The sequence below is a fragment of the Antechinus flavipes genome, chromosome 1 (assembly GCF_016432865.1).
Source record: "Antechinus flavipes isolate AdamAnt ecotype Samford, QLD, Australia chromosome 1, AdamAnt_v2, whole genome shotgun sequence".
NCBI classification, from domain to species: Eukaryota; Metazoa; Chordata; class Mammalia; order Dasyuromorphia; family Dasyuridae; genus Antechinus; species Antechinus flavipes.
In genome coordinates this window covers 259,557,268-259,845,625 of record NC_067398.1, presented here as the reverse complement: position 1 = coordinate 259,845,625, position 288,358 = coordinate 259,557,268, and the positions used below count along the sequence as shown (strand labels likewise).

The 288,358-nt window shown below is 34.3% G+C and overlaps 2 protein-coding genes and 1 non-coding gene across 3 annotated transcripts; 2 read left to right on the top strand and 1 right to left on the bottom strand.

Moving 5' to 3' along the window:
* Positions 1 to 37,429: 37,429 nt before the first annotated feature.
* On the bottom strand, positions 37,430 to 102,376 carry TMEM130 (transmembrane protein 130). Its single transcript, XM_052000694.1, has 5 exons — positions 102,150 to 102,376; positions 64,275 to 64,359; positions 49,956 to 50,158; positions 42,904 to 43,016; positions 37,430 to 39,201 (listed from the first exon to the last, which is right to left on the bottom strand). The coding sequence occupies exons 1-5, from the start codon at positions 102,238 to 102,240 to the stop codon at positions 39,025 to 39,027; spliced, it is 669 nt and encodes a 222-aa protein (XP_051856654.1). The 5' UTR covers positions 102,241 to 102,376; the 3' UTR covers positions 37,430 to 39,024.
* Positions 102,377 to 111,905: 9,529 nt separating this feature from the next.
* Positions 111,906 to 249,819, top strand: TRRAP (transformation/transcription domain associated protein). The gene is given in 72 exon segments (XM_052000683.1): positions 111,906 to 111,977; positions 113,541 to 113,687; positions 114,090 to 114,139; positions 122,190 to 122,300; positions 124,326 to 124,430; positions 125,325 to 125,408; positions 125,726 to 125,782; positions 128,037 to 128,162; positions 130,262 to 130,339; positions 131,724 to 131,812; positions 132,430 to 132,526; positions 133,481 to 133,619; positions 135,313 to 135,391; positions 136,385 to 136,619; positions 138,047 to 138,371; positions 138,478 to 138,575; positions 138,986 to 139,180; positions 139,624 to 139,815; positions 141,227 to 141,392; positions 142,849 to 143,105; positions 144,264 to 144,464; positions 146,059 to 146,210; positions 147,874 to 148,073; positions 149,320 to 149,537; positions 149,667 to 149,864; positions 151,670 to 151,832; positions 151,835 to 151,929; positions 152,585 to 152,746; positions 153,492 to 153,588; positions 155,776 to 155,897; positions 156,353 to 156,523; positions 159,413 to 159,481; positions 164,247 to 164,366; positions 164,632 to 164,751; positions 165,393 to 165,557; positions 165,654 to 165,835; positions 166,140 to 166,338; positions 166,703 to 166,831; positions 167,975 to 168,241; positions 169,034 to 169,240; positions 170,241 to 170,399; positions 170,501 to 170,635; positions 171,292 to 171,402; positions 171,820 to 171,966; positions 174,513 to 174,726; positions 175,402 to 175,527; positions 184,216 to 184,362; positions 185,451 to 185,653; positions 187,187 to 187,308; positions 187,625 to 187,838; positions 190,687 to 190,866; positions 192,285 to 192,431; positions 194,457 to 194,576; positions 194,857 to 195,144; positions 195,306 to 195,443; positions 197,405 to 197,517; positions 199,342 to 199,477; positions 204,859 to 205,050; positions 212,697 to 212,892; positions 213,452 to 213,717; positions 214,281 to 214,381; positions 221,459 to 221,660; positions 224,817 to 224,981; positions 226,193 to 226,283; positions 227,675 to 227,874; positions 229,144 to 229,405; positions 237,138 to 237,363; positions 238,266 to 238,483; positions 241,656 to 241,840; positions 244,588 to 244,791; positions 244,886 to 245,080; positions 248,520 to 249,819. Coding segments are annotated over 71 exon segments (11,508 nt in total). The 5' UTR covers positions 111,906 to 111,977; positions 113,541 to 113,587; the 3' UTR covers positions 248,805 to 249,819.
* On the top strand, positions 113,817 to 114,016 carry LOC127546151 (small nucleolar RNA ZL1). Its single transcript, XR_007949999.1, has one exon. It is a non-coding gene; the product is annotated as a small nucleolar RNA ZL1 (small nucleolar RNA).
* Positions 249,820 to 288,358: the final 38,539 nt, after the last annotated feature.

Genomic DNA, 288,358 nt, shown 5'->3' with positions numbered 1-288,358 from the left:
ATTTAATCCAAGGAAGTGAATTTATAGTGGTACAAATTCACATGCTGTCATGTTCAGGGTTATAGACATTTCTGGGTAAAGGGTATTTCTGCTCTTTGGATTATCAGCTTATGAACATGACTAATATATAGAATTATTTTAAGTAGCATGACTAGTACTGCTCACCAAATCAGATAATAAAGCCTAAATAGTTGTCTTGGGGGTCTCCATACTTCTATTAATTAGACTGATTCCCTTTTTTTCCTCCAAACATGACTACCTAAAAAACCTCTTATCAGGCCATTCCTGGACTCGGTTGTCCATTCATAAGGAGGCATAGAGTGCCAGGTCTAGAGTTAGAGACCTGACTTCAAATGCAGCCTCAGACAATTACTAGCTATGTGATCCTGAGCAAGTCACTTCAGCCTGTGTGCCTCAGTTTCCTCATATGTAAAATGAGCAGGAGAAGGAAATGGCAAACCACTGTCATAACGTTACTAAGAAAACCCCAAATAGAATTGCAAAGAATCAGAGATGACCAAAAACAATTGAACAACAATAGATACAATATGCTACCAAACTCAAACAATTTGGGGGCAGCTAGGTGACACAGTAGATAGATTGCTGGACCTGTAGTCACAAAGACTGCTCTTCCTGAGTTCAAATTTGGCCTCAGACACTTACAGCAAGTCACTTAACACTGTTTACCTTAGCTTCTTCATCTGTAAAATGAGCTAGAGAAGGAAATGACAAACCACTCCAGTATCTCTGCCAGGAAAACCCCAAATGGAGTCATGAAAAGTCATATATAACTGAAACAGCTGAACAACATGTACATAAATACTTGAGAAGGGAAAAAGCATTGATATCTAAGAGGATTGAGAAAGGTTTCCTACGAGTTGAGCCTTGAAGAAAGCTAGGGATTATAAAAGGCTGAGGTGGAGAAAGAATGCATTCCAGAAATAAAGGGCAATTTATGAAAAAAAAATTGGGGGCAGAAGATGGAATTTAAGTTCTGGGGTCCAGCAAGACCAACTCTATCATAAAATATATGTTGGGGGAGTACTATGAAAAAAGCGTAGAAGCATTGGCTAAAGCCAGATGGCAAAAGGCTTTAAATGTCAAGCAGAGGGTTTTATTTTTTTATCCCAGAGTCAGAAAAGCCACTGATGGGCTCAGTCAGGCTGTACAGCAGCTTCTGGAGGTGGCGATAAGGAGATAAGGACTGAGCAGAGGGAATCCTGGTTATATATGTATAAAGGGTGACCTCTGGGCAACGACCCTATTTTCCTTTCCACCTTTTGCTTCCAATGAACAAAGACTTTTGGCATTTCAACATTGAAAGATTGCCAGTCCCTGGACTTCATATAATGCTGGCCCTGCAGGAGAGCCTCAGAGTTCATGACTCCATCGGTCTCCAGCCAAAGCACACAGGTGCTGCTGAGCCGTGGAGGGTCCAAAGCAAGCTTTCACTTTGGCTGTTGAAACAAGGAGCTCTTTAATTTCCCATCAGGATATCACACTTTCCTGATGGGTGAGTCTTGGCTCAAAGTGTCCAGTGTAGCTTTAACTACAGGAGAGGACTGTTTACTTGACTTGGGAAGGGCAGGAAGAAAAAAGGTTGACAGGAAAAACAAAAAGAAGCTTAAAACCATAGCTACTGACCCTCCTCCTGACTAATACGGGCTGGAGAATTCAAGAGGGTTACATCAGAGAGTCCTATCCTTTGTTGGAAACTAAGGCCCATGAGGGTGTAGAGGATAAGGAAGGGAGAAAAATTTGGAATACAAAGTTTTGTAAAGGTGAATGTTGAAAACTATCTTTGCATGTATTTGGAAAAATAAAAGCTATTAAAAAGAAAATGTAGAAAATGAGGACCCTTCTTTAACAGCCAAAATGTCATAGATCCTCACATAGGAGTTATACTATATTAATAGGATTATACTATCTCTGTTGATTGAGAAAATACACACTGACAGAAAGCTATTATGAATTCTGTAATTTTGTTTTTAAGTGAATTTGCATTTTACTAATAACCACATCTGCATATATTTGAAAAAAGTTATACATATTTGTGTGAGACATATAATTTATGCAGTCTACAAAAGCCATGCTTACTTTTATTTATTATCCTGAGTCACACTGCATATTTTATTGAAGCTAAATAAAGATAAAAATGACAGTGCTCAGTGCACACATGGACTTTAAGACCATTTGAATCACCTCTCAGGGGTCGTCAGCTCATAGGTTGGCAACAATAGTGCTATAGCAAGTAATGCCAATTGCTAATCAGAGTTGTAGCTAAGGCAAGGCACATAGGGCTTTGCCCTGGGCATTAAAAGTTGTAGGATATAAAAATTTTAAATAAAAGTTTTGGGACTCTACCATTTTAAATTGTATTACATTTTATTTTGACAGAACTTACACTTCTTCAGCAGTGTAGACGTAACTGAGTTTAGCACCTAGTTAGCAAGAATAATTAGTTAAAATAGGAAACTATGATGTGGTATGATTTTTTTTGCCCCATCACTGAATTTCAGATAAGTTCTTTTACTTGCCAGTCTGACTACAAGATTCCTTGCAAAATATAGCAGCCTTGTGATATCTTAGTTTCTTTCGGGTCTTTCATGGAGTAATGAACTGAGATCTCAACCCATAGGAGTTCTCTTATTCCCACCAATCCTAGATGAATTTGTCTTAATTAATTCTTGTATTATTTTCATATTATTTACTACAAAGTTGATTTGAAGATAGGCCTATTCTACTTTTCCTGGGCACCAGAATTTCCAGTTATGGTTCTGTTATTAAGGAAGTAAAACTAGCAAACTTCATCCAAAGTCAATAGAAGTTTCATCAAAAGTCAAATTAGGAACCAATACTTAATGAAACAAGCAGAACCAGGAATACATTGTGCACAGTAACAGTAAAATTGTGTCACAATCAACCATGAAAGACTTGGTTCTTCTCAGTGGTTCAGCGATCTAAAGCAATCCCAATAAACTTTGGATAAAAAACACCATCTGCATCCAGAAATAAAACAATCGGGATTGAATGTAAATCAACACATGATATGTTCACTTTTTTGTTGTTTTTTTTTTTCCTTCTGTCATGGTTTTCCTCTTTGTTTTAATTTTTCTCTCTGAACAGGATTCATAAAAGAATGTGTATTTAAAAAGTTAGAATACATGTAATAAAATAAAATAAAATATATATGTGTGGAAAAAAATCACTTAAGTTTAGTCCCTATGACAGTTGGTCAGTTAGTTGCACTCTCTCCCTACATACTTTTGAACCTAATTAGCTCTCTCTCTCTCTCTTTCAGACTTGTGTTCACTGTTTACATGGGAGATGGGTTGAGAAAAGGAGGGTGCTTGAAATGAATCATTTCTATATGCTAAAAAAAAAAAACACAAAAAAAACCCTTCAAAACTCTTATCTTTTACACTAAGGAAAGAAGGAAGCTTAGATAGAAGTCTGGCTCTATTACTAAGCATTTGGGTGACTTGAAGCAAATCACTTAACTTTTCTACCTTCCAGTTTTTTCCAATCTGTTAATGTTCCAGGAGCTAGTGTTCCTTCCTCTCTTCAGGTTGCTGCAGAAATGAATCCAATTCATTCCTTTCCAAGGAATATTTATCCAGTGCTTCCTGCATACCAGAATTTATGTTGTATATTGAGGACATTGAGGAGAAAAAGTATGAAGTTCCAGACAAAGTGTTCCAGAATGGTTAAAAGAAGTGAAGATGTTTCTCCTAGGAAAGAGAAGACAGCTGTCTTTAAGTCTTTACAGAATTGTCACATGGAAGAGAGATTACACTCTACTCTACTCTATTACTCTATTACTCTATTACGCTCTACTCTAGAGGCAGAACCAAGTACAACAGGTGGACAACATGACAGCATCGAATATTTTAAAGGTGTTGAATTTAGCATCAAAAAACTTGGGTTCAAATCCTCATTTTACTGCATTTAACCTCTCTGTGACAAAGTTTCTTCATGGTCTAGAGGGTTTTTTTTTTGTTTCTTATTTATTTATTTATTTTTAAAGAATAGCTTTTTTATTTTCAAAATACATACAAAGGTAGTTTTCAACATTCACCCTTGCAAAACCTTATTTTCCAAATTTTTTTTCCCTCCTTTCCCCCACTCCCTCTCCTAGACAGCAAGTAATCTAATATAGGTTAAAGTTGTACTTAAACTTTATATGACTTTTCAAAATTATCATGCTGAATAAGAAAAATCACAACAAAAAGGGAAAAAATGAGAAAGAAAATAAAAAGCAAGCAAACAACAAAAAAGGTGAAAATACTATGCTGTGATCCACATTCAGTTCCCATCGTCCTCTTTCTGGATGCAGGTGGTTCTCTCTATCACAAGTCTATTGGAATTGGCCTGAATCTCCTCACAGTTGAAAAGAGTCATGTCCATCAAAAGTGATTAAAGTATAATCTTATTGTTGCTGTGAACAATGTTTAGAGGCTTTTTCTAACTCTAAATTTATGATTATTAATCATAGAAGAGCAGATTTCAGGACTATGTAAAGGAAGAAATGGTTGACAATTTAAATTGTCTAAAAATAAAATTAATTATTTTGAAAAATAAAAATTATATTTGAAAAATGAAAATAATAAAAATAAAAATAAATTTTGAAAAATAAAAAAACAGGTCTTCATTCAGAGGGTGAATGACTATTTGGGAATATTTGAGAAGGGGGCTCTTATTCAGGATTAGGATGGGGGAGTTTGCCTTTGAGGTAACTTGCAACTTTGATCTTTGGTGGAATTTTAAGAGGAAGTGATCATAACATGTTCACAGGGCATTGAACTTGAAATCAGGAAGATCTGAGTTTGTATCCTGCCACTGACACTGGTTGTGTAACTCTGGGCGAGTCATTTAAAATTTCTGTGCCTCAATTTTCTCATTTGTAAAATGAAAAGATTGGACATCATGGTTTCTAAGGTCTATATCTATGATTCTATTGATTCTGTAGAGATTTCTGGAGAAGGTACCTGAGGTGAACTCTTAAAAAATTAATAGATATGATAGGATTTTGAACAGCTAAAAGCCCTGTACCCAGGTAAGAAGTTATTCACTGAAGGATAACAAGAGGCAAGAGCCTCCTGAGCCCAGAGTAGAGGGAGGGAGAGGACTAGCCAGAGAAGGACATTTTGTTTGTTTTGTTTGTTGAGTCCAAAGGGAATCAGAGCATTTGAGACTGCTTGGCAGCTGCCCAAGAGCCTGAGGTTCTTAAAGAAAATGCATTCTGAATGTTAGCCTCCAAGCTGGCCTGTCTATAATGTGAGAGAAAGGAGGAGCTGTCAGGAATCTGACTCACTGATTCACTGTGGAATATCGTGGACCCCAGGCTCAGAGGCCAGCAGGTTAACCCTTGATGGGAATCACAGAAACATAGAATGTCAAAGGGAGCCCAGAGATGATCTAATTCCAGTTTCTCCTTTTGCAAATGAGGAAACTGAGACCCTAAGAAGGAAAGTCATATATTTAAGGTCACACATTGCATTAACAGCAGTCAGTATTCAAACCAAGATTTCCTGTTTCCTAATCCTCTGTTCTTTCCACTAACTTACTCCTCCTGTATTGGTGCTTAAATCATGGATTATGGATTCATCTGACAGCTTGGCCACATTGATGTAAACTGGTATAAGCTAGTAAAAATATTTGCAAAGATGGTGATATTTTTTCAACCCTCTTTTGAAGGGCAGTGTAAATAGAGGTGAAACAAGGAATTTCCATGTCATGAATGACCTTTAAAATTTATATTCAGGGTTGACCCTTAAGAGAGTTGTGCTGTTTATCTACCATTAACCTCCAATCTCTCTTTTCAGTTACCCTCTTTCCCCCCTCCCATCTGCACATGTTTTCTCCACTATCTCAGTTATCCATTGCTTTTAAACTGACCCAGTGATTACCCTCTTCATGTGCTAAGCCAAATACCCTATTATCTTTTTCTCTTCTTTCCTATCAAAAGCTGAACTCTGTGTCCCTTTGTATAAGATGCAAACTAATTCATACTAAAATGTCAGTGATTGAACAGAGAATAGTTTAACCCAGAGGAATACATTTCAGATAGCCATACTGCAAACACCTGGGGAGATATTTGGGAGGCAGAAAGACCCATCTCTAAATTTCATCTCTCCAAATTACACCTCTTGGCAGCCACCTATTCTAGCCACAAAATAGATTCCCAAACTCTGCAGCTTCATGCCCTGAATACCTTGCATCTGTTTTATATATACTTATATAGTAACGTCTCTAAAGCCAGATCAAATATAAGCTTCTAGGGCTGGTGATTTTGAATCACCAGTGCCAATTTATATTGGCTCGAGCCAGTAAATCTTCCCTCACTATCTTTGCGTCTTCCTCCCAGAAATGAACACAGGGTGAGTAAAAACATTACTCCCATCACTTCAAAAATCAGGATAACTACCTGAGCACAGAAATCATTCCTAAAGTTTAGAAGACACAACCCTTTTCCTGACAAGATGGGGCATGGCTAAGAAAAACACCGAGCTCCCTGAGATTTTATTCAATTATGACCACAGTAACAGTGCCTGCCTGTTTGTGCCACAAGATACTTTTTTTATCCTCGAAGAATCATTTTCATCGATCCTTTCCCTTGCCCACTCCTGCCCCCTCCAGCTCTCATTTCTAATTGCCACAGCATTTCTTTCATTTGGTTTTTCCTGGAGTCTAATTTTTCTGTAATGATAAAGATTGTGGACTATTTGTAAGAAGCTTTTTCATGAACTGAGGGGAGGGGGGAATATCATTAATGGGATGCAGAAAGAGCTGTAGGACTTTTTGAACAAAAGAACTCATTGAATAAGCAATGGACATTATCTGCATCTATTTTTAAAGATGAAGCTGCTGTTCTTAGAGGAGGAAAAAAAATCAGGTAGGAAAATCTACTGAAGGTCATCAAACACTGATGGAAAAAAATGTGAAGTTAGTCTTTAGAACAAGGTGCAAAGTTTTATAGCCCTGGGTCCTGCTGGTACCAATTCAGATGTCATAGACATTTAGCATTTATCAATTCTATGTGTCATTCTATTCTCCCAGGGTGCCTTTAATAGAAAGGGTCTCCCTACTGAGACCCCAGTTTTCCTCTTCCTGACTTGATTAGTAAAGGCAAGGATCTGATTTAATAATAGATTCATACCTTATTATTACCAAAGTTAAGATCCTTTGCAGTAAACTCCAACTGATGTCCCTTTGGTGAGTAATTATAGACTTTCATATTTCATTAACTCTGTCTCACCTTTACCCTAGGCTAGGGAATTGTTCTACCATAATTTCTATTGCCCTACCAGTGGACAACTTCCATAAAGAAGGGCAAGGAGGAGAGAATGAAGCAGAGGTTTTGATGAGGTATAAGAATTTTCCCCATGATCACCGTCCATTTAATAATGGCTTGCTAATCCCTTATTTTCAGGCTCCAAAAGCAATAGATCTGTTAATGACATATTAAAAGTTAGCCATAATATGTGTTTCTGAGGTTATAATTGTTCTATCTACTTAAAGGAATTATAGAAAGAGCACTAGACTCTATTCTCTCATCCATAAAATGGGGATATAATAATAATAATAGCATTTTTATAGCATTTTAAATTTAGTAAAGTGATTTACATGTTATTCCATTTGATTCCTGCAACAACTCAGAAGGCAAGTATTATTATTATCCTCATTTTATAAATGTGGAAACTAAAGCAGATATAAGTTGTGATGCTACAATTAACTAAGAGTTTGAAGCAAAGTTTAAAAAATAGTAGATAGAAGAGCCAACCTTCTGATCACAAAAATGTGGGGTCAAATATTGCCTCTGATACCTACTTGTTTTATAACCCTAAGCAAATCACTTAATCTCTCAGTGTCCTGGAGCTACAGAATGTTTGTTGGTCTGCTTTGCTACAGGGGGTCCCCCTTAGTTGAAATTTAGATACCCAGTGAATTTTTAAAATTAATTTAAATTGAATTCCCAGTGAAATTTAAGAATAAATACCTGCTACAAAGTATTATTGCATAATACATTGTGGATTTGAAAGTACTGTACTTTCTCCCTATCTCTGAGTGAGAGAGCATGATAGAGTGAGAACATTGGATTTAGAGTAAAGACATTTTACTAAGCCGGAATCCCAGTTCTGGCACTTATTAGTTATGTGATTGTGGATAAATAACTTAACCTTTCTGAGACTGACTCAGGTTTTTTGTTGCCAGTTATGTCTGACTCTATGTGACACCATTTGAGGTTCTCTTGGCAAAGAGAAAACTGTAATGGTTTGCTATTTCCTTCTCCAGCTCATTTTACAGATGAGGAAATTGAGGCAAGCAGGGTTAAGTGACTTGCCCAGGGTTAAGTGTGGTTATATTTGAGCTCAAAATAAATCTTTCTGACTTCGGGCCTTGCCCTTTATCCACTACATCAACTAAATGAACCTCACTTAGTTTGCTGATCTATAAAATGGGATTATCGAAGCAAAACAATACATAATTTTTTTTGCAGCTTCCTAGAGTACAAAGAGATTAAGTAATTTGCCTAGAGCCATAAAGCAAGTATGTGTGGGAGACAAAACTCAAATCCTACCTTGTACTCCCCAGAATGACTTCTCTATCTATCACATCACACATTGCCTAGAAAAATAATCTTATTTTAGCGCAGAGGCAATGAGATAGCACTATGGATAGAGAGTTGGAATTAGAGCCAGGAATCCTTTAAATCCAGCTTCGGATTCTTACATAAATCTATTTATCCTACCTCTGGCCATATGATCATTCGCAGTACAGCAGCAGGAGCACCACATTGTAAGAGGACCTAGGTTCAAATCTCAGTTTCCACATACAAGCTAACCCTAAACCTGAACCTGTCTGTTGTCTGCATAGGCAGATAATGGTGCAGCTTGAAACACTTTTTAAGCAGTAAAGGTGCAGAGGGTATTGAAAGGAGAAGAGGAGAGAAGATCGAAGGCTGCTATGGTGGTAGAGCCAATAGCTGGGGGGGAAATATCTGGAAGTTCAGCCCTTGAGTAACTTGTTTTCTGAGGGATAAACAGTGTTTCTAGGAAAATGTACTCAGCTTATAGACCTGTACTTCCACAAAGCCTTTCTATAATGTTGATCATGACATGGAGGTGATCCTGAGTTCTCACCAGTTATACCAGAAAGGTGTAAACTGTCATAGATTTTACCATATTGGGAAGGTTTTGAATGTGACTCTTGTATAGATTGAGCTTTTTTCCTAAGAACCAATCTGAATAAATATAGAGAGGCACATCAGCAATAAATTGGTCACCTAGAAACATATTTTTTCTAGCCTTGGCAAACCATGAAACAATGAAAAATAAAAATTGCCTTCAGTCCTGTATGGCCTTATCCTACTTCTACAGTGATGGAGGCAGAGAGATGGGAAAGGGCGAAATGGATATTAAGAATGACATAGTTTTTAGACAATCATTAAACTTTGATCATTGCTATTCTGAATAAATATCCACTAATCAACAAACATACTTAATACTTAATTTTAATTAATTAATGGTGTTAATTAATTAAGAATTAATTCTTAATGATAAGAACGGAATGAATCATATCAATCTTGACATTTTTGCTATAAATGAAACCAGAAAGGAAGGAGGAGGAAGAAAGTGGGCAAACAATAAAAACAAGACAACAGACAAAGAACCTTACCATAGAAAATTACTATGGTGACAGGGAAACTCAGAAAAAGACAAAAAAGTCAAAATTGTGACCATGAGCAAGTCATTTAACCCCAATTGCCTCAGAAAAAAAAATAGGTCAAATGGAAAAAGATGCAAAAGTTCACTGAAAAAAATAACCTAATTAGAAATTAGAATTGGGCAAGTGGAAGCTAATGACTCCACAAGACTCCATCAAGACATCCAAAAAAATCCAAAAAATAGAAATAAATATGAAATATCTCATGGGGGAAAAAATGAACAAGTGACCAGAAAAGAGTGATGATTTAAGAATTACTGTATTTGGGACATCTAGGTGGCACAATGGATAGAGCACCAGCCCTGAAGTCAGGAAGACCTGAATTCAAATCTGGCCTCAGACACTTAACACTTCCTAGCTGTGTGACCCTGGACAAGTCACTTAGCCTCAATTGCTACAGGGGGAAAAAAAAGAATTACTGTGCTTCCTGAAAGCCATGATCCAAAAAAAAAAAAAATCCTAAACATCATCTTTCTAGAAATTATCAAGGAAAATTGCCCTGATATCCTAGAACCAGAGGATAAAATAAAATTTGAAAGAGTCCACTGATCATATCCCAAAATGAAAACTCCCAGTAATATTGTAATCCAATTCCAAAGCTCCAAGATCAAGAAGAAAATATTACAAACAACCAGAAAGAAATAATTCAAATTTTGGGAGCCACAGTCAGGATCACACAAGAACTAGAAGCTTCTACATTAAGAATTGGAAACTTTGGAATATGCTATTCCAGAAAGCAAAAAAGCTAGTATTTGGAATCAAGAATCATCCACTCAACAACGCTGAGTATAATCTTTCAGGGAGAAATGAATACTTAATAAAACAGAGGACTTTCAAACATTCCTGATGAAAAAAGCAGAACAGAACAAAGAATGTTACTTTCAAATACAGCACTCAACAAAAGCTTTTAAAAAAAAAAAAGTAAGCTGGAAAGACAAATAGTAAAGTTAAACAGTTTACATTCCTACATAGGAAGATACTTGTAATTCCCAAGAACTTTTTCATTATTAGGATAATTGGGAAGATATGTAAACCAAAGGCATGGGGGTGAGTTGAGTATGATGGAATGATATCCTAAAAAATAAATTTTTTTTATTTTTTAATTTTATTTTATTTAATAATAACTTTATATTGACAGAACCCATGCCAGGGTAATTTTTTACAACATTATCCCTTGCACTAGCTTCTGTTTCAATTTTTCCCCTCCCTCCCTCCACCCCCTCTCCTAGATGGCAAGCAGTCCTATATATATGTTATATATGTTGCAGTATATCCTAGATACAATATATGTTTGCAGAACCGAACAGTTTTCTTGTTGCACCGGGAGACTTGGATTCAGAAGGTAAAAATAACTCGGGAAGAAAATCAAAAATGCAAATAGTTCACATTCGTTTCCCAGTGTTCTTTCTTTGGGTGTAGCTGCTTCTGTCCATCATTTATTCACTGAAACTCAGTTAGGTCTCTTTGTCAAAGAAATCCACTTCCATCAGAATACATCCTCATACAATATCGTTGTCGAAGTGTATAATGATCTCCTGGTTCTGCTCATTTCACTTAGCATCAGTTCATGTAAGTCTCTCCAAGCCTCTCTGTATTCATCCTGCTGGTCATTCCTTACAGAACAATAATATTTCATAACATTCATATACCACAATTTACCCAGCCATTCTCCAATTGATGGGCATCCATTCATTTTCCAGCTTCTAGCCACTACAAACAGGGCTGCCACAAACATTTTGGCACATACAGGTCCCTTTCCCTTCTTTAGTATCTCTTTGGGGTATAAGCCCAGTAGTAGCACTGCTGGATCAAAGGGTATGCACATTTTGATAACCTTTTGGGCATAATTCCAGATTGCTTTCCAGAATGGTTGGATTCATTCACAACTCCACTGACAATGCATCAGTGTCCCAGCTAAAAAATAAAATTAAAGGGTGAGAAAGAGGGATGTACTAGGAGAAGAGAAAGGGGAGAGGTAGAATGAAGTAAATTACCTCACATAAAAGAGGTACAAAGGAGTTTTTATAGTGAAGGAGAAGATGGGAAGGCAGTGGGCAATGCTTGATTGGACCTTACTTAGCCATTACAAGTGGTTCAAGGATGGAATAATACACATTCTCAGGGGGGGGGGTATGAAAATCTATTTTACCTTTTAAGGAAGTAAGAGGGAAAAGGAATAAGAGAAGGGGAAAGGTGACATAAGGGAAAGCAGATTGAGTGAGAGAGTAGTCAGAAGCAAGGCACTTTTGAGGAGAGATAGTATGAAAGAAGAAAAAAAAAGGATAAATGGGGGGAAAGAGATGGAGGGAAATGTATAGTAATAATAAACGTAAAAAATAATTTACAGGAGGTATCTCTGGTAAAGACCTCAGTTCTCAGAGATATTAAAAAAACTAAGCCAAATTTATTAGACTCCAAGTCATTCTCCCTATTGATTAATGGTCAAAGGATCTGAACAGGCAGTTTTCAGAAGAAGAAATCAAAGCTATCTACAATCTTATGAAAAAAATTATCTAAATCACTATTGCTTAGAGAAATACAAATTAAAGCAACTCTGAGATATCATTTCACTGACTATCATATTGACTAATATGACAGAAAAGGAAACTAACAAGTATAGGAGAGGATATGGGAAAATAAACTGTTGGTGGAAAACCAAAGCAGCCAAGATTAGAAGGGAAGCAAAAAACTTTGAAAAAACTCTTAACAGCCAGTGTTTTAATAAAGACCTCATTTCTAAAATATATAAAGAACTGAGTTAAATTTATAAGAATACAAGTCATTCCCTAATCAATAAATGGTCAAAGGATATGAACAGGCAATTTTCAGATGAAGAAATTAAAGCTAACTATAGTCATATGAAAAAGTGCTCTAAATTAGAGAAATGCAAATCAAAATAACTCTGAAGTACGACCTCACACCTATCAGGTTGGCTGAGATGATAGGAAAAGAAAATGATGAATGTTGGAGGGGATGTGGGAAAACTGAGACACTGATACATTATTGGTTGGGCTGTGAACTGATCCCACCATTCTGGAGAGCAATTTGGAATTATGCCCAAAGGGCTATAAAATTGCATACCCTTTGATCCAGCAGTATCAGAAGATATCCCCAAATGATCATAAAAGAGGGGAAAGGGTCCACATTTGCGAAAATATTTATAGTAGCTCTTTTTGTGGTGGCAAAGAATTGGAAATTGAATAGATATTCAAAAATTGGGGAATGGCTGAATAAGTTATGGTATATGAATGTAATGGAATATTATTGTTCTATAAGAAATTATTAGCAGGCTGATTTGAGAGAAGTCTGAATTTACATGAACTAATGCTGAATAAAATGAGTAGAATTAGGAGAATATTGTATATAGTAACAGCAAGATTATGTGATAATCAACTACAATAGACTTAACTTTTCTCAGCAATACATTGATCCAAAACAATTCCAATAGATGTGGGATGGGAAATGTGATCTGCATCTAAAGAAAGAATTGTGGAACTGAATACAAATCAAAGCAGTCTATTTTCACCTTTTTTTCATTTGTTTGCTGTTTTTTTCTTGTGGTGTTTTCCCTTTTGCTCTGATTGTTCGTTCACAACATGACTAATATAGAAATATTATTTAAATAAATAATTATACATGTTAAAAATAAATGCTTAATAAAATACATTATATCTCAAAAAATAAAAAAATAAAATAAACTGTTGGTGGAATTGTGAACTGATCCAACCATTTTGGAGAGCAATTTGGAATTATGACCAAAAGATTATGAAACTATCTGCTCTTTGACCTAGCAATATCACTCCTAGTTCTGTATCCCAAAGAGATTTTTTTTTAATGAAATGAACCTATATGTATAAAAATATTTCTAGTGCTTCATTTTGTAATGACAAAATATCAAAAATTGAAGGAATGCACATCAGTTGGGGAATGGCTAAACAAGTTATAGTATATGATTATGATGGAATATACTGTAGTATAAGAAATGATAAGCAGGATTTTTTTTTAAAAATCTGGACTTACATAAAGTGATGCAAATGAAGTCAGCAGAACCAGAAGAGCATTTATACTGTAATAGCAGTATTGTATGATAATCAACTGTGAATGACTTAACTATATTCATCAACACAATGATCTAAGCTGATTCCTAATGACTTATGATGAAAAATGTTATCCGCTGCTGGAGAAAGGGCTGATGGAGTCTGAATACAAATAGAGGCAAACTTTTTATTTTACTTTCCGTATTTTTCTCGTTTGTTTTTATTTTGGTTTTTGTTCTATGTTTTCTTTTACAATATGACTAATATGAACATATGTTTTGCATGACTATGTTTCTACATTTATAAAATGGAAAAAGAATAATAACATTTTCGTGAGGTTTAAATGAGATATTTGTAAAGTTCTTAACAATATCTAACACAGATTTTTTTAATTTTTTAAAAATTTTATTTTATTCATTTAATATTTTTCCCAATTACATTCAAAACAAGTTATTTTACATGTGTTTTTAAGATTTTTGAGTTCTCGGTTCTCTACTTTATCCCCATTTTATAATTAAGAAACCATATGTGGCACATAGATGTTAATAAATATTTATTTCCTTATTATTCAGATGCCTCCATACCTGGAAGTGACCCTAAGTACTCAAAAGCTATGTCTGGCTCTGTCAGGTCCTACCAAGGGAAATTTTTGAATACAGAGACAGCATGGAGTAGAACAGTGATTTTAATTTATGTAGAAGAACCCAAGCTGGTGCATATTGACTTAGATTTAAAATGGAATGTTATCTAAAATTTTGTTTATTTTGTTCATTGTTTTTCAATTACATTTTTATCTGGTTTAGACCGTTCTCAGGAGTGTTGCCTCATGGCTCTGTGTTAGACACAACTGGTGTAGGGCCACCTGTCCCTAGACTCAGGAAGACCTGCTTTTGAATTTTGCTTCAAATACTTCCTAGTGTGATCCTGAGTAAATCATTTAATCCCTCTGAGCCTCATTATCCCCATCTCTAAAATAGAGGTGCTCATTACACCCACTTCCCACAGGGTTAGTGTGAGGACCAAAAGAGATAATGGATGTGGAGTGCTTTGTAAACCATAAAGCACTATGTAAATGTGAACTATTCCTAATATTAAGGGCAGTACTTATTGCAGGACTATTGTCCAGGGATCAGAATTCAAAGAGGAAACTCGTTAGGAAAAATCATGTGATGAAATCCCCCCACATACCCTAGGAACTTATTTACTATAACGGCAGAGATTATAATCTATACAGGTTAGAGAGAAAACCCACATTCATGAAATACTGAAAATCTTAAGGAATTATTGTTTTCCTCAATGATAATCCCATAGACATATTATTTACCCTGCCTTTCTTTCTTTCTTTTCTCTCTTCTTTCCTTTTTCTTCCTTTCTACTTTTCCTCCTTCCTTCCTTCCATTCATCCTTCCTTCTTTTTTTGTCTTTCTTTTTTGTTCTTTCCTTTCTTTTTTCCTTTCTTTCTACTTTTCTTCTTTCCTTCCATTCTCTTTTCTTTTCTCCCTCTTCTTTCTTTTCACTTCCTTTCTATCTTTCTTCCTTCCTTTTTTCCTTCCATCCTTTTTTCCATCTTCCTTCCTTTCTTCTTTCTTTTCTTGTCAAAAGAAATGAATTAAAATTCTCATCCTTTCTCTTCTCACTTTGAAGATATTCCCAGTAGGGTCGCTTCTATTAATCTTTCCTCATGTCAACTATTTTTGCTGATACTAAGTTATGGGATTTTTTTTTTTTTAGTTTGTTTCATTACTTTGAAATTTTCCCTATGAGGTTTTCCATCAAATTCCATCAGAAGTGGATGCTATTTTCTAAACTCTTGCTCTGGTTCTCTTCTGGGTCCACATGTTTCATTCAGACTAAGATCATGAAATCCATATGGCCCAGCCACTCATTCATCCAATCATTTTCAGCAGAACTCTCAACTTTTTCAAATTTCCCATCCATCCACCAAGACTCTTTGAAAGTGAAGCTGAACTACTGGACTTATCCCAAAGAGATACTAAAGAAGGGAAAGGGACCTGTATGTGCCAAAATGTTTGTGGCAGCCCTCTTTGTTACAAACTGGAAAATGAATGGATGCCCATCAATTGGAGAATGGTTGGGTAAATTGTGGTATATGAACGTTATGGAATATTATTGTTCTGTAAGAAATGACCAGCAGGATGAATACAGAGAGGCTTGGAGAGACTTAATGAACCGATGCTGAGTGAAATGAGCAGAACCAGGAGATCATTATACACTTCAACAACGATACTGTATGAGGATGTATTCTGATGGATGTGGATTTCTTCAACAAAGAGAAGATCTAACTCAGTTTCAACTGATCAATGATGGACAGAAGCAGCTACAACCAAAGAAAGAACACTGGGAAATGAATGTGAAATGTTTGCATTTTTGTTTTTCTTCCCGGGTAATTTTTACCTTCTGAATCCAATTCTTCCTGTGCAACAAGAGAACTGTTCAGTTCTGCAGACATATATTGTATCTAGGATATACTGTGACATATTTAACATATATAGGACTGCTTGCCATCTGGGGGAGGGGGTAGAGGGAGGGAGGAGAAAAATTGGAACAGAAATGAGTGCAAGGGAAAATGTTGTAAAAAATGACCCTGGCATGGGTTCTGTCAATAAAAAATTATAATTATTAAAAAAAAAAAAAAGGAAGGAAGGAAGTAAAGCTGAATCATTGAAAACAAAATAAAGATGTGCTCAATGTTTTCCAGGATTTGAGTACTTACATTTTGAAGATTATTTCTCATGAAAATGACTCTCCTGTGCAGAAGCCTTGTGATTTCATTAAAACCTTTGTGCCTTAATTATATATCTCCCCCTCATACAATCTCCCATCTACTTTGTCCTTCTTGTTGTTTTTCACCAACAATATCTTATCTCCCATTTCTGTGACTTTGCAAAGGTTTTATGCTTGGTCATCAAGATGACTGGACTTTTTGAATTGTTGAAAATGGTCAAGAGCAAAAGTCTAGAGAAGAAGCATCTCTTCCTCCTTCATCTACTGCTCACTTCCTTGCATTTCCCTCCAATGCTTTATCAATCATTAATTCCTGCAATATGGACTTGTTCTTTAAAAGGGTGGGGAGGTTGTTTGACTCTTGACAGATGGAAGTAGAGAGGCTTAGTCTCGTAGGTAATGGCATTCCAGGTTATTCCCAACCCCCAACTGCCTGCAATGCATCAGAGCCAATACAAACTCTGGTTCATGGAGAGAGTCTTAGATTTAGACTGAGATAGCCTGGTGCTACCACATATTGTCTACATGATTTTGGGCAAACCACTTAACCTCACAACTCTGTGTCCTCATCAGTGAGATAACTGGATCCCATCACCTTTTATATGAATTTTAATAAGAACTTTCAAATAGAACATTTCCCTTCCAGCTCTGAAACTGTGCTTTTTCAGGTTGGCCCATATATTGTCATTTGAGGGATTATTGCAAAATCACAAAATGGATTTGGATTCAGATGACCTACCTTTTAGAGGCAACTAATTGACCCAGTGAATAGTGTTGAACCTGAAGCATCAGGAAGATCTGTTCTCAGCTATTTACTAGTAATAGGATCCTGAGCATGTTCTTCAATCTTTCTCTGCCTCAGTTTTTCTTTCTATAAAATGGGGATAATATTTGTTGAGGCAGCAGTGGATAGAATGATGAGCCTAGAGTCAGGGAGACTCTCATCTCCCTGACTCCAAATTTGGCCTCAGGTACTTACTTAATTATATGACCCTGGACAAGTCACTTAACCATTTCTGTTTTAGTTTCCTCATCTGTAAAATGAACTGAAGAAAATAGCAAACCACTCCAGTATCTTTGCCAAGAAATCTCCAAATGGGGTCCCAAACAGTTCGAAATTACTGAAAACAAACCCATGGTTGTTGTAAAGATAAGTTCTTATTTGTAAGAGCTTGGCATTTACTTGGCAAATTTTGTACAAAATTTGTAATTTGCTTGGCAAAATTTTAAATGTTGCATACATGTTAGTTATTGATATTATTACTTACTACTTGTGTGATCTTGAGTAAGTCACTTATTAATTTTGTAAATATATGTATATATATATATATATATATAATACATACTATATACTTTCTGCATTTTGTATTTTATGTACATGATCTCAATGGTCATGTTTTCTCATCTACAGAATTAAGAGGTTGAATAAAATGGTCTCTAAAGTTTTCAATACTACATCTTATAATTCCGTAGCTGAGAAGCATTTCTCATATAAACTTCTCCTTTATGGAGATAATCTGGGGTTTCTGTATCTGCCTATGGGGGAAAAAGGCATTGGCAAACACAACAAAGTGACTTATGTTTACCACTGTTTTTTAAGAAGTCATTCTCTTCAGAATTGTGTGCTGGGAGCCTATTAGGCTGAGTGAATTATACTGGTCAGACAATGAGTTAGTATTCTTTAGAAGATGAGAAAACAAATCAGTCCAGACTCACTTCCTGTTCTTTCTGGAAGAGAGAAAAAACAAGATTATCCAGATGCATTCTCTATTAAATTGTCTAACTATTGCTTAGGATAGTAGGTATTTGTAATGACACATCTGGGGGGAAAGGATATTAATAGGCTAGGTTGAGAATTGTACAAGTCTATTGGGAAAATTCATGCTAGGATACCTATGGGATATGCAGTGATATTATATTATTTGATATAATATATATAAACATATATATATGTATATATGTATATACATATATATGTTTATATATAAACACAACAGTATATGAAACACACGCATAAACTCATTTAGGTGCACAAAAACATACAATATACAAACATAAAAATATACAAAATAAGTTGCCTATAAGTACATGGATTTATATACAAAACTATGGTTGGTGAAACTTGATAATTTGAATGGTAATCAAAATAATTGACATTTCCATAGTACTTAACTACAACCTTGTGAAGTAGGTAGCACAAATATTATTGCCTTCACTTATAGATAAGGAAAGGAAAGTATAGAGAACAGTCCCTTATATTTACTCTCTGTATGCATTTTACATTTTTACATATCTAACTTAGTTGAATCTTACAACACTTCTCAGATATATATAGCAAGTAATTTTTCCATTTTACTTCTATATATCAATAAATGTTTGATTTCATTTTTGTGGGTAGACTCTCTAATAGTGCAAGTCACAACTCATCCATGTGACTATATGTTTCTTATCCCCATCCTTCCAGAAATCCTCCATAGGGGAAGATTTCTTCTACTAGGCCTAGTGCTGGGGGACCTTCCACTTACACTGTGTGAAGACCAATATGTCATGGTTTCATGGACTACCCTTCTGTTATCTATTTCTCTGTAATGTGGTTGTTCTACTTCATTTTTCATTATTCTAGCCCAGTCTGTTTCAGTCTGTTTTGATGGTTTGATTTGGGGATTAGAATGAAATGAGACTCATAACATTTCATGAAAAAGAAGTTTACTTAATTGTTGTTTAGTTATTTCAATTATATCTAACTTTTTGTGACCTTTGGGGGGTTTTCTTGGCAAAGATACTGGTGTGGTTTGTTATTTCCTTCTCTAGCTCATTTGCAGATGAGGAAACTGAGGCAGACAGGATTAAGTGAGCCAGATTTGAAACAGGAAAATGGGTCTTACTGACTCCAAGCCCAGCACTAAATCCACTGTGTCACCTAATAACATGGAAACAATATTTAACAAGACGACAGCATTGGTTTACATGAATGCAGCTCAATAAGGAGATATTATGGGGAAGACGTGTTTACTTGCAGAGCAGAAAAGAATCTTACAGGCCAATTCTTTGTGCCTTTCGCTTTCAAACTTGGCCAATCAGGAAGTTCCATCAGGAAGTTATTGATTCTAATATTATTCCCCTGCTAATGCAGACAAATAATTTTGTCTTGAAGACAGTTTCATTGCTTTCTTTTTTAAAGGGAGAAATTAGATTGTTAGAGATTTTAGAGCCTTGATGTTACAAAATTAGCTTAGCTTACATGGAGAAATTTTAATAATTGTCACTCTTCCCATGTAGGTCATGATGATATATTTTATGTGACCTTTTACACACAATTTGTCATTAGTGACATGCTCTAGCAAATCTACACCTACCATAGTATGTCTATACCTGTTTTGTGTTTCTCCGTTTGCCTTTGGATAACCTGAAATTTTAATTTCTCAAAGATTGAGAGACATCACATGATTAGAAACTATATAGCATCACTGAAAATACTATCAATGTTATTTAACATATAAGGCTTTTCCATTCTCTAATTGATAAATGGTCAAAGGATATGAACAGACAATTCTCAGACGAAGAAATTAAAATTATTTCTAGCCATATGAAAATATGCTCCAAATCATTATTAATCAGAAAAATGCAAATTAAGACAACTCTGAGATACCACTACACACCTATCAGATTGGCTAGAATGACAGGGAAAGATAATGCGGAATGTTGGAGGGGATGTGGGAAAACAGGGACATTGTTGGTGGAATTGTGAACACATCCAGCCATTTTGGAGAGCAATTTGGGACTATGCTCAAAAAGTTATCAAACTGTGCATATCCTTTGATCCAGCAGTGTTTCTACTGGGCTTATACCCCAAAGAGATACTAAAGAAGGGAAAGGGACCTGTATGTGCCAAAATGTTTGTGGCAGCCCTGTTTGTAGTGGCTAGAAACTGGAAAATGAATGGATGCCCATCAATTGGAGAATGGTTAAGTAAATTGTAGTATATGAATGTTATGGAATATTATTGTTCTGTAAGAAATGACCAGCAGAATGATTTCAGAGAGGCCTGGAAAGACTTAATGAACTGATACTAAGGGAAATGAGCAGAACCAGGAGATCATAGCATATTTCAACAACAATACTATATGAGGATGTATTCTGATGGAAGTGGATTTCTTGGCAAAGAGCTCTAATTCAGTTTCAATTGCTCAAGGATGGACAGAAGCAGTTACACCCAAAGAAGGAACACTGAGAAATGAATGTAAACTGTTTGCATTTTTGTTTTTCTTCCCAGGTTAGTTATACCTTCTGAATCCAATTCTCCCTGTGCAACAAAAGAACTGTTCGGTTCTGCATACATATATTGTATCTAAGATATATTGTAACCTATTTAACATGTATAAGAAAAATACATCTGGGGGAGGGGATGGAGAGAGGGAGGGGAAAAATCGGAACAGAAGTGAGTGCAAGGGATAATGTTGTTAAAAATTACCCTGGCATGGGTTCTGTCAATAAAAAGTTATTAAAAAAAAAGAAAGAAAGAAAGAAAGTTTCTATTAGGTACATAAAGACGAATGTTTATTAAAAAAAACATATAAGGGCTTTGTTTTAGGAAGAAGCTAGGTGTAATTGAAAGCATGGCAAAGTTTCCTATTTCCTTATTCCCATTCCATTCCTCGTCCAGTTCACTCATCATTTTTAGTGCTATTCTAGATGCATCTACCATTAAATCAGTTCTATGAGTTTTCATGCAATTGGGTAATTGCATCAGAACAATGATCTCTAAGATATTCCTATCTATTAAAAATATTTTTGAGCATCAACTCCTATATATATTTATCAATTAAAAATATTCTATAAATTCTGATGGACATGACCCTCTTCAACAATGAGATGAAACAAATCAGTTCCAATAAAAGTGTAATGAATTGAACCAGCTACACCCAGCAAAAGAACTCAGGGAAATGAGTGTGAACCACTACATAGAATTCCCAATCCCTCTATTTTTGTCCACCTGCATTTTTGATTTCCATCACAGGTTAATTGTACACTATTTCAAAGTCTGATTCTTCTTGTGCAGCAAAATAACTGTATGGACATGTATACATATGGTACATTTAACATATACTTTAACATATTTAACATGTGTTGGTCTACCTGCCATCTAGGGCAGGGCGTGGGGGGAAGAAAGGGAAAAATTGGAACAAAAGATTTTGCAACTGTCAATGCTGAAAAATTGCATATATCTTGTAAATAAAAAGCTATTTAAAAAAGGAAAAAAAATTCTAATAGATCTTGGATAGCTTATTTAGTACAATGGATAGAGCACCAGACCTTGAGTCAGGGAGATTCATCTTCCTGAAATCAAATCCAGTTAATTTGGCAACTAATTGGTATTTAGTCACCTATTTAGTCACATAGGTGATTTTTTTAGATTTTTTAAATTAAAAGATATACAATATAACAATTCAATAATAGGTCATAACAATCAATGATGGTATTAACTCTTTGCCATGAGTTATATTTCTCTTACTAGCTATTAATTCACTTTCCCTTGTTTACCTCAGATTCTTATCTGTAAAATGAAGTGGAGGAGGAAATGGCAAAAAACTCTAGTATATCTGCCAAGAAAACCCCACATGGGGTCACAAACAATCAGACAGAACTGAACTACAGCAACAATATATGATATAGTTTGTAAAAACATCCCAAAATAAACATTTAAAATGACGAGCTAAAGAGAAAATCTTAATTTTTTTTATTAATACCACCAAAACATCAACTCTGAGTGCAATGTGACTGAATGTTTCCTCATTTTAAAAAAATACCTATGTATGGTTAGCAATTAATTATCTAGCTAATTTGGTACTTAAAGATAGCCAAGTAGGCAAATTTCCTCTTTTTTTAGATTTTTTAAATTAAAAGACATACAATACAACAAATAATAAATCATAACAATCAGTGACTATAATAACTCCTTGCCAGGAGTAATATTTCTCTATGTGTAAATATTCATTAACTATGATACAAAAGCAACAAATAAAAATAAAGTGTCTCTGATTGCACTGCAGCAGAATATTTTCAGTACAAAACTATTTCTCTTGTTTTACATGTTTCTGCCTAATATATGGTTTCATATCTTAATTTTCATATTTCATTATTCATATTTCATATTTAGATATTCATATCCATAATATTTCATATTTAGATAACAGTTGTATAATTGCGAGGCCAATTTGACTATAGCAGGGCCAGATGCAGCAGCTGAGGATGATTATCCCCCTCACCCAGGGCTATGAAGTTTCTTTATTTAAAGGTCCACAAAACAAAGTTTTTGTTTTTACTATAGTCCGGCCCTCCAACAGTCTGAGGGATAGTGAACTGGCCCCTTATTTAAAAAGTTTGAGGACCCCTGTAATGTAGAGTATAAAAATTGATCAATTTTACATAAGAGTTTGTGTCTTTTATTATTATTATTATTCTATGATGTGAAATTCCATAAATTAAAAATAAAATAAAAAATAAAGAAATTGATCAATCTACATTTACTAATCTACATATAATTAGTATATACCACACCAGACAGTTTGAAAGGCAGGTTGTAACTGAGTTGTGAAAGTTGCAAATGACAGAGAAACTTACCTTTGGTCTTAAAGTCAATAAGAAGCCACTGACGTTTATTGAGTAGGCTGATAACACAATCAGATCTGTACTTTAGGAAAATCAGTTTGGCAAATAGGTGGAAGAAAAAGTGAAGAGGAGAGAGATTTAAAACAAGAAGACTAAATAGGAGGCTATTGCAATGGTACAGATGAGAATGGTGCAACAGAAGGGAAGGGGACAGATGTAAAAAAATGTTGTGAAGATAGAAACAAGATTAACATCTGCTAAATTGTAAAGTTACACAGTGAGATTGCAAACCTGTTAGACTAGAAGATTGGTGGCACTTTCCAAAGAAAAAGAATCATTGAGAAGAGTGATAGATTTGGGAAGAAAGAAAGAAATAATGAAATCTGGAATATAAACCACAGCCCATCCATTTCTCTTCATTCTGAGTGACTAATTCTATCCAACTCAAAAGGAAAAAGGTGGGGTCAGTTTCTATCAGGTCCTGCTCTGGAATATAAAAGCTTCCCACTTTTTCCCAAGGGGCTCCTGATATAGACATGAAGTGGAGGAGGGGACAGAAGGCAAGAATTTTTCCAATGGCATTTGCACACCTGACACAGAAGTGATAAAACCGAAGATTTATACAGAAACAAAAGTGGGGAATTCTATGGAATATGGGAGGAAGTTTTGGTGTTTGTTTTAGACCTCAGCTATCAGAGAGAATTTGGTGCTTCATTGAAGACCTCACTTTGGACACCATCCATCTAGAAAATAGGCATTCTTCATTCATTCAGTTTTTCTTATGGGTATAGTGAGGCTAAACTTTTTTGAATGATGAGAGATTTCATTTAGGAAGCTTGATTTGATTGGTAGAATAGAGTGACATCAGTAAAAATAAATATCTGAAAGGCATTATCTTCTGTAGGGAATTTCTTTCTAGACCCTGAGCTAGTGATTGTCCACACTCAAATACTTATGGTATCATAGACTCTTCTTCCCTTCTATTAAGGACTCTTTTATGATATTAATATATTGCTTATTGATACACTGGAATACTTATGATACTAATCCAGTATTTGTTTAATTATTTTAATATCACTATTTTTGATTCATTAGTTAAAATAAGGCAAAGATTGGAAGAGCAGACAGATCTGAACAAGTACACCCAAAAGATGTCTGTGATGGAAGTAGGATAATTATGAAGGCATTGGAGGATTATATACTAAGATGTCTGACAAATATCAAGTGAAAGGAAAAACTAGTGGACTTTTTAAAATTATTTAAAAAATTTATCAAGCAAATATCAATTACTACCAACCATGTTATAGCTTCCATAAGATCTTTATGATTAATTCATATATAACATATACTTATATATATTTAAATATACTTGTGTAATTTAATTATTTTTAAAGCATATATAATACATATATCTGGCATCATTAAATAAAATATGATAATGATGCTTAATGATTAGAGGACTCTAAAATAAATTATGCTTTCTGCTTACAATGGAATATTGTTGCACCATAAAAAATGAATGAAAAGTATAAAGAAATATAGGAAGATTTATGAAGGTAAAGTTTTTCTTGTTAAGCAGCTTGTTGAGAAGTCCAGGAATTTTGAAATCAACCATTCCCTCCAATGCAAAAGTGAAAAAAGGCAGCTGTCTTTCTCATCCCTGCAGTTCACAAAGTCAGATTTTTTCTGAAAAAACAAAACAAAACAAAAAAAACATTGCCACAATTTTTCCCTTATATGACATGGATCTTAGTTTATTCTATCACTAATGAATCAAATACTAGTCATCAAACAAGTACTTTTCAGCCCACTATGTGACTAGAAAGATGTGATCTGCCATTAAAAATTATTTATAAAAGCCATCCTGATTCCTTCTCAGATGTTTGTTTGTTTTTTCCTTTGAAATTTAGAATAAGGAATCCAATAACAAAATGACTTTTGTAAGCAATTAAGCAAAACAAAATAAAGACTGTGAATAGTTGTATGTGCAAATGTACATTGTAATTTATCCTTTCATAAAAGAAACAAAGACTAAATGTGAATTAATTTTAATGAGGGATGACCAGTGTTTTCTAGTGCATTTTCCATTAACTTTACTGCTGTCAGATGTTATTATCCTTTACTAAGATGAAGTGAATGTTCATTTCCTTTTGGTTATACTCTTTACTCTGCATCACTTCATAAGTATTTCCCTATTTCTATGTGTCCTTCATATGCATAATTCCTTATAGTCTAGTAACATTCCATTATATTAATAAAGAATAATTTATTTCATAATCTATTAATCATTAAATACTCGGTAATGATGCCTTATGTTTTAGTCAATAATTAGTCCAAAAGTATCTATTAAGTTTGTACTATATGTCAGATACTGTGCTAAGCCTGAAAATGGAAAGAAAAGCAAATTGTTCCTACAGCCTAAATATGTAAATAAGTGTAAGTGTTTAATGGCTGAAGCAGCTTCTAGGCATTTTTCTTCAATTAATCTTCCATAGAAAATAGTGACAATCTGTGTCAGTATCTATTCCTTTATCATTTCTTCTCTTGTATGCCTTGTAACCCCAAATTGTAACTTAGCTATTTTTTAATGAAGCAAAATATCTTTTTTTAAATGTTAAAATCTTTGGGGTTTACATCATCTTCATTTATAAACATGTCTCTCCACTTAACTCAAAGAGACATCTCTCATTAACAAAGAGAAGAAGAGAAGGGGGAAGAAATTCAACCAAATAGAACCACCAGTTCTGAAAGCTTATGTGGTATTCCTCTAATCTTTTCAAATGTTTAAATACAGGAAGCCAAGATTGTCTTATTGCAGGCCAAATCTCCTCACCGTTTTTTTTTCTTATAGTTTAACATTCATTGATTTTGCTCTTTAATTTAACAAATATGATCTTGTTTATGATCAATTGATTTGGAAATTATCTCCAATACTAATTGTTTCCAATATAATCAGCTTTCATTTTTCATGATATATAGATGTGAGGCTTCAATGTACAAACCCTGAAAGGTACAACTTTATAAGTCTTTAGTCTTTTTATTCTTAATATATTTTACAACTTTTTCACTGAGTAGCAAAATAATGACTTAATTTGGAGCATCTTAATGAGGTAGCATGACCTAGTGGAACAAACACATGCTTTATAATCATTAGATGTGCGTTTGCATCAAGGCTCTACACTTACTACTTATGTGAAACTAGCTAAGATCTCTCTGGAACTGAGGTTTCTATCTATAAAATAAGAGGGAAAGACCTGAGAAGAAAGCTGATCTGAAATGTTAACGGCTGGGGGCAGCTAGATGGATAGTAGATAGAGCATTGACCCTGAAGTCAGGAGAACCTGAGTTCAAATCCAGCCTCAGACACTTAATACTTCCTAGCTGTGTGACCTTGGGCAAGTCACTTAACCCCAATTGCCTTGCCAAAAATTAAAAAAGAAAAAGAAAAAAATCAAATGTTAATAGCTGATAGTATAGAACTTTATGTTTTACAAAATGCTTTACATATATTATATCCTTTGACCCTAACAATAGTACTGTTCAGTAAGTAATTCAGATATTATCATCATTCCTTTTTTTATAGATGAAGAAACTGATAACTCAGGAAGTGTGACTGGTCACCCAGGTGGAATGTGGCAGAGGCAGGATTCAAATCCAGATTTCCCCAACCTCAAATCCAATCTTCTTTCTAACATATGACCTTGCTTCTCTAAGATATTGTCTGGCTCTGAAACTATGATCCTTTGGCCTATACTCCTATGAATAGTTCATTTTTCTTGGGAAAGATACTAAAGTGGTTTTCCATTTCCTTCTCCATCTTATTTTTGCAGATGAGGAAACTGAGGCAAACAGATTAAGTGACTTGTCTAGGGTCAGAGAGCTTACATCTGAAGCTAGATTTAAATTCACAAAGATAAGTCTTCTTGACTCCAGGCCCAGTACTCTATCCACTGTGCCACCTAGCTGCTCAAATTAACAAAACCCTTCTTTATCCCCTGAAACAGCTCTTAGCACTTAAGCTACAAATGATATCATTGATGTCATTTTTTTTATGCTTATATTTATAAGCCCCTTAAGGGAAGCTGACCAAGTATCTCATGAAAAAAAAAAAGTGCCTTTGGAAACCCAATGAAAACAAAAGAGAGTGAGCTATCCTTCTATTTAGCTTTATGTCTTCTGATTTTTATTTGTAGTGGAAATGTTCATATTGACCTGATTCAGTTCCTTCAGTAGTATGTCCACTGGATAAAGATTGCACACTTGGAATACCAGAGGTTAGATCAATGTTTAGAGATAGTCTAAAAATTATGTGATTTTTTAAAAAATCAACCTTTGCTTTCTTTTCTGCTCCTTTTCTGCACAGAACTGTGGGATTTTTTTTGTATTTTTCTTTTTGCAGTGGCCAAAGAATCCATCCCCTAATAGGAATGAGCCTGCTTGTACGTAGCTAGACTTATCTTCAGAGAGCAGGCAAGGTCTCTCCTCAAACTTTTTAAATAAGGGGTCAGTTCACTGTCCCTCAGACTGTTGGAGGGCCGGACTATAGTAAAAAATAAAACCTTTGTTTTGTGGCGCTTTAAATAAAGAAACTTCATAGCCCTGGGTGAGGGGGATAATCGTCCTCAGCTGCCTCATCTGGTCCACTGGCCGTAGTTTGAGGACCCCTGCCCACAGGACCACACTTGCAGCCTATATCTGACATAGGAGAACCTGCCAGAGCTTGAAAAAGCCACTGAAGATCCGGGATCACCTTTACATTAAAACAAGGCAAGAGAATGGGATTTTTGTGGAAATTCTATTTAAAAGGAATAAAATAGAGCACAGAGAGATTAGTTAGCATGATGTGCTGAAAAGCACAATGATCTTGGAGTCAGCAGACTTGAATTTTAATCTCAGAGCTGCTCCATCCTGACTATGTGACCCTGGCTATGTAATCTGGTTTTCCCTTAGTTTCCTTATCTACAAAATAATAAATAACAGCACCTACCTCCTAGGGGTGCTGTAAGGAGGAACTGAGATAATAATTTATAAAGCTCTTAGCACAGTGCCTAGAATATTGTCAATTCTATTAAAATGTTAATTATCATCATCATCTTCCTCACCACCAATGTTACCATTTCTTCATCTGTAAACCAAGCACTATTTTGGGGAATCTAATTGTCGAAGAGAGAAAGTGAAATGAAACATATGCAAATGCATACTTTGCAAATAAATGTTATTTCTTTTATTGTGTGGTATTATATAATAATATGTGATCGTGTGCATTACAAGGAGGAATTGTGGCAGACACAAAGCTAGGACCTCAAAGGCTAAGTGTTTCTTAGTAAAAACTGTCAGTTGCTACTGCATGTTGCCATTTCAAAAGAAACTACTCAGCAGAAAAAAAAAAAAAAAAAAAAGGGACATAAGAGAGACACGGATCATAAAACTCCAGCGAGATGATTTCTTAGCTGTAGTGATGTGCCTTCTGCGGGCTTCAGCTTCCTCCCTGCATAGGGAGCCTGAGGTTGTAGACTCACAGTGTGGGAGCCGGAAGGGATAACGATGTTTACTGTAAGCACCGGGTTGCTATGTGTCCAGACAGTAAAGTGGGGAGATCTCCTGTTGACAAAATATCGCGTGTCCTTCTGGGAGAAGGCGGAAAGGAAAGCCTACTAATAACCAGAGGTGACCTTGCCAGCTCAGGCGCAGCGCGGAGCAAATCTGATGCACAGCGATGTTGCAAGGGCACAGGACTATTTCTAGGAAAGGGGAGCCATCTGCTGGATCGGCAATAAATTACAGGCACCGTGTTGCAGACCGACCATACGAGCACCTGAGTTGCAGCTTCTGCCTATGACGTCACTTGACGCTGTGAGGGTATCTATTATTATTACTATTCTTATTAAGAGTAGTAGGTTTGAGCCTAAGAGGCAGAGTCAGAGGAACAGAAATGAATCCTCCCTCTGGTAAGAGAGGAAATTAAGGAAGGTTCTTATTTTCTTTTCATTCTTTGTTTCTCAGGCTTAACTTCAAAAAAAGAAGAAGAAGCACAAGGCTAATCCCAATTTGCAACTTAACTATCTTTTAATGAAACAAAATATCTTTTTTTAAATTATTAAAATCTTTGGGGTTTACATCATCTTTATTTATAAACATATCTCTCCACTCAACTCAGAGACATCCTTCATTAACAAAGAGGAGAAGAGAAGGGGGAAGCAATTCAACCAAACAAATATCCACCGATTCTGAAAGCTTATGTGGTATTCCTCCAACCTTTTCAAATAAGGGGTGGAGTTAAATTTTTCTCAATTCTTCCCTGAGATATCCCATCCTTGCTCATATTCTTGGACTCAAAAGATATAAACATTTTAGTCATTTTTAGCATAATTCCAAATTACTTTCTAGATAAGTTGAATCATTTTTAAAGCTCCAACAATAATAAATTTAGTGTGCTCAGGGTCTAATTAACTTTATGATCAGTCTGGAACAAGTGTACTGCTCCTCACATAGCATGTCCAACTTGATTATTTTCGTTTTGTGCTATCTTTACCACCTTGTTAAATGTAACCTCAGGGTTGTTTTGATTTTCCTTTTTTCTTATTATTAACAATTTAGATCAATATTGTCTATGGTCGGCAATAACTAGATGATAATTCTCTTTCAGGAACAATTTACTCATATACTTTGATCACTTATCCACTGGGGAATGCCCATCTAGATTTTTACTTTTGTAGTTTGCTTAATATAGCCCAAACCTTCACTTCTAAAGCTATCTGCAAATGATTGGTCCAAGTTTTAGGTACTCTCTTTAGAGAATTTCCTTTTAAAGAATCCTACTCAAATTGGTTCTTAGGAGTAGGAAATAGTCCTTCACTTTTTTCTCAGAGTTTAGCAGTTAAATTTATGCCACAGATATCTTCAGAGCCTAACTACACTTCTACAGGTCCATTGGGCAGATTATTAAGACTTCTAAAGATATCTGGAAAGTTCAGTTACAGTTTTGTTCCACTCCTTTCTCTCTTGTCTTTCATGGGGGAAAAAATGTATTTGTTACTCTCATGGGCTGTGAAGCCTGTATCTAAGTGACTTCCGGGTTAATAATATCCTGATGACAGAAACCATATTAAACACCATGATCATTTGTAGATTTTTAAAAAATATTAGTGCTATTTGTCAGATACTTATAATCAGCTCATACTTTGAAATTGGTCAGTTGGTGGAAGCAGAGGGAATTTCCCATCTCTATTTAAAACTGATTTTGGTTCTTCTAGTGAAGGTTCTGAGTCCTGCTGGTAGCAAGAGTTAGAAAACCTAGATTCTAATCTCAGCTCTGACATTTAGTAGCTTACACTGGTTACACTAGTAACAGCTCCTTAATTTTTCTGGCTCTGTTTATTCCTCTAAAATGAGGATTTTGAAGGGCTTTGTAAATTAGATGGCACAATACCCTTTGATCCAGCAGTGCTACTACTGGGCTTATACTCCAAAGAGATACTAAAGAAGGGAAAGGGACCTGTATGTGCCAAAATGTTTGTGGCAGCCCTGTTTGTAGTGGCTAGAAGCTGGAAACTGAATGGATGCCCATCAATTGGAGAATGGCTGGGTAAATTGTGGTATATGAATGTTATGGAATATTATTGTTCTGTAAGGAATGACCAGCAGGATGAATACAGAGAGGCTTGGAGAGACTTACATGAACTGATGCTAAGTGAAATGAGCAGAACCAGGAGATCATTATACACTTCAACAACGATATTGTATGAGGACATATTTTGATGGAAGTGGATTTCTTTGATAAAGAGACCTGAGTTTCAATGGATAAATGATGGACAGAAGCAGCTACACCCAAAGAAAGAACACTGGGAAACAAATGTGAACTATTTGCATTTTTGTTTTTCTTCCCGTGTTATTTTTACCTTCCGAATCCAATTTTCCCTGTGCAACAAGAGAACTGTTCGGTTCTGCAAACATATATTGTATCTAGGATATACTGCAACATATATAACATATATAGGACTGCTTGCCATCTAGGGGAGGGGGTGGAGGGAGTGAGGGGAAAAATCAAAACAGAAGCGAGTGCAAGGGATAATGTTGTGAAAAATTACCCTGGAATGGATTCTGTCAATATAAAGTTATTATTAAATAAAATAAAAAATCTAATTTGATGGCACAGTGGTTAGAGGACCAGACCTGCAGTCAGGAAAGCTCATCTTCCTAATTCAAATCTGGCCTCAGACACTTACTACTGTGTGATCCTGAACAAATCATTTAACCCTATCTACTTTAGTTCCCTATCTGTAAAATGAGGGAGAGAAGGAAATGGCAAATCACTACAGTATCTTTGCCAAGAAATGGGGTCACGAAGAGTTGGACAGTATTGAACAATAAGAGCATTGCCACAAAAGAGATTTATTACTTTATATGATTTTATCAGGGGTTACTTCTACAATTTATAATTGTCCTACACCAATGAGACCCACAATACTCCCAAGTGTATGTCTGGGAGACAGAGGGGAGCTACATTAAAATATAATTGAGAAATATTTTTTAAAATAAATAAAAATATTATTGTAATCCCAGTCCTGAAGCCCATTGGGATGAAACTGTCTCTTTATTGGTCAATGTCTTAAATGTGTGGAAGGGAAGGAGTAAAGAGTTGGCAAGAAGTAGAGAGCTTCAGTCTTTTTGGTCTTCTTCAAGAGTTATTCAAGTTTTCATCAAGTGCTAAGTCATTCTGGGTGGCTTCCAATTTTGAGAGGGAAGATGGAGGTCAGCCCCACTTCAGACTGCTGAAAGAAAAGACTCTAGGAAGACATCAGTGAAACCTGAAGTCTCCATCATGTCTCTTCCTCCAGCTTGCTACACTAGTGACTTTGGGCAGTTTCCTCTTTGGTGAGATCTGGGACTCTCTTTTTATTGACCTGAGTTACTTCACTCATAATAGGAGAGCTCCTTCACTCTGTATTGTATGGTATTTATTCTCTTATGTTCTAGATGGGTTGAGTCATTTCAAAGCTCTAACAATAATAAATTTAGTGTGCTTAGGGTCTAATGAACTTTATGATCACGTTCCCTGATTTATATTTTGCTATTTGAATAAATGGGTTTTTTCACTATTTACTATGTGTATTCGTTATGGAATTAGTATTTGGTGGGAAAGGGATCAAATCTTGGATAGAGAGCATGGAGTCCTACTTCTCCCTAATTGTAAAAGGAAACAAAAGTAGGATTGAATCTGAAAACCTGATCCCCTAGACAAATAACATCTAAAGAAGCAAGTAGATATAATCCTAGATCCATACTCTCTTTCTCTGAGAAATGCAGAGTGATGGTCTTGGATTCCTACCCTGTGCTTATCCTCCTGGAAACAAAGTCTTTTTGGAGAAAGATGGGGAGAGGAACTAGAGATGTCTATTCTGTGTCCCTTCAATCTACACAAAGAAATTCTTATGCCACATGTGGAAGACAGCCCTTGCTACACATGAAGGTCTCATTATACAATAAAACATAGATAATTTTAATATGTGTTTTTTTAAGTCAACATAAGCCTGCAGGATCCTTATGTATAATTTAGTGATCCCCATTTCTTTTTGAGTTTAACAACACTGCCCTGCACCACAGTAGTGCAGTTATTGTTACAGAAAAGTTATAATTAACAAGTTATTGTTACAGAAAAAAAATTGATCATTGCTGAGATCATTCAGCTCTCTTATGATAAGATTTAGCTATGCTTTTGTGCAGATAAGAGACCCTTACTGGGCCTGACCTCACCACAGTGAATCCTATCAAAACATGTATTCTCTCAACATGGCAGCATTCAAAAATCTAGGATCTTCTTCACACCACAATTCAATTTTGGGGTTGTAGCTGATCCTTCATTTTCCAAGAGGACCAATAACATCACAAGGGTGATAGCTTGACTTGCCCATGACTTGAAGTGGCAAAGAGTTGCACAAAGTCATCAGCTTCACTTTCTCTTCCAGAGTGATCAAAGTCAAGTGGCAAGACAAAAGTCAAAATGATTGGGGATAGTCTGGGATGCCCTAGATGGTTAAGGTATCTCCATATCTGACCAAGCTCTAAGCACTCCAGAGCATCTGCCTCATGGTCATTCCACCCAGAAAAGTCTTCATATACTTGGAGTAAACATCCCTTAAGTCATCAAAGGGTTTGAAGTCAATCAGTTACCCTCATCTGGGGTTAGCCAAGGCTGTTTCACTGATATGTGGCTACTGTTCATGCTATAGCTTATTTTTAAAATATGAATGGTGCTTTGCACAAAGAAAGAAGGGATAAGAGGAATAAGGTGAGCTCAAATAACAGTAATCCAATTCAGCTGAAATGTGGAGCACATAAAAGGGTATCCTGTGAAAGAAGACTAAAAAGATAGATTGGAACCAGAAAGTCTTAAGTGAAAGGCAAAAAGGAATTTTTTATCTTATCCTTTCCAGAAATAGGGAGCCATACCAATTTTTTTGAGCAGGGGAATAACATAATGTATTCATTGGAGATATTTTTTTTTCTTACAACAATATGAAGACTGCCAAAAAAAAAAGAACCTGGAATCTAGAAGGACAATACAGAAAGCTTCTTCAATAGTTTTAGTCTGAACCAGAGTGGTGACCTCTTCACCCAACTTTTTAGGGGATGTTCTCTATCTACTCTCAATAGTAGGTAGTGGAAAACATTATTTCAGAATACTCCATACTTTCATTTTTGCTAACTGGGAATCATAAGTTTTGAGGGATTTGTGGATCTTGTAGACCTTGGAGAAGGTAATAAATGATCAGATTGAAGTTGGTTGAATGAAGAATGCATGAAGGTTGTAAATTCAAATGTCACATCTGCCATTTAAAATTCCTATGACTTTAGGTAAGCCAGAACCTACCTGGATCTTTGTTTCCCCACTTGTAAAATGAAGGTCTGGATGACCTATAAGGTCCTTTCTTGCTTTATATTTATGATGCTGTGATCCTTGAACCAGTGGAATTAGATGCAAGCTGGATTTCACAGAAATGCTTTTATTATTCTCATTACTTCAAAAATTAAACACCATATTTCATTTTTTTCTCAGTGAGGCAGACATTTAATAGCTGGTCAAGTCACTTAGCCTCTACTTGCCTCAGTTTCCCTATGTAAAAAATAGGGATAATAGTAGCACTTACCTCTAACATTGTACTAAGAACAAAATGAGATAATATTTGTAAAGTGCTTTATACCTTAAAGTGCTATATATATACATACACGTGTGTGTGTGTGTGTGTGTGTGTGCGTGTGTGACTACTAGATATTATTATTACTGTGGAATCATAAGAAAGGCATTTATCCTCTCAATTCTTCAGGTAATTTTAAGACTGAATTACTAATATGCATAAGTAATTTTAGGGAATTTTAGGAGTCTCCCATGCCCATGAATTCACAGGTTAAGATTAAAAAAAAAAAAAGCCATAACAAAAAAATCTACTTCAAATGCCTGACAATCCATGACTTGACAATACTTTGTCAATTATCAAAGGTATTAGAAATAGCTTTTAAACCCTAAAACTGTGTCTGTACCAATAAAGTAAGTTGAACAGCTAAGACAAGGTTTGATAGAAATAGGGATAAGGACTAGAAGTCTGATTTCATGTATGTGGAGAACTCCCAGATGAAGTAACCCAGTCCATCAATGTAAGGTGACACCTTTTCTGGAACATATAATCTTGGACAACTTCTCTCATTCCTCCCATCACAAGCCTTTTAGAGAAGTGAGGGTCCAGTTTTTTAAAATGTACTGTTTGATTTTGATGATTTTTTTCATCTTTTTTTTTTTTTTTTAATAAGTGATAATCCTTTGTCAAAGGGCTATCAAACTGCACATACCCTTTGATCCAGCAGTGTCTCTACTGGGCCTGTATCCCAATAAGAGCATTAAAAAGGGGAAAGGATCCACATGTACAAAAATGTTTGTGGCAGCCCTTATTGTACCGTGTTTCCCCGATAATAAGACCTATCCCGAAAATAAACCCTTCCCTTACTGTGTAAGATTCCTCTAAAATAAGCCCTCCCCCGAAAATAAGCCCTATTGAGATTGCTACTGTAGTGAAGGTGATCCCCTGCGCTACACGCCACATTATGGTACCCTCTGTATGCACCGTCCCCCCCGCCCCTTCCCCCAGTGAAACACACGCCGCGCTCCGAGCTGCATCCAATCAGAGCTGCAGCAGTGAGCGCATCATCCTGTTCTTCCCCAGTGATTTGCTTGCTGGCGCCATTGAGAGCAGTGCCGCGGAGGAGAGCTGAGGCAGGACAACATAAAAACCCGGTATGTAAGTGGGAGTGAGGGGGCATGATGGAGGATAAAAGGGGCATGATGGAGGATAAAAGAAGAACTCAGGGGGCATCATGGAGGATAAAAGAAGAACTCAGCCAGCACTCACCAGGCTAAAGAAATGAAGAACTTCCTTGCAGAGAGAAGAATAGATCAAGTAATGATTCCTGCACGAATGACTGCCTATCTCCAGACCCTTGATATTGCAATAAACAAGCCATTCAAGGACCATTTGCGCATGGAAGTCAATGACTACATTGAAAATAGAATGGAAAGAAATCAGCGTGGAAACTTTGTGAAGCCCTGTCTGCAAGAGGTCGTGACTTGGGTGAAGAAGTCATGGGATAGAATTACTGACAGCTGTGTCACCAAGGCACTACGAGCAGGTTACCTGGACAAGACATGTTCATTTAAAGAGAGCTATATTGCTGGACATGACAGATTGGGTCCACTTCTTCTGAAGGAAATAGAGGCGCAAGACATCCAGGACGGAATTCAGGGTATGGACAATTATGACGATGTTGTTGAAGAAGATGACATGATCATTATTGAATAAAGGTACTTTTTTTGTTCATATTTACCTGTTTATTAAAATTGCTGTCAATGTTCATTAAAATAAGCCCTCCCCTGAAAATAAGCCCTCTGGTGTTTTTCTGTCCAAAAATTTAATAAGACAGTGTCTTATTATCGGGGAAACATGGTAGTAGCAAGGAACTGGAAACCAAGTGGATGCCTATCAGTTGGAGAATGGCTGAATAAGTTATGGTATGTTGTGGAATATTATTGTTCTGTAAAAACCAATCAGCAGGATGATTTTAGAGAGGCCTGGAAAGACTTAAATGAACTGCTAAGTGAAATGAGCAGAACAGATCACTAGACAAAACAATAGCAATATTATATGATGATCAATTCTGATGGGCCTGGCTCTCTTCAACAATGAGGTGATTCAGGCCAGTTCCAATGATCTTGTGATGAAGAGAGCCATCCACACCAGAGAGGACAGTGGGGACTCAGTGTGAATCACAACATGGTATTTTCATTCTTTTTGTTGTTGTTTGCTTACAGTTTGTTTTCCTTCTCATTTTTTTCCATTTGATTTGATTTTTCTTGTGCAGCATGATAATTGTGGAAATACATATAGAAAAATTGTACATGTTTAGCATATATTGGATTACTTGCCATCTAGGGTAGGGGATGGGGGAAGGAAGGGAAAAAAAATTTGGACACAAGGTTTTGCAAAGGTGAATGTTGAAAATTATCTATGCATTATGTTTTGAAAAATAAAAAGCTTTAATAATTAAAAAAAGGAAAAAAAAAGAGATAACCCTTTGGTAGGAGAAGGGAAAGACACACAAAGAAGGGAAACCTAAGTAATTAAAAATATATCAATAAAAATCCATATTTCTAAAAAAATTTTCCAGCCTTAAAGAGTTTCCTAGGACAATTCCCAATACATCAGAGGTGAGAATTGTTGTCATTTTTAGGGAGAAAAAGAAAAGATTTTTATAATAGATTATTTATAATGAATAAATCTAGTGGATAACTTTTCAACTAGCAAAAATAATAATAATGAAAATAATAGCCAACATTTATATAATACTTTAAGGTTTACAAAGCATTTCATAAAGAAGAAAGGAAGTAAGCATTTGTTAAGCATCTACTATGTGCCAGGCAATGTGCTAAGAGCTTTACAAATATCCCAGGTTACCCTAAAGATAAGTGTTATTATTATCCCCATTTTACAGATTTAGGAAACTAAAGCAAGAGTGGTCAAGTAACTTGCCCAGAGTCACACAGTTATTAAGTATCTGAGGCTAGATTTGAACTCAGATCTTCCTAACTCCAGACCCTAGGTTCTATCCACTGTGCCATTAATAACTTTTGCCGAAATATTCAGTGGAATTAGTTGTATGCTTCCACTCAGAGAGCAGAACCTGATTCACAACCTTTGAATAATAATGAGTAAATGTAATAGCAAGGCACAAGATTGGGGGGGGAAAGCATGTTTTATACACCTAGCTATACTCAGATTCTATGAGTTTATTTTGGCAGTAGTACCAGTATTTCTTAATAATGAACCGCGTGACAGTATTAACGCCACTTTGCCGACGTCTGGTAGGATGCAATTACAACAGCAATATCTCCCAGTAATGTCTCCCAGTCCCTCATCTCATTCTCCCAACATTTGGCTTGCTTGGCTGCTCCAGTGACTTATGTACTTGTACCGTGATCAGAAGCAGCACTTAATTGCTTTCTCCTTGTGGCTTTGAATCAGTGAATGCACCACCCTGCTGTACATTCCTTTTCCAGGTCACTGACCTGCAAAGAAAAAAGAACAGGGTCTCCTGCCAACACATTTCATTTTACCAGACTCAGGACTCTATCCTAAGCCATTTTCACTTCCCTTTGTCTGAATTTTTCATGCCTTCTTCCACAGCTCTGAGTCACTGAGGCAAATGGTAAAGGTGTAGATTTTTCTGAAGGAGAGGTTGTTTCCATCTAGATCTTGGCTTTTGCAGTATTGAAAGGCATTTTGTTCAGAATGAAATTCAAGATGGCCAAAGTCACAGCTGGGAGAGCAGCACAAATGGCTCTGATTTTCCATATCCAAGGACCTGTGACCTAGACCTTGGCTTTCACATTTTCTAGGCAACAACATCCCTAGCTCCCCCAACTCCCGTGATGGGAGAGCTTCAAATAAAGAAGGTACTAAAACTGGTTTGCTGCTACTACTTCTTTCTGAACAATGCAGATAGATATCCCTGGCATAGCAGGAAATTTTCTGGAAATAGGTTAGCTCAGAAGCAACATGATGCAAGGCAGGGAGCATTGAGAAGTAGAAGTCAGGTGAATGAGCCTCTTATGCGATAGTAAAGTCTGACTTCTTTCCATTTAATTCTAATAGAAACCAGGGTCAGACTTGCCACTAATGTGCCCTGTAAGGCAATTACATGAGAAGCAGCTTGGCAAGATGAATAGAGAGCTGCTCTTGATGCAGGAACATCCAGTTTCAAATCTCATGTCCTAAGTGACCCCCAGCAAATCACTTAATTTCTCATTGCTCAAGATAGTTCTCTGAGATTGTAAATTACAGAGAAGGTGCTGACCTGAATGGGTAGAAGGCGTTTTCTCTCCTGGGAATTCCCTGTATCCATGACCATAGGTCCATATTTGCCCCTCAAGAATCTACAAGTGAACTTCCACAGAGGGAACACATTAGAAGAAAGTGCGTTGTTTTTTAAATAGTCTTATTCTTTACCTTTTTTTTTTTTTAACAGTCAGTAATAAGTCAGTCCCTGGTGAATAAATTCCAAATAGATTAGATAGGTAAACATGCACCTAGAGAGTCTCAGGGACAAAATGTCCAGCGCATCTTGAAACTGTGGCACATCCATCTAAGTGAATATCAAAAATTCAAGGCAATCAGACATATTTTCGGTTCCTATGGCATAGGACAATAAAGGATAGTTTTAGGTTACTGGACTACATCAAGTTTTTTGATTTCAAATTGCTCTGCAAAAATAAACCATATATACCAGCAGATGCTCTGAACTCTATCCAAGGCTTGAAGTCAGCACAGGCTTAAAACTTAAATGTTCCAGCTAGGTTTATTGTTCACACTGAATAGCTTTTGACTGGCTTATAGAAAGGATGCAGCAGCCAGTGAGACTCTCTGATGGTCTTCTGATGATGTGAAGATGGGCAAAGGAAGCACATCCTCATACAGCATCTTTCAGGCTTTGGACCAGTCGGGCTCTTGTCAGACATAGGGGAGAAGTCGAAATCAGCCACCTAAGTGGATAAACCATAAAAAGTCAACATAACAGCCCACCTCTCCCAAACCAATCTCCTCTCTCTTTCCTTCTATCCCCACCCTCAGAAGACTGACTAATTTTGCCAGATTAGTTGCATTCATTTGTGATTTAGCCAACCAGGAGACTAGCTGGGAAATAAAGAACAAATGGAAGGAGTTCTGATACTTGTTAAGAACAGAAAACATAACCAGTTATCTAGGAGGGGAGGAAAAAAATCAAACACTAGTTATCCAGAAAACTTCCAATTATCCAAGGATGAATTAATTATTCAGTCTTCATGCATAGACTTATAGCATAAATGTCAGAATTGGAAGGGACTTGAGAAACCCCATCCTTGATCAGGAATACGCTCTACAACATTCCTGAAAAGTTCTCATCCAGTTTCTGTTCAAATTCAACAAACATTTGTTAAACATCTATTAGGCCTGGATATACCGAAATAAATACAAAATAAACCATCTTTGCAGAGTTCACATTTGACTGAAATATATTTGCTAATAAAGAACTCATTACCTCTGATGTAGGGGTTCTTAACCTGAAGTTCACAAACGTATTTGCTTTTCGATATTTGATAATATTTTTCAACGTCATTAGTTTCCTTGGTAATCCTGTGCCTTTATTTGGTGCCTTTATAAACATTATTGTGAGAGCAGTAATGAATTGAACTAGCTACACCCAGTGAAAGAACTCTGGGAGATGACTATGAACCATTACATAGAATTCCCAATCCCTCTATTTTTGTCTGCCTGCATTTTTGATTTCCTTCACAGGCTAATAGTATACTATTTCAAAGTCCGATTCTTTTTTACAGCAAAATAATTGTTTGGACATATATAATTATATTGTATTTAATTTATACTTTAACATATTTAACATGTATTGGTCAACCTGCCATCTAGGGGAGGGGATGGGGGGGAGGAGGGGAAAAATTGGAACAATTGTCAATGGTGTAAAATTACCTATGCATATAACTTGTAAATAAAAAGCTATAATAAAAAATAAATAAATAAACATTACATGGCAAAAAAAAAAAAAATTATTGTGAGAATGGAGCCATAGACTTCACCAGTCTGCTAAAAGGGTCCACAAAAATTTTAAGAACCCCACTCTAGAAGCAATTCATTCCTTTTTTTAAAAAACAGTTATGATTATTAGAAATTGTTTTCTTCTTAGCAATACAGTGATACAAGACAATTTCAATAGACTTGAAATGGAAAATGCCATATGCATCCAGAGAAAGAACTATGGAGACTAAATGTGGGATAGAAACATCCTATTTTCACCTTTTGTTTATTTGTTCCTCATGGTTTTTCTCTTTTGTTTTGATTTTTCTTTCACATGACAAAAATGGCAATATGGTTAAAATTATTATACACATAGAAACCATATGAGATTGTTTTCTTTCTGTCTTAGGGAGGAAGAAGGGAGAAAAAGATCTTGCAAAAATAAATGTTGAAAACTATCTTTGCATGTATTTGGAAAAAAATAAAATCCTATGAAGGGGGAAAGAAAAGCCCAAATATGCCTATAAATAACTTAGTAGTAGTCTTCTCAGAAAAAGCAGAATAATTCTAATCCCTCTTGTAAATGGAATCTTTCAAATATTTTTAGACTGTTTTCCTTTCCTTTTATCCCTGCCCACCCTCTTTCCTTCTCCTGGTTAAACATTCCCATTCAAATCAACTAATCTTTGTAAATAATGGCTTTAAGTCCCTTCATTATCATGGTTGCCTTCCTTCACTCAAGTTCCAATTGTTTATTTAGAGTTCTTTCAAATATGTGGGACTTGTAAACTCTGGTGATAGTTTGGACCAGACAGAGTAAAAGAATGGGACTTGAATCTCCTCGGGGCATTTTCCTTGGTTACTTTGAGTCTTCCTTTTGTGGCCTTTTGTTTTGTCCCTTAGCTTCTACATCAATAAGAAAGGAAGAAGGAAACTAAAAGAAACCAGTCTGGTTGTTTTCTAATAGCTCCCACTGAATGCCAAGAATTGTCCAAAATGAGGACTTTAGTCTATGGATTTCATTTATTCATATTGAAATGACTGAATTTACTTTCTTTCATCTTCCAGGAGAAATGAATAGTATTTCCCCTATCCCGTCAAAAAATTATCTATAAATGTGGAAATATGTTTAGAAGAATTGCACATGTTTAACCTATGATTATTAGCTGTCTAGGGAATGGGGGGAGAAGAGGAGATAGGAAGAAAAATTTGGAATACAAGGTTTTGCAAGGGTGAATATTGAAAAATTTGTTTGCATGTATTTTGCATGAAAAATAAAAAGTTATTTTTTAAAAAGGCATCTACAAATACAAGAAGATTCTCCTTTGACTAAAATTCTGAAATGGAAAGTTCTTTTGTATGTGTTCTGTGATTATATTTAGTATAAAGCAGTGCTGTCAAGAGAAATGGTGAGCACTAAACTATATGTAAGGATCCCTGTGGGCTGCATGTTGACTTAGAAAACTATACAAGCTTGCATATTTTTATTAATTTGTAAATACATTAAAATCAGATAGAAACATTAATTTAATCTGGTCTTAACCATACTTAGGCGTGTTGTGGGCTATGTGTTTGACATCTCTGGTATTGAGAACTCTGGAGAAGTTCCTATCAATGGAAATTGGGACCTGTTCTACTACTTCTGGTCATGAAGAGAGCATTAGAAAGTAAAATCCCTTAGTATAAGTCATAGTATAAAGTCAAATAGTATGTGTCAAAGGCAGGACCTAAACCCTTCTCTTTCTGTCTCTGAGACCAGGTCTCTGCCCATCTCATGCTTCCTTTTTTAAAATGAGAATTAGAACTCTAAAAAAGGATCTTTGAAATATATAGACGTGTCTAGAGACAGATCATATACGAAGCATAAGCAACAACTGTCCTCTCTGTTTTCTCTTCCTTCCACTTGAGCAGGTACTGCAGTTCTACCTCCAGACTTGCAGACTTATGCTAGCCACGTCTGGGGACTGGTTCCTAGTTATATCAAAAGATATAAAAAAGTGACCAGGATGGCCGAGTCAAAGGCTTGACTTAGCATCAAGGGCTTTCTTGCTACTATTGACTTGGGTCTATTGCCAGAATCTTGACCTGTGATTCTGATTCCTATTACTTAGACTGTTTGAACCTATTATGTCTCCTACCATCATCTAGCCATTTAATACCTCAGCCTGCCTAGTGATCTGGACTTCAGATCTAGTGTTTGACCTGACTCCTGCCCTGACTTTGGCGAGCCATTATGGTTTTAAAGAGAGATTCTTATTCTGACCTTCAATGCTTGAATATTCTTCACATTTATCACCTAGCTTCAGATACCCAGGTTCCTCTTCAATCACCAGGCCATTCCCTAGAGCTGATTTACTCCTATATTTATTTCTACCCTGTGTTCTGTACTTTTGATCTTCATCTTTGCATTTACAATCTGCTGCCACCTATAAAAGGGGCAGGGACAGACTATGGTAACTACTTGGAAGTCACTAAGCTAAAAATCTTAAATTATTTGCAAACCCCAAATAGAAATAGTTTTCTAGTTGACCTTCATAAGGTAGCTAACAACTGGGAAAACTAACCTCCTCCCCTTTTTTATATTGGCTACTGCCCTGTTACCTGTTTCCCCTTTGCCACTTGACACCCCCCTCCCCAAGGAAACCCTATAAATGATAATAAGGATCACCCAATACCTCTACCAAGTCCTTCTGCTGGGTGCTATTCCGGTAGGTCACACATATGATGAAACTCAACATTCCTGAGATGAGTAAGACACAGAGCAAAACAAAGATTGCTGGGTGGATGCCTGGGGAAAGATAACACAGCAAATTTGTTGAAAATGAGGTTCAGATATTGACTTCCAAACATAGCTCTCAGGATGATGAATAAACAGTAAACTTACTTTCTACCTTGTTTATGTGCTAAACTCAGATTAGTATTTTTATTTTCATAAAAATGCATAACCTTCACTTTATGTAACACCAATAAATGTAACTCTGGATTTAATAAAAGATTACTTGGGGGGGGAGAGTTGATTATTCACTTTAGTACAAGACTCACAGTGGGATTCTCAAGCTCATCTATTATAGAGTTATGACTCCACCCCCACTTTATGTAACACCAACAAATGAAAATCCAGTTTTAATAAAAGATTATGGAGGGATGATTATTCACTTTAATAAAAAATTCACAGTGGAATTCATAAGCTCATCTATTAAAGAGATTTGATTTACAATAGTTCTTCACACCAGGAACTTGAACCAAACTAAGAACAGGAATTAGCTAAACCAAGTGAAACACAAACACACACACACACATTTACACACTTTTCACGAAATGGCTAAATCAAATCTGTTTATTTTTATTTTATTTTGAGACTGAGTCACTCAAGCAGGAAGTAGAGTGGCCACTCACAGGCCTGATCTAACTGCTAATTAGCACCCAATCTTTAATTTCTACTTCTGATCTGGTCCAATTTGTCCCTTCTTAAGCAGCCTGGTTACCCCCTGCTCTGATAGGCTCATCATATTGGCGTCAGACTAAGTGTTGGTCCTGATTTGCTTTCATTCCTGCAGCTTAGAATTCCCAAACTCAAGCAATCCAACTGCCTCAGTCTCCCCATAGCAGAGATGTGCTACATGTTTAGGCTGTTAAGAAGCATGTTATAATACGTATTTTGAATTAAAACAGAACCTATGTTTCCTACAACTTATTGACCTAGAGTAAAATCAGACTATCAATGTATTCTATGAAGCAAACCTGATCCAAACCAATATTTTATTTGGCTCAAATTCAAGACTTATACCCAATTTTTCACAAATGTAACTATTGTATTGTCTGACAAAGTGAAGTATACTGGTTTAATCATGCAAAGTGGATTCTGGTGTTTAAAGAACACATCCCAGTCTGCTTAGGTTATTTCTCCCTTGGGTATACCTTACAATACAGCACAAGAAGGAAAATCCAGGTATCTGTGGTGGGAGCTTTATAACCCAAGTTCCACATTAATCCAGTGAATTATTCAGAATCATTTAAAAGGCCTAAAGGAGATATCACCCTGAGCCCAGGGAATGAATGATCCAAATTAGGTTTCTAAACTATTATAAATTCACCAGATGCTTCCTTTATCTTTGTTTGTTTTTTTTTTAATAGTTATTTTTAATTTATTTTATTTTTTTAAGCATTTTATTTTCAAACATATGCATGGATAATTTTTGAACACTGATCCTTGCATAGCCTTGTGTTTCAGATTTTTCACTCCTTCCCCCCACCCCCTCCTCTATATGTCAAGGAATCTAATATATGTTATACATGTTAAAATATATGTTAAATCCAATATGTGTAAACATTTATACAATTTTCTTGTTGCACAAGAAAAATCAAATCAAAAAGGAAAGCAAATGAGCAAGAAAACAAAATGCAAATGAACAACAACAAAAAGAGTGAGAATGTCATGTTGTGGTCCACGTTATGTTCCCACAATCCTTTCTCTGGTTATAAATGGCTCTCTTCATCACAAGATCATTGGCATCAAATATCTCATTATTGCAAAGAGCCATATCCATCAGAATTGATCGTTGTATAATATTGATGTTACTATGTACAATGATCTCCTGGTTCTGCTCACTTCATTTAGCATGAGTTCATGTAAGTCTCTCCAGGCCTCTCTGAAATCATCCTGTTGGTCATTTCTTACAAAACAATAATATTCTATAATGTTCATATATCACAATTTATTCAGCCATTCTCCAACTGATGGGGCATCCACAAGTTTCCAGTTTCTGGCCACTACAAAATGGGCTGCCAGAAACATTTTTTGCACACGTGGTTCCCTTTCCCTCCTTTAAAATCTCTTTGGGATATAGAGTCAATAGAAACACTGCTGGGTCAAAGGGTATGCACAGTGTGATAACTTTTTGAGCATAGTTCCAGATTGCTCTCCAGAATGGTTGGATCCGTTCACAACTCCACCAACAATGCATCAGTGTCCCAGTTTTCCCATATCCCCTTCAACATTGATCATTATCTTTTCCTGTCATCTCAGCCAATCTGAGAGGTATGTAGTGATATCTTTGAGTAGTCTTAATGTGCATATCTCTGATCAATAGTGGTTTAGAACGCCTTTTCATATGATAAGAAATGGTTTTAATTTCTTCATCTGAAAATTGTCTGTTCATATCCTTTGGCCATTTATCAAGGAGAATGGCTTGAATTTTTATAAATTTGAGTTAATTCTTTGTATATTTTAGAAATTATGTCTTCATCAGAACCTTAAATGTAAAAATATTTTCCCAATTTATTGCTTCCCTTCTGGATCTTGTCTGCATTAGTTTTGTTTTTACAAAAACTTTTTAGCTTAATATAATCAAAATTATCTATTTGGTGTTCAATTATGAGTTCCAGTTTTTCTCTGCACACAAATTTCTTCCTTCTCCATACATCCATACATGTATCTCCATACATACATACCTTACCATACAGGTAAACAATTCTATCCTCTTCTAATTTGCTTATAATATCACTCTTTATGTCTAAATCATGAACCCATTTTGACCTTATTTTGGTATGTAGTATTAGGTGTGAGTCAATGCCTAGTTTCTGCCATACTAGTTTCCAATTTTCCCAGCAGTTTCTGTCAAATAGGGAATTCTTATCCCAAAAGCTGGGGTCTTTGGGTTTGTCAAACACTAGATTGCTATTGTTAATGACTATTTTGTCCTGTAATCATAACTTGTTCCACTGATTCTGTTTTTTTAGTCAGTACCAAATGGTTTTGATGACTGCTGCTTTTTAATATAGTTTTAGGTCTGGCAGAGCTAGGTCATCTTCATTAGCATTTTTTTCATTAATTCCCTTGAAATTCTTGACCTTTTGTTTTTCCAGATGAACTTTGTTATTATTTTTTCTAGGTCTGTAAAATAATTTCTTGGGAGTTTGATTGGTATGTCACTAAATAAGTAGATTAATTTAGGTAGTGCTGTCATTTTTATTATATTCCCTCGGCCTACACAGGAGCACTTGATATTTTTCCACTTGCTTAGATCTGACTTTATTTGTGTGGGAAGCATTTTGTAGTTTTGCTCATATAGTTCCTGATTTTCCATTGGAAGATAGATTCCCAAATATTTTATACTATCGACAGTTATTTTGAATGGACTTCTTTTATCTTTATCTGGAAAGTCTTACCTGATATAAGATGATAGCATGTTACATAATAAAATGACAATGACATCCAATTTAAGGAAGGTATATGATTTTAAGTGGGTAGTTAAGTAGCTCAGGGATAGAGTGCTGGGCCTGGAGTCAAAAGGAATTATCTTTGTGAATTCAAATCTGCTTGACATTTGTTTCAAAGCATTATTTAAAGTCTTTTGGAGAGGTTTTGGTGTGAACTTAGGAGAACCCCTATCTTTTCTCTACCATTTTGGCTCTACTTTTCCTTCCCTCCCACCACAGGTCAACTCTGGCAAGTGTGTGTGATCCTGGGCAAGTCACTTAACTCTGTTTACCCCTCAGTTTTTTAAATGAACTAGAAAAAGGAATCTCTGGCAAAAACAAACAAACAAACAAATAAGGTCATAGAGAATTAGACATGACTAAAATACAACTTAATAACAACAATAAATAATCTAAGGGCATGCTAGAGCCAGCTCATACCAAACAGCTAATTGTTAAATTTTCAGTGGCAGCATCTACACTTAAGAAATCAAAAAGTACTATAAATCAAGACTTGATTTCTTGTTTTCTTGATCATCTTGACTTTAGAAAGTGATGGAGAAAATATTAATAATACAGATTAAATGTAAATGTGTGTTTAGCATTTTTTTTTTACCAGCATCCTCTTAGATATAGTTGACCCTGAGTGGTCAGATAAAGATCTACAATATAGAGAAAAAAATGGTTTATAATCCCAACCTCACAGATCATAGGTAGTCTCAATCTGGGAATATACCCTGCAGGGAAAGGATGGAGGAGACCATCTAATTTACAGTAGGTACTGATGCATAGGTAAGCAATGAAAGGAGGATTTCATAAATGTTTAACAACCATTTGGAGGGGAAGGGTAGACACACAAAACTTTAAAATTTACTCTGCACTATTAACATTTGATCCATCACTTTTTAAAGTCTAGTTGATCAACATACAATAAAATCAAGCCCTGATTTGTAGCATTTGTCAGTTTCCAAGGTGTAAATGCTCACATTGAAAATTTAATGTCTCATCTAGCCTGTTAGAACAGGCTCCAGAGTACCCCTGAATTCATTTCCATGTAAATGAGGAAATTAGCCTGAAAGATATAAATAAGGGATTTAGGTCATGAGTCATGCATATATTAATAAAAGTATTCTTAATATGATATTCACTTAAAAACATTTCTACATACCTTAACTCATTTGAACCTCACAATGGTCCTTGTTTTGTTACAATTGTTCAATCAGTTTTTAGCCATGTCAGACTCTTCAGGATCTCATTTAGGGTTTCCTTGATAAACATATTGAATAGCTTACCACTTTCTTCTCCAGCTCACTTTACAGAAGAGGAAACTGAGGCAAATACTGTTAAGTAACTAGCATCGGGTTGTACAGCTACTAAGTGCCTAAGTGAATAGGATAAACTGAGTGAAAACTTCTCCTAAGAATGTGACTTTGAACTATGCCCTAATTGTGACTTGAGACTTTGCAATACCATGTTGATCTATAGCTAAAAGCTGCAGGTGTTCAATTATCTTAGATAAACAAACATTTCCCCAAAACACAGGCATCTTTTCATTAACACTTAAGTACCTAATATGATAAAGTATGTTCTGGGAGTCCATATTTAGTCCCTGGGTAAATTAGAACTTGTCAGCCAATGGAAGAAAAGGTCAGAAGCAGGGGGGCTTCTTTGTTAGGGTCTATATAATCCTGTGTTTACAGCCTGTCCTTTGTACCCCCTTACTGATACCTTGTCTATTGGAAGTTGCCCTTTCCTGCCAGATTCTAATAAATCCCTTTTTATGCGTTTTACCTTGAGAATCTCTGGTTTTAATTTGGTTAAGTGTTGTTGTCCCACACAATGAGGAAGGATTTAAACTAAAGAAAAATCTTCCTGATACCTACTACCAACACCTACTTATCCTAGTAGGTAGACTTTATTATTATCCCCATTTCAATAGATAAGGAAACTGAACCTGAGAGGAGCTTAGTGACTTATCCAGAATTTCTCCCTTAATAAGTATCTGAAAGAAGATTGAACTCAGGCTTTTCTGGCTCCAGGTTAAACACTCTATCCATTGCACACCTAGTTGCCTATTGAGCTAATAGATATGAGGCAGTATTGGAACCCAGCTTTCCTTAAGCCCAGCACTAATTCCACCACACTGCTGAGTTTTACTTCTACTGTTTATTTTTATTAGATATTTACTTCTATTTATTCTATTGTATGTAATCTTTCACTTTGATCCTCCCCACTATAAGATCCTTTCCCTTTGCTTGGCAACAAAGTGACAGAGGGTAAGATATTCCATTCTTTGCCTCTCCATTTCAAATGTAACATCCTACACATTCTCTCTTCCCAAGCCTCCTTTCCCCACTACACCTGCCAGAGGCAAAAAACAAAACATAACAACAACAGAAACCCATTGTTTATTCCTCACTTTATATATATTGTCAGGCCTCCCACTACCAGTCTTTTACCCCTTTCCTTTCCCCCCTTCTTCAGAGTCCTAAAAGAGAGTTTTCACTCTTCCTTCAATGAATAATATGCCCTAGTATTGACATATTTTCACAAAAGCCCTACTTATATTTTCCAGAACTCCCAGACTCTGTGAAACAGTTAAGAAAGCTGTAATTTTGTCAAAGAATGGTTTGGCAGAATGAGCACTGGATTGTGAATCACAGGAATTGATTCTGGTCCCAGCTCTGCCATTTACTAACTCTATAACCTTTTGTCACTTAATGTTGCTCTTCTTTGATTTCCTCCTCTGCAAAATGAGGAGGTTGGACCAGATGGCCTCTGAGCATACTTCTAGATTGAAATCTGTAGTCCTTTGGTTTAGTCCAATCACTTTGTTTTATACACAGTATAACTGAGATATAAAGCGACTTGCCCAAATAAAGGTTTTTCTGCTATTCTTACTCAAAAGGTTAACCTTATAGGAAGTAGAATAGGAAATCATAGATCTTCTAGAATAGAAAATGAACTCTTTATCCCTCCCTCTCATAGTATATGAAAATTATTCTTAAGCATAATTATTAGAGTATGTATTCAATTACCAATTTATTAATTAATACACAACAGTGTTCTAATTAAAGATGGAAGCTGGCTGGTGAAATGTAAAACCTCCTGGATAATATATAAAATAACAAAACCTCATTATTAGATCCAAGCAACTTGTTACTACCTAGATGAGTGACCTTGGACTAGTCAGTCCTATAGATTTTAGTAGCTTTCTTGTTTCTAAAATTATATGGTTGGACTAGATGATCTCTAAAAGCTAAAAATTCTGCATATGATTTTTCAAATTGCTCTGGGATTTGAATACTTTTAACACTTCAAGAGCTCTTCATTAAACTGCAGCTGTGCTCAGAACATAACAGCCATTATCTATCTGCCAACACTTTAGCTGAATCCATATGATGCCTGAGGGCAAGTTTCCATGGGGAGAAAATCCCTAAAAGTATCAGATAAGGAGAAAAAAAAGTGACTGGACACTCAGGACAAATTTCACCTCCTCCTCTTTTTGGATTCGAGTCTAATCACTTACCAGCAGCCTGCACTTTAATAAGGTGATACTGATGCAGATGGTTGATGCTATTCTGGACTCGGAGACTAAGACAGTATTCTCCTGGATCCTTGAAGGTGTGGTTCAAGTTGTAGGAGGTGCTATTTACCACCACCAGGTGGCACTCATTCCCTTCTAGTTGGACACAGTCTGGTTTGATGAGCCAGCATAAAGTCAGTGGAAAACTGAAAAAAGACAAAAATGAGAAGGAAAAAAAAAGACAAATAGCTTTTAAGGAATGACTTTAAATATACAATCACATTGGGAAATGGTTGAACAAGTTGTAGCATATGATTGTGATGGAATACTACTGTACTATAAGAAATGATAAGTTCAATGATCTTTAGAAAAACATGGAAATATTCCAACAAAATAATAAAGACTAAGAGGAACAGAACCAAGAAAATGATGTAGACAGTAAAAGCAATATTATTTTAAGAATAACTTTGAGTGAATAAGTCATTCTATTATAAAAATCTAAATTAATTATAAAGGATATATGAAGAGAGATGCTCTCTTCTAGAGAAAGAACTGATAAATAGAAATATATAGAAAATAATTTTACATATATATGTGTGTATATCTAAATGTGTTACATGTATATATATGTATTTGTGCCAAATGATAGCCATCTCTAAGATGAGAGGGAAGGAAGAAAAAGAAGAAATTTATATGATAATTTTGTTGAATATTTGAAAAGAATAGCAAGTTGTTTATAGCAGTTTTATGTACATCTTTTTTATTGGGCTATGTTATAGAGAGCTTATTTTATTCCATAAATTAAAAATAAAATAAATATAAATATATAGAATCACACCAACTCAGAATTGGAAGGGAATCTCAGATCAGAGATTATCCAGTCTAATACATAACTGAACAGCTATATTCTTTCTTGTAGAGGGTCAACAAGAAAATTGGAAAATGGTCACGAGAGAATACTGGAACTAAACTAAAAAACAAGAACAACAACAACTTATACATCACCTAATCCAAAATTGTTGAAGGGCTTTTTTGGGAGGGGGGAAGGAGGGAAGAAGGAGGGCAGGTCATTTTATTTTGTTTGTTTTGGATTTGGGGAGTGTCTGGGATTTTTTTGTTTTCTGGGGAGGGTGGGGTTTGCTTTGTTTTTGTCATAGATTAAGGAATGCCTGCTTGAAATGTCTGAGAAAAAAATTATTGTTAAATTTTCAGTGTGAACATTTACACTTTGGAAATCGATAGATGTTACAAATCAGGCTTTGATTTATTGTTTTATTTATTGTCTCTAGAAAGAAAAAAGAAAATGCTAATGCAGATTAAATTTAAAAGGCTATAATAGGTACAGTTTTTCTCCCAGGAAGATAGCTATTTTACATTTAACAACACACACCTGCATGGATCTGAGAAAAATCTATGGACCTCCTTTGGAGAATATTGATTTTAAATGCACAAAATAAAATTGTTATAATTATAAAGGAAACCAATGACATCGGCTCCTTTTGCCTAAAGGAATTACACTGGCTTCCTTTATAGTTGACTATGATTGTATTTTATTTAATAGATAGCAAAATATTTTTCTGTATACTTCACATTATATGATCCTGATCTAGACCAGCCCTTTGATTTTCTACCGTATAAATTGAATCTAGCATATGGCAGAATCTGTACTAGGATCCTTTCTTAAGCTTACTTTTATTAGGCTAGTACAATTCTTTGAAATTAATTATAAGGGAAAGATGTGACCTGGCAACCCATGTGTATTACCTATGACATCAAATCAGTTGTCCTTTCAGGGATCGTAAGAAAAATTATAACAACAATAACTAAAAAATTAAAAAGAAAAAGTGTAAAGTAGAGGAGGCCTATCTTATGTAGCACTCCCATATCTCTTACCACAATTCTTTCTTTATTGCCAGGTGCCTAATTATTGCCTTCTGAGATTTGAAAGTTATCTCATCTATAAAATTTCTAGAGCATTAGAGACAAAAAGGCTAAACCTAAGGATGTGGTAAGAAAAAAAATTCAGGGGAGCCTTTTTTGACACTTGCATCATTCTTGGAGACAAACAAGTTCTTTCCAAAAACAAGTTTCATATACATTTAACAACAAATGTTTATTTGATGTCACTAGGCGCTGTGTACAAAGAAAGATGAAAATCCCCTTGTCCCAGACCTCAGGAAGTTTACAATCTGATTTGGCACACAATTTAATTTACATTTGCAAATGTGCCCATTAGAAAGCTCAATAATAATGGTATTCTCAAGGGGAAAAAATGGTTGTGGGAACTGGCTGAGAGAGTGTCTTGTACATAAGACATTTAATAAAAACTGGTTAAATAAGCACTTTCTTACGAATTGAGTCTTCAGTTTTGAAAAAAAAACTCTAAGTGGTTTTTGAAGAGATTCGGCTCCCCTCGATTCTCTGTTGGGGAGCCAAATGATGAGATTTGGCACCGGGCAGGGAGTTGTGGGAACCTCTTCTGGCAGAGCAGAGGTCCTTTGTAAAGGAACTTACGAACCTGAAAAGCTAGATTGGCAAAAAGAAGTTTATTATTGGCATTGGGAAGTCAGACGCCTTTGCTATGCATGAATAGAAAGACTGAATTCCTTGGTGGCAAGGTCCTGACAGAGGGATATAAAATTTCTAGTGGAGGAATCCTGGCAGAGAGAGTTTCTAGCAGAGAAATCCTGTAGCAGAAAAAGTGAATAAATAGAATATATTTTTGTTGGGGAAATAGATAAAGGTAAAGAGGAAGTAAAGATAACAGAGAATATCATTTCAGCGGGCAGGTTTGTAGCTTATGCCAAGAGGAGAGAGAGGTTCCTTGGCATGGCATGGCATGACATGGCATGTTAAGTCCTCTACAAGAAGTGAGGACCAAATTGCCTCTTTTTATAATTGAAACCTTGGCTAGAAGTTGGGGCCAGCTCTTGGTGGGGGATGGGAGCAGTTTGAGCTGGAATCAGAATAGAAAATCTTGAAATTGAATGAGTATCTCTAGCTAATTTCCCAGGAATGGTCCAGGACGCAACCAGTCCCACCTAGATAACAGAATGAAAACGATTTTATCTTGATTCCCTGGGGCAGATCTCTCTGGGATGAAACGCTAAGCTCTCCCCTAAGTCAGAGAGAGTGAAAGAAAAAGAGTTTCGGGGCTCCCCTTATCAGTTTTCAGGTGACCCACCAAATTTTCACCAATTCATCTTTTTTTTTTTCATGACTCATAATCTTATTTTTTTTAACTTCCAATTCATCTCTTTCTTAGCACCCAAAGTTGTAGCTGTATGGGACAGTAGTGACCCCCAAAATAATTAGAGACTGTCAGAGAAAGAAAATGCAAAAAGGGATTTATTATGATCTCCAGAGAAAGGGCAATTCTCACAAGGTGTTTGTCAGTAAAGGATTGCAAAGCATAAATTGCAAAACACAAGATTAAATAGAACAGAATCCCCCATTCCTTCTACCCCAGACCTTTTCTCCCATTGTTTGGGGGAGTCCAGGCTTTTACTTCAAACAGGAAATCTATCCCAGAAACAAAAGAATAAATTGCCTTTAAAAGAAGAATTTAAATGCTAATTAAGAGTTAGGGCAAACATTCAAGACAAACAAACACCTACATCTTTTTAAGTATAGCTCACCTTGTTTTTGCAAAAAGTCTCAAGTCCTACTTAGGGTACAGTTTAAGGCCATATTCTCATGAGAGAGTCTTCATTCAGTTCATATCACACAATCCCTCCTCTTTATTTGATTATCCTTTGAAGACCTCTCCCACCATCCTTGATACATTTCCTCAAACATCTTGTTCTCAGCCTCCAGTCCCCTTTGGACCTAGTTTGTCCTTTTTCTCTATGGGGTCCATCCCTGTCTAACTGGACTTCCTTCTCCAGGATGCTCAATCTTTCTTCTGTGGAAATCCCAGTCATTTCCCTGAGGTTAAATTTTCCCTATAAAACCTATTTGTGGGATATCCCATGACTGCTGCCTTCCTTTGGATCAGCTCACTATAGCATCCTGTCTTTTCCCTTCTCCATACCACGAGGTATGTCTCCTAACCCCACCATGCTTTCAGACCCCACTTCTCCCTAGAGCCAACCAAGTCTTTTAGGATGTTAAGTCCCTTTCAGGATTTAGCCTGCCTTTGAAGGGCATACCCCAACCTCATGAGGTTCCCTTTCTACTGGAAATTGTGAATTCTACTAAGAAACTTATAAAAGCCCTTGCTAATTGTTCTCTTTCAAATCTATAACAAATCCAGTGCCTTTGTTGTCTGGTTAGTAATTATTTTGACTATGGCCTGGAGTCTAATGGACCTATTCAGCACACAAATGGGGGTTCTGTAGCCCCAACTCCCATTTGGGGCCATCTATCACCTTATCCAGTTGTGTCCCTAGTAATTAGAGTAGGTAACCTTTCACAAATAAAAATGCCTATCAGCAACAATAAAAATACTAAAATAAACTAAAACTAAAAAGTATTCTCAGCTTCCAGATTGTAGTCTCATCTCTAACATCTGGTAAGGTCCTTCCACTTTGCTTCTTCTAGGACTTAGGAAGCATCCATTCTTCTGCAAACTGCAAATTCCAAAAGCATTGTCTGGACCAGCAATCCTGGTTTCCTAAAAGCTAAAAAGGGAGGAGGACACGGCTAGTATATAATTTCTTAAAAATGTATCCTTTGTTACAAAAGAAGATATTTCTTTCTCCTCCCAAATAAAAGTAAACGAAATAGTATCTCCTATGGGGAAAGTTCCAGGTTACTTCTGGGAACACTTCTAATTTTTTTAAAATAAAGCAATAGGAAAACATTTGGTCCAAGGCAATTTCAATTTAGTAATTTGTTTCTTAAGAATCTGATTCATTCTTTCTATCTTCCCTGATGAGGGTAGATGCCCAGGTATATGGAATTGCCACTCAATCTATAATTCCTCCTTATTATTTCTTGTAAAATCTTAGAAGTAAAATATGTTCCATTATCAGAATAGTTTCCACCAATCCATACTTAGCTACAATTTGTTCCAATGTTATTCCACTAACCCTTCTTAAAATGGAAGAATTCAGGAGAAAGCTTCCACCTATCCCCTATAGCTCAGTTTCCCTGTTAAGGTACAGGTCAATTCTCTGAGAGCCTCCACAACTGTGGATCATAACATCTGAAGGAGTTGCAAGGCAGCCTTTGCTGACATAGGTGTTGCAGACTGGGAATGAGATCATTTGGAGGCAGAGGGAAGAGGAGAGAGGAGAGAGAGAAGTCAGACAAAGCAATGGCCTCTCAGTCAGAGAAGTCAGAGAACAGCAACTGCCTCTCAGCCTCCTTGTATCATCCTCTCACAAGAAGAGATCCATTCTGGGTTGGACCTCCAAGCAGCCCCTGTCAGATGGCTCCCATGTATTCCAGCAGCTCTCCCATGTATTCCAACATTTCTCCACTGGTATCATTTCATTAAAACCTGATCTAAATATTTTGGAGCCAGGAAAGGACACTTCCTCAATACTTTCTTATTTATCTTTAGACATATTACACATCTTTCAGATACAATTTGTTCTGCAATTACATGTATCCCTGTATGCCAAATTTTCTTGCTTTTAATTCTTTATTAAAGGGAGAAAGCAAAGCAAACATTAAGATTCAGAATATGGGTAATATTTAAATAACTTTGGACCAAATTTCACAATATTTATACCAGATATCCAGCTTGGCTGACAAAATGTTAAAGCATAACTCATACAATTTTTACAAATTGCCCAATATATAATTTAGAAAGCAACATAGTAGCTTAAATATATTTCTTCTAATTAGGAGACACAAACATGTGACCTCTTTAGGAAAGTTACTAGAGAACTAAAATTTTTAATTTAAAATCAAATCAAATACAGATTTAAATTTCTAGTAACAATACTAAAATATCAATGCACACATATTACTAAAATCTTATACTATATTATGTGCTATAATTTTAGTACACACTAGTTAATTGTAATCTTATACAATTTCAGAATCAGAATTCCAATTTAAATACACAGACACACACACACACACAGCCCCAAAATTTAAGGTAGCAGAAAACTGTCCTTTCAAGTCTGTCTACAAGGCTTTAAGAAATTGATGGATTTTAGGACTCTGGGGAAGAAGCTCAGAGAAATTTGGATCCAGGTGTCCACTATAGAGCTGTGGTCCAATGATTAGCCCACCCTTCATACCAGAAATGGGAGAGAAGAGCATGACAAAGATCTGGGGAGAGGGGGCACTAGCACCACAAACCAAAAAAGAATTCAAGCCAGCCAGGGATACTACCATATAGTCTACAAACCTAAGAAACTTGGAAAATCCCAAAAAAGGCTTTTTTTTTCCCCTTCTGCAGTTTTTTTTTTGTTTTGTTTTTTTTTGTTTTTGCTGTAAGCCTCAAGTTCTGGCCCTCAAAAGGCTTTTAATTATGTAAATAAGGCCTAATTAAAAATACAATAGATCAACTCAACTTAGCTGATAGACAGTTCCAAGCAACTTAAAACAGTCTCAAAAACTCCAGAATCTGCTAAAAGTTGCTAAAGTTACAGTTCCATAACTTTACTTATTTCTGCAGGTCCAAATTGGCCAGTTTTAGGTCCACAGAAATGTCTGGCTTTTTTCTTTTTGATATGGCAGTTAAAAATATTAAGTAGTTCTCTTCAATATTGAGATGATTCAAACCAGTTCCACTTGTGCAGTGACAAAGAGAGCTATTACACCCAGAGAGAGAACTGTGGGAACAGAGTGTGGAACACAACATAGCATTCTCACTCTGTTGTTATTTGATTGCATTTTGTTTTCTTTCTCAGTTTCTTTGTATTACTTTTTAATCTTATTTTTCTTGTGCAACAAAATAATTGTATAAATATGTATACATATATTGGATCTAACATGTATTTCAACTGTTTAACATATATTGGACTACCTGCCAGCTAGGAAAAGGGGGGGGGGGAAGAGGGGAAAATTTGCAGCAAAAGGTTATACAAGGGGTCAGTGTTGGAAAAATTACCCATGCATATGTTTTGTAAATAAAAAGCTTCAATAAAAAAGAAATTCCCTATTTCAGAACTAGTCCTTCCTCTCTCTAGTTAAAATCTATTTGCATATATCTAATTATGGACAAGACAAGCACATTTAAAATCCCAAACAGCCAAATTTTTTTTCTTTGTAATTCGGCTGACTGAAACACAGAACACACACAAACACACACACACACACACACACACACACACACACACACACACACACACACACACACTGCTATTCTAAATCTAAGTCCTATTGTCAACCCCTCTTCAGAGTAGAAGCAAGAAGAGAAGTTCTGAAGCCAAAACCTTAGGAGCTGACCAGTCTGGCATTGAAAGCTCTTTTGAATTTACACCCAGCTTTGGGTAATGGACAGTTTCTCTGAGTAAGCAGGCACCTGCCCAAACAAATCAACAGTATTCAATCCCTATACATTTTTGGAACTTCATCACAATTCTTCCTCAAGAGCTATCTTTCTGGGACAGTTTAGAGCCATTTACTTTCTTTTTTTCCAAGGTTCACAGTTTCTTATCTTCTCTAGGGAGAACTCATCTGATCTTACCAAAGGAAAATGGGAGAATCCCTACCAACTAGAAATGCCTAGGATTTTCCTAATATCAAAAGGAAATGGGGACCTTTTATAGACTTTAATGGCCCAAATTCTCCCAATCCCAATCCCAGTCACTAGTTGTTTGGCAGAGAAAAGTCCTTTTACAGATAAAGTTCCCACACACCATGCACAGATTTTTGCTTATCTGGGCTGTACTGCACCTATACCTGACTGATTTCAAACTTTTCTCAGCTAATTTATCCCCTGGGCTGAATTAATCCTCTATCTTTGCTAACCTATTTCCATTTTTGCTTTTTCCAAGTGTTTCTCTTCAGTTTACCCAATTAGAGTGGGAGTTCCCAAGCTGAGTCCAAGGACCATTGGAAAACTTTCTGAAAAGCCAAGGATTCAGTACAGAAAAGATTCCTCACAAACAGTAAATATCCCAGACGAGCCCCCAAATTGTGTGGGACAGTAACACAAAAACAAAAACACAAAAACAATCAGGATCTTTCAGAGTAAGAAAAATCAAAAAAGGCATTTATTATGATCTCCCAAGAAAGAGCATCTCCCATCTGACAAGGTGTTTGTCAGTGAAGACGTACAAAGCAAAACCCAAGATTATATTGACCAGAAGCCCCCCAACTTTGACCTTTTCTCCCATTGTTTGGAGGAGTCCAAGCTTTTATTTTAAATCTGGAAATCTATCCCAAGAACAAAAAAATAAATTGCCTTTAAAAGGAGTACTTAAATGCTAATTATGAATAGGTGAGAAACAGGAGAGAAATGTTCTTTCAAAATAATGGAATTCCTTTAGCTTTTTAGCTAAAGCTCAACTTGTTATTGCAAAAGTCTCAAGTCATAATTAGGGAATAGTTTAAGGCCATATTCCCATGAGAGGGTCTTCATTCAGTTCATCCCATACATAACCTATTAACCTCATAATGCTAAAGTCTCAAGCAATGCTCTATACAGAAATGGACCACAATAAAAGAAGTTCTACATGGTGCCTTGCATGCACACTCCAGTCTTTAAGAATTTCAGTGGCAGTGGCAGAACTATCACTTAAGCAACCTATTCTCCAACAGGAATTCCCTCCAAAACATCTTTTCTGCAACAAATGAGTCACCTAGTTCTTAAGAAGAGCTCCTTAAGGATCATTGCATCATGATCTAAAAGAGACTTTAGAGGCATCTAGTTCAAAGATATTAAACTCATGTTCTGAGTCCATGTGGAAAACTAAATTAAAATATAATTAAGAAATGTGTAATAAAATAAATAAAAATACAACACACAAGGACAATGTAAATTTGTGATTTCCTAAGTCAATAAGCTGCCAGCAAAGAGTCATTTCTGCTTGAGTTTGACAATATTGATCTAGTTCAATTCTTCATTTTTCTGAAGAGAAAAATAAGACCTAAAGAGGTTGTAACTTGCACCAGAGGGCATGACAGATATACTAAGAGAAAAACCAAGATTTGAACACAGGTCCTTTGATTTTACATTCAGACTCTTTTTGTTATACAACATTGGAAGACAGATGCCTAGCAAATGCTAAATTCCTTCATTTTTTTAAAAATAACTTTTTATTGACAGAATCCATGCCTGGGTAATTTTTTACAACATTTTACTTTACATTCACTTCTGTTCTGACTTTTCCCCTCCCTCTCTCCACCCTCTCCCCCATTCCTTCATCTTTTAAGTTTCCGCCATGTATTTGGCTTTATTCCAAATTTTAAGGGTTGTTATACAGAAAATAGACTTCTCCTTTTTGGTCTAAGGGAGAGACTAGAAATGATAACTAAAAGCAAAATAGAGACAAATTTAGTTTTGATTGACTTCTTAAAAACCAGAGTAGAATGAGTTAGTGGTATGTTGGTCTCTTTTATGGGAAACACACAAAATGGTCAGAAAAAGTGATACAAGGACACCCTCAAGGTTTCTCTTGAGAATTTTAGAATTGCTTGTATGACACTGGCACAAGACCACTTAGCAGAGCGTGCCCTCATCAGAGAAGGAACTGTGCTTTATGAGCAAAACAGAACTGAATTAGCTCAAAAGAAAACCAAGATGTGCAAAGTTAGACAAGCCGCCCCAAATGTTCATAGGGATTATTTGTGTTTGAACCTGTGGCAGAGCATTCTGAGCTCGTATTAGTCTGAACAGCCACTGTAAATCAGACCCACTGAAACTCAACTGACTCTAACATAGTGATGTCATTTTGGTCCTCTTCAAGAACGAAAGATAATAATCAATTAATGTACCAATGGTGTTCTGGTAAATGTTTAGCAACATGCTCTAAAACAACAATAAAAATATGCACTACAAAAACAATAAAGCAAACAAGTAAGCACAATACACCTTAAAGTTTAATCTGCAAAATTTTCTCCATCACTTTTCTGTGTTTAGACAATCAACAAAACAATCAGGACAGCTAGGTGGCACAGTGGATACCAGGCCAGAAGTCAGGAGAACCTAAGTTCAAATCTGGTCTCAGACACTTAACACTTTCTAGCTGTGTGACCCTGGGCAAGTCATTTAACCCCAATTGCCTCAGGGGGAAAAACAAACAAACAAACAAAACTAATCAACCCTTGATTTGCTTGTTTTCTGATTTCCAAGATATAAATGTTCACATTAGAAATTTAACAATTGACACTACTAGTTTGAGTTGGTTCCAGGAGAGCTCTGCCTTCTGTAGAGATCTTCAAGCTGATGCTGGATGACTACTTCTTAATATGGAGTTTCCTTTCCAAGTATTGATTGGGAGTGTCTGTTATTGTAATTATGTGGGATAGAGAAGAATTAGACTGAGATTAGAAAACACAGATCCTGCTCTGTACACACTTAATAGTATAGTTGAAGAGACAACACAGACACACACACAATAAATAAGAACCTAACCTAAGTCTATCTTAAGACAAAATTATCTGGCATATGTAAGCAGAAAGGTAATAATAATAACTCCATTTTCTATAATACTTTATAGCATTTCTCAAAGAGCTACAATATACTTTTCTCACAACTCTTCTGTGAGGTAGATTCTACAAATATTATTCCCTGTTTTACAGATTAGGAGGTTGAACTTCAGAGATGCTGTAATGGCTTGTCCAATGTCACTTAATTACTTCAAACAAATCATCTTTCCACTATATCAGGAAAGGTATGATTAGAGTGGTTAATTAGAAGAGGTTGGGCTGTAAGACGGATGATAGGTTAATAGGTAGATAAGATAGGCAGATAGGCAGACAGCCAGACAGATGATAGATCATTTATTAAGTGTGATGAGACTCCATCTCACTCCCCAAAAATCTTGATTGCTCACTTAGACTCTATTCAGAGTTAAAAATAAACATTTCAAAATTTTTTTAAATAAAAATTTAAAAAATATTCTTTCCTCTAAAGACAATTTCTAGGTACAACCTATAAAGGCAACAAGAGCTGGATAAGAGACAGGGAATACATATGCAGACACTTTAATGGGATGACATTTTCAAATACAACTAGATCAACAAGATTAGTTGTCCAGAATCCCTAGCTATCAAGACACTTCCTATGAGAATCAAACTTGGGGATTGAGAACCTTTTTATTTGTTTAATATTCTTGTGCCACAGTTCTCTTTTAATGTCCTGACCCAGTTTCCCTAATTATCCTATTTAGTTACTCTGCCTCAGGTTATAACCATTCCCTCTTAATGTTTGATAGGATAAAGGTCTTATATTTTAGACCTTAGGCTATCCTTTTTTTTTTTTTAATTATAATAACTTTTTATTGACAGAACCCATGTCAAGGTAATTTTTTACAACATTATCCCTTGCACTCACTTCTGTTCCGATTTTTCCCCTCTCTCCCTTCACCCCCTCCCTCCCCTAGATGGCAAATAGTTATATATATATATATGTTAAATATATCACGGTATATCCTAGATACAATATATGTGTGCAGAACCGAACAGTTCTCTTGTTGCACAGGGAGAATTGGATTCAGAAGGTAGAAATAACCCAGGAAGAAAAACAAAAATGCAAATAGTTTACATTCATTTCCCAGTGTTCTTTCTTTGGGTGTAGCTGCTTCTGTCCATCCTTGATCAATAGAAACTGAGTTAGGTCTCTTTGTCAAAGAAATCCACTTCCATCAGAATACATCCTCATACAGTATCGTTGTTGAAGTGTATAATGATCTCCTGGATCCTGCTCATTTCACTTAGCATCAGTTCATGTAAGTCTCTCCAAGCCTCTCTGTATTCATCCTGCTGGTCATTTCTTACAGAACAATAATATTCTATAACATTCATATAGCACAATTTACCCAGCCATTCTCCAATTGATGGGTATCCATTCATTTTCCAGTTTCTATCCTCTACAAACAGGGCTGCCACAAACATTTTGGCACATACAGTTTCAATTTCATCATCTGAAAATTGTCTGTTCATATCTTTTGACTATTTGTCCATTGGGGAATGGCTTGATTTCTTATAAATTTGAGTCAGTTCTATATATATTTTGGAAATGAGGCCTTTATCAGAATCTTTAACTGTGAAGATGTTTTCCCAGTTTGTTGTTTCCCTTCTAATCTTGTTTGCATTAGTTTTGTTTGTACAAAGCCTTTTTAATTTGATGTAATCAACATTTTCTATTTTGTGATCGGTAATGTTCTCTAGTTCATCTTTGGTCACAAATTTCTTCCTCCTCCACAAGTCTGAGAGATAAACTATCCTATGTTCCTCTAATTTATTTATACTCTCCTTCTTTATGCCTAAATCATGGACCCATTTTGATCTTATCTTGGTATATGGTGTTAAGTGTGGGTCCATGCCTAATTTCTGCCATACTAATTTCCAGTTATCCCAGCAGTTTTTGTCAAATAATGAATTCTTATCCCAAAAGTTAGGATCTTTGGGTTTGTCAAACACTAGATTGCTATAGTTGACTATTCTGTTTTGTGAACCTAACCTATTCCACTGATCAACTAACCTATTTCTTAGCCAATACCAAATGGTTTTAGATCAGGTACAGCTAGGCCACCTTCATTTGATTTTTTTTCATTAATTCCCTTGAGATTCTCCACCTTTTATTATTCCATATGAATTTTGTTGTTATTTTTTCTAGATCATTAAAATATTTTCTTGGAAGTCTGATTGGTATAGCACTAAATAAATAGATTAGTTTAGGGAGTACTGTCATCTTTATTATATTCGCTCAGCCTGTCCAAGAGCATTTAATATTTTTCCAATTATTTAAGTCTGACTTTATTTATGTGGAAAGTTTTTTGTAATTTTGCTCATATAATTCCTGACTTTCCTTTGGTAGATAGATTCCCAAATATTTTATGCTGTCGACAGTTATTTTGAATGGAATTTCTCTTTGTATCTCTTGCTGTTGGATTTTGTTGGTGATGTATAAAAATGCTGAGGATTTATGGGGATTTATTTTGTATCCTGCAACTTTGCTAAAGTTATGAATTATTTCTAATAGCTTTTCAGTAGAATCTCTGGGGTTCTCTAAGTATACCATATCTTAGGCTATACTTATTCCCTCTTAATGTTTGATGGGATAAAGGTCTGTCCATTTTAGACATCCTTAGACTATCAGGAGCCTCTCCAGTAGCTCCCATTATGTCATCCTCGGTGCCTCCCCCCATTAGGTCATCCCCATCCAGGTACCTCCCCCATTATGTCATTGTTCTTATTACCCTATAAAAGAATCTTGTATCTGACATTCACTGCTGGATTCTTTGAGACGATAGTCTCATTCAGCCCTGGGACCAAACTATGGATCCATTGGTCCTAATAAATCTCTCCATTAAATAAATTATTAAATTGTTCTCTAATTTCTATCTTGCTCAGTTTCTCTGGCATTACAATATGTTTACAATTATTGCAATATTATTGGTTTCCTTTGTAATTATATGTATTTTATTTTATGGACTAAAAAGTCAATCTAAGAAAGGGATCATAGGTTTTTAACCAGACTGCCAAAGGAGACCATGACCCAAAAAAAGGATAAAAACCACCTCTAAAGACAGTTAATTTCTAAGAGAAAAACTGTCCTCAAATGGTCATAGGATCATAATTTAAAACTAGATGTGATCTTAGAGGTCATCTATTCTTTCATTTTACAGATAAGAAAACTGAGATCCAGAGAAATAAATGACTTGTCTAAGGTCATGTAAATATCTTACATGTGACCTTCAGTCACTTCAGAACTGTGATGTTAAGTTAAGTGCCAAGTCATCTGACTCCAAACCAGGGGTCTTTTCCACTGCACTCTCTCCTGAGTGACAAAGAAGGGTGATAATCAGAAATCCAGACCAAAGTTAAATCCCTATATGAACAAAAATATTACACCTTATACCCCTGTTAGCTAGCTTACAAACATATTTTGATTACCCTGAGGCAGAGAGAGGAAGGTAAGAGAAGGAAGAGAGGAGAAAGAGGAGCATCTTTTGAACCAATCAATATTATAGCCAGCAAAAACTAATCTTACTTTCATTAACCCCAATTAGAACAGGGTCTCTGGAACTGAGGAGTACCTACTGCAAAAACTGGGACATAATAGGTACCTAATAAAGGCTTTTTGATTGATTGGTTAATGATTGAACAAGAGGTTTTCTCTTCTACATGGCTCTAGAGATTCTCAGATATAGATGTTCTTGCTGGAGCTGAGAGGAAGAAAAAACAGGGTGAAAAAGCAAAGATCTTATTAAAAATCTATTAGAAAACAGTAGCATTCTTATTTCTTACCTCCCAGTGACATGCAGAGAGAAGGTCACACTTTGCATCACTTGTGTCTCATTCAATCCAAAAATTTGGATACTTCTAATAGCATCTGAAACATAAAATTTAACAATTTATCACAAACAAGTAGGTTATATTAGCCACAGTTGACCATGTTGTAAGGTGAACTGAAAAAACAAAAATCTTAATCTGATCCATTAGGATTGACCTGAGGGGCAAGGCAGCTGGAAAAAGAGATTTATAATCTGAAATTGTACTGACCTACAGTGACCCTAAAAGTTTCCTAGTTTGCATAGACTATTCAGAGATAGGATAAAATAGAATGAAAGGCTTAATCAGTGTTGGATAAATTGTAAAAAGATAATCACACTAATGAATTGCTGATGGAGTTGTGAACTGGTATTACTATATTCTGAAAACTAATTTGAAATTCTTAAAGTAACTAAACTATGCATATGTTTTGACTCAATGATACTATTACTAAGAATATAATCCCAGGAAAGTCAAAACTATATTAATAATAATAAATGTGATATTATACAATAACATTGTAATATAATAAAATAGATAAAATTTATATTGTACTTTAAGGTCTGAAAAGCACTTTACGAATATCTTATTTTATCTTCCCAACAATCCTGGGAGTTATGTATGTATGTATGTGTGTATGTATTATTATTATCCCCATTTTACAAATAAGGAAACTGATAAAGAAGCTGGATTTGTGGAATTTTGCACATCAAAGCTACGCTTTGTTTATAACAACCTTTGTTTTTTCATTCCATTACTGCATTGGTTCTTGTAACAAGTATACTGGTTTTTATTTCTGATTTGTTTTATTTCTGCTTGGTTTCATCGTCTAGTTTTCCTAACTAAGTGCAATGTAGTTAAACTATCCAGCCCTACAAGTGAGTAATTGCTTCTAGCAGCAATCCTTCCTCTAGATGCTATTTCTGTGTTCTTTGTTTTCAGAAAAGACCAACTACATCACTGGTAATTTATGATGTGTACATGGATTTAATTTAAATGAGGCAGAGATGCTCAAAGACCTCAGGATTCCTTTCTTCCTGAGTCATTGAAGTTGAATAACAGGACAAAAGTCAAGGTGATTGGCAATAGCCCCGGATGCAGGAGATGCCCTTGATGTCTGACCAAGCTCTCAGCCTTTCACAATATCTGCCTCAGTTGTCTTCATGGCTGTTGGAACAAATTGTTCTCATCTGCTCATTCTGCTGAGAAGTTCTTCCCATCTCCCTAACTCACTACCAAATTTCAGTCCTGTTGGTTATCTTCTACCTGCCAAAAAAGTTTCCCAGGATGTGGCTGGGCACATGCTACAGTTTCTTAGAGCCACAACTGAAAGCTGGGTGAAGGTGGACACTAAACGTGGCTGAACAGTCCTGAAAAGGGCCTGACAAATCCTTATACCAAAGGTGCTCGTCCTCCCTGAACTCCCCCTGCACCCTTATTTCTATGTCTCTTTGTAACCAATATAGGAAGTTTCCTCCTTATCTTAGCGGTCAGAGGGAACCACTGGAGTTTAATTAGCAGGGCTATAACATACTCAGACCTGGGCTTTAAGAATTTCATTTTTGAGGACTGCTTGCCATCTGGGGGCGGGGGTGGGTGGAGGGAGGGGAAAAGTCGGAACAGAAGTGAATTTAAGGGATAATGTTGTAAAAAAATTACCCAGGCATAGGTTCTGTCAATAAAAAGTTATAATTATTTTAGAAAAAAATTTTCAATCCTTAGTATAACCTTAAATAAATAATTTATTGCCTAGATAACAATAACAACAAAAAAATTTCATTTTTGCCACTGTGTTGAGGATGGGTTGGAGATGTTTGAGCAGAGAGTCCAATTGGAAGACATCAAGTCTGAGCCAAAGAGCTAAGATCCTGTACTAGGGTGGTGGGTCCATCCACTTGCAACCTACCTTACTTGTCTAAGGTCACACAGTGACTCTCGGAACAGTTGGGGTTTAAACCTAATCTTAATTTCTAGGCCAAGGTTGTTTCCACTAAAAACAAGTTTAATTCAGTGTCTGATCTATACTATGTATTTCTGTGAATGTGCTAGTCCTGTTTCTGCCAATAATTCATTGCACAATATTATCTTTATCAATGTGTGAAAATCCCTACTTGACAAAAAGGACAAAAAACTCCATTTTTGTTCACTGGTTGATCATATATGCTTATTTTTCTATATACCCAACAACTGACTTGGTCAACTACATTTAGGGATAGGAATGGAAGGTCAATAGATTATCAATTTAGCAAATTTCATCTAATCCAGATGTGTATGGTTAGCAAACTTTACTAATCACAGTGTCCTTGTGGTTGATAAGGGAGGTAACAATCCAGTTATCTTCTCCCCAAACCTCCTCTTCCTTCTCAATTCTTGTGAATTGCCCAGCAACCACAAGGAGAGGGACCAGGGAGATCTGGGCTCTCAGTTGGAGTACCAACCACTGTAGCCCAAACCATTGTCATCATTGTGTTTCTGAAGGCTAATATTTAAATGTCTGTGAGTATTCAACTGTCTGACCCATGATCCTTTGAAGGACTTATGTATCTTCATATCCCTTCACTCACAAATAATCTTCAAAGAGTAGAAGCTAGGGGAGATTGTTGGAAAAGGGATTCTTGCATGGCCTCTCAGGGCCTCTCAGAGCTCTTAAATGATATTTGACACAAAGTTCACCAGGCATTACCTTTCCAAGTGCAGCTTTATATACCTTCAACTCACTTGGTTTGATTAATGCAGATGTCAACTTGCATGAAAATAGCAATGTCAAATATTCATGTAGCTATTTAAGCGTTGCAAAGCACTTTATGTGATTTTTTTTTTCCTGTGGGAAAGGGAGACTGGGTCTTCTCACTCAGATTGAAGATACAGCAGTCATTGTTTTGTCATTTTCATCTGTGCTCAACTCTTAATGACTCCTTTTGGGGTTTTCTTGGCAAAGATACTGGCAAAGGCCATTTCTTTTTCCAACTCAACTTAAGGAAACTGAGGCAAATTGGATTAAATAACTTACCCAGGAGTCCCACAGCTGTTAAATATCTGAAGATAAATTGAACTCAGATCTTTCTAATTAATTTCAGATTCAGTGCTCTAACCACTGTAGCACCTGATTGTCCATTCATGGATTTAATCCCAACATTGATCATCATGGAAGCTTTAACCTCTTATTTTCTGACATGCGCTAGTTTGTCCCTCTTCAAGCAACCCAGTCCCAAGTGGCTCATCAGAAAATTGTAATTTGGAATGTAAAATAAAAGGGCCCCTATTAACTGGTTATTTAACCAGTTAAGCCAGATAATCTAAGTGATTTAAAAAATGGAAATGAAAATGATGAGGTCCGGAATAGTGGGTACGGTGGGCAGAGAGAAACTGAAGCATTGATAAAAATGGTTTCTGAGGCCAGTAGGAAGACTCTGATAATCTCGGTCCCACCCTCTGTGGAGGTAATCCAATCAGAAATCTGAGGTCCTTTTCAGCTCTAAATCTCCTAAAATCTGAAAGCTGTACTGCCTTAGACTTAAGTAGAGCAAGATTTCAGGTACATAGTCTATTTAAGAGTTAGAAAGTCAGAAAAAAAAAATTGTTGTCTTTTTCTTTTTTTCTTTCTCTCTAGCGATCACCTTGGTTAATATTCTCTTTTCATTTCTCTCTCTTTCCAAATCTTTTTCCTTTCCACCTTTCCAAACCACCTTTTCCAAAACCTTCATTTTACAGAAGAATAAAAAAATTCCAGGATTGGTATCAGGACAGAGGCTAAAGTTTAAGATTCTACACTACAAGTTTGGCTATTTTAGTCTTGTTAAAATGTGGCTTTCTAAATTATGGTGATTGATGCCCTGAATCTTCTAACTCAGCATAAGCAAATGAAGAATAAATTGCAAATTTTACTATGAATCCAAGCTTAACTGCTCCAAGGTGGGAAGCATAACAGCTTACTCCAAAAAGTATGCATTCAGAACAAATTGTGTGGACCTATGCCCTCCAATGGTTGAGTGAGAGGGGCAAGGCTAACACAAATAACATATTACATTTCCCACCTTAATGTTTTTGTGAGGTAATCCCCCGAATTTGGAATGCTCTGTTTTCCTCATCTCTGTCTTCTACAGTCTCCAGCTTCCTTCAGAGTTAAGTTCAAATGTTGCTTCCTATTTGAGGAAGTCCTAATTAAGTTAAGATTCCTCAGTTCTTAATGTTCTCTCCAAACTCCTTATAACTTTCATGAATTGATCCTACTTCTTTTCTCTGGAGTGACCCAGAACAAGTTCCTTAGTTTCAAGAATAAATCCAATAAGTGTCATTCTCAATCCCAAGTCGAATTGCATTCTGCATACATATCTAGGAAAACTTATTTTTGGCCAATCAGTCAATAGGTATTTAAGTACCATGTTTCAGACACTGTTAAACTCGGAGGATTTGAAGAAAAGCAAAAGATTTTCCTTGACTGGGAAAGCTCACAATCAACATGCAAACAAAAACATTGACAAAGGATGGTACCCTGTAGGACAAAATGTAGACTCATTTAAACTTATCAATGAATTACATAATCTAGGTAAGAAGGACTTATTAAACAAATACTACTATGGGAATGGATAGGTAGGGGATGTCATAATACAGAGTGCTAATCCTAGAGTTAGAAGATTCAGTTTCCTGATTTCAAATCCAGCCTCAGACACTTATTAGCTATGCCACCCTGGGCAAGATGGTTAACTCTATTTGTTTCAATTTCCTCATCTATAAAATCAAACAGGAGAAGGAATTGGCAAATTATTCTAATATTCTTGCCAAGAAAACCCCAAATGGGATTACAAAGATTTGGGCATGATTAAAACAATTGAACAACAACAACAAATATTTTTTTATAGGATAATAAAATATCTCAGTTTAAAAAAATGACAATTTGGCTTATTTTGTAGACATTAATAGTTTCTAGAAAGGGAAAAGGAAAAAGGAGATTAGAAAGGAGGAAGAGACATTTCAAACTTGCTTATGATTTGGATTTAATAGAGGCACAGTTGTACAGTTGTACAAAGTCATTTTACAGATGAGGAAACTGGGGCAAGCAGACTTAAGTGACTTGCTCAAGATCACACAGGAAGTGTCTAAGACTGGATTTGAATTCAAGTTTACCAAATTACAGATCCTGCATTCTATCCACTGTACCACCTATCAGACTTTAAAGTTATCTTTACACAAACTTTGAAATAGTTGTTCTCCCCCCCCCCCCATAGGGAATCTCCATTTTATTAGTAAGTTCATTTCAAATCATTGTAAGAACGTGACTTTCCCCATGTGAACCTAATCTCCATCCGAACCATGTGAACCCAATCTCCATGTGAACCTAATTCCCATGTAAACCATGAGAACCCAATTGAGGTAGGAAGTGACTCCCGCTGTGAGGACTTGACTGCTCTCTCACCCCAAGAGCATCCTTGACCCATAAGAACATATATTTCAACTCTTTCCTTTTTAATCTATAAGACAGGCATGTACCACCTGTCTTTTAGCTCCAATAATATGATTCCAGGAACTCGCCACTCCTTGGAACTGGCCCCCTTATCAATGCAATATTTGATTATACACCTGGAGCCCTAGTTGGTACGTCCTTGTCTTAGATGAGGTCTTCATTTGGCCCAAAGCCTTCTTTGTTTGGACTCCTATAAAGAGTGGGCAAAGCATTCTCCACTTTGAAGCCTCACCTATGGAGATGACGATCTGCCTAGGACTTTCCCGATCAAGACTCACAGGCTGAAATACCGGGGCCTCCCAGCCGTAAATTAGAGTTGAAGTTCCCTCAATCGGTGATATGATGTAATGTATTCTCTTTTTCTGCTATTCTAATCATAATTCTTATTATTCTTTGTCTTTTGTCTGTTATGTGTTATTTGCTGTATTAGTTGTTATTGCAAGCGATCTATTCCGTGCATCGTATAATTAAATTTTACTTTCACTTTAATTGAGTCCGAGAGCATCATTTTGTAGGAGCGAATCTGAACCTTTCCCTAAAATCATAAAACACCCCCCCCCTCAAAAAAAAGTGTCAGCTTGTAGTGGACTTGGAAGAGATTATAGGATAGGAAGTGGAAGTACCAAGTATAGACAGCTTTCTAATGGACTTTAATCGTTGGAGTCAGTTAGTCAATATTTATTAAGTGCCTACTATGTACTAGGCAAAAGAATCCCTGTCCTCAAAGGGACCAACAATCTAATTGAAAGGATCACACAAATATGTATACATACACATACAAATAGCATATGTGTGTACATATGTATGTATATATAATTCTCTGTAGAGATTGATAGTAGAGATAATTTTCTGAGAAGAAAAGAGGTAATATATGATTAAGGGTGTATGTAAAGGTAAAGAGAAGAGACCTCTTCATTTGAGACTTTGATTTGTCTGGTGCTGTATTATTATGTATGTGAATTCAATACGGCTTTCTTATAACTGGTATTAGACTAGAATAGTAGCCTATCTGTATGCCATTTCAATAGCTAGTCAATTCATTTACTATCTTTCCCCTTAATCTAGCTGTCCTCCAGATAACTATTTCTCTCTGTGATACCATCATTCTATCACCCACCCAGTCTCAAAACTTTAAAGTCATTTGTGTTTCTTCCCATCTATTCTACCATCCATATCTAATCAGTCACCAAGTTTTTGCAAATTCTACATATCTTTGACATATTTCCTCTTCTTTTCATTTCTCTTCTATTATTTCCATCTTTATTTCTTTCTCTCTCAGTTGGTATACCTACTCTTATTCATGCTGAAGGAAATCCCTTTTAGGGGAATGGAGTTATGAGTAGTGACTAATAATAATGATTATTACTACTAATGATTATTATTATAAATAATTATTCTTATAAAATCCCTTGAGATAGGTGCTATTATTATCCTCACATGCTTTCTAAATTCCAAGTACATGGAGAGGGTAATTGGGGATAAGAATACCTTCTGTTCCAACTTTTCCCCTTCTCCCTACCCCTAGATGGCAGATAGTCCAATACATGTTTATGATATGCATTTGAGAGAAATTTTTTTATACCAGTTATGTCATCACATTAAAAGCCCTTTTATAAAAACTAAATCTGACTGGCATTAATTGATAATCATGGGAGAAACTGCACTAGTTGGGGCTCATGAACCATAACATTAGAAAATACTTGCATATCCTCCTAGAGTTAATACCAGAGTCCTGAGGAAACAGTAGCTGAATTCTTGGGACTCTATGTGTTAGTGTGAATGGACTGGGAAAATAACTATAAGAATATATGGCATGTGGACCACTATCTGTTCCCTAAAATCTATATATAGTCACATTTATATGAGTTGACATCAACTTCTCTTTTATTCCTGAAACATATGCCCTCTTCACTTCTGCCTAACCCTAAATCCTTGTTTTCCTCCTATAGAAGCACATCTTCATCGATTCCTTTAGTTGTGTTATTTCGTTCCCACATTTTGCTACAGCACTTTCCTTTCTTTGTTCAGCCCCTCCCCTAATTTACCCTGCTATAGTAAAGATCTATAAACCTGTTGTATTTTGTCTCTCAGATTAGACATTAAGCTTTTTATAGCTCTTTTTAAAAAGAGCTTTCACAGGTACTTACAAATTTTCCAAGAGGTGTGTCTTCCAGGTTTGTTTATTTTTTACTATTAAGAAAAGATCAGTCTGTCTTTCTTTAGAACTGGGGCAGGGAACCTTTTTTCCTGCTAAGGACCATTTAGATATTTAGGACATTTTTAGGGGCCATACAAAATTGTCAACTTATAGAATTTAAGCTGTGGGACGTTGTTCTATCTAGTTTTCAATTCATCTGATTTCCAGCCAGAGGTTCTCCCCATCCCTGTTTTAGAGTCTCAGCTATTGATGTAAACCCTAAATTAGCTTACTCCCAGAAATTGCTAAAACTGAACTCATCCTATTTTTATCTCAAAGATGAGAGATCTCCATGTTGAGTGATCCAAACTCTTAATCAGCTCATTCTCTCTGAAACTGCCTTGATTAGCATATCTTCAGACAATTCTGAGACTTCATCTGCCAAGTGTCCTTCTAGATCCCGCCCTGGCTCTGTCTTGCTTCCTCCCCTTACTCTCCAGATCCTGCCTCCACTCCCCTGAGACTTTACAAATTGTGATCCCCCAAATTAAGGTGCTCATTTGTTTATGGCTGTGTTGTATTTGCTTGACCCCTGTGAAGCTATTTCACATAATCAATAGCAAAATTTTGTAACCAGTGAAGGATGCCTATGACGTGATTTTTGTGTATGTGTGTCAATTGAACTATCATGTTCTCCCAAATTATTTCATCACTCCTGGTACCTTTTTTTGCTACTTTATAATGATGTCAAAACATGTATGGCATTTATCACAGAAGCGGAACAAAGGAAATGCAGGTCACCCCAATATTCTCTCTTTTTTGGTCCTATTTTTCAACTTCAGCAGGGTATCCCAGAAAACCCAGATATTTTGGGATACACTCGTGATCAAATAGCACTGGATAGCTTTTTGACAGGAACTAAAGTTGGGGGATGCAAGGACAAAGTCCTTTTCTAAGAACTTTGCATATGATTTATGTGCCTCACTTCTTTCTAAGACCAGTGGTTACAGCCGCTGAGGATAGGATACTTTGCTTTTAGGGGTGCTTGCGCTCCTCAATATAAGAAAAAGACTGATTACATTTAAAACGTGCCCTTTTTCTCTTTCCTGTGTCCCTCCATCTAGAATTTAAAACATGCGCTTTTCTTTTTATGCTATCTCTCTGTGTTCCTGAGTTTATCCGTTTTCTTTCTCTGGGTCGGCTTTCTGTTTGTGCTTTGTACTAACCTACATTTTCTTGGAAAGTTACAGTAAAAAATACTTGCCCTCCAGCCTTCTGCAAAAGAGGCTTGTGGGATGTGTCTTGGCCAATTCAAACTCCACCGGCTTGATCATTTCAAGCCTAAATTTTATACGGCTTGCACTCTGGTACTCCAACATTTTTGATGGAAATCCCCAGCATTTCTGGTGCCTCTTCGATGTGAACGTAGGCTCCCTCGGTTCCCACCCTGATTTTGGACTGTAATAATGAAAATCTCCGTTTGGGGGGCTCCTGCACACTGACCCACAACTACTCTAGACTGGGACTCCCTGCTTAACCCTTCCTCTCTACGGGACTCTATATGTGTAAAGGGTGTGTAAAGATCAGAGTGCTGCTACCAGGAGCCACCCAGAAAAATCAGCCAACCTGTTTTCCTCAACTCCCAGGCACTGCATTTTTTGAAACAAAAAATCTGGCACATTAACATCTTTTCTGATTCACAAAAGGAGAAAGAATTTCTCCCTAAAAGGTAACTTTAAATTGATATGCATTTAATTTGGAAATCTGACTCTAAATTATATGAGGCTCCTTAACTTTGAAATCACTATGCTAAAATTGTGAACTCCACTGATTTTTTTTAATGGGAATAAGACTTTAGAAATATGTGTGCATTAATTTATGGATAATTTGTAATGTTGAAATATTATTATTAGAAATTATAAATCTGTATTTTATTTGACTTTAAGCCAAAATCTGGTTTTTAAGTAAAGTTCTCTGTGGTAAATTACTCAACCTAACAAGACCACAAGTTTGTATCTCTTTTATTTAAATGTAATTTATTTAAGCTGTTATGTTTCTTTCTTTCTTTTCTTTTTCTTTTTTGCTGAGGCAGTTGGGGTTAAGTGACTCGCCCAGGGTCACACAGCCAGGAAGTGTTAAGCTGCCCCAGCTGGTATGTTTTTTCTAAATAATTTATAAAATTGTATGAGCTATGTGCTAGAATTTTGTAAGCTCTGATAAACACAAGCTCTATAATAGGAAGTTTTGTGAAATTATACCCAACATTATTTAGCTATCAACCTATGTTCTGAATTTGAAGTACTGTTTTTTGTTTGCTCCCTAAAACAAAGAAATGTATTTAAAGGGACAGAAAGGAAAATGCAAACCCTCCTGAAAGCTACAGTTAAGACAATTTGGATATCTGCTATGGGCCAGAACTCTTGTACTTAAAACAAAGATCTTTACAAGGTGCTAACTCAAGGGAATTAATCAGATAATGATTATCTAGTTTAGCATGGTGCTTAATAGTCTCTAATTCAGTACATGTATTTAGAACTTAATATAGTTCTACAAGCTTCACACCTATGATGATGCAATTATAATAGAGTATAATATAGCCAGCAAGGACTCAGAGACAGATTTATTCCATTTCCCACTTTTGTGGTGGCTGGAGGCTGAAGCACAAGCCCTGGGATTCAGAGAGAGATTCATTCCATCTTCTTCAGCCTCGTGGTGGCTGCCCAGTCCTCCTGCACTTCCCCTACCACCTGGGCCCCAGGCAAGGAAACTAGATTGTGAAGGACATAATAAAGGATTTGGACTTTAACACCTGGCTATTCTTGTGGTGATTACTACTGAAATGAAGGCTGCTCCAGAGACCTCAAGAAAACCACCAAGAACATTACAAATATCATTTCTGAAAATTCTTGATAGGATTTTAGGGAGTTACCTGAAATTGATGACTGAAAACAATACTAGTTATTTATATAATTTCTTGGTTTTATTTTAAAATCAGTTCACCTTGGGATCTGAGGACATAATCCATGCTTCCCCCTTACTGGCTTTGGATGAGTCACTGTCTTCATTAGATTTTTGTTGTTGTTGTTGTTCAGGTATCAAAAACTCTGGGACTCTGGATGGCATTCTTTCAGGTAGCTAGTACTCTTACACTTAAGTTTTTCATAACAGCTACTTCTGGGGCAGTCACTTAACCTCTGCCTCAATTTTCTTTTTTCTTTCTTTCTTTCTTTTTTCTTTCTTTTTTTTTTTTTTTTTTTACGAGGCAATTGGGATTAAGTGACTTGCCCAGGGTCACACAGCTGGGAAGTGTTAAGTGTCTGAGACCAGATTTGAACCCAGGTCCTTCTGACTTCAGGGCCAGTGCTCTATCCACTGTACCATCTAGCTGCCCCTGCCTCAGTTTTCTTAACTGTAAAATAGGGATGATAATAGCATCTAGCTTCCAAAGTTATTTAGGAGCAAGACTTCTTAAACTTTTTCCACTCACAACTCCTTTTTGCCCAAGAAATTTTTACTCAAACGCAAGTATATAAAACAGTTATACAAATCAAACATTTATTGATACTAAATAATTTCATGACTCCCCACATTCAGTTACGAGACCCTATATAGGTTTCTGTTTTAGAGTTTTGTTTTAGAGGATCAAATTAGATAATATGTATAAAACACCTAGCACAATGCCTGGCACATAGTAGGTGCTTAATACTTGTTCCCTACTTTCTAATCACTGGACTTGGGTCTCTCTGTGGGAGACTTTCTATTAGTTTATGGTGTTTATTCTATATACCTATATCTGGTAATAATGTACCTAAGGTATTCTTTCAACAAACTACCAGGACTTTAGGGCTCAAGATCCCCCAGAAACTTGAAGCAAAGCTCTGTAGCTGATAGTTCAGAGGGACCATGCTTGGCAGTAGCTGTTAGAGGTCTGACAGAGATAGCAGATTTAAGAGCACAGCAGGTGGAGGATGTAATATATCCAGTAGTCTAGTGTCTAATAGGGACAGCAAATCCAGAAAAGTCAATGAGACTGGAGGAGAAAAGGAACAGTTTGACAGTATGACAAGAAGATATTTGCAAGCCTGCAGAATTACACGTGTAAGCTGAGCATCAAGGATATATCCTACTTAATTACATGTGTTCCCCTCTCCTCCCATAGATGGAATAGATGTAGTTGTGAAAGATGTTCTAGGTTTAAGGGAGAAATATTGTTTTGCTACTTATTGTTCCATTTCATTAAATATTTTTTGCTTTGAGCTAATTTATTCTTGTAGCTAATTTTTAATAAAAGTAAATACATCAAAGGGGAAAGATGAGTTAGGGTTTTGAGTGTGGAACCACAGAGAATCTGGATCAGCTTTGTCTTAGGGATTTGATCTGTGATCTGTACATACAGACGGGCTGAAGACAAGTTTAAAAGGCTTTAAGTGCAAAAAGGGGGAGTTAACATTATTACACTTCCCAAATCTCTCCAGAGGACATTGATACATTAAGCGCATAAAGTTATTTCTGAAGTATTCCTTAACTATATCCTCAAGGACTACAAGATTTATTTGTTCTTGCAGATAGATTACAAAGATCTACCATTTTACAAACATATTTTGTATATTAGCCAGGTGAATATCCTCCATTTGATTCAACAAGCAGATGTTAATCACAGCCTATGTGCCAGGTATTGTACCAGGCCCTTAGGAGAGATAAAGACAAAAATGAAATGGTCTTTGTTCTTAAGGACTTTATATGCTATAGGGCAAAAAACAAAAACATACACACATAAACATATAAGGAAAGATAGCATATATTTGTTTTAATATAAATATAATTAAATATAACATGATTATATATAAAATACCCAACTAATTTAAATATGCATATTTATTTGGTATATGTATTGCCTTGGGGATAAGAAAGAAGACTAACAATATTGAGGAGTGGTCAGGAAAAGCCTTTTATAGGAGGTGATACTTCTACTAAGCTTTGAAAGGAGCTAGAGATTTCAAAAGATGAAAAGGGATAGCCTTCCAGGCATGGGATAAATCCTAGCAAGGGCATACTGGTGAGAGCCAATATGGTACACAAGGAACAAGTAGGACAATTCAGCTTATATATATAGGGGAAAATAATATGAAATCTATATATACAGATAGGTTGGAGACAAATTGTAAAAGACTTTCAGTACAAAAAAAAAAAAAAAAAAGGAGTTTTATTTGATCCTAGACCTAGAGGTAATGAGCTTAGCTTCTTGGGCAGGAATAGGACTGAGGCACAGATTGCAGTTTAGGAATATCAACTTGGAAGTTATGTGGAGAATGATTAGAGAAGGGAGAAGCTAGAGAAGAGCCTAATTATTGCTATATCCAAATGACATAATAAAGATGGTTGTGATATAACACTGTATACCAGAAACCTAACCAAGATAAGCAGAGCCATGGGCTAAATTAAAGTTTAGTTCAGCTTCTTTATATTATATTTATACCTGGCTGTCTGTGTCTTGTTTCTCCACTCAAGTTTGGTGTGATAGAACTCTGCAAAAGAAATCAAAAGAAGAGTTCTAAACACAGCTTTGTGGCATTTTAAGTGATACCATTTAGCTTTAGCTAGCTCCCTTCTTGTGGCTTTATGGATTTTCTTGGATAAGATAAGAACTGGCTAGTCCTTGGGAAAAGGTGGAACAAACAGGGATAGAATTCAGATGTTAACAAAAAGGAAGTTGGAGTTGTAGCATGTAACTGATGTGATGACCAGCTGTTTAAAGGACTGAGTGACTTAGAAATAAGAAAGCATGTGGGAAAATCTTTAACCACCGTGACAGATTTCTCAGCTGGGAGGAGGTCCAGCAAGAGTGAGATAGCCTGGAGTTAGTGAGAAGGGCAATGTGGCAATTGCCTTCCATAATTGGGTTGGCAAGCATGGTAACTTCACTCTTAGGGCTAGCTGGGTCATCCGTCCACAGTGGTCTGAGAAACCAGAAAGCAGATAGTACATAATTTGTCCTGCTATCTAAAGCAAAATTCAAATAAAAAAAAAATATTGTATTACTGTAGCCTAAGAAAGATGGTCATTTTAGGTTAGAGTAAGTGATTGCCAAAGTATGCAATGTGAAGAACAATAAAAATTCCCCAAATTTCTTTTTTAGACAACTTGCCACAGTCACTGTAATTCCCACTGTGTCAAATTCCTCTTAGAAGATCGCTGGAGCTGGGGACCCAAGCAGCTTATGTTGGGGAGACATCCAGGAGGCCTGAAATCATCATGATCTTTGATATTTGGTGGTTGCACAGGTAAACAAGGAAACCAAAATAAGGTTGGAGTCCTTCTGGCATGTCTGAAATCAATATGTTTTCTGGTCCCTATTAAGAGCAGTTCAGGACTTCAGCGGAGGACAAGCCAACTTCTAGTGGAAGAATACAAGACAGAACTAAGTACCTGGGTTAGGTCACCAGAAGTCAGAAGTAGAAGATAGGGTGGTAGAAGGTGGGCCTAACATCTTGTCCCAGGAGAGAAATCAGAATCAATTCAAAATGACAGCAGCATGCAGATTGCAGAGTGGATAGGATCAGGCAGGGCCTGCCCACTCTATCTAAGAGTGTGGGAGGGAAGTACCTGGCAGAATAGAATAAAGAAAACTTTAAATGAGAGAGGATTCTGAGAAGATAGCAAAGTCGGTCAGAAAATTCTAAGCTCTCCAAAAGTTCTGCACAAACAAGACAAAATTGTACCTCCATGTGGAATGATAAAAAAACAAGAATTGGAACAGAACTGAAGTCTTCTTGGGCAGGTCAGAAGAAAGATATCAGAATGGTGAAATGTAAACACCTCCAGGCTAGTTCCACTGAAACCATCTGGGAGCCCTGGGGTTAGCTGGATTGTGAGGGAGCCTCCATACCATCATAGGAATTTTTACATCCCAGACTGTTTGGGGAATCAGGCAACTGAGTTGGATAAGATTAAAGGAATCTTTGCTAATAAGGAATGCCAGGACCAGCTGTGCTGCCAAAATGTGGTCCTGGCCAAGAAGGAGCCAGCACAGACTGTTCAAGTGAATGCAGAAGCAATGGCTGTAGGAGCTTAAAGAAAGATGGAGTTCTCAGTTTGGAGTTCCAGACCAGAGGGGAGAAGTGAAAGAGAACCTGGAGCCAGAGGCATCATAGCCCTTATCTTAGTGTTAGAAGCGATTACAAGAATCTCCTACAAAAAGAACAGGCAAAGACCAAAGAACCCAACTATAGGAATGGGAAGATTGGGATTCATCTTCAGAGGAGGATATTGAAATAGACAAAGCCTCTCCTAACATCACATGTTCACCTGCCCAGAAAGAATTCATACAAGAACTCAAAAAAGACTTGAAAAGTCATCATCTGAAAGATCCTACAAAGAAAACCTACAGGACCATCATAACTAAATTCCAAAAACCACAGCTCAAGGAGAAAATATTACAAACGACAAGAAAAAAATTCAAATATGATGAAGCCAAGGGGCTACATTAAAAGACTTCAAGTCTTGGAATGCTATATCAAAGACCAAAAGAACTAGAATCGTGGCTGAAAATATAATACCCAGCAAAGTTAAGCATAATCCTGAATAATAATAATAAAAAAGGACATTCCATGAATTGTCAGACTTTCAGAATTTTTGTTTCAAAAAGACTTGAACTTAATAAAAAATTTGACATACAATAAAGGGGAAAAAAGAATAAAGCAAAAAAGGCACGGGATCAAAAGAAAATCTATAAGAAAACAAAAATGGACAGTTATGAATAAAATCTGTTGTATTTATTAAATATATTTTTTGAAATGGAAATTTGTTGTCATATTTTGAATCCTCAATGTTCTGCTGTACACAGGACAATTTTTTTCTTTTTCTATTTTTGTATTTTATGCTTTAAATAAGTAAATACATTTTAAAATAAATTAACATGAAGAAAAAAGGGGAGGGGGGAGAAGATAGCTAAGTTACATAGTGGATACAGTATCAGTCCTCAAACCAGAGTACTTGTAGTTGTTCAAATCCATCCTCAGAAACTTGATATATTCTGGCTGTGTGACTTTGGGCAAGTCATTTAACTCCAATTGCCTTAAGGAAGGAAGGAAGGAAGGGAGGGAGGGAGAGAGGAAAGAAAGGAGGGAGGAAAGGAGGGAGAGAGGGAAGGAGGGAGAGAGGGAAGGAGGGGGAGAAGAGGAGAGAAGCAGGCAAGTAGGAAGACAGGGAGGGAGGAAGGGAGCAGGAAAGGAAGGAGGCAGGCAGGGAAGGAGACAGGGAGGAAGAAAGGAAACACTATAATGATAAAACACTATGGGAAAAAGAGGCCAAGAGTTAAATCAAGAATATGACATTAAGTCCACAATAAGCAGATGTAAAGTCTCAAAAAAAAAAATGGCTTAGTCACAAGCACTCCAAAAATGTATGGAAGAAATGAAAAAATATTTTTTAAATGATTTTTTTTTAAAATTAGGAACATAAACAGCTTAAAACAGAAGGTTGAAAATATGACTCTAACAGTAGACTCTCTGAAAGATAGAATGGAGCAAACAGAACAGATAGTTCTGGTCCTCAAGAAAATCACAATTTAGTGAAGAAAAGACAATATATAAAAATGATAGGGAAAGGAGTACCCTGGCTCAGGGGACATGATGAAACCCTGTAGGCAGATAGAAAATGATGAAGTATCTGCCCTGAAATCCCTTCTTAAAAAAAGAAGTTCTTCAGTGTCCATACTCTTATCCTCTTCAATCAGAGGGAAAGGGACCCTCAAAAAGCAGGAGTTACTAAAAAGTTTTAAATTACAGTTGACTTATAGTCAACATCTCTATATGGAGATGAGGGCTTGAAAGTGTTTCTCCAGGTACTATACTTACAGCTACTAAAGTCCCAGAAAAGAGAGCTCTTGACACCAAAATCCTTGGCATTGTTAAATGATTTGACATCTGAAACTGATATGATTTTATTAGAATAAATGACATTAAAGAAGAGCTACTCTTCCTCAACAAGTTAAGGACCATGGAATTTTTCTTATGTGTTATCTACTTCATTACAATATCAACTCCTTGAGAATAGATTTTTTCCCCTCTATTTTTAATCCCAGTATTTAACACAGTACTTTGCAAATAGCCTTATTATTTATTTATTTTTTCATTCATTCATTCCTTCATACATTCATCTACTAGTAGTCTTCCTAGTTAGAATGTGAGTGAATTTGTAAGTAGAAAATATTTCATTCACTGTTTTTGCATCATGCACAGCACAGGGTCTGGTACATTGTAAGTGCTTAATAAAGGCTTTTTGATTCATTCATTCATTCATCCACTTAATTCATGCACTTGGTTTTTTCCTCCTATTTTTGTTTTTATTCTTTTCTTTTTAAAATTTGAATTCCATTTCCCCCAGCAGCAAAAATATATTTTATCCTAAAATTTGAATTCCAGATGATTTCCTTCTCTCACTCTTTTCCCATCCATTGAGAAGTCAATGTATTAATGATACATGTGAAATCGTGCAAAACATTTCCACATTAGTCATATTGCAAAATAAAGAAAACAAGAAAATTATACCTCAATTTGCATTTAGAGTTTATCATTTCTCTCTCTGAAGATAGATAACATTTTTTCATCTTGAGTCCTTTGAAATTATATTGGATCACTGTATTGAATAGTTGATCATTACAACATTGCTGTTATTATGCACAATGACCTTTCAGTTCTCACTTCACTTTGCCTCAGTTCATATAGGTCCTGTTTCCTTATCATTTCTTTTTTTTTTCCCTTTTAAAAAATAATAGTTTTTAATTTTCAAAATACTTGCAAAGGTAGTTTTCAACATTTATCTATGCAAAACCTTGTATTCCAAATTTTTCTCCCTTCCTTCCCACCCACCTCTCTTAGACAGTAAGTAATCCAATAATTGTGCAATTCTTCTAAACATATTTCCACATTTATCATGCTGTACAAGAAAAATCATATCAAAAAGGGAAAAATGATTCCTCATAATTTCTAATAATACAACAGAAATTCATCATAACTTGTTTAGCAATTCTCCAATTGATGAGTATCCCCTCAATTTCCAATTCTTTGCCATCCAAAAAAGAGCTGCCATAAGTATTGTTGTCTTTATAAGTCCTTTCCCTTTTTCTTTGATTTTTTTGGTTCTCTTTGACCTGAGGTTCAGATGTAGTAGGTGTATTGCCAGATCAAAGGGTAGGCACAGTTTTATAACCCTCTAGAATTCTAAGTGGTTCTCCAAATGGTTTGACCAGTTCACTTATTTTCCCTCATTCCCTCTAGGAATTGTCATTTCTGATAGGTGTAAGCTGGTATTGCAAAGTTGTTTTAATTTACCTTTTTCTAATTAATAGTGATTTAGAGCATTTTTTCATTTTAAGTCCTCTTAAAGTATTTTATGTGATTTTTAAAAATATATTTTGTTTTTAATTTATAGAATAAAACAAATATTTCCATAACATGATATAATAAAAAAGATATTTATATATGAAACTGCAAATCTACTATATACAACTTGTTATTCCCTTTAATATACAACATAATTATCATGTAAATTAATTTTCTTCCCTCCCCACTCACCCTCACCCTAGAGATGGCTATCATTATATACAAACATACATATGCAACATTATTCTAAACATAACTTCTACTTACAAATAGTCATACATATACAAAATTATTCTAAACATACTATCTATTTATTATACTTCTCTCTCTACATGCATATAGCATCTTTAATCATATTCCTTTATAGTTAATTTGGGTATTTATAATAGTCAAAATGATTTATTCACTTAAAAGTCATTCTTAAAATAATATTGCTGTTACAAAATACAATGTTCTCTTGGTTCTGCTCATTTCATTTTTCATTATTTCATGCAACTCTGTCCATGTTTTTCTAAGATCACTGAGCTCTCCATTTCTTATAGCACTGTAGTATTCATCACAATCATATAACACGATTTATTCAGTCATTCCCCATTTGATTGTAGGCTTTCCTGAAATTTCCATTTCTTTGCCACCACAGAGAGCTGCTATAAACATTTTGGAATATATAGATTATTTTCCTTTTCCCCCTAATCATTTTTGGAAGTAGTCCTAGCAATAGTATTTCTGGGTCAAAAGGCATATATAAATAATTTAATAATTTTGGGGGCATAATTCCAGATTGCTCTCTAAATGGTTGAATCAGTTCATAATTCACCAACAATGAATTTGTGTCTCTTTTTTCCCCACACCCTGCCAACATTTAACCTATCTGATAAGTGTAAAATGATATAAAGTTTGTTTTAATCTGCATTTCTCTAATCAATAATTCTTTAGAGTATTTTTATATGATTATAAATTTTTTTGATTTCTTCATTGGAAAACTGCCTATTCATATCCCTCTCACCATTTATCAATTGGGAGAATAATTTGTATTCTTATGGATTTGACAAAGTTTTTTATGTATCTGAGTTGAGAGATATTTATCCAAGAAACTGCCTATAAAAAATTTCCCCCAATGTTTTACTTTCCTTCTGCTGGTGGTTACATTTGTTTTACTTGTACAAATCCTTTTTAATTTAATGTAATTGAAATTATCCATTATATACTTAATGCTTGTTAATTCATTAATTGCTAACCTATAAGTCTGATAAATATGTTGCATACTTTTCTAATTTTCTTTTAATATCACTCTATATCTAAGTCATGTATCCATTTTGATCTTATCTTGGTAAATGGTGTAAGAGTGGTATATGTCCAGTTTCTGCCATACTGCTTTCTAGTTTCCCAATTTTTCCAAATAATAGCTTATCCCCCAAGCTTAAGTCTTTGTACATGTCAAATAAAAAGATATGGTTGACTGTTGTAAATTGTATGTCTATTCTCTTCCATTGCTCAGCCTTTCTAAATCTTAGTCAGTACCAGATAGTTTTGATATTTACTGCCCTATGATGTAGATCTGGTACTACTAAGCCTCCTTCCTTTACAATTTTTTTTTTCATTATTTCCTTTGACATTCTTGACTTTTCATTCTTCCAAATGAATGCTGTCATTTTTTTTTTCTAATTCAGTAAAATGCTTTTTGGTAAATTGTAATGACTGCGTATTTAAAATCAGCTGGAGTCAGGAATTCAGGTTAAGGGAAAAATCTTCAATATTTATTGAAGTGAAGAGATGAATAAGGATTGCGATAGCAATATGGGCAAGAAAGATTGCAATAGCAATATGGGCAGCTGCGATGGGAAGCCAGCTAACAGAGAGAGATCTGAGCTGAGCAAACCGTTGCAATGGCAATGCAGAAAGTCTCTCTTTCCCCTTCCTTTTCCACTCCCCTGCCTCCACCCACCAAAATGGTCATTTCCTATACAACACATCAGGACTTGCACAAAGAGTGGGCGGGGGCCATTCTTTCTCCAAGCTTATATATTAATAGAGTATGGTCCAATTACTATTTAGCCTCATGTGCTTGGGACCTCAGTGCATCAACTCAAGCCTCAGCCCATTACATCTCCCGCTTTCTTTTGTTTTAGAACACAGGTGATCATGCCATCCCTGACTCCTCAGGGAGGTCAGAGCCCCCAAGGGGAGGTGATCATACCCTCCCTGACTTCTCAGAAGGGAGGTGAAAGCACTAAAAAGGAGATAATCACACCCTCCCTGACATCTCAGGAAGGGAGATGAAAAGCACCAAAGGGAAGTGGGGGTTGCTAGCAGGTTTCTGGGCTGAAGGGTCTTATGATGCACAAATCCATCAGCATGGGAAGTATTACACAAGCACATAGCAACAATGCAGAGGCTATTAGTGATGACTCTCCCCACAGTCAGTGCAGGCTTGATGTGGTGTAATAAACATGAATTATACACCCAAGTAACGGTATAACAAACAATATAAATCAACATTGTGTTGTAAAAGATTGCCAGAAGTCCTAGAAGGAGAGTATGTAAATAGCAGTCAACACATACACCTTCTTCAGCAGCCAAGAGATAGTCCAAAACCAATCTATTGTCCATTGCTTCACATATCAGGGAATCCAATCATCCCCCCAAGTTTTTGAAGTCCAGCAAAAGTCTTTTTATGTCCTAGGGAATCCAATGATTGCAGCAGATTTTGTAACAGTCTTATCATTTCTCAGAAAATCCAATGATTCCTGAGGGCTTTCAAGTCTTATGTCTCAAAGAATCTGATGATTCCTGAGGGATTTAAAGTCCTACAACAATCTAATGTCTCAGAGAATCCAATGATTTCTGAGGGTTTTGAAGTCCAGTGATTTTCTATGTCCATGAGTCAAACGCCATAACTGCCACATCTATTAATATATAAGCTTGGGGAAAGAATGGCCCCCGCCCACTCTTTGTGCAAGTTTATATATTAATAGAGTATGGTCCAATTACTATTTAGCCTCATGTGCTTGGGATCTCAGTGCATCAACTCAAGCCTCAGCTCATTACAGTAAATTAGTTGGGATGGCATTAAATATCTATATTAATTTGGATAAAATTGTCCTTTTTATTATATTGGCCCTGCCTACCCATGATTAATTAATATTTCTCCAATTTAAATCTGATTATTTGTATAAAAAGTTTTTAAAAAATAATTTTGTTTATATACTTGCTGAGTTTGTTTTGGCAGGTCTATTCTCAGGCATTTTATATAACCTAAAGTTGTTTTAAATGGGGTATCTTTTACTGTCTTTTCATGTAGAGTTTTTTTTTTGGGGGGGAGGGAAGTATTAATTGTTTCAACTAACTTTTTAGTTGAGTCTTTGAGATTTTATTTTAATATCATCTGCAGAGAAAGATGATTTTATTATTTCATTCCTTATTCTGATTCCTTCTATTTTTTTTCTTTTATCACTATTGCTAGGATTTCCAACACAATATTAAATATTACTGATGACAGTGGGTATCATTGTTTCATATCTGATCTTTTGGGAAAGCTTACAGTTTATCTCCATTCTAAACAATGCTTGATGATGGTTTGGGATAAATGCTTTTCTAAAAAAATATCAATTTAAGCAAAAATCTATTTATATCAACATTTTCAAGTGTTTTTAATATAAATGAATAGTGAATTTTATCAAAAGCTTTTTCTGCATCTGTTGATATAATCGTGTTTTAAATCTTTTTTATTATTGATATAGTCAGTAACATTTATAGTTTTTATTATGTTAAGCCATCTTTGAATTCCTAGTGTAAATCCCTTTTAATCATAATGTATAACCTTTGCAATATATTGTTGTATTCTTTTAGCTAGTGTTTTATTTAGGATTTTTGCATTCATATTTATTCATGAAATTGGTTTATAATTTTCTTTCTCTGTTTTTAACTCTTCTTGATTTAGGTATCAATAGCATATTTGTTTCATAGTAGGACTTTGATAGGATCCCTTTTTTAATCCATTAGGCTAAATAATTTTTAAAAAATATTGTAATTGGTTGATTTTTAAATGTTTGGTAGAATTCATTTGTAAATCCATCTGGTTCTGGTGCTTTTATCTTAAGAAGCTATTTCTTTTTATAAAAGCTTTTTCTTTTTTATAAAAAATATTCTTTTTATATTTAGTTATTCTAATTCCTTTTCTGCTAATCTAGGCAATTTTTTTTATAGTAATAGCTTTTTATTTTTCAAAATACATGCAAAGATAGTTTTCAACATTCACTCTTGCAAAACCTTGTGTGCCAAATTTTTCTACCTCTCTCTCCTCCTCTCCCCTTCCCTAGATAACAAATAATCCAATACGTGTGTAATTCTTCTAAACATATTTCCATATTTATCATGTTGCCCAAGAAAAATCACATCAAAAGGGGGAAATATAAGAAAAGAAAAAAAAGCAAACAAAACAAACAACAATAACAAAATGAAAATACTATGCTGTGACTCACATTCAGCCTCGGGATACAGATGGCTCTCTCCGTCACAAGTCCATTGGAACTGGCCTAAATCACTTCATTGTTGAAAAGAGCCCATTTTGGGCCAGAACTCATATTTGAAACAAGGATTCTTACAAGGTGCTAACTCACTGGAACTGATAAGACAATGGTTATCTAGTTTAGCATGATGATTAATAGTTCTCTACTTCAGTACATGTACTTAGTATTTAATATAGTTCCACAAGATTCACACCTACGATGATGTAATTAAAATAGAGCATATAAAGCTGGGACAACCTCAGCCAGAGGGATTCCATCTTTATCAGCCTTGTAGTGGATCTCCTGGGGGTCAAGAGGCTCGGAGACAGATTCATGAAAAACAAGAGGACTGGAGGCAGGAGCTCTCGGAACCAAGGAGAGGCATTCATTCCAATTTCATCAGCCTCATGGTGTCTGGCCTGCCCCCTGTTCCCTCCACTGAGACCAAAGCCCATCTGAAGGGCCTCGATAAAACTAATAATTTCTTATAATTGTTTTAATTTCATCTTTGCTGGTGATAAATTCACCCTCTTCATATTTGATACTAGTGATAAGATTTTCTTCTCTAAAAAAATGAAATTAACCAATTGTTTATGTATTTTATTTGTTTTCGCCCATTTTATTTATCTATTTATATCAATCTGTCAATATCAATCATTTTTACTCTCCGTTTTTATTAAACTCACCTTTAATTTTTAACTTAATGTTTAATTGGGGATTTTAAATTTGTTCTTTTTTCTATTTTTAAAATTTGTATGCTAATTCATTAATCTGCATTTTGTGTACTTTATTATGGAAGCATTTAGAGATACATTTTCCTCTAATCTCTACTTTTCCTGAATCCCAGAGATGCTGATATATTATCTCATTATTGTCATTCTCTTTAATGAAAGTATTGATTGTTTCTATGACTTGTTCTTTCACCCACTTATTCTTTAAAATAGGCTGTTTAATCTCCAATTAGTTTTTAATCTGTTTCTGTAGTCCTTTAATAAATATAATTTTAATTGCATTATGATCTGAAAAGAATACTTTTAATATTTCTGCTTTTAACTATAACATTTTAGTGTACTAATATATGGTCAGTTTTGTAAAGTTAATATGAAGTGCTAAAAAAATGTATCCCCTTCTAGTCTCTCCAGATTTTGTCATATCTAATGTAGCTAAAATTTAATTAGTTTCCTTAACTTCTTTCTTTTTCCATTTTTTTTTTGGTTAAATTTATCTTGTTCTGAGAAAGCAAAATTAAAGTCCCCTTCTATTATAGTACTATTGTTTATCTTCACCTGTTATTCATGTAACTCTTCTTTTAAAGATGTCTCTCCAAGCCTCTCTGTATTCATCCTGCTGATTGTTTCTTACACAACAATAATATTCCATAACATTCATATACCACAATTTATTCAGCCATTCTCTCAATTGACTGACATCCATTCAGTTTCCAGTTTCTTGCTACTACAAAAAGGACTGCCACAAACATTTTTGCACATGTGGGGCTCTCTTCCTCCTTTAAAATTTCTTAGGGATATAAGCTCAGTAGTAACACTGCTGGATCAAAGGATATGCACAGTTTGATAGCCTTTTGGACATAGTTCCAAATTGCTCTCCAGAATTGTTATGGGCCAGAACTCTGAACTTGAAACAAGGATGCTTACAAGGTACTAAGTAAGTGGAATCGATGAGACAATGGTTATCTAGTGTTGGAATCCTTACAAACTGCTAACTAATTAGAGTTGATCTAATCTTACAAGAAGATGTTTTGGGCCAGAACCTGAAACAAGGTACTAAGTAGAACTAATTAGTACAATGCTTGTGTTTACACCTTTACTCATCGGAGTTCACAAGTTTACCAGATTCACAAAGTAAACTTTGTACCTTTGTGAATTCACACCTCCCTCGAAGCTCTTTGGGCCAGAGAGCACTATGGGAGAAAACCCATAATCCCTCTCTCTCGTATGCCACAATTCCTCCCTCTTGTATAAAAGAAACAGACAGAGGCAAGGCAAGAGAGAATATATTTTCCACTTGGCTGGCTGGTCGCAGAAGAGAGTTCAGCTGGACTGGAGAGGAGCAACTCTGGTGCAGACAGAGAGCACTTTGACAGATTTCAGTGGAATTACGCCAGAAGCCCTCTCTCCGAGGCAAGGCAGAATATTTTCCACTTGGCTGGCTGGTGGCAGAAGAAAAGTTTTCAGAGGAAGAAGCTACGAGTCGAGAGTTCAGTGGACAACCAGATTCATCTTCATCTCACACCACTGTGGTAGGTGGCTGGGCTCCTGCACTTCCCCCACTGAGACCAGGCTGGTCTGAAAGACTCACCAGAAAGCTAGCCGAGCCCCAAGTGAAGGAGACAAGAGATTCATTCCATCTCTATGCTGGTTGCAGGCTGAAGAAAGCAGAGGCAGAGGCTGAAGGACAAAACCTTTGGATTTGGAGACATTCGGAGGGCTCTAAGCTAAACCAGCTGTGTTTTGAGAAGAACAAGAACTCCAACATTTGAACTCGCCACAATCTAGTTTAGCATGGTTCAGTATGATTGATTTAATCTTACAACAAACAATGGTTTGATTTAATCTTACAACAAATAAAGACTGAGGCAGATTCATTCCATCATCCACTTTTGTGGAGGCTGGAAGCTGAAGCACAAACCCTTGGGAGAGATTCATTCACTTCATTAGCACTGTGGCTGGCCTGTCCTCCTTAGTTTCTCCACTGAAACCAAGACTCCAGAAAGTCTCTAAGAAAGCTGCCCAGCTCCAGACAAGGAGACAATAAAAGATTTGGACTTTAACACCTGGCTGTTCTCGTGGTGATTACTGAACTGAAAACAAGGTTGCTCCCAGAGACCCCAGGAAAACCGAACCAAAGAACACTACACAGAATGGTTGGATTAGTTCACAACCTCATCAACAATGTATTATCCCATATCCTTTCCAACATTTATCATTATCTTTTCCTGTAATCTTAGCCAATCTGAGAGGTGTGAAAAGGTACTTCAGAGTTGTTTTAATTTGCATTTCCCTAATTAGTAGGGATTTAGATCATTTTTTCATATCTCATGTGATTTTAAAATTCTTTTTTGAGTTCTATAAATTATCCCTGCCCAAAGAGGAGCATTAGTGCTTCTTTCTTCACTTTATCTCTTCTCTCTGACCTGGAACCCCAAACTAAGAGCCCCACATTTCTGTAAGTGTCCATGGCCATCAGTGTCCTTGCCCCACTGTTTCTGAGCTTACCAGATGATGGTTCCTTCTCATCCAGATCTGTCTCTACAGCACAGCTGGGCTTGTTGTTCCTAATCAGCTAAGGTTCTCTTAGGGTTTTCAGGCTTAAACCCCTAGATCCACAGAGTCTGGAAGGTGAAAGTTTCTGAGGTTTCTGCTGAGACTCCAGCCAAACCCAGCTAGCCCCAGGTATCCCTAACTTGGTGTTCCCCAGAACTAATCTGGAGGTGTTTGCACTTCACACTGGTTAATCCCCAGCCTGGGGACTTTCTTTAGATCTTCTTGGGTTATACAGAAGAATATCTGTTCTGCCCCAGATCTTCTTGATTTTTCACCAGTCTATGTTCAGCCTGAGGTGCAAAATTGTTCTGTTTGTGGGGAGAATCGGGAGAGCTTGAAATTTACTTGACCATCTTCCCAAAAATCCTTCTGAGCATATGACTATATGCTATATATGACTATAGATCACTTTGACTTCTGAAAACTGCCTGTTTATATCCTTTGATCATTAATGAACTGGGGAATGGCTCTTATTTTTGTAAATTTAATTCAGATTTTATTTTATCCTCTGGTTCTAGAATATCATAGCAGGTTTTTTTTTTTGATAATTTCTTGAAATATGATGTCTAGCCTCTTTTTTCCCCTATAAGAGTAAATCTGAAATAACTAGTATGTTTTTTTTCTTATAAGTTTATGTTTTGAACTTCCCCATTATGTAGTAACTTTTTATGGTTATGTCTTTTTTGTTTGTTTTGTTTTCTCATTTTCTTGGCCTCTTACTTCACTTTGAATTTTATGTTAGAGCTGGGCTGTGCTCCTAGTAGTTGGATAGGCACAGTGTCCAGTTTCAGGTTTTTTCATGCTGCTGTTTTCAGAACTAGTTCTGAAGTTTTTGATGTCTATAAGATTGTGTAATCTGAGGAACGTGTGGTCACTGCTTTCCTGGTCTATGCTCTAGTTTTTACCCAGGAAGGGCTTCTGCCCCTCTATGGTCACAAGTTCTAGCATTCCTTTTGACTCTGGAACTAGGACCCAAACCTGCTCCCTTCTAGCCTATCACAAGCACTCCTCTCCATCTTGAATTGTGATCTAGGACTGTTGATCGGCAATAGAGTTGCCAATCAGTGATAATGACCCATTGCTAGCAAAGATCTCTTTCTGACCAGTTGTCTGAGCCTCTTACCATCTTTAGGGTAAGAGCTCCTAAAACTGTTGCTACTGTTGTCATGACCGTCTGATGGTGTTCCTGCCATGCTTCAGACCTGTGCCCACCTCAATATTATGGATATTTCCTTTAGACCACCAAAATTTTCTTAAGTTGGAAAAATATCTCCTTCTGATCTTTTGTTGGCTTTGCTTCTGTAAAATGAGAACTAAGGAGTTAATAAAAGCTATTTGGAGGAGAATGTTGGAAGCATTCAGCCGGATCCTATACTGTATTCTATATCTTTATTCTTTCGACTTATGTACTTATCTTCCCATTATTTCTTGCAAGCAGACAATGTTTTATTCATTGTCTTTGTATTCTTATGCCTATCACAATACCTGGCATATGAAAGCACTTCATAATGCTTTCTGATGATTCTCTCTCTACCCTCATACTCTGAGATATAAGTACACCTCCCAATTTACTAATTTTTTCAATTTTATGGTCTATATATCTTTTCTACCTCAGGCACCCATAGGAATAGTTACATCTCAGATTTTAATATAACTCATAACTGTGCCAAATCCCAAATCTGAGTTCTCTCTGTTAACTACCTTTATTTTTGCATTCCTTCTCTAGGACTTTGGAATTCTGTTTTACTTACTAGAGCTACTTAAATTTTTTCTTAATTCCAATTTGAACTTCACATTTTTTTTTGTCAGTTTCTTTAAAAAAAACCTGTTCCCTTAAATTATACATATTTAACTTATATTGGATTACTTGCTGTCTAGAGGAGAGGGGAGGAGGAAGGGAGGAAGAAAAATTTGAAACACAAGGTTTTGCGAAAGTGAATGTTGAAAAATATCTTTACATGTATTTGGAAAAATAAAATACTATTTAAGAAAATAAAAATAAAAAACCCTTTTGTCCTCATTCCAACACCAGAATTTGTTGCATAATTCCCTAAAAATCTTTTAAAAAGTTTTTAAAATTCATTTTAAACTTAAATACATAAAGGCAAAAAAATGTCCATGTCCATGTACCAGCACAACATAAAAAGAAGATTTAATATAAAACTATGAATTTCCATTTAACATTGTTTACTTATTTTTAAACTATGTAGTAAATGCTAAACATCATTTTCAAAACTACTCTGTTTTTCTGTGCCTCCTTCTAAATTTTCTATTATTCTCTTCTGTGTATTTTTTTTCCTCCTCCCCACTCTGTTCATTAGATACAAATGTGTGTGTGTGTGTGTGTGTGTGTGTGTGTGTAAAACCATAGTATATGTACAAAAATCTATCTTAACCTGCAGGAAAATAGGGAATGGAATATGGAAAATGAGACAGGGGAGAGAAGTGTGTGATAAAAGAAAGGGTACGTTGCGGGGGAGTGAAAGAAGGAGAGAATAAATGGGCAGGAGAAATACAGTTAGCAATAGTAAAAAGAATTTTCAACAAGTTTTCCTGATAAGACCTCCTTTCTGGGGAAATGAGTCAAATTTATCCAAAAAAAAAAAAGTCATACTCCAATTGATAAATGATCAAAAGATATGATCTATGGCCAAATTTGATCTAACAATATCACTACTAGCATGAATACCAAAAGGGATTTTTTTAAAAAGAAAAAAAAAACCCTACCTTACAAATATCTATATAGATTAGAGGAAAAAAAAAACATACTATACATGTTTCTTAGTTATCAATTCTTTTTCTGAAGGTGAAGAGCATCTTTTCATAGGTACTTTATAATTGATTTGAGGAATTATAACATTCAGAATGACAGTCATTTAAAGTTGTTCTTAGATAATATTGTTATAATTTAATACTTTCTATTATTCTATTTCTTAGCCAGGACCAGATAGTTTTGATAATTAATGTCTTATAGTATATTTTAGGATCTTGTATTGGTAAACTGCATTCCTTTACATTCTCCCCCCTTCCCCCCCCCCCCCCCCGCCTCAATTCCTCTGATATTCTTGACCTTTGGTTTTTCCAAATTAATTTTGTAATTTTTTTCTACTCCAGTAAAGTAATTTTTTTTGGTAATTAATTGAGATGACTTTAAATAAACATTATAGTTTAGGTTATATGGTCATTTTTATTCTATTGTCCCTCTCTATACATAAACAATATTTCTCCAATTATTTAAATCTGATTTTATTCATATAAAAGATATTTTACAATTATGTTCATGTTTGCTTTGATAGATACACTATCAGATATTTTATACAGTTTGCATTTATTTTTTTTTACCTTCCATTCTAAAAATTTTTATTATTATTTAATTTTAAATTTAATTTTATTTTATAATAACTTTTTGTTGACAGAACCCATGCCAGGGTAATTTTTTTTACATTATCCCTTGCACTCGCTTCTGTTCCGATTTTTCCCCTCCCTCCCTCCACCCCCTCCCCTAGATGGCAAGCAGTCCTATATATGTTAAATATGTAGTTTGCATTTATTTTAAATGGTATATTTCTTACTATCTATCTCTTCTTGCAGGGTTATTGGTTTTTTTTTGTGACATATAAAATAGCTGGAAATTTACATGGGTTTTATTTTATAACCCTAAGATACTTTTAAAAATTACTTTTTAGTTGATCTTTAGGATTTTCCAAGTATATGGTCATATCATCTACAAAAAGATAGTTTTATTACCTCATTGACCATGCTGATTCCTTCAATTTCTTTTTCTTTTCTTATTAGCATTGCTAGCTTCTAATACAATACTGAATAATATTGGTGACAATGAGCATTCTTGTTTTACTCTTGATTTTACTGAGAAGGCTTCTAGCTTATGCCTGCTACAAATAATGCTTGTTGCTAATTTTAGGTAGATGCTCCTTATCATGTTTAGGAAAAATCCATTTTAACTATGTTTTTGCATTTATTTTTAATAAGGGGTATTGCATTTTATTAAAAAAAATTTCACCCTATTGATATAATCATATGATTTTGTTACTAAGTCTTATTGATCAATTATATTAATAGTTTTCCTTAGATCAAACCATCCCTGTATTCCTGGTATAAATCTCACTTGATCACAATGTAAAATCTTTGTAATATGTTATTGTAAACCCCCAAAAGTCTAAAACACAATTTCAGGCACACTTTTAGATTCTAGTTTCTTGCCAACAGTCTACATGTTATTTTGAATCTTGATACCCCATGGTTCATCTCAAAATCAACATGTACAAAATAAAATTTCCTATCTTCCTTTCTAAACTCATCCCTCCTCCAAACTTCCTTTTTGCTAAAAAGAGCACCTTCCATTCTTCAGCCAGTTTTGCTCTTTGAAACTCATCTTGACTTATTTCTTTCTTTCATTCTTCACATACAAATATTTGACATCTCTTGTCAGTTCTACCTCCTATAACATATCTCATTCTCTTCTCTGCACTCCCTCTGCCACCACCCTCCTCATTTTCTCATTACCTCTCTCCTGACTATTTTATTCAATACTCTTTTCTGTCTCTAGTATTTCCTTTCTTCCAATCTATTCTCCATTCTGCTATTTAATCAATATTGCTCAGAGGTTTTTGTCATATTTCTGTTCAAAAATCAAGGGTTTCCTATTTTCTTTTGACTAAAATAATAATAGTTAGAATCAATATAATGCTGTAAAGTTTGTAAAGTGCTTTACAAATATCACCTCAATTGATCTTCACAGTAGCACTGGAAGGTAGATGCTATTATGATTTCCCTTTTATAGATTAGGAAACTGACATACAGCTAGCAAATGCCTGAGCCCTCCCACTCCCCCTTTTTTTAAACTCCCGGCTCTTTACTCTAGGTCCATTGTTTCCTTATGTCATTGGTGACAGTTAGGGAAAAAACTCCTTAGCTTGACAATTATGATGCCTTTGTGTGTGTGTGGGGGGGGGGGGGGGGCGGAAGTAAGTGACTTGCTCAGAGTCACATAGCTAGGAAACTTAACTGTCCAAGGCTGGATTTTAACCCAGGTCTTTCTGACTCCAAAGCTGGTGCTCTGACCACTGTACCATCTAGCTGCCCCTAAGCAATTAAAGACCTCCAAAATACAGCTCCAAAATACAATCCTTCCAGATTTATTTCATATGATTTCTCTTCATGAATTTTACTAAACTGTTCTGACAGCCTCTTAACTGAGCTTTTTTTTCTCTGTCTGCATAGATTATGCCTCATGCCTAGAATAAACTTGTTCACTCTTCTCACTTTCTAGAACCCTAGCTCCTTTTAAAGATTAGTTCCACTGTGCCCAAAGGACTATCAAACTGCATACCCTTTGATCCAGCAGTGTCTCTACTGGGCTTATATCCCAAAAGAGATCTTAAAGAAGGGAAAGGGACCCACATGTGCACAAATGTTTGTGGCAGCCCTTTTTGTAGTGGCAAGAAACTGAAATCTGAGTGGATGCCGATCAGTTGGAGAATGGCTGAATAAATTGTGGTATATGAATGTTATGAAATATTATTGTTCTGTAAGAAATAATCAGCAGGATGATTTCAGAGAGGTCTGGAGAGACCAACATGAACTGATGCTGAGTGAAATGAGCAGAACCAGGAGATTCTCCAGGTACACAGCAACAAGAAGACAATATGATGATTAATTCTGATGGATATGGCTCTCTTCAACAATGAGATAATTGAGGTCAGTTCCAATGATCTTGTGATGGAGAGAGCCATCTACACCCAGAAAGAAGACGATGGGAACTGAGTATGGATCACTCTTTTTGTTGTTTGCTTGTATTTCATTTTTCTTTCTCATTTTTTTTAAAATTTGATTTTTCTTGTGCAGCAAAATAATTGTATAATTATGTATGCATATATTGGATTCAACATATTTTTTTTAACCATGTTTAACACATATTGCCATCCAGGGGAGAGGGAAGGAATTGAAACACAAGGTTTCCCAAGGGTTAATGTTGAAAAATTATCCATGCATATATTATGAAAATAAAAAAGCTTTAATAAAAAAATTAATCAATTTTTTTAAAAAAAGAAAAAAGATTAATTCCATTCTTCTGTCAGAAACCTTTTCTGATCCCTTAATGCACTTTTCCTTTAGAAATTATTTTGTGTTTAATTATCTATACAAACGTTATATGTCCAAATGGAGTTTTATGGGAAGTTTAATGGAAATGGTATTCCCATTACCTAGCATAGTGCTTGACAGAGAGTAAATGCTCAGCAAAGAATTGAATTAAACTAGAAATTCTTTGTCAAAATATACAACTGTTATCTGGGAGCAGTCATGTCTTAAGATATGAGTGACCATCAACACCTGTAATTAGCTATTAGGTTATTTAGTTAGATAAACCAACAAAGAAAGCAGCATTCTTAAAAAGTTGGAAACAAAACAAAAGAGTTTTTATTGAGATGAAGGAGTTAGGAAATTAGTAGGCTATAACTCATACTCATGTAATTAACCCTTTTAGTTTTTCAGGTTCAAAAAAAAAGAGGAAAAAAAAAAAGGCCCAGAGAGTGACTTTCCTGAGGTTATTATACTTGTTAGTCACAGAGCTAAGGCTAAGATTCCTGACCCCAAAGGTCATTATTCTCTGCATTCCTTTCCTTTGCACAGTTACTCAAAATAGGGTGGTTTTTCATGATGCTGAGAGCAAAATTTGATAAGCAGGGACAAAAGTGCATTTTTACTAAGATGTACCTTTCCAAAGTTATTTCCAATTTGTCTCCTTGTATACCAATAGATATCCTGATCATTTGTAAAGTGACATAGTCTATCAGCACCACTATCAACCCCCAAAGGAAATCCTGAGGGCAACAAAACTTGTTCTGGGCCTCTGAAGGCTGAATATTATGTCAAGAAGGCCCTCCGTATCCTCTAAGGAAAATTCCATTCCTGCAAGAGGCTTGCTTCAACTGGCCAAAATTAGACCAGTAATTGCTGTCCCAGACTATATGCAATGGACTACTTCAATTGCCTCTTAAATGATCTTTCCGCACATGTGCAAATTCTTTAGGTCATAAATATGCTGGCAAGTGATCACAAGGAGATACAAAGGTCATTTTGGATTGTTTTTTTCCTTCTCTCTTCTGAAATTCAATTCAAGAAAGTAGTTCCTAAATCGATTCCCCACCTCCACCCTCCTTTTCTACTCTATAATTTTTTTTTAAGAAACTAAGGCAAAGAGCACAGCCAAAAAGAAAAAAAAAAAGGATGCTTTCCCACGAGTATAGCTAGATTGAGCCATCTACCTGCTTGCTGAAAACTGCTTTATAATTAGAACTTGAATATAAGAATGAAAGAAAGCAAAATAAGCTAAAAGACAATTCTGTGGGAAAGCAGCATGTGATTGAAAGTTATAGAGAAGATTCCACTTTGGGGGAAACATTCTCTGATACTAAACAACATGAAATCACCTTCAGCCAAAGCCAAAATTAGGATGAGGTCAAGAGCCTTATCCAAAATCACAGAGATAGCAAGTAGTAGAGTAAGGATTTCAATTTCTGCACTCTGATTTCTAATCTAGCATTTTCCCATGTTTTAATGAATCTCCATTTTGTTCATATTTATTGAGATGCTTTAGTTAACAATAGTTTTGGGAGGAACATGAAACTAGAGGAATATATAACAGAATACAGAACTAGAATTGCCACATTTTCTTATTTCCATCATCACATAACAATAACCCCCCAAAGCCACAGTGGAAAAAGTGGTGTTCTTTTTCATAAAAATATACCATAATGTTACTATCTGATAGTAATAGTTCTGATAGCTCCCAATTACATAGCACTTCACATTTCATTGAGCATTTTCTATATGAAATTTAATTTGATAATGAAGCATAGCATTGTGGGTAGAGAGTCAACCTTAGGGTCAGGAAAACCTGAGTCATAACCTCTGACAGAGTAGCTGTGTGTGGTTGAGCAAGTCACAATTTCTTAACACTAATCTGAAATCAGGAATTCTGAGTTTAGTTCTTAGCCTCTGACACATACTAGATGCATATGCCTGGAGAAGTCACTTAACTTCTTAATGGTTAGGGTAATTTTCTTAAACAATTGCAGACCTGCTTTAGAAGAATTTTACTATAGCAATGACATCAAAGATCCAGGACAGGGAAAAAAAAAAAAAAAAAACAAAAACTAATCTGATTAAAAACAAAACCTAAGCCAGTGTAGTAGATAATTCAGGTATACATATCCCCATTTTACACATATGGAAAAAGAAGTTCTCAGAAATAAAGGGATCTTCCCAGCATCATTGAAGTGCCAAAGCTATAATTAATCAAACCCACCATGTTCCTGGCCTGTGGGTTAGACCTTGTGCTTGGCCTTGGAGATACAAAGACAAAAAGGATACAATCACTTCTATGAAGGAGTTTACAGACTAGCCCAATGGGAGAGCACATGCATATATACAGATCTGTAGAGAATAGCTCTTCTAACTCCCACCTTCCCACTCTGCCTTAGTGTGGAAAGTAGAAGAATCTAATTACAGAAAGTAAAGATGTAAAGTAATCCTAAAATCAACCAATTGTTAAACATTTATTAATTGTCTACTCTATGCCAGGCACTATGCTAATCATTGAGATTTAAAAAAAAAAAAGGCAAAAGAGTCTCTGCCCTCAAAGAGTTTACAATCTAAATAATGAGGTGTTGATTGTACAAAATTGGCAGAGTGATTCCTTTATGAAGTTCCAACAAGCTTCTTAAGGTCATAAGGGACCAACTCCCCCACAAATACAAACATACATACATATATGTATATAAAGGTGATTTTTAAGAAGACATTAGTAAACTGGGGGCAATCAGGAAAATATTTCACATAAAAAGTAGTGGTTGATTTTTTTGGTAGACTCCAAAACCAAATCACTATTAATAACCTTATTTCTAAGAGAAAATAGGCATTCCAAGTTGAAAATACTCCATTTACAAACTTTAAAAATATAACTTTCTAAATTGGGAGTTATTTATAGTTTTTGAGAAACATCTGATATGAAAAAAATTCCATTTCTGTATGAATTACCAAGTGAAATGAACTCAGACTTCTCAGGGAGATGAAGTTCTAGATTTTGGGTCTCAAAAGAAGCTTTCTTTTAGGGATATGTGCCTTATTTTACAGGTTTTCAAAAATTTAGATCAAGACCCTTAATTTCTTTTATTTCTCTTCTTTTCTTTTCTTTCTTTCTTTTTTTTTTTTTTTTTGTCTGAGGATATTGGGTCTAAGTGATTTGGCCAGAGTCACACAGCTAGGAAGTGTTAAGTATCTGACACCAGATTTGAACTCAGGTCTTCTGGACTTCAGGGCTGGTGCTTTATTCACTACAGCTAGCTACCCCAAGACTCTTAATTTCTTTAAGAAGAAAAAAAAAAGCTAAAGATCTGAGGACTTTAATTAATTTAAAATTATATATATCTATAATATACAGATATATATATATATATAATGCACATATATGTATATATATAAGTTGTGTAAGTATATATACAAAATGCATATATATAAATATAAAGTTATAAATATACAATATGTGTAAATATGTTGCTCAGCCGTATGACTCTATGACCCCATTTGGGATTTCTTGGCAAAGATACTAGAGGGGTTTGCCATTTCCTTCTCCAGCTCATTTTACAGATGAGGAAATTGAGGCTTATGTAACTTGCCCAAGGTCACACAGCTAGTAAGTCTTAAGTCCTGATTTGAACTCAGAAAGGTGAGTCTGGCATTCTATCCACTATGCCTTCTAAGTATTATTTAGCCATACCTTGTAAGGCACTCTGAATTGGTTTCCTAATGTCTCTCCTCTCTCTCCTCTCTCTCCTCTCTCTCCTCTCTCTCCTCTCTCTCCTCTCTCTCTCTCTCTCTCTCTCTCTCTCTCTCTCTCTTTTTGAGTCTCAATTTCCCCATCTGAAATTGAGATTTTACTTCCATCAAGTGTTTTATTGGGTTGATGCCAAGAAAGTACTTCGCAAATCATAAAGAATTATGTGCATTATATGAAGAGAAACTAAATAGCATAGTAGATAACTAAGTTCAAGTTATGTATATAAAGGTTCAAATTCATTCTTTGACACATACTAGCAGTTTGACTACTATGTTTTGTCCCTGGCAATTTTAGAGCAATAAATAACCCCTTAGTGCTCCAGGATACCCTCAAAAACTATAAATAACCAGAGCAATTGCTGAATAGCACTGGTAGAAGGAATTTCTCATTAGGAATTTTCTACACCAATGACATCACAGGTCTCACCAAAACAAACAAACAAATAAATAAATAAAGCATCATAGAAGTGTGAACTCTTAGCTTTGGATTTGAGATTTGGAGGCTCAAGTTTGAGTTTTGACTGTGAATTTGATCCTATGACTTTGGGTACAAAGAATAGGCTGCCTCAAGAGGTGGTAGATTTTCCCTGACTGTAGTTCTTCTTTCCCTTTAATTTCTGTTTACAGTGCAAAATGTGGTTTAAAAAGAAGTGTTCCATTTGTGGGAGAAAAGAAAAAAAAATTATGGCCCTGATAACTTTTGTTTAAAAATTTCATGATCTATGGAGATTGGCAGGCAGGGGTCATCTAGAGCTAACCTAAGACTCTGGGAAATCAAGTTATAATAGCTCAGGGAATCGTTTATTACAAGGTACTAAACATGGAACATAAGAATGGAAAGATATATTTTTCTCAAGCTATCAATGATCCCAGGGTAATCCTGATGCTGGCCTGACTATAATGTACCTAGAATTCCAATCATGAGTGTGGTTAAGATTTGAAAACAAAATGGATCCATTTTGATAATTTTTCTTTCAGTTTGGGCTGTCTATGGTAATAGACATTCAATTATTAAGGACCCAGATCAGAAGAGTATTGTCCTTGAATATCTAATTTATGAAGGATAGTTCCAAGGAAGGAAAAGTAGCTCCATATCAAGTAGTAATCGATACTGGACTAATTAATCAATTAACAAGCATTTATTAAGCACCTACTCTGTACCAGGTTCTATGTCAGGTAAAGCATTAGAAATACAAACACAAAATGGGGTAGTTGCTGCCCTCAAGAAACTTTTATTCTACTAGGGGCAAGTCATAATAAACAATAAAAATAGTAATCATTGTAAAGTATTTAACAGTGCCCAGCACAAGGTAAATATATAAACAACTATATGTAAATATATGTAACTATAAATGTTAATTATCATCATTACAATTATTATGCTCACATACAACTGTAGGACATGTACAATTATGGGATGGAAAATAGGAAAAGCCTCTTGAAGCACTTGAGCTGATCTTTGAAGGAAACCAGGGATTCTCAAGAGGTATGGGTGAGAGGAGAAGAACATTGCAGTCATCAGAAACAGGCAAGATGACCAGAAATGGCCAAGGGCATAAGATGATCAGAGATCTCTGAAATAGACAATCCTACCCACAAAGGATTTGCCCTTTGCCATAAATTCCCCAAACAGTAATAAGGGAGCGGGATGGGAGCAAAGGTGCAAGCATTCTAACTCTTGATTAGAACTTAACAAATGCACAGAGCTCTTTTACTGTAATTTTTCTGAAACTTCTGAAAAACGAGAAAAATCAAAATAGCACTCCCTCATTTCCAGTCCTTCGCTGAGTGGGGCTACAACAATCTTCCCAATAGAGGGAGCATATTTCCAGAAGGTTTGTTCAGTTTACTAACCTTCCTTCCAAGCTATCTGAGTCCTGGGGACTGCCCGCCCCGCTTTTCCCTTAATATTCATCAAAGGGCATCTAGCTTATTAAAGAAAGAAGAGAAGGAAGAGGGGGATGGGAAGAGAAAGAATGCAGAATGAAGATAGTTCTGGACTCCTGAGAGGGAAGGGAATGTCAAACGCTCAGAAATAACCATAAATAATGACATGACTTCCCAATCACACTCAGAGAGGTATTGAGGGGCATCAGTGTCACGAGGGAGACTGTGGGCATTTAAACGCCAACAGCATTTCCTGCCCAGCGATTCAGAAGAATGACACACATTTTAACCAGCACAACTCGGTGGACTTCATGGAGGTCGGAACCAAACTTACCTGCTGATGTCCTGGCTTCGGACACAAGAAGGAAGCTAGCAACCACAAAGATTCTGCTCAAGGTGACCAGCGCTGCTACAGCCATCTGCATTCCGTACTGTGGTAGGTTGCAGGACCTGACAGTGCAAACCTGCCGCCTCTGCTGCCCTTTCAGCTCGGAGAGCCAAGCTTTATCACCTCCTCCTCCTCCTGCTGCTGCTGCTGCTGCTGCTGCCACCTATAGCCCACCTGAGGGCACTAAATGCTTGCAGCTCTCCAGCATTCCACTTGTCCTACTTTAGTGGGAATCTCCCCTCCTCCACCAGCCCTTTCTAATTGCGGGTAAAAGGAAGAGGGAGGGATGATCTAAAGATTAGAAACCTCGGCAAGTCGTCACATTTAAGGATTTGAAGTTGGGAGGGACCTTAGAAGTTTTCTAATTTAAGGAGTTCTTAACCTGAGGTCCGTAGACTTTGAACTTCGATGGGGAAAAAAATCTTCATTTTTAATAATCTCTAATCGAAATTTAGCTGTTACTTTCATTATGAATGTAGGCAACAAATCACAGTTGTATTGGCCATTCTTGTGACTGCCTATACTAAAATCACATTTATTTTCAAATCACATAGTTGCCGGGGCTATTGCAAAATATGGACTATACCTATCACTACTTAGAAATTACTATAGTTATTAGAACTACTGCTAGATTAAGCATGATTGAAGTTTTCCTGTTTATATTTTAATATAATTGGTTCCCTTTGTAATCCAGAGTTAGGAAGACCTGAGTTCAGTTTTGACCTCAAATGCTAGCTGTGTGATCCTGGGCAAGTCATTCTCTGTGCTTGGGTTTCTTCATCTATAAAATGAGTTGTTGTGAGGATCAAATAATGTAAAATACTTAGCACAATGCCTGACGCGTAGTAAGTGCTATAAAAGTGTTAGCTACTATTATTATTTTATTTTGTGCATTTAAACCATGTCTGATAAACTACACCAGATTGCCAAAAGGGTCTATGACTACTGCTAGACTGAATTTGATTGAACTCTATATTGAAATATAATTTGATTTCATTTGTAATTCTCTGTATTATATACACTTAAAAATTTTTAGAGAAGGAATCCATCAGTTTCACCAAATTGCCAAAGGGGTTGAAGACATTTGAAACACACACACACACACACACCATAGAGAAGCAGCTAGATGGTGCAGTCGATAGAGCACACAGGTCTGAAGTCAGGAGGACCTCAGTTCAAATTTATGGTCTAGTTCAATTACTTTATATTAAGAAAGAAAAATGAAGGTCAGAGAAGTAGTTATTTGACCAATGTCACAAACATAAGGAAAGGTAAGATAGTAGAAAGAGTAAAATTATTTTAAAAATCTCAAAAAATACCATGCTGATAATTCAGAAAGAAGGAGGCAGGGGGAGAGAGAGAGGGAGAGAGAGGGAGAGAGAAGGAGAGAGAGGGAGAGAGAGGGAGAGAGAGGGAGAGAGAGAGGGAGAGGGAGAGAGAGAGGGGGAGAGAGGGGAGGAGAGGGGGGGAGAGAGAGAGAGAGAGAGAGAGAGAAAGAGCAGTTTATATTGATTAGTACTGATCTTTATACTCTGAGAAAGGTGGCATGAGTTGCTGTAATCACACAGTTACTAGTCAAAGTCAAGATTTGACTACATCTTCCTGTCTCTGCCATTGTTCTGATTCAGGATTCTACATTACTTTGTATATGTAATTCAGTCATTACATAGTCATAAAATAAAAACTAAAGTGCCTCTAAATTGCTAGACCAATTATATTTTTGGTTAATTTTTTGGTTAACCATATTAGGGAAGGTAGTCAATGTTCTTGAATCCTTTTTGAAAAACCTTCTAAAATGGAAGGAAACAAGCATTTATTAAGCACCTATGTGTACCAGGAACTATGATAATATTATTTTATTTGATTCTCACAGCAACCTGGGAGGCAGGTGCTATTATTATTCCTATTTTATAATTGAGGAAACAGTCAAAAGATTAAGTGATTTGCTATTCAGTGCCTAAGACTAGATTTGAGCTGAAGTCATTGCAAGGACTTTAATGTTGAGAAAGACTGAATGCAAAAGGAAAAGAGGGTGGCAGAAAGTAAGATGGATAGTGTCATGAAAACAATGAACATGAACCTGGACAGATTTTGAGAGACAGTAGAAAATAAAAGGACCTGGCAAGCAATGGTCCATGGGGTCATGAAGAGTCAGACATGACTAACAACAAAATTTCCTGAATCCAGGTCCAGTACTGTCTCCACCAAGTCATATAACAGACATGTGAGAAGAGCCATATGAACTAAAGAGTGAACAAAGGAGAACCAGGAAAACAATGTACCTAATGGCTGCAACAATGTAAACAGAATGAACAACAAAAATAAATTCAACAATATATAATACCCTATATTAGCTCAAGAGAATTGAGAAAACATCTCTCTTCAATTAAGAAGTGGTGGCCATAAATATCTCTACAAGATAGTAGAGTTGATTAGTTTGGTTGAATTGCTTTTAAAACATTAAAAAAAAATCTTATATTCTGAGGTTCAGGGAAATTCCTCTTCCAGAATCAGGTTCAATTATGGGGAAACCTGATCCCAAACCTTGATCTCTGACTCACCCCACTCCATAGATCTATGGAAAATCTTTTAAACAAAGCTTAGCTATAGTTCATGGAAACTATCTCTCTTGAAAGGAACAATTAGGGTCCTTTCTAGATAGGGTACTCAATGCAAAAAGTAGTAGAAATTAAGAAAGAAGAATCAGAGTAATCAGATGATGACCTGTTTTTTTTTTAATTTTCTCTTGTAATATAGCAAATAAATAGCTGAATTCTAAATATATATATATATATATTCCCCAATTATTTGTAAATATAAATCTTAACTTTTTTTCTTTTTTTTTAAATTAAAGTTTTTTTAATTTTCAAAAGATATGCGTGGATAATTTTTCAATATTAACCCTTGCAAAATCTAGTGTTACAATTTCCCCCCCTTCCCCCCCTCTTCTCCCCTATGTAGCAAGTAATCCAATACATGTTAAACATGGCAAAAATATATTTAACATTTATTTTTTAAAATTACATTCCAAATTTTCTCCCTTTCTCAATTCCCCCCACCCTAAGACTGTAAACAATTTGATATAGATTATATATGTTCAATTATTTGTAGAATACGATTCCAAATAAGTCATGTTGTAAAAGAAGAAACAAAATAAAAGGGAAAAAATGTGAAAAAAAAGTATGTTTTAATCTGCACTTAGATTTCATCAGTTCTTTCTCTAACTTTGGATAGCATTTTTCATCACGAATACTTTGGAATTTTCTTGGATCACTGTATTGCTGAGACATTTCCAATCGATCATCATTGCTATTACTATGTACAATATTTTCCTGGTTTTGCTCACTTCATTTTGTATCAGTTCTTGCAAGTCTTTCCAGGTTTTCCTGAAATCAGCAGACATCATTTCTTATAGTATGAAAATACTACATAACAATCATATATCACAATTTGTTTAATCATTCCCCATTTGATGGGTATCTCCTTAATTGTTAATTCTTTGCCACCATAAAAAGAACTTCTATAAATATTTTTAATACATAGATCCTCCACTAGTTCCCCAAAACTCTTTTAATAAATCTCTTTGGGATATAGAATTAATTGTAGTGGTGTTGTGCACAATTTAGTTGCTCTTTGGACCTAGTTCCAAATTGCTTTTCAGAATGATTGGTTCACTTCACAACTTCAACAATGCATTAGTGTCCTAAACCTTTTTAATACAATCAGATTATCTAATTTACATTTCATAATCCTTTTTGTCTCTTGTTTGATCATACTTTTTTCTCCATAGATCTGACAGATCTATCCCTTGTTCTCCTAATTTGCTTATATTATCCTTTATGTCTAATTGATATACCCATTTTGACCCTTATCTTGGTTATAAGATGTTTTTCCAATTGCTTAATTCTGACTTTATTTGTGTGACAAGTGTTTTGTAATTATGTTCATATAGTTTGTGGGTTTGTCTTGGCAGGCAGACTTTCAAATATCTTATATTGCCTTATTTTAAGTGGAATTTCTCCTTTTAACACTTGCTACTGGGCTTTGTGGGTAACATATAGAAATGCTGAAAATTTATATGGGTTTTTTTTAATTCTACAACTTTGCTGAAGTCATTAATTATTTCAATTAGTTCATTAATTAATTCTCTCTAGGATTCTCTAATGTACCATCATATCACCTGCAAGGAGAGATATTGTTTCCTTACTGACTATTCTAATGCCTTTAATTTCTTTTTCTTTTGTTATTGCCATAGCTAACATTTCTAGTACAATATTGTATTATAATGGTGATAATGGGAATCCTTATTTCATGCTTCATCTTATTGGAAATTCTTCTAGCTTATCTCTATTACACATAATGCTTACTGTTGATTTTAGATAGATACCACTTATTATTTTATGGAACGCTCCATTTATTCCTATGTTCTCTCATGTTCTCTAGTGTTCTCTAGTGTTTTTTAATAGGAAGGAGTGTTGTATTTTGTCAAAAGCTTTTTTTACATACATTGAAATAATCATATGGTTTCTGATAGTTTTGTTATTGACATGGTCAATTGTGCTGATAGTTTTCCTAATATTGAACCATTCCTGCATTCCTGGTATAAATCTTACTTAGTCATAGTATATGATCCTTGTGATATATTGGTGTAATCTCCTTGCTAGTATTTTATTTAAAAATTTACATCCATATTCATGAGGGAAATTGGTCTATATATTTTTTCTTCATTTTTCCTTTTCCTGGTTTAGGTATCAGTGCTATATTTCTGTCAGAAAAGGAATTTGATAAGAATTTTTCTTTGCCATTTCCCCAGTTTACGTAGCATTGGAATTAATTGTTCTTTAAATGTGTGATAGAATTCTCTTGTCAATCTATTTGGTCCTGGGAATTTTTTCTTAGAAAGTTAATTGATGGTTTATTGAATTTATTTTTCCTAATTCAATTTCTTTTTTCTTAAATATTCTATTTCCTCTTCTCTTATCCTGATCAACTTATATTTTTGTAAATATTCTTCTATTTTGCTTAGATTTTCAAATTTTTTAGCACATAATTGGGGATTTTTAGACTTAAATTAACCTAATTATTGTAAAGGGTTTTAGAACAGACTTGATAAACAACCCTTAAATAATTTAGTTTTGGGTTGATTTCCAAACACTTTTGCAATTTTCAAAATGCAATGGAAACAAATTAAGATATATGTATATTTGGGGCAGCTAGGTAGTGCTGTGGATTAAGCACCCGATGTGAAGTAAGGAGGAATTAAGTTCAAATCAGACTTCAGACACTTAACATTGTCCTAGTTGTGTGACCCTGGGAAAATCACTTAACTCCAATTGCCTCAGCAAAAAAAAAAAATACACACACGTCTAAAATTGGGAAAAGAGGCAATTTGACATTTGGTTGGATTTCTTAATCCAAATCCTCTCCTGGATCACTATCTTTCTATGGTGGAGTGATTTATGTAACTCAGTGAAACTATGAACTATGCTGTGCTGGGTTACCAAGATGGACAGGTCATAGTGACAATTTCTGACAAAATGTAATTCACTGGAGGAGGAAACAGCAAACCACTCTAATATCATTGCCAAGAAAACCCCATAGATAAACCTCTTTGTTTGAAAGGTATCTAATATGCTACTAGGGAAGAATGGATGATAAGTACAAGAGCTCCAGTACTAATGAAGTATTTGAGCCAAAGCTGAAAGGAAACTTAGCTGTGGATGTGTCTGGTGATGAAATGAAAATCTGATTTTTAGATCAATATTGCAAAGAAACCTGGAATATGAGATCTACGAACCAAGACAAGTGGTTGTATTAAAAAAGGAGAAGAAAGATTAAACATCAACATCTTGAGTGTTAATGAACTTAAATTGATGAGAATGAGTGAATTTAATTCAAATGATCACTACATATAATATTGGAGGCAAGAATTTAATAGAAGAAATGGAGTAAATTTCATAGTAAATAAAAAGACGAAAAAAGTAGTATTTGGAATATAATCTCAAAAATAACTGAATGCTATTTGTTTGAATCCAAGGCAAACCATTCAACACCACAGCAATACAATAGTGATGCTGGAGAGGTCAATATTGATCAATTCTATGAAGGTCTATAATATCATCTGGAAATAATACACCAAAAAAGATGTCACATTCTTCACAAGGGATTTGGAATAAAAGATAATTGGAGAACAGAGACTAATAAAGAGTTTTCTTAAGATAATTTATTGGTCATAGCAAACACTTTTTTTTTTTTTAAACAAAAGGTGATTTTACACATGGACGGCAATGTCAAAATCAAATTCATTATGTACTTTGTAGCCAAAGGTGGAAAAGCTCTAACCAGTCAGTTAAAATTACATAGGGAACTGACTCTGGACCAAATTATGATTTTCCTTTTGCAAAATTCAGACAAATTGAAGAAAGTAGGGAAAACCATTAGATAGTATAGGTATAACCTAATATGAATATGAATATGAAGTGAAAGTGAGGAACAGAATTAAGGGATTAGATCTGGTAGATAGACCGCCCCAAAGAATTATGGACAAAGGTTCTAAAACTTGTACAAAAAGCAGCAACAAAAATAACCCAAAGTAAAAGGCAGAACAAGAAAGCCAAATGGCTGTCTGATGAGGTTTACAAATAGCTGAGGAAAGAAGGAAGGCAAAAAGAAAGGAAAAAATACACCAAACTGAAAACAAAATTCCAATGAATAGCAAGGAGAAATAAAGTTTTTTTTAAATGAGCAAAGCAAAGAAATATATATATATAAAACAATAGAATGTAAAATAGGAGATCTCTTCAAGAAAATTCAATTTACCAAGGGAAAGTTTTATGCAAAAAATGGGCATTTTGTATATCTATTTCATATACCTATATACCTGGAGTCCTGTAAAAGTTTTCTGGGTGAAAAGGAGTCACAAGTGGAAAAAGTTTAAGAAGTCCTGGTCTGTATTACACTTTGACTCTATAGATCACAATAAAATGTGGTAAAGCTTCAAAGAGATGGGAGTACCAGATCACCTTACTTTCTTCTGAGGAACCTACAGGTTCCTGCAATCCAAGAAACAAGAGTTAGAACAGAACATGGAATAATTGATTGGTTTAAGATTGGAAAAGGAGAACGACAAAGTTTTATATTGCCACTTTATTTATTTAACTTATATGTAGAATACATTATACAAAATGGACTGGGAGAATTAAAAACTGAAATTAAGATTACCCAGAGATATATCAATTATCTCAGATATGCAGATCATACCACTCTGATGGCAGAAAGTAAATAAGTCTCTTGATGAAGGTGAAAGAAGAGAGTGTAAAAGTTTCCTTGAAACTTAACATCAAAAAAACCAAGATGATGGTAACTGATCCCATCATTTCCTGGCAAATGGAGGGAAAAGAAATGGAAGTGGTGTGAAATATGATATTTTTGAGCTTAAGAGCACTGCAGACAGAACCATGTCTGTAACCATGAAAATAAGACATATTTGGACAAGGAAGTCATTCTACACATAGTAAACCCCCCTCCCCCCAGGTTCCTAAGGGTGACTTATACCCACAATCCACAGGAAGTCTAGTATCTTGTAATGGCACCATCCTACTGCTCTTGCTGATCTCCACTGGATTTACAGTTTTTACCTGACACTGCTCTATGGATTCTCTTTGCCTCAATTCTTACCTAATCTTAATCACTGAATAGGTGCTGCTTCAGTCAGATTTAGACCTATTAAAGAACTTAAAAAGCCAAAAATCTCCTACTGTATCCATGGCCATCTCCAAGTCATCCTAATCTATATTTTGTCATTGGATCCAGATGATTCTGGAAGAAAAAGTGAGTCTGACTTTGAAGGCTGCTCTTACTTAAAATTCAATTCATACATGTCATGGTATTACCTCCTTAATTTCATGATTCTCTTTGAGAATGAAGGACAAACAACCTTTGTGAGTAGAATGGGAACTCAATCAGAAGGGTCACTTGAGCAACATAGTTGTCTTTCCTTCCTTCCTTCCTTCCTTCCTTCCTTCCTTCCTTCCTTCCTTCCTTCCTTCCTTCCTTCCTTCCTTCCTTCCTTCCTTCCTTCCTTCCTTCCTTCCTTCCTTCCTTCCTTCCTTCCTTCCTTCTTTTCTTCCTTCCTTCCTTCTTTCCATTTTCAATAGTATTTTATTTTTCCAAGTACAGGTAAAGATAGTTTTCAACATTCATTTTTGTAAGACTTTGTGTTCCAAATTTTTCTCCCTCCCTTACCTCCCCTCTCCCCAAGACAATAAGTAATTTGATATAGATTAAATATGTGCAATTCTTTTAAATATATTTCCATATTTGTCAGTTGTGCAAGAAAAATCAGACCAAAAGGTGAAAAAAACCATGAAAAAAAAAAACACAAACCTTTCCTCCCTCCCCTTTCTTCCTTCCCTCATTTGGCCTCTCATTAGCTAGTCAATAGTAGGTTCCACCCGAAGCCAAGCCCCAATTAGTCTTTGTTGGGTCCTGATAGAGTCTAAGTGAACATAAGTAGCAATTGTTTTTGTTTTAGCCACAAACCCAGAGGGTCTTCCCCTCCCAGATTGTTTAAATTTTTTTTTTTTTTTGATTAGGTAAGAGGGGCCATTTGGGCCTTGCTTCAGTCAAACTGAGATCTATTTAAGTCCTTAGTTTAAAAAGGCCATGCTCTCTCATCCAAGGGCCATCTCTAGTATCCTGATCTATGTCTCACTACTGGGCCCAGATGGTTTTTCTCAGCCCCTCCCCCCAAACTTAAATCCAATTCACTTGCATATCATGGAATTACCTCCCTGATGTCATGGTTCTCTTTCAGAAGGAAGGACAAATAAGATTGACAAATTTGGATAGCATACTAAAAAGTGGAGACATCATATTGCCAACAGAAACTTGTATAGTCAAAGCTCTATAATAAAATGTAGATGGGAGAGAGCTGGGCCATAAGGAAAACTGAGCGCTGTGGAACAAAATCTTTAGAATTATGGTAAAGCAGAAGAAGACTGATTTTGGGAAAGATTGAAGGCAAAAAGAAGGGAAAGACAGAGGGTAAGATGCATAGAGTCGTGGAAATAATGAACTTGGACAGACCTGGGGATACAGTGGAGCGTAGAAGAACCAGGTATGTTATGGTCGATAAGTTTACTGAGAGTCAAGACAGGATTTAAAAGCAATTAACTTAATACAATGTTAATAGATGTTTCATACTTCCCAGGTTTCCCTGACTTTGCAACAAGGAGTCTTCAGCCCCTTGAACATGCTTTGGGTTTTATTTACCATCTCTTCCTACAAGGAGCTGGGAAGATTTAGAAGATAAAATGCAATCTACACCTAATTAACTATGAGCTCAGTTTTGTTCTTGAAGGGGAAACAAACAGCTAACAAGATACTTAGTACTTGTGTGCAGGACACAATTGCTAGTCTATTGCAATGATTACTTTTAGTCTGGTTTCTACAATCCTGGGTGCTTAGTACTTTAGAGGAGTGGGGGAAATCTACATTTAAACTTTTAGATCTAACCCTTTCACTCCTTCAGCGAGAGGTCCCCTGAGGGTAATTTCTCCCCTCAGCTCGGGCCAGGCCGCACCCCAGTACCCCGTAAGTGACACCTGACTGGTGCTGCGCCTGGGCATCAATTTTTTGATTGGCTGCCTGGCGAGCGGGGAGCAGCCCAGGGATAGAGCCTGTCGCTTTAAGCGGGGGCGGGGACTCCGCAGGGCGGCAGCTTTGCTCCGGGAGCCATGGGCCTCGCTGCAGGAAGAGTAGCAGCCTCTCAGGGTGAGTGAGCTAACATTCCGTCCGAATCTTCTTCTGCGGGGTTGCGGGGGGAGGGAGTGTGCTCCCCGGGGCCGGGGAGAGGGGCTTTCTGTCGCCGCCGGGGCTCCTGAGCGCGTGCGCAGGCGAGGCTGTCCGGAGCCCGGGTGCACGGGAGCCAGGAGGCCTTTCTAGCCCCGGACGTACTTGAGGGTGATGCTGGGGCAGAAGAGTCCTGGGGCACCGCACGAGAGCCCCTTTCCCCTCTTCCTTACCCACTTTCGGCCGAGACCGGGCTAGGGCTTTCATTCCGAAGCTTCCTACCACCATATTTACTCCTAGGTAGGGTAAGAGGGAGAGTGGAACGAGGGAAGGCCGAGGCGTCTTTTGGAATTGACCCTCAGCGGGCACCGTAGCACCGGCCCGGGCAACGGCGATTCTTCCAGTACTGCAACAAAGCAGGGCACCGGAGGAGCGTTTAGGGTTGGGGTTAGGGCTGGGAAGAAGTGACACCCGCTTCCCCACCTCCAACGCTGTGGAAGGGGCCAGTGTGTCTGTGTGTATGTGGTTTATCTGATTTCAGTTCTCGCCTCCCGGCGTGAAACTGATCTCTTAACCTGCGGTCTAGAGAGAGAGAGAAAGAGAGCGAGCGAGAGCGAGCAGGTTAGCGACGGCAGCGCCACCACTCGGCGCGGAGGCGGTTTCGCTGGCGTGTTAGGACAGGGGGCGGGGAGTGGGGGGTGGGGGGCGGTGTCTAGGCTAGGGGCTTACTCGGGGCCTGGGAAGTCTGGGGTGGAGGATATTGGGAGGTTTTCCGGGAGGGAATTGGTTGGGGGGGAGGGGAGAGGAGGGCAGTGTTACCCGGAAGTGGGTACCCGTAGTCCTGCCTCCTGATTCCCCCCTTCTCTTAGAATTCGCACGATTCTCCTCTCCCCTAGTTTGGGGGGCGAAAGTGGGGAAGAGCAGAGAGAATAATCTATAGGAAAAGAGGAGCCCTTCGGGGAGCTCCAGAAGCTGGGCACTCCTGGAAATCCATATCTCATTCTCGGCTTGACCCGCTTTATTTATTTAGATTGCAAGCCCTGGGGATACATCCCTACCTTGGAGCCTCTGACATCACCTCGCTTTGTGGGGAGCTTTTAAAAGTAACTTTGCGGTGGTCAAGGCTTGGAGTTGTCCCCAACATGTCTGAGTGCCTTTTTGGGGTTACGAGGGAGGATGGGTCAAGAACCTCTCTTCACTTTTCTCTGTTACGTGTACATGGATCCTGAATGAAAAGAAGAGAGGGACCTGAAGATTAACTAATTTTTGTGAATGAGTTTTGTAGCTTAAAAAAAAAAGCTTTTCTAAAATTTTACCCTTCATTTAAAGTTTAAGTATCAATATTGAAGAAAAGAGCTGTATGCTGCATATGTTTAAAAGATAGCCCAAAATGCGAATTTAGGTTAAAAATGTTTAAAAAATTCATGGATTAAATGGCTTTGTATCAGAGTTTATGTGCAGAATTTTCTGATATAAATAAGCATGTTCAGAATGGAGCTTTATCTTGCTTATAGGACTGAGATCTGTATCTTTTTGTAAAAATAGGTTGGTCTTGATTCCACTCTTCTAAGAAACACTAACTCAAAAGAAAAATGGCATTTGTTGCAACACCCGGGGCTACAGTGGTTGATCAAACCACTCTGATGAAAAAATACCTTCAGTTTGTGGCTGCTCTTACAGATGTAAATACACGTAAGTTGATTCTTTCCTTTCCCTTTGCCATTTCAGGAAATATAATAACTTGCTTTATTATTAAAATGATATGCTCAGTGATATACAGTGACATTTAAGCTCACTTTACATTTCCTTTTGACTTTTTGTAGGGAAGCAAAATGATGAATATTATTGGTTGGAGCCCTTAAAAGGCAAATGTTTGTGTCTGTATATGTGTCTGTATATGAATGTATGTGCGCGCACTTGTGCTTGGATGTGTGATTGGACTATGAATGATGATAGGGACCTAGTTATATGCCTTTTTATAAAGGGCCATGATATTCAAACTGATAAGATCTGATTGCTTCTCTTTCCTAGTAAATCTAGTAGTTGTAGAATTTTAAAAAAATGTCAGCAACGAGTATTTTTCACTTTTTACAGCGGATGAAACAAAACTGAAAATGATGCAAGAAGTTAGTGAAAATTTTGAGGTATGTTTTAAAACTTCAAATTGGGCTAGTATCAAAGTTCTCTTTGTTTTAGTTTTCCTTTTAAGTTTATTTAGAAGTATTTATTTTCAGGACCATACCATCATTCCATTCATCCCTGATCCCAATATTGAAATTTATCCATACCTCTTGTCCTCTTTTTTGCCAAGTTACTTTTATAATGTTTTACATTTTTTTTCCTTTTCTCCACTCATACTGCCTTTAGTTGTATATATCAACTCTTGCCTAGATTACTGTAGTAGCCTCCTAATTGATCTCCTTGCTATTAGTCCCCTGTTCTCCAGTGCTTCATCCACACTGCCAAATTTATATTCCTAAAATTTGACCATGTCATCTTTCTACTCAAAAATCTTAGGTGACTCCCATTTATCTCTAGGATATTTAAAGAAATTCTCAGTTTCGAATTTAAAGCTTTCCTCAATATGACTTAGCTACTTTTCTATTCTTGGTTTATGTTACTCTTTTTTGTATACTCTGTGAGCCAACAAAACTGGCCTACTAATTGTTCTCTATAACTGAAATTTCATCTCTTGATTTTGAGCAATGCACATTTCTAGTTTCCTTCAAAGTCCCACTTAGGTATCACCTTCTTACAAAGTTTCTTCCTGTTCTCTTTTGAAATTAGTTTCTACGTAATTGGTATTTCTCCACAATAATTGATAATAGCATTATCAGCATTCATGATAGCTTCATTTAAATAATGTTTTAAGATTTCAAAGATCTCATTTTATCCTCGCAACAGTTCGGGCTGGTAGATCTTGTTATTCTCCCCATTTTATAGGTGGTAAAAATGAGATGGAGGATTTAAGTGATTTGACTAGAGCCACACAGCTAGCAATTTTCCTGCAAAATTTGAACTCAAGTCTTTCTGAGCCTAGGTCTAGCACTTACCTTTGCTACCTAGCTACTTTTAAGTATTTATATACCTATGTATATATACTGTTGTGGAATGTAATCTTGAATGTGAGTTTGTTTTCTTTTTGTTATATTTTTAGTGTTTATCACAGTGCTTGACATGTAGTAGATGCTTCATAATTGTTGAGTTGTAATGAATGTAGATTTTATTTTACTTTTTATAACATGATATATTGTTTTCAAGTAGAAATGGAAGAAAATTGTGATTTTCTGATTATCTTAAGTTCTTGTTTAGGATCTGTAATCATCATCTTTTTACTTATTGTTCCCATTAATATATTGAAAGACTGTAATGTGGTACATTGGAAAGAGTGCTGTAATGGAGCACCTGAGCTTGAGAAAATCACATAATCTTTTTTGTATTTCACTTTATTCATCTGTGAAATTAGGGATTTTACCAGATATTTTTATTTGCAGCTCTAAATCTTGAATTGTATGATGCTCTCATTTTTAAATGAGTTAGATTATTTTATTTTAAATAGATACTATCATTAGGATTCCTTTTAAAGCTTCTTATGTTTATAATACTGCCCTTTTGCATTTGGTTTCTGCTTATGTTTCAATGATTGTTTAAATCAGCAAGAATTCTTAGTAGCTTGTTAGCTTCAGTTGACCTGGAAAACCCTCATTCAGAATTTTTATATATATATATAGTCAGAAATTTATATTTCTAGATTTTAACTATTTCTTTTTTTTCCTCCCAAACTTACTTTTCAGAATACATCTTCATGCTACTCTTTCTTCCCTGGAACTCTGTCTCCCTACTGATATTTTCTTCCGTTTCCTTCAGTGTCTGATGATTGACCCTTCTCTTGGCTTTAGCCAGTTTACTCAGACTCTTAATCCTATTCTCCCTTGTCTTCTGCAGGAGCTTGTACGTCTTCATTTTTTTCCTTCACTTTTTCTCATCTTCTGTCTCTTTTCCTTTTGTTCCTTCCCTGTTGCCTACAAATGCAACCATTTCTTTTACTCGTCCTGTAAACTTTTGCTTGACTGCTATCTTAAGTTTTTGGCCTCTATCTCTTCTGTTTCACAACCAAACTACTACTAAGGTTTGTCTATACTCATTGCCTCCATTTTCCTTTTCTTCATTACAGTTTGACTTAGGGCTTCATCATTTAACTGATATTGAAAAGTTACTAGTAATGTTAACTGTTAATGTCACTTAGTCATACAATAAGCAATCTAGTGGCCTTTATTCATTTTTTGAGCCTGATACAGTTTTTGAGACTGCTGAGCATTCTTTCCTTCCTTGCCTTCTTGAATGCTGTTATCTTTTGATTCTCTGTGTCAGACTTTTCTTTGTTTGTCTCCTTCGATGGATCTGCAATTCTCTGTTTTCTGGTCATTATTCTTATCTGGTACAGTGGATCATTCGGAATGTAATAAGTAGTCCTTGTACTATAATGCACTTTACTCAGGTAAAAACAATTTAGGAAGTTAAAAACAAATCAGAATCACAGGTATGAAGGTGAAAAGCTGTATGGGAGGTGGGATCTCAGGCATTCCCTCCCCAAATCCTTTTTTAATTTTGATTTTCTTCTTGCCCGAAGGTCAGCTGGGTCCAGTGTTGGTTCACTTAGGAACAAAATTAACTGACATTAATTCAACACTGTACCACAGATTCCTTGCTTGCAACAGCCCTTCTGATGCTGTGGGAATATGGGGGTTTAACTCAAATCTTTCCACTTCTACCAGTCTCCTGCCCCATAGCTTGCCTAAGCACTTGAAGGTATTCATTCATGGCTCTGTATTGCCTGTATCTTCATTTCTCTACACTATCTCCCTTGGGGATCTCAGTAGCATTCTTGGGTTCAATTATTGTCCCTGTGTAGACCCCCAAACATTTATGTGGCTTTTCTCTGTCTCCTGAATGTCAGTCCTAATTGTATTCTATTACTTTATTATTTCCCAGCCATATCAAATTCACCTTGTCCATAAATAATGATAACTATTCAAAACTAATCCTTCATCACACATTCCCATTTTTGTTGATGTCATCTCTAATCCTTCCAGTTACTCAGTTGTATATAATCTTGGAGTAATTTTTGATTCTTTTCTCTCGTTTCTAATATGTAATCATTTACTATCTTGTTGATTCTGCCTCCAAAGTATTGTTCTCATCCTTATTCTTCTCTCTAATCATATTGCAGTCATCCCAATCCAGAGCCTTAATTTCATCTGGACAGTTGCAGAACTCTCCAAAGTACTCTAGTTGTCTTTAGTTTCTTTGCTCTATTGCAGCCATATAGCCATCAAACTGATAGGGATCTGATCATGTAACAATCCTCTCCTATCCCCCAAAGAGAAATCTTCAATGACTTCTTATCACCTCTAGATAAGGATAAAATGTAAATAAATTCCTAAGGCTTTTAGAGGTGTTCACAATATGGCTTTCACCTACTCTTCTATATTACTTTCTTTACTAGTACTTTCTATATTACTATATATATTGTTTACACTACTTCCTTTTGCACTTCCTAGTCATATCAGCTTAATAGCTGTTCCCTGTACCCGATATTCCAGCCTTCATATGAGTGGGCTTCAAATTTTATCCCTACCTTCTTGTAATGGAATCCCAAAATTCTTTCAAAGCCCAGATCAGATGTCTTCTATACAAGCTATAATAATTGGTCCTCAGTTAATAACATTCTTCTTCTTGGCATTATATTACGTAGTATTTTCTTACTCATGTACATGCTGTATTAGCCTCTAACAGAATTTAAGCTCCTTGAGGTCAGCACCTAGCATAATATATAAGTAGTTAACAAACATTTGTTGTAGTTTCTAATTTGTGGCTGAAGTGTCAAATAGATAAATATTTGTTATAGCAAGAAGTCTGGAGTTTTGCAAAATAATACTGTTGAATTATCTAAGACCCATAATAACAGGTTTTTTAGCAGATTCATGAAAATAACTTTTCAAAAGAATCAAGAAGTTAGAAAGACTTTGTGGAGGGTTTATTTTTTAGAGCAAGGGTTCTTTGATCTCAACAAGGTGGCCACATCAATTCAGTAGTACACTTTCTTATCTTGGTGGTTTGTCCATATTCTCCTTTAAATTTCTGGATCTCTTAATTAACCATTCCAGTACTTATGTGTCTGCCTATTATCTTTGCTCTTAGTCCCTGGCCTACTTATCACTTCTTCTTTCAGAAAATGTGATGTAATAAATGTTCTGTACAATAGTAATCAACATTCCTAGAAGAAAGAACACATTGTCATGAAGTTAAAACAGGAAAGGATTCTTTTTTTTTTCCTTCTTTTTTTTAATTAATTAATTAATTAATTTTTTAATTTTTATTTAATAATTACTTTATATTGACACTCGTTTCTGTTCCGATTTTTTTTTCCCTCCCTCCCTCCACCCCCTCCCCTAGATGGCAAGCAGTCCTTTATATGTTGGATATGTTGCAATATATCCTAGATACAATATATGTTTGCAGAACCGAACAGTTCTCTTGTTGCATAGGGAGAATTGGATTCAGAAGGTATAAATAACCCGGGAAGAAAAACAAAAATGCAGATAGTTCACATTCGTTTCCCAGTGTTCTTTCTTTGGGTGTAGCTGCTTTTGTCCGTCATTTATCAATCGAAACTCAGGTCTCTTTGTCAAAGAAATCCACTTCCATCAGAATACATCCTCATAGAGTATTGTTGTTGAGGTATATAATGATCTCCTGGTTCTGCTCATTTCACTTAGCATCAGTTCATGTAAGTCTCGCCAGTCCTCTCTGTATTCATCCTGCTGGTCATTTCTTACAGAACAATAATATTCCATAACATTCATATACCACAATTTACCCAGCCATTCTCCAATTGATGGGCATCCATTCATTTTCCAGTTTCTAGCCACTACAAACAGGGCTGCTACAAACATTTTGGCACATACAGGTCCCTTTCCCTTTAGTATTTCTTTGGGATAGAAGCCCAATAGAAACACTGCTGGATCAAAGGGTATGCACAGTTTGATAATTTTTTGGGCATAATTCCAGATTGCTCTCCAGAATGGTTGGATTCGTTCACAACTCCACCAACAATGCATTAGTGTCCCAGTTTTGCCGCATCCCCTCCAACATTCATCATTATTTTTTCCTGTCATCTTAGCCAATCTGACAGGTGTGTAGTGGTATCTCAGAGTTGTCTTAATTTGCATTTCTCTGATCAATAATGATTTGGAACACTTTCATATGAGTGGTAATAGTTTCAATTTCATCCTCTGAAAATTGTCTGTTCATATCCTTTGACCATTTATCAATTGGAGAATGGCTTGATTTCTTATAAATTTGAGTCAGTTCTCTATATATTTTGGAAATGAGGCCTTTATAGGAAAGGATTCTTAGAAATCAACTTTTCACACCATTAGGAAACTGAGGTTCAATGATTTTCCAGGATTTCATAATAAGTGACAGTGATGATGAAGATTAGTATTGGGAGTCTCAGAAATCTGTTCCTAATCTATTTTGGGGGTAGAATTTGATATTCTGCTTACTTATTTAATTGTTTAGAACAGAATAGACCTTTTAAATTGCATGAGAAATTCACATTGATTAAAACGCTGTTAAAAATTTTGGTGGGATAATTTTGTTAAATTCTGTTCTTGAGTATGCTACAGTTTGAGCATAACTTAGAATTCTAAGTGATGCCTTAAAAAAATTTTTTTTGGATATTTTTTGCTTTTACATCTTTTAGCTCTTCTGGTATCCTTCCTTCCTCTTTCCATCCCATAGAAAGTAATCCTATTTAATAAGGACTATTTTTTTTTTAAGAAGAAAAAAATCATCAAACTTTACATAAGTTTGAAAATACATGCAGTGTTCCACATCCACAGACTCTCAGGCTCTGCAAAAAAGTGGGGAGAGGTGTCTAGTGATGGCATTTAAAAAAAATAAAGTTTTGTTTATCTTTTGTTTTTATATCACCTAAATTTCTTTTTTTTGTCACGTTGGGCAGTTAAGCAAAATTAATGAATATATGGAAAGTGTTACAATGTATGTAGTTATTTATACTGATGATCTCCTTTTAAAAAATTTATGTGGGGGACTGTTTTTTCATATCCCTTCTTTGGGACAAATTTTTGGTCTTACATCTTTTGAAAGCATTCTGTTTGATTTGCTTTGTTTTTCTTTCCATTTACATTATAGTCATTACATGTTTTTTTCTCTTATTTGGGTTAGTTTACTTTATATTAATTCTTAAATCTTCCTTTGCTCCTCTGTATTTTGCACAGTCACTGTTAATGGCACAGCAATATTTTATTTTGTTTGTGTGCCACAACTGTTGATCTTTTTTCTAGTTGATGGGCATTGACATTGTTCTTAGTTTTTTGCAACTTGAAAAGTGCTGTTATAAATATTTGGTGTAAGTGGGAGTTTTCCTTTTGTTATTGATCTCAGTGGAATACATACTTGCCCAAAATAAAAACTCTGAATTAGAGTATATGGACATTTTAATCATTTTCTTGGCAGAATTCCAAATTGCTTTGCAGAGTGGTTATATTAATAGGTGATGAAAGATTAGAATAGTACATTATTAATATTAATGAGTTATGCTCTATTCTTAAATTTTTTTGTATGATGTCATTGTTTTAAAATTTGGATGGATTATAATTTATTTTTTAATTATAGTTTTTTATTTATAAGATATATGCATAGGTAATTTTTCATCATTGACAGTTGCAAATCCTTTTGTTCCAACTTTTTCCCTCCTTCCCTCCACCCCTCCCCCCGTTAATATGTTAAAGTATAAGTTAAACATAATATATGTATACATGTCCAAACAGTTAATTTGCTGTATAAAAAGAGTTGAATTTTGAAATAGTGTACAATTAGCCTTTGAAGGAAATCAAAAATGCAGGCAGACAAAAATAGAGGGATTGGGAATTCTATGTAGTGGTTCATAGTCATCTCCCAGAGTTCTTTCTCGGGTTCATTACTGCTCTATTGGAACTGATTTGGTTCATCTTCATTTTTGAAAAGGGCCACGTGGATGGGGTATAATTTAGAAAGAGAAATTAAAATTTTAGTATGTTTGAAGTTAATTGAATTAGCTTTTGATTTTCATTTTATTATGTTTAAAATTGTTTTGTTACATCTATATAAATTATTTCTTTAATCATAAATCAGTGCTTAATTCCTTAGTTTTTCTTTGTCATCTCTTGGGTAATTCAACTCTAGTGTCTCATACTCAAGTCTATGAACTCAGTTCTCTTCTTTCCCCAATCCTAAACTTGTGTACTCCTCCCAAATTTTTTTTTATTAATGGCACTGTTCTTCTTTAGGTCACCTAGGCTCCTAGACCTCAGAGAAGTCTCTGATTCTTCCATTTCCTTCATTTTCCCATGTCTAATCAGGGGCTAAATCCATTTAATTTTACTGTAATCTTAATTCCCTGTAAGTTCCACAACGTGCCTGCCCTTTCCCTTCTTTCTTATTCATAGCATCATCATCTCTAATTCAAGTTCTTATGCCCTCTTGTACAGACTGTTGTAATAGTTGAATGAATGCCTCCATTCTAATAATTTCCTTACCTTCAGGTTCTCCAATCCATTATCCACGTGGATCATAGTACTTGGATGGGACTGAAGCATCCCTTGCTTAAAAACTTTAGTGGTTCCCTATTACCTAGAGCATGAAATATAGACTCCTTAGTCAGAGTTTTAAGATCATCCACAATCTTGTTCTAAACTTTCTCATATTGTTAGGGCCTTATTCCAGTTTTATTAACCTCTCCCTACATTTTCTTAGAGTTTTCCTCTCCACTTGTTTACTTTTATTGTATTATGTCTATTATGTTTATTTGTCTATGTATCTTAGTCTCCTTTTCTCTTCTTATTTCCTTCCTTCCCCAAGAAGAGATACTTGAGTCAGGGAGTGTCACTTTTCATATTTGTATCTATAATGCCTAGGACAGTGCCTTCAGTACTATAGTTTGATAAGTATTTGTTTTAGTTGTTATCCAAGCTATTTAAAGCAGATTAGATGTTTATAATTGATTCGGAAAATATTTATAAATTAATTACGCCATGTAATAGCATATAGTAACAAGTAAATGATTATTTCTGTAAATTTTAAAATAGAAATAACTGTTAAAAATGTATCCTTTTTTTTTGAAAATAGAATGTAACGTCATCCCCTCAGTATTCTACATTCCTAGAGCATATTATTCCTCGATTTCTTACATTTCTACAAGATGGAGAAGTTCAGTTTCTGCAAGAGAAACCAGCACAGGTAATTTCTTTAAAATATTAGTTATCCTACTAAAAAAGAAAGAAAGAACTCATTTCTTAAAAAGACTACACAAATAGAAAGTTCATGATATAGCTTAAAAATCAGTGAGAATTTTTTTGTTGAAGATAACATTACTGTTTAGTTGATAGAATTTTCTTATATAATTTGCCCATGTGCTTTGGTGAATGCATGTTGTCTTTTTTTCTTCTCTCCCTTTCTCTCTTTTTTATTGTAATTATTCACTAAATTATTATTGTGACTTTACCTAGATTATCAATGGCAAATTAAATTGGTTGATTTTTAATCTCTCCTCTATGCATTGTCTAGGCATTGTTGCCAGAATCATCTTCATGCGCAGTTTTGATCAAATAATTGTCCTTTTTAGATATCATTTGTAGTTTTCCTTTGCCTGCCTGAAAAAAACCCCCAAGCTCCTTAGCTTGGGATTCAAAACCTTTCACAGTTTGGCTCCAGCCCAGTTTTCAGGCTTATAATCATGCTTTTCTCCTTCACTTCAGCCACACTGGGACTATTAGCCATTCCCCAAACACATCTTAGTCTTTCTTACCTCCATGGCTTTGCTCATGCTGTTCCCGTGCCATGAAAGACTCGTTTTCTTGTTTTAAAATGCAGATGCCAAATATGTTTCCATTTACTAACAAAAACCTGTCATCAATCTTGAAATTAACTCAAGTCCATAAAACATTTTTTTATTGACCCTAGACCATTTTTTGTAGGGGAAGTAACCCATTTGCCTGTTTTCTTCCTTTGAGATTAGCAATGTTATCATGCTGTAGTAGTGAAACAATGAGTTTTCTCCTTAGGGCTTTCAATCCTAATGAGATACATGGTAGCTGAGAGGGGCAGTGGGAGCTATTCCTTCTTGCCTCCTCCACTCGTCTGGGATCTTTGGTATTTCAGGACTCCTTCAGGAATAGGCTGCCCATCTATAAAACTGGGTTTTTATGCTAGAAAGAATAAAGTGAATAGTTTGTACTAAAAAAAAAAAAAAAAGTGCCCTTTCCTGCTCCACTAAGTTTTGAGGTAGAAGTGATCCTTTTTAGTTGTTAACACTAGACCAATGTAGTGCCTTGCATATAGTAGCTACTCTGTCACTGTTCCTTGAATAGATTGATAAATGACTGGTCATTGGTTAAAGATATACACTTAGGTTATTTCAAGTATGAGTCATCACATTGTAAAAAATTTATTTATTGAAACAGTTCAAGTACTGTGCTCTGGATGAAAACAATTATATTGATATATACTTTTAAATTTTGGGATGCCCCCAAACTTTTGATCTTAGATGGCTTTGAAAGCATGAAATTTATAGTTCCTGAAATGCCTCATCACTGAATCCATTCTTATTCTTTCAATATTAATATTATTTTTGGTGCCTCTGATCAGTTATTTAAAGGATTGGAAACAGGAAGAAGAAGTGTGTCAGATGCTAAATGTAGACATCATCTCTACTCTTCTGCTTCCCTGTCCAATTACTCTAAATCAAAATCACAAATTCATGATCCTAGAATATCAGTGAGACATTGATTTAGAAATTGAGGTCCAAACCAGAGAAGTACCATGCTCATGGATGCCCAGTGGGAGCTGAGACAAAAAGCCAAAATTCTTTGCCTCCTTGTGTAATGGTTTTTTTTTTTTTTTTTTTAACACTGTACCACACTTCCCATATTTTGTCCTGTTTGAACTGCTGATGGGTTGTGAAATTTTACTTAGTGAAAAAATTTTGAGTAAAGAGAAATTGTAGCTTTGTTAATTTATTTTTAGAGATTAAAGAATAGAAACATTTCAAGTGGGGATTTTATAATTCATGTCTTTAGATTATATAGAAAATGATTCATAAATCCTGCTATAATCACATCCATTTTAAAGTAATAAGACTGACAGGTGTAAATGTATAGATTGGTTCTTCCAGAATGGCTGTTTCTTCAGGGAATGTGAGGTTTCACTCTTAATTATTATCAAAAATTTTTTTCCAAGTGTTCATTTTTTTCCTTTTCTCTTTAGCAATTGCGGAAACTAGTTCTTGAGATAATTCATAGAATACCAACAAATGAACATCTTCGTCCTCATACCAAAAATGTTTTGTCTGTGATGTTTCGATTCCTGGAGGTAACTGCGTGAAAAAGAATTCTGTTTGCTTAATCATATTTAGTGAAGACTTTAATATTTTCTTCTTTTTAAAGAAGGGAGATGAGTGTAATTGATATGGGAAGTTAAGATCTATATAATCTTTTATTTATTTATTTATTTTAATTTTTATTTAATAATTACTTTATATTGACAGAATCCATGCCAGGGTAATTTTTTTTTTACAACATTATCCCTTGTACTCGTTTCTGTTCTGATTTATCCCCTCCCTCCCTCCACCCCTTCCTCTAGATGGCAAGCAGTCCTATCTATATAATCTTTTAAGAAAAAAATACAATTGACAGAATACTGAAAGAACTTTCAAAAACTTCCAAGATCTTATTTCTTAGTCTTTATGGTTATAGAACCTTTATAGAACTTTATGGTTATAATGGCTTACTTTGAAGAGATGATGATTGAGAAACAGAGGATATGCACTTTCTCCTTTGATTTTCATTTTTATCTGTCATTTAGAGTAATGCTATTTACTGGCTTTTTTAAACATTTTGTTATATAGGATCTTGAATTGTTTCACATGGAATTTAAATTTAATTTTGCGGGTACCATTTTCAGGATCTTTTCCATCGAGTTTTAAAAAGTGTTGGCTTTTCTTAAATCTTAGTCTCTGAATTATTATTTTTTTTCAGTTAATATATTTACTCTGACAACATATGATTAGTCTTTATTTGAATCAGGGCAACCACTCACTCAGTGCTCTGGACCTTATAAATCTTGTTCTCTCAATTAAACATTTTTTGGTTAAGTCAGATGTTTTTGGAATGGAATTGTTGGGAAATAGTTTTTATAGTCTGTAGATTTGAAATGGAGTAAAACTTATGTAAAGTACATTTCATTTTAAAAACCTTTTATTTTTAGACTGAAAATGAAGAAAATGTGCTTATTTGTCTAAGGATAATTATTGAGTTGCACAAACAGTTCCGTCCAACAATCACACAAGAAGTAAGTTTTTATTTTGTGAGCATTTGTGGATTAATTTCAGTGTGCTCTAATTTGGGTAATCATATATATGTTTTCCTGCTTATTTGAGAGAAATGTTTCTTTTAAGTGAAAATTTTGTAAATATAGGGTAGAAAATTTCAGTGGATTTCTGGCAGAGGATTTGTTTTGAACATTGTGTGAAATAAGTTAATAAATTCTAATATATTAGTTTTAGAACAGTTAAATTAATGAAACCACAGAGAGGTATATTTTAAAAATTATTAAATGTGTTAGTTTACGTTACATATTAAAAATCTTTTTATTATGAATGCTTTTAGATTCATCATTTTTTGGACTTTGTGAAACAGATATACAAGGAGCTTCCAAAAGTAGTGGTATGTCTAGAATTCATATTTTTACAAAGTTTTGGGAGGGGAGGAAGCATTGCTGCATGGTTTTATCACAGTCTTGGTATTCTTGTTAAGTACCTTCAAGTTCTAAATTATGTCATTTATGAAGTCTTTCATAGTTTGTTATAGCTACTCTTAAACTTGCTATATTTAGTTTGAAATACAAATTAGATTGCTGTCATTCCTTAATGGATTAAAAATTGACTTTTCTTTTTTTTCCCTCTTATTCTCTTCTTTAACTTGTCTTGACATTACTTAACCTTCTCCCACCCATTATTCCCTTTCTGTCTTTCCCCACCTTTTGCTTTCCCCTTTGCCTATCCCTTCCTCCTTATTTCTTTATAGATTTTGGAGGGTATTAGATACTTCATGATATATGGATATTGTTTCCTATTTAACCCATTCCCTATGTGAGTAGATTTTCAAAGAACCATAAGCCATCCTCTGTAAAGGTCTGAAACTCTGAGTAGGTGCACTGGAATCAGGCAAAGGAGCACTTAAGGCTAATTACCGATTGGATAATACTCTATTAGCATATGCTTGGAAAATGGCCCTTCCCACTATTCTGTGCTGGCTTGATCTTTTGGTGTATACAGAGAATTATGGGAAGGATTAGGGGGTGGAGAAAGACAAGCCAGAGACACCTTGGCGGTATATAAGGAGAAGGGAGGTCGTGGAGATCCTGTGTCCATCCAGTTCACTTCTACCCCTAAAGACCAAGAATAAAGACCAAGGACTTTTGCTTATCCTGGTTCCAGCTGATTCTAAGGTATCCAGGGTGCTAACTTGGTCTTAACACTCCTCCTCCCTTTAATGCCTTTGTTATATTCTTCCTTTGTACTTCATTTATATAACATAATTACAATTTTTACCTTAACTCTGCCTCAGTCTTTCTTTTCAGCTACCTTATTGCAGATGTCAATCTTAAACATATGGTATACATTTTCAAATAAAAAGCATAAACAATTTGTCCATGTTAAGTTCCTTGAAATTGATCGTTGATCTTACATATTAAATTTTCTATAGAATTTGGGTTTGGCTGATAAAAAATCCTGAAAATCTGAAAATTAAATGAATATTATTTTTTTTTCTCATTTGATATTATACATAATTTTGCAGGATATGATTTTTTTGGCCACAGGCCTAGGTTTTTTTTTCATTACTGGTATATATGATTCTAGGACCTATGGTCTTTTACTGTGGCTGCTAATAACTCCTATAAAATTCTAATTGTAGCTCCTGCATATCTGAATTTTTTTTTCTTGCAACATTTTCTCTTTGATCTGGGAATTTCAAAATTTGGCAATAATATACCTATGTGTTTTCTACAAAGGATCTCTTTGAGATGGCGATTGGTGGTGGATTTTTTTCTATGTCTACTTTTCTCTCATGTACTATCACTCCAGGACAATTTTTTGGGGGATTATTGTATCAAGGTTCTGTTTTGGTCACAGCTTTCAGGTAGTTCAATTATTTGTAAATTTTCTCTTCTTGATCTGTTCTCCAGACCTGATATTTCACATTATGTTCTATATCTTCATTCTTTATATTCTCTCTTGTTATTTTTTGGTCTCTTATACCTTCACTAATTTCCCCTTGCCCAATTCTAATTTTCAAAGAGTTATTTTATGTTTAAGACTCTGTATCTCCTTTTCTAGTTGGTTAACTTTTTTTCCCGCATAATATTATTTTTCTTGGACTTTTTTCTCTACTCTCCTTTTAAAATAAAAATCTTTTACTATAGTTACCACTCAAGGTCTATTTTGATAAAGAGAGTGGAAATATTTGGTAGCACCAGATTTTGGATGCTTCTAACCATAAAGTAAATTTTTTGGGTTCTAACAAAATGTAAAACTGCTACTATAATCTTGGAATCTTTTTATGTAGATAGTTTACATTGTAGTTTATTATTAACTAGGAAATATTCAGGAAGTTTACATGGCTTTGTATTCTTTTATATTCTCAATTATCTTATGGCCTAAGATCTCATTTATAGAGCAAAATGTAATATAGTCCAATTTGGGCTACTATTCTTTATTGTAGAGAATTCAAAAATATCACACTTATTTAATCCATAAGCATTCTTGTAATAAGTAACTTGAAAATATGTAGATTTTGATTGCTTTCAGCAGTTGCTTTGCTTTGCTTATACACTTTTTTTGCATAGAATTTTAGAAGTATTGAATGAAATTTTGTTTTGATTTAGAGAAATGAGAACTGATTTCTCTTCCATCTCTAGAATCGTTATTTTGAAAATCCCCAAGTGATCCCAGATAACACAGTTCCTTCCCCAGAAATGGTTGGTATGATTACAACACTTGCTGTGAAAGTAAATCCTGAACGTGATGACAGTGAGACAAGAACAGTAAGTTCCCCCTTCTCCACTCCCCCCTTTTTGGTTTATATGTATTTGAAGAGGAAAACTGGATTTCTGCACAGTCCTCACTAGCCCAACCCAAAGCAGTAACTATTATTACTGATACTTTTATTCACTTTAAAATGGAAGTCATTCATGAAAAGAAATGAAAAATAAATTATGTAATAGTATATAGATTTGAATTATGTTTTTAACATTAAGTGTATTGCAGTTTCATCCATAAACCTAAAATGATATATTCTATTCCTTACCTATATCACTGGGATAATTGGGCAAAATCTCTTAATTCCCTTTGAGGATAAAAGTAGGCAGCTAAAAGAAGTACTTTGAAATTCTTTGAATAAACTTACTATGTGAATTTAGATTTCTGGCTGGATTTATGTTGATATTTTTTTTTATTCATCTTTTTTAAAGAAAATTTTAGATATTAAGTGTTGGAATCTTGACAAACTGCTAACTCATTAGAGTTGATAGATTGCTGATCTGATCTTACAAGGAGATGTTTTGGGCCAGAACCTGAAACAAGATACTAAGTAGAACAAATTAGTACAATGCTTGTGTTTACACCTTTACTCATTGGAGTTCACAAGTATGCCAGATTCACAAAGTAAACTTTGTAACTTTGTGAATTCACACCTCCCTTAAAGCTCTTAGAGCCAGAGAACACTATGGGAGAAAACCCATAATCCCATTCTCTCAGAAGAGTCAGATATAAGCCAGTGAAGAATGATTCATTCGAGAATATTCTCCACTTGGCTGGCTGGTGGCGGAAGAGAGTTCAGCTGGATTGGAGAGGAGCACTCTGGTGCAGACACAGAGCACTTTGGTAGATTGAGAGCCAGAAGCCCTCTCTCAGAGGCAAGGCAGATTCAACTTGGAGCTGGATTGAAGGCTGAAGAAAGCAGAGGCAGAAGCAAAGGACAAAACAGCCAATAACTTTAATATAGTGTTTGACAAACCCAAAGACCCCAGTTTTGGGGATAAAAACACATTATTTGACAAAAATTGCTTGGAAAATTGGAAATCAGTATGGCAGAAACTAGGCATTGACCCACACTTAACACCGTACACCAAGATAAGGTCAAAATGGGTTCATGACCTAGGGATAAAGAATGAGATTATAAATAAATTGGAAGAGCATAGGATAGTTTGCCTCTCAGACCTGTGGAAGAGGGAGGAATTTATGACCAAAGAAGAGATCTCTATTGACCACAAAATAGAAAATTTGGGTTATATCAAATTGAAAAGTTTGTGTACAAACAAAACAAATGCAGACAAGATTAGAAGGGAAACAATAAAGAAAGTGCAGGAGCCTCGCCACCAACCACAGTGGTGTGAGATGAAGATGAATCTGGTTGTCCGCTGAACTCTCGACTCATAGCTTCTTTCTCTGAAAACTCTTCTTCCATCACCAGCCAGCCAAGTGGAAAATATCCTTTCTTGCCTCGGAGAGAGGGCTTCTGGTGTAATTCCACTGAAATCTCCCCGAGAGCCTTTGTCTGTTTCTTTTATATAAGAGGGAGGAATTGTGGGATACGAGAGAGAGGGATTATGGGTTTTTCTCTCATAGTGCTCTCTGGCCCTAAGAGCTTTAAGGGAGGTGTGAACTCACAAAGTTACAAAGTTTACTTTGTGAATCTGGCATACTTGTGAACTTCGATGAGTAAAGGTGTAAACACAAGCATTGTGCTAATTCTACTTAGTACCTTGTTTCAGGTTCTGGCCCAAAACATCTTCTTTCTTGTAAGATCAGATCAACAATCTATCAACTCTAATGAGCTAGCAGTTTGTAAAGATTCCAACAATTAAGACTTTATATATTAAGAATTTTTCTAAGGGATTGAAATTATTCTATAAATATCCTCAAGCTTTCTCTTTTTAAACTGAATGTCTGCTTTGAAAATATCAATAAGTTTTGAAAATACAGAATGATTGTTAGGTGTACTTTGCATTTTAATAATAGTTCACAATCTTTTTAACAAAAAGTAGTTAATAATTGACTACTTCTGGGTAATTATCACTATATCTGTTTTTATTTTTTTGCTTCAAAATAATAACCTAATTCCACATGGTTTTTTGTCTCGTAGCATTCTATAATTCCTAGAGGGTCTCTTTCCTTGAAAGTGTTGGCTGAATTGCCCATAATTGTTGTTTTAATGTATCAGGTATGTTTATTGCATCTTGTGGTATGTGTTGCATATTGTGGTTTTAATTTCAGTAATTAAAATTGTATCTATCCTAGGAAAACAGTATTTAGTGACATGCAAGTACCATCTAAACTTTTTTGGGGGAAGCAGATTTGTTTTGGATTTGGGAGAAAGATCCAAAATATGAATCAAAGATAGAATAGGGTGAGGGAAGAGAATAAGGTGAAGGAGAGAGAGAGAAAGGGAGAGAGAAGAGAAGACAGAGTGGTGGGAGAGAGAGGAGTGTGTGTGTGTGTGTGTGTGTGTGTGTGTGTGTGTGTGTGTGAGAGAGAGAGAGAGAGAGAGAGAGAGAGAGAGAGAGAGAGAGAGAGAGAGAGAAACAGAGGGAGGGAGAAAGACAGAGACAGAGAGTTTGGGGGACTTGGGGATTGGGAAAGGTTGCTTGAAGGTAGAAAGCAGAGTCCTGGGAAAGAGCAGAAAGGATAACAGGAAATCAGACTTTGGATGTAACCTAAATTAGTCTCATTTTGAACATATTGAAGAGACTACAAAGAAGCATTCTTTGTTCAAGATTGTTCGAGTTGTTGAGCACATCTCCTAAGGGTACTTCCTGCTAGAAGTGCTGGTTGTTACTTACCTTCCTTTACTTACAAGATTAAGTGAAGTGTTAGGTGCCATGAAGAAAAGAAGCACTATATTGACCTGGTATTTGTGTTAAAGTAAATGTCAAATATAACAAAGCTAATTTCATATAGCCATCTTATGGTAGAAGCAATATCTATTCTATGAGTTAAAATAATTTTTATTTTATTTTTTTGATCTAATTCTCTTTATTTTTAAACATTCATATTTTAAAATTTCGAGTTCCAAATTCTTTCTTCCTCTAGACCCTCACATACCCATTGAGAAAGCAAGCATATAACATCAATTATGCAGAGTTTCGATATCTTTTAAGAAAAAAACAACTATCCTTACATGACTTCATATAGTTTTTTCTTAAAAGATATAGAAATTCTGCTTAAGACTCAGTTGACTTAGTGGGTTAAGGCTTAGGCCCAATCTTTTGGTGACCTGAGTACAAAAGCCATCCCATGAGTGGAGAAGTGGAGTGCACTCAGGTGAATCTGTGCTTTGTCCTTATTAAACATCTTTTGTATCCTTTCCACATACGTTTTGTTAACTCTTAGATATGGATTGTGAATATATCATTTTATTCCATTTCAGAACCTGAAGCCCCAGCCAATCCTAACTTAGGCCTAATCTACAACCTACATATTATTTTTATATATCGTGTATTTTCTGAGATGTTCTAATTTGAGAGTGTGTGCTTTTGTTATGTGTGATCTAAATGACATTAAAAAATCAGAAACTTGTGTATCTAACATTTGTTTGTTGTTTTTAGCTCTACAAACTGAACATTCACAATGTGGTTGCTGAATTTGTGCCATTGATAATGAATACTATTATAATTCAGGTATCTGCCCAAGCCAGGTGAGATTTGTTTAGAATAATGAAATATTTGAATTTGCATTGATAATTAAGAATAATATTATACTCTTGGATTTTGCCATTAAATAATAATATGAACACAAAACTTGAGACAAATTTGTGAAGAAGTTTGGTAAACATAAATTTTAAAATCTTTTAAAACTATTTTGTTATAATGGTAATTTCTTGATTTCAAATTTATGGAAAAAAGCATATTATGTAGCCAGAGTTCTTGTGAACTTAAAATTTTGTAAATGTATTCCATGAGCAAACCATCATTATTGATGATAGTAGTCAAAGGATTAAATCAGATTGTTTGACTTTGTCAGTCACCTTTAAAGGCCTTCTCAGTCCATTTTGTTGATTGTAGTGTGTTGGTTTCAGTACTATTTCATTTGTAGAAAAGGAGCCCAGGGTTAAGTATAGGATTCAAAATGAAATTTCTGTTCACTAAAATGAAGTATGATGTAGTGTGTAAATTTAAGTTTCTGCTGATTTGTTTCTCTTTGTGAAAATTAAACATGTTTTTGCGTATAATAGCCTTTAGTCTTTTTTTATATAATTCTAAATTCACTTAAGTTAAAGTCTAATATAGTAAATCCAATTTGATTTTATTCCAGGCAACATAAACTATATAATAAGGAATTGTATGCTGATTTCATTGCTGCTCAAATTAAAACACTGTCATTTTTAGCTTATATTATAAGAATTTATCAGGTAAGTTTAAATATTTTAGTTTTAAAGTATTATGAAATTTGGAATGAAGTAAGGGAAGAATAGAATTACTTTCAGGTTTAACTATTTAGAACTGTTTTGAAATTGTATGTCAAAAATGTGTGGGAGAATTAGCTATGGTAATCTTTTGTATATGTGTTGTAGTAGAAAAGTTTGTATTAGAAAGTGAAAAGTATGATAAACAAGTTTTAACTGATCCTCATGGATAGGTATTCTTTATCTTACTAATTTTTAAAAAGTAATTACTTATGCAATCTCTTTTAATTCACTAATAAATAGATTTATGGGGAAAAGAGAACATTGAGTTACTTTGTCTCCCATTTTTCAAAAAGACAAATCTCAATCAAATGAAAAAATCAAAATTTAAAATTTTTGGGGGAACTATTCTGATTCTAACCCATTCCACAAAAAAATTTAATTTTTAATTCATGTCTGGTAGGATCTTTTAAAAATTAACTTAAGTGTACTTTTGGGGGGAAACATTATTGTCCTACATAATTGAATTTTCATTTGTAATTTGTTCACTTTAAAATTGTTGAAATAAAATTTACTTAGGAAATTAGACAAAATAAGTTAATCAGAGCACTTCCAAATTAAATCTTTTGATAATTTCACCATTTTCTAGTTCAAGTCATTTTTGTTTCTAAGTCACAGAATTACTCTTAAGCAAAGATTAAAATCTATTGAATCTCTAGAGTCTCTACTCTCAGGGTTGCAGAATTTCATTAGGACTTAACAGACCACCACTTAAAAGTTAATTTTTGGAGCTAATAAAGAGCCAATATTTAATAAGTCTGATATGAGGGTGTATGTATAGTTAGTCTACTGAATTGGTTTGAACTAAATTTATAAAGAGCATTTTGAATATGTCTTTTTACCTATTATCCTTTCACAAAGGTATAATTACATGTTGTTCCTAATTTCTTGTTTTTGCAGGATTTAGTTGCAAAATATTCTCAGCAAATGGTAAAAGGAATGTTACAATTATTATCAAATTGCCCAGCAGAAACTGCACATCTTAGAAAGGAGCTTCTCATTGCTGCCAAACATATTCTTACTACAGATTTAAGGAGCCGTACGTATATTTTCTTTCAGTTTACATGTATTTCAGATATAAAATAACTATTTTAACAGCACTAATTTATTATGTTAGATCTTCAGCTTGCTGGAGAAAACACAAAACTTGTTAAAAATTTGGTCATTGTAGTATGTAGACTAGGGCAGGGTCATTGTTGATGAATAAATTCAGTGGCTAGAAGAGATGAGGAGATAATATTGATTTTTCCTGTAAGCTATTTTACTTGAGGGGTATAGTTGGAAAAGCTTTCCTATGATTTGAGTTACTTCTTCCAATGTAAGGTCACATGATCACTGTCTTCAGGTGAATTTAATTGTGGAAATCAGAATTATATTTTCTTTTTGGGATTATCAAAACTTTACATGCTTTTATTTTCTGGACTATTTACTATGGCATACTATCTGCCACTAAGATACCGTTTCTGTTGTTTCTCATAATCTATATAATCTCATAATAATGAATTATTTAGAAGTTTTTCATCATTTTCTAAATTGCCTAGGTTTGGATCTCAGAAGTTAACCTTTGATTCTTTTTTCTTTTTCACTTCCCATATCTAACAAATTGCTAAATTCTGTTTATTCTACCACCATATCATCTGTTCCATTCTTTTCACTTACATTGCCAAGTGAACCAAGTTCACTTCTTCATCATCAGTTTACCTAGATTATTGAAATGGCCTCATGATTGGGTCTTGTCTAATTTAGCCCTTCTCTAAACTATTGTAATTGGGAAAATACTTTTCCTAAGGATCTGGTGCAACTAAAGCACTCTGCTTCTTTTGAAGAGGAGCTTTCTGTTAATTCTAGGTTAAAATAAAACTGCTTCAGCCTGTCATTTAAGAGTCTCCACAAGTTGGCTCCAGTTTCCACATTGATTTTATATTATTTACCTCTACGTATATGTCTCTCTTGTCAAGCTCTTCAGCTCTCTCAAACTTAATAAGTTATTTCCTGTCTGTGCATTTGTAAAAATTGTACCTTGCCTGATAATGCTCACTGTACAACATTTAATTAGTCTTAATTTCTTCTAGGTCCCTCGTTGAACTTCCTTAACTATTAATTATTTAATACTTGTTCTTTTGATTGCTATATATGAGCTCTTTGCTTCTGTTCTTACTTCTTGAACTAGAGAATCCTTGAGATTAGAGACCATATTTTTGCCTTTTTTTGTATTCTCACTTTTTGGCACAGTGCCTGGCACATGATAGGCATTTAATAAATGCTTGTTGACTGACTGGTTGTTACACTAAAAATAGATGATAGATTATTCTCTTGTCCTTCTTAAGTATTGTTGTTTGTACCACTTGTTGGTCACTTAAAGTTTTGTATCACAATTGCTTAGGACAGTGAACTAATAACTTCACACATGCTTAAAATAGCTTGGGTGATGATATATCAAGTTATTTTTACTTTTGCATTTCAAAATAAATTTGCATTTGCTTACTAATTTGTCTCATTTTAAAGAATTTGCTGATACTCAAATTGTATTTTTAATAGCATACGGTTTTAGTAGTACAACTTCTCTAAGCAAATTAGCATTTTTATAGAATGAAATTGTGTGTGCCGTATTTCTTTTCTTTCCTCTTTTAAATGCAGATTATGTAATTGACAATTAAGTTAAATACTGTTTAAGTAATGTAATTTGTAATTGGTTTTGTTGGTAATCAGTGCAATAAATATTTATGTCCTAGAATTCATTCCATGTATGGATAAACTGTTCGATGAATCTATACTAATTGGTTCTGGATACACTGCTCGAGAGACTCTGAGGTATGAACTAATTGTATGGTATCTAGTTGGATATTTGCCCATGATAATGGTTTGTGGTATTTCTTTTTTGTAGTATTTAACAATTTTGGAACTTGCAAATTAAATTTGCCTGTGTCTTAAAATCACTATTAGATTTAGAAATGCAGGAATTCTTAAAAAGGATGTTGTTACTTTATAATCAATTGATATATATCTAGACATAGAAGTAACACAAAAAATGAGAGTTGTTTTTTTCTTAATATAAGTCGTAGAAGAACACTTGAAAAGTATCTTTTGGTTATTAGTTTTTTGTTTCGTTTTACTATTTTTGTTAAGCCAAGGGTTCAAAATTTATGCTTGGTTTAATTTTCACGTATGCAATTTACAAATTGTTACTTTTAGAATTTTCATAGCTCCTAGTAATGAAGTGTGAGGGAAAAGTTTTTAGTTTGAAGAACTTTTTGACCATCTGCTGAAACGAATTTAGAAGAATTTGAATTTGTAAAATATTCTTTTATTGGAGAACAAATTGAAAGTTATTTTGTAGCTTGGGGCATTATGGCAATATGCAAAGTCTTTTTAGAATTTAATCGTCTGAATATTATGGTATAACAGAATGGGAAAAATGTTAATTGATATGTACTGATTCTACTTTTTGGCTACAAACTGGGCATATGCATGATGAAGCCCAGTAATTGTTTTTACTTATTCTAATTATATATTTCTAGTGTCCATTGGAGTGTTGTGGTTGAACAAAAACTTATAAAACTAGTTTGGAAAAACACCCAAAACAACCCCAGCTTTAAAAAAAGGCATCTTTAAAATTATTAAACACAAAATGGAAAGCATTGTAAAATAAATTCTAGGTTTGATCTCAGTGGTGCATTAGCCTTCTTGTGAGTTCTCTTTCTAGGGTAAAATGATAGCACAAATTGATTATGGAATTTATAAATGTCAATATAAGGCACACCAGAAAAGAGACCTAAAAACCAATGAATTTTTTTCCCCTTTTAGGCCACTTGCATACAGCACACTGGCAGACTTGGTGCATCATGTCCGTCAGCATTTACCTCTCAATGACCTCTCCCTTGCAGTCCAGCTGTTTGCCAAGAATATTGATGATGAGTCATTGCCCAGTAGCATCCAGACTATGTCTTGCAAGCTTTTGTTAAACTTAGTAGATTGCATCCGTTCCAAAAGTGAGCAAGAAAATGGAAATGGGAGAGATATTCTAATGAGAATGTTAGAGGTATGGATTTTTAATAAGAAGTTAAATGAAAGAAGTATCTTTTTTATTTTTAATTTTAATAGCTTTTTATTTACAAGTTATACGCATGAGTAATTTTACAGCATTGACAATTACCAAACCTTTTGTTCCAGTTTTTCCCCTCCTTCCCCCTACCCTCTCCCTTAGATGGCAGGATGACCAATACATGTTCAATATATTAGAGTATAAATTAAATACAAAATAAGTATACTGTCCAAACCATTATTTTGCTGTACAAAAAGAATCGGACTCCGAAATATTGTACAGGTAGTCTGTGAAGGAAATCAAAAATGCAGGTGGGCAAAACTATAAAGAAGTATCTTTAAATAAGGGCTCCCAGATCTTCCAAGATGTTGGATTTTAAATGATCTCACTAATGGCCAGTATTTCTTTTTTCTTTTCTTTTTTTTTTTAATTACTTTTTATTGACAGGACCCATGCCTGGGTAATTTTTTACAATATTATCCCTTGAACTCACTTCTGTTCCGACTTTTTCCTTCCCTCCACCCCCTCCCCCAGATGGCAAGCAGTCCTATATATGTTAAATATGTCACAATATCTCCTAGGTATAATATATGTGTGCAGAACCGAACAATTCTCTTGTTGCACAGGGAGAGTTGGATTCAGAAGGTAGAAGTAACCCGGGCAGAAAAACAAAAATGCAAGCAGTTTACATTCATTTCCCAGTGTTCTTTCTTTGGGTGTAGCTGCTTCTGTCCATCATTGATCAATTGAAACTGAGTTAGGTCTCTTTGTCAAAGAAATCCACTTCCATCAGAATACATCCTCATAGAGTATTGTTGTTGAGGTATATAATGGTCTCCTGGTTCTGCTCATTTCACTTAGCATCAGTTCATTTAAGTCTCTCTGTATTCATTCTACTGGTCATTTCTTACAGAACAATAATATTCCATAACATTCATATACCACAATTTACCCAACCATTCTCTAATTGATGGGCATCCATTCAATTTCCAGTTTCTAGCCGCTACAAACATTTTGGCACATACAGGTCCCTTTCCCTTCTTTAGCATTTCTTTGAGGTATAAGCCCAGTAGTAGCACTGCAGGATCAAAGGGTATGCACAGATAACTTTTTGGGCATAATTACTGGCCAGTATTTCAAGGAACAAATTACTAAGTTTACCTTGTGGAATACTTGTAGGTATATTGTAAATATTCAGGTAAATATAATATTTTGATATTTAGAAATAGATTTTAAAAACAGTTGGTTTATGTATCAAATGCATGTTACTTCTTTTGAAGAGATTCAAAATAATCTCTTTTGTTAGGTTGTTTTGAAATTTTTTTGCCTTCTACTAGACCAATTTGATTTGAAAACTAACTTTTGTTATATTCAAGATAAGTTTGTTCTTTTGAAACTATAATATTAATTTCCTCCCTTTTCAGGTTTTTGTTCTGAAATTTCATACCATTGCTCGGTATCAGTTGTCTGCAATTTTTAAAAAATGTAAACCTCAGTCAGAGCTTGGAGCAGCTGAAGCAGCTTTGCCTGGGGTACCTACGGGTCCCACAGCACCTGCTCCTGCACCTTCACCAGCCCCTACCACACCTGTAGCTCCAGCACCAGTACCTGTTTTTGAGAAACAAGGAGAAAAGGATAAAGAAGATAAGCAAACATTCCAAGTTACAGATTGTCGGAGTTTGGTAAAAACTTTGGTTTGTGGAGTCAAGACAATTACATGGGGAATAACTTCATGTAAAGCACCTGGTGGTAATTCTGCACTTTAATTAAATTATAGATAAAATAGAGTATTTGTCTAAATAAGGCCTTAAAATTTTTTTGTGGTTTTTAATTTGGCGTGTAATCTTTTTTCCAGAAGCTCAATTCATTCCCAACAAACAGTTACAACCCAAAGAGACACAGATTTACATAAAACTTGTGAAGTATGCCATGCAGGCTTTAGATATTTATCAGGTGAGTAATATGATGATAAACTAATCTGTTATGAATGATAACACCACATAGAATTATACATTTTTACACTTTATAAACTGGGCTTAACATATATTTCAGCATTATAGAATTGCACTTATTAAAATCTCTTCATGAAAATCTTATTTTTCTTAAGAGGAAGTAACTTTTCATTTTAGTCTTTTTCTAGTGAACAACTTAGTAAAATTATAGTCTTTCATAAATTTTTCTATTTTCCCTACAGTGAGAGTTAAGCTAGAGGATTAAGATTTGGTTTTAGGGTTTTAATTGGAAGTGCTTCTGGTAAATACAATCATGATCAGAGTTTGTTATATAATTTTCATTTGAGTTATAAATATTTTCATTCTCAAATGAGTAATATAAAAATCTCATGTATTTCTTTCCTGTTCTAGGTCCAGATAGCAGGAAATGGACAGACGTATATTCGAGTAGCCAACTGTCAGACAGTTAGAATGAAAGAAGAGAAAGAAGTGTTGGAACATTTTGCAGGGGTCTTCACAATGATGAATCCTTTAACATTTAAAGAAATCTTTCAAACTACAGTCCCTTATATGGTGGAAAGAATCTCAAAAAATTATGCCCTTCAGGTATAAACTAATTTTCATGTATTCTCCCAAATATAAATACTATAACTTTTTAAGTAATTTGGAAATTAGTTTTAAAATATTTGAAGATTCCTTCAAAGGGCAGAGTTCAATAAATTATTTTTAAGCCATGTACAATTTAGAAAGAAATGTACCTTAAAAGCAACAGAGAGATTTGAGTTAATGTCTTTTGTTGATATTAAGTATATAGATGTTGAATTATTTTTTGGGAGGGGGAGTTAAACTTACATAAATACCTGAAACCATTGCTTTTAATATTGTAGAAATACTTCATTCTTCTTGCAAATAATTCATTTTTCCTTTTTGAAAGTAATTAGTTCTTTTGAACCCCAATATGGCACTGATTTATTTAAGCTAATTACTTTGTCTTACAATTTCTCTTGGAAAGGAATTATTTTTATCATTTGAACTTCTTGTATTTACAGATTGTTGCCAATTCTTTCCTGGCAAATCCCACCACCTCTGCTCTGTTTGCTACAATTCTTGTTGAGTATCTCCTTGATCGACTGCCAGAAATGGGCTCTAATGTTGAACTCTCCAATCTGTATCTCAAGCTGTTCAAGTTGGTATTTGGTTCAGTTTCTCTCTTTGCAGCTGAAAATGAACAAATGCTGAAGGTAAAGCTTAGTTTGGCTTAAGTGGCACTTGAAGACATAGTTGATTATTAAAGTATTTCACTTCTGGGGAATTTCTTGAAGCTGCTGTTTTAACATTTGAAAAGAGCTCTTTTGTTATTAAATATCCTTGTATAATAAGAATCTGGCATATAAAATCTTAAATGTTACTGCTGTTTTAGATCCAAATCCTTGATTTCATCAATGTGAAGATTGTTGTGATTGAAACTTTTTCTACCACATAGATTGGCAATTCACCTGTAATTTTTAGTTTTGGAGAGTTGTTTGGAGAGGGCCTGAGAAATTTAGTAACTTGTTTATGGTCACACAGAATGTCAGATGCAGGACTTGAATTTTGTGGCCACAAAGCTGGTATAGCCTTTTCTTTACTGTGCCATGATGTCGGATAACATCTTAAGCACTTTTAAATTCAGATCTTATAAGATCTTGTTAAGAATTGAAATGGAAAAAATTTGAAGGCTTAATATCCAAGTCTGTACCTACGCTAAGTGACCAGTTTTTCTGCTTTTGGAGGATTTGGAGGAGGCATAATAAAAGCACTTTCAAAATATATTTTTCTCCCTTTGTGGTAAAATATATATCTCCTCTTAAAGTCAAATACTATTATCTACTGTGTTCAAAGAGAAACATTTTCTCATAGGGAAACTTGTGGCCTAAAAGAGAAATAGAGCTCTTTATTATTCAAAGAATGATAACTCAGGTATATGCAGAAAGCATTAAAAATAATTTTATTTTTAGTGAAGTGTTCAAAGATTAACAGCTTCAGTACTTCTGGTTTTTGTAACAAGACCATAAACAAATAAAAGGCAAATGAGATATGTGTGAAACCCTTTGAGACTTTTATTGTCTTGCATATAGTAGGCATTTCATTGATTGTAGAGAATGTGTGTGTGTGTGTGTGTGTGTGTGTGTGTGCATATATACATATACACACACATATAATATAATTTTTAGATGTCAGAAAAAAATGAAGGCTCAAGACTGTCTTATGATTTTAATTTCTTTGAAAGGGGGAAAAAAACCATGTAAATAGAGATTGAAAAATATCACTGATCATGGTTATATTTGGGTTTGATGTTGACTGAATTTGAGGTAAAATATATATATTTGGAATAATACTGTAGTCATTTTTTGTAAATGGAAATAAATGTAGGTGTACTTCAGATAATGAAAGTAGCTACCTTCTATCCTGACATGCTCCCCTTCTCACCCTTGTTTCCTACATTGCTGTGGTGTATTTGGAACAAATCTTATCAAAATTAACTTTTGTTCTTAATTGGATTACATGGAACCTTTGTGTCTAGGTGATGTTGATAATGAAGATAAAGATACTGCCATTGATTGACCTTTCTCTTTATTGTCTGTTTATTAACCTTTTCCTCAAATTTCTTAGCCTCACTTGCACAAGATCGTGAACAGTTCTATGGAACTTGCACAAACGGCCAAGGAGCCCTACAACTATTTCCTGCTTCTTCGAGCTTTATTTCGTTCCATCGGTGGGGGAAGCCATGATCTTCTCTATCAGGAATTCTTGCCTCTCTTACCAAACTTGTTGCAAGGTCAGAATAGCTGTTTTGCTTCTTTTTACTCGTTTCATTCTCAACACATTTCTTTTTTCTCATAGTACAGTGGATAGAGAATTGGCCTAGAAGCTTAGGAATACCTGGGTTTAAGTCCCTCCTCTATCCTACACAATTTTCAGTGATATTGCAGAGAAGATGTTGACCTCTGTTGGTTTTAAGGAATTTGAGTTTATAGAGAAGATATTCTGTATTGCTTCTCACATTAGGATGTCTGTATACCAATGAAATCACATAGCAATTTCCTGTCTCTTTTGGCAACTACTCATTTCTCTAACTGATAAACCCTTAAAGTTGTAGAAGATTTCCATTTAGTAGTTTAAAGGCATATAAGGCTGTAAAATGAGGCTGTTGAAATAAGTTGTGGCTATATAGAAACTGATGATGGGGAGGAGAAGGGTTCTGATTTCCCCAATGAGGTGTTGGTTGCATTTTTGAGCCATAGATTTTTATAGATTTGTTATAGATTTTCTCTCTATATAATCTATATTTCTATAGATTTTCTATAACTTTTTTCTATAGATTTTAACACCAAGCCAGAGAAAACAGCCAAGGTGGAAAGAGAGAATCAAAATGAGAAATAAAGGAAATAAGTTACTTTGTATTTGTACTTGAATGTTATTTATTAGCTGATAAATTGAAAATCCTTTGTGCAAATATTTAATTGGGTTTATATATAGGAAGTTTTTGTATGCTTATGAGATGATTTGTACTATATGAACTGATTGTATTTTTAAAAAGTTACTTTCTTGTCTTTCCTAATTTGTTTTAAGCTTCTCATTGTGTTCTCTTGCTTCTCTCCTCACCTTATTTCAAAAGAGCCTCAAATACAGTATTTTTCACACTAAACATGTAGGGGAAGTACTTATAAACTGTATATATGAGAAATTCACTTTGCCAGCTATCCAGTAAATAGATAAGGTACTGCCTAAAATGATCCTCCTGCCAACTATCCAATAGATAGATAAGGTACTGCCTAAAATGATCCTCCTCTTATTTGTGTCTTCAGTTGTTCTATTACTATTGTAAATCCTTTGTTTTAGTGAGCCAGTTTTCTTATATCAGTTCTTTATTTCTTCACATGTATGTATTTTAAGGACTTAACCATTGTTAAGTGTTAATGAATTGTAGAGAAGCCTAGCTGCCCTAGTATGTAGAACGTGCTGAACCTGAAATTAAGACCTAAGTTTAAATCAGTGCAAATTAAATTCTGACCTACATTCCAAGTTATATGACCAAATCACAACTCCCTTCATTTCCTCATCTATAAAATAAGAATATTACTACTCAAGATTGTTGTGAAGATGATATGAGACTACATTTGTAAATTGAAAATCTTGTTTTGAAAATCTTGAAGCGCCATATAAATTCTTGCTATTATTTTTCACCAAATATTTAAAGTTAATTTTACCTTGAAATTTTTCCCTCTTTCTAGGGCTTAATATGTTACAAAGTGGCCTTCACAAGCAACACATGAAAGATTTATTTGTGGAACTGTGTCTTACTGTACCAGTTCGACTGAGCTCTCTTCTACCATATCTCCCAATGTTAATGGATCCCTTAGTATCGGCTCTTAATGGATCTCAAACATTGGTTAGCCAAGGCCTTCGGACTCTTGAATTATGTGTAGATAATCTCCAACCGGACTTTCTTTATGATCACATTCAGCCAGTGCGGGCTGAACTAATGCAGGTAACATGATGTTCTTGTATTATTTTCATTTTGAAACTTAAATTTTTAGTTATGCTGGCAAGCCATTATATTAGCCTCTGTCATGAGTAGCTGTAATTTTCAGCTTACTTTTTTGAATTTCTTTGGTACATAAAGGAATTGTAAGATATTGCTATAGAGTATATTCTTAACGTTATGCATATTTTACAAATTGTTTTCATGTATATTATGTATTGTAATAGTCCAGCAATTGAAAATCAAATGGAATTTGATTTAATTGTCCTTTTTTTTTCTTACAATATCAAAAAGTTAGCTATAAAGTCAACTCTTTATTTTAACTCTGAAGCTTCAGAAAGTCCAGAAGACTTGCACATGTAAATAACACTGATTACTTATTTGAAGAAGTGGAAAATAGAGTTAATAACTTCCATGGTGTAAGAATAGTGAAAGAGAGTGAAGAATGAAGAGGCAGCTTGATAGTGTAGAAATTGATCAGGAGTCAGAGATCTAGTTTAAATACAAGCCCTGATACTAAGCCTTTTGATCGTGGGCACTTAAACTTTTTGAGTCTCAGGTTCTTCAATAGCAAATTAACTATGATACCACCTATATTAAGAATTCTTTTCTGTAATCTCTGATGTTATGTAAATATGAATTGTTGTTAATAACAATAAAAATAATGAACAGCAATATTTCAGAAGACATTTCCTTGTGACAGCCTGAGACTGAATGAGACTATGACAAACACAGATGGTGAAGGAGACAAAGACTTTGGACTCTATTCCTGACCATTCTTATACTGTCTATCCTGCTGAAACCAAGGCCCATCCAGAGGACCTCCAAAAGCTAGCCCGGACATTATATTTCCTCACTTTGCTTACTAACTAAAATTTCAAATTCCTAGTATTTAAAATTAAAACAACTTCCTGCCTTTGGTTATTGATCTATATTTTCTAATTAGATCAATAACCAAAGGCTGGAAGTTGTTTTAAGGTATTGTTTAAGGTAAGATTTGATTTTAAAAATACAGTGATCTTTGATTATTTCTGTTTTTTCCCCAAGCCTTATTAAACTTGTGGAAAATTTTGTGGAGTAGATTGGAACATATTTTTAAAGATTTATGATATTGTGATGAAATTTGAAAATTTAATGTGTTTTAAAATGTTTCTTTGATTTTAGGCTTTGTGGCGTACTTTAAGGAATCCTGCAGATAGCATTTCTCATGTGGCCTACAGGGTACTTGGTAAATTTGGTGGAAGTAACAGGAAAATGTTAAAGGAATCTCAGAAACTTCAATATGTTGTAACTGAAATTCAGGGACCTAGTATCACAGTAGAGTTTTCAGATTGTAAGGCATCCATTCAACTTCCAATGGAAAAGGTAATGTTTTGAATGTTTTATTGTTATTTAATTAGGTTCCTCAATTTTCTTAAAACTAAAAGCTTTAGAAGCTCAAATGTTTCATGGCTGTACGTTAATAAGCCAACCATCCATGAAATGAGGCCTATAGCTAAAATCTACCAAATCACTGTTTACTTTTTAAAAAAAGAACAGATTTTTATGAATGTCTTGTTTTTAACTCACTTTTATTTCTTACAGAATCCCTCAAATTAAACCCTTCCAAAAAGTTATCTTTTATAATATGTATTTAACAAAAATGAAAAAGTTCAGCAAAACTAATTAGCATGTCAAAAAATTATATTTGCTGCACATTATTATAAACAATATTCACTTCCATGGCTCTTCTGTAGATATTCCCAGCTCTGCAAAGAAGTAGGAGAGAGACTTTCTGAAATTTGGTCTTTGAGGTCAAGTTTAGTCATTATAATTTGATAGCTTTTTGTTGTTGTTTTTTCCACTTACATTGTTATAGTGCTTTTATGTAATTTTGCTTATGTTGTTCGTGCTTCTGTTTTAATCATATTTGGGGTTTCTTACAGTATATTCTCATGTTGATGTTGCTCTTAATTTTCCCTCATTTTCTTGTTTGCCTATCTATCATGTTAGTTGTTCTCAGCACTATGGAATATATTTATCAAAATCTGTCACCAATTCTCATTCTTGAAATGGTTTTTTAAAAATCATACATTAATTAAAATAAATTCATGCCAGAAAGCACTTTAAAATAATAAATATTACAAATTCAAACATTGATAATGTTTGATAATGATAAAGTTAGGAATAATAGCTTTAATAATTTGCTAATATTGCTAATTTAGCAAAATGTTCAGAAATCCCAAATTCACAATGTGCTTTGATGTAATTCTCCCTTTATTATAATTAAACTTTAAATTAGTCTCTTAATAGTAATTTAAACTATTCAGTGATTATTGTTGATCAAATAATTAACCTATTTTGAAACATGTTAAAAAGTTTAAAGAATTCCACATTATTTGTTTTACTTTTTTGTAGATATAATTCATAGATTAAAAACATTTATGTTAATAGTTCATAGGTGTTAGAAAAACAATTTTTTAAAAATTGGAAATATAACAAAACTTAAGAAATTCATCTTTTACTTCTTGTAAGAAAAATTCTGCTTGACTGGTTGGAAAAAAGCTTACTTTTCTTTTCATTGGGACTTTGATAGGTATTGAGAGTATATAGTATATAGTTGAGAGTATATAAAAAATTCTTTTTTTCCAAAGAAGAAAATACTCATTTCTTTGTAATGCAGTCTTCAAAGGACATTTGAATTGCATAATCCCATTAACTATTTTGGTACAAATAATTGAATTTCATTTTATAATCAATTGAATGATAAAATACTTTTCATATATATTTTCCTTCTCTTTAGAATTTTTTTTTTTAACAGATTTCATGCGATTCTGCTTTATTGTTATGTATTTATTGGTTCTTCTAGGTGAATGTTGTTAAACTTATAGATATTGTAAAGCTTTTCGTGAAATGCTCTTCAATATTATATATACACATATGTACATATGTCAGAAGCCTTTTGTTTTTTAAATTGTAGGCGATTGAAACTGCTTTGGACTGCTTGAAAAGTGCAAACACAGAACCATACTATCGGAGGCAAGCATGGGAAGTAATAAAATGCTTCTTGGTGGCCATGATGAATTTGGATGATAATAAACATGCCTTATATCAGCTTCTTGCACATCCAAAGTATGTTTGTAATTTCAGATTATCAAGTGGAGTGATATATACACACACATCTATATATATTTATATCTATGGATATATCTATCTATTTTTTTAGAAATTAGTGGTAAAGAAGACATCTTGGGTTTATTTCCTAATCCCGTATTGAGCAAAACGTCAATTTACAAAGTGACCTTTTTTACCTACTAACACATGAAGTATGACAACAAGCAGTCAAAGATTAAAACTTAACATTTCAGGTTTAGGTGACATGTAAATGATGTCATGAACAAATTGTCTTCTGCTTATGTATTTTTTACACAGTGGCTGGCTGGAGTAATTTATTATTTAATTGAAGAAAAGCTTAATATGAGCTATAAGTGTGATTCTCAAAAAATTTAATGTAATTATAGACCATCAATAATTATGTGAAGCATCCTGAACAATGGGATGCTGTTGCACTCACATTGGACCATATGTTGCTTTCATTTGGAAATTTTAAAATGAAAGGATGTGGCATGGTGGAACCTTGCTCTACCATGCCTTCAGGGTCCATAACTATAGAACTGTGTTATGGGTAAGAGCACATTTTGGTATAAAATGATTTCTTTGATAACTGGATCCTTCTGTGTGAGATCTAAGAACTCACTTTACAGATAAGAATTTTTTATAATGAGATCCATTCTATGTTGTTGTTTGATAAATCACACATATGCCTTTTAGTGTAATAGAAATAGTTCTTGATTTTCAAATAATTTGATTGCATTATCATGTTTTATTTGATTTTCTTAAAATCATGGAGAAACTTTTTTTAGCTGGTGGTAGAATTGTTTATTTTTGTCTTCTGAATAATGCATTTCTTCTCATAGTAATTAGAAACGTGAGTTCTGTAGTAGCAATATATAACAACTGAAACTTAAGAAGGCACTTTTAGTCTTGATAGAAATTCTTTATATTATGCCTATAGGGTGGAATAAGGGATGAAAAAGGGCTTAGTGATGGGTATAATTTCCAAATAGGAAGAGGAAAGAAACCTCACAGAAAAATGTATGTCATTTTTATATTAAAATCACTGATTTTTTTTTTATACTATGGTGAAACTTTTTCATTATAAAAAGCATATTTCAGATATTATAATCAGAAAATAAGGCAGGACAAAGCCATGCTTTTTTAGGATTTTGAAGAATCTCATAAACCTTTTTTATATATAATTATTCTTTTTTTGTTGTGATTTTCTTATTACTGTAATATGAAAATGTTTTGATTCAGTTTGTAACATAAATGTGTATATTGGCTCTTTTTTGAGCATTGAGTTCATTATAATCTGATGTTTGAAATTTGATTTATTTACTATTGTAGTACACAAAGAATAAATGTCTTTTAAAATAGAAAAAAATTATAAAATATTGAAAATGCCACTGTGGCTTTCTATTTTGTTGCCTAGATATGTTTATATATGAAATATGTTTGTCCTCTCTTGAACTAAATATTCATGGTGAAAATGAACCATCTATCCTGTTTGAGAACAGGATTTGCTAAAATTAAAGTAGAGTAAATGAGCTGAGTCAATGTTACCTGAACAAGAATTAAGGTAGATCAGGTTGTAAGTTAAGCCTGCAGTGGTCACAGTTGAACCACCAGCACCATTATCCAGGGTTATGATAATATATATAATTTTGTCTTTTAGCTTTACAGAGAAGTCCATACCCAGTGTAATCATTTCACATCGATACAAAGCACAAGATACCCCAGCCCGTAAAACTTTTGAACAGGCATTGACTGGAGCATTCATGTCTGCTGTCATTAAGGATCTTCGACCTAGTGCTCTACCTTTTGTAGCCAGCTTAATTCGTCATTATACTATGGTAGCAGTGGCTCAACAGTGTGGTAAGTGCAGTATGTTACACTTGAATTTACTGTAAATAATGTAATTGAGTTTTTTTGAAAGTTGTTTTAGGCTACTATTCTTAAACTGCAGCTATATAAAAATTGGCACTTTAATATTTAAACATAATCAGAAAATATTTAACAAAATAAATAAAAATACAGTAGACTCTGATTTCTAAGTTAGTATGTGATCTGCAGGGATCTGTTTGTACCTTTTTGTGGTCCCATTTCTATTTAAGTTTGACACACTAGCAGAGTCAGTAAAGAGCTGGCCTAGGAGTAAGGAAAACATGAATTCCAGTCCTGATTCTGACACGTATTGACTGTTTAACAAGCTCCTGGTAACTTTTTAATCCATTTGGTTGCAAAGAAAATGCTAGAGGAGAAAGTGCTTCCTTAGGAGTTGTCTATACTGAGGAAATCGAAGTCTGGTCAGAAAACCCCATCCTTAGTACTACCTTGGCACTATGCTGAGTACATTGAAGGCATTTGATACTGGATGTTTTTAGTGCATGTGTAGTAGGTGTTAGTGTCCATAACTGAATATGTTCTCTTATGATAGTGACGCGCGCGTGTGTGTGTGTGTGTGTGTGTGTGTGTGTGTGTGTGTGAGACAAAAAAGACCCAGACATAGAAATTAGTTGTTTTTACAATGTGACTCTTAAAATTTTTATAGTTACTATTTTTATTGGTCACTTAAGAATTATTATTAAAAATTTAACTTAGCTTTGATTTGAGATGAGAGTGGCATGCTATATAATGAAAAACACTGAAAAGACTATCCCACATGGTTTGTATGTAATTTTTATACAATTTAAACGAATTAGACTTCATTGTACCAATCCTGAATTTTCATGACTGTAACTTGAAGATTGTACAGTTTTCAGGATCATGATTTAGATGAATTAAAGGGATGTAGTAGTGTATGTGATATAGTGATGTTGGGCTTGGAATTAACAAGACTTAACTTCTGAGCCTTCTCTTTAATTCTTGATGGCTATGTGACTGAACAAAATCACTTAACTTTGCCAAGTCTCAACTTCTTCATGTGAACTTTAAAAATGTCTCTAGGATCTTTTTTTTCCCCCCAGAAACTCTAGTGAGATTAAAAATGTGGAAAGTGCTGTATAGATAGTTGTTATTATTATAAAAGCTGTAAAATTCTATTGGGTTTTATTTTTGGTCATTTTGATTTAAAAAAAAAATCCGTCATTTATCTCTTCATCTCCTTACAACCTCACTTTAGGTCCTTTTTTGCTGCAGTGCTACCAGGTGGGAAGTCAACCCAGTACAGCCATGTTTCACAGTGAAGAAAATGGGTCAAAGGGAATGGATCCTTTGGTGCTTATTGATGCGATAGCCATTTGTATGGCATATGAGGAGAAAGAACTTTGTAAAATAGGGGAAGTAGCTCTAGCTGTGATATTTGATGTAGCAAGTATCATCCTGGGCTCAAAAGAAAGAGTAAGTATATTGTTTATTTGTGAAATTTGCTGTACTTCTGGTCTCTCTGTATTTGTAAAGACGTTAAATATTTTATATTTGGCCGACTCACACAGAGTTTTTATTTGTGATATTTTCTTCCCTTTTTAGGCTTGTCAACTTCCACTCTTTTCTTACATTGTGGAACGTTTGTGTGCTTGCTGTTATGAACAAGCTTGGTATGCAAAACTAGGGGGTGTGGTGTCTATTAAATTCCTCATGGAACGACTGCCTCTCATCTGGGTCCTCCAGAACCAACAGACTTTCCTTAAAGCACTTCTTTTTGTGATGATGGACTTGACTGGAGAGGTATTTAATGTATGGATGATTTCAACTTGTGCTTTTGATTTTTATATAGTAACTGTGTACTGTATAGTATTAGTGTACAATTCAGATAATTCAATTGTTTTGATTCAGAGATTTTCTTTTTTAGTTTTAATAGTCAACTTTTTGCAGCTTTTACAATTGGTGTTATGTGATTGTCAAGGTATTTTAAAAAATCAATAGTACAATTTTTTTCCCCAAAACTGAATATACTGTTTTGAGAACAGTGTTCTTGGCCATTTATGAATAAAATAGAGCAGAAAATTTACTCTGTGTTGTTAGTAAATTTTATTTGAATAGATAGATAGGTACTTAGATAAAATATGCATTTTATTTGCCTAGTGCCATTACTTGAATGTTTCATGGTCCAAGGTTTTCAAGTAAAAGGCAGTGTAGGTAAGAATGTAGCTATTAGTAAATAAAGGAAGGTGAAGGCCACTGGATTTAAACTTAATAGAATTTGTAAAGACTAAATATTTATATAATCCTGGGCTCAAGGGAATGGATAAGAATACGAGAATAGAGTCATGTGAAATCTTTATTAAGACCCTGCTTATATAGTAAGCACTGGGAATATAAAGGTAAAAGTAAGGAGTTTGCATGAGTTACTGCCACTATCATTTTTTAAAATTCCTCAGCTCCTCACAGTTTTATTTCTATTAGTGTCATCCACCTATTACGATCCTCGTATCTTAGACCTTACTATAACTTGAAGCTGTTCCACTTCTACTACATTGTCTTGGAAATTCTCTCTCTTGTCCTTTTGCCTTCTCATTCCCTTTCTTCTCTCTTACCTTGTCTTTTTCCTTAATCTGAGCCTTTTATTCCTCTCCCCTTCCCTCCTTCCCCTACCCTCTCAACACACACACACACACACACACACACACACTCTTTGCCTGTGTAGTTAGCAAATTGGATATTGGCCTTTGCTCTACTTTCAGTCTTTTGTTTCCTTGATACCTTGATTAGTTCCTGCATTGCTAAAGCTAAACTGTAACTTTGTGTAACTGAACATTCCTCTTCTGGAGCAGCCAGCTGCTGCTAGACAAAGTCATGAAACTTTGATTCCTGGTAACCTCAACTCTACCCTCAGCTTTGCCGTAGAGATGTTTATTTAAATCCCATGTATGCCTTACCACATTCCACATGATGATTGTCCCATATCTTTTCTCTCACCTGTTATAATGATTCACCTGACTGATCTTCCTGTTTCTTACAGTTGATACTCCTTTTTTCCATAGTTTGTTTAGCCATTGTCTAGTTGATAAACCTCCCTTTGTATTTAATTTTGTGTTTTTTTGTATATTTAGTACTTAGCATGGTGTTTCATATATAGAAAGCATGTGTTTTACAAGTTTAATTTAAATTGAATTATAAGAGAGTGGTTTATAAGCTAGCACATAGACAAAACAAATGAAGTTCAGGAATACAAGTGTTTAGAAAATATAACCTCAGAAAAATGGTGAGAGTATATTTTCTAAACACATGTTGTACTGAACCACACAATTTATATATAGACTTATGAACCCCTCATAACGGGATCCCATTTCAGAGAATTTTGTTATTGGAGTTGTGAAGTAGTTTAATTCACTTAATTAGTATTGGGGCATGGTTCTCAATGATAGCAATTTTTAATAAAGATTTTGATATTCCATAAATAAGTGCAAAAGCAAATTTTAACTAGCTTTGTATTTAGTAGAATTGTTTTTTTTTTTTTTTTGTAAGATATGATTGTATTAACTCATTTAAGTCAAAATATCTCTGATTCAAATTTGTCCATGGATTCTTAGGTTTCCAATGGAGCAGTTGCTATGGCAAAAACAACTTTGGAGCAGCTATTGATAAGATGTGCAACTCCTTTGAAAGATGAGGAAAAATCTGAAGAGATTCTATCAGCTCAAGAAAAGTCTTTCCATCATGTAACACATGATTTAGTTCGAGAAGTCACCTCTCCAATTCTACTGTAAGGAAACAAGCTATGCATTCACTTCAGGTGCTGGCACAAGTTACTGGAAAAAGTGTGACTGTGATTATGGAACCTCATAAAGAGGTGAGATGTTTTTCATTGAAAACAGGACAACATGCATAAAATTTTTTTAAGTTATTTTTCTTTAGTTGTGAAATGTAGTAACTTGAAATACTATTTTTGATTGTATAATTTCATGTAAATTTCTTAGTAGCATCACTGTCTTTCCATTTCTTAGGATAGGTAACTATGCCAAGTAGAAAAGATTGCTGGGATGACATAAGTTGATAAATTTGAGGCTTCAAAGTAAGAAAAATACCATGATTTGAAGACCAGAATTCAAAGTAGACTAGGAGATACAAGAAAAATAAAGTAAAGGAAATGTTCTTTTAAAAAGATGTGGAAAATATATTTACTTAAATTAAGAGTTTAAAAGAAGGGGAGAAAAGTGTTCAAATACATATATAGATAGGCAGGGAAAAAGAAGGAGAACAAAAGAAGGAGAAGCATAAAGAGAAAATTTACAGTTTAAAATTCGTAGATTGACTATGTTGGAGGCACATGCTGAATTTGTAGTATTAATCATCTGGTATTCTTTAGGTTTGGTGAAAAATATATTCTAATAAAAACTTTTAGATTTTCATTTCATTCAAAATTTAATCATTTGAAACATAGGAATTTATTTCTTTTTAAGTGTTAATTTGCTATTTATACTTTGTCCTTTGCATTTTTTTAATAGGTCCTTCAAGATATGGTTCCACCTAAAAAACATTTACTTAGACATCAACCTGCAAATGCCCAGATTGGCCTGATGGAAGGAAATACATTTTGTACAACTTTACAGCCCAGACTATTTACAATGGATCTTAATGTGGTAGAACACAAGGTTTTCTATACAGAGGTATAAAACTTTTGCTATTTCATGGTGTGCTTGAAGTTGTGTTTCTTTTTCTTAAACTGATGTGTAGTAATAGATTAAATAGCAATAGTTAAGTTTAAAGAGTTTGTCTAGATATGATACTTTGAATGTTGGCAAGGGAACATGTTTTTGCTTATGTGGCAGGTCTGGAAAAGTATTTTTTATGTACCTACGTATTGTCGCATTTAAGAGTATTTTAAGATATAGACCATATTATCAAGGAGCATATCATCTTGAAAAGACAAGACATTGATAAAAAACCATAGACCGATACAAAACATGAATAAGATTGAAACCATAGAAGTTTCAAGACGGTTGCAATCACTTAGGTCAGTTTACACTCCAGAATTGTCAGAGATAATCAAAGACTGAATGAATTTAAATAGGCAGGAAGGAATTGAGAGGCCTGTCCTTTGAAGGGAGAATGATAGGAGCAAAAATGATGTATATTTCTGGTTAAGTTTACTTCAGTGTCAGAGCAAACTGCTTGTTGAGGCTTTAATCTTAAAACAAAGAAGCATAGTAATATTTTGATTATCTTGATTTGCTATCTGGAATTTGTGTTTGATTTTACTGAAAATAATTGTTTCTTGATTGAACTGATGACTGATTTATCATTGTTATTGATGTGTAATATTAGAATACTAGTTTATGTAGTTGTTTGCAAGGCTATTATAAAAGTCTTAGGCTCACCAGTATAAATAAATATTTTATCTTTGTTTTTCAGCTTTTGAATTTGTGTGAGGCTGAAGATGTTGCTTTAATGAAGCTACCATGTTACAAAAGTCTTCCATCACTTGTACCTTTACGAATTGCAGCATTAAGTAAGTAACAAAGAGAAAACAAGTTGTTCAGTGATGTGACTCTTTTTGGCCTTGTTATTCATTTGATGAAATTTCTCATTTTAAAGTTTGAAATGATCTCTTAATTGCTAAATCTAATAGCCTTTTCTCAATTCTTGTCCTTCTTGACTTCTCTGCAGCCTTTGATATTGTGTTCTTCTCTTCCTTGAAATACTCTTCTTTTTTAGATTTTTATGATGCTACTTTTTCCCTAATTTTCTTTCTTTTATTCAATTATCACCTCTGTGCTGATGATTCTTATAGCTACTTATCCAGCTTTAATCTCTACTGCACTTTCAGGTTCCCTTCACTAATCTCAATCTAACTCCTCATTGGACACCTTGAACTGGATGTCCCATTGTCTGTCTGTCTGTCTGTCTCTCTCTCTCTCTCTCTCTCTCTCTCTCTCTCTCTCTATATATATATATATATATATACATATATATAATCCAATATATGCATACATATTTATTTAGTTATCATGCCCCACAAGAAAAGCCAAACCAGTTAAGAAAAAAGAAAAAGAAAATGCAAGCAAACAATAACAAAAAGAGTGAAAATACTATGTTGTGATCCACATTCAGTTCCCACAGACCTCTCTCTGGGTGTAGATGGCTCTCTTCATCACTAAACAATTAGAACTGATTTGTTTCATCTCATTGTTGAAAAGAGCCATGTCCATCAGTATTGATTGTCATATAGTCTTGTTGCTGTGTATAATGATCTCCTGGTTCTGCTTATTTCACTCAGCTTCAGTTCATGTAAGTCTCTTCAGGCCTCCCTGAAATCATCCTACTAGTCGTTTCTTATAGAACAATTATATTCCATAACATTTATGTACCACAATTTACGCAGCCCTTCCCCAACTGATGGGCCTCCACTCAGTTTCCAGTTTCATGCTACTACGAAAAGGCATACTCACCTTATATTAAGTGTGCTTCCTCCCTAACTCCCCCTTCCTAAATTCCTTGTAACTGTTAAGGACACCACTATCCTCCCAGTCACTTATGTTCAAAATCTAGGTGTGATCTTTAACTGTTAATGTTCTTTTGCCCTGTTGACCCTCCCATATCTAACAGGTTGCCAAATCTTGTCAATCTTGTCTTTGTCATATCTTGTTGTCATCCCTTTTATATTCCTCCTTCTTACCTGTCACATTGCTACCATCTGTTGCAGGCCCTTATCCCCTCATGCTTGGAATTTTTTTCCCCCTTTACAATATCTTATTTGTTTTGTTGTTCTTTCTATTCAATTCAGACACAGCCTTAGATGTGTGTAATCTCTTAACTGGTCTCTCTGCCCCATTTATCCATGTCCTCTTTTAAACAGCCACCAAATTAATGTTCCTGAAACAAAGATCTAATCATCTTCAGCTTTCTTGTGAACTACTTTGTTGGACATTTAAAGCCCTACTTAACCTCCTTTTTCTATCTTAATATCTAGCATTTATTTTTGTTCACTCACTCTGTAGTCTAGTCAGACTATTCTTTCTGACACTTCACTCCCTTTTTCCTCTTTTTGCCTTTGTCTAGACTGGTTCCCTCTCTCTGGAATGCACTTTCCCCTCATTTTTTCCTCTTGGAATCCTAGGTTTCTTTCAAGATAGACACTTCAAAGGAAACCTTCGTTATGAGATCTTTTCTCATTCTTTGTAGTAACTAGTGCCTGCCTTCAGTAATTTTTTTTTTAACAAGAAAAAAATCTTGTATTAATTAAATACAAAAATAATTGTATTAAGAACAAGAACTATTTCATTTTTGTTTTTTTTTTCTCTCAGCATTTTATACATAGAAGATATTTAATATAGGATTATTGATTGATTGTTTCCAAGCTAGGAAGTGGGCCACTTCATTCTGTGATTATTTGTTGGATTAAGGGGATGTACCTGGCTACTGACACCAGATTATGATGAAGTGAATAAAGATATCTTGGCCTGAGGTTTCTTGAGACTGTTGTCTTAGACTCTGTCTTAGATAATACAGTAAATGGGAAAATATGAATTTCTATGTTTGTCAAAGGCAGAAGCCATTGATTAGTTGTAGCTAATTTAAAATTTTAGTATGATGGAGTTCTAGTACTAGGAACCTTTAGACAAGAAAATCATTGACCTACTTTCATAGGTTAACAATAAAAATTGTACTAATTACATATTTTCTTCCCTGTCTTAAGATGCTCTTGCTGCCTGCAATTACCTTCCTCAATCCAGGGAGAAAATCATTGCTGCACTTTTCAAAGCATTAAACTCAACAAATAATGAGCTTCAGGAGGCAGGAGAGGCATGTATGAGAAAGGTTCGTGACATTTAAAAAGTATTGTTTTAAATCCTTCCAATTAATTCTTCTTCTGCTTTTTTTTAATGTGAAGGCTCAATATAGCAAAGTTACTTGCTTTTAATCTTAAAAATATTATTGCAATTGCTGTATAGACTTTTAGCCACTGGTTTTCCCTGCATAATTAAAAATCTAGTTATTTTTTAGATTTTTCTTAGGTATAATTGTATAATCTGTTCTTGAAATCAAATTTAGATGTCTTATTTTTTAAGAGATAACAGTTGGAAATATGTAAAAGCAATTTATCTGAAATAATTCTAAAATTCTTTAATAGAGTAATTAAATTTTTTTACTATAATGTTTTACATTATTAAATTAAATCCACTGTAGCTTCTATAATAATTTAAACCACATTTGCCATTCAAATTTCTGTATTTTTTATTTCTCTTATGCCTATATGTTTTGTTTTCTTAAAGTTTTTGGAAGGTGCTACAATAGAAGTTGACCAGATCCACACACATATGAGGCCTTTATTGATGATGTTAGGGGATTATCGGAGCTTGACATTGAATGTAGTAAATCGTCTTACTTCTGTCACTAGGCTCTTCCCAAACTCCTTTAATGATAAATTTTGTGATCAGATGATGGTAAGTCAAATATTTTTAGAAATATCTTAGAATTATTTTCTTTAATTTGATGTGGGAAAAAATCAAATTCTACTAATCTTAGGAGATTTCGGTATTGTTGATGAATAAATATATGAATTAAAGTTTTCTATTTTATTATTTTAAATGACTTCACCAGAAAAATCAAAGATTTCTGTTTCCTGGTGTTTTGCTTGAGTTCCATTTATAGATGAGTGTGTCTAGGTATAGACACACACACATATATGTGGATATGTAAAATGGTATATTATTTCCATGACTTGTTTGTTTAACCTAGCTGACCTATCTCTGACCTAAAGGCTACATGCTGAATACTTTAGATTAGTTGTGTTTTAAATTCTTTTGTTCATTATGTGCATATAGGAGTGGTGTCAATAACAACATCTGATTTTCTCTGTATCGACTTGAACTGAGCTATCTCATTTTTAGGTATTTATTACATATGATTTGCTTTTGAGATCAAGATTCAGGTCTTCATTATTTTCCTTAAAATTTTTTTATTCTGAACTTGACACATAAAAATGAATGTGAAACTCAATTTTGGTTTCATGCAGCAATTTATGCATGCAATTTATTAAAAAATAAATTCATCTTTTGTGACTATCCTTGTTTCTTTCTGAACTTCTTTCAGTACTACTCTGCATTAATAAATAAAATTTCAATGGCTTGCCTCCTTTTTTCTTATTTTGAGACACTATTTTTATCTGCCCAATTAAAAATAGCAGAGAAAAAGACAAAATCTTGTAGCAAATAGGCATAGTTAAGCAAAACAAATCACACATGGCCACATTCCAACAGTGTCTTCTGTACTTGAATTCCATTGCCTCTGTTAGGAGGAGCATATAACATGATTCCTCATTGATCTTGCAATGCTTAACTCGTATTGTCATTAATTATTTTGCTTCTGCTCATTTCACTCTTGGATTCCCTGAAATCTTGTTTTTTTTTTTTTTTTGGGGGGGGGGGGTCCTTTTGTACAATGTAGTAACATTCTGTTATATTTTTATAACATTATTTGTTCAACAATTTCCCAGTTGACAGGCATTACTTTAGTTTATGATTCTATACTTTTTTTTCCTTTTTAATTCCCCCTCCCTCACTTTGAGATTAGGAAGTTTGTTTTCAAATGTTTCTTTCTTGCTCTTAACCTCCTTTTCTTAAGTCATCTTCTCTGTATCCCTTGGTGTTTCCTTGTTGAGTCTGATGTATTTCTACATCAACTGCATGTGTGTTTGAATATGTGTGACTATTCAAACTATTTCAGTAAGTTCATCCAATTCAGAAAAGAAGTTCATCTGATGCTTACTTCTTACTCTTTCATGTTTATTGCGTACTCTTTGTACACATTGCATTTGTGAGAAATAAAATAATACAGTATACTCAATTTTAACTTTTCTTTCTCATCTTTAAAACAAAACCAATCTAGTCTTCTATCTTATTTCTCTCAATAACTTTTGAAAACATTAAGATTTTGAATAGAAACTCATTTCTTTTCTCTCTTAGATTATTAGCTCTTTTTCATAAAGCTCTTTTCTGATCAGATTATCTTTCTAGATTTCTCTTAATTCTTGTGTTTTCATTTCGTTTTTATTCAGGTTTTTATTCTTTTAAATCATGGTTTTCAGAGAAGCTAATGTTTCTTAAATTATTTCTCAATCTGTTTACTAAGTCAAGTGTTTTTTGATATTTTGATCTTGTTTTAGTAAATTTTGCTGCCTAGAAGTCTTTGATTTCTCTTTGTTCTGATTTTCAAGGAATCCTTTATTTGGATAAATTGTTTTTCTTTCACCTCTTTTCTCCATAACTTTTATTTCATTTTTACAATCTCTTCCTTCATCACTACTAGGTATTCCTGTGGGAAGGAAGATTCTTTTTGTTTTTTGAGATTCTGTTTTTATTTATGTAATTTCTAGATTGAATTTTTTGGTATTGCTGAATCTCTTTATCATTCTTTAGTGATATATATTTTGTTGATACTTAGCATTTCTGTCTAAATTTCTGCACAGAAACCTTATGCCAGGATCAGAGTCTGGTTTCTGCTGTGCTTTTGGGTGGGATAGTTGCTTTTGCTTGGTCCTGTGTGTATCACCATGGTCATCTGTACAGACGTCCTTCTCCTGTGGTTAGACCTATGTTGAAAGAACTAGATCTGCATGGCCCTCTTTGGCTTTTAAGGACACAATGCTTAGAGATGTTGGAACTGAACTCCTGGATCCTGTGTGTCTGTATTTAAAAGTTGCCAGGTCTTCCCTTCTGGTAGCTTCAGGGTCTGTACTATTAATTTTCCAATCCCTATCATGAACTTCTAGCTGACTTTTTGTGTAGTTTTCTACACTTAATATAGTTTTTGATTAGATATCTTGTTCATTATTTGGTCTATTGTTATTTTTATTGCAGGAATAGTTTTGCCAGAAGTCTTTAGCATTATTTTTTAAGGGATAAGATGTTGAACTATTTGTGGAGGGAGTGGTATGTTAGTAACTAATTTACCTTTTTTCTTTCTTTTTTTCCAAATCTGAACTATTTGTAATATGATTTGAAATATTATGTCATTGAGCAATTTTTTAGATACTGTATAAGGAAAATAAAGTTGCTCACTAGACTTTGACAATATGGATCTTTGAAACATGACATTCATAGTATGGGAACCATACCTTCTGCCTTTTAATTTATTTTGTCCTTTATATTTTACCTGATTTAAATTAAATTACATGAAGCTAGATATGTACATTTTTATGTCTTTGATGAAAATACATGTCTCTTAAGGATTTAAAGATAGCAACTTAATTATTACATGAGGCAGTGTGTGCAGTTGTGGGTCTCAATAAAAGACTAATTATAAAATTAATTTTTTAAATGTATTTACAATAGCAACACCTACGCAAGTGGATGGAAGTGGTTGTTATCACTCACAAGGGTGGACAGAGGAGTGATGGAAATGTAAGTGACTTGTTCATTTTTGGGGGGGGTGGAAGTGCTATATGCAGTAACTTCGGTTAACATTTAATCTTTGTTTTTGCTAAAATACTAGGTAGTAGCTTCTTTGTGTAATATGTTTTATATAGATAAGTGACAATGAATTACTAACTAGTCTTATATTAATAATTATGTTAATAATTTGACTTGCATTGATGTACTTGGATGAGGTGCTCTGAGGAGCCTTGTAACTCTAGAATTTGGATTCTAGTGCTTTTTTTTCTCGTTTAAATTATGTTCCTTTTGATAATAAAAGTGCTCAATAAATGTTTGTATTTACCATTATATAGTAAAATTTACTAAAAAATTTTAGTATTTAATAAAAAGAATGAGAGAAGTATTTTCCCCTTGATATTAGTACACAAACTCTCTAAAGTGGACATGCTTCACAGCACATATGTTCCTTTTCCCTCTCTTCAGTTTGATATGCTGAATTATTTTTTGGAGTGGGGGGGAAATGTTGAGTTATACTTTGGGTTACATTCATTTTTATTGATTTGTTCTTAGTATTTGAGTTTGATTCACTAATACTGTTTTTTCCCCCCATAATTTGATGTTTTTCTACTACTTAGAAACTAACATTATTTACTTACATTAAGATTTGAAACAAGTTGGTTTTTGGCAGGTAATCACTAACTGTTATGGATGGGTTATAATGTGAATGTGTATTGTCCTGTATGGGTTGTGGTTCTTTTAGGTTTCTGTAAAGTCTAATTGTAGATTTTACAGCAATCTATTATATAGGGATTTCTGTATAGAAATTCAGGAGCCTAATCAAAATAGTTTCCTGTCATGTTGTACATAAGTGTTAGATGCTTCATTTCATTCCAAACTATGAATTTTCTTGCTTTATTGTGCTTTGTTTCAACCATTCTGTGTCATTATTTATGTGAATAAAATTTCCTGTTTTTTAAAAGAATTTTGAACAAAATTAAGCCAGCATTTTAATCTTAGAAGAAATTTTACTTTGAATATTTGCTATTAATTAAAAATACTCAAAATAAAATAGCAAGTCCCATGTTGGACTCAATAAAGTACATTAAAGAACATTTATGCTCTAGTGGATGGAGGAACAAAATGCCTTCTGTATTTCTCTGACTTGCAAGTTAATTTGTAAGTCAATTTTTCCATTGGTCTTAATAGCAAGGCATTGTACTCTGCAAAGCACTTAGGCAAATCCATGAGAGATGTTTTATATAACTTGCAGAATGAGTCTTCCCCAAAGGATAAAATCCCTCAGTCTTTTAGTAAATTCTTCTTTTTTTTTTTTTCAAGGAAGTGTACTTGAATTCAGAGGTGAGCAGTGCTCCAAAAGAAGTATTTTTTATTAGTAATTTAGTAATAAGTAATACCCAAAGTGCATAGGCAGCTTCAGAGGGGATCTAGCAACTCAGAAAATTCAGAGAATCTGAAGTTGAAAGATGATAGTTATTTTTTCATTGGAATCTAATATCTATGTAACCTTTGTTTAATAAGGCTACTCTCTTCATCTAATCTAGGGTTTATGCTGCATTTGAATCTCAGCACTGACTTCTTGTTATGTGTGTTATGCAGCTGTTGGAATTGTTGGGATTATGAAATGGTTAATATATAGTTTGCTTATGCTTATACAGGACCCAGGAGATCTTTGCTTTATCAAAAAATTAACTGTAGTTATATATTTTTTAAAATTACAAAGATAGAAAACCTATCTGAATCTTTTTGGTTATTTAGTTGTTAATGTGAAGGAGAGGTTATTAAACTTTGTCCGTGTATCTATTTCAAAAATTTTTAATAATTGATTGCAATTCCTTTTTATTTATTAATAATAATTTAGTACATGATAACACATACTAATCCATTATTTTATTGGACCATTTACTGTATACAGTCATATTTTGGGGGAAATGTGATCATTTTCTCAATATATATCAATTAGTCACTGTTGAGGTTCTCCTTAGTGTGTAAACCCTAATAGATACCCAGTGAATGGGAACTAAATTTACTTTCCCTTATATGACTGAAGTGTTTCTCCTTCTGGTGGGAAAACTATTTAATGCTTGAACATGTTTATGCTAATGCTAAATAAAACAATTCTCTTTGCCAAAATGCATGCAATAGATTTGTTCATATAGTTTCTTAGTTTATAACTTCTCAAATCCCTATTCTTCATTTTGTTTGGGGATGGGTACTTTCTCATAACAAATCCATGTAGTTTTACCTATAAGGGATAGAGGTTCTGTTCTATGTCTGGCTATTCCTCTGTTTCAAGTGCTATCTGAATATTGTCTTTTCATTGTCTTGTTCACTCATTAGTTCTTATTGTGCACGAGTGTGTGGGAAGTTATGTGTAAATAACATAAGTAGAAAAAAAAAAAGATGATTTTCCTCCCCATCCTCAGGAGAGCATTTCAGAGTGCGGGAGATGTTCGTTGTCTCCATTCTGTCAGTTTGAGGTGAGAAAATAACCTATTAAGTCAGTTTATGACTTTGCAATCTGAAGAATAGTATCTACTTTTCTTTTTTCTTTTTCTTTTACTTTTTTGTTGCATTTTTTCATGCTGTAATTTTTGTTTTGGTTCAGCCTGCCATGGAAGGGGTAGAGGTGAGAATATCAGTGAAGGCAACAGGAGGTTGTTTGTTGTTGTTGTATTTGGTTTTTTGCTGTGACTTGTTAGCTGTATTGTTGTTATGTAATGGGCAGAGTGCATTGTGCCTTTGAGTGCAGTGAACTGTCATTTGTTTGTCTGTGGCAGAGTTGTATTAGTAACAATGCTGTGAATTGTTAAGGATGCTAAGCATGTTTTATGTTAGGAAGTTTGAAAGAGATTTTAAAGAATTAGTTTTTTCTTTTACTTTTTGCAATATTTCAATACTACTTTTTAAAGGATTCATTCTGTTTGGATTTTTATCATTACAAAAGTTGTATGAAAAATCATTCTTAACAGTTCATTGAGGGCAAAATTCAATAAATAGCATATTTGTGCATGCTTCAAAAAGTTTTCTTTTGTTGAGATCAAATCATGGGTTTCCTTTCAAACCCTTAAGACTTAAGACTCCACATCTATTGACTGGAAAATGAGGCTTATTTCATTAAAATGAACACCACATTATTTCAGTATGGATACACTGTGATGCCTTGGGCTTAGTTTTATAACCTCTGAACTTCAATTTTTCTCATCAGTAAAAAGCATGGGGATAATATCTGCTGAACCTATCTCACAGTGTTGTTGTCAGACTTATTTAAAACAATGGTTGTGAAAGTTCTTTAAAAAATGTACAAAAGAAAACATTTGAAGTTACATAATTTTAGGATATATTTTATGGTTTAGGAAATATATTATTATTCATCAGATAATCTGAGAATCCTATAGAAGAAGGTTTTGGGAGTGTTTTGTTTTTAAGATATAAGTGATGGAGACAGTTATATATTTTCTAATTTCCTATGCTATTCTCCATTTGTCTATTCAAATAAGAAAACTCATGTATATAAATTAGGAACCCCCCCTTCTCTTTTTATTATTGTTTTTGATCTCCATCTCACTTGCCCTGTGAAGGATTGTGGGAATCAGTGTAACCTATAGGCAGTCTTTCATGACTTCAGTATTTTTTGACATTTTAGTCCTGACTCATTTACAATTTTTGTTTTAACGCATTGTTTTTTAAAAAAAATTCATCTAAAACATCAGCAGCAACACTGTGAGAAGTAAAAGTTTTGCCACCAAAAACAGTCCCCCAATAAGGGAGAATCCTTATATCTATACTGGAATATCATGCTCATTGTATAATTCAAAATTCATAGCACCAATATCATAATGTGTTCAGAGGCCTACTTTAATTATTATTAGAATTGAGAAATTTTAAGACAATGATAATTCATTTAAAATTTGGTACTTCAGTTCAGCTCAACTACTGAATGCCTAATATTAGAGTGAGTTTTGGAGCATCAGTGTATCTTGGAATCCCTTTGTTCAAGGATCTTAAACTTCTGTTGGGAAGAGAAAACTTAGATACATGAAACAATTAAAGAACAATATTTTCATTGAGCATTAAAACATATTCTTGGGCAGCTAGCTGATGCAGTGGATAGTAGAGCACCAGCCCTGAAGTCAGGGGGACCTGAGTTCAAATCTGTTCTTAGACACTTAACACTTCCTAGCTGTGTGACCCTGGGCAAGTCACTCAACACCAATTGCCTCAGCAAAAACAAACAAACAAATAAATAAATAAAATATATTCTGAAAAATTTGGAAACAAAACTACATAAGAAATCATTTCCTATTGATTTCCATTATATGTATTAGAGAGAACCCTGAATTAGGAGTTAAGAAGTTTGGCTTCTAGTCCTGGCTTTGCCTTGAGCCAATTAGATGTCACTTGGGCAAATCACTTAACTTCTCAGAAGTCTGGTTTTCTTTAATTAGTTGAATTTGTTTGACTCTGAAATCCTTTTAGTGCTAAACGATTTATGAAAACCAACAAAATAAAATAACAGAAGTTGAAAAGTATTCAGTTTATTAATTCCCCTCTCCCTTAATCAATAAAAATGAGAAGCCAGAGTGAAAATTAACTTCTTTAAGTCCATAGTTAGTTCTGAAATAGGTAGGTTGTTGCTTTTTACACGTTAACTACTTGCTTTGGTTGGCTAGCCATGCTAATGTAGCCTGTTGTAGGGTCTGCCGCAGTGTTTGCATATTTAGCTAGCAAGCTTTCATTGAACTCTGATTTTCATTCTGTTATTCTTTATTAGGAAATGAAGATTTGTTCAGCAATTATAAACCTTTTTCATCTGATCCCAGCTGCTCCACAAACCTTGGTCAAACCTCTGCTAGAGGTTGTAATGAAAACAGAACGGGCTATGTTGATAGAGGTAAAAGCGTGATTGAATTTGGTATATTGTTACATTTATTATTTATGTATATTTTAAATTTGCCTGACTAATCAGATACTTTTTTCAGTATCAAAATTGATTTCTTGAAAGTTAATGATTTTTATACAGTTTAAAATAATTAACTATTTGCAAATTCCTGTGATAGGATATTGGTAACAGTGTTTCAAGATTAAGATTATAAATGGAAAAAGATATTTCATAAATGAAAATATGCATAGTGATATGTTTCTTAAATCTTTTTCAGGCTGGCAGTCCATTCAGAGAACCTTTGATAAAGTTTTTGACAAGACATCCTTCTCAAACTGTTGAGTTATTCATGATGGAAGCTACATTAAATGATCCTCAGTGGAGCAGGATGTTTATGGTAATTATCACAAGAGAAAAGTCAGATTTTCTTTGAAAGATATTCTGTTATTCTCTGGGAATTCAGAATTATTGTTTAGTGATTGCAGGATCTCCACTTCAAAGGCTTCGTGGGAATTTATATATAGTGTTAGGATTATAATTCTCTTTTTGTATTCTAGTTCTTTCTTTTCACATGACAGCTTGATGCTTTCACCAAATACTTTCTCACCAAATACATCAATTCCTATATTACTTGTCCATTTTTCTCATATTTCAGCAGTGCCCTTTTATACTATGCATACTTCAACTTGGCATCTCTTAATACACATGTTCTGCTATTTGTTCCATGTATATTTAATATAATCTTCTTTTGTGCATAAAGTCTTAGTTAATAACCTCCTCTGTTGAGTTTAATCTTAGCTGTTTTTGCTTTGTCCCCTACCTTATTCATATATAGTAGTAGATTCTCTCACTAGCTTTCAGTCTTTAATGTGGCTAAAGTAATTTGGAAACCCTTGATCAAATATATGAGTGTTTGACTTTATGTTGAAAGGTCAAAACTAGAAGTGAACTTGTGAGTCTTGATGTGAAATTTTTTTGGGTATCTCGTTTAATTTAAAGCAACTTTAGACAGTTTAAAATATTTTATATTTTGTTTAGAGTTTTTTAAAACACAAAGATGCCAAACCTCTTCGAGATGTCCTTGCGGCCAATCCAAACCGATTTATTGCCTTATTATTACCTGGTGGTACACAAGCAGCTGTGCGCCCTGGCTCTCCTAGCACAAGCACTCTGAAACTTGATCTTCAATTTCAGGCTATTAAGGTAATTCCTTTGACAGAGAGCATTTAAAATCTCAAATTTTCTCATCTAGGACATGTTGGTTTTGTCAGTATTATTGCATTTTTATTTTCTTGACAGATCATAAGCATTATAGTTAAGAATGATGAATCCTGGTTGGCAAATCAACACTCTTTAGTGAGCCAGTTGAGACGTGTATGGATCAGTGAAACTTTTCAAGAAAGACATCGCAAAGAAAATATGGCTGCAACAAACTGGAAGGAGCCTAAACTACTGGCTTACTGTTTACTGAATTACTGCAAGTAGGTATAATCTGTTTTAGGTAGAATAACTTATTTTATCTGAGCACATTCACTTAGAACAAAGAAGATAATTATTTAGTAATTGAAATTCAGACTTGTTAGTGGAGGTTTAGTTTCATCTGATGTAGAGGAAAAACTTCAAATCGTAACTGATTATGTTCACATTTAAACTCCTTATTTTGGTAGGCCCTGGACTTGGGTATCTGAATTGTTCAAAAGATAATGCTTTTGGGAAATTAGCAGCCTATATATTTGATTAGAAAATTTTCCATAAGGAGCTTACTTCCTTACCTTGATTTTTCAGAAGAAATTATGGAGATATAGAGTTGCTTTTCCAGCTGCTTCGAGCCTTCACTGGCCGTTTTCTCTGCAACATGACATTCTTAAAGGAATACATGGAAGAGGAAATCCCCAAAAATTATAGTATTTCTCAAAAGCGTGCCTTGTTCTTTCGCTTTGTGGATTTCAATGACCCAAATTTTGGAGATGAGCTCAAAGCCAAGGTAAAGTTATAGAAAACTGTATTTCTATTGATGTTAAAATAAGAGATTGAGCTATTTCTGGGAGGGAAAAAATGCCATTGTTGAGAAAAATTGATCTGATTCAGCAATAACTTTTTGTCTCCTTTTTGGATTTTTTTTTTTTTTTTTGAGATGAGAAGAGCAAAACCAGATAGTCATCATTTCTTTTCTTTGGCTTCTTACATTTCTTTCCATTTGTTTTAACTCAAAAATGGGAAAAATGAGATGTTTTTCTTGTTTAATTAAATGGTTTGCAATTTTATAATACACTTTGGGCAAGCTAATTGATGATCATAGTAGATAAAACAGTATGATGAGTTTTCTTTATTTTCCTCTTCTTTGATAGGTTCTACAACATATCCTGAATCCTGCTTTCTTGTATAGTTTTGAGAAAGCTGAAGGAGAACAGCTTTTGGGACCACCTAATCCAGAAGGAGATAATCCAGAAAGCATTACCAGTGTTTTCATTACCAAGGTGGTAATTTTCTTAATGAATTGTTGTCATATGTATGAAGGCTGTTAAAAATGCATTTTTTTAAAAACAGTATTGCAAGCATAGTTTTGTTTTAAAATACTGATGTAGCAACATTTTAGGTATTACATTTTTATTGTATTATACAGTTTTATTTTTTATATAGATACTGTATTATACAGTATCTTGACAGTAGTGACAGAGACTTGATTCACTCATTCTGGTCAATCCAGAAAGAAGGGATTCTGATAGTTAACTAATACTATGTAGCTGAGTTTTGAAATCCTTATTACTTTAGTTAATTTTGTTCAATTCCTTTCTGTAAAAGAAGAGTGAGCAGCAAGGCCTCAAAATAGTGTCTTGTTTATGTTCTGACAGAATTTGCCAAATTCTCAATCTGTATTACTGAATTCCCAATACAGTCAGTCAGCTTTCTTGGTTAGAGGGAAAGAAACTGTTTTGGGCTATAATTTTATTGAATTTAAAAAAAAAGGAAAAGAAAGAAAAAGAGTATTAAGGTGCAGTAGATAGAGCACCAGCTCTGAAGTCAGGAGGACCTGAGTTCAAATCTGGTCTCACCCACTTAACACTTCCTATCTGAGAGACCCTGTACAAGTCACTTGACCCCCAAATGCCTTAGCCAAAAAAAAAAAAAAAAGAGAAAGAAAGAAAAGATATTTCTGTCATGGAGCAGCTATCTTACATTCTTTTACTAGGGTATTTCTGTATTAAATTTTATTTTGGGTTCAAAATATTTTCCAGAATGATTTCTGACTAGAGTTTAAGTAAACCTAAGCACAAAGTGAAGATCAGTTATGCTGCTCAATTTTTAAAAATATAGTTTAATTTGTTTTGGCTTATACTGAGCAGTTTTGTCTTTGATTCTGAAACATATACTTGGTAACTAATTTGTACAAATTTACATTTCCTATCTCTGTTTGGACAGGTAGGAGTATTTAGCACTTTAAAAAAGTTAAAAGAAAATAGTTCTATTTTACTAAGGAAAAAATAACGATGTATCAAGTTTCCTATTTTTCAACTTTATAATATATGCTTTAGGTTTAAAGTTATTAATACAGCATATTTTGCAGAAAAGTCTACATAAATATACAAGTAATTACATTTCCCTTTCCTTTCTGTGGCTAGGTGCTTGACCCAGAGAAACAAACTGACATGTTGGATTCCCTCAGGATTTACCTTTTACAGTTTGCCACGCTTCTTGTGGAACATGCGCCACATCATATCCATGACAATAACAAAAACCGGAATAGCAAATTGCGTCGATTGATGACTTTTGCTTGGCCCTGTCTGCTATCTAAGGCGTGTGTAGACCCTGCATGTAAATACAGTGGTCACTTACTCCTGGCGCACATCATTGCTAAATTTGCTATACACAAAAAAATTGTCCTCCAGGTACCTTAAGATGTTTTTCCCTCCTCCTTATGGTTAGTTTAAGTCACTTCTCTGAAGTGTATTTTCTTTATATTTTACTGCTTTGTTGACTATCTTATTTAACCTTAGTGCTCTCTTCTTTTCTGGAGCACAAGTCATATTTCATTTATTGCTTTTTCTTTTAATTGGAATTAGCTCAGAATAAGAGCTGTTAGCCTAGAGTTCATGAACTTCTAAAAAAAATTTTGATAATTTGATTTCAGTATGACATTATACATGTGTTTTAGTTTATACATTTAAAATGTTCTTCAGAAAAGGAGTCTTATCTTTTGATTTTTTTCACAATGCCAGAGGGGTTCATAACACATAAGCACAAATTAAACCCATCCCCCCACCTTTGAGTATGATACCATTGAGACCTTGGCATAAAGTTGATCCATGAGATAGATTTATTTTCTATTACAGTCAAAAATTGGATTCAAAACACATCTTGTAAATACATAACACTTGTTAATATAGGGACTGTAGTTAAGGAATATTGGTGGTTCAACTCCAAACCGATCCTTTCTACTGGTGAAATATGAGTATCAGTGGTAAAGTCTTTTTATATGTACTTCAGAACATAATTCACTGATTGCACAAGTCATTAAAAACATTTTAAAATTGGTCTCTATAGATGTGAAGAGTATTTTCCCCAAATTTAAATGAGTATGTGAAACTTTTTTTTCAAGGTCAATTTTGTTTTAATCCTAATTTAGTATTATTGCTATTTAAAAAAATTTTTTTTGTCTTAACAAGAATCTCCTATGTTAGGTTTTTCATAGTTTGCTAAAAGCTCATGCAATGGAGGCTCGTGCAATTGTCAGACAAGCAATGGCTATTTTGACCCCAGCAGTCCCTGCTCGAATGGAAGATGGACATCAAATGTTGACTCATTGGACTAGAAAAATCATTGTAGAGGAAGGTCATACAGTTCCTCAGCTAGTCCACATTTTGCATTTAATAGTGCAGCATTTTAAGGTATGTAATTTAGTTTTCTAGATTGTGCTGTCAGTTTTTGACTGTCTTTTTATTTTTGGTAATAGCATTATGATCATTTTCTTTTTAGTAAAGTTAGCACCATATAAATGATAGTTTTATGAATGTTTTGGTACCCCCCTCTCAATGGTACATTAAACTATTTAAGGGTGCCTTAGATCCTTTTTTATATTTTTCTTTTTTGCCCAGAATCAAGATATATATGTAGTAAGATAATGAGTAAATACTGTACTCAGTAGTTTCTATTTGGCCTTAAAATGCAGGATTTTATTGTTTTTTCAAGTAGAACTCAAATCAAAATGATGAATGCTTTTTTGATGTTTTCTTTTTGTGGATCTATGCAAACTCCTGAAAGGAATGTTATATTCCTTCCACTTTAATTTTAAGAGGGATTATATTGATAATAATCATTTATTCTAGTGTTTATTTTACACACATACACACACACACACACACAGACACACACACACACACACACACACACACACACACACACACACACACTTGCTCAAGGCTTTGTTAAATATTTCATTCTTTGAACGTTGATCACTGTTAAAGTTTATTCCCAAAGATAGTTGAATTGAGGGGAATTACTTGTCTAAAGATATTTTAGTTTCTGACCCTTCTTGATATTGGAATAAAAAGTACATCTCGGTTTAATGGGTATCAATATAAACCTCTTTAGAACATACTCAATTCCCTGGTAGCATGGAACATGAAAAATATTTAAAAAAAGCCTCCCTCTTTGTGAAGAATATTCCCCAAATTTAAATGAATATTTAAAACATATTTTTTTTTAAAAAGAAGCTTTTACTTTTATCCTAATTCAGTCATTTAGGAGTGACTTTATATTAAATAAGTACAGAAAGAAGATTCTTGTGTAAGTCATTGTAAAATTCTCTGAAAAGAATCAAATGGTTGGTTGCTATGTTTTGTAAAGTTTGGGATTTGTGTTTGTATTAACATTGGAAACTTTCCATAGGTTTATTACCCAGTGAGGCACCATTTGGTACAGCATATGGTGAGTGCCATGCAGAGATTAGGCTTCACTCCCAGTGTTACCATAGAACAAAGAAAATTGGCCGTGGATCTGGCAGAAGTTGTTATTAAGTGGGAATTGCAAAGGATTAAGGATCAGCAGGTAGGAATTATAATAACTTTCTATTCCTTTTGGCTTTTTTTTTTTTTTTTTTAATACTTATCCTTAGAAATCATAAACTTTAATTTTGTCTCTTATTTTAGCCGGATTCTGATATAGATCCAAATTCAAGTGGAGAAGGTGCCAGTTGTGCCTCATCTGCTATTAAAAGAGGACTGTCAGTTGATTCTGGCCAAGAGGTGAAGCGATTTAGGACTGCCACTGGAGCAATGAGTGCAGTAAGAAATTGTCTTCTGTAACTCCTAATGGGCACCATCAACTCTTGCTTAAGTTTTTCCTTTATTGGTGCTGTCCCTTTTTGTGAGAATCATGTTCTTCACAGACATCAGACACAGACACAAAATTAGCCCATGTTTATTTCTTTGGGGACTTTTTTGGGGGTATTTAATTAAAAATAATGCTCTTTCCTCTATTTCTACCAAAGTTGAAACTATCTTGGTTTATTTAATATTCTCATAAAGTATTGTGATAGTTCTCTGAGTGACATTTTTAGGTACTTTGTATAGTTATAATGAAAAAAATTCCTTTGGAATTTAGAATATATTATATTTGGGATAAATTTTATTTTATAATATTATCTGTTGTATAACTTTAGTCTTTATGTACACATGAATACATAAATACATGTACATGTGTGTATGTATATAGTGTGGCAGAAAAATGGGACAGAATTAGATTGAATAAAGATTCTTATTTCTGACCCTTTAGCTTAATGTTTCTTTATGAATTCTAACAGAATGCTACCTTTGATTAGATTGGTGGAATGTTAGAGAAGTTTATGTTGAGAAGAATCCAAAGATTGAAATATACCTTTATGTAGTTTTTTTAATAATTATATAATATGATTTAAATTTCCTTCCCTATTTATTTTTAGGTTTTTGGAAGGAGTCAGTCATTGCCTGGGGCTGATGCTTTACTTGCTAAGCCTATTGATAAGCAACATACAGATACAGTGGTGAACTTTTTGATTAGAATTGCTTGTCAGGTATGATTGTAAATTTTTGACATTAATTCTTTGAGACAAATGTTATTTAGTATTCTCCCATTTGTAGTGTATGTGTATACACATATGCATAGATAGAATAAGAATGTTAAACTAAAAATTTTAATTTAATAGGTCTAGTTTTGGAAGCTATTTTCTAGACATTAAAAACATCAAACATCTTTATCAGAATTTTTTAAGAGAACCTATTTGCATATTTGGGATATATTTGTATGTATTTTTGCAACGTAAATAAATATTTAAAGGTCTTTGGTTACTAATTAGTTTCATAGTAATGAAGTCAATAGCCTAAATTGTAATATGTTGGAAATAGAGTAAAAATCTATTATAATTTTTTAGTATTAATAATGAAATATATTGTATATATTTAATTAAAATTTCATTATTTTGAATTTTTAGGTTAATGATAACTCCAATACTGCGGGATCTCCTGGAGAGTTGTTATCACGACGTTGTGTTAATCTCCTAAAGACTGCTTTACGACCAGATATGTGGCCAAAATCAGAACTCAAACTACAATGGTTTGATAAGCTTTTGATGACTGTGGTAGGTTCACAAGTCATTTAAGACAAATGAAGGAATCTTAACACAAGCATTTATTATGCTCTACAATTTTGTTTCTCAAATGAGGACTTTGACACTTCCAGCTATTGTAAATAACTGTTAAAAAAAAAAATTCTTATTTGCAATTGCCAAACTTGAGGCTCTTTCTGCTCCTCATGAAGTTTAGAAGTGGCAGATTAATGGCACTAAGTTCTCTTCTGCCAGATTGGCTGATCATGAGAGAGTGCTATCACTAAGCAAAAAATTTTAGAAAACCTTTCCTATTTATTCCTTGCTAATAGTAATTATGTAGAAACTTTGAGGACTGAGATATTCTCTCACATTTTACAAATATACTTTTTAACATAAGACATCATTTGACCTGGTCTAAAGTTTTAATTAATGTAGTAACTAACACTAAAAAAAAATCAATCTTTAATTGATATAGTACTATTAAAAAAATAAATGAACCTCAATTTTTATATAGACATTTTAATGGCTGATATAGAATTATGAACTTATCCTTGGTGATCATCTTTTGGTATATCATCAGATCAAAACTAGAAGTCACTGTAACATATCCCTGAGGCATTCAGTTGTTCAATTTCCCAAACTTGTGACCCTAGAATTTTTTTCTGCAAAAGTGATGCTGTAAATTTTATCCATTTTTTTTAAACCATCATTTTTGTTCTATATTTTGATGGTATTTGAAGGTTTTCTGTATTTAAGTTATAAAATCTATTGTGGAAGCTTGATGTCATGCTTGAGCTAAAACCACTGGTTTTTTTGAATGGCTACAAAATTTCCTACCTCATATACCTGTAAGTCTGCAGTGCATAATTTCTTATGAGTTTGAGTCTATATGTTATTTCTTTTTTGACTTGGTCTGAGGATTTCTTTCCTCCTGTTTTGTTTGAAAGCCTTTATGTTACTTGATGCATCTCTTTTCCTGGGGAAGATAGCTACTGCATCCCTGGTAAATATATTCACAACTAAAGCTCATCAGACTGATTTCAGAAAAAGCCTGGGAAGACTCATATGAACTAATTAAAAGTGAAGTGAACAGAACCAAAAGATCATTGTGCATAGTAACAGCAATATTATATGATGATCAACTGTATGATGATCAATAGTTGAATTATTCAGCGTTTTTCAGCAAGATAGTTATGTGACAATTCTGATGCTACCCATCTTCTGAGAAAGAACAGATGAATGCAGGTCAAATCGTACTTTTTAAAATTTTATTTTTCTTGGGGTTTTTTCTTTTTTCCTTTTTTTTTTTTTAGTCTTTGTTCTCTTTTGCATCATGACTGATATATAAACATGTTTTGCATAACTGTATAATCTACGTCAAAATACTTGCCTTTTTAAGGAAGGGAAAAGGAAGGAGGGAATTCCCAATTCAGAAATTATAGAAAACTAGTGTTATACAAGTCATTCCCCAATTGATAAATGTTAAAGGGTATATGAACAGACAATTTTCAGACGATGAAATTAAAGCCATCTAAAGTCTTAAGAAAAAATGCTCTAAATCACTATTGATTAGAGAAATGCAAATTAAAATAATTCTGAGGTAGCACTTCATACCTCTCAGATTGACTAAGATGACAGGAAAAGATAATGATAAATATTGGAGACATGTGGGGAAACTGGGACGTTGATACATTGTTGGTGGAGTTGTGAAATGATCCATCCATTCTGGAGAGCAGTTTGGAACTATACCCAAAAGGCTGTCAAATTGTGCATACCCTGTGACCCAGTAGTGCCATTACTGAGTCTGTAGCCCAAGGAAGTCATAAAGGAGGGAAAAGGATCCACATGTGCAAAAATGTAGCAGCTGTTTTTGTGGTAGCAAAGAATTAGAAAATAAGTAGCTGCCCATCAATTAGGGAATGGCTGAACAAGTCATGGTATATGAAGATAATGGAATCATTGCTCTGTAAAAAAATGATGAATAAGCTTAGAAAGGCTTGGAAAGATTTACATGAACTAATGCTGAGTGAAATAAGCAGAATCAGGAATACGTTGTACACAATAACAGCAAGAATATATGATGGTCAGCTATGAAAGACTTGATTCTTTGTGGGTCAGTGATCCAAAGCAATCCCAATAGATTTTGGACAGAAAATGCCATCTGCATCCAGAAAAAGTACTATGCAGACTCAATGTAAATCAGCACATACTATGTTCACTTTTCTTTCTGTTTTTTAATCTCTCCCATGGTTTTTCCCTTTTGCTCTAATTTTTCTCTTCCAATGTGAATCATAAAGCAATGTGTATTAAAAATAAATTTACAAAAGATTAAAAAAAAGAAAATTAATGTTAAAAATTATATTTAATTAAAAATTAAAAAAAGTTATATATTAAACTTCATTATCATGGTATCTGTCACTTTTATATAGCAACAATTATCTCATTTGAGAACATGTTTTTGTGACTAAATGCATTGTTGTCATGTTAAAGCTTTGTTTGAGACTACCTTTCTATATTCTTGTTTTAATACAACATTTTTCTTTTAAGTTTGTTCATCTTTTTTCTCCTTTTTTTAGGAACAACCTAACCAAGCTAACTTTGCAAATATTTGCACTGGTTTGGAAGTCTTGAGTTTCCTGCTAACTGTCCTTCAGTCTCCAGCAATTCTCAGTAGCTTTAAACCTTTGCAGCGAGGGGTAGCTGCTTGTATGACATGTGGAAACACCAAAGTTTTGCGAGCAGTTCATAGCCTCCTCTCACGCCTAATGAGCATTTTCCCCACAGAACCAAGTATGATCATTTTCTTCAATGTTTTTCTTTTATCACCACACCAATTAAAGTGATTAAGTAAAAGAGGAAGGGAAGCATGTTTTTCCAATGTGCTAATCTTCTGTTTTATGTGTTTTGTATTTTACTGTTTCATTTTAGTCTCTCCTTTCCATCCTTATAAGAAAAGTTGAAATAAGTAATCATTATCTTTAGACATAAAAACTTAATAACCTATGGCAGTCATTGCTTTGGCTTAAGAAATGTCTGCTATAAATTTAATGTCTTCTATAATTATTTTTTTTCTGCTTTGGAAGTGCAATTATTCATTTGTTGAACATTACTGTTTCCACATGGGAAAGGGAGATTAAGTGTAAAAAGTATTCTATCTAATATTGCACAGTTAATAAGAACGAGTTCTGATGTGTTATTAAATGCATTTATTTAGAACATAGTGTAATGGGAAAATCAGTGAGATCAGGATAACTCATTTGGATGAATAATGTAGAAACATGTGAGGACAGTTGGGATGCAGTGGTAGAAATTACTTCATCCACAAAAAAAAAAGTTGTTCCAAAAGGGCTTTGTTGCTCATTCTCAATAATTTCATTCACTGTCATGAATGCATTTATTATTGGTAAATTCAGATATGTATATGTAAATACAGATATGTGTAGTGGGATTTTAAATTTATTTCAGGTACTTCAAGTGTGGCTTCAAAATATGAAGAGCTTGAATGCTTGTATGCAGCAGTGGGGAAAGTTATTTATGAAGGTCTTACTAATTATGAAAAGGCTACAAATGCAAATCCTTCCCAACTCTTTGGTGAGTATTCTTTTTGTCAGCTGTAGTGTATTTGTTCATCTGTTAGGTTCAATGTCATTAAACTTGAATTCTCAATAAGAAAAATGAGGCATGATTTTTTTTTTCTAAGTCTAGAAAAACATGCAAATTTAGTTATTATTGTGATTTATACTGTTTAACATGGTGGCAGTGGTTATTCACAATGACTTCAAGACACTGGGAAAACCCCCTGAAATTCCTTCTAAATCAACAAAGACAAACTGAATTTAACTTTAATTTGGTCTAGTTTTAATGTCAACTTATTTTATTATCTTGAGAGGTAACATAATATAGTAGCAAGATTATTAGATAGAATCAGGAGAAGCCTGGTTCATATCCTTCCCCTGCCATTTCATTAGCTATGGTCATGAGCTAGTTACCTTAACTTCTGAGTTTCAGTTAACCTCAATTATAAAATGGTGCTGATAGGATGAAAGCTCAATTGAAATAATTATGAAAAATGCTTTGTAAACCTTATTAAGTACTTAGTTTTTTTCTTTTTTTAACGAGAGGCAGCATGGTAGAATGGCTGGCATTTATTAATCACTTACTGTATAATAAACATTGGGGATACAAATAGAAAAGCAAGAAATGTAAATTTCAAGAGATTCCCATTTTTATAGAGGAAGACTGTCTTTAGGAGCTTTCAGTGGCAAGTTAGTTAGATGGCAAAGCCCAGAGTCTTTAGAGTATAGCAGTAAAGCATTTAGTACTGTGTCTTCAGTGTCATTTCCATTGATAAAATCATAATGTTTTTTGATGTTGAACCATTTAATGGTGTCAAGGACTTCAGTAGCAAGAACTTTTCTTTTCTGGATTGCCAGTACTGTGGCTATTACAGGTTGCACTTCCACAAAAGTGGCTTTCCTGGATAATTGTGTGAGGGTGGACATCTCATGGTCTGGTTAGCATTACCTAAACTTCTTGAGCTTTATCTATCCATTAACCATGATTGGTGTTGGTGGTTGGAATGTTTGTGCCCTTTTTCCATGATGGTTTCTCTTCTTGTTAAAGATTGTGGGGCCCAGATTGGAAGGAGGTCCTGGTGTTTCAGGAGGAGGAATACTGTGATTCTCTGGGTTCTGGGCTTTTTTCCCCCCATTAAGGGTTGGGGAAAGGTGGGGTGATAAGGGTCATAGAGATAATTTGACTGGCCAGACACATTGCTAGTTAATTTGTTACAACTTAAAAGACTAGAAGAACAGGGTTCAAGTTTTCTCTGATGCATATTGACAGTATGGAAGTCACTTATCCTTTTAGGGCCAGAATTTCTCTGTTATCTCTGCATCTTTGGGGAGAATGTCATACCATGAATTTGTTGCACAGGAAAAATCATTAGATGTGGACCAAAAATGATCAATATTCAAGAAATTATAGGAGCAACAGCAAATGGAAATTTCTTGAAAGTTGGCAGTAAATATATGCCAACACTCTGAATCATGTCACCCTAATTTACCTCCATTTATCTCAAATGGTTAGAAACTGGTTTAAAATTTACTTGGTATCCCATTAACAAATGCACTATTTCTAAAAAACTAAGTAGTAAATTACTGTTACAGCAGGTAATTAATTAAACAATTAATAATTGTTTCAGTTTTGTTTTTATTCCCTATCCTAGTTTAAAGGATTCTTCTGTAATTGCAAAAGTGAATATTAGAAATCAAAGTAATTATTAAAAATTCAGTAAAAAATATAATTAAGTACGTGGTATAAATACTAGCTGAGAATTTTCACAAAGCTGTCAAAACAAGTAAAAGCGTTTTTCTTTTTAAAATGTGGTTTTTTCCTAATTTTATTACCTGTTGGCAAACATTGGCATATAAATTATAAGTTACACGAAAAATAACATATATCAACTGAGAAGTTCTGGTGTTCTGGTAGGTTTGCCATTAATTAACTCTGAATTTGGGTAAATCACATATATACTTTAAGGTTCCCTTATTGTCCTAGCCATAGATTTCATTGTTAAGCCTGAGTGAGGTAAGGTAATATACCTTGATTAACACTAGATAAAGAAATAAAAAAATAAATTATTATTTATTAGAAGATCAAAAAAGCTAGATATAAATCTAGGACTTACAGGATTAAAGGGAACAAAGCATAGAATGTCTAATGGAATCTTATGATGGTCTGGGTCTTAACCTGAGCTACACATGGAAAGATTAAAAAGTATTCTGAGAGATCAGGTCAGGAAGAAGTACCAGTTCCATGGATGCATGATGAATACATGAAGGCAAGAGAGAAAATTCCTAATTCAGTCAGCTAGTTCTGGTTAGCTAGGATTTGTCATTTATGCATGGGGAAATTGTAAAGTAAGACTGGAAAAGTAGGTGGAGATTTCACACAGCTAACCTCTGCATAGTTTGTACGTGGTACAACTAAAGGTGTTAGAGAATTGAGTATGATTTTTGAGCTGGATAGCTATATGGTCAACCTGTGCTTTTAGGAGGATTATTTCAGTCGCTGTAGGAGGGAAGACTGTAAAAAAGAGAAGAGCTGGAATAGTAGTTTGAGAAATTTAGTGAGAATTGATGTAGGTCTGAGTTAAAGTGACTGTGAAAGCAGGAAGGGCAAAGAAGAGAATTATGGAGATAAAATGGACAAGATTTGACACCCGTTTGGTTCCATATGTGACAACAGGAAGAATTAAAGGTTATATCAGAGTTAAGGACCAGATGACTGGGAGAATGGTAACCTGAACAGTCTGGAAGCAGGAGAGAGTTTAGACTAGACATTTGGTTAATAAATATCTGGTGATTAGATCTCCAAGAGTCATAATTTACTCTTAGAACCAACTGCAATGCTTCATTCCCAGAAGCCAGAAAATGAGACCTATTTATCTCCATTCACATCCCTTTTGGCCACATATCCAAGCCGTTTTGTCATTTGCCTGGCAGCACCCATTTTTTTCCCCTTTCTCCTTTTCTACCCAAGTACCTAAGGAGGTTAAATGACTTAATCTCGCAACTTTCACCCTGGTGGTGAGAGAGTATAAACTCATCTAGTCCACTTTATCTAACCAGCTCTCAGCAGAACATTGTTTTTCCATTTATCCATTCATTCAGTGTACCTTGGCATCAATGTTTGAGGCATTCTGCCCTCCACGTGAACACCTCCTCCAGTTATTTATTTTTTCCGTTGGATACAGGGATCAGTCAGTGTTACCATTGTTTGTTTCTGGAATGGTATTATAGTTGACTGATCCTTAGATCAGTTTACCATCCCTGTTATTCCCCAGTTAAAATTCCTTTCCCTGGCCATCTCTTCAAAGGACATCACCTTATGTGTTGTCTACTCCTTTTAGAATGTAAGCTTCTTGAAATTAGGGATTGTCTCCTTTCTTATATTTGGATCCCTACTGCTTAGTGTAATAGTTGGTATATAGTAAAAACTTAATTATAATTCATAAAGTTTTAAATCTAGTGAGATCCCAAGCCACTGAAGCACGTTTATCTCCATCAGATAAGTTTCTTAACTTTTCATGACATTTGCCATGACAAAAGGTCTTGTTGTAGTATTTCATTTCTATTTGGAAATTTCTATAGTTCTGGAACAGTTCTGCTTTTTAGTATATCAGAATGTTTATTCAGAATTAATCCTTCCTTTAATGGGGGCATGTTTTATGGCCTGATTAAGATGCCCATCTCTTACAAGCTCAGTTGAATTTTTTTTGACAACTGTTTCACAAGATCTTGAATGAGAAAGAATTTCATTTATTTTATCAATAAAAATTAATCCATTTCCAATCTTTGCTACTACAGTTTTTGTATTGTCTGCCTAGAGACATTGAGTGATACAGTAGGTAAAGTATTGGACCTACTATGTCAGGAAAACCTGTTTTCAAATCCAGCTTCAACCACTTACCAGCTCTGCAATTCTGGGCAACTCACTTAACCTCTGTCTGTCTTAGTTTCCTTTACTGTAAAATGGGGATAATACTGGTATCCCTATTCTAAGGTTGTTATGAGGATCAAATGAAATAATATTTGTTTGGTCTTTAGTATAGTGTCTTGTACAAAGTAAGTACTTAATAAATACTTTCCCTTTCCTCTTCCCATAGAACTTATTTTTTCACTATGGTGACCAAAATATAATTACCTTAAGTTGCTGATGAAGCATAGTGGTAATCATATTCTTTAACATAGGCAATAATTTTAACTCTCTGACAGCATTGATCTTTGGTGTATGTTTTTCTTCTGACACTAGACTGGCAGAGAATATCTAATCTTTATCAGTTAAAACTCAGTTGGGCTGGTGTACTTTTGCTTTTAATTAGTTCTGCCTATTGAGTGCTTGATTTTTAGCACACATAGTTTAATTGCTCTCTTTTGTTGTGTTTTTAATTCTGTGATTTTTAAAGAGTGGGTATAGCTCCAAGGAGATGTGTAATAGTTGTAGCTTTTAAGGAGCACATTTCAGTGACTGTTGAGATGTCACAATGGCTATTAATGAGGGAACGCGAAACATTTCAAGTATCATTCAAACCCACAAAGAAACAAATTCAATAAACTAGTGCAAAAAGTATAGTTGAAAACAAACACAAAGAAATGACAGTCTGATTGATCTTAGAAATAAAGCAAAAACCTTCAAAAGGACCTGGTAGTTGAAGAGATTGTTATTGATTCTTCTTTTTTGACAAAGGCTTCTTAAAGTGGGAAAGATAGTCAGATAATCTCTTGTGGTCTTCACAACCATTCTGGGATGAAGGTGCTCTTATTATTCCTTTCTTTTCCCCCCATTTTATAGTTATGGAAACCAAGCCCAGTAAAGAAATCAGTTTGAACTCAGATCTTCTGACACCAGGACCAGCAATCTTAAGAGATACCTACCTCTCAGAGATATCTAGTATTTTTATAACGTTTTAAAGTTTACAAAGCACTTTACAATTGCTATCTCATTTTATCCTTATTACATTTCTAGGAGACAGGTACTATTATCCTCATTTTAAAGATAAAAGGACAGAGTAAGTGATGAAACAGATAAAAATATAAAATGACACTTTGTGTCATTTTTTTGCTTTTGTTGCTACACTATTGCCAATAGTGCTGATTTACATAATTTTTAATTAAACTATCTATATGCATTAACTTAATTGATGATATAATTATTTGCTAGTGATTAATAAACTGATAAAACTATTGGAGAAAGAGAACCATATCCATTTTGATGTTCTTACTGGGAGCAAGACTAGGTAACAATTTGAAGTTGAATTGATTATTGTTTACAAGACACTATGCTGAATGTACACAAAAGGAAATAGTCCTGTCTTAAGGGAGCCTATATTCTACTACAAGAGAACTTGGGCATAAATAAGTAAATCTGAAGTAATTTCAGAAGGATCTAAAGAGTTTGTGAGAATGGCTGTGGCCTAATACATAGCTTTTGGAGCCATCGGTGCAAAATTTTTGATTGGACTCATGAGAACTGGTGAAATCACTTTGAGCATGTAGAGAATAGAGTAGAGGACTAAATAAGAGTCTTGACTGGCATCTGCTTTTAGTGGTTGGTGAGAGGAGGATGGTTCACCCAAAGACAGGGTCACAAAAACCTGTGGAGGAAAATGTGTAGAGCAGCTACAGGTTTAACTTGGTGACACTTCATGTCCATGGATTCTCCTCAGGGTAGTGAATAAGAGGTTTGGAAGGTTTTTTTTAAAATTAACAACATAATCTGATGAAACATTTCATCATCTCCTATAGTATTTGGTATGAGTATAAGCTCAGAGACAGCCTTAGTTTCAGTTCAAAGTAATAATCACCTCAAATGCAGCCAGCTGTTAAAGTAGTTCTTTATTGTCTCTTCCAAAATAACCCAGTTAGCTTTCTTTGGTTCTGAGAGCTCTCGTTGTTAGTCCTTTGCCTTTGCCAGCTTCTGCCTCTAGCTCAACTCCGACTCCTGGCTTCTCAATCCCCTCAACTGACTGATTTCTGGCTTTCAATCTCTTCAACTCTCTCTGAATTCTGGTTCTCCTTCCCAACTGACTCCTGGCTCTCAATATCTCCAACTCACTCCTCCCTGAGACTGAGAGCTTCTTATATATGATCTCTTAAAGGTGTGAACCTGAAGGTTGACTCTTCCTCTGAGAGTGGGATTATAGGAGGTGTAAATTTTGTGAATCTCTCGACTTGTGAACTCTAACGTGTGAGCTTTAATGTGTAAACTCTCTTAAAGGTGTGAGCTCTAATGTGTGAACCTGTGGTGTTTTTCTTCTTTAAAATAATGGTTCTCTCTGGGAGAGAGCAGGTTTCTTAGGGGAGGTTTTCTGGAGGCAGCCTTAGTTTCAGTTGAAAGTAATAATCACCCAAAACGCAGCCAGATGTTAAAAGTTCAGATCTTTTATTGTCTCCAATATAGCCCAGTTAGTTGAGGCCTATCTCTCCGCTTGGTTCCAAGAGCTCTTGCAGCTTTGTCCTTTGCTTCTGCCTCTGCTTTCTTCAGCCTCCAGAGCCAGCACCAAGTCGAATCTGTCTTGCCTCTGAGAGAGGACTTCTGGCTCTCAATCTCCCAGAGTGCTCCTCTCCAACCCCAGTCAATGTTCCGAAGTAAAACTCCTCACTCAGAGAGAGCTTCTGGCTGAACTCACTTGACACTCCCCTCTCAATCTAAATTCAGCTGAACTCTGTCCGAGAGCCTCTGTTTCTTATATATGAGAGAGAGGAATTGTGGGATATCTCCCAGCATGTTCTCTGAACCTAAGAGCTTCAAAGGAGGTGTGAATTCACAAAGTTACACAGTTTACTTTGTGAATCTCCCATACTTGTGAATTCCAGTGAGTAAAGGTGTAAACACAAGCATTGTATCAATTAGTTCTATTTGGTACCTTGTTTCAGGTTCTGGCCCCAGACATCTCAACTCTAATGACTTAACAGTTTGTAAAGATTCCAATATGAATCAATTACATAAGCATTGTTTCTATCAACTCTAGTGAGTTAACACCTTTTTTCAAGTTCTGGCTTATAATATAAAGTGATTGAAAAAGTTATTAATTATTGATCCATATATTTCCTTTATCATTTTTATAAAATCTTTAAATTGTCTCTCCAAATACATTGAAGGTATCCTTAATGAAAGCTTGACAAAGGAACAGGTAGGCTTTTACAGATGATTTTCTAAACATATAGGTGATGGAGAGTGCCAGAAAGTTTGAGCTCTTTTTTTTTTTTTTTTTTTAAAGCATTTAGTAGACCCAAATGAGTTCTTGTCAAGTAAAGTGATTGTTATGTTATGACCACAGAGTTAGCATTATTCACAATTTGCCTGAACTATCAATAGGGCATCATAAAACAGGAAAGCATAGACTTGTAGTATTTTCTGGTGTCATGGTAGCATAGAATGTACAAATAAGTAGAAAAATGGATTCTCTCTGGATGAAGAGGTATTTCAAAGACTCTTATTCACTGAAGACATAGTATTAATTTATTGAGCTTTGAAATGCTACAAAACTAATTTAGTTGAAAAGATTGACCTAGAGATTAACAAGGAATTGTCATACTGGTAAAAAAAAAAAATGTTGCACAGATTATGACAGGCAGTTAGAAGTTGTCCATTGAGTTGTCTATTAGTACATATAACCTTGGTCAAAAGCAATATTTTGATAATAAGCTGAGTACAGAAATAAATTGCAATAGAATGAATCCAGGTTACTTTGCCACATCTTTTTAAATACTGATAATCTGGTGGTACATGCTAAAAGGGTATATGATCTCAGAGGTTGCGAGGAGAGTAAGAAAAACTAGGATTAAGGGTTGACTATTGGATTTGGCAGTTATGAAATCATTCATAAGTTTCAGTGGTTACATTGGAAATTCAGATATCAAAGAGTTCAGGGGTATGTAAAAAGAAAGGAAGTGGAATGATTATAGACAGTTTTTCCTAGGGATTTATCTTTGAAAAGAGAAGAGAGGTAGAGAATAGTTTTAGGGATTAGTAAGGCCAAATGATAGGTTTTGAGCAAATGATGATAGCTAGATAGCAGGGAATGAACCACATAGATAGAAAGGAAATGATCAAAAAGGCAGGATATTTTTGAGGAGGGGAGAAAGTAGGATCAACATTACATGTGAAGGGGGGAGAGAATGGTGAATGTTAGGTGATTTTATAATTAGGGTGGGGAAGACTAGGGAAACATGGGCAATATGTTCTTTTTTCAATAAATTCTTAGTAGTTGGATAGAAAGTTTTAGGTGAGAGGATTGAGAGAAAAGAAAGTTTGAAGTATCTACTATGGGGATTATAATAGAGAATAATAAGTTTCATTTCTGCCCATCTGCTTCTATGTTCTCAGTTTCCTCTCAAATGATTTGGCAATCCATAGTATATTTATACCAGAATATCTAATCTATTATTCCATCAGTGAAAATTGATATTTCAGGGAATATCTCTTGATACAATGTTGTATGTATTAGTATATTATGAAAAGTCTCATAACATTTTGGATACTTGAAATTTTATTCAACTTATAAAACTTTTTTTAGTATGGAGCACCTGGAGGAGGTACAGATACTTAATAATGTATAATCTCTGTCTTTAGAGATCTGATATAATTGGAGAAGAAAGTAGTGATTACTCTATATCTTAAAAAATAATAAAATAAATAGAATTTTTTATTGTAGTCATATTACTTATTTTGTATCTTTTTCTCAAATGGTGACATTTTATGTTGTTTTTTTAGGTACCTTGATGATCTTAAAGTCTGCTTGCAGTAATAATCCAAGCTACATAGATAGATTGATTTCAGTTTTCATGCGTTCTCTACAGAAGATGGTTAGAGAACATTTAAATCCACAGGCGGCATCAGGAACTGCAGAAGCTAACACAGGTATTAATCTTTTTAGTAATATCATAGTGAAAATGAAAATGTTGTGTTAGTGGCCCCTCAATAATAATTTGTTTTATAAATTTGTATTGATTATTAAAGATTATTACATATTAAGCACTGAGATCCAAATAGCTAACAAAAAACACAATTTAAGTTATATTAAAGTTAGGTTTTGCATATATAATCATTGGAGGATTAAAAGATTAGGGAAATTATATAGAAATAAAGATTATAAGATATCTATTTGTGTCTCAAGAAAATTTGCCACTTGGTAGTATGTGTAGTCAAAAATACCTTAATCTTTTGAAGTAAAATATGTGGAACTATTTCTAAAATCTCATTTTCAGTAATGGAAAGAAATATCAGCCACAGACATTTAAATAGATTTTATTTATGTGTTCACTTGTGTGGTTTGTGCAAAGAGGACCAGTTGTGGCTGAAATTTCAGTGCAGCTAGGCAGAGGAGGACAGTGGGAAGATTAGTTACTGTGGAGGTAGTGGGCCTGAGTTCAGATCCTCACTTGGTTATTTACATGTGAATTTTTGGGCAGGTCACCTTTTTGTAATTGTTCCTCTATAAAATGGAGGGCTCAAATAGATGAGCTCGTAAGGTACTGTGCTCTTGAGCTCTTTAAGGTACTTAGGTCTTTTGATCCTTATTTTAAATACAACTGCTGGAAGCCCTTGAGTACTTTGTCCTTCGGGATCTATATTGTGTGGCTTCCGACTTTGTTGTATAAGATGAATCTTTTCTCTACCTCTCTCTATCCCCTTTCATTAATCATATTTGTTTCTCCAATATAGACTTCACCTCATATCTCCACTAATCTTCTAATAGCTGTGTGCTCCTTATTCAACTCTTGTAAAGTGTTGGAGGAAGGAGAGAATAAGGAGGAGGAGGAGGAGGAAGAAAGTTATAAAGCGTTTTGAAGAAGTGAAAATTTTAATAGATTTCTTCCAATTTTAAATGTAGCCACTTATAAGGGGATGGAGGGAGATGTTTGTATTGAGCACATTTCCCTCTTAAGATAACTAGTTATGTATAATCATAGAACTATAATCTCTTATAATCTGTTTCTGTATATTAGCAGGGACAAGTGAACTGGTTATGTTGAGTTTAGATCTTGTGAAAACTCGTCTTGCTGTAATGAGCATGGAGATGAGGAAAAATTTTATTCAGGCAATTCTAACATCACTAATTGAAAAGTCAACTGATGCCAAAATTCTTCGTGCTGTGGTTAAAACAGTAGAAGAATGGGTTAAAAATAATTCCCCTATGGCAGCCAATCAGGTAAGTTGTTAAAACAAAATGGCGATGTTGATATTAACTTTGTGATCTATTCATATAAAATTGCTTTCTGTGAATGCAAATAAACTTAGTTGCAAGATTTTTATAGTCTTTCCATAGAGATCTTTAATACAGAATCTTTACAATCATAATTCCTTTTCTGCTAAAAATTGATAGTAAGTTTTATTAATGCTTTTTGCTTTTGCATCAATCTTTTCATGATATCTTATCCCCAACCTACTCCCCATGCCCTTGAATAATTTATTTTAACTACTACTATGAGGACAACAAAAACCAGCCAATTAAGATTAATGATAGTGATTATAGTCTAACATCTCTATACTTCTAATCACTTCCCTTTCTGCTGAAAGAAGGAAGATTTTCTCACCTCTTATCCTGAGTCAAATTGAAGTTATAATTATTATGTGTTGTTTCACATTATCTATTTTTTAGAGGAGTCAAAATTTTCCATCGTATTGTCCCTGTTGAAAGAAGGACCTTAGTTTGTCTAAATCTTATTGCTCAGCCCAATGTAATATTTTTTGTGTTGTTCTTATTGGTGAAAGGTTAACTACTGTATGATAGAAGCAGCTCCTGAAATTTCAATAAAGGCCTTGCATAGGAAAGAAATTTTTTTTCTTTAAAATATGACTTTGGTCATTGTCTATTCTGAATATAAAGCTGAATGATTTAGTTAGGTTCTGACACATAATTTATTAAAAAAAACATTTCATTAAGTCATTTCTTTCTTTCTTTTTTTAATTAAAGCTTTTTATTTTCAAAACATATGTATGGACAATTTTTCAACACTGATTTTTGCAAAACCTTGTTTTATAATTTTCTCCCCTTTCTTCCCCCAGATAGCAAGTAATCCAATATATGTTAAACATGGTTAAAAATATGTTAAATCCAATATATGCATACATATTTATACAATTATCTTGCTGTACAAGAAAAATCACATTAAAAAGGGGAAAAAATATGAGAAAATAAAATGCAAACAAATAACAAAAAGAGTGAAAATGCTATGTTGTGAACTACACTCAGTTCCTACAGTCTTCTCTCTGGGCGTAGATGGCTCTCTTCATCACTGAGATCTGATCACATCATTGTTGAAGAGAGCCATGTCCATCTGAATTGATTATTGTATAATCTTGTTGTCATGTACAATGAACTCCTGGTTCTGCTCCATTAGTCATTTCTAAATAGCTTTTAGACTGACTTAAGACATCTTTCTAAAGTTCATGTTCATATGTGTGTGTGTGTGTGTGTGTGTGTGTGTGTATGTACGTGCACAAGCATGTAATTAAGATACATCCTACATCAAAGTGAACATAGCACTTAGGAAATTTTAAGCATCCATGTTTGAAAACCGTTATTAAAAGGATCTTCTTAAGTCTTTCCTTTTAGAAAGATGATCTTGCTCCATTATGCTTGAAAGAAGTGTAAAAGGTTATTAAAAAAGATGTTTGAAATATTTTGGGATATGTCATTTTTCAAATTTAGAAAATTAATTCTCTTTTTAAAAATTCGCAGACACCTACACTTCGTGAGAAGTCCATTTTGTTGGTGAAAATGATGACTTACATTGAAAAACGTTTTCCAGAAGACCTTGAATTAAATGCTCAATTCTTAGACCTTGTTAACTATGTCTATAGGTAATTATATCAGTTAATCAAATATTGTAACTGTTTGATTCCTATCCATTCATCTTCTAGCAATGAAAAGGTTTAAAAGAATGCTTTTAAGTACCTAATCAAATAACTTATAGTAGGAATATTAGGGAAGAAGCTATCCAACTGCCACATGAGCCATTTAAGTGAACTTTGTGATTATTTGCATTTGAGAGAAGGTTTTTGCTGCTGGTTTGCTTAATGGCCAAGGAACAAAAGAAATTCTAATAAAATAGATACTGAAATAATAAAATCCTAATGAAATAAATTTTGCCTTCCATTATGTTTCCTTTAACTATAGAGATGAAAATCTTTCTGGAAGTGAGCTCACTGCTAAACTAGAACCTGCCTTCCTTTCTGGCTTACGTTGTGCTCAGCCACTCATCCGAGCAAAGTTTTTTGAAGTCTTTGACAATTCCATGAAGCGTCGTGTTTATGAACGTTTGCTTTATGTGACTTGTTCTCAGAACTGGGAAGCCATGGGGAATCACTTTTGGATCAAGCAATGCATTGAGGTAGGATCGCATTCAGTTCACTATATGAATTTGAGGTTTATTAAGTATCTTACAACTGACTCTATGCTCTAAAATTGTAAGAATTTGTGCTGTTGTGTAATAGTGCTAGAATTTCAGCTTTTGCAATATACTTTTTTTTTTTTTATTATTATAGCTTTTTATTTACAAGATATATGCATGGGTAATTTTTCAGCATTGACAATTGCAAAACCTTTTGTTCCAATTTTCCCCCTCCATCCCCCCATCCTTTCCCCCAGCTGGTAAGTTGACCAATACATGTTAAATATATTAGAGTATAAATTAAATACAATATCTGTATACATGTCCAAACAGTTACTTTGCTGTACAAAAAGAATCGGACTCTGAAATAGTGTACAATTAACCTGTGAAGGAAATAAAAAATGCAGGCAGACAAAAATAGAGGGATTGGGAATTCTATGTAATGGTTCACACTCAACTCCCAGAGTTCTTTCTCTGGGTGTAGCTAGTTCAATTCATTACTGCTCTATTGGAGCTGATTTGGTTCATCTCATTGTTGAAGATGGCCATGTCAATCAGAATACATCCTCATACAATATTGTTGTTGAAATATATAATGATCTTCTGGTCCTGCTCATTTCACTCAACATCAGTTCATGTAAGTCTCTCCAGGCCTGTCTAAAACCATCCTGCTGGTCATTTTTTACAGAATAAAATTCCATAGCATTCATATACCCCAATTTATTCAGCCATTCTCCAATTGATGGGCATCCACTCAGTTTCCAGTTTCTGGCCATTACAAAGAGGGCTGCCACAAACATTCTGCTGCAACAGACTTTAAAAATGTTAGAAAAAACTTCTTTTAACTTTAGTATTACGATGGCATACTTGAAATATAGCCTTACAACCATATTTAAATATGGACATCATAAAGGAAATTTCAAACCAAATTTTATTTCCCATTGTTTTGAATGCAGATAGTACAATAAGGTGTTTTTGGTGCATTGAAGCCTTAAAAATGCCAACTCAAATTGCCTACATTTAGCAGAAACAAATTAGAGAAGAAAAACATCTCTGCTGTGTATACTTTCCATGATTTAATCCAGTATGACTATGGTAAATGTAATAGGTATCTTAGAATTTTAACACCATATGATAAACCACTGTAGTTATTTTTTGAATACTTTTCAGGAACCATTTTAAGATAAAGAGGTTTGTCAAATGTGCCACTTTCAGATAACATAAAGCTTTGTTTCTAAATTGTGATTCTTTTAGATTGTCACATAGCTTTCTTCATTATATAGCCAAAACTTTGTTGAGTCTTGAGTGTGAAAAGTTTTTTTTTTTTTTTAATTATTTCAACACTGGGAATTTGAACAATATCACATTCAGTTCTTAAATGCTCAAAGTATCACAGAGCTAATTAATCTCTGTATATTTAATGCCATGATCTTATCAACTTTATGGATCTTCCCTTTTAAACTCTTAAAAAGCTGTTGAGCAAAGAAATCTATATTAAAATCTATATGAATTGATTCATTTTCCGGTGTTTGAGTCTAGCATAAGGATAGGGTAGGAATTTCATTAGATGTAAAATAAATTCTCTTTAAATCTTACTAACAAGGGTAGATTCCTTGATGTTCCTATTAAGACTCTGATTTACTTGTTAACTTGGGATAGAAGAATATTCTGGCAATTTTGGTCAGTAATTTTACCCCTTGAACTTAACTTAATTAATTTATCTTTGCTTCAGTTGCTCACTTTAAGAATTACTGAAGCTATTAGGAAAGTTATTTTCTACTTGTCTTTATATCTGTATTGAGTAATAATAAAATAAATATTAGATAAATTTTTTTTTTAAGACAAGTAAATTTTAAATAAGTATTTAACCTGATAAAAGACAGCAGAAAGTCAGTACTGCTGGTAATGTCTCTTTAACACAGAAGTGGTTTTTGTGGCAGTACATCATTATAGTGTCTGATTGAATAGATTATTTTTTTCTACCTTTTCCTCTCCAGTACTAGTCTTTTATTATAGAACTACTATGTACAGAGGTTTTGGGTGCTAAGGGAGATAAAAGAATATAGCTAAGACATGGTCCCTTTCTAGAGTTTTCATTCTGAAAGGGGAATAAGATGCCAGTACACATAATAGCAAAATGCTTTATTAGGAAAGAAATGAGATTGGAGAAGGAAGGTCATGAATAGCAAGAATTGGGGAAACTTCTTGTAGGTGGCATTTGAGTTGAGCCTTCAAAGATGGGTAGAACAAGGAGCAAGAGGGAAAACCTTTCAGGTACAGTGAAAATGAGAGCAGAGTCCCAGAGGGAAGGGCAGCCCAGGACACATTTGGAGAGCATAGGCGGCTATGTGCTTCAGTGGTTAGAGCGCTAGGCTTGTAATGCAGAAGATCTGAGTTCATAGCCTAGTCAGTAGATGTGGGACTTGGGCAAGTCACTTAGCCTCTGTTTTATCTCAGTTTTTACTGCAAATTGCAGGATAATAACAACACCAACTTCTTAGAATTAAATGAGGACTTAGTAGTTGTAAAGTGCTTAGTATAGTGCTTGCTACAGAGTAGATACTTAATAAATGCTTGCTCTCTTGATAAATGTTTTTCTCTGTTTGACTAAAACACATAAATATATGTGTAGGAAGCAATAGGCTAGCTAGAAAGATAAAATGGTACCATAATATGCTATATGGACCAAATGGTTTGAAATTTGACTAATGACAAAATGATAGATAAAACAATCCAACTCAGTTTCATTTGACAATATTAAACATTTATTTATAATCTGCAAATTCCATTTAAAATGATGTGGTGTTTTGTTTTCTCCTCAATAAAAACTTTTTTTTTTTTTTTTTAGCTCCTGTTGGCAGTATGTGAAAGAAACACTACAATTGGTACAAGTTGTCAAGGCGCTATGCTCCCATCTATTACTAATGTTATTAATCTGGCTGATAGTCATGATCGAGCAGCATTTGCCATGGTAACACATGTCAAACAAGAACCCCGAGAAAGAGAGAACAGTGAATCCAAAGAAGAGGTAAGAGTAATTTTATAAATCCATTTTTGGAAGAGACTGAAATGTTTTTTTTTCCCAAAAGAAAACTTTAGCAGCCATATAATTTTTAGGTCAGAGATATATGCATGTTTCATCCCTGAATAATAGTTAGGTTTTTAATTTTTTCCCCTCAGTTTCTGAACATTTTGCCTTTGAATTTGACTTTGAGATCCTTGACATCATTTCAGTGCTTTTTTTGTTAGTTTGTTTTTTTAATTCATTAGCAAATTGAATATAGACTAGCAGACTCAGTCATGAAGACCTGAATTTTGATCCTGCCTCAGTTTAGCTTTCTCATTTGTGAAAATGGGGATGATAATGGCATCAATTTCACAGGATTGTTGTGAAGATCAAATGATATAATATATAAAGTATTTTGCAAATCTTAAAAGACTATAAATTAAAACACAATAAAATTATCATTATTGTTATCAAATTTTGCCAACTTTTTGGTTTTCTTTTTGAATGAGAAATATTTTACCAAAATAATGGATTGTTATGAGGCCTTTGATAACCTATATGAGACAGCACTAACAATTTAACCAGATAAATATGTGTATTGAAATCTTTCCAGTGTAGATTTAGACTCGTAAAGACTATTTAATTTTTTTGTTTTTCGAAAACAATCTTTAGTGCTGAGTATAGATTACTTTATACATTTTGTCTTTTTCCTATAAAAGGAACATTTTTATTACTGATGTGTGAATCAGTCTTTTCCCTAAATTACATCTAGGCCATTTGTGCATTTGTAGGAGAAGTAGGAATATTAAAAAATTTTTCCTTTGTTTTAATAATTCCCATGTATAAAATTGATATTTTAAGTAGTACTTTAAGAATCCTGTATTTCTGTAAGATAAAAAAGTGCTTCCAACTTAGATTTGTAACTAATGAACAATATTAGAGTTGAGATAATAATGCAGATAAAGGGGATTTTGGAGGTGAGGGGCACAGAATTACTTTTTGGAAATTTCAACTTTTTATGACATCTAGAAAGTTTTGGATGGCCAGGATGATTTTTTCCCCACTTTGTCTTAAGCAATCAGTTGAATATTATATTATTATGCCAGGCTTATTTTTGAATTTCTAAAGCAACCAAACAAATTTCTCATATAGTGAAATTTAAAGAATATTATTCTGACTTCTAATTGGCTTGATGTTTATCTGCTTTAGTTTTCCATTTTTTTAATTTTGATGATTTGTTTTAAATATTTTAGTGTTTTTAGCTGGATTCAAAAAAAGCTAAATTGTCTAAAAAACAAGCAATACATTTTTATGGAATCAAATCATACTTAATGAAATTATGATTACAAACTTTTGAGTACCAAGCCTTTAGAAGTTGCTATTCAAAAGTACTGTCCACCAGATTTAATCTAACTAATTTAAAATTTTATTTGATTTAGGATGTGGAGATAGATATTGAATTGGCTCCTGGAGATCAGACTAGCACACCTAAAACCAAAGAACTTTCGGAAAAAGACATTGGTAATCAATTACACATGTTGACCAACAGACATGATAAATTCCTTGACTCTCTTCGAGAAGTTAAGGTTTGTATGTTGAAATAGTGACTTCTTATCTGAAGAGCCTATAAAATGCTAAAGTAATATCCCATTGTAAAACTGATCTTTCTTTCATTTCACATTTCACTTGCTTAATTAACTTTTGCAGTCCTGGAAAACTCCAAGTAATCATCTTATTTAAATATTGTAGAAGTTAGTTATATTGTCTGATGGGAGAAGAGGACAGACTCTTGAAAGATAGGTTAACTACATTATTTCCTCATTCCTGTTGCAGATAATTTGAAAAATAGTCTAATAATGAGGTACATAATTTTTTTAATAGCTTCTTCAGTATAAGTTTTGATCTGATGACATTTTAACTGAAGAGAGGCATTTATGTTTGCATGTAAGAGGAAAGAATGTAGGGCAGCTAGGTGGTGCAGTGGATAGAGCACCAACCTTGAAGTCAGGAGGACGTTCAAATCTGACCTCAGACACTAAACACTTCCTAGTTGTGTCATCCTTGGTAACCCCAATTGTCTCAGCATAAAAAAGGAAAAAAAGTGTGTTCATGTCTGTGAATGCATTTCTATTACTTATTCTATTTTCATATAAAATAAGGGAAATTTTAATTATAGAATTTCAGAATTGGAAGGAACCTTAAAAACCATCTAATTGAACCTCAGATCAAATGTAAAATATACTATTTGGTATTTAAAACTCATGAGAACTTGACCTCTTCATTTCTTACTTATATTTTCCTCCTCTCTAGATACTCCTAAGATCCAGGTATTCTGGAATTTTTGGCAATTCCTCAAATATAACATTCCTATCTTTCCTCTTAGTTTTCCTGACTTCCTTCAAAAATCACATAAAAGTCCATGTTTTCTCAGTTTCTCTTCCACCCCCTGATTGCTAATGACTCCCTTTTCAGATTATCATAATCTATTCTTTAAATATCATCTATTATTTGCCTTATTTACGTAGTGTCTCCTATTAGAATAACAGTTCTTAACCATGAGCTTTTTTTTTTTTTGGCTGAGGCAGTTGAGGTTAAGTGGCTTGCTTAGGGTTACACAGCTAGGAAGTGTTAAGTATCTGAGACCAGATTTGAACTTAGGTCCTCGGTCCTCCTGACTTGGTTAGTGCTCTATTCACTGCACCACCTAGCTGCCCAATCATGAGCTTAAAAAAAAAAAATTCTGGTAATTGTATTTTAGTTTAATTAGTTTCTTTTTAATCTCATGTATTTTATGTATTTAAAAGCAGTTTTCCAAAAAGGGGCGCATAGAGTGCCCAAAAGGTCCACTATCTTTTTGAGGGTAATAATTGTTTTTGCCTGTGTCAAGGGATGTATGTCTCCACACATGTACGTATATCTGCCACTTTTATACTTTTTTTTAAAAATCAAAATTATCACCAGGATATAAAGTATATTAGAAAAGTTTTTCTCTTTCTATTTTCCAAATTTCTTTTTTATATTTTTCAGCATGATATTTACTGCAGTAAATGAAATAGGTTTTGTGGGGTTTTTGTGGTCAAATAGGTTCATTACTTTGTGGTTAATTTGGTGATGAGCCTCCTTTCTCTTATATTAGCTAAATTTGACTGATAAATGACAGACATAGCCTTTCATTTTAGTGTTAGACTTGACAGTATTTAAGTTCTTCCAACATAGCTTTTGAGTCAGAAGTGAAATAGGAAAGAACATATAATAAAACATTTAAAATGAGTTTAAAAGAAATAGTTTTTAAAAACATACATGTGCTATATGTACATTAAAGAGTTATGATAGATACATTGATATGTATTAAAACTTATTTAAACTTACTAGTAATGGAAGAAAGATTTCTGTATTGGAATCATTTTATGTAAATTAAGTTGAATTGTTTTTGTTCAGTTTCATTATATTCACTGTTGGAAACATGATAATTTCATTAAATTTTGTAGATTAAAAATACATTTTGAGACAGATTGTGTTTTAATACCATAAAAGTTTGTTGTATTCACTAGTTTACATAATATAAACTGTTGACCAACTGAGCTGAATGTTGTTCTTTTTTCCATCTGTAGACTGGTGCATTGCTCAGTGCCTTTGTTCAGCTGTGTCATATTTCTACAACATTAGCAGAAAAGACCTGGATCCAGCTTTTTGCAAGATTGTGGAAAATTCTCTCAGATCGACAACAACATGTGAGGTTTTTAAAGAAAATACTTTGAAACTTCATATTTGTATTTCTGAATGATGTAACTTTAATTCTTGTTGTTTTAAATTTTTATTTTCTTCGATATTCATATTTTTATTATCCCTTAAAGAAAAGGAATCTTGGTAGATTTTTATTTTAAAAACAAAGCGAGCCAATAGATCTTGGCAGTGGAACAAATGTTTGAAAATATTACTGGGTTTTGTGAAAGAAGAGATATTGGCATTGTGTTGATTTTGAGAGAAGGTTTGTAAATGTTTTTATTTCAGGCTCTTGCAGGTGAAATAAGCCCATTCTTGTGCAGTGGTAGTCACCAAGTTCAAAGGGATTGCCAGCCAAGTGCTCTAAACTGTTTTGTGGAAGCTATGTCACAGTGTGTCCCTCCGATTCCTATTAGACCCTGTGTGCTGAAATACTTGGGAAAAACCCATAATCTTTGGTTCCGTTCTACATTAATGCTAGAGCATCAGGCTTTTGAAAAAGGTCTGAGTCTTCAAATTAAACCCAAACAGACAACTGAATTTTATGAACAGGAGAGTATAACTCCACCTCAACAAGTAAGTAACCTCCTTTTTTCATTAGATATTTATAGTTTAAACAAACTAAATTTCTAAAATTGATTTAATTTTAAATTGTCTTGAAATTGCACTATTTAAAAAAATGTTCTTACCAAAACACATAGTTTTTTAGCTATATTGATTAGTTGATTTGTTTTCAGGAAATTTTAGACTCCCTTGCTGAACTTTATTCTCTGTTACAAGAGGAAGATATGTGGGCAGGCTTATGGCAAAAACGCTGTAAATTTCCCGAGACAGCAACAGCTATAGCATATGAGCAGCATGGATTCTTTGAGCAGGTAACCACTGTTTAACAGAATTAATATTTTGTAGCTGATAGGAGATGTGTGTGCATAAGATAATTATTTTCAAAGTAAGAGAACATGTAAATTTTGGGATTTTTATTTTAATAAATTCAAATTACTATACACAAAGTACGTTGAAAAGGACCCTTTTAATGGAATTTTGGTGTTAGAAGAGCACCACATTATAGAATGAATTCTTTTAAAGTATAATGCTCTTTGCTGTGATCACTGATCTAGAAATAATTTTATCTGAAATCCTTACTTGTATTGGACCATAAGAAATTCTAGTAGGAATAATTTTGATTTTATTTTTACTTGCATATTTATATTTATTTACCTAAGATTTGAGTTCAAAACTATTATAATGTATTCCAGACAAGCAGTTTTGTGCTCAGTCACATAACATTTATCAAGCTCTTACTCTATGCCAGGAACTTGCTAATTACTAGGGATAGAAAGAAAGACAAACACAAAATAATAACAGTCCCTACTCCTAAGAGTTCAGAGTTTAATAGGAGACTCAACATACATATAACGAGGTACAAACTAGATATATACTGAATAAACTGAGATGATCTCAAAGAGAAATCATTAAATACAGATTCAGGAAAATTAGGAAAGACTTTGTGCTGAAAGGGACGTTAGCTGAGACTTGAGGATAGTTAGAGGGCCTAAATGAAGGCTTGTGTTTCAGGAAAGGCTCAGCCATGAAAGTACTTAGAGTCAGGGAGTGTTTTGTCTAAAGAATAGCAAGGAGGCCATTGGATCACAGAATTTATGGCAGGGAGGGGGATGAGTAAAATGCAGGTTGGAAAAGAAGGGTAGTAAGTACGGGCTAGATTATGAAGGGTTTCTAAAGCCTAAAAAATGATTTTGTATTTGGTCCTAGAGGTGAGAAAGTCACTGGAGTTTTTAATACAGTGGTAAAATGGTCAAGACTTGTATTTTAGGTAGATCAGTGTGACAGCTGAGAAGAGAATGTATTATAGTGGGAAGAGAGACTGGAGACAGTAGTTCAGGTGTGAGGTGATAAGGAGCTGTACCAGGACAGTGGCAGAGGCAGAGTAGAGAAGTGGGATTTTTAACAGATCCTACAAAGGTTGAATCAACAGGAATTGATAACAGATTGGATATGGGGGGGGTGAGAGTGAATAGTTGAGAATCATATTCAATTTGTGAGCCTGGATAATGGGGTGACTGGTGGTATATTCAGCAATAATACTGAAGTTTAGAGCAAAGAGGAAGAAGGGGGAATTTTGGAGGAAAGACACTTCTGGTTTTCTGGATATGATTTAATTTAAGATGTTTACAGGGAAAAACTTTTTAAAAAGCAGTTGGAGATATGAGATTGGATAACAAAGGAGATAAAAGCCAGCTCCTTAGGAGAGAGTTGAAACTATAGAAGCTGATGAAATAATTTTGAAATAATATTGAGGAGATGGAGGGTGGATGAAGGACAGAGTCTTGGGGGACCCCCACTTTTAGCAGTTATAGGGATGGTGATGAAGATGAAGATCAACAAAGAATGTAGACAAGATAGGTAAGAGAACCAGGAGAGGGCAGTATCAAGAAAATTTCTTCCAGAAGTGCTCAAGATGCCCTAATATAACAATGCAAGGAATTTAATTAGAAAATGTTATCCTTTATCCTCTAATATAGAACTTTACTAATTTATCTTTGCTTTCCCTTGTGTTCCAGTGGAAAGTTAGATACTCTCTTATTCTTTCCCTGTCCCTACTTATAGTCTCTTGGAGATTTTCTAGGAAAAGTGATTTAAAAAGAGAGGCCCTACATTAATAAGAAAGGAGGAGGAAAGCCAGGTTTTTGGTACTCCAGGATAACTGAGTTAACTCAAGTTAAAATGTCTTAAGTTTTTTAATCTTATTCAGATCTTTGGAATTAGGTCACATACTAAAACTAATAGGAACTCTTTTTTTTCTTTTTCCTTTTTTTAGGCACAAGAATCATATGAAAAAGCAATGGAAAAGGCCAAAAAAGAACATGAGAGGAATAATGCGTCTCCTGCTATCTTCCCAGAATATCAGCTTTGGGAAGATCACTGGATTCGGTAAATCTCTGAGATTGGTGTCATTCAACAATTTGATTCCTTAAAAGTACTAGTTCCTATTAGTCAATTTGTTGAGCTCTTACTCTGTGTCAGGGTTTGTAATAAGTATTAAACATAGAAAGAAAAAGCCAGAATTCCAATAGACTTGTGATAAAAAGTGCCATATGCATCCAGAGAGAGAGAACTAGGGAGACTGAATGTGGGTCAAAGCATAATTTTGTGGTTGTTGTTTTGTTTGCTTGTTTTTTTTTCTTTTGATCTTATTTTTCTTGCACAGCATGACAAATAAGAATGTTTAGAAGAATTGCACATGTTTAACTTACATCAGATTGTTGTCTTGGGGAGCAGGGAAGAGAGGAAAATTTAGAGCACAAGGTTTTGCAAAGGTGAATGTTGAAAACTATCTTGGCTTGTTGGAAAAATAAAATACTAATAAAAAGAAAAGAAAGAAAAAACCCCAAAAGGCTTTGTCCTCAAGGAGTTTATTGTTATTGTAGAGGAGATGACATATATAGATAGATATATAAATGACATAGACAGAATAACTGAAAAGTAGCCATGGGAAGCTAGAGGACCTGCAAAAAGCCTTTTGTAGAAAGTAGCATTTAAGGTGAGTCTTGAAGGAAACTAGGTATTCTAAGAAGAGGAGGGAAAAAAGCTTTTCAGACTTGGAAGGCAGTCAGTACAAAGTTCTAGGAAATTTGTGAGGAATGATGAAAAAGTGTAGCTATAATATAAAATATGTAGAGGAGTGATTTGTATGACAATGTATGACTTATTGATACTTTTTTTTTCCAGTTGTGAGGAAGGATGACTTTTGAGTTTGGTGAAGGATAGTTGAAATTTTGGATTAATAGCTAGTGCATATAATATGGTCTAATGGGGATTTTTAAGAATGGGGGAGAATTTGGTATGTTTGAAGACAGCCAAGAAGGAAGTAGAAATTTAATATTAGTGAGAATATAGATATTATAATAGGTACAGTTGGCTTTCTGTCAGCTATGACAGATTATTGACAAAAGGAAGTTTGTTAATTATGGAGGGGAAAATGCTGAGGTTGCAGTAGAAAAGGCAGGCATGTTTGGAGGGTAGCACTCTAGTGTTAGGGTTGAGGTGAATGGGAATAAGGAAGCAGATGGTTGAATTCAAGAATGTAGGTTGCCCTTCAGTAGCCAGGGTTCAGAATAAATAGATTGGATAGAGTAAGAAGATATTGGAATAGTCTTTTTCTTGTCGGGGAATGAGTCCAGGAAAAGTATCAGTGAATGGGAAGAAGGCAGGGGATTAGTAAATTCTGCCTAATCTGTAGGCAGGTCCTTGCAGGCACAAGCAGGAAAAATTGAAAATGAAAATTTTAAAATTCTAAATTAGACTGGCTAATCCTTGAAATGGACTATAAAAGGAGAAACTTTCTAAATCCTAATGACCTTTGAATAATTGGGAGAAACTTTTTTTGAATATTTGTGTTTTAAACAAATCAAAGTATAACTTAAAGTTTGTTCATAACTTTTCATGGTATCATTCATGATACATCGGGTTATCATCAGGATATCTCATATTTTGTGGGAATTAGATTCATTTTCAAAAGGAGAAAAATGTATTTCTGTTTTGTAGGTACTTAACTCTAATAAGGAAAGTCTATTTGTTTTTGTATTATTTTCCTCTTCTACTTTTTGCTACTGCCACCCTTCTTCTTCCACCCACCCACTTACCTCCAACTTTGGAAAATATATGAAATAATTTAAAATATTTTTTTCTTAATATTGAGTTGGTTTGTAAAATAATTAGAACCATTTAATTTTTTTTTTTTTTTAATATTTATAGCTGCTCTAAAGAGTTGAATCAATGGGAAGCTTTGACAGAATATGGCCAATCAAAAGGGCATATAAATCCTTATCTTGTGCTGGAGTGTGCTTGGAGAGTATCCAACTGGACAGCAATGAAGGAAGCATTGGTTCAGGTGAGATGTTCTTCTTCTTGCTTCCTTTTGCCTCTTTAGAACAAGGGTGGGAAACTTTATTTTCTGCCAAGGGCCATTTGGATATTTATATAATTTTTGTGGGCCATACAAAATTATCAACTTAAAAATTCCAGCAATGGGAGCTTGTTTTACTTATCGTTTTCAGCTCATTGTTCTCTGCAAATGCCTTGGTGAGGTCACACCAAATGATTTTATGGGCTTTATATGGTCCATGGGTTTCACATTTCTTATGCCTATCTTAGAAAGTAAAAGGTCTGATCCTTCAGAATCAACTAAGAAAGAACTATATTATAGTCCTCTCATTTCTTTCTTTCTTTTTTTTTTTTTTTAAAGAGGGAAGTTATTATATTAGAGAATGGAGCTGACATCATCTCAGGGTTTTTTATAAGGCATCTGGTAAAAATTTTTGAGTTGTCATTGTGAATAAGATGGCAAGTTGTAGATTAGATGATAATCAGTATAGATATTATAGTCATTATTGACTTACTGACTGAAATGTCAGTGATTGTCAGCCATAATCATCTATCCTCTCCAGTCTTCAACATCTAATGACTCCTAATTTTCCTCTTACAAATAAATCAGTTCTGAGGTGGGACGAGGGTGGGAGTAAAGGGGATAACTTAGTAGATCCTACAATTTAACTCCCTTCTTCTTTCCCTCTCTCCCTCCCTTCCTGCCACATTTTTTAATATTAGCTTTTTATTTTAAAAATACATGCAAAGATAGTTTCCAACATTCACCTTTGTAAAACCTTGTGTTCCAAATTTTTTCCCACTCTTTCTCTCAACCCTCTTCCCTTGACAGCATGTAATCTAATGTAGGTTTTAAAACATGTGCAATTCTTCTAAAATATATTTCCACATTTATCCTGCTGCCCAAGAAAAATCGGATCAAAAGAGAAAAAAAATGAGAAAGGGAAAAAAGTAAACAAAAAAGATGAAAATATGTTGTGATCCACATTTAGTCCCTACAATCCTCTCTCTGGATGCAGATGGCTCTCTTCATCACAAGTCTATTGAAAATGGCCTGAATCATCTCATTCTTGAAGAGAGTCACGTCCATCAGAATTGATCATCATATAATCTTGTTATTGCTATGTATAATGATCTCCAGTTTCTGCTCACTTCACTTAGCATCAGTTCATGTAAGTCTCTCGAAGCCTCTCTGAAATCATCCTGCTGATCGATTTTTATAGAACAAAAATATCCCATAACATTCATATATCCTAATTTATTTGGCCATTCTTCAACTGATGGTCATCCATTCAGTTTTTAGGTCTTGCCACTATAAAAAGGGCTGCTCCAAACATTTTTGCACAGACTCTGCCATTTTCTTAACTATTATCTTGTATTTCTTCTCCTTTTCTCATCTATATCCCTAGAAAAAGCTGTTTACTTTTGTTGTCTCTGCTTCCTTTCTTTGCTCTCAGTTCTCGGTCTTTGGAATCTGGTTTCAAATCTTCATTATTCATTTGATGTTCCTCTCTCTGTGGTTGTCAAGGACCAGGGACCTTTTTTCAATACTCATCCTTCTTGACCTTTCTGCAGCATTTGACACTGCATGCCTTCTGTCCTGGATACCCTGCTGTCTTCTGGCCATTCTTCTTTGTTGGCTGGCTCTCTCTTAGGCTCAATTGAGGATCATCAACAATAATTTGTGGTTGTTGCCCAAAGCTCTATTTTGGGCTGGTTCTCCTTTTTCTTCTTCCCCCTTTTTAAAGTATTTACTCTTGATGACCTTATCATCTCTCCATGGTTTTAATTTTCTCTATGCAAGTTGCTCCCAGTTATCTATTCTTCAAGCTCCAGTCCTATATTCTCAGCTATTTGTTGAATGTTTAAAACTAAATGTACCAAAAGTATGTTAGACTCTAGATGTTCAAAATAGAATCTTCTATCTATCTATCCCCTCACCTTCACTTACCACTCTGATACCTGCTCTGAACTTCTGAACTTACCTAATACTTTTGGGGGGTACCCCCCACATTTGCAATCTTGGTGTCATCCTTGACTTCTCCTTTGTTCACCCCATCTAACAGTCATTTGCCAAATGCTGTTTTTTCATCTCTTTTGCTTTAGTTCTCTGTTAATGAACTCCCAGGCCTTTATCACTTCTTATCTGGATTATTGTGGTAATCGTCTAATTCTTCTGCCTCAGGTCTTTCCTCAGTCTAATCCATATTCCTTTTAGTTGTCAAATTGTATATGTCTGACCAAGTTATTCTCTTCCTCTCTAAACTCCAATTTCTCCTAAATTAAATTTAGGGTCAAATTTAAACTGGGCATTTAAAACTTTTAACATCTATTTCCTGCTTTTGCCATTTTCTTTCACATTATTCCCTTTATGCACATTGTCTATCTGTGCTAGTCTAATTTTCTCACCCAGGACTCTTTAACTTTCTCAGTTTCCTTACTTGTAAATGATGGGATTGTGATCTCTCAAAATGTGATCTCTCCATATTGGAAGATATTGCCTCTGAGAAGCCTTCATTTTCTTCAGAACTCAGTTCAAGCACCACTTTCTACTTGAAACTTTCTCCTTCCCTTCAACTGCTAGTACCTTCCTCTCAAAATTACCTTGTTCTTATTTTGTGTATTGATTGATATTGAGGTCTTCCTTTCCTTTTACTTGCTTTTTATGTGGACTAAGATATTTTCTGCTTGTTTCTTTGGATCTTTAATGCTTGCTTATTTGCCAGAGTTTTTATTTTGTAGTACCTAACAAAAATAAGAGCTTAATAGTTCTGATTGTGTTACCCAGTTCTCTCTTGATTTTCTACCAAACAACACTTTAAAAAATGTGGATGAATTACATTTGTGGATGGTTGTTAGTTGTGTGTGAGAGAGAGTGACAGAATTAGATCTAGGACAATTAAAAGACTCAAAACTATTCCATATGAGAACTGTTTGAAGCACTTGGGGACAAATAGAGAAGACTTAGTTGGATCAGAACTACATTGTAATATGCAATTATTTGAAGGTGTGTCATTTGGAAGGGGAATTAGTCTTATTCTGCTTGGTCTTAGAAAGTAGAACTGGATAGTGAATGGAAAATAGGGAGAGGTTGAGTTCAGTTCAACTTAATGAAAATCTTATCTACACTTAAAGCTGTCCCCAAAGGAAAGAAACTGTTATGAGATTGTGAGTTTCTTCAAACAGACATTAGGTAATAATCATTTGTCAGAGATGTTATAACCAGAGTTTCGTGGTTTAATGAGGGATTGTACTAGATGGTTTCTTAGGTCCCTTTATGACTTATTGTGCAAGCTATTATATTATTCCTCTATCCATTACTAATGATATCAACAAAAGCCCAAAATGTCTCTCTGGAGTACTATGTAAATTTAGAACATAACCAGGCATTCTGATTGTCAAAATTAAATGTGTCTTTTAAGAAGAAGGGATTTTTCTCCCATCTAATTGATTGTCTCTTAATCCTTTCCAAAGACTTAAAATTGTAAGTTAGTTGATAATTACCTAGCTAAAAAACCTGGACTATGGAAAATGTGAGAAATAAGAGGTTTATGGTCCTTTTAACTTTTATATGTGGGAAAAGTTAAAAGAGCAGATTTCTTTTCAGTAGAGTTTGACACAAAAAATTCTGCAATTTCAAAGTAAAAATGAATATGAGTTGCATTAATGTAGTTCCCTTCAGGAGAGTAGATTATGTAGAAAAGAGATGATTATGGGCTAAAGTTAATGAAGAGCTGCAATGGAAACATATTTACTCTTCATTACCCAGTAGTTTTCACAAAGCAATAATTCTGTATTTTATTGGACACTAGGACAAATTTAGGGATTAAAATAGTAGTTTTTTCTTTGCCTCTTGGTGGCAGCATGATTGTAGTGGATCAATAGGAGGCCAGAACCATAAAGGTGTTAACTTTTGATTAAAATATAGTCCATTTCAAGGATTAGCCAGTCTAATTTAGAATTAGAGAGTGGAGAAAAAAAAATTTTTTTTTTTTTTTTTTGGTTTTCCTGTTTGTCTGTTGAAAATGAGTGAATTTGGTTTTTGTGACAGGCAGTAATTGTGATTGTATATGATCTGAGAATTTTCAACTCTCAAGAATTGCATGTTTGTTTTTGTTGTACTGTGAGAAGTTTTTTTTTTAAGTAACAAAACATTTATATTGGACTATGGAGATAAGGCTAAAATTTTATAAGCAATTTCAGTTATTGATTTCATATGAAACTATTTGTTATAGTATTATTAGTAGGCTATATCAATGTTATTTTATATTTTCCTTTGCATTTTCCAAAGCAGATACCATTGTTATTTTGATAATGCTAGGCATTTTCTTTATGAGTAGAAAATGCTTTTTAGACATGTTTAAACAGAATATTTCATAATCCACTTAAAAATTAAGCACAAAACCACCATGGACTTTGATTTGAACTAATTTTCATTTTTTATTCAGTTATTGAATATTAATATTCAGTTACTGAATTATATACATTCAGTTACTGAATATATACATATATATTTCTCTCTCTCTATCTTATTAATATATATTATATAATTATATAATAAAATATATGTTTATATTAGCAAGGTTTTCATTAGATTTTTGTGTTTAACAACTATTAAAATATAATTTATTGAAATTATTATAGTTATGATAATAATTATTATAAACCTAAAATTGGTACCTTCATTTCTTTATTAATGTTTTTTCTGCCCCATAGTTTTAAAAACCAAGTCTGTATTTAGACGAGAAAAATAGTTTAGTTTCTTAAAAAACAGTGGAATAGATAAAAAAACCCAAAACTTGAAGTTAAATACATGTTATTTTTAACAAGTTCTATTATTTTAAATGACATCAGTCACATTAAGTCATTGTAACAGTAGAAAAACCAGCCTTTGACCATTGGAACCTGTGACCTAAGAAGTGCTCTTGCAATACATATGCTGGATGGTATTTGGACTGTTATGATTGAGCTATAAAACAATTTAATGTAAAGCACAACGTGGCTTTGTAGGAAGGAACTCTTAGCATGACTTTCTAGTTGGAATTATCTGACCCTTCTTTATAGAATTATAAAAGAACAAGAAGAGAACAGCTAAAGTGGGAGCATATATTTACCAGGTATTGGTTTTTGTTGTATAATGATTTTTTTAAACACCAAAGCAAAGTGATTTTCATTAGTTGCATGTGCAATAGTTGATTGTTTTTTTAAAAATGTTCCTCTTTACACATAGAATTGTACTATCTGGTGACACTAATATTTTTGAGAAATGGAATTCTTTCTTTTCCTTGCTGTTGTTAATGCAGCTTTTTTTTTTTTTTTAAGTGGATAATATAATTTTCAGTTTCTTCTATGGTAATTTGAAGAAAGATATTTTTATTCTTCCATTAGGTGGAACTTAGTTGCCCGAAAGAGATGGCATGGAAAGTCAATATGTATCGAGGATATTTAGCTATTTGCCACCCTGAAGAACAGCAGCTTAACTTCATTGAGCGTCTTGTGGAGATGGCTAGTAGTCTGGCTATTCGAGAATGGCGAAGACTTCCTCATGTGGTTTCTCATGTTCACACTCCCCTTCTTCAGGTAAGATGAAGGAAAAAAAAACCTTTTAATATTTGAACACTCAGAGTTTTGAAGTCTTTTTTTTTAATTAAAGAAAGGTGGAGATAGGCAGTGTCTGTTGTGGTAAGCATCACCGTTGATGGTGCTTACTATTACTAGTTAGTCTTATTTTTATACAGTTTTGTCATATAACTTTGAATAATACTTTGAGTAGTAAGATATTTCCTTGCTGTAACAATCTCATTCCTGTCCTATATTTTATAACTACATTTTCATTAATGTATATATCAAAAAGCCTATGAAATTAGACCAAATTGAATTTTTCCTTTAATTATTATTATTTTTTTTTTGAGGTCTCCTTGGTGGTGGTGGTGGTGGTGGGGGATTAACTTTGCCTTTTCTTTATTGTTCAGATGATAAAATGTTGGAGAGTGTTCATTTCAGTTTACTAAGTGTTTGACCTGAGACAGGCTTAAAAACAACAATTAAAACAATACTAGGCAAGTTGTATAGCGGAGAGAGTGCTAGACCTGGAATCTTGAAAGCCTTATTAAAAACTGGTCTCAGGCAATTCCTAGTTGTATCACCTTGGGCAAGTCAGTTTATCTGTTTGAGTCACTTTCTTAATTGTAAAATGGATTCTTATCTCCTCAGGTAATTGTGAGAATCAAATGAATTAATATTTCCTATCCCCTTCCCAACTTGCCCAGAGTCACACAGCTAAGAAGTGTTAAGTGTCTGAGGTCAGATTTGAACTCAGGTCCTCCTGACTTCAGGGCTGCTACATTAGCCACTGTGCCACCTAGCTGCCCAAGTGAATTGATATTTATAAGCACATAGCACAGTTCCTGACACACACAGGTACTCTAAATGGTTATTCCTTTCCCATTATTTCCCTGTGAAGCCTGTGTATCATTTATTTGGAGGGGGATGTTGGGGAGGGAGGAATGTTTTGAGATTCAATAAAAGAAAAGCAGTAGGATACATTTTGTATTTTACTGGATTATAGAGGTCAGAGAAACAGGTTATTACAAAACTCTCTCTATAGTCTCACACAATTGACCACTGATTGCCCTAAATGCTTAATATATGAGAGATTATTAAGAGAAACTTTGCTCACTTTTATAAATTTAGAACAAGGTCATTCTTACTTCCTGTTTATATTCCCTATCTAGTAGTACTTTTTCTCTGACATTGTGTGACATAGAGAAACTGGTAGGGAACCCTCTCCTGATCTAATCGATCCTAATTTCTATTATCCCTTTACATTTCAAGGCCCTTTCAACAATCATCATAGAATTATCTCCCAGGCTTAAAACATAAAACTTGAAGTTTTAGATCTCTAGATTTGGGAATAGACATAGTTCATCTATGTAGTCTTTCCTCTAGATTATAAATCACTTTGAGGAGTCTTTGCTTGGTATAGTCAGTATAGTGAATGTTGTGCACCAAGAGGAGCCTCTGGAGAACTTCACCATGCTCAGGGAACATATTGGAAACTTGAATTTCTTGATACCTCTTCCCATCATAGCAGTGAATATCTTTGGCAAGCGTATAACTCCTTTTTTCATATCTCTCCTAATATTTGTTATTAGAAGATTGTTGAACAGAATTCATTCTATTAATGTCTCTTTTGAAGAATTTTGGAGATTTTGAAATATGAAAGGTACATATTATTACCTTGTTGAAAACGAGCTTGTAAGGCAAGAGTTTTGCACTATCAGATCAAATCTTTTTTTCCCTTCATAATCAAGTCATAAGCACAATGGGATTTTTTATTCTTTGCATCTTTTCATTCATTTGTGAGATGTTAAAAATGTAATCCATTAGTAAATATTTCTTGGGCCTTCTCCTACTTGTTCTCTTCTAATACACTCATTGAAGATTCTTTCATTCATGAAGATTCTTTCATTCATGTTTAAATAACTTTATAAAGATTTTGTGTGTATGAGAAGTACAGGCATCTAGTTTGGTAGTTACTGATGTTTTTGTCACATTTTTTCAGTTATTAAATGTAGGATCTTTTTCTTTGTGCTGATGGTATTTTCCCCTTCTTTAGCTACCTTTGTATATCAATCCCTCAATGCCTTTAATGGAACTCCACTATGGACAATCCTTGGTCCAGTCCATTCTCATTTTTGTCCTTTTTAGTGCCATTTCTATCTACCCTATAATCTCATCTGGAATTGTAATGTTATTGTCCAAGTATAATAGTTCTGTTCTATCCTTGGTGGGGGAAAAAAAAGAGGTTTATTTTAATCATTTTATAAGCCTTCCATTTTTTGGACTTTAACTCTCTTTGGAATGACATTGCTTAATGTCATAGGTATGAGTATATATACATAGATATAAGTTGATTCTGTTACTTATCACCTTTCATTCTCAGTGAGATGTAAATGAATTTCTAATCCAACGTAGTTTTTGGAAGTTTTTTCTGCTTGGTACCTTTGTCTGATGTTTGCTGAACAATGTATTTTCTGGACTCTTTTTGCATCATTAATGTGGCAGTTACTTTACGTCAGTTAAATTTCTATATAAAATTGTCATTGTTTTTATTGACATTTCTGTTGTCCATTTCCCATTTTGAAGGTCAGCTAATTGTTTAAATAATTTAGGATTAAGGTTCATTTGTATGCTGCTTCTCTTCGTGCCTGCTTCTTCTTGCTTTTTGCTGATTCTGACCTTAGCTCTGATAAGCTGATAGTTATCTATATGCAGTTAGACTAAGTTTTTCATCAGTAAAAATTCTTTGCCATGTTATGTCTTGGGTTTTTGCAATGGTTTTGGGGGTTTATAATGTCAAACGAGTATTGATTCCTTCTTATAAGATGAAATTTAGGGTATTAAAGCATAATGATCATATCCTTATCAAATTTTTTTTTTTTTTTTGGCAGAGGCAATTGGGGTTAAGTGACTTGCCCAGGGTCACACAGCCAGGAAGTGTTAAATGTCTAAGGTCAGATTTGAAGTCCTCCTGACTTCAGTCACTGCACCTTCTAGCTGCCCCTATATTCATATATAATGAAAAGACCTTTTTTTGAATTGTGCTTTCTGATATATTTCTCTTCATCCTTTCCTTTTTTTACCTTTATACTGAAGTCACCAAATATATGAGTACATGTTGAAACAGTTTTGGAGGATTTTGGAGGATTCACGAATTGGATGTAGAATTTTCCTACTCCTTCTTTCTTAACAACTATCTATGAGCAGAAGAATAACTTTTTGAAGTAATTATTACTAAAACTATAATAAATAATGGCAAAATATCTGATGAAACAATGGTTTTATATACATGATAAAAACCCATCTTCTCATCTTTCTTTGGCTTACCAAGAGACCTTCAGAACCATGCTCTCACTTACCTACTAATCCTTCCTTTTATTCATAGTATGAATATCTATATTGATATGATTTATGTCCTCTAGCTATTTATCATGGATTACTGGATAAAGAACATTTCGAATACTAAAAGTCAAAATAAAGTTTTAGATGTTTTTTCCCTTCACCACCCATTCTGACGCTGTTCCTAGAAAAGCAGCAGGGAACTGCATTGGACTAGGAGCCATTTTTCATTTTCTTTGTTTCATGGGTTGTCATGGACAAAAAATTGATTTTTAAATGGCCAATACCCAGGTGATGAGCTTCTCTTTTAGCTAAGTTGCTTAAGCCATGCTAAAAGCCTTTCAGTCATGGGACCTTATGCTGCACTTGCCACAATCTTCAACAACTCAGGTTCAGCTTTGTACAGTAGTAAGTCCTTTCACAAAGGACTTTGTGAAGATAATGAATGTTGACTGCCAAAATTACAACATGTACTTGGGTGGACATTTTGCCTGGGACTGACAGTACAAATGATGAGTCCAAGCTGGCCCTGGAATTAAACAAGAAGAGGAAAGTAGCTTAGATTGCCTCAGGGAAATTACAAAGCATCCGTAAAGGTTCCAAACTTCTCATCAAAGCATAAGCTTTTCTCTCTAAAATCAAGTATCAGCTAGTATTGTTATATGACAGCAAGATAATAAAAGGACTGTAACATTAAAGCATCTCAAGGAGAACAGGAGTAAAAAATTCCTAGGAATTGTCTGCTAGGAACAGAAGATGGAGTAACCATGTATTTGGGGTGGATACTCTCAGGGCTTTACTCATTTCTTACGATATCAGAAGAAAGCAAAGAAATCCATTAGCCTATTGAAACCAGACCTGGACCCCTTGTAATAAACTTCTATGAAAATGAACAGGTATATGGGAATTGCATTTGGTAGGATTGGAGAAAACTTCTAAATAAATTAGATGCCTTATTCACTTGAAGAATAAAAATACAATAATAATGGTTTCTCCATTCCTCCAAGAATTATTATTTTGTAATAGCTTATTGTTGAAGCATTTATTTTCCATAGTTTTATGAATATCCTGACAACAAATTGGTAACCAAATAGAAAATGTCAAATATTAACCTTTATCCTAGTTTTGAGACCTTACTATCTCTCACTTGGGCTCTAATTGAAGTATTTCTTTGTGGTTTTTGCTTTATCTAATCCATATTCTACATTGCTACCAAGTTGATTTTTTTTTGAAACACAGATCTGAGCAGGCCCTCTCCTCACAAATTGTTGATGGGTTGCTGTTGTTTCTAGAATAAAACACAGAAATTTCACCCTACCATGAAATGCATATGAGCTAGTTGAACGTTTGTTTGTTTTAAAAAACATTCAACATTTTGCTGCATTGTTACATATGGATGTATTATGCTTCTGTGTACTATATCAAAGATTTCTAGACCTCCTCTGAGATTCTGTAAAACTCCCAGCAGGCAGAACCAGATTAAAGTGTAATTGGTAAGAGATTAGCTAAATTAAAATATATATATATATATATATATATATATATATATATATATATATATATATATATATAGATGCAATATTGTATTAAGTAGTGGTTTTCTAGTCAGTAATGTGTCCTGCAAGGATAGGTTTGTATTTGGACATTAATTAATGGAAATTAAGTAGATGGTGAAGAAACTTCACTTTAAAAATCAAGTTTAATTTCATGTTTAGATCAGTGAAGAGAAGAGGTCAGTGAGTTGTGGATGCAATAACTAAATTATTAAAATACCCTGAATGTTTTGAGGAAAGTAATTGATGAACATGGATTTACTGATGGATCAATATATTTAATTTACAGATGAAATAGGCTTATTCTGGAAAAAGATGCCTTCTAAAACATATTGGTTTCTAAGAAAACTTAGATTTAAAGAGTATAAAGATCATCTAAAAACATTCATTGGGAGGAAATGCACAAGAGGAATGAATTTAAAATAAATACTTATTAATCTTGAAATCCTTACATATAACCATCAATTGCTTTTACTTCTATGACAGTTAAATAAGAAAGCATGAATGACTAAAGTCATTTCCAAAGACTGAAGTAATTTCAGGCTAGCTGTTGAAAAATATCACAAGGACAAAATTACCACTTTTAAAGTATTACTGGTAGTGGCCCCAGGTCATCCATTTATTATTAGTTCACTGTGTAAGAATGTGATTGCAAATTTGCCATAATTTGGATAAAACTTTCATATAGATATCTTTTGATCGCTCTATTTATGTATCCATCATTCTATCTAACCCTAGTCTAAAAATGACACAAGTCCTAAAAGATAAAAATGAGAACTTAGTAGCAAATTGGTATTTTGGTAATTCCATTTAATGTTAAGAATGTGCATTAAATATAAATGATAGAATAGGATAAAAGTTAAACTGTTTGGTGAACAGCACTTTGTCTAATGACTCCCAAATTAGTTTTTTGTTACTTTGGTTCAAGAAATTTAATTATGTTAAATGTGGATTTATTTTGATGAAAACTTTTTTCTCTGAAAATAGCTATAACAGGTATGTTATTTTAATTATAAATGAAGTCATCAACTTAATTAGTTTGTTAATCCTCCACACTGGCAGTTAGAATTCAACAAAAATAATTTTTCCCCCTAGTCTTTCTTCTCATAACTTAGGGTCTCTTACCTTAGGTATTTGTGGATTTTAGAATTTGTCCAGTGACAACAAATAATTTTTTTTTCTTGGTAGATTACTGAAAATCTCAAATGTGTTCATTTGAAATGGATTCCTTTTTCCTAAAACAAATAGATAAACATACATGTACGTGTGTATATATATTTATGTGAATTTTTTACTCCCATATATGCTCTCTGCTTTATAGCTTTCTGAAAAAATATGGATATGTTACATGTCAGTAAGATAATTAATATAATTAATAAAAATTTAACTTTTCATGGGAGTATTGTAAAAATACAAGTGTAAAAATACAAAATACAATACTCATTTTAATATCTAAATATTTATTATTATATTATGTGTATAAAGAATAAGGGCAGTGGACCTGTAATTTCATTGGTTTGGTGGACTTCCCTAAAGAGGAAACTCCCATTACTTAATGCAGATTGAAGCCTCTCTTCAACTTGATAGTCTTAGAGAGTTGCCTAGTTGCAAAAGTTACAAACCCTCTATTATAAAACTATCCAGGCAGTATTCCTGAGAGTAGCCAAACCAAGTATAATTGGGAGATACTTAACAAAATAATAAAAAAAATACAGCAAAACAATGGTAATGCTTATTTGTGGGTTTTTTTAAAGTTAATAAGTGATAAATAGAGCTTGAGTTTGATACCACTTGCCTGGGACACTGATAGATTAAGTGATTTGCTCAGATATAGGGTATACTACTAAATCTTTATCTCTAATCTTTTTATTTCAACTTCTCTAGATTTGTATTCCAGCCAACTACAAATTTTCTCATTTTCCAAAACCTTTTTGTTTCTTGGTATTAGTAATAGCATTATTCTACTTATAAAGACTTGTAAAACATCAGCTCTATTTTCTATTTTCTTGACCTCTTCTTCTTTTCTTCATGTCTAATTAATCTCCAGGTTTTCCTTCTCTGGAATATCTTATCAAATGTCTTTCTTCTTTTCCATTGCCAGTGGCATTGACCTCTCCAGTTCATGCTACTCTTCTCCAGAGCATAGACTATATCAGAATCATCACTATTCATCTAAGTGAATAGGATAGTGTATTGTTAATGGGCATTTAATAACATATAAATTAATTATTTTATAATTATATCTGCACCTTCCTGCTCTATAGATACTAACTTTTTGACAGATCTCAAATCTCCTTGCTCCATTCTGGAAGTACTTCTATAAGATAAGCATGCTGACTTTATTGAGAGAGAAAAGTAATTATAGGGATCTTTGCAAGTCAGATGACATCTTTATGCCTCAGTCCTGAATGTTTTTTAAGGTTCATAGAGAGAAAAATTACTTGCTTTTCTTAAGCGTTATCTTGAACTTAAATCTGTTTTCTGGCACTTGATAGTTGTGTACCTGATCAAATCATTTAATTTCTCAATCTCATTTCTCTCATTTTTAAAATGGGAGGAATAAAGATATTCCCTTTTTTATAGGATAATTGTGAGGAGACTGCTTTGTACATGTTATAGTGTTTATATCAATGTTATGTTGTTATTGAGATATGTATGTTTAATTAGAGGTAATTGGTTAAATAATTTAATCAGAATCACAGGAGCATACTTGGCTAGTTTTATTCTTTGAAAATAACTTATCTCTTAGTAATTAGTATTTCTTTTATTTAGGCAGCTCAGCAAATCATTGAACTTCAGGAAGCTGCACAAATAAATGCTGGTTTACAGCCAACTAACTTGGGAAGGAACAACAGCCTCCATGATATGAAGACTGTAGTAAAAACTTGGAGGAATAGGTTACCTATTGTATCAGATGATTTATCTCACTGGAGCAGCATTTTCATGTGGAGACAACATCATTACCAGGGTAAACCTACCTGGTCCGGCATGCATTCATCATGTAATTTTCCAGACAACCCACTGTTTTTGTTGTTGTTGTTATGTGGGGGGAGGTATGGGGAGGGATGGTGTTTTCCACTTTTTGTTACTAGAATGGAGTCAAAGGTCACCAACTTGGCAAATGGTGTGAGGACCATGTGGGGTCCTCAGAACTTTTCTCAGAAATCCGAGTCACTGAGGAAGACTAGAACAGCTATGCTCTCACTTTGTCCCCTTTTCTGTTCTCCCTCCTTTCTCCACTCTTGAGGTCCTGAGCCTGATAGTGGGCTTATATGGTCAAGGTTTACAAGGCAACCTTCATGATGTAATTAGCTAAGGTGATGGTGTTGAGTATAATGTGTAAGTATATTTATTTTTTAATGAAAAAATATAAGTATGATACACAACAAAAGTAGCTTGGGTTCATCACAAATCTCCCATTTTCATAAGCCATATGTTCATTTTATATTTTTAACAAACCTTATTAAGACAATTTTTTTTCTATCTCAGTTTAACTTATACTAATAATTTATTTCTTTGCTTTCTAGCTATTGTAACTGCCTATGAAAATAGTTCACAGCATGATCCCAGTTCCAATAATGCCATGCTTGGGGTTCATGCATCAGCTTCAGCCATCATCCAATATGGAAAAATTGCTCGGAAACAAGGACTGGTTAATGTAGCTCTGGATATATTAAGCCGTATTCATACTATTCCTACTGTTCCTATTGTGGATTGTTTTCAGAAAATTCGACAGCAAGTCAAATGCTACCTCCAGTTGGCTGGAGTCATGGGCAAAAATGAATGTATGCAGGTATAGTGTTAATGGGATGTGTTTCTTTTGACCTTAATTGTCCACTCATGGAATAAACAAAGTAAGAAATTTAAGGATTATAATTAAATGTCATGTACAAGAAAAAGTCATGAAAGAGAGAGAGAATAGTGCACTTATAGTAGAAGGAGATAATTCCAAGAAGAAAAGAGGCAAAAAACCAAGTAGTCATTTAGTTATGTTATACAATTTAAGTTCTGTTTTTTCCTTAACACATTACAAAAACTTAAGAATTAAGATTTTGAATTTAATTAATTTGATGAAGGGGGGAATATTAGGATGAGTAAATGAAACTGAACTAAAAAAATGATTACATTTTTGAGAGTAAAGTTGTCAATTGATAACTGAGTTAAAATTTTTTACTGTTAAATAATTGGCAGCCAGGTTGAGGAAATATATCACTTTATTATTGTATTTTGGTAAAAGGAGAAGGCTCTCAAGGAGATCATTGATTCCATTGATCTTTTATGTTGTCTGTTACATTATTGATCTGGCAGTTCATTTTTTAGTACTTTTCCCACACACCCAACATTTTCTCTTAACAGGGCCTTGAAGTCATTGAATCCACAAACTTGAAGTATTTCACAAAGGAGATGACAGCTGAATTTTATGCTTTAAAGGGAATGTTCTTGGCACAGATTAACAAGTATGTATATTACACGAATGAATTGTCTCCATATAAGCCAGGAATAACAGCAATAATACATACAAATTTTTAAGCAGGGATGTCATTCAGGTACCAAGTTCAAGCAAGAAATTGCTTTTCCTCCACAATGTGTCAGCTACAGTACCCTCATAGCAAGATGTAATAGCTTTCATCAGGAGATTGATAAAGTCAGTTTGGTATGCATTTTTTTTTTTTTTTTTTTTTTTTTTTTTTGCTGAGGCAATTGAACTTAAGTGACTTGCCCAGGGTCACACAGTTAGGAAGTGTTAAGTTTCTGGGGTCAAATTTGAATCAAGGTCCTCCTAACTTCAGGAGTGGTGCTATATCCATTGCACCACCTAGCTGCCCCAGGTATATATTGTTTAAATAAGTTTTTGTTCAGTATAAGAAAATTATTTTGTTTATATAATACATATATATTCATAGCATTTTATATATATACATATATATAAAATGTGTGTGTGTGTATATATCTATATATAAACATTCTTTTTTGGTCATAATTGAATATATTTACATATGGGAAATATTATTAACATTATGATAACCACAGACTTTTAGGACCTTTGGGATCATTTTATTTAGCCTTCTCATTTTTCAGTTGAGGAACCTGAGGCCCTTAAGAAGTCAAATAATTTTTCCCAATCTCATGCATCTGATTAGTACCCAAACAAGGACAAAACCCCAGTTTTTAAATATAGAGTCATGAAAAACCTGAAATGTTTGATCCATGTAGATCCATAAGTTATATTGGCTAGAAATTGTACTCTTTATCATGGGTGAGCTAAACTGTTTAGAAAAAGAAATAGAATAATTATATGTGAATAAACACTAACTGAAAATTATCTTACGATTCCTATAAGATCCTGGAAAATACTTTCACTAATTAATTATATAGTTCTACCCTAGTGCCTTATCATGCCATAGAGATGACCTTTGGTCCTTTTATTTCTCTCCCATCCTCCCAAGTTTATTGAAACTATTTGTCATATTAATGTTTTTAAAATTAATTACTGCCTTTTTAAATCATTTGTTATTTGTTAATATACCCTCCCTCATCAAAATCTATTTAAAAAAAATTTCCTTAAAACCACTTCACAATCACCCCTGAATGAATGTGTAACATTCTTCACCCAGAATCCCTTTCCTTTCTCCTGAGATGAGGGATATCTGTTTTATACTGTCTTCTCTACAGCCAAGTTTGTTCATTACAATTAATCTGAATATATATGAATATATTTGTGCTTTTAAAAATTTGTGGAATTGAAATCATTGTATATGCTTCTGTAGTACCCCTTCCCAGTTTCTTTTGCTTTGCTTATAATCCTATGTTTTCTCTGAATTCTTCCAAAAAAAGCAGAAACATTCTTTGCTGTTAAGGAGTTTACATTCAGACTCCTAGGAAAAAAAACTGTCTGATTCATTTTCTATACTTTCTTACCACTCTCTTCCCTTTAATCCTCCTCCTCAGTCCCTTTTACTCTGTCATGACTATATCATAGTCCTCAAATGACTACATTGGAGGCCACTAGTGATCTCTTTATTAAATATAGTCACCTTTTTCTAAAGACTTATTCTTTTTTTAATCTCTATAGTATTTGACATTGTTGACTCTATCTCTTCCTTTCTGGAAGGATGCTCTCTTCTCCTTCAATTCTTATAATATTACTTTGCTGTTTCAGAATATCCTCCTTTGTACTATCATCATTCATATTCCATTCTCTTTGTATTTGTATATCCTAAATTTTAAAACTTAGGAATTATCCTTCACTCTTCATTTTTTCACTCTTTATACCCCAGTTGCCAAATCGTGTTAAAATCAATTCTTCATGTCTCACATTTGTCCTCTATTCTTTCCTCATATCATAAGCACTTTACTTCAGAATTTTGTCATGTGTTCCATGGACTAATTCAATAATTTTCTCTGCCTCTAGACTTTGCACTCTAATCCATCATTTATACTACTGCCAAAGATTTGCAATTGGTAGTACTCATATTTGCTGTAGCAACCTAAATTTGCTATTGTACCCAAATATATTATTTATTTCAAATTATTTTGAATGGAATTTCTTTACTTCTTTCTTTTGAATTTTTTTTCCAGCTTTATATAGAAAGGTTGATTTTGAGAATTTTCTTTTATACCCTACTTTATAGAAACAGTTGTTGCAATGAATTTTTTTATTCAATCTTAGGATAGGGGAATTCAGTAATGTCTTAGTATATTATCTGTGAATGGAGAATTTTTCCTTTTTTTTTGTCTCTATTTAAAATTTTTTTTTATTGTCTTGCTGTTTCAGTTAAAACTTCTAGTGTAATATCAAATGCTATTATGATGCTTTTTTGTTTATTTTTTATGGTTAGGGTTTTTTTTTTTTTGTTTTGTTTTTTTTGTTTTGTTTTGTTTTGTTTTGCTGAGGCAGTTGGGATTAAGTGACTTAATAGGGTCACATAGCTAGGAAGTGTTAAATGTCTGAGACCACTGTCTTTCTGATTTCAGAGATGGTGCTCTATTCGTTGTGCCAACCTGTTTATTTTTAATTTTATTTTTTCAATGGTACTTTATTTTTTCAATTACATGAAAAGATTGTTTTCATTGTTTATCTTTGCAAAACCTTGTATTCCTAATTTTTCTTCCCTCCCCTCATCTCCCTTTCCAAGACAGCAAGGAATTTGATATGGATCAAACGTATAATTCTTCTTTCCAAATTCATTATGATGCTTAATTAGTACTTAAAGAGAAAGTAATGTGTTGTGGTCAGCTGAATTTTTATCAAACTAGTTCTTTTATTTTTAAACTATTGGCAAATAACCTGAACTTTTTGGTCCCCAATCTTCTCTGTAAAAGGGAAATGATAATTTGTATATCATTTACCTTATAGGTTGCAAAGAAAGCACTATAAATAATTGGTATACTATATAAACATGAGCTGCTGTTATTATTGTTAAAAGATTGTGCTGAGATAGTTGTATTTTGGCAATCTGAACCTTCCATAAAAGTCATGCTATCACTGTAGTCAATTGTGTCTTTTTCATTGAAGGGCTAGCAAGGAAGTGACTTGTTATTAGAAGATTGACCATTAGACAGTTTTCAGAGTGACTTGATAACATGCAGAAGATAATAGGATCACATAGTAGTGACAAATACTGTTGTTAGAAATGGAAAATAGTGGTCAAGTGAGTCATTTATCAGGCTGCTCCCATAGTAATCTGTGCCAGAACATCCTAACCAAGGACGTAGAAAGCTACTGGGAAATATAAAAAGGCTGTATAATACAGAGGCTAATTAGCTTTTTAATAAGCTATTTGACAGGCAAGGTTATTTGCATTTGTACCATGTTTTCCATAATGCTAGTCATTTTAATTTCTGCATTACCACTGATCATAATTATACAGCTTTGTGGTCTCCTATTGAACCAGTATTCAGAGTTCTTTTTCTTTTAAGGCCTAAATAATTCTTACAACTTAAATCTATTGGATTTGTTTTTTAAATATGCTAAATTTTCTCTTCATTTATGATTTATAAAAAAATTTTACACAAAAGGAAAATGTTTTTCTTAAAGCACTGTTAATCTAAGAAGATTTCTTGAAAGTGTTAATTTCTTTTCTTAATGGTATGATAGAAATATGAAAAGAATACACCTGTTACAAGTAGTGATGAATTTTTAAAAAAAATTTAGTGAATAAGTGTAGTTAGCTGCTGTGGTATAGGTATGAGATTTTAATTTTTTTGATAATATTGGCATAGTTTATACCCTTGATGTTTTTTTCCTCTACTCTTTATATCTCTCCAGTCAAATATCTTTTGTAGATGCCCTTAACTCAGTCTAGTAATGAGATTCAGGGATAGCACAAATGAGTGAAAAATCTCTATGTGGTCTATTTTAACTCACTTTTTCTGCCTTCCACTGACAGCCCACAATCTCCACAATCTTCAGAGTTCCACTTGATAAAAGTATTAAAAAGTGATGAGCTAAAAACAAAGACTAGGTTCTGGTTAATTCACAAACTAGGGGAGGAACCCCTGAATGATAGAACTAGCACTGCTGTGTCTGAAAAACTTTTTTGAGAAATATTTATTTCTGATTTTATTTTGCAAGTGATATTATCTAGTAATTTAAATTGACATTCTTTCCATTCTTTTCCTTTTCTGTTTTTCATTAATAATTTATGCCCCCTTTTTGAAAAATGAATAGAGCTGAACAGAAAATGAAAATGAACAGAGCTGAAATTGACTCCTTTCACATAAGGTAGCACAATGAGTAGAGTGCTAGATCTTGAGTCAAGAAGAATTGAGTTCAGATTTAGCCTCAGACACTTGCTTAGATGTGTGATATTGTGCAAATCATTCTGTTTCAATTTCCTCATCTGTAAAATGGAGATGATAATATCTATCTCTGAGGGTTATTTTGAGCATCAAATGACTTATTTGTAAAGTACTTTATAATTATACTTAAAGCTCTATGAAATGCTACTAATTGCTATCTTAACATAATCAACTACTCCATCCCCTTCATTATGTAAATCCTAAATTGGTTCAGTAACCTTGTCCTAGGTTACATACATAGTTTGTAGCAGAACTGAGATTTGTACCATCTGGCTCCAAATCCACTGCACTTTCCCCAAAACTAAATGGCATTGCATCCTTCTGTCTAGTGACTGAAAACATAAGAAATAAACACAGATAATAAAAACATTCTTCTCAGAAAAAGAGAGAGAGAGAGAGAGAGAGAGAGAGAGAGAGAGAGAGAGAGAGAGAATATGTTACAATACATATAAAACCACCTGGATATTTTTGATGAGCATTTATATAGATATAGATCTATATATATTGATATATATAGATTTAGATCTATATATATCAATATCATTAATTGTTAGAACTTTGTATACTCAGACTGTGGAGGGGAAAGAGGTTTTGGCATTTAAAAATTAATTCATGAGGGGAAATAGTGGGAATACGTGAGTCAATCTCACCAAAGTGAGATTAGGCTTTGGAAATGGCCTGGGAAGGGGGAGAAGCCTTAGAACTAATGGGACTAAAGCAGACTAGGCAATGAGATGAGTAAATAGAATAAGATCGGGGCATGAATTTTATTCCTTTGTCCAAAATGAACAGGATAATCTGGGGACCCTAAGAAAGCAGTAACCTAATTTTCTGCCTTTAAAACTAATGATTAACTTCTAATTATAAGAAGTATGTTTAGAAACTCAGTTCTCTAGTGTCATTTGGCTATGAGCAAATGTGTTTATATCTCCATAATGAATAGCTCTCAAAAGAATTTCGCACAAGTCTGTTTACAATTATCAATTATTATTTTCTTCAGTACTTTAAGAATCTGATTTTACCTGTGTGGTACACAGATACAAACTAAAACCTCTACATGTTCTGTTTTATGAGTTGATGTGATCAAACAATTTACCTGGTGACTGGAAGTGGTGATAAACCTCTCTAAATTCAGCTAGACAGATTCTGTGATGATAGAGACTGGGCTTGGAGTAGTTTCATCTCCATAGGTATTACCAGAAACTGGGTTTTGCTGTTATAGCCTTCTGGGATGTAGACCAGGTCCACTTCATAATGAGGTAGTGGTAGGATAAGTGAAGAAAGAATTTTGGAGGTATATACAGGAAGGTCACAGATACTTTTAAGTTGAAACTTTTTGCCTTTTGAGTATTACATACTTACCTGATCACATTGTCATATTTTTACAAGTGTTTGCATTTTAGAAGATGTATCATGTAGCCCTTTTTTTTGTGTTGAAACAAAATTTGTCTCCTTACACAGTTAATTAGCCGTAGGTAGTTGAAAACTGTACATGTTTTAGTTGAAACTGACATTTAGTTTCTGTGATTGCTATCCAGTTATGTACTCTTATGCATCCAGTAGATGGAGCACAAAACACTGAATTTCCCCAATCATTTCTATAATTCAGAATTGTTATATGATCTTCCAGTGCTGATATTGTCCTTGATTTTTTTTTTTTCTTCATGGCAAAGCATAAGGAAATATTTAGAATCTGGTGACTTAAATTTGGTTTTAGTTTCCCTTTTAGAAGATTATTTAAAAGAAGAATTTTTAAACAATAAGGTTTCTATAGAAAAGTGCTGTGGTCAAATTATGTTTGCTCAGAATTATATTGTCCTTTTTTTTTTTAAGCTTGGAAAGAAAGTATATGTTTTACAAAATTAAAATTACAACATTTCAGTTTTGAATAGAAGTATTTTTAATAGACATTTCATTTTCTATGAAATTTAAAAGAAAAACTTGAAAATTAATTCTTTTCACCTTTATAAATACACTATTTTATTATAACCTTAATACTGTTTTAAAGTGATTTCAGTTCCATCAATTATGTTGGAATGTTTTATTTCTCAATCTAGGTGCAATCTATTTGGGTATATTTCTTTCTTTCTTTCTTTCTTTTTTTTTTTTTTACCCCCAAACTATTTGGTCTTTTTTGTTTTTCTGTTTGAAATTATATTAGTACTACCTCTCAGAACTGTTTATATCTTTGCTGGTTTAGACATACATTTCTATAACTCTTGCCAGAGTGAACTTTTGAATCATTTGCTCATTTGGGTATAGTGATGCTTATTAGTCAAGGCCACAACAGGATATTTGACTAGGAAGGTAGTGGGTTAAATTTGCTTGAGTAAGTAGTTAAGTTACAGAATTGCAGTTATGCAGCTAAAAGTTGTAAGCCAACTTTGCCGTTATAGTGAACTAACTTTGTCTCATAGTGGAAAGGTTCAGCTTTCCTTGGGAACCATTAAAAAAACACAGCTAACTCTTTAGTCCTCTTATTTTACAGACAAAGAAATTGAGACTGATTTCTCCTAATTCATTTCTCTTTCCTGCTTCTCAACAGATATACCTAGTCAATAAAATGATAAATTTAGATTCTGGAATTATATCTAAACTGTTAGTTAAAAGGAACAGTTCCCCTGTCTTTTGGACATGTTCTATTTTGAGTTCTGTGGAGTTTTCCTTGCTTGTAAGTCTCTCAAACTTTTAAAAAACTTGAATTCATATTTTAATCTTTTGTATTCTGATAGGTCTGAGGAGGCAAACAAAGCTTTTTCAGCAGCTGTGCAAATGCATGATGTGTTGGTGAAGGCCTGGGCAATGTGGGGTGATTACCTGGAAAATATATTTGTGAAGGAGCGGCAGCTTCACCTTGGTGTATCTGCCATCACTTGCTATTTGCATGCATGTCGACATCAGAATGAGAGCAAATCAAGAAAATACTTAGCCAAGGTAATCCTGGAAAGTACATACTTGTTGGTTAGTTGATTGAGCCTTTTATCATTGCAGCAGAATTTCTCTTGAGTCCATAAATACAAGTGGAGGTTGAATTTAATTCTATCAATTAATAATTCTTTAGTAATAATTGTACCAATCTGTGTTATTTGATCATATTAACATTGTAAATGTATAGATCAATATATTATAAGCTCCATTAGGATAGGAATCATGCTAGTATATCTGTATATCTTAGGTATCTTCCAAGAAAGAAATAATTAAAATATGTAATTGCTTCTTACATAAGAATAATCTCAGAATCAGATCGTCTTTGCTGTTCTCACTGTTGACTTGTATTTTTTCTTAGAACTTGATTTTAATTGAAGTAATTATTATTGCTAGATAATAGCTAGATAACTAACTAGCCCTTGTGAAGGGTCAGAATCTTGGATATAGAATGAACCTGAGAAGTCGTTTTAGATTTATGCTCTTAAATTTCTTGTTTTCAAGATTTCTAGAATTATGGCTTTTTATTTACTTTTGTACTTCAAGCATCTGTGATTCAAATTATAAATATTCCCTTGGCCACCAGTGATTGTAATAGCCAATTTTATGACAAAAAACTCTGAGCTGTCCTTTTATTAATAAGCTAGTCATATCCTTAGAGAGCAGACATCAACTATCACTAGGTTTATATTCAAAATCTTTACGGATAGTATCACTCATTCTTCAAGAATTTCCCCCCAGCAATGAGTGTTAACAGTCTGATTTTTATCTAATGATCATCATCATAATGATTATCAAATGAGTTTGATCTCTCATAATTTTAAATCATGCCAAATAGTTTTGATTTTTGCTTTATAATATAATTAGTTAGAGAAGTGTTTTTCTTCTATTCAAATTTTTTTCATTCTCTTGAGTTTCTTGATCTTTCATTCTTTCAAATGAATTTCAAATTGGTTTTTTTCCCCTTAGTTTTATGAAACATTCTCTTGGTAGTTTGATGTAGTTCTAAATTTGTGATTTAGGCAATATGTTCATTTTTGTTATGTTGACATAGCCAATAAACAATGGATATTCTTCCAATTGTTCATCATTTTTTTTATCTTTAAAAAAAGTTATGACATTACATTTATATATTAGGAACTTAACATACTTTTACTCGCTTTCACTTTTAATTAATATCTAGGAATCAAGACAATGACTAGCTTGAGATTTCTTTGGTATAGAGAATTTCTAGGTAAGGAAGTTCTCTCTATCAGTGCAAGTATTCTTTGAAGCAGTTTTAGACAGTTACCTAGATCAAGAAATGAAATGACTTTCCAGATCATTACAGCCACTATGTGGCAAGGACAGAATTTGAATTCAAGTCTTTCGGCTTCAAAGCTTTCTGATCATTACTGAATAGTACCTCTCATATTTCAACCAAGAGAAATTGTTTTCTGTGTGAATTCATCCTGGCAACTTTCCTTGACTTATAATAACAACAATACTTATAATAACATGATTTATTATTATTAATGCGATTATTGACAGCTATATGGTCTTTAAGATTTGCAAAGTACTTCTTCATACTATTTATCCTTGAGTTGAATTGTTAAATGGGCTTTTTACCAACTTTGGGCATTAAAAGGTCCTGAGATTCCTTAGTTAGAACCAAGTGTTATAGGCTGGATTGTTGCTTGTCAGCCAGTAGTAATCTTTAAAAGTCAGAGTAACTTTTTAATCTTTTGCTTAAAATTTCTTTAATTTATTAAAATGCTTAGAAACATTCCCTAAGCAAATATACCCTTTTCACTGGTAATTAATTATCTTCTATTATGATTAATGAATTTTTAGAAAGTATCTTCATGCTCTCTCATTAGAAATGTACTCCACATAGATCCAATTTTATCTGCAGCCATTCCACAATACTTACCTGTTGCTAATAGTCTGAGGCACAATGCTAGTTATAATGAGAAAAATAAAAGCATGGCATGATTTAATCAACTTCTATTTTAGATTATTATATTTGGCATTAGTGGCACATCGATATACATATAAACACATGTACATACATATATTTATACATACATATACATACAAACAGTTAATTTGGGCCTTTGAAGCCTTTGAATCTTGGTATAGGAATCTTTTAAGTAGTATAAATATAAATGTGTGTGTGTATATATATGTCTTTTTCTTATTTAGTCATTTCACTCATGTCTGACTCTTCATGACCCCATTTGGGGATTTCTTGGCAAGGATATTGGAGTGAGTTTATGTTTCCTTCTCCAGCTCATTTTACTGATGAGGAAACTGAGGCAGAGACAGGGTTAAGTGACTTGTTCAAAATCAGACAAATGGTGTTTGAGATCAAATTTGAACTCATGTCCTCCTGACTCCAAGGCAGATATTCTATTGCACTGTGCCATCTACTTGCTCCAATAAGTTACTTTAAATGAAGTTTTTAAACATTTTTGGTTTGATATTTCTTTTCAAAATCATTGATTATTCTCATGTAACTGATCAGGTCAATTAAGATCTAATTATAAAATTTTATACCATCTACTATTGATACCATATGTAATTGATGAAAACCTTTGGGATTTTTATGCTGAAAGTTGATTTCTCTGTAAGTTACCTAAAAGATAACCATCTAAAAATAGTTTGATTTCCCAAAAATTTAACAGTAAGATTTTACATTTACATTTTCTCTTTCAAGTTACCCAGTGATAAGCCTTGTGAAAATGTTTCTTTTTTCACTGCTATTTGGTAAAATTAGCTTATCTATGTCTTTAGACAAATGATTAATCTTTTGGTATTTTCTAATTAGAAAAATTTACTTAAATTTGTATTTACATGGACGCAGCTGATGGAACAATGGATAGAATACTGACCTGGAGTCAGGAAGATCTGAATTCAAATCTTGCCTCAGCTGCTTATTAGCTCTGTGATCTTTGCACACGGCACTTAAACTCTGCCTCAGTTTCCTTATTTTTAAACTGAAGGTGATAATAGTAGGGTTATGAGGATCAAATGTAAAGTGCTTGCTTAGCACATTGCTTGTATTGTCTGGCATGTAATAGGCACTATGTAAAATCCCATTCTCTTTCCTCTATCGCCTACTTCTTGGTGATCACAGCAAACGAGATACATATTTAAATTTTGAAAAGTTTGTCTTTTCTTTAGGTATTATGGCTCTTAAGTTTTGATGATGACAAAAATACACTGGCAGATGCAGTAGATAAATACTGTATTGGAGTGCCTCCTATCCAGTGGCTAGCTTGGATTCCACAGCTATTAACTTGTTTAGTTGGTTCTGAAGGCAAGCTTCTTTTGAACCTTATAAGTCAGGTATGTTGAATTAAGCTGGTTTTATTGATTGATTTCTTAAATTTTTTACAGTGTAAGCTTTTTGTTCCGTATATTAAAACATTTAATTTCAACTCATAGTTTTATAAAGCATATTTATAATAACTGATAATTTTAATATGAATTTTGATAATAGCTAATGGAATTTTTATAACTTTGGTACTGTAATCTCTTTGATTTGAGCAACTTGTATATACATTGCATAATAAAATGTAAAATGAAACAAAAATATGATATATCATTAAAAACATTGTGAGGATCACCTTAAAGTATAATTCTTTCATAGTCTGCCAGACATTTATTTTTTATCTAACTTTCATAAATGTGCTTATGTTTTGTGATTGCCTAAGAATTAATTATTTAATTTAATTAATAAAGTACAGATTTATTGCTCGGTTTTAATGTTTTGCTTAAAGTATGTCCTTTGGGATACAAATCACATATTTAATATTCTTCAACAATGAACAAATCTGATGTAGCTTAATAAGCCCTTACAACTGAGTTAGCTGCATTATTTCCCTTGTGTAATGAATGGTATGGTAAATCTATTGATTTACATGATAATGTCTACTCAGCCTTTTTAGAGGAACCATAAAACCTCACTTGGGTAAAAATGGTATTTCTTTACCTGAAGTGGCTGTTTTTTTTATTTTTTTATTTTTTCAGCTTCAGTATTGCAATTATGTTGAGTAAGGTTACTCTAATGGGTTCAGTTCTTAGGCAGTGTTGGGTTCGCTGGGAATTGTGGCCTAATTTAAAGACTAACTGGTATCATTATACCTCTTTTTCTTCGATTATGTGCATGAAAAAGATCTTTGTGCTGATCAGGTACTCTTACATTTTGCTGTTTTCAGATTTATTAGGCAATATGATAGCGAGGCTTCTCATTAATAGTCCCTTGATAGAATGTGCAGAAATGTACCATTTTAGCTTAGTTTTGATTTTTTTGTGGGGGAGAGGACATAGCTAAATTAGAATGCTTTAATTGTTTTTTTGGTGAAACAGGAGTTTAATGTGACTCATATAACAGAATCACTATTGAAGTACATACTTGGTTGATTATACTTGTGTGTAATTAATAATTAATTAGCCATTCATTTGTAGAATATGGTAAATAAGTTTGTTTTCTTTATTTAAATCTGGTTATCAGTAACAGAATGAATGAATGATATTCCCTCAATTTTTTTTAATAGGTTGGAAGAGTATATCCTCAAGCTGTCTATTTTCCTATAAGGACTCTATATTTGACATTGAAAATTGAGCAGCGAGAACGTTACAAAAGTGGTGAGTTTTTTGTTATTAATGGGAAAACATTGGCAAGAATTGAGAAGTATGAAAAGATGTGAAAGAAGTATCAAATGTTCTTTAATCTTTCTGTCTATTGAACTTGGCACTTGATTTTATCTTTCTCTTAATTTTGTAATTTTTCCTTTTTATTAAGATTGTGAGCCTCCTTGAGGGCAGAGACTGTTACTTGCCTTTCTTTGTGTGCCCACAACTGTCTCTGCATATAGGAACTTAATAAATACCTTTTGCTTTAAGTTGACCTGAAAAGTGCATAAAGAAAACTTCTCATTCAGAATTAAAATTTTGTTTAACTTAATGTTACACAGGCTTGATTTGTGTGTTGATAATATTAAAATAAATAATTGTCATTAGCTAGAAAATTGTCTTTTGAAGTTTGTTCTCAGTTTTGGTGAATATGGCCAATCGGAAATGTTGATCATTTGTAGTAGTAATGTAATGTAGTAAATCATTATTAGAATCATATTGCCAAAGTAGACTCTAGCATTGTTGGATCCACTGGTAACTGTGGCAGTACACAAAGCAGATGATAAATGTTAAATATATGTTTCTATTTCAGGAAAATTACAAAAGGAGAATCCTTATAAATGTTATTATTTACAAAGACAAGTAAAGTAATTTTTAAGATTTGCTATTTTTGTGTTTTAAGATCAAAGATCTGGAAAAACAAGCACTATGGGCTCACTATTTCCAGAGTTATGCAAGTTTTATCTTTTTTATACAATGGTTACTTACCTAGAGCTTTCTTAGATACTGTATGTATTTCAGTCTTGTTTATAGATTATTTTTAGGTTCTTGGGGAATTAATTGAAAGTGATATATCATGATCTATATGCAGCATAAAATAAGAATAATGTCACCTTCCCTTCCACTTGCTATTTCTGTCAGTCAGCAGCTTACATGGTGCCATTCTACTGCCTCATTTTACTTGATCATCACAGCCACATTGTGAGGGAGGAAGGGCATAGCCTGCCTCTGAGGGAACTTGTGCTCAGAAGATCCTCTTGCTGGTTTACAGACAAGGAGGCTGAGTTTGAAAGTAGAGGAATCAAGTCCAGATTCTGACTTTGCCACTTGGTACCTGTGTGACCTCAGACAAGTCTCCCCCTTTGGAGTACTCACTCATTTGCAAAATGGGATGATTGGTTCTGGATGAATTCCTAAGGTATCTTCCAGCTCTGAACCTGTGATTCTGCAGCCCTGGGAGTATGGTTATTCTCCTGACTCTTAGCCTAGTGATCTTCACATCACACCATTTTGGTGGCTTTGATAATTCCTCTAGAGAATTTTAAAAACTGAGTCTAGCTTTCACGTCAATGGAACATCACATTGAGTTTTATAATTTACGTGGGTTTTTTGTGTATTCTCAGATTCTGGACAGCAGCAACCAAGTTCAGTAGGCAATCAGTCCCATTCTGCATCAGATCCTGGACCAATTAGAGCCACAGCCCCAATGTGGCGCTGCAGCAGAATTATGCACATGCAGAGGGAATTGCATCCAACTCTTCTGTCTTCTCTGGAAGGCATTGTTGATCAGATGGTCTGGTTCAGAGAAAATTGGCATGAAGAGGTATTTAGAAATTATATATATTGGTGTAACTTGCATGTATATTAATTGATGTCTACTCTATAGAATTAATTGGTTGTTTTATAAATTATGGTTCCATATAATAAAAATGGACTTTGTAAATGCTTTATGGACTGGCACACTTTTATTAAGAATCTTAGAAAAATAATTTTCAGCTTTTGAGAAACCTTCTTTGAAAGGTTTGATGGTTTTTTCTGTGAGCTAAATTGCTTCTTATTTGGAACTAATGAGTTAATAAAGTAGCTAATGAGTTAATAGAATGTAAGCTTCCCAAGGGGCAAAGACAACTTGGTGTTGTTTAATTATAAGTGAAAGTCTATGCAATTAGTTTTTCCTAGTCTTCCTTTATCTTCATACTTTACCTTTGAAATCACTCCTACTTGAATCTGTGTGTTTCTTGTTTGTATATAGTTATTTTCATGTTTTATCTTCCCATTAGACTGAGTTTCTTGAGAACAAAGAATGCTTTTTTTCCTTGTCCAGCCTAATATAGTGCCTGACATATAATAGATACTTAATAAATGCTATTTGATAGACTGTTTTATATCCCCTATGCCAGCCAAAGTGTTTTGCATATAATAAGTGTTTGATAAATATTTACTGAATTAAAATTAAGTACTCTCAAGTAGATACATTAATGGAAGACATGTTTCATAGATAATCTCAGATACACATACATACACACACACACACACATATCTTGTGTTCTCTAATTTCTGGCTGCTAGTTTACATTCATAATTTATATTAATCCAATATTAACATTTATTTTTATTTAAAAAAATTTTTTTAACCATTTATCATATGGGTAGTAGAAGGAAAGTTACTGCAAGTGTATGCTGAACAGTAAAAAGAAAACCAGTTGAAGAAAGGTTATTTTTTTGTAGGTAATCTATTGAATTGGTGACACAGTTCTGTCAGCTTAGTGTAAATAATAAGCCCCCTACAGTGGCTGAATTTTTTGACTTTGTACCACATATTTGATTGGAGTGGGACCAATTGCCATATTTTATTATATCATAATTTTGGAATAGCATGAATTTGAATATATCTTAGATCACCAAGAGTTTTTTAGACTGTATTCTAGATTTCTAAGTTGAATTTAATTAATTCTAGATTTAATAACAAGTTGTATTTCCATATTGTGTTAATTTATATAAACTCAGAGCTAGGTACTGATGTTCCCTATATAAATGTTTGTTGATTGAAAGAGCTCCTTATTATAATATGTCTTTCTTCTTTTTTCCTTTAGGTTCTCAGACAGCTTCAGCAGGGCCTGGCAAAATGTTATTCAGTAGCTTTTGAGAAAAGTGGAGCAGTTTCGGATGCCAAAATCACACCGCACACTCTTAATTTTGTAAAGAAGTTGGTCAGCACCTTTGGAGTTGGCCTGGAAAATGTGTCTAATGTCTCTACCATGTTTTCCAGTGCTGCCTCTGAGTCTTTGGCTAGACGAGCACAAGCAACAGCACAGGATCCTGTCTTTCAGAAATTGAAAGGACAGTTCACAACAGGTGAGTACACAAATGTCCACATTCACATTTTTCTATTTCCTTTGGAAAAAGGAAAAAAGAAAATAAGTCATAAAGATAAGTAGGTCAAATCTTAAACACTAACTTAGGATTTATAATGTAATATAATATAACATAGTAATATAAATAAAAGTTGTAAATTGAATAAGATATGAAAAAGAGTGATAATGTGATTTTTTTTTTTTCCCCTTCAATGATTACATTTACTCATTCTTGGACCCTTGAGTTGATTTATTTTTTCTTTCCCCTAGTTAAAAAAAAACTTATTTTGTGTATCTAGTTGTGTCTTTACATTGTTTCAGATTTCTGGTCCTTGCTTAAATGAATCCCAGAATAGATTGCTATTTAAATGACTTCTAGTTAGTTTCCAAATTTATTGGATGTTGTTAAGATTATTCTTCTGGCCTCTGGCCCTTGGTTTGTTCATTTCAGCATTTAGGAATATTTTATCTATGACTTTTGCAAAAACTGGTCACGGCTATGATCCTCAAATCTTACATTTTTCTCTTGTCCTACCATAAACACTGAGAGCTATTATGATTATATTTAATGAAATAGTAAACAAGGAAATAGTAAAATTTGTTGTGCTTCCTGATCACTTTTATTTATTTTGCTGAGGCAGTTGGGGTTAAGTGATTTGCCCAGGGTCACTTTTTGATTACTTTTAAAACTATAGGGAATTAGAAAACAGTAAGTATGTGAATTGATACTGCATTTTAAATAAAATAACCCTGCTATATTCAAAGTGCTGTGACTAATAATTCAAGGATAAAGTCAGACCCTGGCTCTATTGATAATAAAACTCTCAATAACAAAATCTAAAAATTGATGTAATTAATTAATAATAATTTTAAAGTCCTGCTGTCTAGAAACTCATGTTCTATTAGATAACATATATGTAGAATAATACATATCATGCACCTTATAGTTTTACATACACATATTTTGTATATGTATAATGCAAGGTAATTTAAGTAGGAAGGAACTTGAAATTGAAGGAGGAAGTAGGAAAGTTTTCTTGTAGAAAACTTTCTTGTATTTGAGCTAAGCTTTGAATGAAACTAAAGATTCCAAGAAGCAAAGGTAAAAGGAGGACATTCTAGATTTCAGGGTAGGTTGGATGTTGTCCTTTGTTCTTGAAGAGGACTAAAGTGATATCACTATGTTAGAATCAAGTTTCAATGCGTCCGATTCTGACTAATCAGAGCATTATAAGCTTGGAATACTTTGTCACCGATCAGATACGTATGATTCCTATCAACACTGGGGTGAACTCTAACTGCCCACCTCACATTTTGGAGGGGCTGTATTAGTTCTGCTTTGCTCATAGAGCCCAGTGCCTTCTCTGGGGAGGGTACTCCATGCTGGTCTCCTACACCATGTAGTCAATTCTAAAGTTCTTAGAGACTTGAGGATATCCTTGTACCACTTTTCTGATCATATTGTGAGTGCCTGCCCACTGTGAAGTTCTCCATAAAGTTTTTGGCAAGTCTTTGCAAAGGCACAGAGAAAGAAGATGGAATATTATGCAGCAAGCAGACCTGTTTTGCTAAGCCAGAGTACACAAAGGGGAGTAATCTATAATAAGACCAGAAAGTTTTGGAACCAGATTATGAAGTACTTGACATGTCAGACAAAAGATTTTGTATTTAACTCTGGAGGAAATAGGAGCTGTTGAAATTTATTCAGTCAGGCATTGGCGTACAGCTCTGTAGAGAATAAGTTGGGGAAGACACTTGTGGCAAAAAGATTAAGTGACTATTTATTGTAGGCTCTCTAGGAGAGAGATGATAAAAGTGAATTTTTCTGGAGGCCTTGTAAATAAAATGATGATAGAGCAGGCAAGGCCTGGCATCTTAGGGAATACCTGATGTAAGAGATCCAGGATGACTCCGCAGATAAAACCTGGGTGCCTGGAAGGAGAGTGGTGCCATTTGGAAATAAGGGCATAGGGTATTTTTATTGATAACTCGTTTTCCTTTGCATACAGAGATTCTTTTGCATAATTCATTTTTTAAACCATATGATTTTGACTACCTGGGGAAATCATCAAATGATACTGAGTTGATTTTTGTACTCAAGTTTTATTTCTCTAGCTAAGGGTCAGGGTGTAGGGAATTAGAAAGATGAACATGATTATGAACAATGGCCTTGTGAAGGAAGCAGAAAATGAACTGTGTTATTTTAGTACCAGTCTCCTCATGTTTGCCTGCTCTCTTTTTCCTTCCAGTATCTTTGATGAAAAGGAGACTACATTTGAACAGATCTAGTGAATATCTTTATAGCAATCATACCTTAGGAACAAAGTGAAGAATTGTTCTTTACTTTTGGTAAAAAGTTCTGATGATTTTGTGAGATCCTTCATTGCAGGTCTTAATAAAAGCCAGATAAAGAATTATTTAAACTATCATTTCAAAGTTGTTCTAAGAAAATTAATTTAAAATTTTTTTTCAATCCAACCAGTTCAAATGACTACAGTTGGTTTCTATTCTTTTTTTTTTTTCTTTTTTTTTTTTCTTTTTTATTTTATTATTATTTTTATTTATTTTTTGTTTCTATTCTAATAAAATATTAGAAACATAGTAGAAATTTAGTTCCTCTTTCTCTTTAATAAACACTAGAGGAGCACATACACCAACTAACCTGTGACTAATAATAGCAAGTATAATTTTAAGAGTTATATTTTAATATCTTAGATATGAATCTAATCTTTTGTCATTTAAACATACTAGAAGATTTATTTAGTAAACTACTCCAAAACTAAGTTCCCTATTATTGCCTTCGTCATTTAAGCTCATGATAGAGGTGTCAGCTCCTCCTTCACACTCTCATTCCCCCACTGTCCAATTTGTTGCCAAGTTTTTCTCTAGATACTGCCACCATTTTGGTATGGACTCTCCTCATCTCACACTCCATCTACTTATTTTAATTGCCTTTTAATTGACTTCCCTACCTCAGTTCTCTTTCTTCTCCAGTCACTCTTCCCTTCAGCTAAACCAGTCTTGCTGTGTAAAAATGTGTATTTCATTCACTTTGAGTCCATCACTGACTCCTCAGTCATAGCCTTATTCATCATTAGTGTTCTGCAACATGATTGTTGTATTGTTCTGATTCTGCGCACTTCACTCTGCAGCAGTTTGTTTCTATCTTCCAGAGTTTATCTGAAACCGTTCATTTCATCATTTCAAGGTACAATAGTGTTCCACTACATTCACATAATATGATTTATTCTATTTTCCAGTTGGTAATTTCTAGTTCTTTACTGCTACAAAAAGAATAGATATAAATCTTTTTGTATATATGAGTTTGTTTCCCATTTCTTTTGATCTCTGTGGTATAAGTGTAGTAGTGTTATCTCTATGTCAAAGAGCATGCAGAGTTTATTAACTTTTGAGGCATAGTTAGTTTCTAGAATGGTTGGACCATACCTCTATTAGCATTGCATTAATATGTTTGTTTTTTTTGCAGTCCCTTTAGCTTTTGCCATTTTCCTTTTTGTCCATTTTAGCAATATGAGAGGTTGTCTCAGGTTGTCTTTAATTTGCATTTCTCTAATTATTAGTGGATTTTTTCCCATATGGCTGGATCTCTTGAATTTCTCATGAAACGATTTCTTTATATTCATTGATCATTTGCCAAGTAGGCAATTATTATTATTCTTGTAAATTTGAATCAGTTCCTTGTAATCTTGAAAATATAAGATCTTTGTCAGAAAAATTCACTGCAAATTTTTTTTTCTAAATTAAATGTTAACATTCATCCTGTACACTTTTGTCTAAACTTAATTCTTTTCTTTCTTATTGAAGAAAATCTACCTTTTCCTTCTTTTTTCATTTCCTCTTTGCTCAGAAAGAAAAAGAAAAACCCTAAAGTTTGAGAGGTGACTAAGAAGACTTATCTGATCTCAGCTACAGGATCTGTCCCTGGTTAAACAGGATAAAAATTCTGGGGCTATCAAAACCCTTAAGTCCGGTTTCCACAGCTCTGCTTTCCGATTGTGTTTGAAGTGAATTCTCTACACATCATCATATATGACCATAGGACTCCATTCTAGAGCCAAATGTAATAGAGTACTGTTCAAGTGTTTTTTATTAAAATGTTAGCTAAATAACACCTTACTGCTTTTTTTTCCCCCATGAGAGACAGTTTTGGTTCTTACTAGAATCAGATCCTTGATGTTGTGAGATATTTTGTAATGGGCTTTTATTGTGTAATTTTAAAATTATAACTTATAAAAATTATAAAATGCACAGTGCATATAAGAATTTTATAAAGTGTGAGCATGACCGGAGGCCAGAACTGGTTTTTGTGCTAGGCTTCTTTGAGGAAACAAAAAACACTCAGTTTTAGCAGTTTTTAAAGAAAGACAGAGTTAAACAAATTGACCTGTATGTATATGGGGAGGGGGAGGGAGTAGAGGAGAAAGGGATGGATTGTACCCTCGTCCCCTTATCTTGTAAGTGTACTTCATTCCTACTTTTGTCAATACATTTAATCTCAATCCACATTCATTTATGTTTGATGAGAAGCCATACTATCATTTTTTCCCTTGACCTAAATGAAAGACTTGTATATTTTGTTAATTTAAATCATAATGGCTTTTTTTTTAAACTGTAGTATGTGTTAGATTTTACATTGTGATAAAATTAGTTTGATAACTCTTGATAGATAATTTTCTTTATAACATTAAAAAAAAATTTGCCTGTCTCCTGGTGGATAAAGAGCAGAGATACAAAAACAGGTCAGTATGTATGCCATGGCTTATGCATGCTAAATAGGAAATCCATTGTTGCATTATTTTATGGATGAATCTCTATGATCTTTCAAATGTTTTATGACATTTTCATGCTATTTATATTACTCTCACTCCATTATAAATAAGAGATCTTGAAATCTGAGCCTTAGAGTGCCATCAGTAGATAATTTGCATTAATTTTCATGTTCTATTTTAAAAGGTTTTATTGTAAATTCAATAATCATCAACAAAAATAGATTTAAAAAAAAGAGAAATCTTAACCCAGATCTCTTCAACATAGCAAAACCAAGTCAACTTTTTAAAAAAGCAAAGGAAAAAAATTGTTTTCTACTACTCTAACCTCCTTTTTGATCTTCCCTAAACCCCCTTATTTCTCCACTCCTTTTTCTCCTCCTCCTTCTCATTCTTTTTTTCTTTCTTCCCTCCTTCCCCCTTCCTCCCTTTCCCTCCCTCCCCCTCCCTCCCTCCCTCTTTCCCTCTCCCTCTCTCTCTCTCTCCCTCTCTCTCTCTCTCTCTCTCTCTCTCTCTCTCTCTCTCTCTCTCTCTCTCTCTTCAGTTAGGGTTAAGTGACTTGCCCAGGGTCACACAGCTAAGAAGTGTTAATTGTCTGAAAGCAGATTTGAACTTAGGTCCTCCTGACTTCAGGGCTTGCGCTCTATTCACTGCGTCACCTAGCTGCCCCTTTTTCCTTTTTTATAGTTCTTTTAATTTTGTTCAATATCTCATATATCTTTCTTTATTTCCTTGTATACATCATAATTATTATTTTTACAGCCCTATTATATTCCATTGCATTCATATGCCTTTTTCATCATTCATTATTAAACAGAGCTTGTTTGCAATTTTTTACTTTTTTAATTAAAGCAGCAATAGATGTATTTTATAGATAGGCATCCTTTTTTTTTTTTCATCATTTTCTGATGTTTTAGGTAGTCTTTCACAATTTAGTCATTGGGTTCAAAAATTTGTGTTGATTGTTTTGGTATTTTCTAGAATGCTATCAATCAGCAGTCCCAGGAACAGCATATTAGAGTGTGTTAAACCCCAGTCTTACCAATATTATCCTTTTAAAAAAAAATTACCATCATAAATTTTGCCCTTTTTGTGAATATACTTGGTATCTTCAAGTTGCTTTATAATTTGCATTTCTTTAGACTATTGAGGAACTTCCATATAATCATTTTCTATTGTTATTTATAGTACATATTTTTTCTTTCGTAAATTACCTGTTCAGGTCCTTTTGATCGTAGTTCCATTGTTCACTTTGTTATCAGTCTTATATTCTCCTATTACTTATAGATCTTGGATATAGATCTTTCATTTGAGAGGTCTGGGAAGAGAATACTTGTGATTCATCAGTGTTAGGAAGTCAAGAGTTTAGACATACCTTTTATCAATGCAGAACATTAACCTGAATGTAACTTAAAATCTGAGAGTTTAATTGCCAGGAATACCAGAAAGTTAATGGACTTGCTTATGATGATGAAGCTAATGTGTGTGAAAATTAGATTTAAAACCAGTTCTTTCTCCTGTGTCTAACCTCTATCCATTAAGGTATATATGCTTCTCAGTCTTCAAGGAGTATTGCAAATATTTTTACCTTTTCTTTTTCTTTTAATTTTAGAGATATTTTATGTCTAAATCATATCATATATTTGGTGTTTTGCAGTAATAGGCCCTCTTTCCTACTGTTTCCTTTTCATAATTCTTGGTATTAATGTATGTCTATTTTTCTGTATGAATTTTGTTATAATTTTCTGAGGTTGAAGTCTTGCCTTTGACATAACAGAAGAGTTATGAATCTGTAACCATGGGCTAAAAAAAAAAAAAAAAAAAGAAAGCTAGACAGCTTTCTTAAAGGTAGTTATTACAGAGAATGTGCTGCTCTGAATCAGTAGGGGAAGTTTTTACTGGAAGCTCCTTGTACCAATAAGCACATGTCTCTTTCTCCCACTCCCCAGCCTCCAAGTCTATGGAAATACCTATAGGTTTTAAGTTAGTATATTTATTAAGTTTTTAAGTTGGTTTGAGAAACAGCGAATTTACAACATTCACTCTATGAAAAAGTGATATCCTTTGATTTATTTCAGTTCTTTAATTTGAAATATTTTTAAAGTTTTCTTTTTGTAGATTTACTGTGTGTCTTGATAGATTAATGCCCAGATATTTGATGCAGTTTTTGAGAATTATTGAGAATGTCAGTTTTTTTTTTTAAATCAGTCTTTTTTGATTCTTGGTGACCAAATGCAATTGCTTTTTGTCGGTTTTATATCCTACTTTATAGAGTTGCTGGAACCATTTATTGTTATTTACTGTCTTGTATTTTCTAGGTCTACAGTTGTCATTTACAAATAGAAATATTTTAACTTCTCTGTCGATTTGCCTTATTGTTCTTGATAAGATTTATAAAGTCAGTCAATGAGCATTTATTACCTGCCTAATATGTATTATAAAACTATTAAATAGGAGTTATGAGTGTGCTCACTCCGTTGATATTTTTTATATAGGCATTCTTAGGTTTATCCATTGCTTGTATTAGTTTATAGTTTGAAACATGTCTTCATCATAGTATACAAATAAGTGTTTTCTTATCAAATCTGATGTCATAAGCTATAATTTTTCTATTTTATTTTAAATATTAAATTTACAACTTTTTTTTGTTAAGAAAGATTTAAACTTTTTTTTTTTTTCAGGAGGCTGGCCATCGCTTTGCCACTTGACGATTGTATAATGTTGTATTAATACTTTGATTCCTCTGGCTCTCACTTTTTCTTGATTTTTTTTAAATAGCAGAGGGTTAGTTTAGATGATCTCTTAAGGTCTCAATTTGAAATTTCTCTGATCCTAAGACCTTCTAGGTAGTGACTTACTAATTCCTTCCTTTTAGAAACAAGCACTAGCTTCATTCTTTCATAGAAAATTTAAATTGTTTTTTTATCATGTCATTTATTTTTGAAGATTTTGACTTCAGTGTTCCAGGATCAATGAAGCTTCACAATCTAATCTCCAAATTGAAAAAATGGATCAAAATACTGGAGGCTAAAACCAAGCAGCTTCCCAAGTTCTTTCTCATAGAAGAAAAGTGTCGTTTTCTAAGTAATTTCTCTGCACAAACTGCTGAAGTAGAAATCCCTGGAGAGTTCTTAATGCCAAAGCCAACACATTACTATATCAAAATTGCAAGGTAAGGCTAGGTGGAAAATTACTGAGATGGTTCTTCACTTTCATATGTTGCATCTGATTTTAAATGTGATAATGGTTTTGAGGAGTCTTTACTAATCCACTGTTATCTACTAAATTCACTTTCTTCCCTTTCCATTTGCTCAAGATATTTTGATTATCTTATTATCCCTGCCTTTCATTTTCCATTCCTCTCCATACTTTTTCTGTATTGAACTGTTTTGGGAATGGTTGGGAAGAATGTGGAAGAAGAAAAATGTTCTGGCCCCCTAACCCATCCTGTCCATCGTAGCTAATATGAAGGCTATAATCTCAAGCAGACTTTATTTCTTATTAGCAGGATTTAACCACAGCCCATACTCTACTCTCCTAATTGCTTTCTAACCAGGAAATTCTATCTTTGGAAACTATTCCAGACAGATCTCATGATTCTCTTTTACCCTGATCTAAAGTATTTAGGCCATTCCTCACTCAGATACAATTGTTGCCACAGCTGAACCCCTTCAGTTTAGGATTAATCAGAGAATACCTAGTCATTGGCATTGCTAACTGTCCTAAAATAATCCTGCTTTTTTACTTGATCTTTTTATTACTAATGCTGTGGCAGCTTATTAGTGGACAACTTTTCTCAATGGTAGTTAAGTTGAACTGGAAGAAGCCAAAAATGGTTTACTGCTGGAGATCTTTTTTTCTATCAAGATTACCTTTCCAAGAACCAGAGAATCTTACATGCTTCTTACTCCTATACTTCTTTCTCCTATCCCATTAGTTTTTATCCTTAGACCTCAAAATTTATTGACTTTTTCATGGTGTAAAAGCTCTAAATCCTGTTTTGTCTTCAGTGAAGAAGAAATAAAAACCAGAATAGGGAAGTTAATATGCATTTTGTTTCTTTTCCTTTGGTAGATTTATGCCCCGGGTAGAGATAGTACAGAAGCACAACACTGCTGCCAGAAGACTCTATATCCGTGGGCATAATGGGAAGATTTACCCCTACCTGGTCATGAATGACGCTTGTTTGACAGAGTCTCGAAGAGAAGAGCGGGTTTTACAACTTCTTCGCCTTTTGAATCCCTGTTTAGAGAAGAGAAAAGAAACCACAAAAAGGCATTTGTTTTTCACAGGTATTGAGTTAAAGGGGTCCCAAAATAACTTATTGCTTATGCTTGTTTTTGTGAGTTTTATGATAGCAATTGTAATTTATCTGAATAAAGTGTATTCAGATGAATGCCACCTACTTAAGTAAAGTGGAATAACTTTTTCTTCCAAAAAATATGTCCTTAAAATAGACTTGTATATTTAGTGAAACTGTTCAAGTCTTGAAAATGTTGATTAAATTGTACTTTTACTGCTCTATCTTAACTCTCTGATTCAATTACATTTATAAAATGAAGGCGTTAGCTGATTTCTAGGACTCTTCCTGTACTATAATTTTTTATTTTTAAAGAGATGTATTATTTACAAAACAACTGAAATGACTACTTTATCATTATGACATTAAATATTATGAATTGCCATTTCTGCTTCATGGAATTTAAGCTTGGGTTCCTGGGGTGAAATTCAAAACCAAGCCTGGAAGAAGCATGTAAAAGAAAATTTGATTTGGCCAAGAGTGATCATGATAAGCCTCTGATAATAGACTTATCTATTCTAACAATAAAGCTAGCTAAGAACAGAGTTTTCCAGCAATAAATTACCACTAGATGGTGATATGTAGATAGATGACTGGCTAGATAGATAGATTGATTATGTATAATTACATTATGTATATTATAATTGCTACAGCAAGCACGAAACAGACAAAAAATCCAGAAAATTATTCTAAATCTTTTGTGGCTCTCTTTTACCTTTACAATAATGATAGCCAGGTTTTGGGAATGAGGGCTGAAAGCATCTGTCTATAAACATTTATTTCTGGTAAGTACTCTGAATTTGAGTTCCCTCTCCAAAAACCAGTCGATTGACATGTTGGAGCAACTGAATCTGTGTTTTGTTTTTTTGTTTTTTTTTAGCAACTGAATCTTGACAATATTGGCATATAATATAAATTCAGTCAGGAAGAATAGATATTGCAGTAAAATGGAAAGGCTCACAAGGACAGGGGGCTTACCCAGATTGGATTTTATTTGTACTCTAAATAGAAATTAGGCTTCCCAGGATCCCATTAGGTCTCACTCACATTAGAAGGATGTGCTTTTAGGAGCAAATCTCATCAAGTGGAAGAAGTTCCAAAAAGATAGAAACTAAAAAGAAGAGAGGAAAAAAAACAAATAGAAAAAGAATAGAGCCTTTTCTCCCTAATCACTTGGTAGAGCCTCTCAAATGATCCTACTGTTGTGGATCTGTTTTTTTTTTTTTAAATCTGAATATGAACTATTTATTGAAAAAAAAAACTTATGCCTAGACATAATGGTTAAAAAATTTGAGAAGCCTTTATGGATGGAAAAATAGTTATTAGACACATTCAGATTTCAACAAGTCATAAAGTTCATTGAGGAGCATATATATATATATATACCTGTTTTTCTTCCAAATACTGAAATTAAAGCCATTTTTTCCCTAGTCTCATCTTAAAATTTGACTAGCCTGCTTCAGCTTGAAATTTCCTCTTACAATTAGAAATTGACACTGCTCAGATTCAATCTAGAATAAGAAATTACTTTAAAACTTGGAGATCAAAAGTAATTTTCAGCTTTCTCTCATTGAAAATTTAACCATAATAATTAGTGATAAATATTTATGGAACATAACTTTTTAACATTTTTTAGATATTAATAAAAGTGGACAGTGTAATACTTTATAGTTAAGAAAATAATTAATGTAAATATATAATAAATCCAGAATTAACCTGTTCATTTTCTTTATGGAAGCATTTATCAATAGCATCAAATTCAGGGGCCCAAGTTTACCTTTCAGAGTATTTTTGAAACTTTTAAGATCTGTATTAGGATAGCCACAAAAAAGCCATTGGAGAAATCTGATAGTATGTATTAATTGCACTGTCTTAACTAATTTAAGTGTCTTAGTTCATTAGGATCTATACTGACATAATTGCATATCAGACTTAACACAAGGATAAGCATAAAAATGGGCTAGGTCTAAACCAAAGGGGGAAAAAACAGGTTTGACAATAGTTGCTGATTTCCCAGAATACTAGTAGCTATTTCTGTAATTACTCTAACTTGGTATTACAACACATATGCTGAACTTAAATTTGTGTTCTTCTCTTTGTAAGATTTCCTTCCCTGTTGTTTTATTAATTATAGAAGTCAATAAACATTGTATGTGCAGAGTATTATCATCCTTAGTTCCATTGAAGCAAAAGATGGTTAAACTGAGAATAATGGGACGCACTCACTTCATTAAAAATATTTCTTCATTGCTGTAAACTATATTTTTTACTTAATAAATCAGTTCTCCAAATATTAGAATTTAAATTGGAAAAAACATGAATAATTACTAATATATTTAGTTGAATTATCATATACTGTAAATCATAGACTCTTAGAAGTGATGGGGCCTTAATGATCCTTCTTATAGAGAAGAACTTCTCCCAGCTCATACTGTTGATTAGTGGTAGAAACTGAAATTGGAGACCAGCTCTTTTATTTCCAGTCTCATGCTCTTTTCCAGTCCCCTAAGTTCTTTAGTTGATGTAAATAACATTAACTACTAGGAGAAAATTAAGAATGTACTTAGTTCAGGGAAATCAAATCAGATTACCTTCAGAAGAATTTCAGCTTATTTTGAAACTGAAGCAAATACAGAATTTAAATTGCTTTGTACTGTAGGAAATCAGCACAGTGTCTAGATATGTTGCATTTAGAGCCATTTTCTAAACTTAAATGGAAACAGTCTTCCATAAAGGTTGGTTTTTTTTTTTTCCTTCATCAGGATTTGTAGCATTTTTTATGTGTATATGGTAATTATGACTCATTGGATTTTTTTCCCAATTTATTTTAAGAACAACAGTCTTTCATTTTCAAAATCTTTGTTTTTTTCTTCCCTTAGGATGAAATAGATTTTAAAGATATTACAAATACATATGCCTATAAACTAATTTTAGTTGTGTTCTGAAAATAAATTATTCTTTTGGGGGTATGTGGGACCACTTAAAAAAACACAAATATTGACATAATGATGAAAATCTGGGCTTGGGACCATATCTCATTCCAAGATATTTTGAATCTTGCTATAAAGATTACTACTCTTTTTAATATGTATCTAGCCATAAAATCCACATCCTGCATATTAATGAAGTTTCTCTTCTATTTATTTCTTCCTTTTTACCACTAGTTCCTCGAGTTGTGGCAGTCTCTCCACAGATGCGTCTTGTTGAAGACAATCCCTCTTCTCTTTCTCTTGTTGAGATATACAAACAACGTTGTGCCAAGAAGGGCATTGAGCATGATAACCCCATTTCTCGTTACTACGACAGACTGGCAACCGTGCAGGCACGGGGGACTCAAGCCAGTCACCAGGTATTGAAGCTGTGATTAATAGTACACTCATTTCTTGAGGACTCCATATGCTACTTCTGCACTTTCTGTGCCATATTTAATGTGCTGATTGCAAGTGTGTTTTTTTTTTTTTTTTTTCTACATTAAAAATAGCTACTTTTCTTTAAGGGGCGAGCTCTAAAATTTGAGGTAAATTTATTGGATTATTAATTGTTAGAATTTAAGACTGCTGATGTTGGTGAGGTTACTTTTGAGTTGTAATCACACTAACCTGATTATAAACCTGAAAGACCCAAATTTTTAGAACTTATTATATTATTGAACTCGTGCAATTTATGTTATTTCACTTCTCTCTCCACAGCCAGTAGGGGCTTGTCTTATAGTTGAAAGCATTTGAAATGCCCCTCTCTTTTACTGGGTACAGAGTGGATAGGTGTTCCTTCATAAGAATTACTTACTCTTGTCAAATCTACAAACTTGTGCTTTCTATCTGCTTATAAATCTTTCTTATCTGCCCCCTTTTTGTTTTCTTTATGGTATGATTTTTTAAACTATATTTTTTATATTCATTCATTTATTTATTTATTTATTTATATTTGTTTATATACATTTTTATTTAATTTAATTATAATTAAAATTATGATGTTTTAAGAAGTAATCTGAGTTGGACCATACTGATCTTTAGCTTTCTTACTTCTCTTCTACCTCTAATATTTTGAGTTACTGGTCTTTTATGATCTTTGAAGTGTTTGTGTTGACTTTTCTCCTCTATCTTTGGGTTTTTTTCTTTAATTGCTTGTAATTGCTACATTGTTATCAGGAAGGTATGTCAATATCTCTGAAATAATCAAAAAATGATAATTTCCAAGGCTTTTTTTTTTTTTTTTTTTTTGTATAGTAAATATATGTCCAAAGCATCAGAGAACTTGAAGGAGATTATCTGGTCCCTTGTCTTTCTTCAGTTTTGTGAAGAAGGTTTAAATTGTTGAAAATGGATGGTTTTATTTTCATTCCTGAGTTTTGTCACCTCATCACTTCTAACAGTCACTGCCTCATCATGGGAATGACAAAGGAAACTTTGAGCTTTGAAAGCTTATTTTCAAAATATTCATCCCACATTTCTTCTGGCTTGTGGACCTGATTTGAGATGCTCAGAGTAGAGGTTTGGGTGTTTGGTACTTTTCATGATTACTCTAATCTTTGATAAAGTAGAAACTAGGAATTTTATGAAGAAATAAATATTTATAGGTAAACACCACACATTTTGTCAGCTTACTTAAATGGCAAACTATTAAAGGTTTAAGACATCCATTGTTAATGCTTTCCATAGCTAAGGATGAAGAGGAAAGTGGGAATAATGAAGGTGGAGTTTAAATGTTAGCTTTTACCATTGTGTTGTATCTGTTAACTAATGGTTTTTTGTTCTCATGTGTTGTTCTCTTTAGTTGTGGTGGTCCTATGTTAGTAGTTAAAAGCTACTAATCTCTATTTTCTCTATTTCTGCTTTCTTCCTATTTTATAGATAAATAAGCAAAGAATGATTGTTCCAAGATCACAGAGTGAGACATGTAGCATGATTCCTGATTGCCTAATATCTATGTTCACATGGTACTGCAGTAGATGCTACAGTCTATAGAAATAACTTTCTTTGGTCTCAATTCTTTAGGAACTGAAATTGGTCTAGTAGGAAGTATCAAATGTGGCAAATTTATTTCATTAGAGTAATTTCATGGAAATTATATCTGGTCATTGATAGTATATAATCATGGATTTATAAAGAATCTGCTAGTTCTCTCAATCATGTTTCTGTTCAGTGAAAAATAGAAAGCTATATTTGATATGTTCTATCAGCATCTTATTTTGCTTTATTCCAGTTGAATAAAAGTAGCATGAGTTTTTATTTTCTGAATTTGTGGTAGATCAAAAATTTTTGTAGTATTAAAATATAAGATGAAGTGTTATATAACATTTACTTCTGTTTTGTGAAGGGATCCTTTAGGTTATGAAATTTGTCTTTAACAGTCTTGCAATTGAAGTAGTGTCATTGCTATGTAGCTTTTCCTACAAAGAGAAATTCTGACTTTGTTCTTATTTCCAATTAATTAGTTTGGTATATGTTAAAATAACTGAGTATCATAGTATCTTTCAGATGTTTCCTCAGTTACCTGGGAAGAACTGTATCACACATTCTGCAATTAGTGTTTTCACCAAAGCACTTAAACTCTTCGAATGCTTATAGAGAAAGAAACTGAATAATTTTGTGTCTGTCAGTGTTCAATGTGATAATTTGGAATTTATATTCATTTGTTCATGGAAATCACTGAATTGTGTTAACAAACAGAGAGTTACAATATAAGGATTTTTCTTTTGAAGATATAATAGTTAAGTAATCTCTTAGTGAATCAGATAAAGAATAAGAGAATGTAGTCTGCCAGAACATCCTTAAGGCTGGAAAGAGCATTAATAACTTCCTTCTTTTCTTAGAGAAAATTGACTGATATGTCTGCTGTTCCAGGATCTCCAGGCATTTGTAGTATTGCTTTTCTCTGGTACTTCCTGCCTGGAGACAGTGGATCATCATGGAGACAATAATGGATCTTAAAAAATAAAAATATAATTTCTAAAACATTCTTATTTAACTCTTTTGGAAGAGGATTTCCAATTGAATTTAAGAAGAATAAAAAAGATCATTAACTCATCAATTTTAGATTGTTATTTATAAATTGATCCAAAATAGTGTGGATTTTATATCATTTCCTTTAATTTAGGTTCTTCGTGATATTCTCAAGGAAGTTCAAAGTAACATGGTGCCTAGAAGCATGCTAAGAGAATGGGCTTTGCACACATTTCCCAATGCCACTGATTACTGGACCTTTCGAAAGATGTTCACAATCCAGCTAGCACTAATTGGTTTTGCAGAATTTGTATTTCATTTGAATAGACTCAATCCAGAGATGTTACAGATTGCACAGGTAATTAGATGCAAATGAAACTTAAGCTAATGCTGTATTTAACGAAATGATTCTTCTAAAAATTTTAATAAAATGATCTCATTCTGAAATTTAGGACACTGGCAAACTTAACGTTGCCTATTTTCGATTTGATATTAATGATGCTACTGGAGATCTGGATGCTAATCGTCCTGTACCATTCCGCCTCACACCTAATATTTCAGAATTCTTGACCACAATTGGGGTCTCTGGTCCATTAACTGCTTCTATGATTGCTGTGGCTCGGTGTTTTGCACAACCAAATTTTAAGGTAAGTAACATTGTGGATATTATAATTTATTTAAACAGTGTTGCTTAAGGGAAACTTCTTGCTGCCTGAAACTAACATTTGAATAAAAGAAAATATAGAATTTCAGTTTTTTAAAGTTAGCTTTTATTTTTCAGTAGAAATTTTTATGTAGAAAAGGAATTCTATTTATGGAATATATATATATATATATATTCCATATAGAGAGAGAGAAAAGGAGAGGGAAGGAAAGAGAGAAAAATATATATGTCAAGTATTATATATGGGCATAGAGTCCCAACTTACCAACCTAGAACTTTGACTTTTCTCAGCTTTCCCTACCATGGTATCATTCTTCGTGTGTGTGTGTGTGTGTGTGTATACATATACATATATTTATATTTATTTATTTATATATATGTATTTATGTAAAAAGAAACTTTTAAGAATTTACCTGATGCAAGAATGTTAGTTACTACATTGAAGAATACATTTTAAAAATAGAAACCTAAAAAATTACTCAATAACACTGGATAATTTGTCCCTCAGCTATGCTTATTATTCATTTATGCTCCACTCCCCATTCTAAAAATCTATCAAATTTGAAAAGGAAATGGAAATAGTATTGAAGTACACTTTACTGCAGGATTTTGTAATAAACATCTAATTAACTTTGGGATGAAGGGGGCATAAATATTTTCCTGTGCTTTAAGGAAACAATAAAATAAAAGGTTAAAAATAAGTGTTCTTTTGGCAATCTTCACTTTCAGGTGGATGATTTTTTCAAAATTTTAATTTCTAAGATTAAAATTAAAAGTTGATTAATGACATAATTTCGGCAAATATCCAGAAAAGACAAAGGTAAAGACATAAAGGAAGGAACCTTGGAAAGCAAGAACATTTATTTCTCTGAGACAGAGGGAGAAAATGGGCAAAAACATATTTTGTAGTGGAAAGAAAGGAGTTCTCATTAGAGATTGCCATCTTCTCAGTAAAGTAGGTTTTGATATAATCTGCAGAGAGTGAAAAAGTTGGGGGAAGAGATTAGAATGAAGATGGAATTAGATGGCAGGAGTTTGAGGAATTGAATGGTGCACTGAAAAGAACATTGGCCAGTCCAGTCAGAGAGCGAGGCTCAAATCCTGCTTCTGATGCTTATTGTCGAAGTAAATCATTTATTAACCAATTTGAGCCTCAGTTTCCTCATTTGTAAAAGGAAGGATTTGGATTTGATGGCCTCCAAAGTCCCTGAGATGGTTTGCACTAGCTTCTGTAGGAAGTAACGATAAGAGGAATCTCACTATAGCCAAATGAAAGGATTGAGTGCCAGGCAGCAGTCAAGTGAGAGATAATCTGGGAGTACGTATTAAGTTTTTATGTGGATATAGTGTGAAAGATCCAAGGGGATGAATGATTCTAAAGTGTTATTGAAATTATAATTTAAATAACTGATATGTATAAATAAGGAATTTCATTCCCTATTTATAATTCAAAACAGCCTAATGAATTGATGGAGTCGGAAAATAGGAATTAGCTTTAGAAACTAGAGAGTCCATGGAGGGTCAAAACCACTTTTGTCAGGAATGAAACAATATATATATTTTTGAAATGGAAAAGGATATAGAAAAATTTACTCAAAAAAGAAGGAATTTAAAAGGATAATAGGAGAATAAAGAGGAGTGAAATAAATTTAGGGTAAGATTAGGGCTAATCTGAAGTATGAAGACTTAAGTTATTTTACATTGGAAAACTATTATTGATGAATTAAATGCTAGGTAATGAGCATACAAAGAAAAGCAAAATAAGTCTTTGCTTCTGGGGAGCTTCTATTCTAACTTAAGAGGCAATATGCAGATGAGGTACATATGAGTTATGTAGAGAATATATTTGTGCTGTATATATCATGTAAGATAAGAAAATTGAAGGTATTCTCAGAGGGGGAGGCATCAGCAGCTGGGAGAGCCTCCTGAAGAAGATGGGACTAAATCTGATTCTTTCAGGAAGCCAGAGAAACTAAAGGCAAGGGGAGCAGAGGGAGGGCTTTTGAGGAATGGAGGACAGCCAGCCCTTGTAGCCACATCAGAAAGGATTTATATGAAGGGAAGTAAAGTGTAAGAATATGGGAGAATGAGGAAAGGGCCAAGTTATGAGGGATTTAAACACATGCATCAGTAGTGAAGCAGATGGAAATGTTTATATTTAATCCCCTGGAGCCATCCCCTGGAGTTCATTGAAGAGAGGACTGATGTGGTTAAACCAGTTCTTTAACAAAATCACCTTGGGAACTTAGTGGGGAGAGGTTTGAAACCCAGAGGCTGAATAAAAGGCAATTTCAATTATATTAGGCAAGAGAGAGTGATGCAGGGCTGAAGTAGGGAAACAGGTGAAAAAAAGGATTAAGGGCATATAAAATAGAACTATTAAGGTAGAAATGACAGAATTTGGCAACTCATTGGATAGGTGAGACTAAATTTGCATGCCTTAATGATTGGGAAAGATGCTGCTACTCTTGACAGTAAAGTAACAAGAGAGTTTCAGGGGAGAGATGAGTTGTATTTTGTACAAGCTAAATTTTGATATCCACAGGACAATCAATTTATCCAAAAGGTAACTGGTGACATGAAGATATAGCTCAGAAAAGAAATGAGGACTAGGAATCTAGGGTTGCATAGATGTGGTAATTGAATCCATAGAAGCCAGAGAGATCAAGTCAGTTAATATTAATGGGGGCGAGGAGGGAAGAGGGGAAAGGCCCAAAACAGCCTTGTGGGAGACTAGCAGTTAGAATTTGCAAAGAAATGATCAAATGGGTAGAAGGAGAACAAGGAGAAGTTTATTTAATCTTATGCACACATAATCCTGCAAGTCTAATGAGATAGCTCTGAGCACTACTAACAATTATATAATGTAGAAGTGCACATGTTTGTGCTGTTGCTTTTGTTTCTTAAGATATAATTGAAAATGCTGCAGTTAACTTTGTGGAGGCAGCTAGACAATCCTTTAAACAAGATAGTAATAGCTTGTTCTATTGTGGCACTTAAAAGTTCACAAAACACTTTTCTTTAAAAATAACCCTGCAAAGTAAGTAGTGCAAGTATTAATGTTCCCATTTTACAGCTTAGGAAAGTCCAACTTAGAAAGACTGAATGAAAGTAGTAAGTAGCAGCAGCAGGACCAAAACCCATGTCTTCCAATTCCCAAATCAATGCGTTTTCCTCCTCCAACTCCATCCTGCTGGGGAAAATAAGTGGCTCTAGAAGAGGAAATTGTTTATTTCTACTAAGGAGTAGTAAGGTTGTGAGTCATCATTTTTTGTGCCACCCAATGCCAGGGTATAGAGACTGTAAAGAGGACTCTGAATGTCAGCATGCATTTGACCGTGATTGAGTTAGAAAGTCACAGTCCTGGAGAGGTTCTTTCAGCCAAAGACACAATTAGTCAGAGCTCTCTTTCTTCACTGTAGGTTGATGGCATTCTGAAAACAGTGCTTCGGGATGAAATTATTGCTTGGCACAAGAAGACACAAGAGGACACCTCCTCTCCGCTCTCTGCAGCGGGGCAGCCTGAGAATATGGATAGCCAGCAGCTGGTTTCCCTGGTGCAGAAAGCTGTGACTGCTATCATGACTCGACTCCATAATCTTGCTCAGTTTGAAGGAGGAGAGAGCAAAGTCAACACCCTTGTCGCAGCTGCAAATAGTCTGGATAATCTGTGCCGCATGGATCCCGCCTGGCATCCCTGGCTGTAATTGGAAATGTCAGCAGCTGTTTGGCTGCTTGCACTATGAGCCCATGCATTGTTTTAGGAGGAAAAATGTGAAGAGGTCTTTTTAGACTGGCTTACCTGTCGCTAACTTTTTAATTTCTTTCCCTGGTTAGTTTCAAATCATGTTTACAGAAGTCCTGTGGTTTACTGGGTTTCGATTTATTCCCTAAAATAGTCATGTGCAAAAGAAGTGATTTATTATGCAGAGATGGCTTTTAAAACTTTCTCTTAAGAGTTGGGATGGGATGGGCAGGGGAGGGTCAGCAAGTTATATTTAGATGAATTTAGTTTTAGAGATTTTGCTCTCAATAATGGCTAGACAATTAGAAATGGCAGATCTTATATCTACTGTAAACATTTTAATACCTTTTAAGAAACCAGAATTCTTCACATCTGAATTTCCCTTGTGAAATTGTTTTCCTTCCGTTGTACGAATGTACAGTTTGAACTGTTGATTCAGTACTGTCAAATATTAACCCTTTCAGAACTACCCTCACCACCTTACAGGACTGTATTGGTTTGTACAGATGTTTGTAACAAGTGTATAGAAAAAAAACCCTCTTTTGTTAAAGAACCATAAAATTATGAACAAAGTGTGCTGGCTTTTCTCTGAGCACAAGTTTATGTACAGTGAAAGCATAACCAGTTTTGGAAATCTAGCTTAGTGTTTGACATTATGTATAAACAGGGCTTTATAATACTATAGGGAAAATGCCATCCCTTCAGACATTATGTATTTGAATGTAATTGATAGAAAGGATGGTAGAAGTTCTAAAATGAACCTCCTGGTTGTATTGGGTGAATTTTAAGACACTTCTAGACTTCTCTTGTTAGAATTGCTTCTAAAAAAGCAATATTTCTTTTTAACTTAAAAACAAGTTTTAAGTTTACTTGAGTCTTTTATGTTGTTAGCATTTTTATAAATCTGCAGTGTTGAGAATGTTCTATCTAAATTTGTACAGAGTGAATTTTTTCAGAATAAATATTTTGTAAAATGATTTGTGGAATCTACTAAATGTTTAAGATTTAAACTATGGGTTTCATAAAATCAGGCAGCAATCACTAAACATTAGCCATCTCCTGTATGCCAGGCACTATGTTAAGTGATGGTGATATGAAAAGAGAGATACAAGACAGTTCCTGTCCTCAGCGAACTCACAATCTAATGGGGAGAAACAAGAAAACAAATACATGTGAACAAGATATAGATATATGTACATATAGAGTAAATAGGAAATAATTAGAAGGAAGGTACAAGTATTAAGATGGGATTTTGTTGAAGTTTAAAGGAAACCAGGAGACAGAAATGAGGAGAGGGAACTTTTTTTTTTTTTTTTTTTTTTGCTGAGGCAATTGGGTTTAAGTGACTTGGCCAGGGTCACATAGCTAGGAAGTGTTAAGTATCTGAGATCAGATTTGAGATCAGTTCCTCCTGACCTTAGGGCGGTGCTCTATCCACTACACCAACTAGCTGCCCCGAAAGGGAACATTTCAAATAAGGGATACAATAAGAGAAAGTTCCCAGAATTCAGAAGTGGACTGTCTTTTTTTTGGTGGAACTTTGAGAAACCCAGTTTCATCTGTAATCCTTCCCCTACTAGCCCCCAGACCTTGGTAGCGTGGCACAAAGGGACCTGCCAGTTTGTCTGCTGAGATCCACTCACCAGTGTTTTTGATGCCATTGTATTCTCCCCTGGCACATCCCATCCTCTTGCCCTCCCCTCACTGTTTTGTTTATCTCCCACACATCCCTACCAACATATTGCTGCAGTATCACTTAGCCGTAGAAGGAACTAGCTCAGGGCTGGATCAAGAAGTTTGTGATAAGAGGAATTAAGGGTAAGGGAAAAGAAAACTGGAAGGAGGGGGCAGGAAATTCCTCACTATACCATACTGTCTTTTGCTCCCATTATTTAATCTCTACATTGAAATTTTCTATGAAAGAAGCTGAAACCATTTCCTACTGCCAAATTTGTGCCTGGTATATCAGTACGTGGTTGATAATAGACACTTTACTTTGGTATCTTAAAATTGTTGGTTCTATAGGGAGGAAGGATACATTGTTATTGCAGTTTTTTTCTTAATAAAATAACAAAGAACCCCCCAAAACCTTGTAATATAATATTTAACAATGTAGTATTAGCATTAGTTTGGAAAGACAGCAGCCATGTATTTGAAATTATACATAAGGTAAGATGATGGCATCTAGTTGGTATTAGTGCCCTAAAATATTAGTGAGTCAAGGATCATTGTTAACTTGAGTGTTTTTTGGAGTAATGGTTTACCAAGTTGAATAAAGTCTTAGCAGTAAAAGGCACTTCATTTAAACTTTTAGCAAAGAAGTGGCAGTTAGGCATCTTGAACCAGTTCTGAGTTGTTACTCTGTGTGTGTGTATGTGTGTGTGTAATTACACACATACATATATACATTTGTACATACACACATGTGCAATAATGTATAAAAATGTTTTTACAATACTATGGCCATTCACTTTTAATATATATCTTTATCATATCTTTATTTAGCCAAACTTAAGTCAAAATTATTCTGGTTAGTAATTAAATTAGTTTCAGTGAGTACTTATTATGTACCTACAGATGGATGGTATGGAAAGATACTAAATTGTAAACAGAGCCAATCTTGAAGCAGGGAGGATAGGGATTCAATTTCCACCTGTGTCACACAATGATTGGTAATTCCTGGGCAGGCCACTTCAACCTGTGTTCTAGACAGCTTTTATAAGACCGTAAGTGGGAGAGAAGGTTCTAATCTCCATTGATAGAAAGGATTTTTCCACCAGGGAGCGCCCTGTATTAATGAAATCAAAATCCATTTCTTATCCTCTGCATATGTCGTGCTGTGCTAAAAATGGATACAAAAATAAAGAATTAAGCAAATCCAAGCTTTTAAGAAGACTATTCTACTGTAGGGGATAGTCTGTGTAACAAATTAGTAAAGACAGAAGGGAAAAAAATATGCAAATTGCTTTAGGAAAATTTGAATTTTGAAAAGGAAGAATTTTTTTTCTTTTTTAATTAGGCAAGGTAGATAGGAATAAAAAACATCATGGTACTTGAACTTAGCTTTGAAGGGAAGGTAAAAATAGGTAGAATTGAATCTTTAAGTAGTAAAATTGCATCGACAACACAATTTGTAATTATTGTTTGTATTTAGTACACTATTAAGTTTACTTGGATATTCAGTTAATGTCTTGATGATAATTATGTTTGTGTAAGTGATTCATAGGCAAATATTGGAAATGCTAGTCATATTGTCATTAAGACTCTGGAATCTGAGGAATGGGATTTGATGATTGGCCTTATTCAACTAGGTTAACATTAACAGGGAATTGTAAACCTCTGGGTCATGTGACCAATAAGATGGATGACTACTTGTTTTCTCCAAAACTTACAAATTATATACAAGAAGTAAAGTGAGCAGCTATCTTCACAGTTTTAATGAATTAACTTCATGATTTAAAAGCAGAGAAGGCCAATTTCTAATCCCTGAACATGTTTCATCTGTAATCCTTCCCCTACTAGCCCCCAGACCTTGGTAGAGTGGCACAAAGGGCCAGCTTGTCTGCTGAGATCCACTCACCAGTGATTTTGATGCCATTGTATTCTCCCCCGGCACATCCCATCCTCTTGCCCTCCCCTCACTGTTTTGTTTATCTCCCACACATCCCTACCAACATATTGCTGCAGTATCACTTAGCTGTAGAAGGAACTAGCTCAGGGCTGGTGATAACTGTCTGGGACCCATTCTATCCCCTCAGAAATCACGTGTAATAGTGATTGAGACTGCTCAAAGGACAAATCAACAGGGAAGATCCTAAAGTGGAAGATTATCAGTGGGACACATAAATGATTTCAAACATCTTAAAAATTGAGGACAATGCAAATTTAACCAATACCCAATAAGAACAAAATCCTAGTAGAGTTTCCCCCCCCCCAAAAAAAAATAACCGTGAATGCGTTATTCAAGAAAAAAAATAGTAATGATGAAAGTAGAAAGTGTATCCTGCAACGGCAACACAAATTATGATGTGTTATTATTATTATCAACCCCATTTTTACAGTTGTGGAAATTGAGGCAGATTAATTTAAAAGAGGTAGACAATAAAAAGAGCTTTGAAGCCTTCCTACAACAATTGAATAAAAGGGAGGAACAGAATATTTGCTTTGCATACATCCTAGCAATAAACAAGAAAACCTAAATAATAAATCAGGGGAAAAAAGGAAAAAATAAGAAAAATATTAATATGATTTTCAAAAATTAACAACAGAGGGACCATTACAAGATTTCTCCCTTAAAAATATGCAAGGAGATGAAAGAAGATGAAAAAAAATGAACTTAAATAAAAGTGATGACAGAAACAGGCTAGAAACACTTTTACAACACTGTATAGATGAATCACTGGTTTATGTGAGACTAAAGGGCATAAAAGAGGGAAGAAAGAGAGAAGATAGAGGGCAATCTGTGATGTATCTTAATCAGATGACTGGTAAACAATAAAAGGAAAAGTCTTAGAATTTATAGAGTAGAGCTCTGGGAGAATGATGAAGCGGTAAAGGCTGGGATTGAAATAAGGATAAAAAATTTCAACTCAGTAGTGGATTTTCTGTAATAGGAGATGCAGACATAAAATGCATATAATCTCTTGTGATTTGGTGCTCTGAGAGATCTCTGAGATAGCGTTTTGTCTTTAAGTACAGCATCCTCCTTTAGAAGAAGGGGAATCAAAAGTTTTTGGGAACAATCAACATCCAGAAGGGTGGGAGGGCATGAACTCGAAGAGTAAATTTCTTGGCAAATGGAAAACAAAATGATTCTGAGATGGGCAGGGACAGAAACAAGCCTCACAATCAGGAAAATGGAGAATCTCTACTATGGGGCAATATTTCAATACTCTTGTCTTATGCAGGAACTTAAGTCCACAAGGAACAGAAATCAAAGATTAATAAATATAAGGATCATGAATAAAAGAATAAAATATAAAATACACCAGAAGGGAAGAGAATAAGAATGGAAAGAAATGTTTTTTAGAAAAAAAGCACAGAATTATAGAACTTAAGAAGAGAAGTTAAAGAAGAGAAGTGAAATTACACTTCATTTAACTGAGAAAAAAAAAGGTTGAAAAATTAGGTAACTAGGTTAAAGAAAGAAAGGAATTAGTAATCACATTACTAATATCAGAGGGGAAGTGTAGAGGGTCATAGACAGTGGGGGAACTCTGGATAAGGTATAAAACCCTTCAGCCTAGAGGAAATCTGCTGACAATGTCTGGTTAGGCTCCCCATCTCCCCTAAGGGCTCTCAGCCTTCCTGAGAAGCCAGGGGGCTGTGACAACCTGTGTTGTGATTGAAGTAGAGTGACAGCAGGTAGAAGAGTGATACCAGGTGGCAAACTACGTACAACAGCAAGTTGTTTATGTGGTCCCATGTGTGCAGTATATACTGGGCGCATTCCCAGTGTTTCTGTTACATAAGGGTATGAGGGTATAAAAAGGGGAAAGACCTTGGAATAAACGGACTCCATTTTTCCACCATCCTTGAGAGTCCCACCTTACCACTTCTCCACTGGAAGGTATGTTTTAACCACCCCGGAGTGGAGGCTCTAGAAAGCACAGTACATTTTTGTCACCTCAACCTGGGGGCTCTAGAAAGCAGGACACAACAAGGAAGGATGACAAATGGGGGACAGGATTTAAGGTAGAGGAAAAGAGATCCTGTAAGAATTGTCTAAAAGTAAATTAAACAAAAATATCTGAAGAGGCAAAGGATTCTCTTTTGACAGTAATAAAAGGCCCCAAAGTCCTAATTCAGAAATGATTAGTTTTAATAATAGAAGTCCTTCATTCTTGAAGAAAACCAAAACAAGTCAAATTTGTATGTCTGGCTATGGCTGATCAGATCAATCGGCGCTCAGAATGCTCTGCCGTAGGTCAGACATAAGTAGTCCCTATATTTGGGATGGCTTCTCTAACTTTGTGCGTTATGTGTTTCTTCTGAGTTAATTAAATTCTGCTTTGCTCATAGAGCACAGCACCTTCCCTGATGAGGACACGTCATGCTGTGCAGTCTTGTGCCAGTGTCCGTGTTATAACAATCCATTCTAAAGAAGTTCCTGAGAGACCTTGAGAGGGTCCTTGTATTGCTTTTTCTTACCCTCTTTCAAGCACTTGCCTTGTGTGATTTCTCTGTAAAACAGTCTTTTTGGCAAGCATGCATTTAGTATTTGGATTTGGCCAGTCCAAAAGAGTTGCCCTCTCTGCAGTAGAATTGGAATTGCTTGGCAGTTTAATTAGAGAAAGGACTTCAGTGTCTGGTAGCTCATCTAGCTAATGATCTTCAGCATCTTCCTAAGACAAATCAAATATAAGCAATTCAATTTCCTAGCATGGCGCTAGTATACAGTCCAGTTTTCACAGGCATACAATAATGAGGTCAGCATAACAGCTCTGTAAGATCTTCAGTTTTGTAGTTTAGTACTTCTCCTCTCCCACACTTTTCTTCAGAACCTCCCAAACAAACACTGAGCTAGCTCTGGCAATGTGAGTGTGAACCTCATTATCAATGTGTACATCCCTGGAAAGTATACTGCCAAAGCAAGTGAACTATCCAGTTCATTTAAAACTTCTCCATTTGCTGTAAACTGATGGTCCACACATAGATGGTGTAGTGCTGGCTGACGGAGTATCTGTTTTCTTGGTATTAATTTTTAGAGCAAAATTAGCACAAGTAGCAGAGAATTGATCTATAATTTGTTGCATTTCAGGCTGCATTTAGCACACAATCACCTGCAAACAAAAAATCATGCACCAACATTCCCTCCATTTTAATTTTGGCTTGTAGCCTTTTCAAGTTGAAGAATTTACCATCAGTGGGGTAGTTGACTGATTCCATTTTTGTCCTCATGTGACAACATTGTTGAAAATATCATGCTAAAAAGTACATGACCAAGTATTTCACAGTTTTGTTTTGCTCCATTGGTGACTGGGAAATCTCATGCGTCGTCCATTGTCCAGAACCCAGGTAAGCATGCCATCATTTTAATATAATTTTCCATAAGCCCTCACAACTAACAGTATTGAAAGCCTTGGTCAGATCTACAAATGTATACAGACCTCTGTTCTGCTCCTGGTATTTCTTTTGGAGTTGTTGGGCAACAAACCATATTGACTGTTCCTTGACCTCTTCTGAAGCCACAATGGGTCTCAGGTAGATGACCTACTTCCAGGTGTAGAATTGGCCTACCAGGGAGGACTTTGGCAAGAATCTTAACCATAATTACTAATAAAGAGACCTCCTTCACCCTGTGATTGTCATAACATAATAAATTCCCTCCTCTGGCCATATAATATGGAAGATATAGTCAGTTTTTGTGTGATCAATGGAGCCCCCAATTTGTAAATCTCAGCTGTAATGGAATTAGCACCAGTGCTTTGCCACATGAAAGTAGCATTGATTGATGACAGTCTGTTGAAAACATTGTAGTAGTGTTTAACTCATCTCTCTAAAATCATGTCCTTATCACTAATTAATATGGCTCCATTAGCATCAAGTAGTCGAAATGCACCATAGACCTTTGGATCATAAATAGCCTTCAAAAAAAGAGTTTTGGGTTGTTACAAAACTAATTTTCATCTGCTTTCTTACCGAGCCTGCATCTCTCTTAAGTTTTGATTGTACTTTATTATTTTTTTTAAATAGCTTTTTATTTTCAAAATACATTCAAGATAGTTTTCAACATTCACTATTGCAAAACTCTGTGTTCCAAATGTCTCTCCCTTCCCTCATTCCCTCCCCTAGAGAGAACAAATAATCCAATATACATTGTTTTTTATTTTTGATGGAAAAGAATGCTATTTTACTAGAGATGGATGAACTATCCTGCTAGTACTCCCTGAGGAGTTCTTGTTTATCATTTAGCAGCTTTTGAATTTCCCCATCAATTTTGTCCTATCCAGTTTAATTCACATGAGCAAATGCAATGTTGTACATTGAATCTCTGAAAGCTGCCCAGTCTTTTTCTGCTCTATTCTTGCCAACCATATGTTGACTCAATTTGCCCTCCAAGTTAGTAACAAACTTCCCTCTCAGAGAAGCTCTCTAATTTGTTGGCACAAATTCTTCTGGTAGTCTTGGGGCTACTGCTTTTGTTGAATGCAAATATCCATCTTGAAAAAGCTAAGTCAATGATCAGTCCAGCACTCTGCACCACACATTGCCTTTGACACTCCCCCCTTTTCCTTACATTCTCATTGTCTATTAAATGCCAATGTTTGCTGTAAAGGTGCATCCATGAAGTTTTATTGCATTTAGGTAAACAGAATGCAGTATTGGTGATGAGAAGGTCATGAGATGCACAAGTGTTCAGTAGTAAGTAACTATTTCTATTGCTATTTCCAACTCCATTCCACCCAAGTTCTCCCTGCCATGTTTGGTAGTTTGAGCCTACCCTAGCATTAAAGTCACCCGGGATTATAAACTTGTCCTCCTTTGGCACATTGATGATGAGTTCTCCAGGCTTTCATGACATTTTTCTTTGACTCGTCAGGGTTCATCGTGGTGGGAGTAGGGACACTGATGATGGTGACATGGCATTTTCCTGCAAGTGTCAGTCACATTGCCACGAGACAGTCGTTCACTCCTTTTGGAAGGCATATGAGCTTGTTTACTAGATTAGTTTTGATTACCAAACCTTTACCAGCGTCACAGTCCTCCCCTTCACTGTGAGAAGCATAGATCCAGCTCTGACTTCAGGAACCTGGCCTTCATTTGCCCATCTTGCTTCACTCAAGGCTGCTATATTTGGATGTGATATCTACTGAGTTTTCTTACAACAAGAACTCTTTATCTTTCAGGTCTACTCGATTTTCTTTTGTCTATAAGTGTACATACATTCCATGTACCAGTAGTGAGCAAAATCAACTTTGCTGAAGTTTTTGTATATATTTTTTAATGTTCCTGCAGGGTGAGATCCCAGTCTGCTGAAGTAATCAGACTCTGGAGAGTTAGGCAATCAGACAATTTTTAGGGCACCTTTTCTAGCCCCCCTATCGCATCTACTTAGGAGTCCTAGAAAAACTGGAAACTGGTAGAAATTAGGCTTAGACCAGTATATAATACCATATAATAAAACTAAAATGGATATATGGCCTTCATATTAAGGGTCATACCACAAAAAAAATTAGAAGAACAGCAGCATATATGTCTCACAGCTATGAGTAGGAAATACATTTGTAAACAAATAAAAATTACAAAAGATAAAATAGACAATTTAAAATATAAAGTTGTAAAGCTTCTGCACAAGCAAAATTAATGATTAGAATAAGGAGAGCAGTTGAATAGAGCAGGATAGACATTTTTGGATTGTCTTTCTCAGATAAGGAAGTGATAGCTAAAATATATAAATCATACACATGTACATAAACAAATGTACATAACACACACACACTTATGTGGACATATAAGTAACACCAAAAGCCCTTCCCCAAAAGGTAAGTTATCAAAATATATGAGGAAACAGTTCTCAAAAAAAATTGCAAACCATTAATAACATATGAAATGTTGATCCAAATCACTAATAATAACAGAAGTAGAATTTTTTAAAAACCAACTCATTTCTCTTTATATCCTGCAAATTGGCAAAGATATCAAAAGGTGGAAACATTCAATGTTAAGAGTTATTTGGGGGAAGATTGGCATACTAATGAACAGTTGGTGAAGCAATTTGGAATTATGTAAAGTAATTAAAATGTCCATAACTTTTGACCTCGAGATTCCACTATTGGGCATAAGCCTAATGGAAGTCCTTAATAATAAAAAGTTCCCAGATACCTCAAAATATTTATAGCATCACTTTTAGTGATAGCAGAGAAGTGGAAACAAAGTAAATGACTACTTATTATTGTGCTATAAGAAATCATATGAGGAATATAGAGAAGAATGGAGAGATTTGATACTGAATGAAGTAAGCAGAAGCAAGAAAGCAATATATACCATTGACCATAGCAATTTAAATGGAAAAATCTAGATTAGCAACCACAAAATAATCAAAATGGAATGTTGCAAAATAACTTAACAAGCATGGCCAATTCAAAGAAATGAGAACACACTTTTTTTTAAATCACATTCTTATCCAGAAATAAAAGGTTCAGTACATAGGTGGAAATTTTCATCTATCTTCAGACTCTTTCAATGTACTGCTGGTTTTTCTGTTTTTCTTTCTCTTGAGATAGATCTCTATAGAAGGAGGAAAGCCTGAGAAAATTTTTGGCAATGTAAAAAAGCAAAGGATAATAATAATTCATTTTTAAAGACAACAAATAATTGTAATTTGTAAAAACAAATCAAAGCACTCAAAAATGTTTCATTCACCTATTCTCAACCCACTTAGTATCTCTCATCTTGGAATTTACCTCTTAGTTCAAAGCAATAGGGAACAATGTCTATAAAAATGAGTACTTTGTAATTATCTAAGCTATACTGTATTTTCTATCTTCCAGATATATTTAGATTTTATCTTTGAGGAGTGCCCATCAATAATTTATTTAAACCTTAACTTTATGGAGTTTTTGAAAATATGTTATTCATAATTACTTTTCCTAAGTAAGTTAAGTTTCTTAATGAATCATTTAGTCTTAGTTCAGTGTTTTCTGTTTACCCTACCAAAATGTGGTGCTTTAGCTTCCAATAATTGAACTGGACATAAATTGACAGTTATAAAGAGAACATTATTTATTATTGGAATAAGATGACTTGAAGCATTCAGTTATAGATCACAGATGCTTTGTTCTTTACAATAGGAAAACAATATTGTATTTAGTACTGTGATATGATTCAAATTTAATGTGGAAAATTTCTTGATGGTGCAAACATTTGGAAAGCACCATCACGGATATGGAAAATGCCCCCTTATTTTCTGATTTTGGTAATAGATATTTCAGATACAGGTATATAGTTTCTGACCAAGATAAAATGGTTAGATTAAAAAAAAAACTCCCCACTAACTTGCTATGTGGGAATGGATTTATAAAGTAAACAAAATATTAACATCTGGATAAAGTATGTTTTCAATTCTAGGTACCATATTTTAGGGAAGGCACTGATAAGATTTAAAAAAAAAATCTAGAGGAAGTAGATACATTGGAAAAGGGCCTTACTCTTACTAGTATTGGGAAATCAATTAAAGGAACTGGGGATGTTTAGCTGGGAGAAAAGAATACTTGAGATGGGGGTTGGAAGTGGGATGGGAAAGGAATAGAGATGCCATGATAACTCTTTTCAAGTATTTGAAGGGAGGATAATGGGGAAATTGAAGAGGGACAGATTTAAGTTTGAAATAAAGAAAAATTCCCTAAAAATTGTTATTCAAAGGTGGAATGGACTCCCCCTAGAAGTGTTGGATATTTTTCTCAACCTATCCTATCCTTCAGGGAAAGATTGAGGAGAATTTTGTTGAAGTATGTTTTAGAGTAGACAGCTTCTGAGATTCTGTTTTTTAGTTCTCCCGGTATTCTCTAGATTCTTACTACATACAAAGTAGTCTCTAGGTGTTGCTAATGATACAAAGACACCTAAGACACAGTCCTTACCCTCCTAGACCTCACAGCCTACTAGGGAGAAATGATGTATAAAAATAGCTACAATTCAACATTTGAGCAATTCCATGAGAAATACAAGGTATAATAGAAAATTCTAAATGAAGAATGACTTTGAGTGATGAATAGTTTAAAGTCCTGGCTACACTTCTTCCTTTTCTTTTTAAAATTTTCAATAATATTTTATTTCCAAATACATGGAAAGATAGTTTTCAACATTCATTTTTGTAAGACTTTGCATTTTACTGTGTCCAAGGGGCTATGAATCTGTGTGTACTCTGATCCAGCAATGTCTCTACTGGGTTTGTACCTGAAAGAGATCATAAAAAAGGGAAAAGAACTCACATGTGCAAAAATATTTGTAGCAGCCCTTTATGTAGTGGCAAGGAATTGTAAACTGAGTGAATGCCCCTCCATTGGAGAATGGCTAAATAAGTTATGGTATGTGACAATAATGAAATATTATTATTCTATAAGAAATGATGAGCAAGCTGATTTCAGAAAAACCAAAAAGACTTACATGAACTGATGCTAAATGAAATGAGTAGAATCAAGAGAACATTGCACCACAGCAACAATAAGATTATGTGATGATCAACTCTTTTGAATTTGATTTTTTTCATCAATGAGGTGATTCAGGCCAATTCCAATGGTCTTGTGATGGAGAGAGCCATCCAGAGAGAGAGGACTGAGGGGATTTGATGTGAATCCCTGCATAGTATTTTCATCTTTTTTTTGGTTTTTTTCTTTCTTTTTTCTTTCTCATTTTTTCCCTTTTTGGATCTGATTTTTCTTGGGTAGCATGATAAATGTGAAAATATGTGTAAAAGAATTGCACATGTTTAATATATATCAGATTGCCTACTGTCTAGGGTAGGGAGAAGAGGGGAAGGAAGGAGAAAAATTTGGAATGCAAAGTTTTGCAAAGATGAATGTTGAAAACTATCTTTGTATGTATTTGGAAAAATAAAAAAAAACTATTATTAAAAAAATTGTGTTCCATATTTTTGTCCCTCCTTACCTTACTTCCCCCTTCCCCAAGACAACAATTTGATACAGGTTTACATGTTTGTCATGTTGCACAAGAAAAATCAGATCAAAGGGGAAAAAAAACACAAGACAGAAACAAACAAATAAGCAAAGATGAAAATACAGTGCTTTGATCTACATTCAGTCTCCATAGTTTTCTCTCCAGATGTGGATTACATTTTCTATCCTGAGTCTATTGGAATTGCCTTGAATCACCACATTATTGAGAAGAGCCAAGTCCATCAGAATTGCTCTCTCTTGGAGATAGAAACAATATCTTTTTGCTGGGTACAGTGTTCTTTTGGTTCTATTCACTTCATTTAGCATCAGCCATGTAAGCTTTCCAGACTTTTCTGAAATCAGCCTGCTCATCATTTCTTATAGAACAATTATATTTTATTACATTCATATGCCATAATTTATTTAGGCATTCCCCAACTGAGGGGCATCCACTCAATTTCTAGTTCCTTGCCACTAAAAAAAGGCTGCTACAAATATTTTTGTACTTAGGAATCCTTTTCTGGGTACATTTCTAAACTATATTACCCCTGCCTTTAACATGATAAAATTTTCCCTTATTACAAAGAAAACCAGGTGAGCAAAACTAAGTAGTACACCAACTGAATTTGGTAGTGTGTATAAAATTACATGCCCAGAATCCCCCACCTTTCCAACCACAAGGAAAAATACCTTTCCTATCTCTGGGGTCAACTAAGTCTTTATGACTTAGTTTTATTTTCTTTGTATTAGATAACAAGGTGACATATAAACAGAATCAGGAATACACATATATGCATATATATGTAACATATACACATATATGTATATGTGTATTATCTAAGTATATGTGTATATTCCTGATTTTACTTACTTTGTTCTACATCAATTCCCAGTTATTTCTATGAATACCTCTTATTCATTGTTTTAAAGCCCGATGATATTCCATTACATTCATACACCACAATTTATACATCCATTTCCCAATCATTATATCACCATATTGCTATAAATGTATAGCTTCAAGGAACTTTAGATATATGAGGAGTTCAGACCCAGAAGACTGACTTGTCCCAGATTCAAAAGGTAAGATCTGAGATAGGTGACACTTGAACCTAAATCTCTTTTCATGGCATTGTTCTGCCTCTTGATGAACATCCATTTTGTTCCTAGATCTAGCACAATAATTTTGGCTGTGAATTTTTTGGCATACCTACGAACTGTTTGTGCTTTTTTTCTTTCTATCTTTAGCCTCCTGGGAATTTATTCCAGCAGTGTGATCTGTGAATCAAAGGATATGAACCATGTATTTTTACTATGTAAAAGTAATAGGTTAGGTTAGTTTGAATTCACCAATCAAGATATTTCAGTCCCAGAAGAAGGTCTAAGGTTCTTCAGGTGTAAGTCATGCAAAATTAATCATTGGCTATGTCTAAAAATGTTACAAAAATACAATAACTTTTTAATCGGATCATTTTCCCCCCAAATTGATGTTTTAACATAAACATTGAGTATTTTTCTGTTAAACTAATCTATTACAATGGCAGTTATAATTTAGGTGGAATATTTCAAATTTTGTTAAATTCAATACCAGAAACAATGATTAAGAACAGGGTTAGGGAAGACCCTTTTCTAGTCTTTCTTGGTTAGAACATATCTGGAGTATGGTGTTCAGATCTGGGCACTGCTGCTTAGGAAGGTTGGTAGTCTGGAGGACACCCAGAGAAAGTACACCCAATGAAATTGTGAAAGGACTCAAGCCCATGTCATATGAAGATTTCAGGGGATAAAAGAATTCAATACTTAGCACAATGCCTAGCACATAGAAGTCAGCTAATAAATGTTTATTGATTGATTATTGGTTATAGAGAACTCCAACTTGAACATGATTTTCAAGTATTGAAATACAGTATGGGTGGAATTGAGCTTGATTGAAGCTGATCCCCTGATAGATAAGGTCACAAGTTGTGGTTTGTCCTTCCTTCGTGAAGAGGATCATGACAGCAGGAAGGTGATGTCCTGATTTGCAAGTAAATTGGATTTAAGTGAGGGAAGTCTGTGCAAAGTCACCTGTCTCACTCTATCCTCCAGAGTCATCTGGGTCCAGGTGATGAGAGTGGAGGAGTAAACACTAAATCTTTGATGAAAGCAAGATAGCAAGAAGTGGTACTTTGGAGAAAGAGAGAGCTTTCAGCTCACCATCACATGCAGTTGCCTTAGCAAATGATTTCGAGGGCCTTGTACAGTCTGTGGGCCAGACTTCCCTACCCCTGGTCTAAGCCTACAAATTCTTTTGAGATATCTCTCATACTAGCCTGTAATCCCAAAATACTTTTGGGGCACCTCTCTCCCCAACATTTGGTGGCTAGACCCCAACATTTTGAAAATATTGTTCTGAAAACCAATATATATTGGGGATTCAATGTCCTGTACTCCAGCATTTGTTGAGTAATCTCCCCAAAGTGGCAAGATATAGACCTGGATAACTGGAGAAGATCCTAGATTCAGTGAGAGATCTTGGCCTTTGTAAGTTAAAGTCTCTTTCTTTGTTTGAGGCAGAAAGCCAAACTATTATGTCAAACCCCCAAGGTTACACTTCCCCTATAAAAGGACTTAACAGTACCTCACTAAGTTACTCATTTCTTTTTAGGGCTAATGTGTCAACCAATAGTGTACTTCTGTCTTTCTCCTTGCTATAGCTAACTCCTTTTTGAGGTTAGTTTGATTGCTAAGCTTCACAATAGCTAACGCTTATTAGGACCTTAAACTCTTTTTGGGATTAGCCCTATAATTCCCCATTTGCCACATTTCAATGGTATCGTCCTTCTGGTTAATTGTGAGTTCTATTAAGGAACTTGTCTTAGCTCTTTCCAGAAACTTTCCTATATACTCAAAGTTTTCAACGGGTATTTCTTATACCTCCTTTCTTTAAACAAAACATGTGCCTCCTTTAAAAATACCTTTCTATCCTCTCCATTGGCAACTACTCCTTTCACTTTCCCTGATTCACAGAGTTATGAAGAAGAATGAGCCCATTCCTTTCTATTACTTCCATTTTTTAAGCCATTATTCTATTGCCATCCTTCAATGAACTTTCCTCTTTAGTGGATTACAATACATTTGAATCACCCATTTTACATTCCTGTTGCCATCAACCAACATTCGCAAAGTTATTTTCACATATTTTTCCACGACTGCCATATCTGGTATGAGTTTTCCTCTCCATCAAATCACCAGCCAACCCCATCAGGCCTCCAGTAAAAATGTAAATAATTCCATCATTATTCTGCATCCCTCTTCCCCTCCTCCAACAACCTAACTGTGCAATTCCTCAGTTCCAATAATCTCTTCCAATTTCAGGCACATATTGGCATAATTAAACTTAGAAATAAGACTATAAAGACAGGAGGAACTAGGTCACAAAGGTCTTTATATATCTGGCTAAGAATTGTATATTTTATTTTGGAGATAATTGGGAATCACTGAAGGTTTTAAGTGGAGAAGATAGTAATAGAAAGAAAAGACTGGATTTGTGAACTGATCCAACTATTCTGGAGAGCAATTTGAAACAATGCCCAAAGGGCTATCAAACTGTGTAGACCCTTTGATCCAGCAATATCACTACTAGTTCTATATCCCAAAAGAGATCTCAAAAAATAGAAAGGGACCCATATGTACAAAAATGCTTAAAGTAGCTCTCTTTGTGATGGCAAAGAATTAAAAATCAAGGGGATGCTCTCCAATTGGGGAAATGGTCGAACTAATTGTGGTATATGAATGTAAAGGAATGCTATAATTCTATAAGAAATGATGAACATGTGAACTCAGAAAACTTGGAAAAAGTTGAAGAGAACCAGAAGCATGACCCAATAACAGCAACAATGTATAGATGATCAACTTAGAAAAACTTTGCTCTTCTCAACAATACAATGATCTAAGACAATTCCAAAAAACTCATGATAGAAATTGTTATCCACATCCAGAGAAAGAACTATGGAGTCTGAATGCAAGTTGAAGCATAATAGTTTCACTTTTTTATATTCTTTTTTCTTTCTTGTGGTTTTCCCCTTTTGTTCTGATTCTTCTTTCACAACAGTCTAATGTGAAAATTAATATGATTGGACATGTATAATCTATATCAGATTGATTGCTGTCTTGGCTAGGAAGGAAGAGAAGGAGAAAAAATGGAAATCAAAATATTATAAAAGCAAATGTTGAAAACTAATAAATAAAATTTAAAAATAAGTATCCTTTAAAAATAAAGTAACAAAAACAAGAGAAAGAAAGAGCTGCTTTTTAGTCCATTGAAGACGTAAAAAAAAACCACCTTTCTGTATGAGTGTTATATCTTTCTCTCTAATCCGTGACTTCTTAATAAATTCTACTTTTAGAGATGATAATGATTTTTGCAGGGAAGAATGGTATGTGAGTCTCTCAAGGTCACAGAAAAAGTCAGTATCAGAAGCAAGAACAAAATTTGGTAGAGTCCTTCTTGGCCTTCTGTCCGAATTACACTTCCTGTGCTTTCTGAATCAGAAAATGGACTGAGGAAAATCAGGTATCTGAGGACAAAGCACTCCTTTTCACCTATGTGATTTTCATAATCCCCAAAATTGGGTGTGGACAGCAATTTTTAAAAATTGTTTTGCATTAATATTTGTTGGACTTTATTCCAAATAACCTTTTAGCTTTAGTGCTCAGTCCATACTCCTGGAATCTCTGCTCCTTACATCCTCCCTTCTCCCCTCTTTTTGGTGTGCAGGGTAAAGATAAGGTTATGATGACTATCCAAAGTCACTGAGATGCTGTCAGAATTCAGCCTCTATCCATCAATCAATTTCCTGCCCTTAGTCCAACCACACTGAACCATTGCTATAGAAGCTGTATAAAGGGACAGTCTCTTGAGTCTCTTATCTGAGGAGGACAAAGCCCTTTCTCTGCAAGGGTTCTCCCTCCCCTTCACACTTTCCTTTGATACAGATGCATTCATTATTGTCACCTCACAGCCCTCTATGATGCTGGGCAGAAAAATTGACATTAGACATTTCATACAGGACAGTAAGTGCCAGGAGCTAGGACAGTATAAGCAGTCACAGAAAATATTCCATTTACCCTGAAAGGCTCATCTTCAGAAATTACTTTGATGAAAGTTTTAATTGCCATCTACATTAGCACCATATCTCTTTTTGACTTCTAGTTTTCCTCTAATAGGAGCTGAAATAGAATTGATATAAAGGGCTATATAGGATCTTAAAGTTTGCAAAGGCTTTGCAAATGCGTTGTCTTATTGATTTTCACAACAGCCTTGTGTTAGTATAATTCCCATCATATAGATAAGAAAACTGAAGTTTTAAGAATATTCTTACACTTTGCTCCCCAAAACTTTACAACCCAGTAGTGCTGTTCTCCTTAACAGAACTCTCCATTTTGGGCTTTCACTATTCTATGTACCTAGAATGTTCTTTCTAGCATCTCTCACTTCTTGACTCCTCTGGCTTCCTCCAAAACAAAGAGTTCATATCCCATAGACCTTTCCAAGTTCTCTCTCACTTCCCATTGCTATTTCCTCTGAGATTATCTTCATTTTACAGTGTTTATAGTTTGTATTATTCACCCCTCCCCCCCGTCATTAGAATAGAAAGTTTTTTTGCCTTTCCCAGTGTTTAGTGCAGTTCTTGATTTGTAATAAGAACTTTAAAAAATGCTAGTTGTTTTTGTTAAATGACTTGCCTAGGATCATACAACTCTTACATATCTGTCAAACAAAAACTTGAACCCAGGTCTTGTTGACCTTTTTGTTCAGCACTTTATCCACTGTTCCACGCTGAAGGATAAATATATGGATGAGTATTGCAAGTTTATAAAATTGTGGTCAATAGTCTTGATTTACTCCTCTGGCTTTCTTCAGTAAAAAATCAGGCCTGGATTCACCCTAACATTCTCTGATTTTAAGATAACTTATTTGGAAAGACAAAAATACAATTGCATTTTTTTTCAGTGCTATCAGTCAGTCTTGTATAGCCATATTGCTTGAACTCCACAATGCCAGAGGACTATCTCAAAACAATTGGCACATTGAGCAGGATCTCAAAAGGTTTTTAATCTTCCACAACAAAGAATTAGAGTTTCTCAATAGTTGGTCATCCACCAAATCATAACTGATAGTTCAGTGGTCTCAGGCATGTCAATGGTCTTAGGAGTAAAGTTCAATGCTCCAGTGGTAATAAAGATTCTGCATAGTGAAGAGATCTTGTTTCTCTTGAAAAATTTCATGATATCCTTTCCAAGAATGTAAGAGATTTCTGGCTGCATTTGGAATAATAGATTTAGATTTGTAAGGGACTGAGTTAATTTGTCCAATTCCTTTATTTTACAAATTGAAAAAATTAGGGCCTCAGAGGACAAGTGATTTGTTCAGATTCACACAGGGAGTTACAGGCAGAGTGGAGAATCACACCTAGATCCCCTGATTCTCCAGTTCCAACAGTTTGCTTCTGAGTAATGCCTAACTTGGGGGCAGCAGAACGGGTGAAGTAGATTAGGATGCTGGGTTTGGAGTCAGGAAGGTCTGGGTTCATACCTGACCTCAGATGTTTATTAGTTGTATAATCCTAGACAAGTCCCTTAATTCTGTTTGCCTCAGTTTCCCCATCTGTAAAATGAGCTGGAGAAGGACAGGGAAACCCATTTTAGTTTCTTTTCCAAGAAAATCCCAAAGGGGGTCACAAAGAGTCAGATACAACTAACCACACAACAGAAATGCCTCACTTAATTCACCCTTCTTCTTATTTTCCTTTTCATTAGCTCCTTTCCACCCCATTTCCTTATTAGGTAAACTATTTCTGTGCCCAGATGTGTGTTCAGTGGTACCTTAGTACTTATTGTTAATTAGTTCCAGAAGGCACAGATGAATGGCAAAAACTATGAGTACTGAAAGGAATTTTTGTTTGCTCAGGATTTAACCTATTGATAGCTGTTCCTTCACTGAGTAAGTGTGAAATTGAGAATCCAGTTACAGAAAGCATCTGTGGAAAGGGAACCCTACATCCTCCCAGGAGGGACTCCTTTATGCCAGAGGGTTATCTCAAAACAATTGACGCACTGAGTAGCATCTCAAAATAGACCTCACCCAGTATGCAGCTATCAATATATTGAATCATTGTCCAGATACCCAGTTATATCTAAGAAAAGACTAAAATAAATTAGCAGCAGTATTAGTAGTACTAATTGTAGTAGTCATAGTGGTAGTAGTAGTAGCAGTATTGGTAGTAGTGGCAGTAATGATAGTAGTAGTAGTAGTAGTAGTTATAGTAGCAGCAGTAGCAGTAGTAGTAGTTGTAGTAGTAGCAGTAGTAATAACAGCAACAGCAGTAACAGTAGCAGTAGTAGTAGTAGTTATAGTAGTAGCAGTAACAGTAGCAGTAGTAGTGGCAGTAATAATAACAGCAACAGCAGTAACAGTAGCAGTAGTAGTAGTATAGTAAGCAGTAGTAGTGGCAGTAGTAGTAGTAGTTATAGTAGTAGCAGTAACAGTAGCAGTAGTAGTAGCAGTAGTAATAACAGCAACAGCAGTAACAGTAGCAGTAGTAGTAGGTATAGTAAGCAGTAGTAGTAGTAGTTATAGTAGTAGCAGTAACAGTAGCAATAGTAGTGGCAGTAATAATAACAGCAACAGCAGTAGCAGTAGCAGTAGTAGTAGTATAGTAAGCAGTAGTAGTGGCAGTAGTAGTAGTAGTTATAGTAGTAGCAGTAACAGTAGCAGTAGTAGTAGCAGTAGTAATAACAGCAACAGCAGTAACAGTAGCAGTAGTAGTAGGTATAGTAGCAGCAATAGTGGCGGTAGTGGTAGTGATAGTAGTAGTAGTAGTTATAGTAGCAGCAGTAACAGTAGCAGTGGTAGTAGTTATAGTAGCAGTAGTAGTGGCAATAGTAATAACAGCAACAGCAGTAACAGTAGCAGTAGTAGTAGTTATAGTAGCAGTAGTGGTGGCAATAGAAGTAGCAACAATAGTAATAATGGCAATAGTAGTAGATACTGGTAGTTGTACTAGTACTAGCATCAGCAGTAGCAGTGTGCGCAGTAGTAGTAAGATCAGGACTAGTAGAAGTAGAAAAAGTATTAGGAGTAGTAGAATTTATTAATATTAGTAGTAACAGTAGTAGTGGTTTTGGTGATGATGCTGTTAGTAGTGATGCTAATAGTAATGATAGAAGCAGCAACAGCAGCAGCAGAAGTTATAGTAGTAGTGGTAGTAATGGTAGTGTAGCAATAGACATCGTGGGAGTGATGATAGTAGTAGTTTTGGTGGTGTAGAAGTAGCTAGTTTACAAAATATGCTATAACTATTTTGTTTAAACCATACAGTAGCTTGAGGACAGGGGTGCTATTATTATCCCCATTTATAGACAAGGAAACTTAGGCAGACAGAGGTTAAGTGACTTAACCAGGCTGGACTTCACATTCAGGTCTTCCAGGCTCCAGGTCCGGTGCTCTATTCAATGCATCACCTCCTTATCTTCAGTCTTCTGCATCTAGAGTCAGTGCATTAAAAAACAAAACAATAGCAACAGCAAAACTGTTGCTTCATTGCCTTGCTTCAAATACATTAACAAGATTTTGATATCAAAACAACACTGAGAATCATCTACCCATAAACTGGCAAAAATAAGGAAAGATAGCAATAGTCTATGTTAGAGGAGTTCACTAATTCACCACTGAGGGAATTCTGAATCCATCTGTGCTGGAATCAGTATGGAATTTTGCTAAGAAACTGATGTTCATAGCCTTTCATACAGAATTCTGATTGGGAAGCATATATTCCAAGATCACTAAAAGTAGAAATAAAGATCCAATATGAGAGAGCATTATGAAATACAAATGGACAACTTTGATTACATTAAATTTTAAAGTTTTTGCACAAACAAGACCAACACAAATAAGATTCAAAGGGAAGCACAAAGTTGGGAAAATATTTTCACAGCCAATGTTTCTGATAAAGGCCCCATTTCTAAAATATATAGAGAACTGTGTCAATTTATAAAAATACAAGTCATTCTCCAATTGATAAATGGTCAAAGGATATGAGCAGATACTTTTCAGATGATGAAATTAAAGCCCTCTAAAAATCACTATTGATTAGAAAAATGCAAATTAAAACAACTTTGAGATTCCACCTTATACCTTGTTAAGGACCATGCCTTAGTGAAGGGGCAGATCAATTCTCCGAGAAACTCCATAGCTGGGATCATAACATCTGAAGGAGTTGCAAAGCAGCATTTACTGACACAGGTGTTGCGGACTGGGAATGAAATAAATTGGAGGCAGAGGGAAGAAGAGTATCGCAACAATACCTCTCAGATTGGCTAAGATGACAAGCAAAGATAATAATAAATATTGAAAGAGATGTGGAAAAACTGGGCACTAATGCATTGTTAGTGTAGTTGTGAAATGATCTAACCCTTCTGGAGAGTAATGTGGAACTATACCCAAAGGGCTATCAAACTGTGCTTACTCTTTGATCCAGTGGTGCTACAACTGGGTCTGTTTCTCAAGGAAAGCATAAAGGACAGAAAAGGACTCACATATGCAAAAATGTTTGTAGTAGTTCTTTTTTGTGGTGGCAAAGAATTGGAAAATTAGTAAATGTCTATCAGTTAGGGAATGGCTGAATAAATTATAGTATATTATTGTTTTATAAAAAGTGATGAATAGGCTGATTTTAGAAAGGCCTGGAAAGATTTACATGAAGTGATGCTGAGCAAAAAAAAGTAGAACCAGGAATGAATTGGACATAGTAATAGCAACTATGAAAGACTTGGTTCTTCTCAGCGGTTCTATGATTCAAGGTAATTCCAACAAACTTTAAATAGAAAATGCCATATGCATCTAGAGAGAGAACTATGGATACTGAATGTAAATCAATATATGTTATGCTCATTTTTTTCTTGTGGTTTTTCCTTTTCATTCTGATTTTTCTCTTCCAATATGATTCATAAAATGTGTATTAAAAATTATGTACATGTATAACCAGAAAAAAGAAAACTAAAAAATTTAAAAATGATCCAATGTACACTAAAATATAATAGCATTTTTTGTGGTAGCAAAGAATTATAAACAAAACAAATTTGTTTTTTGGGGGAATGATTAACTAAACAAATTGTAGTACATGTGTAACATTGGTTCCCTGGAACCTGAAGGCTAGTAGCCGTATGGAGGTTTAGGGTGTGTCTAGGCTTTCTGACATTGGTTCTAGTTTTCAGTAATAGAAGTCTCCCAATTGTACAAGGTGTTCCTCTAAATCCAAGTTTCATTTTGCCATTAAAGTTCAGATTAGTTTTTACAAAAACATATTTACCTCAAAAATATAATCATAAATATATAAACATACATTCTGACTTATCACTCTCTAACAAATGAAAAGCAATATTTCTTAGTCTCTGGGAAGGAGCCAAAATTTAGCTCAATCCCTATAGTTCAAATGTATTATTCCAAGTTTCAAGTCCAAAACTCTGCCCAGGCATTCTGGCTTTGCTGGCTTTCCCTATGGGACAATCTGGCTGTACTTTTCTATCTGCAATCCTGGCTCAAAGATCACCACGCTTCAAAATTTCAGAGGATATCACTGCTGATACCTAAAACTGAGAAGGGCAGACAAAACATAACAGAAACAAATACCTTAGGGATGATTTCTTAGGGCCAACATAAAAAAGAGGGAGAGTAGAATTAGGAAAGTCCTTCCCCTCTCATTCATTCATTTTATGATGCTAGGGGAAACTGGGATCTTCACGCTTTTGATGCAGTAGGAAAGTGCTTGAGCCAGAAAGAATGACAGAAATAGTGACTGTTTCAGTCCCACCACTTTTAAAAATGAAGATTGCCTTCACCTTAGATCTACCTATGTCCAGGCAAGCCCCCTTAGGAATGCCTCCATGTTAGCAAATTTGGGTGTGCTTTTTTACATATGATTGCACCAACAAACCATAAAGAGGAAGAATATGGAAAAGCATAGGAAGACTTACAGAAACTGATGCAAAATGAAGAAAGCAAACAGAAAACAATATATACAATGATGGCAACAATGTAAATTGAATGAATAGCAAAAACAAAGAAAACAGAACTATTAATGCTGTGTGATTATATTGATCAGGCTTGGCTCTGAAGAAAAAAAAATATATCCTTCCTCCTTTCTCTGAAGAAATAGGGATCAGTTGATGTGGAAGATAGCATAAACAGTCATGCTTGACCGATATGTTGGTCAGTTATACTTAAATTATTTTTTCTTCATTAAAAAATTCTTTGTTGTAAGGGATAGCTCTCTAGCAAGGGAGACAATGTAAAAATAAATATTATCAATCAAAAATTCTTTGAAAATAATTATTTAACTTTGGATCTTCAGAATTATACTCCAGTGTTCCCCATTACCTTCTGGTTGACTTTCTTTGTATAATTTTAGTCCATAGAATCCTTCCTATCATTCCTCTGGATTTTTTTGAAGTCTGTGGTACATGACATATTTATTCACTCAGATTTCCTCTTCATTTCTTTTTTTCTTTTTTTGCTGAGGCAATTGGGGTTAAGAAATTAAGTATAGCATCCCAATTAAGAAATTCTTAGAGAATGGTGCCAGTGGCCTCTGAGTACCCCCATCCTTCTGAGCACTTTCCCTCCCTAAGAACTTCAAACTGTTACCCCAAGCCAACCCAAGCCATAATAAGGTAAAAAGTTCCTGGGCTTCTCTTAGTTTTTATTACTAATTTTCATTCAGATCCTTGAAACTCTGTTCCTCACTTTGCCCAGATTTTACTCACTCCTTAGGTCCTCCAGAAATCCTCCCCTCTCTTTCTGTTTATCTACTCTATATCTCTAAGCCTTTCTATCATGCTTCTCTCTTTCTGGATTCTTGCACATGAAAATAACTTAATAGACAATGCTACTCCATGTCCCTATTCATACTTTTTTCTTTTGAATAAGATATACTAACCCAGAAACATTCTAGTCATGAGTCTTATGCCACCAAATCTCAATGAGTTTCAAATTTGCTCCCCTTATGTTAGGACCTCTAGTTCATCTTTGTGTGTCCTTAACTTTGTGGATTTATGTGTACACATTTAAGTTTCATTATTAACTCTTTTCTTGAATTTTGGCTCCCATGAGTTTCTGGGTATTCCTCAGTTCTATTTTAGTAGCTACTCTCTCTTGTAACTAACTTGGCAAATGAGGCAGTGTTCTCTCCCTTCTCTCTTCTTTTTGGTTTAAAGACATTTTGATTTGATTATACTGTGAGTTCCTTGTATTCTATTTGTAATTTGGGCTGATTTTGTGTAAAGCATTGTGCTAATTGCTTAAAATGTTTTTCTTTCATTCATTCATTCTTTTTTTTATATATATAACTTTTTATTGATAGAACTCATGATAGGGTAATTTTTTACAACATTATCCCTTGCATTCACTTCCGTTCCGATTTTTCCCCTCCCTCTTTCCACCCCCTCCCCCAGATGGCAAGCAATCCTTTACATGTTGAATAGGTTACAGTATATCCTGGATACAATATATGTGTGCAGAACCGAACAGTTTTCTTGTTGCACAGGATGCATTGAATTCAGAAGGTATAAGTAACCCGGGAAGAAAAACAAAAATGCAAGCAGTTTATATTCATCTCCCAGTGTTCTTTCTTTGGGTGTAGCTGCTTCTGCCCATCTTTGATCAATTGAGACTGTCATTCATTCATTCTTTCATTTCATTTCATTTATTCATTCATATAACCATTTGCAAGACCAAAGGCAATACATTCTTACTAATCGTTGTTAGGCACACTTTATCCCTGGCCAGAAGACTCTCTCTCTCTCTCTCTCTCCCCCCCTTCCCCACCCTCTCTCCGTGCATCTATATCTTTGTCTTTGAAACTGTGGTCTAAAAATCCTAATCTCATTTCAAGATACTACTTTCTTGGTTAGCTGTTCAATTTTTACCTCTGCAACTCTTGTTTGAGATAAGTAGCCGTGATAAAAGCATCATCTGTATCTCTATCTTGTCAAGATCTATGTAATCTTTGTTAAAGCTTTCTAGATTCCTCCTGGCATTATAATTTTTGCCTACATGAATCACCAGAAACAGATAGCAACTGGGGAGTTAACTGTTTTGATAAATCATAGGAGGTCATCTCTTTGACAATTCTTGGGAGGATAGCCAAGAAGATAGAAAGAGGAGGGAAAAATATTTGGAGTATTACCCAGTTTGATCATGTTTTCTAAAGGCATGAGTTCTTTTCTCTATAGGAGATTTGAGAGCTAAAACTCGATTTGATATATACTGAGTCTGGAGATATTTCTTTTTTTAAATTTTCATACAACTTATTTTTCAAAATTTTATTTATTTATTTATTTATATTTATTATTATATCTTTGTCCATTAAAATAAGTTCCATGAGGAACTTGTATGGAGCTGAGGGGGAATACCATCTCCACTATGTATGATTTCTCCAGAAATCTAGGGAACACTTGTTTTTGTTGGAGAATTAAAAAACTACTGTGGAAGTTTCAAAGAATGATGAGAAATAACAATTCAGTTAGATCATGTCAGTTAGATCATGGATACAAGGAGTCTAGTATTTTTTTTCACCACCAGATACAAAAATATTGTGAGGGTGAGAAATGTCACACCAGAATGGAAACTAAAATTCCAAGAAGTGCTTTCAAGAAATTAAATTGGAGACTGGGTTATTTGACATCTCCATGACTTCTCATTTTTTTAAGAAATAAAAGAAATGGCAGGGAGGGAAGGAGGGAGGGAGAGAGAGAGAGAGAGAGAGAGAGAGAGAGAGAGAGAGAGAGAGAGAGAGAGAGAAAGAGAGAGAGAGAGAGAGAGAGAGACATTAGGGAAAAAGAAAAACAGTGGGCTGATCTGTGTGTTAGTTATAGATTTATTCCATGATTTATATCTTTCAAAAGGCTTTTGAAATAACTAAGTCCTGAAGGTCATTTCTCAGAGACTTGTGTTATACACAGAAATATCACTGGGCACAGATTTACGAGTTAAAGATTAGAGAGATTGATAGAGACATAGAAGGAGAGAAGTTTTGCATCTTTTTCCTGGCATCAGAGAAGACCAATGAGCAGCCTCTCTTCTAATTTTGGCAGTGCCAGACCCTGTTGTGGCATCAATAGCTAGTGAGTAACAAGCAAATTTCTGTCTGCTGATCCAGTTGTGATATTTTTGCAATGTACAAGCCAAGGGATAGAATTCTTAGATCTAATCTTTAGGAATACTGATCCTGACATACACCATGTATGTTGTTGCTCCCAGCATTCATATCATCTAAATGTGATAGAGTGTTAAAGTGATATGATAAAAGTGCACATAATAGGAATGTAGAAACATTTGGCTCCTTCCTTGATTTCAACTATTTCAGAGAGCAGCAATCTGTCATGCAATCAACAAATTACCAATTAACTGAAGATCTAATATATTGTTTAGCAATAGGTACTCTTAGAGTGATTAGTTTTCATATCTCTGTGTATATGTATTAAATGGAGTGATCTTTTATTTTCAAGTCATTATCAATTTTGACTTTACTGTAGTGTGTGGTATAAGCTTTAGTTTTAAATCTAATTTCTGCCAAACTGTTCTTTAGATTGATTGATTTTTAATAGTTTTTAATCAAAAGAGAGGACCTTTTCTCAGTAATTTATGTAATTGGTTTTATTTAACATTGAGATTCCTTTTGTTTCTTGCTATTCTGATGAGCTACTGTTCTGCTTAAACAATGCTAAATAGTTATGATGACAAATGAATTATAGTTTTGTGATCTAAAAATGCTATCACCTTTCATTTGTACTTTTCCTCTTTATTTTCCTTGATATTCTAAACCATTTGTTCCTCTAAAATGAATTTTGTTATTAATATGTCTAGTTTTATAAAATATCACCTCAGTGATTTGATTATTATAGCACTAAATTAGTAATTTCATTTAAGTAGTAACTTCATTTTGATTAAATTGGCATGATATAATCATAACTGGTGAATTTCTCTATCAATTCTTCCCTTTATTTCTGTAAAGAGTATTTTATATTTATACTTTTGAAACTCTTGTAATGTGTCTTGGTGAGTTGGCTTCCAGATATAATCATTTTAAATTATTTTGAATGGAATTTCTTTTATAATAATTTCTTCCTGTTTGTTGTGGTTGTTGTTAATTCATCTTGTATTTTGCTACCTTGCTAAAAAAATTAATCTTTTCAATGACTTTCTTTGTTAATCCTCTAGGGGTCTCTAGGTATACCTTTTACAGCTAGATATAGTTCCTCTCCTCCCCCACCTTTATTTTTTATTTTTTGCCAATGTTTATGTCTTTAATTTTGTAAGTTTGTGTTTTACTATACCTAGCGTTTCTAGATCTATGTCAAATACTAGTGGGGATAAGGGAAATACTAGAATTATCCCTATTTGTGTTAGGAAAGCTTCTAAAATTATTACATTACAAATAATGCTAGCTCTTGTTTTTAAATACATAATGCTTTTGAGCATATTAAATAAAAGCTCTTCCACCCATTTGTTTTTGGAATTTTTAACATAAATGAGTGCCATACTTTTGATGAAATTGATGTAGGCACATTAAATGATGAGATTGGGATTTGGCATGAAATGTTGGAGTTCGGTCATATGACAAATTCACAGTGGCTTTTCTCTTTGACCAAAGATACATTTATTTATAAGATTATAGACAAAATAGATACCAGAAGTGGTAAATATAAAATAGATTCGGGAGACCATAGAGTTAACAAGGAAAGTGGCTTTAAAGGCAAGTTCCCTAGTGGAAGACACAATTAACTAGAACAAAGGGAATACTCCATGAGGTGGGAGTATGCCATTGATTGGCAGACTAAATCCATAAAAGAGGTTAGCACACTAAAAGAATTAGTTAGCTATAAGGAGAAACCATGAGGCATGAGAGAGAGAAGATGAGAAGAAAGACATCATGAGGTATAATGCTGTGGCTGAGCTATCCAAAAGGCATTCAGCAAAGATGGCATAGGCCATAGACAGATTTATAGGGCGAAATTTAACCTTCGACATTTAATATAACTTGACTTTCTGATTAGATACATTACCTAAAACTTCCATAAGGGGTGGGATTGTTAGGCTGAGCTAATCCCCATCAATGCCCTTCCTTGCTTGCCTCAGGGAGTACTCTTATCAGTACTTCAGGCTTTCTCTGCCAATCCCACATAGTTATCCAGGACCTCACATTTGTTAAAGACTTAAAAAAAAATCATTTATGTCAAATATGTGTATATTTTTTCTGTTGTTGATGTTTATGTGAATAATAACGTTAATTGTTTTCCTAATGTCAAACCATCCTTATATTCCTAATATGAATACAACTTGACAGTAATCTTACAAAGATTTTCTCTGATGTTTTTCATTGATATTCATACTGAGGAATTCTCTTATCATTCTTTTGTTTTTGGTAATTTCTGGAGAGTTCTTATTTTTCTTTCCTCTCTGTATAAATTCACCTTGTTCATTTTTTTTTTTCTGAGGCAATTGGGGCTAAGTGACTTGCCCAGGGGTCATAGTTGGGAAGTGTTAAGTGTCTGATATCATATTTGAACTCAGGTCCTCCTGACTTCAGGGCTTGTGTTCTATCTACTGCACTACCTACCTGTCCCACCTTGCTTATAATAAAAACAAAACAAAACAAAACAAAAAAAACCTTGTCTTTTTCTCTTTCTTTTTTCTTGATTAGGTTATCTAATGAGTAATTGATTTTGTTAGATTTGGGGGAAAATTTTCTTATTTTTCATCAGTTTAATAGTTTTTTATATCCTCCAAATTTTTAATATTTTTTCTCTTATATTGTTTTAGCATTTGTAATTTTTTTTTTATCCTTTTTAATTTCATGCTATGAATCTTCCCCTTTTCTATTTGCTAAAATCCATTTTCAGGGACATAAACTTTTCTCCAAATACTGCTTTTGCTATATTTCATAGATTTAAATTTTGTTTCATTGTTATCATTATATTTAACATAATCATTGTTTTTTACATATTTTTAAAATTTTTATCTTACTTTTTGGCAGGGTATTTGGGGTTGTGACTTGTTCAGGGTCACACAGCTAGTAAATGTTAAGTATCTGAGGCTGGGTTTGAACTCAGGTCCTCCTGACTCCAGGGCCAGTACTCTATCTATTATACCAACTAGCTGCCCTCCATAATCATCGTGTTAAAAAATTTTTTTTACTGGAAAATTTTGACCCACTCATTATCCAGGATCATGTTGCTCAATCTCTATAGCTGTATATTTTTTACTTATATGTTCTTTATTTATTACAATTTTTTATTATTTTTGATCTATAAGGAATGCATTATTTATGAAAACTTAAAAACCAAAAACATGATCAATTTTTGTAAGGGTTGTATGGAATACAAAGATATATTTACATTTAAAATTTTTCAGTTAAGAAGCTATCATAGGTCAAGTACATCTATTTTTTTTGACAAGACAAACTCTATATTCATCTTGCTTATCTTTATGTTAAATTATCCACTTTTAAGAAAGGAATCTGAAATCTCCTACTGAGAGTATATTACTAAAATTTCTTTTTGAATTTCTTCTAGACTTCCTTTTAAGAACTTAGCATCTCTGACCTGAGTATATGTATATTTAATGTTGTTACCTTTTTCATTGTCTATGGAATCTTTCCTCTCTTTATAAATTTAAATCACCTCAAGTATAATAGGCCCATCAGCACTAGGGACAAGGACAGCACCTACTAAGGGTGTTCTCATTACAGCAGTAATAGAGCTCATCTTCATTCTAAAACACAGCAGCACAGCAGAGCAAAACAAAATAAAAAAATCATATATAAAACCATGACCTTCCCTTTAATAATTTTTTAATCTTTAAAGTATGTACCATGTTTAGATTTGCATAACTTTTGATATTGATTATTGTCTTCTTTGGTTTACTTATTTCCCCACCTTTTCTCCCTATGTTAGAACTTTATGCTAAAGCCAGGCTCTGCCCCTCTTGCATTTTGGGGTGAAGTGGTCAGCTATTTCTAGTCTCCCTTGGTCATCTGTGAGTCCCTATAGATCTTTGATGTTTAAAACACTAGATTCTCAAGGTCCTCTATGGCATCTCAGGACTGCATGCTTTGGACTAGTCAATACTGTTTCCCAACATTTCCAAGGATTCTTCTCTGTGTTCACAACTATTCTGGCACTTTCTCATGGGAACCCTCTGATCTTATTGCCTGCAGGCAGAAAGTCCTGTAGGTGAGTAGGTATCTCTGGCTCTATTCCAATCAACTGGGAGTTGCTTCTGGCTTTGCTGATAGCCTCTTTCCTATTGCCTGTGGGCTGTTGCCTGACTTTTTGTACATTTCTATGGTGGAAAAAAGTTACTCATTGAATTTATTAATTATTATTCATTTTGGAGTAAATTTTAGATGCTAGGAAATTCTGCAATTTGTTTTCTTTTAGGCAGCCATCTTTCTCTATATGTGCCTCTCTATTTCCATCATGTCTAGCTGTAGCCCTAGTTCTGCTTCTGAGAAAGCAGGATGACATAGAGGAGGCATTCGGGGTGACCTAGGCTCTAGTCCCGTTTCTGTTACATTTTGGTGGTATAATCTTTCTCAGTATCTTAGACTACAAGTTGCAAAAGTTGACCTACATTTATAGAGGATGTTTCTTTGTGTAGTTCTCTACATGTATACACCATAGGCCAATGCAAAGAACACACACATGCATACATATTTATGTATTTAAACTTTTTAATCTATTTTATTGTAAGCTTAAGGAAACAAAACAAACATTTCCATAACATAATAGAATAGAATAAAAAATGATTGCACACGAAACTGCAAATTTATTATATACAACTTGCTATTCCTTTTAAATTTATAAAGTTTTCATGTAACGTTTTCCCTTTTTCCTGTTCCTAGAAATGGCTACCATTAGACTGTAAAACCATTCTATATATGCTTCTGTTTGTCATTTCTTTCTCTGAATGCAGATTGCATTTTCTTTCATGTGTCCTTTGTAGTTAATTTGGATATTTATAAAAGTCAAAATGACTTATTCACTCAAACTTGTCCTTAAAACAATATTGCTGTTACTGTATAAAACAGTTTTTTGGTTCTGTTCATTTCACGCATCATCATTTCATGCAAGTCTATCTATCTTTTCTAAGATCATCAAGCTCATTATTTCTTATAGCACAGTAAAATTCCATCACAATCATATACCACAACTTTTTCAATAGTTGACCCATTGATGGGCATTCCCACAATTTCCACTTCTTTGCCACTACAAAGACAGCTCATATAATTGTTTCAGAACATATAGGTTCTTTTCCTTTTTCCTCTAATCATCTTGTGAAATAGACCTAGAAGTGGTATTGCTGGGTCAAACTGCCATTAAGCAGTTTAATAACTCTTTGGGAATAATTCCAGATTGCTCTCTAAAATGGTTGAATCAATTCACAATTCTTCCAATATTTAATTAGTGTCCCAATTTTTCCACATCCCTTCCAACATTTGTCACTTTCCCCTTCAATCATTTTTGCCAATCTGATGGGTATAAAATGATATTCAAGGTTGTTTTAACCTATATTTCTCTAATCAATGATGTTTTATAACACGACTATATTTTTATATTTATGATTATAAATGGTTTTGATTTCTTCATTAGAAATTTGCCTTTTCACATCTTTGACCACTTATCAGTTGGGGAATGACTTATATGCTTATAGCTTTTATAAAGTTCTTTATATATTTGAGATGTGAGACCTGTAGTTGAGAAACTGTCTACAAAATTTTGTTCCCACTCTTACCCCCACAATTTTCTATTATCCTTCTGACTTTAGCTATACTTTTTTTATTTGTAAAAAAAAAAAACCCTCTTAATTGAATGTAATTGAAATTATCAATTTTACACTTCACAGTGCTCTCTGCCTCATTTATTCATAAATTGTTCACATATTCATAAGTCTAATAAGTACTATGTTCTATATTCTTCCACTTTCTTGTAATATGTCTCTTTATATGTAACATAATAATATAATATGTAATATGGCTCTTTATGTAGCCATTTTTACCTTACCTTGGTTAATGGTATAAAATATTGCTCTGTGTTCAACTTCCTCCACACTGCCTTCCAGCTTTTCCAACATTTTTTTTTCTAAATAATGAATTCCCATCCCTAAAACTTATCTTTACATTTGTCAAATACAAGGTTACTGTAGTTATTTGCTACTATACATTGTACATTTACTATGTTCTGCTGAGCTATTTTTCTATTTCTTAGCACCAATTAATTTTGATAATTACTGTCAAATAATGTACTTCAAGATTTGGTACTACTAAACCTCCTTCCTTTACATTTTAAAAATATTTTTTATATTCTTGACCTTTTGTTCTTCCAAATGACACTTATTATTTTTTTTAACTCAATAAAATAATTTTATGTAATTTAATTGGTATGGCATTGGTAGGTACATATTTAGGTAAGATTGTCATTCTTATTATATTAGTCCTGCCTATCCATGAACAATTAATACTTTCCAAGCATTTAAATTTGATTTTGTTTGTATAAATTAAAAAATAATTTTGTTTATATAGTTCTTTTGTTTGTTTTTGGTAGATATACAATCAAGTATTTTATATTGTCTAGAGTTATTTTAAATGGGGTATCTCATATCATTATTTTGTGATATATAGGAATGCTGATGAATTATGTGAAATTATGTTATATCCTGCTACTTTGCAAAAATTATTACTTCTTTCAACTAACTTCTTAATTGAGTCTTGGGAATTTTCCAAGTATATCATCATATCATCTGTAAAAAGAGATAGTTGATTACTGCATTTCTTATTCTCATTCCTTATATTTCTTTTTCTTCTTTTCTTGCTACTGAAAAGATTTCCAATATAACCTGATCTTGCTGAATAGTCTTCTAGCTTTGCTGATTGTTCTAAGAAAATAGTTTTTATCAATTCAAGGAAAAATCCATGCACACTTATACTTTTGAGTGTTTTTAATAAAACTGGGTGTTGTTTATCAAAACCTTTTTCTGTGTCTATTGGTTTAATCATATTATTTTTTCCCTTTTATTATTGATTGATCCTGGACTGTAAATGAGGAAGAATAAGCATATACTCAGTGAGTACAGTACCATAGAGAACAAGAGCATTTTTTAAATAATATGGTTGGATGCCTTCCCTATAACTGAAGGGAAGAGAGGAATGCTCAAGATTGAATCCTACAAAGAAAGACCTGAGACCTGAGGTACTATTACCTATAACTTGGAATTAAAACTTGTTATCAATAATAACCTGTTAAAAATAAAATAAAACACAATAAAAACAAAAATGAGTAAGCAAAGTAAAAAGAACCCAAACTAAGCTAGTAAAAGAAAATCTGAGTCCATATTCAGGGAAGATAGTAAAGTAAGAATAGCTATTCCTACCCCAAATTGCAATGTCAAATGGTCACAAATCCAAAAAGAGTTTAATCCTGAATGGGGAAAAAAATTTAATTCACTAAAATAATTTCATGTATTTGTGACAAAAGGACTAGAAATTCTTATACACAATATCCAGAATAAATATAAGAAAAATATTGAAGACCAATTATAATAAGGTTAAATTGTTTACTTCTTATATATGAAAATGTTGGTATTCTTAAAACTTAACATTTACTTATTTTAAAAAATAGTACTTAAATCTCTGCAAATTGTCTTTGATGTGGTATTTCCAAAATTTGAACATGATGTTTCTTGCTTATATGGATCCTCTTGAGCTTTATTCTGATACATGGTTCAAATTTTTCTGGGCATTTTTTTTCAGTAGATGTTATTTTTAAAGACATTTTTTTTCCTGCAAGATCCATAATTCCTAGATTATCTCTTCACAATCTATCTTCAAATTCCAGCATCCTCCATTTATGAAACTCTCATGAACTATTCATTCCTTAAGAAAAAACGTTTCTCCCTTATTTTTTCCTTTGCTCTCTCTCTCTGTCTCTTATCTGTCTGTCTTTCTTTTTTTTCCTCCCCTTTCCTTCCTCCCAGGTCTTCTTGCCTTTGAGTCTGGCTTTCTATTCATTGTGCTACATTTCCTCTCTCTGATGAAAGGAATAATTATTTATTTGGGGAGATCCAAAGCTCCCCTTCTACTAAAGTCCTAATTTTTAAAATTTCAGTCTCTTGAAGGACACTGCTGATAATGAGATTCTTGTTCAGGACCCCAAAATGGTGGAATAGCCATTTCATTCTGTTCAGTTCTGAAACATAAATTCTTTGAATAGATTGCCAATGTTTGGGAGGCTTTGAAAGAAAGTATGGCAGAAGAGGGAGTCTGATTACCAATTGAAGGTCTACAGAGTCCCAGTGCTGGCTTTCTTGTTTTATGCCTATGAAACCAAGAATCACCAGTGCCATACCAGGAAACTGAATCTCATCCATTTGAATTTTTTACAATTTTTATTGTTCTTTTGAATCATTCAGGGATTCTTACTTCATTGTTACTTCAAGGGCTTTGAAGAATTTATGATTGTAACCATCACCTTTCTGCTATGTACTTGTCCATAAAGATTGTTTTTTAAAATTTTTTTGCTAATTTCTCCTTAATCAACTTTTAATCTCTTTTTATCATTAGAAACGCAGAGAGCCTAGATTTGGTTGGTGATTCATCCAGATATATTTTCCTCATATTCTATGTATCTTTATCAACCACTCTTCTAATTTTTCTATAGTGCTTTTGCTGAAAATAAGCTTCCTTTCAGAATATCTGATACATTTGTTCATCTCTCTTAATACTTATTCTCTTTTCCTTGAGACCACCATGGTTTAATGATCTTCATATTTTGCTTAGATAACTTGGCCATTTGGGACTCTGCTGTAAGGAAATTCCATTTGGCCAACAGAAGACCTATTCTCTACTTTGATTAGTTACAGACTTCTGGTATCCACAGTCTACTCTGCAACTAACTTTTTTCAACTTTAGCCAGTTATAGAAGAATTAGTATCTAACAGTAGACCATAGGATCACCAATTTAGAAATGAAAGTAATCTTACAGATTATCAAATCTAATCACCTATTTTTTTTTTTTACAGATGTTGAAATGGAGACACAGAGAATCAAAATAACTATTCTCAGCTAGTAAGTGTCTGAGAAGATTTCAACTCAGGTTTTCTTATTCCATGTCCTGTGCCCTATCAACTATGTGAAATTGTCTTACTAGTAAGAGGGTTTGTGAGAAACCTTCCAATTTTCAGTCCCTTTTTTGCTTGCTGCCTTCCTCCATTGCTAAGGTTTGACCGCCACCATCCCAGAACCATAGGTTGTTTGAGACAGAAACTAGAGTAGGAATGTCCAGATTAATAATGTCTCAATTTGTTCTGGTAGTGAAGATCTTCTTGTGTAAATGTGCCAAATTATAGCAAGTATGGGGATTGGCAGATTACCCTGGACACAAGGGGGAATCTGAGACTTCATAGCCTCATGGAATGCTAAAAGCAATAGATTGGTGGATTGGTCTTCAGTTGTTTTTCCTTTAAGAATTAACTTGTGTCAGAATTCTTCTTATAGGATTATAGATAAAAGAGAGTAGAGATAGTGATGATCTTATAAACTTCAAAACATCCAGAGAACAACTCTTCTTCCTCTCTCCCCACCTTCCAGCCCAGAAAATTTAGGCGTGAAATCCTTGCTGGGCTGTTTTTACTTTAAATATTTTCTTTTTCCAAATACATGCAAAGATAAGTTTTCAACATTCACCTTTGCAAAACCTTGTGTTCCAAATTTTTCTTCCTCCCTCTCTCCCTCCCTCCCTTCTCCCCAAGACAGAAAGCAATTTGATATAGGTAAAACATATGCGATTCTCCTATATATTCTTCCATATTCCATCATCATGCTGAGTTTTGTAGCCAGAAAGTGTATTATCAAGGTCTCACAGAAAGACTTACAGTGGCCAGGATTCATCTAGTGTCAATTTTGCATTTGGAAGTGAACCTGGTGAAGCGAATGCTTTGTTGAAGCTGTGTCAAGTTAAAAAATTTGGGGAGCTCATTCTCCCCAAGGATTGAGGAGATCCAGGGGAGAATGTGCCCCACAAGTGTCATAGGAAATGATTGTATTTCTATTCTTGCTATCTTTTCAGTAAATATCTCTTTTTAAAAAGAACAAATTGTCCTGCCACTTCAAGAGCTTATAATCTACCTGGAAGTAAATAAGCCTGGAAGGAACCATGATGATACTGGTTTGTATAAATCCGTTGCAAAATGGGCCATCTGGAAGACTGGCCGCTTTATTTACGGCTTGCTCCTTGGGGCAGGTTCTATCATTTTACCACCGTGTAATCCACAATGTAAGCAGTTCAGTCACTAATGGATATTAGTACCTAATTACCAGCCAAGACAAAAAAGCAAAAACAAAAACAAAAACAAAAAAAAAACAAAGAAATTAAGGAGTTCTTGGAGACACAATCTCCAGTATAGGACTCTCAAGTAGAGAGGCACCAAAGAGCTTTTCTTTGACTTCATTTTAATTATAAAGGGGTTTTGGATGACAGAGTTGGGGTGGAGGATTGTGAAGAGACTTTCTGGGGTTGAGCTCAGTATCCTAGAACAGAGTTAGGGGCCTTGTCTTATTAAGCCAACCCAAGAGGACTTTCCTAACAAAGTTAAATGGTTTATTCCTAAATAACCAGATAAAAATGGGCATTTAAAAAATAGGACTAAAATAATTATTTTATTGGCTAGTGAAGGGGAGCCTTTGATTTGAAAGTAAATAGGACAAGGCGTTTGGATTTCCTAATCAAGGTCTAAAAATTGTAACTTCCATGTGTTTCTGGCCATGGAAAGCTTTGGACCATCACTATATAACAATACAATTTGTCTTTTCACTAAATAAATACTGTTAAGACATGGAAAATAGGACTTGACTGATATGAAAATAGTTGAATTTATTAAAAGTGATATTTTAAAATTTCCCTCATTGTGCTTCTTTCCACTTCTCTCTCTCCAACCCAGTATGGTGCCTCAGGGACTGTCTAACTTGTCTGCCCCTGTCATGGCTCTATTGGAAGGGCAGGCTGTTGATTCAATCTGACAGCAGATTAGAACCACAAATCTTTCACACCTGGCATAACTGAGAGCTAATGAAATAGGGTCCCAGGGAAAGCAGGCGCTGTGTTTTGCAACTTGAAACAAATTCAGGTAATGGGGATTGAGGGGAGAAGGACTTACTTATTCACAAGTCCAACTCTCCTCTTCCCTTTTTACCCCCATCTATCTATCTAGCTGCTTTAAAATAGGATTCCATTTCATTTCTGTAACCAAAACTTTCTTCTAATTACCACTAACAAATATTTATTAATCTCCTATTGTGTGCAAAACACTCCTAGGTAATGGAGGGGGTGATACAAAGCCGAGATAAGAAGTAGAAAAGGAATTTACAGCCTAGAACAGGAATATAATATCAATTACATCCAGGGCCATTTCCAGCTGTCTTGATCTGTATCTGACCACTGGACACAGAAAGCTCTGGAGGAGAACGTGAGGTCCGTGACCTTGCATAACCCTTTCTTACCTAAATCTAATTTTCTTGAATATCATGGCATTACCTCTCTGATGTCATGGTTTTCTTCCAGAATGAAAGACAAAACAACAACAATAATAACAACAAGAGTAGTTCTGTGAGATCATAGGTGAAGGTCCTCAGGGATCTGGAGAAATAAGGAATGGCTTCTGTAAGAGATCACAACTGAGGGAGGCTTTAAAGCATGAGCTCTTGATATTTTAAAAAAATGTCCTAGGTCCCTTTGGCAGTCTGGTGAAGTGGATCCCTCTTCAAAATTATATGTGTTTTTGTGTTTGTGTGTGTGTATCTTTTTATTTTCAAAACACATGCATGGATAGTTTTCAACACTCATCCTTGCAAAACCTTATGTTCCAGATTTTCCCCCCCTTCCTCCCACCCCTTTCCCTAGATGGCAAGTAATCCAATATATGTTCAACATGTGCAATTTTTCTATATATATTTCATGCTGCCCAAGAAAAGTCAAATCAAAAAGGGGAGAAAATGAGAAATAAAACAAAATAAAAGCAAAGAACAATAACAAAAGTGTGAAAATACTATGTTGTGATCCACACTCAGTCCCCTCAGTACTCTCTGTGGGTGCAGATGGCTTTCTCCATCACAGATCCATTGAAACTGGTCTGGATCATCTTGCTGTTAAAAAGAGCCACATCTAAAAATGATATTTTTAAATGCATGAAACAAAACACACAAATTATAAAAGAAACCAATTATATTAATATACATTTATCAACAATTAAAAACAAACAAATGAACAGACTAACAATCCCTAATTTAAAGGATGGACAGGAGTTTAACAACTTAAAAAGGTCAGGCTGGGGAATGACTACTTTTCAGGATGGAGCAGAATGAGCAAAGATGTGAGAGGGTTGTATGTGTTCAAGGTCAGAGGATAAACTAGTTTGGCAGGAGCATAGGGACTAGAAGACAGGCAAAGGAGTCTGAACATAGCTAAGGAAGCAATAGGGAAGCATTGGAGATTTTTGAAAAAGCAAAGAAATGATGTGACCACATTATTCTAGCGATATTTCAAAGACTAAATGGAAAATTACAAAGAAGAAGCTAAAATATCTGTTATGAGTATCAAAATAGTGTAGGTAGGTGCTATTGAGAACCTAACCTGATTGGTGACCGAAGGACTAGAGAGGAAAGGACAGATACAGATACTGTTAATAGAAACAAAAGACCTGGATTTGAGAAGTAAGGAAGAGGGAAGGGTCAAAAATGACTAGGTAAGTCAGAAACAGGAAAAAATTGGTTGGATTTTTTTTTTTTTGCTTTAGATTATATCTATGGTT

Coding starts and splice junctions, on each gene's coding strand:
- TMEM130 (XM_052000694.1), bottom strand. CDS start 102,240: ATGCAGATGGCTGTAGCAGCGCTGGTCACCTTGAGCAGAATCTTTGTG. Junction 50,159..64,274: donor TCTCTGCATGTCACTGGGAG/GTAAGAAATAAG, acceptor GTCTTTTTTCAG/TTTTCCACTGACTTTATGCT. Junction 39,202..42,903: donor AGCAGAAGGACTTGGTAGAG/GTATTGGGTGAT, acceptor TTATCCACTTAG/GTGGCTGATTTCGACTTCTC.